The sequence below is a fragment of the Trachypithecus francoisi genome, unplaced genomic scaffold, assembly GCF_009764315.1.
Source record: "Trachypithecus francoisi isolate TF-2019V2 unplaced genomic scaffold, Tfra_2.0 Lachesis_group3, whole genome shotgun sequence".
Classification (NCBI taxonomy): domain Eukaryota; kingdom Metazoa; phylum Chordata; class Mammalia; order Primates; family Cercopithecidae; genus Trachypithecus; species Trachypithecus francoisi.
In genome coordinates, this window is record NW_022681468.1 from 49,846,139 (window position 1) to 50,126,867 (window position 280,729).

The 280,729-nt window shown below is 41.8% G+C and overlaps 4 protein-coding genes and 2 pseudogenes across 15 annotated transcripts; 3 read left to right on the forward strand and 3 right to left on the reverse strand.

The window, feature by feature from the left end:
* The first annotated feature begins 28,928 nt into the window (after positions 1 to 28,928).
* On the forward strand, positions 28,929 to 54,886 carry TBPL2 (TATA-box binding protein like 2). Its single transcript, XM_033187962.1, is given in 8 exon segments — positions 28,929 to 28,992; positions 28,995 to 29,077; positions 32,263 to 32,723; positions 33,334 to 33,421; positions 35,671 to 35,762; positions 40,695 to 40,862; positions 45,822 to 45,916; positions 54,810 to 54,886. Coding segments are annotated over 8 exon segments (1,128 nt in total).
* A 2,480-nt stretch (positions 54,887 to 57,366) lies between these two features.
* Positions 57,367 to 104,540, forward strand: ATG14 (autophagy related 14). Its single transcript, XM_033187961.1, has 10 exons — positions 57,367 to 57,639; positions 72,387 to 72,449; positions 73,842 to 73,884; positions 78,942 to 79,023; positions 84,012 to 84,249; positions 88,222 to 88,451; positions 89,684 to 89,801; positions 92,279 to 92,369; positions 92,452 to 92,537; positions 101,004 to 104,540. The coding sequence occupies exons 1-10, from the start codon at positions 57,419 to 57,421 to the stop codon at positions 101,308 to 101,310; spliced, it is 1,479 nt and encodes a 492-aa protein (XP_033043852.1). The 5' UTR covers positions 57,367 to 57,418; the 3' UTR covers positions 101,311 to 104,540.
* Positions 104,541 to 117,489: 12,949 nt separating this feature from the next.
* FBXO34 (F-box protein 34) lies at positions 117,490 to 196,908 on the reverse strand. Of its 10 annotated transcripts, none has more exons than XM_033187954.1 (3): positions 196,674 to 196,842; positions 154,200 to 154,327; positions 117,490 to 120,709 (listed from the first exon to the last, which is right to left on the reverse strand). In XM_033187954.1, exon 3 carries the CDS (start codon positions 120,697 to 120,699, stop codon positions 118,570 to 118,572), a length of 2,130 nt encoding a protein of 709 aa, XP_033043845.1. In that variant the 5' UTR covers positions 120,700 to 120,709; positions 154,200 to 154,327; positions 196,674 to 196,842; the 3' UTR covers positions 117,490 to 118,569. The 10 variants fall into 10 exon arrangements, 8 of the variants coding, with proteins under 8 accessions (XP_033043845.1, XP_033043847.1, XP_033043844.1 ...); XM_033187956.1 differs by lacking the exon at positions 154,200 to 154,327 and adding an exon at positions 181,932 to 182,074; XR_004431598.1 differs by lacking the exons at positions 117,490 to 120,709; positions 154,200 to 154,327 and adding exons at positions 175,432 to 175,471; positions 181,932 to 182,074.
* Positions 170,728 to 172,631, reverse strand: LOC117069526 (charged multivesicular body protein 4b-like). The gene is given in 4 exon segments (XM_033187829.1): positions 170,728 to 171,272; positions 171,274 to 171,677; positions 171,680 to 171,774; positions 172,598 to 172,631. Coding segments are annotated over 4 exon segments (999 nt in total). The 3' UTR covers positions 170,728 to 170,806.
* A 22,495-nt stretch (positions 196,909 to 219,403) lies between the features above and the next one.
* LOC117071022 lies at positions 219,404 to 228,880 on the forward strand (annotated as a pseudogene). The gene is made up of 2 exons (XR_004432143.1): positions 219,404 to 219,490; positions 228,162 to 228,880. The product of XR_004432143.1 is annotated as a cytochrome c oxidase subunit 5A, mitochondrial-like (transcript).
* Positions 228,881 to 252,093: 23,213 nt separating this feature from the next.
* On the reverse strand, positions 252,094 to 253,213 carry LOC117069606 (annotated as a pseudogene). Its single transcript, XR_004431599.1, has one exon. The product of XR_004431599.1 is annotated as a 60S ribosomal protein L13a-like (transcript).
* Between the last annotated feature and the right edge of the window lie 27,516 nt (positions 253,214 to 280,729).

Genomic DNA, 280,729 nt, shown 5'->3' on the forward strand with positions numbered 1-280,729 from the left:
ATCACCTATTCTGGAGACAATAAAGCAGAGCACAGAAAGTTCTATGGGAAAGTATAATCTAAGGATTTATATACAACAAATTTGTTCTTCATGTATAAAGGCAAAAGAAAGACTCTCTAGCATGGGGAAACTCAAAACAGCACCTCTGAGCACTCCTTGAAAAAACAAAAACAGCACAAATCATCTTTGATGATAAAATCTAGCTGTGCAAGGGAGAGTGGACTCCAGTAAAGGATTCAGAAATTAAGATGCCCTGGTAAAAATCATCACAGCGAGTATGAAGACTGGAGACAGACTACGTGGGCTTGAGCCATGTCTCTGTGCGACCTTGGGACCTGAGCTCTTTGTACCTAAGTTTCCTCATTGTAAAATGGGGACCATAGTATAATTTAAGTCTTAAGGTTTTCTAAGACTTAATTTGGCTCATATACATAACACGCTTAGAACACTGACTGGCACAGAAAAAGAGCCATGACCTATATGTGGGTAAGCTAATATTTTATTTTAGAAATCAGTCTAAACATTAATAATACGGTATCATGCACTCCAAAATTTGTTAAGAGTATAGGTCTCATGTTAAATGTTCTTACCACACACATACAAACAAGGAGATGCAGGGAAATATTGGTGGCAGATATATCTATTACCCTCATTGTGGTGATAGTTTTGTGGGTGTTTGTGATGGTGGCAGGAGGCAGACAGGTTCCCAGGTGGGAAGGGTTGGGTCCTTGGTGAAACCCCACCTTCAAGCCAGGGACAACCTAAAGCCTGGGGGCCGGGCTGTCAGTTCCAGGTGAAGTCCCTGACCTGGAGTGAGAACTTCCTTGATGCTTTTCAGCCAATCAAGTGGTGTTTTTACAGGTCCGGCCTAGACCAATCAACACACACTTCCTCCATTCTGAGCCCATAAAAACCCCCAGACTCTGCCAGACTCAGACACTCATAGGGACTACCTGCTGGTGGGTAGGAGCTACCCACTTAAGGTATCCTCTCTGCTGAGAGCTGTTTGGTAGCCCAATAAAGCTCTTCTCCGCTTTGCCCACCCTCCAGTTTTTTGTGTATCCTCATTCTTCCTGGACATGGGACAAGGACTCAGCACCCACCAAATGACAGGAGCAAAAGGAGCTATAACACTTTCCTGACTGGCTCACTGAGCTGTGGGTGGGAGCTAAAGGGGCAGTAACATGTTCCTAGCTGGCTCGTTGAGCTGTGGGTGGTGACAAGCTCCCAGACTGTGGCAGTGAAGAGTGGTGATCCTTCTGGGGGCCCAGACCTAGGGATTCCCCAAGCCAGAGCTGTAACACTCTAGCCCTTCTGCCCTCTGGAGTGCCAGGTGGCCATTCCACATAATGGGAAGCAGCAGCAGGGCTGAGCCAGCCCAGGAACTGCAGGCCAGCAGGAATGACAGAGTTGTAACACAAACGACTGAAACATACCCCCACAAAACATACCTCCTACTCACCAGGCTGTGGGCAATAAGAGGGAGAAAAGAGCTGCTGCCCTTCTGGAAGCCCAGGCCTCGGGGCTGCCCAAGCCAGCGCTGTGATACACTGTAACACCCTCTTTGGGCTCTGTGGTTCCTGGAGTCCCCAAACTTTCAGGTGCCACTGCATTCCCTTTGTCCAGGGAATTTGCATTCCCTTTGTCCAGATGCTGGTGCCCTCAGTGGAAGCCACGCATGGCACAGGCAGCCTTGCATGGAGCTGGCGCCTGTGCTGACACCTGAAGCTACCCACCCCACCACAGCAGCTGGTGTGCCTGGCTGTGCATAGTGGCCGGACCCCATGCTCACTTGGTCACATACCTTTCGCTGTGCCACGCCTGACTCGCCCTTGGCAGGCATGGGATCCGGGCCAGTTGTGCGAGCTGAGTGCAGCCTGCCAGGCTGAGTGGGTAGAACGAGCCCAGCAGGCACAAGCAAAACTCAAGCAGAGGCACCGCTGGCCACAGAGGTTTCCAGCTGGTGAAACGACACCTGAAGGATTCTGTGACATTTTCATAAGTGCAAATTCATCAGATTACACACATTAAGTTGTGCAGTTATTTGTATATCAATTGTACCTCAATAAAGAGCTGTTTTAAAAAAAGAAAGCTAAACAATGATGAGAGCTTTTACTACAAATCAGAATATTTGAGTACCTCGTAGAATAGCTGGGAAGGATAGGTAGACAACCTTAAAGGCTACAAAGCCAAGAACACCCAAAACAATGCTACAGGACTGGTCTAGTGAGCTCAGCCTAGTGCCACTGCCAATTGTCAGAAGCTGCAGCTATAACCCCAACACTCCCGGCACTGGATGCTGGAACCCACCATGGGCACTGCTGCAACTGGTACTCCTGAAGCTTGATCTTGCTGCAGTGACTGCCAGAGAGTGTACCTGATTGGTGGGCCTAAATTACAGGCCCACACCCAAGGTGCACAGCAACCTGGGAAGTGAATATCTTCACTTTCAGTTTTTATACTAGCAGGTGGACCCTGTCTCCTATCCAAATCATGTGGAGGAGAAGTTTTCAAACAAGAAGATTTAGATGTTAGGCCACCTAAAAGAATAACTTACCTCTTCTACAGTAAAATAAGGCAATATAGCTCAGAGAGATTAAGAGCATGGGCCTTATACACTCATTTCCTCTGGGGAAATGCTCTGTAACTATGGCCATAGAAGCTTTAGTTTCATTGGGAAATGGAGATAATAGTACCACTCTCATAGTGCTCTCTTGAGGTTTAAATGAGCTAATTCATGTAAAGCACAGAGTAAGCGCTCAGTAAACACTTACTAGTAGATATGAAACTAATTATTACCATTATTCTTACATTCCACACCTTCACTGCCCAGTATCAACTTTTCTGCATGTAATTATAATCCCCAAAGTGCTCTCATCTAACAAAATTAAAGTGTCCTTATGCAAACAAAAATATACTCACCCCGTCTTTAAAGTCTCAAAGCCCCAAGAGTTTATACATCCAGCTTTAAGTCCAGGCTCTGGGAGATGTCATTTCTCTTTTGCTCTACTCAGCCCTTATTGGTAGCCTGTAACATGTAGACTAAATTGTAAGGTTAACCATCATCCGTATGCCCTGTATGTAACTGCAGGGGGAAAGGGAGAGGAAAGAAGAGGGAAGTTAGGGTACATAAGCATATCCATGAAAAGCAGAGTAGAAAACGTGTTGCTGAGATCATTCTTATATCAGCCATGTTGCACAAATACCATAACTGGTATTCATGACTTATTCTTCCACCATCTACTCCATGTTCCCTTGCCTTCCACCAGCATCTCAGCTTGTTGGGATTCTACCTGATGAAGTGAACCATACCTCACTCATGAGGGATCTGAGCCTAGCATGGTCCAGTTTCCACTCAGTTACTCCAGTGTCCTGCCTACTTTGATTGTTGGCAGTGGCAGTGGAGAGGCACCGGTGGCTTCATTGAGTCACGTGTGTATCCCTTCTTCCCTCATGTGATCTATGTTGCAGACTGAGTTCTCTGGAAATGGCTGCTGCCATGGGGCTTGGGGTGCAAGGTGATTGCTAGGATTGCCAATGGGAAGTTAAGGGAGAGGAATGGGGCTGAGGGAGATGTTAAACTGTCGTGCAAGCCCAATAAAGCCTTGGCCAACTTGGTGGGAGCTCCAGGGCCAGTGTGGCCATCACCATGTCCTACACCAGGTGGAAATACCCGCTCCTCGTGTGGCTGTCATACTAGGAAGAGTGTGACCTGGTGAAGTGGCAGGCCCTGAAGGAGAAGAGAGCTGGAAGCTGCCTGCTGACTGTACTGCCCATAGCTGGGGGGTAAATCCTTGCCGGAAAGGTATCGAGGTGTTTCATCATATTTCGTATAGGCAGCAATCCCATTTCCCCTTTAGGAGCCAGGCACAATCACCTCATCAACTTTGGAAACTCCCTGTTTTTTGTTGTTGTTGTTCAACCAAGGGCATATGGAAACCTCAGCTTCCAACTTGGTGCAAACATAGTTGTATCCACCAGTGAAAGCAATCATTCCTCCCATTGGCATCAAACAAAGCTTCAAAATCTTGAAAATGGGCAAAGAAAATTTTGCAAGTGGGTCATTGTGTATAGCGGTCAGAAGTGCCACTGCCTTGTCTACCATGTTTATTAAATCTGGAGCAAACAGCTCAAACACTGTACTTTTAGGAAAACAAATACTGACATGTTTATTTCATAGATGTACTCCTAGAAAAAGAAATCTGTATGTAAGTCAAACCATGACAAATTGAACTGTATTTTAAATGCATTTGGGGAGCTCATAATGTGAAGCAAGTTGTTGGGCAAGAAGAAAATTATTTTTATTAATCAAGTAGTCACTTTTTCACCCTCCCACTTCCTTTTCCCAGCCTACTCTCTACCTCCAGCAAAATTAATATATTTTATCAATTAACCTGTTTGAGCTTTTAAAGTAGAACACATTTGTACTGTTAATCACAATTTAATATCCCACAATACTTCCTGGAAATAGTGGTTTCTTACTCTTAATGATATAACTAGGGTTTATGAAATTATCCCAGCAGGAGGTAACAGAAATATGACTATGAAAATCTTTCCATTAAGGAATGAAAAAAGTTAAATAAGTGTCCCCATGACAGGGCTCCAAGCACTTATTCTTTTTTTTTTTTTTTTTTTGAGGCGGAGTCTCGCTCTGTGGCCCAGACTGGAGTGCAGTGGCCGGATCTCAGCTCACTGCAAGCTCCGCCTCCCGGGTTTACGCCATTCTCCTGCCTCAGCCTCCCGAGTAGCTGGGACTACAGGCGCCCGCCACCTCGCCCGGCTAGTTTTTGTATTTTTAGTAGAGAGGGGGTTTCACTGTGTTAGCCAGGATGGTCTCGATCTCCTGACCTCGTGATCCGCCCGTCTCGGCCTCCCAAAGTGCTGGGATTACAGGCTTGAGCCACCGCGCCCGGCCAGCACTTATTCTTATTAAGAAACATTCACAGCCTAAAGAGTTAAGTGGAGATACATGTGTGACTGCAGTTCAGTACCATGGAAGATGCAATGTTTCAAGTCTTCTAGGATTAATGTTTGTAAAATGTTCTTAAGTTATTCTGAGTTTAATTGTAATATACTAAGCTTCTTAATAGACTTTTTATTTGCCTCCTAATTTTACCTAGACTTTGCAAGTTTTGCTTGTGCTAAGTGGAGATACATGTGTGACTGCAGTTCAGTACCATGGAATATGCAATGTTTCAAGTCTTCTAGGATTAATGTTTGTAAAATGTTCTTAAGTTATTCTGAGTTTAATTGTAATATACTAAGCTTCTTAATAGACTTTTTATTTGCCTCCTAATTTTACCTAGACTTTGCAAGTTTTGCTTGTGCAGTGTTCTGTAGTACTGTTCATTAATTCAGCAAATAAAAATTGAGTACTTTCTGTGTCAGACCAAGGGGTTATAAAACATTGTCCTTCTCCAAAGGTGCTTACGCTCTGATGGGCATACAGAAAAGTCAATTTGAAAATTATAGTGGTTCCCAGGCAGGCGCGGTGGCTCACGCCTGTAATCCCAGCACTTTGGGAGCCCGAGGTGGGCGGATCACGAGGTCAAGAAATCGAGACCATCCTGGCCAATGTGATGAAACTCCGTCTCTACTGAAAATACAAAAATTAGCTGGCCATGGTGGTGCATGCCTGTAGTCCCAGTTACTTGGGAGGCTGAGGCAGGAGAATCACTTGAATGGGGTGGGCAGAGGTTGCAGTGAGCCGAGATCACACCACTGCACTCCAACCTAGCGACAGAGTGAGACTCTGTTTCAAAAAAAAAAAAAAATTATAGTGGTTCCCTTATAGAGGTATGCACAAGATTGCCAGAAATAAGGCCACCATCTCTGTTATGAGCATTCAGGGAAAATGACACAAGGATGTACCATTCAAGCCAAGGCATAAGGCTACGTAGGAAGTAGCTGAGAATGTGCTTCTATTGCTTTTTTTTTTTTTTTTTAACTCTGTCACCCAGACTGGAGTGCAGTGGTGTGATTTCAGCTCACTGCAACCTCCACCTCCTGGGTTCAAGCAATCCTCATGCCTCAGCCTCCAGAGCAGCTGGAATTACAGGCGCCTGCCACCACACCTGGCTAATTTTTATACTGTTAGTAGAGATGGGGTTTCACCATGATGGCCAGGCTAGTCTTGAACTCCTCGCCTCAAGTGATCCACCTGCCTCAGCCTCCCAAAGTACTGGGATTACAGGCGTGAGTCACCACGCCCGGCCTATTGTTTCCTTTGTGTCTTTCAGCTGTAAGTGCTGCCCTTCAGCTTCTCCTGGGGGGAGATAAGGATTTGGCCTCCTCTTGCTTCTGCCACATGCACCAGCCCTCCCGTTCAGCCACTCTTCTGAATCATATCACAACCTTGGTTAAATCAACTTCAATATTTACATGACAGTGACAATGTGAGTCACCCGGCATATGATTATTTCCTCCTTTCTTACTTTTTAAATTATCTTTTATTTTCATTTGCTTGGTTTTCAGGCACAAATTATCTAAAGTTTCTGAATTTCCACTCAAAACTCTTGACACATCAAGCCTTGTGTTGATGTCATTCTTGTCCTCCAGGCTGGCACCATCAGCCTCGATTGCAGCAGGTCATCAGACTGTGATTTCCCTTCACTTTAACGCTGAGGATTACCTTTCCTCCCTCCTGGGTTCACTATGCTGTTTTCTTCCTCTTTAATTTACACTCTCACGTTGGGAGGCATACCCCCGATACCCTGAGAAAGGGTACAGGAAATCCTAAATTTGAGGGAAGTCTTACATTTAGATATGGGATGAGGGAAGGATGGCTAGATGGTGAAGGAGTATAAGGACATTTCCAGGTGAGATGGATGTAGTCATTATCTTGATTGTAGTGATGGTTCCATGGTTATATACATATAACAAAACTTATCAAATTGTGACAGTATATTGTATGTCAATCATATCTCAATTAAGCTGCAAGAAAATATAAATAAAACAGTATCCATATAAAACTCAGAAGTTGAACTGGGCTTGGTGGCTCATGCCTATAATCCCAGCACTTTGGGAGGCCGAAGTGGGCAGATCACAAGGTCAGGAGATCGAGACCATCCTGGCCAACATGATGAAACCCCGTCTCTACTAAAAATACAAAAATTAGCTGGGCATGGTGGCACATGCCTGTAATCCCAGCTACAAAGGAGGCTAAGGTAAGAGAGTCGCTTGAACCAGGGAGTTGGAGGTTGCAGTGAGCCGAGATCGCGCCACTGCACTCCAGCCTGGCGACAGAGCAAGACTCTGTCTCAAAAAAAAAAAAAAAAAATTCAATAGTTTATCAACTTATGTTATTTGCAAGTCTATGGGGAAACAGGTACTCTCATACAATGCTGGTGGGAATGTAAAATGTTACAGCATCTAGGGGAGAAATTTGACAATATCTAGCCAAATTACAAATGTGTTTCATCTTTGGCCCAGTAATTCTATTTCTAAGAATCTGTACTAAACATACATGGGCAGAAATACAAAATGACATTTGCACAAAACTGTTCATTGAAGCATTAGTTGTAATAACAAAAGACTGGAATCAATCTAAACGTAAGTCAGCAGAATATTGATAAATGATGGCACAGCTACGTAATGAAGCACTACACAGCTGAAAAGAAGTGAGAAAAGTGTCTATATACTGCTATGGAATGATCTTCAAGATGTATTGTTAAGTGAAGATAACAAGTTCTCAAACACTGGGATATTCTACCTTTTGTTCCTGGAAATGCTGTATATCTTGATCTGGGTGGTAGCTACATGAGGTGTATAAATATATAAAACTTCACTGAGCTGTACATTTAGGATTAGCACACTTTACTGTATATAACATCCTAATAATTTTTTTTTAACTAGATAGGAGCAGATTGAGGAGTGCGTGGAAGAAGAAGTGGAGACAATGAGAATTTTGTCTATGAAAAGGCAGGACTAGCTAGAGAGAATGTAATGTCAAGGGAAGGTTTTTCTTTCCTTCCTTTTCTCCCTTTCTTCTTTCTTCCTTTTTAAAATGGGACTTAAGCATATCTCAAAGCTGATGGTTGATGAAAAAGAGCAGTTGAAAAGTAAGATTGAGTCTATACAAGAAAGAGAAGGTGGGCTGGGCACAGTGGCTCACGCCTATAATCCCAGCACTTTGGGAGTCTGGGGTGGGCGGATCACAAGGTCAAGAGTTCAAGACCAGCCTGGCCAACATAGTGAAACCCCATCTCTACTAAGAATACAAAAATTGGCCAGGCGTGGTGGTACATGCCTGTAATCCCAGCTACTTGGGAGACTGAATCAGGAGAATCACTTGAACCCATGAAAAGGAGGTTGCAGTGAGCCAAGATCATGTCGCTGCACTCCAGCCTGGGCAACAGAGCAAGATTCCGTCTCGAAAAAAAAAAAGAGAGCGAGAGAGAGAAAGTATAATCAATACTACAAGGTCTTTGGAAAGTTGGGAGGGTTATGAGAGTCAAAGTCCCCAGAAAGGTATTGTTCTTAGATGGGGAGAAACATTTTTACTGTCCCAACAGGGGAGAAGGAGGCTAGAATGGGGGTCACTATAGGGAGTTTTTAGATTTAGGAACACCAGGCCCTAAAGGAGATATGGCATGCAGAGGGAGTGGAGGGAGATGGTTGTGGAATCCAGGAAGCAGAAAAGTCTTGGAATAGTCATTACAGTGAGTGGGAGAGTAAAAAGTAAGCGAACAGGGAAATATAGAAGGATCATCAGCTATTACGGGCCCATTTTAGTGATTGTGTGGCTTTTTCCAGCAAGGCTAAGAGAAGTAGAACGTTGTATTCACCCACAGTTGGGTTTTGCCAAACCCAACTAAGAGATAGGATAGAAAGGGTACAACTAAGAGATAGGATAGAAAGGGGCTTTAGATCATTGGCCAAGTATGTTACTAAAATGATGTATCATGCAGTCTAAGGTGATAAGCAGGAAATCAAGAGAGCAGGAGACAGAATGATTAGAAGTAAATGAAGTCCGCAAGGATTGGAGTTCCAGTGAGGTTGATAAGTGGTTGTACTGGGACTGGTTGAAAGCAGGCTAGCAGAAAAGATGCTGTGGCCAGAAACGGAAAGCTTGAACTGGTGATTCCAGGCATGTTGGGTGATGGTAGAGCCTAAAATGGCCATGAGTTTGGAAGGCTCAAGTGAAATGGAGGCTGGGCATGGAGGTTCCTGCCTGTAATCCAAGCACCTTGGGAAGATGAGGCAGGAGGCTCATTTGAGTCCAAGAAGTTCCAGACCAGCCTCGGCAACATAACGAGGTCCTGTCTCCACTAAAAAATAAAATGTTAGCCAGGTGTAGTGCTACATGCCTGTCGTCCCAGCTGCTTGGGAGACTGAGGTGGGAGGATAGCTTGAGCCCAGGAGGTCGAGGCTGCAGTAAGCTATGATTGCACCACTGCATCCAAGCCTGGGCAACAGACCCAGATCCCATCTCAAAAAAAAAAAATAACAGAAACAAAAAACTAAAATAAAAAGAAATTAAAAACGAAGTGAGATGGAGATCCCCACCACACACAGATTAAAAGCTGAGCCAGCATTTCCCAAAGTCTTTTCTATAGAACATTGCTTGACAAAGGGATTATGCACTAATGACACATTATTAAAGTTCTGTCTTGAATCAGTCCTGTTTACTGTGTTTAACCAAATATTCCCTGCACCTTTGAATTACTAAATTTTTTAAGTTCAATATTTATCAGCAGTCTTCTAAACTAATTTCTTCCAAATACACTTTAGCAACTTTCTGTTTTGCATGTAACCTGCTGAAACTCTAACATTAATGGAATGAAGTGAATAATTATCACAGCAAGTGATCATTTTTTAATATCTGGCTTTTTTTTTTTTTTTGGCTTTGTTTTGTTTTGTTTGAGACAGAGTCTTGCTCTTTCACCCAGCCTGGAGTGCAGTGGCACAATTTTGGTCCACCAAATTGCAACCTCCACCTCCCGAGTTCAAGCAATTCTCCTGTATCAGCCCAGTAACTGGGATTACAGGCATGTGCTACCACACCCAACTAATTTTTTTGTATTTTTAGTAGAGATGGGGTTTCACCATGTTGGCCAGGCTGGTCTTGAACTCCTGACATCAAGTGATCTGCCCGCCTAGGCCTCCCGGAGTGCTGGGATTGCAGGCATGAGCCACCGCACCCACCCTTTAATATCTGCCTTAATGTATTTTGATATGAAAATATTATTTGCCTAGCAAAAGCATGTAAAAAAGTACAACATATGTTTCATTAGGATAATAATGTTAGGTTTCCCATACTTTGCTATGAAGATAAATAACAACAGTGTTGTGTTAGATCATTAGAGTTGGGATTTAACCATGATTATTTTAGTCCTTCATTAATACACCTATTTTGACCATTAAGTAGCCTTCTCTTAAAACTAGTTACATTCCTGCTACAGAAAAAGCATTAAATAATAAAGGTTCTGATGTCAATCCCATCAAATATGTATTTCAATTATTTAAGCCTCATAAGAATTCTACCGCATATAGTAAGAAAAGTAAAGAAGAGTCATTAAAATTAATAAATACAAAAGGTCTCCATTTTCTTTCACTTCATTTCTCAGACATTTAAGATCAATAACCAAAATGAGGTACCTGACGTAAACTGTTTTAATGCTGTTGCTGCCCCTCTCTGAGGAAGAATTAATACTTCCTCTCCTCATTGACATTTGGCTTAGCCAATGAAATGTGAGTGGAATTGACTTGGCTCACTTAAGAGCAGAAGCTTTAAAGAGCCAGCTTAATGTTCGCCCATGTCCTCTCTCCCTCTGCTACAAGAGCAGCAATATTCCAGGCAGAGGCTGCTCCATCAGCCTGAGTCCCTGAATGAAGGGGATGCGGAGCAGAGCTTCAGGTGATCCTGAAAGGACAGGTGTTATGAGCAAGAAATCAACTTTTATTCATGCTGGCTACCAAGATTTGGGTGTCATTTGTTATCATTGCATGACTCAGCCTATTCTGACCAATACAGAAATCACATTGTCTACCCTATATTCATTTCCAAACACTGGCAACTATTAATGAACACAAATAGAAGTCGTCACCAGAAGCATACAATTCCCTCCGCAGAACGTCTAGAACAGGGGTGGCAAATTGCCTTAATCTCTCGTACCAGCTCTGATGAACTCATAATGATGGCCTGTGTCAACTCTGTAGAGAAGAGTTCTGAAACCATGACCTTGCCTGGCAGGAAAGAGTTACTGATTTATTAGTATGTTTCCAGTAGAAGGAGGGGTAATAAGCTGTCCATCCCTGGCCCATGAGGCACAACCTGTCCTCACTATCATTTCTGGTTTTTTTCTGATTTTGTACAGGAGGCATCGTTTTTTAAATGCATCCAGAAATAACAGAAACTAGTGCATAAAACATTTAGGTTAATAAATAATTTTATTTTATTTAACTGATGAAGGGAAAAAAAGTGTTACTATCAGAGCTGACTATAGAATTTCTCCACGGCGAGAGAACTGTCTTTGTTGGAAACATCTCTAGTGGACTTTTTAGTTATTAAGATGGCCCTCTAGACCAGGCGTGGATGATTGGCCTGGGGAGGAAAAGAGTGAAACTGTTTTATATCAGAAATGCACAGTGCTTTTTGGAGTTGGAGCTGAAACAAGCCATGAGGAAGCAGGGAAAAGCCCAAGAGAGGGCCGGAAGGTGTCCCGCCTCATGGCAGGAGGCTGTGGGGAAGGCATGACACAGGACACGCCCTCAGGGCACAGAAAAGCTGAGGATTTTTGAGAACTGGGATGATTAAGTATGCAGTTAAAAGTGTTACCCTTCCATCCTGTAATCTAACATCCCTAACCATGACCATACATGCGCACGCATGCGCGCGCACACACACACACACACACACAATTATGGGTTGAATTGTGTCCCCTGAAAATTCATATGCTGAAGTCCTAACCCCCAGTGCCTCAGAATATGACCTTATTTGGAAATAGGGTCATTGCAGATAGTTAATTAAGATGAGGTCATAGCGAAGTAGGGTAGACCCCTAATGCAATGGTGACTGTGGTTATACAAGGAGGAAATCTGAACACAGACACTCATACGGGGACAGCCACATGAAGACGGGAGTGATGCTCCCACAAGCCAAGGAACTACCAGAAGCTGGAGGGGAGACCTGGAACAGCTCCTTCCCTAGCACCTGTTAGAGACAGCATAGCCCTGCAGACACCTTCATCTCAGATGTCTAGCTTCCAGAACTGTGAGACAATGAGACAGGAAATTTCTATTGTTTAAGCCTTTCAGTTTGTGTCACTTTTTATGCCAGCCCTAGGAAATTAACACATATGCACATGCACACCATGCATGTACACACACTCATGCACACACATACATGCACATACACACACTGTTGCCCAAATCTTCATTAAAGCCTGCACCACACGCACAGCCATGACCAGTGGCAGTCTGGGGACTGAGGGGTTTGTATGTGAGCTGAGTAAGTATACAGGCTACGCAAAAGGAATGAGACATGCAGAGGCAGGGCCCAGAGTAGATGCCAGAAAGGCAGTGGAAGCAGAGACTCATGGTAGAGGGAGTCACAAGGTGGCTCCTTCCACATGCCCCTCCCTCCCCAGCAAGAATTCTCAGAGCTATTGGGAAAGTATTGAGATGGAGCAGGGACCCCTCTTAAGGGCTTGCAGCACCCTCCTCCACCCCAACACCAAGCATGGAAATAAAAGAAAATCTTGAGTTCCTTCAAGGAAACTTCCAGGCCGGGCGCGGTGGCTCAAGCCTGTAATCCCAGCACTTTGGGAGGCCGAGACGGGCGGATCACGAGGTCAGGAGATCGAGACCATCCTGGCTAACACAGTGAAACCCCGTCTCTACTAAAAAAATACAAAAAGCTAGCCGGGCGAGGTGGCGGGCGCCTGTAGTCCCAGCTACTCGGGAGGCTGAGGCAGGAGAATGGCGGAAACCCGGGAGGCGGAGCTTGCAGTGAGCTGAGATCCGGCCACTGCACTCCAGTCCGGGCGACAGAGCGAGACTCCGCCTCAAAAAAAAAAAAAAAAAAAAAAAAAAGAAACTTCCAGGCACCTAGCTAGCCTTGACAAGTAATGAGCGACCTGATAAGCAAGATGGTAACAGTAGCTTAAAACAATAGCCAAGGATGTTAGAGTCACATGAATATTTGCTTCCCAATAGAAACTAAAGATAACATCTTAGCATATATTCTTGAGTTGTTTTTCAGAATTTGGACCTCCACCAAATGGGTACACTGGTACAGAGACCTTAGATAAAGGGGAACTGAGGACTGAACTCCGACCGCTGTTTCTTGTTCTAAATTTCTTTCTGAGGGGCCTGGAGATCACACCCACGAGCCAAAACTAACGTTATTTTCTGCTGATCCCAAATGTTTAGACAAAGCTCCACCTCCTTAACCAATCACAAATCAGCAAATCTTTGACTCCACCTAAGACCTGTGGGTGCCTGCTTCAAGATGTCTCACCTTTTATACAGGTAAAACCAGTGTATAGCCTGCATGTATTTTTTTTTTTTTTTTTTTTTTGAGACGGAGTCTCACTCTGTCACCCAGGCTGGAGTACAATGTCACGATCTTGGCTAACTGCAACCTCCGCCTCCCAGGTTCAAGCAATTCTCCTGCCTCAGCCTCCCAAATAGCTGGGATTACAGATGCATGCCACCATGCCTGGCTAATTTTGTATTTTTAGTAGAGACGGAGTTTTACCACATTGGCCAGGCTGGTCTCGAACTCCTGGCCTCAAGTGATCCACCCATCTCGGCCTCCCAAAGTGCTGGGATTACAGGCGTGAGCCACTGTGCCTGGCCAGCCTGCATGTATTGGTTTATGATTTTGCCTGTAACCTCTGCCTCCCTGCCTTTAAAAATCCTTACCTGTAAGCTCTTGGGGGTTCGGGTCTTCAGCCTGAGCTGCCTGATTCTCCTTGTTGGTGCCTGGCAATAAATGCCTCACTTTCTCTCACTGCAATCCCGGATGTCACTGTTTGGCTTTTTTGTGCCAGACGAGTAGACCCAGTTGTTTGATAACAGTATCTGGGGTACCTACTGCATAATGTCAAGTGGGTATCTCCGGTTCAGGCAGTGAGTAGTGTAAGTACTGAGCGATTGAAAGCAAAATGGCTCACTGCCTATTTCCTTACAAAAGCAACCCTTGCAACAATCCAGACTGACCTGTCCTTGGCCTATTCATTATTCTCTGTGCCGTGATAATGAGTTTATTGCTTTGTGGGCTTTTAGGTAAGGGGAAGAGATGAGCTTGGCTTAATGTCTGCTGACTCATGAGACGAAGGGGCCCTGGCCTGCCTCTGATGTGATGCATGCACTTAAATCAGGAACAATTTCCATTTCCTCTCCAGCAAATACGCTGCGATGGGAGGCTAGTCAAGCATGCAGAGCTGGAGACCTAGGAACCCTATCTCTGCTGCTGGGGATGGGGGGTAGAAAGAAGGAAAGAGTAGGCACAGTCCTTCCTCAACCCTCCCCTTTAGCTGCTCTACAAATATGCTGCCACTAAAAAGCATTGGAGCTGCTGCTGATTCCTATCAGGAAGGAATTATACTAAGCATGCCCAGCATTTATGAAAGGCTGCCTATCTTTTGTTAGGCATTATCTGGATGCAAAAGTGAATCAACAACCTTCCACTCCTCAAGGAGTGTTCAATCCAGAAGGGAGTGTAAACAATGAAATGTAGGACAAGGTTAAATGAAACACAGGCCAAACTGGTGTGGGCATTCAGAAGAAACACTGTGTCTTGGTTGTGCCTTGGGAGATCAAGGAGGGCTCCACACAGAAGGTGGCATCTGAAGGCTAGGAAGGATTTCCGAAGACAGAGAATCGAAAAATAACATTCTCAGCTGAGGGAACTATAGGAACAATGATACTCAGAGCTTTTGCAGAGCCTGGAAGTGTCATTTGGGAACTAAAGATGGGAAGGTTTCTTTTTTTTTTTGAGACAGAGTCTTGCTCTGTCACCCAGGCTGGAGTGCAGTGGCCGGATCTCAGCTCACTGCAAGCTCCTCCTCTCGGGTTCATGCCGTTCTCCTGCCTCAGCCTCCCGAGTAGCTGGGACTACAGGCGCCCGCCACCTCGCCCGGCTAGTTTTTTGTATTTTTTAGTAGAGACGGGGTTTCACCGTGTTAGCCAGGATGGTCTCGATCTCCTGACCTCGTGATCCGCCTGTCTCAGCCTCCCAAAGTGCTGGGATTACAGGCTTGAGCCACCGTGCCTGGCCGGGAAGGTTTCTGTTTGTTCGCCCAGGCTCAGGAATTTGTATTTTATTCTAAACTCAGTGTGGAAAACAATGCAGATTTGCGGAAGCATGGAGTGAGGTAAACTTTACATTTTAGCAAGGTGATGTGGGTTCTAGAAATGTATCTGAAATTTCTTTTCCCAAGACCACTGTAAAGATTAGGGCTATATAATAGGACACTTTTTTTTTCTTGAGACAGAGTTCTGCTCCGTCATTCAGGCTGGAATGCAGTGATGCAATCTCGGCTCACTGCAACCTCCACCTCCTGGGTTCAAGTGATTCTCCTGACTCAGCCTCCTGAGTAGCTGGGATTACAGGTGCCCACCACCACACCCAGCTAATTTTGCATTTTTAGTAGAGACAGAGTTTCACCATGTTGGCCAGGCTAATCTCGAACTCCTGACCTGAGGTGATTCTCCCATCTCAGCCTCCCAAAGTTCTGGGATTACAGGCATGAGCCACTGCACCTGGCCCCATTTTATTTGCTCCTTCCAATAGAAGCAAACCTAGGGATACAACCAGAAAACTGCCACGTGATGCTAAAACATGCTCTTGCTCCTTCAGAAAACAGCACAAGTTCATCAGCCCAAAAAGTTCTCAAACATTCTCAGGACAAGGGACACTGAGTCCAAAGCCTATACTTTTAGCCATAGCGCTATTCTACCTCCCAGTATACAGTCCTAGTATGGTACTTTTCAGCAGAAATTCCATATATCTTCCAATATTCTTTAAGACAGTACTTTTGAGGCTAAAAAATTCTAAACAAAGAGCTGAGTTTCCAACAAAAAGTGCTTTAGAAAACTGAGTTGTACAGACAATGGGGTGCATAGAAATCTGGGGCATGCACAGTCAAATAACTGGGTCTATAAACATTTACCAGATTATTTTAAAGTGATTTTGGAACATTGCCTCATCAAATACCTTACAGTTCTGGAAAAGGGCAGATATGAGAATTCCTTTATCACTTGGTCAGGTTTACAGATAGAGACACCAAAGCAATGAGAGTTTTAAGAGGCGCTCAGAAAGTCAGTAATCTCAGCACTTTGGGAGGCTGAGGTGGGAGATCATTGAGCCCAGAGTTTGAAACCAGCCTGGGCAGCAAAAAGAGACCCTATCTCTACAAAAAATTAAAAAATTAAAAATTACAAAGTCAATAGCAGGGCTAGCGAGAAATCTAGATTCCTGATCTTGAAGCACATGGTTAAATTGAAATATCATGTCTCCATGGGCATCAAGGAGATAGAAATGGGGGTGGAAAACAGGCACTGTCCTTTCTCTTAAAAGTAATATGCACTTTTATAAAATACTCTTTTTTGTAAGTAGTAAAATATAAATGTTCACTGTAGAAAATTGGGACAATACCAAAAGTTCAAAGAAGAAATGAAACCCACCAATAAGCTCGGTACCCAGAAATATCCCCTGTGAATATTGCTATATTTCTGTACAGGAGTTTCTAGGATGTTATCATGTACAGACTGACAGCCCTTCCATTCTAATATCTTTTCTGAGAGCAGGAATCAGAAAGGTAGACCTCAATCAATAATTGATGCCCCCATTGCATGCCCAGCACTGTGCCAGGCACCCTGGGGTCAGAAGGAAAACTGTACTCCTCACTCTAAGAGGCTACAGTCAGTCAAAGAGATAATACACAGACCCAGAATCAGAGAGCTAGGAAGAGCATCATATGAGCAAACTGACTGCAGGAATTCAGAAAAGGAAAGCTGCTTGGGAGAGGCTTAATGGAGGAAACGAGCTGGAGCAGAGCCATGAACAAAGTTTAGACTCAGGATTGCAGAAAGAAGGGAGAAATGCACTCTGGGGTTGAGCCGGTGGAAGATGGGACAAAAACAGCATGGACCAAGGACAGTTGGCTTGGTTCCTAAGGATTTGGCCTGGGTTTAGAGATTAGAGGGTGTGAACAGAGGCCCTAACATCACAGGTTTTGCAGGCAGTACTACCCACAGTTACTGTACCAAAGTCATTTCTTTTCCAAGACCAATGTAGAGATCAAGGCTATATATGAGGATTCATTTTATTCACTCTTTCCAATTCAACCAAACCTAGGCATGCAACCAGAAAACTTTCACATGAGGCTAAAACATGCTCTTGTTGCTTCAGAAAACAGCACAAGTTCATCAGCCTGGAAAGTTCTCAAACATTCTCGAAGCTGATGTCCAGGAAGTGCTAGGTCAGGGCATGTGCTATAGGAGGGACCACAGGGGAAATGATTGTACAAAATCATGGCACAAAGTCAAAACCCAGCATGCACCAGCCAAATCCTGCCTATGTGCCAAAAACTGAATTGTCACCTTAGTAACACTGAAAAAAACAATGTGTATACTCTGGATAAGAGGTGGTGTAATATCTGAGAAAATCCCAAGGTTGTATCTTGGCAGCTCTACTCCTTGTGTGACTTTGTGCAGTGTCTTAATTGCTTTGAACTTCAATTTCCTCATCTGTAAAATGAGGATAATAGCACCTGCCTCATACTTCTGATGTAAAGATTAAATGAAGTAATATATATAAAGCACCTCACACCATATCTGGCCACTGAGTAAGCCCTGGGTAAACACTGGTTCCTCTTCTTCCCACTAGTCTATTAGAAAGCCAGATCAAAAGGGTCAGTGTGATTTGGGGAAACTAAAAAATAGAATATGATGCTAATAAGGCTTGAAGCCTCAGAGCACATTCAAGGTCTCCAGCACATTGGTAATGTCCAACTTCTTTACATGGCCCTAAGGTTCACATCTGTCAGAGATGTCACAGCTTAATCAAGGCCACCTCTATACCACACTCAACATAAAGTGTTGAGACAGGATCTATAATAGGATGCTGGAGTGAGGCCAGCATAGCTGCCCTGAAACCCTGCCTCCTGCCCCCAGCTCAGGTACCAAAGGAAGGAGACATGGGGTATTGAAACAATTTCCAAAGGCTTAGCTTACATAAGACGAATAGAGGCAGAGAAAGGAAAGTCCTCAACCTAGAACACAGATTAATTACCAGGAAGCCAGAAAAAGCTAATAATCCTAGTTGACAGGCAGCCAAATGATTTGGGGTACCTCATTTAGAGTGTGGGTGTTATGCAGCCCAGAAGACAAACACATGTAAACAACAGCAGGTAAAACATGAATCAAGCTACTTAGCAAGTTAGATCAAGAATCTATTGATTGCCAAGTCTCTTTGATTCCTGCAAGACGCTTCCTCTCTGTCCCTTCTGTTAAAGCAAACTAAATATGACCCGAGAAGGACCCCATACTTCTATATTTGAGTCCCTGTGGACAAACTGTAACCTAGCTTAATAGGCAGACGAAATTGAGGACCAAATTTAGGAGTATGTGCATGTAACATAGCTGACTCTTGGCCAATCCCGGCGGTCATGCTTCAGTCATTCAGACTGGTGAGTGTTCAAACTGTTCAGAGAAGGCAAATGCCAATCTGTAACCAATCCAGCTGTTTCTGTACCTCACTTCCGATTTCTGCATGTCACTTCCCTTTTTTGTGTCTATAAATTTGTTCTGACCACCAGGCATCCCCCTCAGAGTCTCTCTGAGTCTGCTGATTCTGGGGGCTGCCCAATTCATGAAAGGTTCATTGCTCAATGAAACTCCTTTAAATTCAATTCAGCTGAAGTTTTTCTTGTAACACTTCTCTTCATTCCACTGTCCCTGCCCTAATTCAGGCCCATATTACCTCCTGTTGGCTCAGAGACACCTTCATTTTCTGAACACACAACTCAACAAGTTCATCATTGATCATCAAATAATATCTACATTTCCTAACCTGGCACTCAAAGCTCTCCATAATATGATCTGTGTCTTAAACAACACATTCCATTTCAGGATCCTTATGCTTCAGACAAACCAAAGGCAATAAACCTAAGCCTTTGTGTTTTTCCACCTCAGTGTCTTTGCTTGAGCTGTTGTTTCACAGCCATTCTCACGTATTCTTTGTGTTAGTTACCTAGGGCTGCCGTAACAAATTACCACACCCCAGGTGGCTTAAAACAACAGAAACGTATTCTTACAAGTCCACGATCAAGATGTCAGTGGGGCTGGTTCTGTCTGCCAGCTCTGAGGGGCAATCCACTCCATACCTCTCTCTTAGCTGCTGCGGGCTGCTGGCAGCCCCCGTCATTCCTTGACTTGGGGCTGCCAATCTCTGCCTGTCTTCACATGCATGGCCTTCTCTCTGTGTCTCTGAGTCTCAAATCTCCCTCTGCCTTTGTCATATAAGGACACTTGTCATTGGATTTAGGGCCCATCCTAAATCCTGGGTGCTTCCATCTTGAGAGCCTTAATTACACCTACAAAGTCCCTTTCTCCAAATAAGGTCACATCCACAGGTTCTGAGTGGATATGTCTTTTGGGAGGCCACAATTTAACCCGTATACCCTTTAAGACTTTGGTCTCTTGCTGCCTCCTTTATAAAATATGCCTTGATGTCTAGCCCCAGGAAAGAATCTCTCCCTCCTATGAACTGCCAAGAAACTCAACTGATGACTTTGTGATATTGTGTTTGTATGAACAGCTTATCTTTGAGTGAGTTGCCTAACTTCTATAGGCCTCAATTTCCTCATCTTTGAAACAGAGATGATGATTACATTTATTTTTAGCGATATTTTGGTTTTGGTTTTTTGAGATGGGGTCTCTCTCTGTTGCCCAGGCTGGGAACGCAGTGGTGTGATCTCAGCTCACTGCAACCTCTGCCTCCTAAGTTCGAGCAATTCTCCTGCCTCAGCCTCCCGAGTAGCTGGGATTACAGGCATGCACCACCATGCCTGGCTAATTTTTGTATTTTTAGTAGACACAGGGTTTCACGATGTTGCCCAAGCTGGTCTTGAACTCCTGACCTCAGGTGATCTGCCCACCTCAGTCTCTCAATATGCTGGGATTACAGGCGTGAGCCACTGTGCTCAGCCTATAGCATTATTTTGATAAAACGAAGTTTTAAGGGACTTAGAACAGTGGCCAGACATAGCAAATCATCCATATGTGCTATTATTGTCCTTATCTTTATCATATATCATCCCTACTATATTATAAGTTCCTTAAAGATAGTCATCTTTGCAGCCTCCATAGATTCTAAAGAGTATCTTGCACAGAATCATGGATGAGTGAACATATCAGGGGGAAGAAGGGAATGACAGCTAAGTCATCTTGAGATAGTCAATACAGGGACATGTTCGGAAATGTCGTGAAGAGTGACTCCTCTATCCAACACTCAACCAGCAGAAAAATATTCAGGTCTTCCCCGAAGTGGAAAGTCTTGGTCAAAACTCCCTGCCAACAGTTTTCCCTTTGATTTCAAGCAGCACAACTTGGAGAGTTGCCACTCTGGTGTTTCCAAGTACAGCATATCCAAAGGAGAATTCCTTTCATAAAGAGCATCATTTGCTGATTTGTCATCATGGTAATTATATTTTATTATTCCCACTGTACCTCTTAGCACTGATGTGGTTCTGAAATAGAAGTGAAAAAAGGGGATGGGGAGGGGCTGGCTCCCAGGCTTAAGGGAAGAGTGACTCAGTGGCCCTAGGGAGCCTCTTCTCAGGAACTGGGTAGGAGTGCTGACTCACTTCTGCCTCCGGCCTCCTCCCAAAGGTTGCTGCTTCTCCAGGACCTCACAGGAGTTGTGGAAGCCTTTAGTGGTGGCACTGCTAATTCTCTATACACACCATAATCTTCCCCTACATAATCCCACAAGCTATTTCGTAAAGCTGCCTTCTAGAGGGCCAGTGCTCTAGAGACACGGTTCAGACCGAAGTCTTCTAGAAGATTTTTAATTTTTGTGGGTACCTAGTAGATGTATATAGAGGATTTTCATTTTTAGTACAAGTACAAACACATACAAAAATCCATTCCTAGTGAGGTGCATACAAAGTGGAGTTCAGGCCGGGCACGGTGGCTCACACCTGTAATCGCAGCATTTTGGGAGACCGAGGCAGGTGTATCACCTGAGTTCAGACATTTGAGACCAGCCTGACCAAAGTAGTGAAACTCCGTCTCTATTAAAAATACAAACAAATTAGCTGGGTGTGGTGGTGTGTACCTATAATCCCAGCTACTCAGGAGGCTGAGGCAGGAGAATTGCTTGAATCCAGGAGCAAAGGTTGCAGTGAGCCAAGATTGCACCACTCCACTCCAACCTGGGTGACAGAGTGAGGCCTTATCTCAAAAAACAACAACAAAAAAAAGTGGAGTTCAGAACAGACAGAAGCTTAAATCTTCATCCATACTTTCCCAAGCAAATACTGTAAAACGTAATCTCCCTGTTTTGCTGTGCGTGGCAGGAGGCAGGTAGCTACTGTCTGGGATCAGACATCCCTGATGTGCTCAGCGTGGAAAATGGTAAAGCAACTCTCTCCTGCCCAGAATCAGTGCTGATTGATTGGTTCTGTTTCCATGAAACAACTGCCAAAACGATGCTTATAAATAACACTTCCCAGTTATAATATGCTTTCTAAAACAATGCATTATTTATTGGAGAAATGCTCTCATGGAATATGTTCACACAGAAAGAAAATAATAGGGATCAGTTGAGGGAGAACAAGGAACTTGTAAAATTTTCATTCTTGTCTTTAATATTACATGAAATTAAGCCATTTTCCTGAGAAACTTTAAACACAGCAAGTCTTCTTTATGGCCAGTGTACAGCACTGCCTGAGAAAGAAAACTGCACCATTATGATTCAAGATTTTCAGTGGACTGGGGTTGGTGAGCCAAGACTATGGAGATCAAGGTTATCGGTGTTGTGCTTCAGCACCTCCTGACTAAGCCATTACACAGCTCCTTCCCAGATGCTGACGTTCATGCTCCACCTCCACCAAAAAGGGGGAGGAAGAATTACTGTGGGTTTTTATTTCAAATGATTACTGAAAGGACAAGAATTCATTGAATTTTTATCTAGAAAAGGCCTCTGTGCAGTGCTCAAATCCACCTCCCTATTCCTGTGTAAAAAATCACTGTCTGGAAACTGACAGCTCTATGTAGAGATTAATCACACCCAATGTCCGCGGCTTCTAAAAGAAAGAGAAGGCTGCATTTAGCAAATATTGCCACCATTTAAAAAATGTTCTCTCCCAATGTTCTAGAAACCTAATCTCATTTATGCAATTCTTTTCCATTTTTTCCTGGGCAGCAAAATTGCCCCTCACATTTAACAACCATCAAGATAGTGTGAATGTGGATTACTCTACAAGCACTTTCAGTTTAGCTCCCATTAACAGGACCTCCCTGTATAAAATGTGGACATACATTCACATTGACTGATACAGTAACTAATCTTATTTATTTTTGGAAGTACCCTCCGGTCTTCTGCCATGGAGAAGTAGCCACCCTTTTTTTCTTTAACATTTAGGGAGTACGTGCTCCTCTTTTTTTTTTTTTCCCCCTCTTTCCCCTCAAAGCTGTTTGTTTGCTCCCCAAACCAGAAGGTATTCCCTTCATGGAGATGAAAGTGCGCCCCCTAGTGAACAATGTTTCTCAACATCCCTCCAACACTGAATTTCCATCTTCATTATTATTATTATTATTATTTTTAATTTGATTTTATTTTTTTTTTTTGAGACGGAGTCTCGCTCTGTCGCCCAGGCTGGAGTGCAGTGGCCGGATCTCAGCTCACTGCAAGCTCCGCCTCCCGGGTTTACGCCATTCTCCTGCCTCAGCCTCCCGAGTAGCTGGGACTACAGGGGCCCGCCACCTCGCCCGGCTAGTTTTTTTTTGTATTTTTTAGTAGAGACGGGGTTTCACCATGTTAGCCAGGATGGTCTCGATCTCCTGACCTCGTGATCCGCCCGTCTCGGCCTCCCAAAGTGCTGGGATTACAGGTTTGAGCCACCGCGCCCGGCCTTCCATCTTCATTATTTTTGCCAGAGGATCTCAGGCCCCAGTGGTGACGTGCCTGCATTTGAGAGGTTGAGGTTCAGCTTAGCAGCTTTTCAAGGGACAATAAAATTGTCCGAGAGCTAAGAAAATCTATTGACTCCAAACATTTTTTTAAATTCCAAAACCGAAATTAGTGAATTTGATTAAATGTCTATAAAATATCAACTAATCATAAGCAATTCAACTCTTAAATTGTTACATAAAAATTATATTTAATGTAGAATGTAGGTTCATTTTAATATTGTCTATGAGGAGGCCAGGCATGGTGGCTCACGCCTATAATCCCAGCACTTTGGGAGGCCAAGGTTGTGAGGGGATTGCTTGAGCCTAGAAGTTCAAGACTAGCCAGGGCAACATAGCAAGATCCTCAGCTCTACAAAAATGTTTGTTTTAATTTCCAGCTAATTCTTAAAATTTTGTGTAGAGATGGGGGTTTTCATCTGTAGACAGGTGTGTGGTACACACCTGCAGTCATAACTAATACTTAGGAGGCTGAGGTGGGAGGATTACTTGAGCCTGGGAAGTTGAGGCTGCAGTGAGCCATGATCACACCACTGCACTCCAGCCTGGAGTGTCTCAAATATATATTATATGTATATGTGTATGTGTGTGTGTGTGTGTGTGTGTCTGTGTGTGTATACACATTTTTTTTTTTTTTTCTGTGAGGAGGGACAGGTCCTCATAAAATAAGAGTTAAAGGCATATTTTCCATAGAGTTGACCTCTGTTCAAGACTCTTCATGATCACGAATATGCACTCCTGTCTTAACATTATTCTCTTAAAGATTCTAATAACAATACTTCATACTTGCAAAGTGCTTAGTAAAAGTTTATGTATGGCCAGGCACAGTGATTCACGTCTATAATCCCAGCACTTTGGGAGGCCAAGGCAGGTGGATTGCTTGAGCCCAGAAATTCAAGACCAGCCTGAGCAACCCCAAGGCAAAACCCCCATCTCTACAAAAAATACAAAAAATTAGCTGGGTGTGGTGGCGCAAGCCTAGAAACCCAGCTACTTGGGAGGCTGAGCGGGGAGGATCACCCGAGCCTGGGATGTCGAAGCTGCAGTGAACTGTTACTGTGCCACTGCACTCCAGCATGAGCAACAGAGTGAGACCTTATATCAAAAATATATATATATATATACTCCTATTGAAATCATTTAATCCTTACAGCAGTAAATTGAGAAAGAAAAGAATGAATTGGATAAAGTAGTTTTTTGGTTTTCTTCTTTTTTTTTGCCGAAGTATAAAATATTATAAACTCTAAAGCAAAAAAAAAAAAAAAAAAGTCAGATCAAAACAGATAACAACCACAGTTCAAAAGAAAACATACTACTAATTTGAAATGGTCTATGTAAGCCTTTGGTAAGGGACAATACATAGCAAATGACTCCATAGTCAGACACTCTAGGACGAGTTACTCAACCTCTCTGTGCCTCAGTATCCTCAACTGTAACATGGGGACAAAAAGAGTATTTATCACACCAGGTTGTTAAGACATTCAAATGAGTTCATATATGTGAAACACTTACAATAGCGTGTGGTATGTAGTAAGAGCTGAATAAATGCTAGCAATTAACTGTTAGTCAATCAAACCATAGCAATCTTTGATTCCAAGAAATAGAATAACTTAAGATTTTGGGCCAGGCGCAGTGGTTCACGCCTATAATCCCAACACTTTGGGAGGCTGAGGCAGGCAGATCACCTGAGGTCAGGAGTTCGAGACCAGCCTGGCCAACATGGCGAAACCCCATCTATACTTTAAAAAAATTTTTTTTAAAAATGCAAAAGTTACCTGGGTGAGGTAGTGCGTGCCTGTAATCCCAGCTACTCGGGAGGCTAAGGGGGGAAAATTGCTTGAACCCGGGAGGCAGAGACTGCAGTGAGCCGAGATCACAACACTGCACTCCCAGCCTGAGTGACACAATTATTTAAAAAAATAATTTAAAAACATAAATAAGATCTTGTATAAATCTCAAACAACTAAAACACTCACAAAACAATCACTAATATTATATTTTGAAATGTTTTACTTGGAAACAATCTCAAACTTACAAAAAGTTATAGGAATAAAAATAATGTAAGGAACATTGACACATCTTTTACCCAAGTGAGCTTATTAGCATTTTATTCCTCTATCATTTGCATGGCACATCAATGTGAATTTGTGTCCCTACTTATAATTTTGATGTATTTGTTTTCTCTTGTAAAGTAAGAAATTACCACAAATTTAGCAATTAAATGCCAATTTATAAGCTCGCAGTTCTATAGACGTCTGAGTATAGCATAGCCAGCTTCTTTGCTCAGGGTCTTTACAAAGCTAAAACCAACGTATTGGCCACACTAAACTCCTTTCTGGAAGCTCTGGGAAGAATCCACTTTCAAGTCGATTCATGACTGATGGCAGTCATAGGACTGAGGTCCCCATTTCCTTGCTGGCTCTCAAATGTGGGCCACTCTAAGCTCCTTGAGGCACCCACATTCCTTCCAATATGATTTTTTAAAAGTATTACTTCAATTATTATCATATTTTGAGACAAAGTCTCACTCTGTTGCCCAGGCTGGAGTGTAGTGGCGCTATCATGGTTCACTGCAGCCTTAACCTCCTGGGCTTGAGTGATCCTCCTGCCTCAGCCTCCCAAGTAGCTAGGACTACAAGTGCATGCCACCACACCTGGCTAATTTTTAAAAATTTTTTTGTAGAGATGAGGTCTCACTATGTTGCCCATGCTGGTCTCAAACTCCTGGACTCAAGCAATCCTACTGCCTGGGCCTCCCAAAGTGCTGGGATTACAGGAGTGAGCCACCATGCTGTGCCCACATTCTTTCCAATATGGCCCCATTTATCTTCAAAGCCAGCAGTGAAAAATCTCCCTCATGGCAAATCCTTCTCAGATTTTGACTCACTCTCCCAGAGAAGAGCCAGTTCCTTCTAAAGGCTTACCTGATTAGGTCAGGCTTACCCAAGAAATGCCTGGCCTGGATACTCTTTCTCAAAGTCAAATGATTTGGGACCTTAATTACATCTGTAAAGCATATGCATAGCAGCACTTAGATTGGTATTTAAATAACTGGGAGAAGGTGTTTATATACTACAGATAGGAATTTAGGGGGCATTTCAGCGTTCTGCCTACCACATATGATGAGAGACTTTATAAGTCTATGTGTAAGTCTGGTAGGGCTGCCACAACAAAATACTACAAAATACTACAAACAAAATACTACAGCCTGTGGTGGCTTAAACAACAAAAATTTATTTTCTCACAGTTCTGGAGGCTGGAAGTCCAAGATGAAGGTGTCAGCAGGACTGGTTTCTCTTGAGGCCACTCTCCTTCATTTGCAGATGGCCGCCTTCTCACTGCATCCTCACCTGGCCTTTTTCTCTATGTGAACATCCCTGGTGTCTTTGCATGTCCAAATTTCATCTTCTTGTGAGGACAACAGTCAGATCAAATCAGGGCTTCAACATATAAATTTGGAGGGGACGCAATTCAGTCTATAACAGTCTAATAACAAAATTAAGAGCTAATATTTGAGCTACTAGGCAGGTACTGTGCTAAAACAAATTTGTAGGTTATCTCAACACAAACCTTTAGGTTAAATTAAATGCCATCGCAAGCAATTATATGAAATTCCAATCTCATCAAAATGTTTCCTTTATTCTTAATTAGAAATTCTGTAAGACTTCTGCTGTGATTTGATTCTTAAAGTGAGCTGTCTCTACTACAATGTGCTTCCTATGCTACGTTCAGTTTCCTTCCTATGCTAAGGTCAGTTTCCTTCACCCATCCAGTTTTACTGAGCAGATAAGCTTGGTACAGAGATATTAAAATTAGTTACCAAAATTCTTGCTCTCAGAGAGCAAAATCTAGTTAAAAAAAAAAAAAGATGTATTATATGTCTGTCTCTGTACATGTTTTTTTTTTTTTGAGACAAAGTCTCACTCTGCTGCCCAGGGTGGAGTACAGTGACACAATCTGGGCTCACTGCAACCTCAGCCTCCCAGGTTCCAGCGATTCTCCTGTCTCAGCCTCCTGAGTAACTGGGATTACAGGTGCATGCTACCATGCCCAGCTAATTTTTGTATTTTAGGTATAGGTGGGGTTTCACCATGTTGGGCAGGCTGGTCTTAAACTCCTGACCTCAGGTGATCCACCTGCCTCGACCTCCCAAAGTGGTGGGATTACAGATGTGAACCACCACACCCGGCCATCTGTACATTATTACACATCTTACATTAAAAATGTCAATTATAGGCCAGGCATGGTGGCTCGTGCCTGTCATTCCAGCACTTTGGGAGGCCAAGGCAGGTGGATCACCTGAGGTCAGGCAATCAAGACCACCCTGGCCAACAAGGTGAAAACTCGTCTCTACTAAAAACACAAAAATTAGCTGGGCATGGTGGCAGGCACCTGTAATCCCAGCTACTCGGGAAACTGAGACATGAGAATCACTGGAACCTGGGAGGCGGAGGTTAGAGTGAGCCAAGATCTCACCACTGTACTCCAGCCTGAGCGACAGAGCAGACTCTGTCTCAAAAAAAAAAAGAAAAGAAAAGAAAAAAGATATCAATTATGTTTACAAAATCGTCTACACAGTACACAGTTAAGCTCTTATGAAAACTCAGGCACTGAAAATTAAAATAATGATTTCAGGAAAGAAACCCTCTCTGAATGTTTTGTGTTATTTTTGTGAGATTTCCTCAACTCTAACTATGAAGCAACACACTGTTTTGTATGTGGCTTTAGACAGAACGCTCAGTGACTGGAGAAAAATCACGTGGGATTTGATGGTGAGAAGTAATGATAATGTAAAAATACTACACGTGACTAGGTAAGGCGACTCACATTCCACTCACTCTGCTCAAGAGAAAAAAAGATCCCTGGTGGAATGCGGTGGCTCATGCCCGTAATCCCAGCATTTTGGGAGTCTGAGGCAGGAGGATGGCTTGAGACCAAGAGTTCAGGACCAGCCTAGGTAACATACCAAGACCTTGTTGCTACTAAAAATAAAAATTATAAAAATAAAATTAGCCAGGCGTGGTGGCGCTTGCCTGTAATTCCAACTGCTAGGAAGGCTAAGGTGGGAGCTTGAGTCCAGGAGGTCAAGGCTGCAGTGAGCTATGATCACCTGTCACTGCACTCCAGCCTTGGCGACAGAGTGGAAACCCAGTATTTAAATTTTAAAAAAACGGCTGCGTGCAGTGGCTCACGCTTGTAATCCCAGCACTTTGGGAGGCCGAGGCGGGTGGATCGCCTCAGGTCAGGAGTTCGAGACCAGCCTGACCAACAAGGTGAAACCCCATCTCCACTAAAAATACAAAAGTTAGCCGGGTGTGGTGGTGCGCTCCTGTAATCACAGCTACTTGCGAGGCTGAGGCAGGAGAATGGCTTGAACCCGGGAGGCAGAGGTTGCAGTAAGCCAAGATGGCAACTGGGCAAAAGAGTCGGATTCCATCTCAAAAAAAAAAAAAAAAAAAAATCCCCTTTTTTCTCACTAACTTTCCATGCACTTGCACCGAGAATTTCTCTCCTGGAAGCAAAGACCACATTGCAGGTATCGAAGGAAATCAAATCTGCAGGCCCAGGCGCCTCCCAGCTGCAGGCGGAGTGGGGTGACTGCTCTCAGGCGAGGCGCCCCTCTCCGGCCCACCCCTAGCCCATCTCCGCTTCCCAGCGCCCATGGGCCAGTAGCTAAGTTCCGCATCCCGCTCCAGGAACCATCGCCCAACGTTTCTCTCGCGCCCTCTGCAGGAGCCTGGGCCGAGGGCCGCCCCGCCTCGCTGCCCCCAGGCTCATAAATGGCCTCTGCGCCCCGGCCCGAGCGGGTTCCGAGGCTGCTCGCTGGGTGCTTACCCCCTTACCCGCCCCACCCCCAACAGTGGGATTACTGTCCATGGAGCAGGAGGAAACCTACCTGGAGCTCTACCTGGACCAGTGCGCCGCTCAGGTAAGGCTGCCGCCACTGTGCCAGAGTCAGGACCCAAGTCCCGCCCGGCCCTGTGTGCCAAGGGCTTTGCCTTCGTTCCTCTAAAAACTCATAGCGACCATAAGAGGCGGGCTTGGTTTCCCACGTCTTTCCGTTGAAGGTTAGAAGCTTCGAAAAGTGAAATAATTTGACCAAGGTTGCCAAACAGAGCTCGAACTTCATCTAGCGCGAATCCAGAACCCTTCACTCAGTCACCAGATTATACGGGCTATCCCGGGTTGTTTTGGTTTTTATTGATTGATTGATTGATTTTTTCTGAGATGGAGTCTCGCCCAGGCTGGAGTGCAGTGGCGCGATCTCAGCTCCCCAGACTGGCTTGAACTCTTGACCTCAAGTCATCCACCCAACTTGGCCTCCTGAAGTGTTGGGATTTCAGGTGTGAGCCACCGCTCCTGGCCCCACGCCCAGTTCTAAAGGACACGCACAGAGAGCGCGTCGCGTCGTGCTAGTTGTAGCCACTTCAGGTTCCCAAGGGTTTCTGCTTTGACAGGGGAAACAGAGATCCCTTGTACCCTGCAGCATGGATGCCAGTACTAGGCCTCCCTAGAGAATTCAAGTCTCTGGTGGAGTTGGTGGTCGCAGGGTTTGCCAAATATCAACTAGAAACACCTGTGGCTTCTTTTAGTTAATTACTCTTAAGACTTAAAAATCCTTAGCATCGGGCAGGGTGAGGTGGCTCACGCCTGTAATCCCAGCACTTTGGGAGGCCGAGGCACGTGGATCATTTGAGGTCAGGAGTTCAAGACCAGCCTGGCCAACGTGGCAAAACCTCGCCTCTACTAAAAATACAAAAATTAGCTGGGCGTGGTGGCAGGAGCCTGTAGTCCCAGCTACTCAGGAGGCTGAGGCAGGAGAATTGCTTGCATCCAGGAGGCAGAGGTTGCAGTGAGCCGAGATGGCACCACAGCACTCCAGCCTGAGTGACAGTGAGACTCCATCTCAAAAAAGAAAAAACGAAAAGCAACAGAGCAATTTTTTTTTCTTTGCTGGGAGAATTTTTTTATAAAGACAGTGGTCAGCAGTGAGGTAGAAATGCTGACTTTCCCTAGAATTTAACACAGCAAAGAGCCCAGGCAGGAAAGGTTCTGAGAAAGATAAGTGGATACAGTTTAACAAAAAATGACTAAAGATCCTGAGGCCAAGGATGCAGTGAACGTGCTACACAGACATGCTCTGAGGCGTGTCCCTACAGGCAGACCCTGCAGGGAGCCCGTCAAGTGTCCATTACTGTAAAACATCCCCCTTCAACTCCTCGCCATTGCCTTACATTCTTGTGTACGTTTAGCTTTGTTCCCTGATAAAATGCCTTGATGGGGAAGGGGAAAGGAGACACTGTTGCAGCTTTGGTGCTTTAGCGTAAATTGCCCTAGGAGACCCTTTCATCTGGGACAGGTGAGGCCAAGGAAACCCTGCAGTGGAATCAGGGCCCATTGTCCCCACCTCACTTAAGGCCACTCTGTGGGTTGAGGGTGGGGAAAGATGGGAGCCTATCAAGTATTCAAAATGAAACAGAGGTAAAAAATCTTATTTCAAGAGACTAGCTAGATTTTTTTTCTTTTTTTTTTTTTTTTTTTTTTTTGAGACGGAGTCTCGCTCTGTCACCGAGGCTGGAGTGCTGTGGCCGGATCTCAGCTCACTGCAAGCTCCATCTCCCGGGTTCCACGCCATTCTCCTGCCTCAGCCTCCGGGTAGCTGGGACTACAGGCGCTGCCACGTCACCCGGCTAGTTTTTTGTAGTTTTTAGTAGAGACGGGGTTTCACCGTGTTAGCCAGGATGGTCTCGATCTCCTGACCTCGTGATCCGCCCATCTCGGCCTCCCAAAGTGCTGGGATTACAGGCTTGAGCCACCGCGCCCGGCCTAGATTTTTTTTCTTCTAAGGGCTTTCTTCAAACAATTAGTCACCCCTGCCACCTGCTGGACTTGTAACAGAACACTCCAATAGGCTCTAGTCAGACGTACATTAGCGGAGGTAGCATTGAAATGGAGAAGATGCAACACAGTGTGTTCCTGACCCTTCAGTGGTCAGAAAAGAAATAAGATCTTTTTGAGTTTCTCCTGCAAGCAGTGCTCAAAATCTGGAGTCCAGGCCTGTAACTTGGGTGAAGCAGGTGGTAATGCATTTATCAAGGTAATCGATTTTTTTCCCATAATAAAGCCCATGAATTTTACATTAGTTGTTTTCCTCAGGTGCACACGTCATTCTCTCCGTTGCCGGATAATGGTAGTTGAGCAGCCTTCCCTGGACTGAAAATACATTGATTTACACTATTCTTACCATTTAAGTTTCAATAACTTTTTTCCTAGTGTAAATTCTTGTAACTAGAACATTACAAGAATTCTTATTACACCTTTGCCTCAGAAGGAATAACCATGGGTCTTTAGTGAATCTTGATTAGCATTCAACTATATCTTAAACTTCCTTCATTTATTTAAATTTAGAACTCAAAATTATTTCAAAGTTAAGTCAACTAAAGTTTACAATTAACTTAAATAGTGCAGTATGTCTGTTCTCTTCAAAGTATACAACAATTTAGAGCTTGGTTGCTCAACTGCCTCTATTGCAAAATTGGACTTAGAGAGTGGCAACTTATTAGAGATCTAACCAGAGTAGCAAAGATAGTGTATGAAGAATGCTTTTTCTGCATTTTATAACATTCTTTCCTGTTTCCATTAAGTGTGCTGTAACTGTAATAGAATCTTTTTTTAGTTGGAGTCTTGCTCTTATCCAGACTGCAGTGTAGTGGCATGATCTCGACTCACTGCAAGCTCTGCCTCCCAGATTCAAGAGATTCTCATGCCTCAGCCTCCCCAGTAGCTGGGATTACAGGTGTACACTACCATGCTCTGCTAATTTTTGCATTTTTAGGAGAGACGTGGGCCAGTCTAGTCTCAAAACTCCTAGCCTCCAGCCATCCTCCTGCCTCGGCCTTCCAAAGTGCAGGGATTATAGGCATGAGCTACCACACCTGGCCTGTAATAGAATCTTAATGGCATTTTCTAGAAAGAAGCAGTGCACGAATACAAGCAATCTTGAACTGCCTCTAACACTGAATACATTGTCTGCCTGCCAAAGTGACATCCCTTTTGTGTAACACGCTGTTCTGTCTGTTGTGTTTTTGTCTGTCTGTTTTGGGAACTGCCTAGGATGACCTTGCCCCACCCAAGTCTCCCCTGTTCAACCCAGTTGCACCTTATGGTATGTACATATTGAATGCATCCAATCTGGATACTGCATTTAATTCGAACCCTGAAGTCAAAGAAATATCAGGTGATTTCTCATCTGTGGATCTTAGCTTCCTACCAGATGAAGTTACCCAAGAAAATAAAGACCAACCTGTCATTAGCAGCAGACATGAAACTGAAGAAAATTCTGAAAGCCAAAGTCCACAAAGTAGGTTGCCATCACTGAGCGAACAGGACATTGGGCTGGGCTTAAACAGCAGTAGTTTGTCAAATTCCCATTCACAGCTGCACCCTGGTGATACTGACTCAGTCCAGCCCTCTCCTGAGAAACCAAACTCCGACTCCTTGTCTCTGGCATCCATAACTCCCATGACACCAATGACCCCTGTTTCAGAATGTTGTGGAATTGTACCTCAACTACAGTAAGTTTTTATTTTTGTTTTAATTGAGCAGATTGGATACACATTTTATATTCCTGAATGTGATGACAACTAATTTCAGGATAATAATGTAGGGAAGAGAATTTCAGATTTCATAATTCTTTATCAGTTCTAAATGGATTGTTGCTTTAAACAGTTTGATTATCTGTAAGGTGAAGCACTAATTCTTGATCCTCTATGGTGGGTAGAGGGGACTTAAAGATTAATAGACACATTCTTGAAGGATTGTATTGTTTATACTAAAGCACTGAAGTTGCTGAAAATTGTGGGTAGGGTTGGATAAACACCAAGGATATAAAGATGTAAAATTTAGTTTGATTTGCAAATTGATTCAGAATTATAATTTCTATTTTGAGGCATTGTTTTGAAAAAAGATCTAAAACTTAATTTTAGCAACTAGTCATGGAATTTTAGGAAAGGCTCTTTACACTTTACTAGGAATCATGTTGTCATGTATTTCACATTTGGAATAATTCTCCCCCTAGGAAATTGCTAAGGTATAACCTAAGAAATGAGAAAATAAGTTGTTTTGCTTTTTTTTTTTTTACTCTTTATATCTGATATAATTTTCTAAACTGACTTATTTCTTCAGGAATATAGTTTCCACTGTAAACCTGGCCTGTAAGTTGGATCTGAAGAAAATAGCTTTGCACGCAAAAAATGCAGAATATAACCCAAAGGTAAGATTTCTCAGTATTCCTTTCAATAATTAGCTTCTCTTAGATTTACTTTTCTTTTTTTTTTTTTTTTTTGAGACGGAGTCTCGCTCTGTGGCCCGGGCTGGAGTGCAGTGGCCGGATCTCAGCTCACGGCAAGCTCCGCCTCCCAGGTTCCCGCCATTCTCCTGCCTCAGCCTCCCGAGTAGCTGGGACTACAGGCGCCCGCCACCTCCCCCGGCTAGTTTTTTTTTTTTTTTTTTTTTTTTGTATTTTTTTAGTAGAGACGGGGTTTCACCATGTTAGCCAGGATGGTCTCGATCTCCTGACCTCGTGATCCACCCGCCTCGGCCTCCCAAAGTGCTGGGATTACAGGCTTGAGCCACCGCGCCCGGCCAGATTTACTTTTCTTAATATGATCATGATATTGACTAATTCCTCTGTTTTTTCTTTAAAATGTTGTTACTGAAAAAGCTTTTGGCAACTCAAGGTTAATATCTCACTCTGTTTTGAGTTATAAAAAATAGTCTCATTCTTTATGCTGAATAAAGCAGTCATTGAGCAGTTCCTTAAAGATAAGCTCTTTCCCTTGTCATTCAAAAAGATTTTTCTGTATGACTATAATTTTCCACCTGACTATTGGGATGCTAACTTTCTTATATTCCATCATATTTCTGGAAATACTTTTTGCTAAATGTTGTCTCAGCTACCTGACACTTATTTATCTTTCCATGTACAATTCCTCTTATTTGAGAAGGCTAAATGGATTCTTGCCCCTATTGCAAAATTGGACTTAGAGAGTGGCAACTTATTAGAGATCTAACCAGAGTAGCAAAGATAGTCTATGTATAAAGTATAAAGTTCAAGCTCCTATTTACTAATGTAAGATTCAGGGATGTTTTCCCCCCCTCCTCAAAGTTTAATAAAATCTGTTCTTTCTTATATCCTGCCAAGGCCAGGCATCCTGTTTTCAATGGCTTGTTTACCTAGGGTAATTGGATTTGTCCATTCTGTCAACTTTTAGCGATTTGCCAGGCTCTGTACTTAGGAATACAAAGACGAGTAAGACCTGCTTCGTACTGGCCAAAAGTTCACTGGCTTAGGTGGTGGAGGATTTACGAAATTAGATGAAAAAAAAGGTCACATTCGTAGGAACCCAGAGACCTTGCAGGCATCAACTATTTATGTATTATTTGTTTTTGCTGTTGTGGTAGTATTGTTGCTGACATCTGAATTTAAATGTTACCTGCACGTTACCCGAATACAATAAAGTTTTCCTTTTGATATTTCACACAGCTGACAATGGTGAGGACACACACACAAAGATGAGCTAAGATCCTCACAGCTGCAGCTGTGGTCACATTGAGCAATCAGCATTTTAGGCAACTTTTATTTTCCACCATCCTCAGCACACCCCTCATTTTGGATGAGGGGTAGGAGTAGGCGGGACTGGGGATGAAGTGTATAGGATCTCTCTGAACTTGTGCTTGACACCCAAAGAAATTCTGACTTGGCCCTTAAGCTAGTACCCACCCCACTTCCCTACCTAGCTTAATCGGGGAGAGGAGTTGGGGTGAAGAGACTGTGTAGGAGCAGGCCATTTGATGACATGTCAATGTGGCAGGCCAGAGGTTCCCTACCCTAATGTGTGTCAGCCTCACCTCCAGGGCTTGCTGATGCTACTGGTCTTGGATGACACTTTGAGAACTATAAGAGGCAAGAACTTGACATCAACTTTCTGTCATTCGTCTTTAGCATGGCTGTCATATAGACTCTTCCGCATTTTGGTTGCTTTTCTGTACATTGTAAAGTCTTGGTGAGCCTTTAACATACTTCTTATTTTTTTCCCAAAGATTCTTCAAAAGAAAAGAAGTGTGTCAAAGTAAAAAGTAGGGAATCTGATCAGTTTGGGTTTTGAATCTTAACTTTACCATTTCCTGTGTAATATCGGAGGTTAAATAGCTCCTTGTTTTCCCTGAGCACTAAATGAGGATGATAATGAACACAGGTTCATCCTATCATGAGGATAAATAGGAACTGAAACATAACAGGCATTCAAATTTAACAGTTACTGATATTATTTTTACCTGTTAATAAGTACATTTTAGAATCATCATTATTTTTGTTAACCTTAATGTAGGGAGAAAAGACCCAGACATTTAGTTTTCCCATCCAATCTGTTTCTTTGAGATTTTCGTATGCAGCTCAGCTTTTCAATTGGGATAATGTTATCTCCTAGCAGAGGCTAATTCTCTTTTGGTTTCCGGGTATAGAGGTTTGCTGCTGTCATAATGAGGATCCGAGAACCCAGGACAACAGCCCTTATATTTAGCTCTGGGAAGATGGTCTGCACGGGAGCCAAAAGGTATGAGGAATCACCCCTCCGCCATTTCCAGAGAAACAGTTTAGTATGTGAAACAAGGAAGCATAGAATTAATGTGCTAAAGCACAAAGTAGGAGCAAAATGCCCTCCTTTGCTGAAGACTTTATTCAATGAAATACCTCATTTTGGGTTAAAAACAGTCTTATAATACTGACTTGGGCCAGGCACGGTGACTCACATCTATAATCCCAGCACTCTGGGAGGCCTAGGCAGGAGGATTGCTTGAGCCCAGGAGTTTGAGACCAGCCTAGGCAACATAGTGAGACTCCATCTCTGTTTAAAAAAAGAAAAGAAAAGAAAACTAAAAAATAGCTGGATGTGGTGGAGCATGCCTGGAGTCCTAGCTTCTTGGGAAGCTGAGGTGGGAGGATCACTTGAACCCAGGAGTTTGAGGCTGCAATGAGCTATAATCATATCACTGCACTCCAGTCTGAGTTACAGAGCAAGACCCTTTCTGTATTAAATAATAATAATAAAATACTGATATATCCCCATTTTACAGTTTCCCCTATTAAACCGAGGGGACTGAACTGTTACAACTTGTTTCTAAGGTAATTTTTTTAAAGTTACAGTAATGATAAAGTGTGTTATAAGCCTAGGCAAGTAGTCACTGTGGATTTTCCTCACTGCAGATAAATGGATAGAACTTTCTAAAGGAGCTAAATTAGACATTCCTTGACCATTAGCTTGCATTAGCTCAGGAGGCATCCCTTAAAAATCTCCTCTCTCCTGGATCTCACCCAGAGGAAGCCCTGCATTGCTGGGTATTCTTTCACCATGACTCTGTAGTGGGAGAGCCTGTTCTCCCCTGTAGGTGTTAAAAGATGAGAAACAAACTGTCCTCCTGAAAGGTTGTGCCAATTTCTAGCTCTAGAAATGTACTAAATGTTCATTTTATCCTATGAACACTGGGTGTCGATATTCTTTTCATATTTGCTAAATTAGCAAAAAGTTACGTTGTTTTACATTTCTTTGATTTACTAGTGAGATTAAATAACTTTTTAGAAGCACAGAAACGGCTGTGCCATTTGCTCAATTATCTATGGAGAGATTTATCTTTTGTTTTTGTGTTTAACTATTTTCACCACTTTATACTGCCAATATTTTTTCTTAGATTACTGTTTATGGTGTTTTATGGTGGGTTTGTTTGTTTGTTTGTTTGTTTGTTTTTCCGAGACAGGATCTCAATCTGTTGTCCAGGATGGAGTGCAGTGGCATGATCTGGGCTCCCTGCAACCTCCACCTCCCAGGCTGAAGCCATCCTTCCAGCTTGGCCTCTCCAGTAGCTGGGACCACAGGCATGCACCACCAGGCCTGGCTAATTTTTTTTTTTTTAGAGATGGAGGTTTCACTATATTGCCCAGGCTGGTCTCGAACTCCTGGGCTCAAGTCTCCCAAAGTGCTGGGATTATAGGCGGCATGAGCTACTACATCTGGCCTATGGTGGGTTTTTAAAAAAAAAAAAAACATAAATTTTGAAGGGTATATTCATTTTATCCCATTTTTTCTTTGTTTTCTACATTTGGCTTTGCCCTTAAGGCATTTGTGTACAATATTATGCAAATATTGACTTTCATATATTTTTCTGGTCTTTTTCAGGTCCTGCTTTGTGATAGGAAAAGGATAGCTGGTATTTTGATTCACCTAGAGCTTTCTCTAGATAGAAATGTTCTATATCTGCACTGTTGAATGCAATGATGTAGCCACTAGTCATATGTGGCTATTGAGTGCTTGAAATACAGCTAATACAACTGAGGGACTGAATTTAATTTATATTAATTGGACAGAGCAGATCTAGAATTTTATTTCAACGTAAGATAACTATTTTTCCCAAATGATCATTCGGTACTCAGATACATTTACTGAAGAATCCATTGTTGCCACATTTCCCCCTACCTGTTTTTACATATTAAGTTCTTCACATGTGTCTGAGTACATTTCTGGACTTTCTCTTATGTTGATCCCAGGAATCTCTATTTTAAAGTGATTATTGGACAGTTGTTCAATGTCTGTAACAATGTTCATTTCAGCATTAAAACAGGGAAAACCTAATTAATAATAGGCTTTCAATTTGAAGTCATAAAGTAAAATTATATTAGCCATATACACACACATACTGAGCTGAAAGGATGGTCACATTGTATTAAGTTGGATTGCGGAGGGAGAAGTAAGCAACTAAATGGTGTTTGTTATCCAACTTTCGTTGTAAAATATGCTCATGTTACACATATTACACACATTCATGAGTGTCTTTTCTCATCTGAATTTATTTGGTTCCTAAAATCTGATTGTGAAAGTTTGGATAATGAGTTCAGATAATAAGAGATACTTGTTATCCAAATACATTTGGTTTTGAAGTTTTGGATAGTGAGTTGCGAGAATTTGGTTAATAAGAGGTGCCGGTATTATCTCCGCATTTTATCCAAACCTATTCTCTTTAGTTGTAATAGCAAGAGTAGGAGGGATACCTGTGTTTGCATAGGAAAAGTGCAGAAGATCAAATTTAGGTAGTTAACACCGCTATGGGTGAGATTTTAAGATTTTTAAACTACTTTCTAATGTTTGTACAACGAACATGTATGCAGACTTTCAACTATTCGCGGTTTCTTTTTTTTTTTTTTTTTTTTTTTGAGACGGAGTCTCGCTCTGTCGCCGGGCTGGAGTGCAGTGGCCGGATCTCAGCTCACTGCAAGCTCTGCCTCCCGGGTTTACGCCATTCTCCTGCCTCAGCCTCCCCAGTAGCTGGGACTACAGGCGCCCGCCACCTCGTCCAGCTAGTTTTTTGTATTTTTTTTAGTAGAGACGGGGTTTCACCGTGTTAGCCAGGATGGTCTCAATCTCCTGACCTCGTGATCCGCCCGTCTCGGCCTCCCAAAGTGCTGGGATTACAGGCTTGAGCCACCGCGCCCGGCCCTATTAGTGGTTTCAATAGAAACTTCTGTGTCCTTAGAATATCACAGCTGATATCCCAAGAAACTACAGGACTATGCAAACTTGAAATTTGAACTTATTTACATTATGGGAAATGTAATAGATCAGTTGGACAAAATGTAGTTCAAAATGGAAACAGTTTATTTCACTGCTAACCTGGGGACATGGCCTTGCTAAGGACATTTCAGGAGTGAGAAGTGGATGAAGAGAGCCAAGGGCAGTGCTGTGCAGCAGTAGTCAATCTAGTGACTAGATACCAGATCAACAGAGGGCCATGTGCAGTGGCTCACACCTGTAACCTCAGTACTTTGGGAGGCTGAGGTGGGGAGGGTCACTTGAGCCCCGGAGTTTGAGCCCAGCCTGGGCAAGACAGCAAGACCCTGTCTCTATAAAAAGTTAGGTAGGTGTGGTGGTGCATGCCCCTGCAGGCTACTTAGGAGGCTGAGGCAGGAGGGTCACTTGAGCCCAGAAGTTCAAGACTGCAGTGAGCTATGATCGTGCCACTGCACTGCAGCCTGGGTAACAGAGCAAAAACCCAGTCTCTTAAAAAAAAAAAAAAAAAAAAAAGTGGGTGAGGAGAATCAACATTATCAACATTAAATGAGGTGACACATATATAAAGTAATGAATACCCGAGAGGGGGCAGTGTTGGTGAAGGATCTGGATAAGAGAATCAAACGCTTGCTTTGGTCCTGGCAAACAAGTTCAAACTGGCTTTTCTTTCAGGTGTTTCTGATTTACGGCCTAAAAATAGGGCCAAACCCATGACGGGGGTGGAATTCACCTGATTCACCCACCAGGTGTTGCTACCTACTGTTTTGTTTTGTAACAGTTGAGAAATACCTAAGGAGAAATGAAGCCTCACCTCTCAGGACCCCACAGGCTCTGCTATGAATTTAGGGGTGCAGCACGACAGACATTTAAAGGACATAGCCACAGAGTAGGACAAATTCCTGTCTTTCTTGTGTTGAGTTTGAATTGAATTGAAGATTGGGCGAGAAAGCCAAGCAAAACAAGGCGGATTTTGAGGTATTTTCATGTGGTTGTTTTGGACAATGTATCCAGTAAAGACTCAAGAACTGATATCTTGTCTGTGCCACTCAGTCAGCACACATCTTACCTCCTTATATGTGATTTTTTTTTTTTTGTATGCATGTGTCCTTATTTTTCTTGTTGTTCCCCCCCTTTTTTTTTTCCAGAGGGAGTTTCACTCTTGTTGCCCAGGCAGGAGTGCAATGGCGCGATCTCGGCTCACTGCAACCTCTGCCTCACAAGTTCACGTGATTCTCCTGCCTCAGCCTCCTGAGTAGCTGGGATTACAGGTGCCTGCCACCACGTCCAGCTAATTTTTTTGTATTTTTAGTAGAGATGGGGTTTCATCATGTTGGCCAGGCTGGTCTTGAACTCCTGACTTCAGGTGATCCGTCTGCCTCAGCCTCCCAAAGTATTGGGATTACAGGCGTGAGCCACTGCGCCCAGCCATTGTTCTCTTCTAAATGGGACATACTTTGAGACTGGATAAATGGTTCCCAAACTGTAGTGAGCAGCACAGTTACCTAGAGGGCTTGTTAAAAGGCGGATTGCTCGGCCCCACCCCCAGAGTTTCTGCATGTCTGTGGGACCTGGGACTTTGCATTTCTGACACGTTCCCAGGTGAAGCTGCTGGTCTGGGGACACACTTTGCGAATCCTTGGAATAGTTTTAGCAAATAGCACCCAAGTAAAAGTAAAAGTACCTCCTATATGAAAGGTGACAAATGAAGACAAAAATTTGATTGTGTTCAATAGCTGTACAACTGTACAAGATCTTTTATAAGGTGCTAGGGACCAAAGTATGGGAAGTAAGTCCTCCTCACAAAGCCTACAGCTTCATAGTATACGTTGAAAGATGAACATGGTACAAACGGTAACAATCCAATACAACACCAGTAGTTTAGAGGATGTAGTGATTAAGACATCTTTAAACATATTTGCCCCTCCCCAGTGAAGAGCAGTCTCGACTTGCAGCGAGAAAATATGCTCGTGTGGTGCAGAAGCTTGGGTTCCCTGCCAGATTCCTCGATTTTAAAATTCAGAACATGGTTGGAAGCTGTGATGTGAGATTTCCCATCAGGCTGGAAGGTTTGGTGTTAACCCATCAGCAGTTCAGTAGGTATGATGGTTATATAGCTTGAACTTTGAATTTACCAAGATATTTAAGTTACATTATGGGTTGCTTATATAATGTATCTTTTAGAGAAACTGTGATTTAAAAAAGAAAAAAAAAAAAAAGGCGGGGGACATAATAGTGAAAAGATTAAGATGCTATGTATGCCTAAGTCCTCATAGGTTACCACATGTGCCTAGTCTTTTGAAATCATGGTTCTTAAACTTAAATTTAAGTTTAAATTGCTTAGCAATCACTTAGCTAATTAAAGCACACATCTCTGACTGGGCTTCTTCATCGGAGATTTTGCTACAATTTGTGCTTCTAAAAAGCTCAAAGGTGATGCCAGTGCTGCTGGTCAGAGGCCCACATGTTGTGATCCACTGATCTACAGATTATAAGCACCCACGTAGAAAATAAGCACACATGTAGCTTGGCAATGGCGCTGGCAAGATAAGGCATGTGAAAAGGACTAGGGCAGTAGGAAGGGGCTGACAGCTGGTGAGGGGAGAATGGATTGGAGAGAAGATGAAAAAAGAATGGCGGTAGCAGTCTATGAAAGCAATCCTAACTAGCTTTCCCCTATTTGAGTGTGTGTGTGTAGCTGTAGCCCCCATCACAACATTGTCTGTAGTATATTCCTCTCCCTAGAGAACATCTCTAGCCTTCCTGACTTCAAACTTCCCGTCTCAACAGCTAGTGCTCCTCCCCTGCCCCCAGCTGTTTTAGTGGCTCTCCCATCCAGCCCAGGCCCTCAGAGAGCAAGGACGGAGGGTAACACCAAATCCCTCGACTCACCAAGATATACACCTGGGCTAGGGCACTTGACCTGGGTTAGAATCACGGATGCTCTTAAATTCTCTTGGCCAAGCTGGAACTGAAGTTCTTTCATTCCAACGTCTTACCCTCTCGGCCATCGAATGACTATCCTGTTAACAGAGTAGATAGGGGCCAGGCGCGGTGGCTCAAGCCTGTAATCCCAGCACTTTGGGAGGCCGAGACGGGCAGATCACAAGGTCAGGAGATCAAGACCATCCTGGCTAACACGGTGAAACCCCGTCTCTACTAAAAAAAAAAATACAAAAAACTAGCCGGGCGAGGTGGCGGGCGCCTGACTCCAGCTATTCGGGAGGCTGAGCCAGGAGAATGGCGTAAACCTGAGAGGCGGAGCTTGCAGTGAGCTGGGATCCGGCCACTGCACTCTAGCCTGGGCGACAGAGCGAGACTCCATCTCAAAAAACAAACAAACAAACAAACAAAAAAACAGAGTAGATAGGGATCATATTGCTGTGCTTTCCCTAGCATTTGTTAGCTTTCCTTTCAGATGTGATCTGAATGGAAGTTAAAAATTCCTTTTTCTTCTAAAATATTTTCATTCATTCGGAGATTCAGCTTTTATGATACGCTTATTTTTCTCATTGTATTTTCTTTTTTCTTCAGTTTTTTCACTGTATGCTATTGAATGCCTAAAATATACCCCATTTTTCAAAAATCTGAGCTCCCTATAAAGTCTTCCCATTCCCCCATGTAAGACATATTGCCTCTTTAGATATCTTTCTTCCTTCAATCTTGGCATAATTTGCAAATTCCTAATAAAGCCTGTTTCTAAGAGTCTCCCAGTGCTTAAATTGTCTTATCTTCCAGACTCTCAAGTCATGAGCTCCAGCTCATGAATATGAATATGAAATATGAATATGAAAGATATTCAAAGAAAGATATCTTTCTTTGAATCAGCTTAGTGTACATCAGCAAGAGCTCTGCCTGAACTCTAAGGTTGTGTCTACATTAGACTTAGCATTCCCTTCTGGCCATTCAGGGCTCTAAAATGATATGTGTAATTCTTCCCAAGTTTCCATTCATTTCTTTTTCACCAACAATGTCTTCCTTGCAGAGTAGATCTAAGTCTAGAATAGATGCCCCTTGTTATTACTACCAGCTTCTGGAAGGGTTGCCAGTAGGGCATAGTGAGAATACATCAGACAGAGTGGGACCATCCCTGTTCTATCTTCCTCCTGGGACAGTTTTATGATTTCAGTCATCTTTTCTTTCTTTCTTTCTTTCTTTTATTTTAATCTGGCCAGGAAGCTTGCTTTGTATTCCCACAGCTGTCTATTTCTAGTCTCATTCTTGCCTCCTCCTCATCCTCTCCATTTGGCTGTCAGCCTCAGGTTATGGATTACAACTCCAGAGTGTATATTCTTGACACTGGGAACATTAAAAACACCTCTTGCCGGGTGCGGTGGCTCAAGCCTGTAATCCCAGCACTTTGGGAGGCCTAGACGGGTGGATCACGATGTCAGGAGATCGAGACCATCCTGGCTAACACGGTGAAACCCCGTCTCTACTAAAAAAATACAAAAAACGAGCCGGGCGCGGTGGCGGGCGCCTGTAGTCCCAGCTACTCGGAAGGCTGAGGCAGGAGAATGGCGTGAACCCGGGAGGCGGAGCTTGCAGTGAGCCGAGATCCGGCCACTGCACTCCAGCCTGGGAGACAGAGCAAGACTCCGTCTCAAAAAACAAAAACAAAAACAAAAACAAAAAAAACACCTCTTAGCAGGTTTGAATTTTTAACATGAGGCCTCTCTAATTGTCTGTAGCTCAGTGGGGAACCATGGCACATAATCAGTTATAATTATCAGGCCAAATTTGCCATGTGTTAAACCCCTAAGGTCATTCAGTTCCACAGGTTCTGCAAATTTGTATGTCAATATTTAATAATACAAGTATCTCCTTTTGTTACCAGGCACTTGCTCTGGCAGTCTTTCTATGTCATAATCATTTCCACAGTTGTCAATGAGAATTTTTCCTTTTTTTTTTTTCTGAGATGGAGTTTCGCTCTTTTGCCCAGGCTGGAGTGAAGTGGCATGATTTCAGCACATTGCAACCTCCACGCCCCTGGGGTTCAAGTGATTCTCCTGCCTCAGCCTCCTGAGTAGCTGGTATTATAGGTGCCCACCACCACGCCCGGCTAATTTTTGTATTTTTAGTAGAGGCGAGGTTTTATCATGTTGGCCAGGCTGGTCTTGAACTCCTGACCTCAGGCAATCCACCCACCTTGACTTCTCAAAGTGCTAGGATTACAGGCGTGAGCACTGCACCAAGCCCTCCCTTTAATTTTCATTTCAAAGGTATCCTGATGATAAATACTTGCTATATGAATAAGATCTAGGTGACTACCATGTAGCAGATGCTAGGGTGATAATGGCAAGCGATATAGCTATAGTCCTTTGCCCACATAGAGATCACTGTCTAAAAGGAAAGAAAAGATGGACAAGTCAATGATGAATAAGATGTAGGTGACTACCAAGTAGCAGATGCTAGGGTGATAATGGCAAGCGATATAGCTATAGTCCCTTGCCCACATAGAGATCACTGTCTAAAAGAAAAGATGGACAAGTCAATGACAGTAATGAAACATGATGACTGTGAAAGTAAGGCCCTTTGGGGACTATGAGACTATAAAGCAGGGTCTTTAACGTAATCGGGGGTGGGTAGAGATCAAGGAAGACTTTCTTGGGGAAGTAACATTTAAAGTGAGACTTGAAGGATGGGTCAAAGTTGGGTTGGCCAAGAAATTGGCAGGTGTTCAATATTCTGAATCTTTGTGAAATGTTCTCCATCCCTAACCAAAACCACTCTCTTCCTCTGTCTCAGCCTTCTTTTGGAATGAGGCAGAGAATAAATAAAATGAAGTATATTCCTAATTGGGAGCTCATTATACTAGTAATCTTAAAACCATGGTTCTAAAAGCCAAACACAGTTCAATATCATTTACGTAGCAAAGTTTTTGTTTTTTCTAAGTCTTAAAATTCAGCTGGAAGATCAAATGGAAATCTTCCTTTTGTGTCTGCAGCCTTCATTTTCTTGGCCTGGATCTCATAGTCCTGGATTTTCGGGGCTCCCTCTAGTATCACGGTCTCCCCAGTGTCAGGAAGTGGTTAGTGGGAGAAAGTCTTGACAGGCTCCCTGCAGTAAGACAGAGTGATGTTCCAGGAAGACAGTTCCACCCACAGTGACCTCCTATACTTGAGATGGACAAGCCTCACTTCAAGATGGCCTTTCTGGAGCCAGTAAGAGATTCCACATCTGCTCTTGTTCTGGGGTTTGTTCATTGCTGAACTGAATGGAGCTTTTCCATGCAGTCTGGATTCACCCTTTAAGTGCAAAGATGCTAGTGTTCCATTTATTGGATGTCTTTTGTTCTTATATTTCTTGTTCATTGGCCACTGCTTTGAGAATAGTTTTATTCACCTCCTCTCACCTCCTGACTTATTTTTGGTAGGTTCCTCGAGCCTTTCTAGGAATCTGCCCTCCTCTCCAGGCTGGAGTGTGGAGAAGCAGCTCTTAAGTGCTATCATCCTTTGCTCCACGGAGAAGCCAGCTTACATTCATACTAGTAAATATGAGTTACTATTTATGGCAACAAATCCTGAATTTTTAAAACTTGGGATAATTGGATATTCTTTATTTACATAGCACCTCTTCAAATACAAATAGCAGTAGCCTGGAAATATTTTTAGGTTCTATCTGCTGAAAATGTTAACTTCAGCAGTTTATAAAAGCATACAAAATGTGTTTATGACTGGAGAATTTGGAAATCCAGAAAAACATGATTATGCATTCTTATTAACAGACTTTTTTGAAAAGATAGAGGATGTTTAACCAACAAGATCTTAAATACACGAAATCAGATGCCCTAAGTTACCTTGATTTTTAATAACCATCCAGGATGGCTTGCACTTGAAAAAGTGTTATGACCAAAAATTAATTATGTTCCTAACTTCCATAAGCTATCACCTAGGACACTCAAGACTCTTTTCATCAAGATAGTTAAAAGGTTTTTGATAAAATAGTTAACTTATTTACAACTGCTTTAATATGCACTTTAATATACTGGGCCTTACATGTTATGGGAAAGGAGCTGAATCGTGCTATTTTTAACATTTTCCTTTTACATCTTAACAGTTACGAGCCTGAACTGTTTCCTGGTCTTATTTATAGAATGGTAAAACCACGAATTGTGTTGCTTATCTTTGTATCTGGAAAAGTTGTGTTGACAGGTAAGTACCAAGATTATTTTCTGACTCATAAAATGTAATCGCTATGCATGTGCTTTGCTTATTCTTTTAAATACCTTTGTTCACCATGGTAAAGTAATTCTTGTTAATACAGAATACCTGGAATGAAAAATAAGAAAGGAATAACATAGGTCCCAATACTGAAAACAACAATATTTTCATGTTTTTATGTCATTTTATAAGTATTTCATCTTTACATCTTGAGTTTAAAAAAGAAATTATCCGTGATAATTTTTTTAAGCTTACTGTTAACAAACTCTTCATAAAGGCTTTTAATGGCCACACAAGGTCCTAACACAGGGGTCAACAAACTCTTTTCTGGAATGGGCCAAATACTAAATATTTTAGGCTTTGTGGGCCACAGGGTCTGTCACAATTACTGAGCACTGCCATTGTAGTGTGAAAGCAGCTCTGAATGTTACATTATATAAAGGAATGGGCTCTGAATTGTGAATTTCATATCACATAATTTGTGTGTGTCATGTAACATTTTTTCCCCAACTGCTGAAAAAGATAATAAACCATTTGTAGCTCACAGGCTAACAAAATCAGGCAGCAGGATGGCTTTAGCCAGCAGACCTACCTTTCCTGAACCCATTCTAACATGTTGTTGAATCAAATGTACTGTCCCATTGTTAGCTAGGTAAATGTTCCTTCTTTGTTTGCTACTTATGAAGGGCAGATATTTGGCTGTTTTTACCTGTAGACAATTATGTTATTAGTGTGGACACTCAGAAATGGGACTTTCATTTAAGGCTATGTCCATTTTGTTCTTAGAACAAATCACCCAATTGTTTTAAAGGGATATACGACATAGTTCTGTATCACGTGGTCTTACATGCAATGTATCTAAATATCTTTTACCAAATGCTCAGCAGCATTCCAAACAAAATGGTACCAAAGAAAACTTTAACTGTATACGTCAAGATTATCTCACTGCTTTAACCCTACTGGTAATCAGAAACAGAAATGGACCGCTTTTCAACATATCCAATAAATAGCATTTTGGCTCTTGTAAGTAATATGTACATAACTTATCCTTTGGTCTAGTTAGTTTGTATTCCTTTTCTCAGGATTTATGAGTTTACTATAATACTATTAAAGATAAATTACTCTTTGCTATATTTGTTACTTTTCCAGTTGGCTTATTTTTAATAATTTTTACATAAACAGCACTTTTAAAAACTACTTGAGCCGGGTGCGGTGGCTCACGCCTGTAATCCCAGCACTTTGGGAGGCCGAGACGGGCAGATCACAAGGTCAGGAGATCAAGACCATCCTGGCTAACATGGTGAAACCCCCGTCTCTACTAAAAAATACAAAAAAACTAGCCAGGCGAGGTGGCGGGCGCCTGTAGTCCCAGCTACTTGGGAGGCTGAGGCAGGAGAATGGCGTGAACCCGGGAGGCGGAGCTTGCAGTGAGCTGAGACCCGGCCACTGAACTCCAGCCTGGGCGACAGAGCGAGACTCCGTCTCAAAAAAAAAAAAAATTAATTAATTAATTAAAAATTAAAAACAAAGTGGGAAAGCTTGTTTGGAATCCAAGAGCCTTTTGAATGCAGCAAAACTACAATTCCGCAGATGCCACTAATTTAGAGTCTGGAGTAATTAAGACCCTCTAGTGACTGACATAAAGTTTACCTCTATATGTCCTAGAGGAAGTGAGAAAAGCCTGCCAACAAAATTGAATAGTATAGATATCAGAGGCAATTACACACCCCACTTAAGGAAACACACTTTCAAGTCCTTTGGAAGGAAACTTTCATAAATGCCATGTATCATTACAAATAAATCTTAGTAAAAGTGAAAATTGCCAAGTACAGGCAAAGTTCCTATTATTGATTTATTTAAATGCTCTTAATTCACATCAGATTTTCCACTTACCCCAAATCTCTTTTAAAAAGCTTTCATGGGGCCGGGCGCGGTGGCTCAAGTCTGTAATCCCAGCACTTTGGGAGGCCGAGGCGGGCGGATCACAAGGTCAGGAGATCGAGACCATCCTGGCTAACACGGTGAAAACCCGTCTCTACTAAAAAATACAAAAAACTAGCCGGGCGAGGTGGCGGGCGCCTGTAGTCCCAGCTACTCAGGAGGCTGAGGCAGGAGAATGGCGTGAACCCGGGAGGCGGAGCTTGCAGTGAGCTGAGATCTGGCCAGTGCACTCCACTTGGGTCTCAGAGCGAGACTCCGTCTCAAAAAAAAAAAAAAAAAAAAAGCTTTCATGGACACATTTGCCAGAAGTTTCAAATCACAGAAGTAAAGGATTGTTACTAAATACTAAAGACTATACAGTACACTTCCCTTAAAATTTCTAAGTAGGCCGGGCGCGGTGGCTCAAGCCTGTAATCCCAGCACTTTGGGAGGCCGAGACGGGCGGATCACGAGGTCAGGAGATCGAGACCATCCTGGCTAACACGGTGAAACCCCGTCTCTACTAAAAAATACAAAAAAACTAGCCGGGCGAGGTGGCAGGCGCCTGTAGTCCCAGCTACTCCGGAAGCTGAGGCAGGAGAATAGCGTGAACCCGGGAGGCGGAGCTTGCAGTGAGCTGAGATCCGGCCACTGCACTCCAGCCTGGGCAACAGAGCAAGACTCCGTCTCAAAAAAAAAAAAAAAATTTCTAAGTATACAGAATAGGAAAATTTTAATTTCTTCATCTTGCAAGATGTGGATCATGACTCTTCTGGAGGAGGGGATTAAATATATTAACTGAAATCCAAATTCTGCTTATATTGTGAAGTAAAAGTTAATTCATCACACTACTGAAATGATAAATAATTATCTGTTGGTGTTTTACCTGTTTATGCTATACCATCTTAAACTATTTTGCCAAAGCTATATGATTTAGGTGATTTTTGCCTCAACCTTAGAGACAAATGTTCCTTATTCCTTAATCCTGTGTCTCTAGACTCTTTTCACCTGCCAATGGATTAAAAACTTAAGGGCCTGGCTAGGCACCATGCTCACGCCTGTAATCCCAGCACTTTGGGAGGCTAGGTTCGAGACCAGCCTGGCCAACGTGGCGAGACTCTGTCTCTAATAAAAATACAAAAATTAGCCAGGCATTGTAGCGCATGCCTGTAATTCCAGCTACTCAGGAGGCTGAGGCAGGAGAATCGCTTGAACCTGGGAGGTGGAGGTTGCAGTGAGCCGAGATTGTGCCACTGCACTCCAGCCTGGGTGACAGAGCAAGAGTTTGTCTCCAAAAAAAAAAAAAAAAATCTTAACACCTTAAGGGCCTAATCTCAGGGGGAAACACCTCAGGAAAGGGACCAAAGTGGTCTCCTTTCAGACTTCTCCCTAAACTGAAGCTTGAGGAGGCTCAAGCGTGGCCTAGTGCAGCATGGCACAACTGGGTACTCTACAGAGATGTTCTGAAAGCAGTATCTCAGTACTGGTAAATAACTTGCCTAGAAAATGGTAATGTGTTGCAATTACAAATGAACTTTGAGTCTGACAGTAGAAAATAATGAATTCCAGCTCCTGCGTATGTAGGAACTGTAGAATGCCAATGCCCAGAGTACACATGGGTGGCAACTTGAAACCCTTGTATCATGCCATTTGCAGGTCTTTGAAAATAATTTATCCATATAAAATGGTCTTACTCCCCTGAGTTGCCAAAGCTACAGCCACCATGTTCAAGGTTACTTCTGAATGTCCTAATTATCGTCAAGTAAGCTAAAAATAAGAGGCCCTGCTGTCCTACTGTCGTGGTCCTGAGCAGAAAGCAACAGGATCTGGGCCCAGCTTACACTGTTCTCCTGGATCTGTGTTTGTTTTCTGTGGCTGGAGTGACATTTAGGACCCATGTTTTTTTCTCAAACGACAGTAATATTAATAGCATAGCTAGGTTCTGCTGGAATAATGTACAACAAACAGCAAATATGTCAACTTCGACTTCTAAGATCAGGCATAATCATCAGAGCTAACATATTGGGCACTCATATGACAGACACTGCTACATAAGGACTTTCACATGGGGTCTAGTTAACTGTGAGTTGTACTTTATACCTCAGTTTCCTCACCTGTAAAATGGAAAGGCTTAGTACACTTAACAGTGTCAAGCAGCTGTGTGTGCCACAGGGCAACAGGCATATGAGCAGCCTGGCTCCAGAGCCCACTGGGCTCACCTTGACCCACAGCAATTTACAAGTCTACAATAACACCTGTGTGGTCTCTTGGGCAACTTCTTAATTCTCCTTGTCAGCTGAAAGAATGATTAAGATTCTCTTAGCAGTGAGGGTCAGCAGGTGTGGTGGCTAAAAGGATGGACTGGAGAGTTGTCCAGTTTTAATCATGATCTGCCGTTTATTGACTGTATGGCCTTGGTGAGTTGAAGTTCTCCAACTTGGTTTCCATACATGCAAAATGCAGGTGACCATAGAATCTATCTCCTAAGTGTTGTTAGGAAGCAGAAAACCAGTGCCTGGCACTGTTGAGCTATTATCTTAGTGAAAACCCACTCTCCTGGTTTTTTCTCTATCATTGACAAAGACTGGAATTTTGCTGTGATGCCTTGCCCTGATGATAGGCATATGAAAACAAAGAGGCTTCAGGAAAATGCTTATTTACTTATTTCCCTCTAGCATAAAGAACTAAGAAGTTGGGTTATTGTTGCTGAGGGTCACCCTCAATCAGCTCAACATCCGTGCTTCTCAGAAATGAGTAGATCAGAGGGCAGCAGAAAAATGCCAAGACTTATTAGTGAGTGGGCCAGAGACATGACAGGATGTCCCTGCCAATTGTTAACAGTAACCCCCAACTAACAGCAAGTTGGTATATGTCATAAAATGAATAACTTGAGCAGTGCAATGCTATTTTTACAAACTTGTAAGGCTTTGACTTATATACACACGGATGTGGCATCACTTGGGAAAATAAGATGTGCAGTTATGACTTGATGTAAGAACAGAACTGGAAAATCCACATAGTAATGGAGGTTGATATTTGGAGCTGACTAAGGGGTAGGGATGAACTTACAAACCTTATCGACAAATTACAGATATTTAATAAATTTTGGGTGCCTACCAAGTACTTGTAATGTGCTGGGGGCTAAGGACAAAGGTGAATCTAACATACTCCCCATCTGGCAGGAATCCAGCCCTTCTGAAGGAGACAGACATAAAGAAACTACATGTTGCTGGCTTATCAGAATGAAATGATAAGCCATATGTACTTGGACTAGCCATGCCAGTCCCTAATCCAGAAGTATATTCCTCTAGGGCAATAAAATGGCTTAGATTTTATAAAATGCCCCGACTTTCTACAAACCTTAGTTCACACACTCTTTATCACAACTCTATAAGAAGGTTTATTGTCCTTATTTTACAAGAAAACTGAAAGTGGTTAAGTAATTTATTTTCCTGTTATTTTAAAGCTAGTTAGTGGTAGAGCTGGCACTTAAACCCATATTGTTTGATCTCAAAGCCAGTCCTTTCTCTAGTGCACCAGGCCACACAATTTTCACCTTACTCACCAAGGTTAGGAATGGTATTTATTCCCCAGTCATTACAGCCCAAAGAAAAGGAATGGTAAGTTTTGCTTAAAAAGCAAGGGTCATATCCCAGCACTTTGGGAGGCCAAGGTAGGCAGATCACTTGAATCCAAGAGTTTGAGACCAACCTGGGCAACATAGCGAGACCTTGTCTCTACTAAAAATACAAAAATTAGCCAGGCATGGTGGTGCGTGCCTGTAATCCCACCTACTTGGGAGGCTGAGGCATGAGAATCACTTGAACCCAAACCCAGGAGGCAGAGGTTGCAGTGAGCTGAGATGGTGCCACAGCACTCCAGCCAGGGTGACTGAGTGAGACTCTTTTTTTTTAAAAAAAAAAAAAAAAAAAAAAAAGGAAAGGGTCATCTAATTGGAGCCTGGTACTACAAATTGGGGGTTTCGATTATTGATTGATTATTAATAGGACTATGGAGGCAATTTAGGTTCCCTTAAACTTTTGATGACAGTATTTTAGTGAGGAAATATTTGACTAAATTGACCAAATTCCCTCATTGTAACACCTGGTTACAAATACTGGCAATGTTGATTTGTTGACTTTTGGTGTAAAGGAAGGAACACTGGATACACGAGCTCTTTTCCCACAGCTGCTGCTGTATGATTCAGGTAACATCTGTTTCTTATGCCTCTATGAAATGAAGAAATTGTACTAATTTCCCTAAAGTCCTCTTATGTCTAAAATCGTTTCTCTATGATATAATGATCCCTCAAATGTCCATTCCTTCTTGGGAAAGGGTGCTCCCCAGGGGCCTCCAGATGGTATACTCCTTGTGCTTGAATGCAATACTCTTAGTTATGATTTTTGGTCTGCAGTCTGATGCTCTACCCCTGAGCTATACCACATCCTAGTTATGATTTTTTAGTATAAAAATGTTATGGAAAAAAAGTGAAGTTCATGGCTATCCCAAAATACTGGACCTGGACACTGTTCCTCAATTAAATGTGAAAAGAAGAACTTTGGTTTTGGGGATTTGGGGAGAGGGGCATGTGTGTGTTTGCGGTACCTATTATGCTTCACTGTCTGCTAACAAGGTTGTTCAAGATGAATGTAGCTAGAAGCCCAAGAAGTCCATCAATCCAGAGGCAGAGGTTCTTGCTTCTTCACCAACTCACTGTTTAGTTTCTAAAGAGACTGGTTTTGTAGAAACCAAAATTTTAGTGCTGGAACTAAAAATCTGCTGAAACTTGTGACTTTTTCTACCCCAAAGGTCCAGTTGCTCTTATGTGTGTCAGTAACTCACTCTCCTCCCCACCCAAAATCTTTGAAGGTGAAGACCTACAGATAGTAAACTTTTTGGCAATGAATAAATAACTTACCTTTTCTTCTATTTTTTCTCTTTTTATTTTTTTCCTTTTTTATTTTTATAGAGACAGGGTCTCCCTATGTTACCCAGGCTGGTCTCAAACTCCTGGGTTCAAGGGATCCTCCCACCTTGGTCTCCCAAAGTGCTGGGATTATAGGTGTAAGCCACCATGCCTGCCCTTACTTCTAAAAAAATTAAGCTTTATAAGGACTTCATCCCTGATTATTTAATCTTTAAGGTGATTGTACATAACATTTAACCATTTTAAAGTAAACAGTTCAGTGGCATTTAGTAGCTGGTTGTGTGTTGTGAATATACGACCACCTCTACCTAGTTCTAAAACATTTCCATTGCTCCAAAATAAAACCTGATATCATTAAACGGTTCCCCTCGTTCTCCTCTCCCTGGATATTTCTTATACATAGAATCTTATGTGTCTATTTGTGTCTGGCTTTTCACTTAGATGAGCCTAAGAAACATGCTATATGTTGTAGCATGTGTACTTCATTTCTTTTTATGGCTGAGTAATATTCTATTGTATATATACACTGTACATTTTTGTTTCATTTTGAGACAGAGTCTCGCTTTGTCACCCAGGCTGGAGTGTAATGGTGAGAACTCTGCTCACTACAACCCCTGCCCCCCAAGTTCAAGCAATTCTCCTGCCTCAGCCTCCCAAATAGCTAGGATTACAGATGCCTGCCACCACGCCTAATTTTCTTTTGTATTTTTAGTAGAGACAGGGTTTCGCCATCTTGGTCAGGCTGGTCTTGAAGTCCTGACCTCAGGTGATCCACCTGCCTAGGCCTCCCAAAGATATGGGATTACAGATGTGAGCCACCAAGCCCCACCTACACTATAAATTGTTGTCCATCCGTTGATGGGCATTTAAGCTGTTTCCACCTTTTGGCAATTGTGAATAGTGCTGCAACGAAAGTGAGTGTTATTTTGAGTACCTGTTTTCAATTTGGGGAGTATTTACCAAGGCATGAAATGGTTGGGTCATGTAGTAATTATTTAACTTAAAGAATCACTGAACTATTTCCCACAGTAGCTGATCCATTTTATGTTCCTATCAGCAATGTACTTTATAGTTCTTAAGAGTCTTTATCAACTAAAGCTATTTTCCCTTTCTCTTCATGCTAACAGTTGTTACTCCTTTCATTATCCTCCTTTCTTCCTTCCTTGCCTCCAGACCACAAAATATCAGATTAGCTGATTAGTGTTTTGAGTAGATGAAGCTCCGTATAAACATAAGTAGTATCAGTCCATGACCCTTAGCACAACGTGCCTGCATAATTTGGAAGGTGGAGGTAGTGGTGGTGTTTGGTTGGTGGTGGTGAGAGATGAGTAGGGACTGACTAATATTTCTCAAGATTGGGGACTGTCGGATTCATGTTTTTATCCCTGTAATTCCTAGAGCAGTTATGATTTACAATTTCTTGAAACCTAAGACTTTACAAGTGCCAGTAGTACAATTTTCCCCTCTAATAATCCCTTCCCATGCACTAAAATTTAAAACTCTTTTAAACTTAAAAGTTAAAACTTTTAAATTGAAAATTTTAAACTTAAAAGTTAAAACTCTTTTAAATTGAAATTTTTAAACTTTTAAATTTAAAACTAAAATGTAAAACAAATTTAAAGCTCATTTGTCTCAATCTGTTAGTCAATATTAGGGAATCAAGATGTTAACTAGAGAGGAGGTGGATCAAAGGAAGTCCCTTTTGCTGGTAGCTAAGTGCCCGCAGGTGCTGATGAAATTACCCTGAGGCCATATTCATGGCACACGTAGAGATAACATTCCACATTTCATGCTGAGCACTGTGTGAGCAAAGATGACACCCACAGAGAAGTTCTAGAAAACTCTGCTCAAAGGTTTGTGTCTTGTGGAAATATGACTGTAGTTGCCAAATTATTTACCTGAAATAAATGCCATTTCTCAGGTACAGCTAAAGAGATGTCATATTAAAAGTAATTGGAGACAATACAATGAAATTTTAGTGTTTAAATTTTGGTATTTTTTATATTAAAAATTATGTAAACCTGGATTTCTTTATAGGTGCCAAAGAACGCTCTGAGATCTATGAAGCATTTGAAAACATCTATCCTATTCTAAAAGGTTTTAAAAAAGCCTGAGCATATCATTCAACATCTCACATTATTCTGGTTTGAATAAGCCCATAAGCCAAGCACAGAAACAGCTGGATTCTTCTACCTTTAGTTGTAGATGTTCCAAGTACATTACTTATTAAAGGGTGATTCTGTGTAAGTAAACCTGTCTAAGAAACGAAGAAAAATTTGTATTCAAAATGACTCCTTCTGTGTTATTTTAAAAACTGAACAAGTAAACATTTCAAAATTTGAGAGATTTAGGGTCTCACTAGAATGATATTGTAGTATCATTAAGACTCAACGCGTTTCCTTTTAGCTGGAAGGGCCATCTTCCAGTAATTTGCCATGAATAACGAACACAAAGGGAAAGAGGTGAGGCACCTGATATATGTTCTCTAGACCTTTTAGAAAATATGGAATTGTTCCTTTGGCCACATACACGCGAATCTACGAAAAAGGTGATAATGTAGACATCAAGGGAATGGGTGCTTTCCAAAAAAGGAGTGCCTCGCAAATGTTACCACAGCAAAGCTGGAAGAGTCTACAGTGTTACCCAGCATGCTGTTGGCATTGTTGTAAACAAGGGCAAGATTTTTGCCAAGAGAATGAATGTGTCTACTGAGCATACGAAGCACTCTAAGAGCCAAGTAAGTTTCCTGAAACGCGTGAAGGTAAATGATCAGAAAAAGACGTCAAAGGGAGAGGTGTCTGAGTTCAACTGAAGTGCCAGCCTGCTCCACCCAAAGAACTTTGTGAGAACCAATGGAGAGGAGCCTGGGCTGCTGGAACCTATTCCCTATGAGTTCATGGCGTAATAGGTGTTAAAAAAAATTCTGAACTGTACAAATGTTTCTCTTCATTGAGAAGTGTGGCGCCCCCCTCCCTTAAAGAAATATTTAAACTACATTTTGTATCCAAAAACCTCAGTACTCTGCTGTTAAGTAACACATTAATACGCGTTCTCTGAAAATACATAGCCATATATAGGAGTTTCAAATAACTGCATAAACTAGATACTGTGATATCATCTACCAGTATAGGAATTAATGTGTATTTTTTGCCTTTTAAAATATTGAACAGTTGATCCTGATCATTAGGTACTAAGAACTGTGAAGGATCCTGTCTGAATACAAATTAAACATAAGCCCGAGACCTTAAAAAATAATCCTTTTGTTTGAAATGATCAGAGAGAAAGACTTCTCACTTAAAAATAAATCTTAAGTTTTCAGGAACCATTCAAGTTTAGTGTAAACTCCATTCTGAAAATTAGAGAATTTTTGCTTTTGCTTGATTTTGTAATCCTACATGATTTGTATTTTAAAAGACTGGGTAAGATTAAGACGACGGAGGGGCAAAGAGCTCAGATCCAAGACCGAATTAGCTTGTAGAATCCCCAGCATTTGACGGTGATGTTGAGATTAACAGGGAGGGACGGGCTGATATGAATCATGGCTCTTAGCTGTAAATCATCAGTGATTACGTCCTTCACCAAAGAAAACAGGTTTGTAGGGAGGTAGAGGTCAGTTTCCAACAATTTGAGTTTGTGGTGTCCTGGAATGTCACTTGATACCTAGTAAGTAGTTCTGGATCTTTGGGTATGGAACTTGAGAAAGGAATCCTGGCTGGAGAGAGAATTCAGGGCAGTTTATCAGTGGCTAGCCTAGTAAAATCCTTGAGAATCACTGGTCTATTTAATCTGACCTATAAACCCACTTTTCTCTGTAGTTTAGAGGCATATTCAAACACTAATTACTCTGCTATGATCCTCCCAACACATCATCTTATATATCCCCTATCCCCCAAAAGAAACATGAAGGAAAGTCCTAACCATCTACCTAGTTCAAATTCTCTTAGAGCATGCCCCAGGATAGGGAAGGTACGTTAGCCACGTGATTAACTTTTCTGAAAGATACAATTCTGATTTTGCACGTTCACTTTGGTTGTTTTCACTATTGGTAAAGTATAATACTATTAACCGTATTAATCCTCATGGCATTAGATAGGTACTATAATTCTACCCATTTAACACGAGAAAACAGGCGCAAAGATTAAGGAACTTGCCCCAAGTCACGCAGCTATTAAGCAGGTGAGTGAGCCAAAATTCAACCTAGTTCCAAAACCCAGCCCCTTCACCCTACTTTGTTTGCTGTAGTTTTAGCCAGATTTTAAAGCATCCACAGCAAGTTAAATTCCCTTATTCCGCTCCCATTCCGTTTACCCAGAATCCTTAGGGTATGGTATTAAAATTTTCTGCACAAGTTTGAGGCTTTAACTCATAGTCTTGGCCTGAGCCAGGAGATGATGACATTTTGTTTGGCAGACTAGCCCCTCTAATATAGCTCTCCCCTTGCTTCGGGACCTGTTGCCCCTCAGCAGACCGGAAAAACAACAGCGCCTGGGACAGGCACCCGCGGGCCCAGAGGGGTCCAAGGAGTCGCCGGGCCCGGGCAGGCTCGCCGGGATCCCAGCCCGCCTCCCCCAGGCCCCTCCTCCTGGCCCAGAATGCACCCGGTTGAAAACAAAATCCCACGTGACTGGCTCTCCTCTCAGGCCATCATGGCGTCTCCCAGTGGGAAGGGACCCCGGGCGCCGGAGGCTCCTGGGTGCGGGCCCCGGCCGCTCGCCCGGGACCTGGTGGACTCTGTGGACGACGCGGAGGGGCTGTACGTGGCTGTGGAGCGCTGTCCGCTGTGCAACACTACCCGTCGGCGGCTGACCTGCGCCAAATGCGTTCAGAGCGGCGATTTCGTCTACTTCGACGGCCGCGACAGGGAGAGGTACGGCGGCCGCCACGGCCCTATTGTTTCTTCTGCTGTGTCTCCTCCAGCCAGGCGGCCGAAGGCTGGAACTTGGGGTTCCCCGTCCGGGCACGAGATCCCGGCGAGAGGAGGGAGAGAGAGGGAGTGTAGCTAACTGCTCTGCACCAGAGCTTTGCTACCGGAGGACAGCGTAGGGGCCAGATGAGGGAAGGGCGCCGTTTCCCCATCACCCACCGAAGAGAAGTTTGACCCCACGGTGCTCTTGGCCACTGGGGAAAAAAGGAGTAAGTGGTGACTCTCTGGAGAAGTTTTCCCCTGTAGCTGCCATTGACTTGGATTCCCAGCTCTTTGCTGTATGTGCTCCCATTCAAAAGCTTGGGTTTCTATTTTTTAAAGCACATTTATACTCATTCTCTAGAGAAGAGAGTAGAAGAGAATCAAATAACTGCTTTAGAGGGATTTGGGCCTGGTAGTCTGTCACAGATGGACTTTGTTATCAGACATGCTTACTCTAATGTGTGAGTTGGGGCTTGCTGTTAATTCCCCTTTCCCCTCCCTGCCTCTAAAGATTATTTTGGATTCTTAGGAATTTGTGAAAGTGTTTTGGCCTTGTTTTAAAATTCAGATTGACAGCTGCATGCTTTTAGCTAAGATAATTGCTTTTAGGAACATGTTTTGGTTCCATTTCGAAATCTAAACAGAGAGCTACAAGTTCTTGGTTAAGAAAATTGAAAAATTAGCGTGATTAGCTGCAGGGTCTCCCACTCTCAACTTCTGTTTCAACAACTTAGTGTCAATGATAGTAAGATAGCTAGCATTCTGAGCACAAAAATTCAGGTATTAATTCATTAGCAACAACCCAATAACTTATCCCCAACTTACTAGGAAGCTGCACAGTAAGTGCTTTGCCCTAGGTCACACAAATAAGTGTAGGAACAAGAATTAAAATTCAGACAGCTTGGACCTATGTACCCGCATTTAACCACTAGATACTATATCCTTTATATTTGGGAATGTTTTGAGTTCTTAGTATTTCTGTGATCGTGGATGGAGTTCTTTTCTTTCTCTTTTGAGGAGATTTGAATGACAAACTTTTTTAGTTTGTTGCTGTGTCTCATTGGTGCTCTTGATGACTTTAGAAACTGCTTATGTAGTAAGTGATAGCTTTAAAAATTAAACCAGTTATAAAAATACTGGATATGAGATGGAAATGTCTAACTGATAGATTTAATTGAGGATTTAGTTCTGGACCTTCTTGTCTGTCTACACGTTTTACTATATCTATTCACATAATTTAAATATCATCTATGTGCTTAAGACTGCCAGACTTGCATCTCCAACCTAGACTTCTCTAAAGTCCAGAAAACAGCTGCCTATTCAACATCAATATTTAGATTTGTAATAGATATCTTCATTTTAATATGGCAAACTGAACTCCTTATTTTCCATCATAAATCTGTTTTCCCATGCTCATCCCAACCCAGTAAATGTCAATCTCATTGTTCATTTGGTTCAGGCTAAAAAACCTTTCAGTTCTCCTTGACTCCTCTCATAACCTGACTCAATTTAGTCCCATCAACAAATCCCATCTACTCTTCACAAGTTATCTTAAATCTGACCCTTTCACCATCACCTGGTCCGATCTACCAGAGACATAAGGTTATTTCCTCTTATATCTCTGCTTCCATCCTTGCTCCCCTTTTATGCAATTTCCATGTTGCAGCCAGCGTTATGCTACTCCTCCATTTCTGTTCAGATCTTCCAGTGGTTTTTCGCTTTACCCAAAGTAAAAGCTGGAGTCCTTAACCAAAGTTCTATATTATCTGTTCCTCTGATTTAATCTCCTATTATTTTCTCTCGTAACGAATCTGCTGTGCCACTGTGGCCTCCTTGTCTGTCCTCAGACATACCAAGAACACTCCTTCCTCAGGACCTTTGCAGTGGTATTTAGACAGCCAGGAACTCTTTCTCTATCAGAAATCTTCAGGGCTGCCTCCTTTTTTTTTTTTTTTTTTAGGTGCTTGCTCATATCTTGGAGAGTATCTTTCTGATCCTTCTATTAAAATGCTAACCTCTTGCCTGTTTAACCAGCTTTATTATCTTTTCTTTTCCATCACCATCTGATGGCTGTGCATATTAATTTGTCTAACTGCCCCCCACCCAGTGATATAAACTCTATGAGGGCAAGAGTTTTTCTCTTTTATACACTGTTGTATTTTCACATAGTAGAAGCTCAATAAAGATTTATGGAATGATTGAGCTGACTGTGGCTCTCTTTCCCAAACTCAGTTTCTAGACCATTTCAGTATTATTCATCATGATCTATTTGTTACTAAAACCAGAAACCTGGGAGTTATCATAGACTTTTCTTTTTCTCTTACTCTCTGGGTCCAAATAATCAGCAAGTCTAATTCATTTTGATGTCAAAATATGTCTTGAATCTATCTAACTTTTAGTTCAGACCACCATCTTTTCTCTCCTGACTACTAAGTGATCTCCCTTCTTTTACTCAGACAGCTCTTCGATACCTTGCCTCTGGTCTCCAAACACAATAGAAATGTAAATAAGCCACAATAGAAATGTAAATAAGATGTCACTGTTTTGCTTAAACCTCTCATTGGGTCCCATTGCATTTAAAATAAAATCCAAGCTCCTTATTATGGCATATGAAGCCTCCTGTGATTTGGCTACTGTTTGCCTCTGTAACTTAGACTCTGAGGTTGAGTTTAAAATGTGGGCTTTGGACTCATGCTCCCTTGAATTGAGTCCAAGCTCCACCACTTGCTATGTGATTTCTTTTTTTTTTTTTTTTTTTTTTTGAGACAGGGTCTTGCTCTGTCACCCAGGCTGGAGTGCACTGGCACAGTCATGGCATACTGCAGCCTCAAACTCCTGGGCTCAAGCAATCCTCCCATCTTAACCTTTTGAGTAGGTGGGACTACAGGCATGCACCACCATACCTGGCTAATTTTTAAATTTTTTGTAGAGACAAGGTCTCCCTGTGTTGTCCAGGCCAATCTCGAACTTGTGGGCTGAGCCATCCTCCTGTCTCAGCCTCCCAAAGTGTTAGGATTACAGATATGAGCCACCGCGCCCGGCTGCTATGTGAGTTTGAGGAAGTTTTTTTGATGGGGGAGGGGACAGGGTCTCACCCTGTCACCCAGGCAGTGCAGTGGCAAGATCACAGCTCACTGCAGCTTTGACTTCCCTGGGCTCAAGGGATTCTCCTGTCTCAGCCTCCCTGGTGTCTGGGACTACAGGCGTGCATCAGCACGCCTAACTAGTTTTTTTGTATTTTTTGTGGAGACAGGGTTTTGCCGTGTTGCCCAGGCCGATCTTGGACCCCGGACCTCAAGCCATCCGCCAGCCCCGGCGTCCCCATGTGCTGGGATTACAGGCGTGAGCCACAATGCCTGGCCCTGAGCAAGTTTCTTAACTTCATGTTTATTTCATTTTGAAAATGGCAGGGTATCTAACTCCATAGGTTTCTGGTAGTGATTACCTAAGAGCATGCATTTAAAGTGTTTAGCATGATGCCTAGAATGTATTAAGCACTCAAATAAGTTCATCCCTGTGCTCCTTCTTTTTCACTGCTCCACAGTTATAGGCCTTCTCTCAAATCCTCAGTCACATGAAACTTCCACCAGTGGGGCTTTTTCCTTGCCGTTTCTTCTGCCTGGAACACTTTTCCTCCTGATTGATACCTTGTCTTTCACCATTCAACTTAAAGTCCACTTCTTCGGTGAGGCCTTTCCTGACCTCCCTCACTAAGATAGGTTCCCACCTCCATCTTTTCCCCCATTATTTACTGTCAGAATACCCTATTTCTTTCATGATACCACACATGATGTGTAATACTATTTATTTGAGGAAGATGGCCACATCCAGAATGTAGTTTCATGAAGGCATGAATTCTAGTCTTGTTCTTTCAGATCACCAGCCCAGCAGCAGCAGGTAGCAGAACTTAGGCGAGTTGTTGCAGGAATGTCAAAAGCAATACAACTTTTGAAACTCAACATAGGGGTTGGGCGCAGTGGCTCGTGCCTGTAATCCCAGCACTTTGGGAAGCCAAGGCAGGCGGATCACTTGAGACCAGGAGAGCGAGACTAGCCTGGCCAACATGGTGAAACCCTATCTCTACTAAAAATACAAAAATTAGACCAAGTGCGGTGGCTCACATCTGTAATCCCAGCACTTTGGGAGGCCGAGGCGGGCAGATCATGAGGTCAAGAGATCGAGACCATCCTGGCCAACATGGTGAAACCTTGTCTCTGCTAAAAATACAAAAATAAGCTGGGCGTGGTGGCACGCGTGCCTGTGGTCTCAGCTACTCAGGAGGCTGAGGCAGGAGAATCACCTGAACCCAGGAGGTGGAGGTTGCAGTGAGCCAAAATCATGCCACTGCACTCCAGTCTGGTGACAGAGTGAGACTCCATCTCAAAAAAACAAAAACAAAAACCAAAATTAGCTGGGTGTTGTGGTACAGGCCTGTAATCCCAGCTACTCGGGAGGCTGAGGCCTGAGAATCACTTGAACCTGGGAGGCAGAGGCTGCAGTGAGCCGAGATCACGCCACTGTACTTCAGCCTGGGCAACAGAGCAAGACTCCATCTCAAATCAAAAAAGAAGAAAGAAAATCCCAAAAATTCTTGGCTAAATGTGAGCATTAATTTTCAGAAGAGAGATATGTCATAGTGGATTTCCTTTCCTGACCAAGCAGAAAAATATAAAGCAAATACCAGAACCATTCAGAATTTAGAATAAAAAAGAAATTTTAGGGTTCAGGGATAACAGAACTGTCACAGTGGTCTGCTTAGGTCAGCTTCACCTAACTCTCCATCTTTCTCTTTTCCAAACTATGTTTTAAGAAGAATGGCTTGTTAGTTTTTCTTTGTTTCTAGAATTGTGCCCAATATCTAGTAGGGTGAAAGAATCTCTTGAGACCCAGGACCATTGTTCTAATAGCCAAATATTTTTTAATGAGCTCTCATTGTGCACTGTTATGTGCACAAAATGTTCTGGCAATACAGAGGAGAAAGACAGGTCTCTGCTCTCAAGGATTTTTACTGACTGTCAATAGGCCTTGAATTGTGTGGGCCACAGGTTGATTGTGAGATATTCTATCTTCAAATTTTGTATTCTGTGATTGCCTTTAGACTCTTTTTCCTTTTAACTTCATGACAAGCCTCTCACTAACTGTAGAAAACCACTTGTTAATAAAATATGGAACCTTACAGCACAGTTTTAAAAACCTTGTTTAACCTCTGATTTTCAGTAAATTAGCCAAACTGGCTGTGCCTACATGGATCTTGAATGTGATTGTGCATATCAAAGTTCTTGTAAAGGTAAATGTATTTTTTAAGGTTCCATTAACAGACTAGCTGAATATCTAGGTTTTAGTGGTTTGGCAGCTCAAGGAAAATTAAGTATTAAAGAAATAAATCGATCTCACGTTAATTAGTTCCTTTGACTCTTAAGGAGGGAACCATGTGTCTTTATATACTACAATATGAGTTTGGCAGACAGATTAGTTGAGAAATACCTAAACTCATTATTTTTGTTGTTGTTGTTCGATGGGAAGACTTCCCTACAACTTTGGTGTCCTCACCCACATCATCCTTTCCTCATCTCCCACCTTGCCCCCAGTCCTGAACAGTACCTCCTCTACTTTCTCACCTGCCTTTTCTCCCCCAACTCCTGCCCCCAGGGGAGACCCAGCCTTGAGTGTAAACTGAAGGTGCGTTCCCTATCATCTGCCCTTTAAACTGTATGCTTCCTTAAGGGATGAAGAAGAGGAATGATATTAGGCAGTACCTCCAACACAATCTTCTTTGAATCTGTACTGCTGGACATATTAAAATTACAGGAACAGAACTGTATGGATTATGTATTTGTCTGACACCAGAAATAGCACTGCTACCCAGTAGACACCTGATAGGTTGAAGTAATCTTTCCACTCACAACAGGAAAGAAATTGGTTACCAGTTCTTGTTAGATGGGGGAATGGGACTGAGAATTAATCTAAGGATACCTGGGGAAGTGTACCTGCTGGTTTAGGAGCCCTTGATTTTCACATGTGGATTTAAAAGAAAGACAAATTGTATGAACATCTAGGTACTACTTTATAATTATGTTTTCAGGAATGATGTCACATTATCTTCACTGACAAGTTTTAGAATATATGATTATACTTTTGCCAGGAAACAGAAATGCATGCCCTAAACAAATTGAGAAATGGGATAAAGGATGAAGAAGAAATTTAAATATTACTGCAGATTTCAAGGGGAAGGCACAACCAACATCCCAAAAATATCCTTTAGATACTTCTGTTCTCCCTCCAGTATATTTTGGGTTGTCAACCACTGTGGCCCATATAAATCTGTTGTCTTGAGAATTCAATTCTGTATGCTGAACTCAGCAGAACAAAAGCTCTACAGGTAGACAGGAGCTCACCAGCCTTACAGCTGTTTCACTGTGTCCTTCAGAGAGTCTCAGTTCTTGTCCCATGGAGTTTGTTTATAGTGTTTCCACCAGAAAATGTGGATCTGCTAGGAAAACATAACTTGTTTTCAGCCAGTGTCACTGGCTACTCTTACGATTATACCTTCTAGAACGTATAAAAGGTTTTTGCATTTACTGTCTCATTTCTTCTCTACCCTCACCCCATGAGTTATTAATGTATTTAAAGCAGAAAAAACTGGGTCTCAGGGTTGTTGTGACTGACTTATTCCCGGGTTCTGCTAATTCTTAAGTTCATATTTAGATCTGAACTATATTTTTATACTGTGTGCATGTGTGTGTGTAACAGTATCAGAAAAGAAAAACATTACATTTTGTTACACAGATTGCTATATCTTGGAAGGTCGTATGTGCTCTAGTGAACCAAGGGCTGGGATTAACCCTGGAGAGGCCGCACCCCTCACCTGTACACCCTGCCACTGTGTGAAGATTCCTGAAATGCCCAGTTTCTCTCACCTCTAGATATTTTCAAGGCCTGTCATAATGCAAAAGAGTTTTCATAATCTCAAGTCTCTTTTGAACACCAAAAGACATACTTCATGGAAAATAAAATGTGATTATATAAAAATAATCCTGAGATTTGCCACCTCCTGTTGCTCGGGAAGGTACTGAATTGATGTGAGGATGGAAATTGAGTGCTTACTTGCGCATGGCAGAGCAGTGGTGGCACATCTCAGAGGGTTGTGTAAGGATTCAGAGAGAGCATGTGTTTTCTTTTAGAAACTGCCAGAAAGGAGCAGGGTGCTTTAGGGATCAGGGTTGTAGTTAAGGTGTCATTGTGAGGTTTCAATGAGTTTTTTTTGTTGTTGTTGTTTTTTTTGTTTTTGAGACGGAGTCTCGCTCTGTCGCCCAGGCTGGAGTGCTGTGGCCGGATCTCAGCTCACTGCAAGCTCCGCCTCCCGGGTTTAGGCCATTCTCCTGCCTCAGCCTCCCGAGTAGCTGGGACTACAGGCGCCCGCCACCTCACCCGGCTAATTTTTTTTTTTGTATTTTTAGTAGAGACGGGGTTTCACCGTGTTAGCCAGGATGGTCTCGATCTCCTGACCTCGTGATCCGCCCGTCTCGGCCTCCCAAAGTGCTGGGATTACAGGCTTGAGCCACCGCGCCCGGCCTCAATGAGTGTTTTTTAAGTAAAGTTGAACTACTTTCAGCCAGAGCCAAGTGAAAGTCTCCAGCCCTAGTTGAATCCTTTAAAATATTTTTCAGATGAATTTGTAGTCATGTCTTAAAATGGAAAACTTAGCTCCCTTAATAATCAGAGTCCATTTGGGATAGATATTTGTGAAATCCTCTTGAGCTGACCTACCTCAAGTAATTGATGTAATCCAGGCTCCCAGAAGGTCAGTTCCTTGGGTCTCCTACTTGGTAAAGAATAACTCTCAGTGACCATTTCCAGCCCATCAAATTTAAAAAACATTTTTATTTTGGATATTTTCTTCAAACAAGATGTAGTTGAATTTGAGTATTTTGAATTTTAAGTTTACATTTTAAGTCAAAATGCATGTTTTTAAAGAGAGCTAAATATTGTAAATATGACATTTGAAATTTTGAAATGTTTAGCTCAAACATTGTAGAAATAGGAAAATTCTCTCACAATCCCACCACATAAAGGTGCCTCTATTATGGATGAGGCACAGTCCTGAATATTCTATGCATATTCTCTGCCAGAGTGGGATCACACAACACAACTATTTTGCTGAGTTTTTTTTGTTGTTTTTTTGGGTTTTTTTGGTCATTTAACATACCTAAACATCTTTTCATGCCAGTACACAATATTTTTCCTTTTACAGCTGTGAATTTTTATCTTTTTAAAACCCAAAGTTAGAATCATTCAGTCACTTCATGAAAAAAAAGGATTATATATGACTATCCCTTTTATTTTTCTGTTTATTTACTATTTTACAAACAAAAATGCACTTTTCTATTTTTGTTTCTAAAGGATGCCTCAGTTTAGAGTAAGCTGAATGAGGGAACTGTAGTATACATATTCTCTGTGTGCAGAAGAAGCGAGTGTAGTTAGGACTGCCTTATCCTGGTTTCATAATCCCTCAGTCTCTTCTGTAGAACTGTATTCTATAGTTGAGCTTAATGCATAGTAAGATTAAGTGCAGAATCACTCATTGCAGTGAAGAAGCGGAAAGCTGGCATATGTGTGTGCTAAGCATCTGTACCCACTGCTTTCACATTTATCTTATTTAATCCCTTTACCAAGGAGTATGTAAGCATTATTCCCGTTTTACAAATGAGGAAACTAAACAGCACTTTGTTTCTATTTTATTTTATTTTATTTTTTGAGACACGGGTTCTAACTCTGCCACCCAGGCCAAAGTATAGTGTAGGATCATAGCTCACTGCAGCCTCTAATTCATGGCTCAAAGGATCCTCCTACCTCAGCCTCCAGAGAAGTTAAGTCTACAGCCATGTACCACCATGCCCAGCTATTTTTTAATATATATGTATTTTTTTTAAAAGAGATGTAGTCTTACTATGTTGCCAGGCTGGTCTTGGACTCCTTGACTCAAATAATCTTCCTGCCTCAGACTCCTAAAGTGTTGAGATTACAGGTGTGAGCCACCACACTTGGCCTGTTTCTAATTTCCGTAAATGATTTTCAACCTTTATTCCTGACAGTGGAATATATTTATACCATGCTTTCTCATATTCTAAATATTCTAACATAAGGTTTAAAAATCGTGATAAGGACCAGGTTTTTAAATCTTATTTGCCTATGAAAATCATACTCTTGTATGATTAAAAAATAAAAGCACACTCGTATCTTTGCCTATAAAAATATTTTAATGTCTTTTGTGGCAATATACTATCATTTAGTCTTTCTCCCATTGAACACTAGTTTCCATTTCCTTGCAGTTAGGCCTGATTTTATGATTGGTGCCTTCAAACATGAATCTTTCTTCATCTCTGTTATTTTCTTAGGATAGATTCTTTGAAATGCAGTAACCGAATCAAAGGGTTGAATATTTTTTTTAGGCCCTCAATTGCTTATTTGAAATCTATTTTTTGCCTTTCTTAAAATACATTAATAGTGTTTCTGAGACTTTTCATTGCCATAACCTTAGGCACAAAGTAAATGTGTAACCCTGGAATGAGGGAAAGGACTGGACAGGCGGGTAGAGGGGTGAGAGTCACTTTATGAAAGGTACTATGCTTGGGACATAGTAAGTGCTCAGTAAATTGTGGGTGTTATAGTGAGGCTAGTTATTCCTAGCACAGTATTAATGGTCTGCATCCCTAATAGAGTGCATGCCCTGGTGGTGTTTTTCTGATAATAAAGGGCAGATTTGTGTGAATAGTCTGACCTGTGGTTAGGTCCACTCAATTGCCCGTAATTGTAGTCGGGGTACAGAGTGGAAGTGAGACTTGCATTCATAACCACTACCGCATTAGTAGCATACTCCCATCATTGTTTTCCCACTTGGCATGTTGAAATGCTTTGGGGCATTTACATAGACTTTTCTCTGCCTCCATGCCCTTCCTTCCCTTAACAGGATCAACTCTGGCTCACCCTCAGGTCTCAGCTTGGACAGGCAGTGCTCCCGGGTGGCTCCCTCTGAAGCCCGAGCTGGGTTGTGTGCTTTCTGTGGTGCCACTGGGGCTGTGTGTGAGGACCCTTCTCCTTGTTCCCATCTGTCTGTATCACAGAGGGATTGCTGGAAAGTCAGTTTAAAGGAGTACCTTTTTTTAACAGAAAAAAATCGTAAGTCATAAAAGTATGGAAGAATTTATGAAACAACAAAGTTCATTTGAGAGAATGCTTTTTTAGGGGGGAACAACCCAAGTCATTTAAGTATGGAATAATTTAGTAAATAATATAGAAGACTTTTTTAATTGGGAGAGAAAATACAGGAAATAGTGTTGTAAGAGCCAGGTGTGGAACAGATTCACTGGCAGATTTCTTTCAGAAAACGGCACAAAAACTAGTGCCATTAAACAACAGAAAAATGATGTGTGCCTACATAAAAGTTCAGAAAATTCTGTAGAGCAAAAACATAAGTAACAAGAAAATAGAAAAAATATTTTGTGTGAAAGAAAAATGGCCAATTTCCCTGCTAACTAATTCTCCAAGGGAAAAAAAAAAAAAAAACCTATTAAAAAATTGGGTGAAGGACATAGGGAAATAAGAAGAAAAATAAGTAGCCAATAAAGTATGAAAAGTTGTTCCAACTTTCTAATAATGAAATAAATGTAAATAAATGAGTTACGAACCATCTCTCAGAGGGAGGGATGGGAGGCCAATCAGATTAGCAAAGAATAAAAAGAAATGTCCAATGTCTGGGGAGAGTGTGAGAAAAACAGGTTCTGTTGGTGGGTTGTAAATTGTATGAAGTGTTTTGGAGGAAATTTTGAGGATTACCCACAATTTTGCTTGTAAATATCTTTGACTAAGCAGTTTATTTTATTTATTTATTTATTTATTTTGAGACAGTTTCACTGTGTCACCCAGGCTGGAGTGCAATGGTGTGATTTCAGCTCACTGCAGCCTCCGCCTCCCGGGTTCAAGCGATTCCTGGCTCAGCCTCCCAAGTAGCTGGGATTACAGGCACCTGCCACCACACCCGGCTCATATTTTGTGTTTTTAGTAGAGACAGAGTCTCACCATGTTGGCCAGGCCGGTCTCGAACTCCTGACCTCAGGTGATTCACCCACCTCGGCCTCCCAAAGTGCTGGAATTACAGGCATGAGCCACTGTGCCCAGCCCAGTTTATTTTATTTATAGGAATTTTTCAGAGAGAAACTTAAAAGCCTGTAAAGGTGCACTAGGCTATTCATTTGTATCGTTACTGATCATAGTGAAAATTTGGAAGGAAGACTGGTGTTCACCTGTAGAGGTTTATATAAATAAATTATATGGCATCCATCCAGCGAAATGCTGTGCACCTGTTAGTGAATTAGATCAATATGTTCTGGCATAGTAAAAGAGACCAAGATATTTTATGTGACAGCTACAATTTGGAAAACAATATGTGAAATATGGATCCCCCCTACACACACTTTTAAAAACTATATATATAATATGTATCATTACATTTGGTTTGACTATAGTGATACTCTTATTTTTCACCTCTTGGAAGCTGTATTGAGAAAGCACAGACTTGTGAAATGAATTTTTTCTCCTGTGAGTGGTGGGATGGAGACTGCAGAGCCTGGATGAGTGACCGAGTGAGCAGTTGCAGCCCTGACACACCCATGTGGCTTGGTATCATCTGCTCTTTAGCTTTGCTGACACCACCTATTTTTGATTTCTTTCATGAAGGAGGACGTGACTCATGAAGTATTAGGTTGGTGCAAAAGTAGTTGCTGTCTTTGCTGTTCCTTTCAATATTTGATGCACTAGGACTTATCTTTTGTTCGTTATTCCTGCTGCCATCTGTATATTTGTTTGTAAGAGTGTGTTTCTTTTGTGTTTTTAACAAAGTCTGAGAAAATCAGCCAGCTCACTATTAAGCTGGACACAGTTGTCTGTCTTCCCAATTTGTTTTAGAGCAAAGTGGCATTTTTACAACAGACCTCAAAGGAGAACTTTTATGGCCTCTAAAGTCAAGATTTTATTTTCCCGTGTCAGTCCTTTGCATGGTTTGAGATTGCTAACTTGTGAGTTTGTTATTTTCTTTTTTTTAAAATTTTTTTATTTTTATTTATTTATTTATTTATTTATTTTTGAGACGGAGTCTCGCTCTGTCGCCCAGGCTGGAGTGCAGTGGCGCGATCTCGGCTCACTGCCAGCTCCGCCTCCTGGGTTCACGCCATTCTCCTGCCTCAGCCTCCCGAGTAGCTGGGACTACAGGCGCCCACTACCTCGCCCGGCTAGTTTTTTGTATTTTTTAGTAGAGACGGGGTTTCACCGGGTAGGCCAGGATGGTCTCGATCTCCTGACCTCATGATCCACCCATCTTGGCCTCCCAAAGTGCTGGGATTACAGGCTTGAGCCACCGCGCTGTTATTTTCTACATTATCAGAACATAAATCACCATGTTGTCTCAGTGATGTAAAAGTAAATACCATATTAGTCTCTCATTTTTGATGCAAGGAAATGGAAGCATATAACAAGTGATAGGTCCAAGAATTCAAGTCAACTGCAGGAGAATTTATAATTAGATTTCTTAGTATTCTGGAGGATGCCTTGTTCTGTGTCGCAGGTACATAGTAAATGCCTGATAGACTGATTGATGAATCTGTGGGTTCATCCACATTCCACATTGGTTTCTGAGTTTTCTAATACTGTTTCACGCCGTTGCCACCTTACTGGACGTTGCAGTGCTATCCAGTAGAACTTTTCTGCAATGATGGGAATGTTCTTGTTATGCACGCCATCCAGTAAATCATATGTAGCTGTTGAAACGTGGATGGTAGTACAGCTGAAAAACTGAACTTTTAATATAATTTTAATTAATCTAAATATAAATAGTCACATTATAAGTATATAGTTCTGTCACATATAATATTGCCTATTTGCTTTTTCTGTTTAATGAATATTGTGCATTTTCAGTGATTATTAAATTTGTTAGGGTCATGATTAGACCATTGTATTTCTTCCTCTTAGATATCTTGGGGTATGTTTCAAACATGGGGTTACGGAAGTAGTATTTTAGAAAGACTTCTTTGTCCAGATTATTTTTAGGTTTGTTATGGCCTGTTGAATTGTTTTCCTTTATGCTGGGAGATAGCCAAAAGCCTATTCTTGAACACCACATCGTGTTACTGCAGCATGAGTCATTATCCCTGTTCCCTTGAAAATGGTCAGTAGGTCATGTTCACTCCATAGTCAGTTGTATGATGTTAGTCATACAATTTTTTTTTTTTTTTTTGTCCATGCCCTTATTAAGCATCAAGACACATTTTAGGCACTCAGTAGCCATATGTGGCTGGTGGCTACCACATTGAACAGCACAGATCTAGCAGACATTTATAGAACACTGCCCAACAGCTGTAGAATACACATTATTTCAAGTACTCATTGGAACTTTCTCCACGGTGTACCATATGTAAAGCCATAAGAGGGTCTTAAGTCACAAGATTGAAATCACACAATATATTTTGTAGCTATATCAGAATGAATTAAATTAGAAACAGTAACAGTAAGCTACCTAGAAAAGCCTGTATATCTGAAAATTAAACAATATGCTTCTAAATAACGGATGGGTCAGAAGGATTCTCATGGAAGATTAAAAGTTTCAAACTAAATGATAATGAAAATACACAATATCAAAATCTTAAGATATAGCTAGAACAGTGCATAGAAGGAAATTTAAAACTTCATGTGATTATATTTAAAAGGAATAGAAGTTTAAAATTGACCTGAGTTATCACCTTAAACTGCAAAATTAAAAAACAAAACAAAACAAAAGACCCCCAAGTAAGTTAGCAAGAAGAAAATAAGGATAGAAAACTGGCAAATAGAAAATAGTAACTGCGGCCAGGCACAGTGGCTCACGCCTATAAGCCCAGCACTTTGGGAGGCCGAGGCGGGTGGATCACCAAGTCAGGAGATTGAAACCATCCTGGCTAACACAGTGAAATCCCATCTCTATTAAAAATACAAAAACAAAACTAGCCAGACTTGGTGGTGGGCGCCTGTAGTCCCAGCTGCTCGGGAGGCTGAGGCGGGAGAATGGCGTGAACCCAGGAGGTGGAGCTTGCAGTGAGCCGAGATTGCACCACTGCACCCCAGCCTGGGCGACAGTGAGACTCCGTCTCAAGAAAAAAAAGAAAGAAGAAAATAATAACTGCAATGTGATACCCCTTCTTTTTGATAACTTTTACTAAGTAATTTGTTAGCCTATAGTAACTAGCAATAAAATTAGTGGGAAAAGTGTACATACAATTTTTAAAAATTTATTATAAGGAATCAATTTATAGGAGAGAGCAGGATTGAGTCCAGATTAGTAATTAAAATTTGTTTTCTAGTGAGAGCATCTATTTCCTTGAATTCAGATTCACTTTAGTGTTCTGATGTTCCTGTTTTGACAAATAATTTAACCTGAGGGGAAGATATCTATAGACATTTTATAAACACAGGAAAGAATTTTAAAGTTGAGGATTCGAGCTTTGTTTTGAAAGAACCAAATGGTTAGCAGTTGTGTGCACCCCATTGAGAAGATGTGTATTTACTATCAGGACAATGACATTTTCACATGACTCTGCAGAATGATTGGTTCTTGGGAATTTGCGTAGTCTCATTGAACTGAAAAAAATGAACGTTTAAATAAAACATTGAATTTTTTCTTACAGGTTTATTGACAAGAAGGAAAGGTTAAACCGACTTAAGAGCAAGCAAGAAGAATTTCAAAAAGAGTGAGTGTTTTGTTTTGCCTTTTAATTTGTGGAGGTGATCTAGTCACCATTTGGTTTAATTCATTGCTGTGGTATGCAGATACATGGATTGTTGACTTACTGAATCTAGCATACAGCCTCTTAAAGTGTAGGAAAGGAGTGCATCTGGAAGAGGTAAAGCAGGAGAAGCTACCAAGTTTCTAGAAAATACTGGCCTCAGACCCAGTACGTGGTACAAAGTAGGTACTCAATGAATCCAATCCCTGGCACTGATAACTGATGTGTGAGTCCAGGACAGTTGGCATGATTAGTAGACTTAAATTAGTGCTGGTGGCTCCCATAGGACATTACTGCTTCCATTTACCTTTCTTCTTTTGTCCTTATCAGTATATTACAACATATGGTCTGCACATTATCTATATCAGAATTTATTAGCTGAGATAATGGTTAAAAATTCAGATTCTTGGAATCCTATCCTCAGAGATTCTGATTCAGTAGATATGGGATGAGGCCTAGGAATCTGAGGTTTGTTGTTTTTTGGGGGGGGAGCTGGGGGTGGGGAATCTGAGTTATTAACAGGTATACCTGATAAATCTCTCACCGGTGACCCTAGGATTGAGAATTGTCCTATAGAACCTTCTGGTATAGAACCTGCTCCCTAGATGCACCCCAGATGTTTGCATCTCTGTGCCTTCATTCAGTTTCTCTCTACCTCAGTGTTTTTCCTCTTCTCTGAGCGCGTCCTGCCCAACTCAAGGTTCTTAAAGGGTTGTCTCTTTTGTGGCACCTCCCCAAACCATGCCAACATGGATGTCTCACACCCCCGATGAAAACAGTTAATGCTCAGGCCAGTGATTCCCAAAGTGTGACCCGAGCTTCTCTAGAGTCTGCAGTGGTCTGATAAACACATTCATGAGCAGTTTAAATCTAACAGGATATTCTGTATTAGAGAAACCTGCTTGAATTTATTTAACTCTGTAATTTCCCTAACTTCCTCAAACACAAAAAGTTTATTTTTCCCATAGAACATTTTATTCCATAGAACCAATATTTGGAGATACTGGCATGTATCATTTCATTGGGAACTATTAGATCATTAATTCTCTTGTAACTATTACTGTGAATTATGACGGATGGCAGTTACTGATGATGACTGAGGACAAAAGCTAAGACTGTTAGATTTATTGTGGACGTTTGTAGAAAGGCTCTTAGCAGTGTTCAGAACTACGAAAGGAAGGAGATGAAAAAAATTGCAGAGAACAGGGAATTTGGAAAACACTTTAAATGCTAAGTCCCATTTTAACATTTCTAGCCATTTCTGAGAACTTAATTTTAAAAGTGTTTGATTTTACATTTTTGAACTTAGAATTTTATTATTTTCAACAACTTATTTTCTGTCTCTTTTCCTTACAGAGTGTTAAAAGCTATGGAAGGAAAATGGATAACAGATCAGTTGGTAAGTTGTAATACATGTTCTTTTTCTTGGGGCTACATGTTTTTAAATTGGTAGAGCTTATAAAATCATTTTTAATTAAAATTTTTTAAAAATCATATTTGGCAGTCCTCTACTTAATCCACTTGTAGCGTGGCCTTCTCAAATATTTTGTCTACTTACCAAAAATGGGGTATCGGCAATTAATTATGGAGCCATCATAAAGGATAATTTTGAAATCTGGGGTGTTGACATAGAAAAACAAAAACAATGGGCTATTATACTATTTGCAAAAAGTATTTATCATACACACTCCAAATGGATTAATGATTAAATGTGTCAAAGAAAATATGGGTGGGTATTTACATAATCTTAGAGTGGGGAGAACCTTTATAAACCATAGAGGAAAGCATTTTGACGGATTACATAACAGTTTAAAACTTCTGGCCAGGTGCAAGGGCTCATGCCTGTAATCCCAGCTACTTGGGAGGCTGAGGCAGGTGAATCACTTGAACCTGGGAGGCAGAGGCTGCAGTGAGCCAAGATTGCCTCACAGCACTCCGGCCTGGGCAACAAAGTGAGACTTCCTCAAAAAAAAAAAAAAAAAATTTAACAATTAAAGAGTTTGGGGAAGGCATGGCAGCAGCCAGGCAGCCCAGCTTTGCTAAGGCTCTAGAGGCCCTGTGCCTCTCAGGCACTTGGCACATGCCTTCCCTGCAGCCAGCATGCCCAAGAGGAAGGTCAACTCCACTAAAGGGGCCACCAAAGGAAGAGCCCAAGAGGAGATCTGCGCGGTTATCAGCTGAACTCCCTCCTGCAAAAGTGGAAATGAAGCTGAGAAAGCAGCAGGAAAGGATAAATCTTCAGACAAAAAAGTGCAAACAAAAGGGAAAAGGGGAGCAAAGGGGGAAAAGTCAGAAGTGGCTAACCAAGAAACTGAAGATTTACCTGCAGAAAACGAGAAACTAAAACTGAGGAGAGCCCCTTTTAAGTGTTGGTGCTTTTTTTAAGAGGTGGAATCATTCTCTGATTGTTTACTTTTTGGTACAACCAGAAGATAGTGTGGGATACCGAGTTATGGGAGGCTTTGACTGTCTTGGGTGTCAGCTTAACATTCCGAAGTTGGGGGGTTAGTTTTTATATCCTGTAATGCCAAGCATACTAAATGGCACTGTGGAGTCACAGTCCTGCATTTAATGTATTGAACATCTGTTCCCATGTTGTTTTTTAGTAGAACTGTTTCCTAAAGAAAACCGCTCCTTGATGATGGCTCTGCTTGTCAGAATTTCATGCACTCTGTGAGCTCTTTGGTCGTGGTAGTCCTGTTTTCCTAATAACTTTGATACTGTGCTGTGAAAGATTGAAAATTTGAATATGTAGTGTACATGCTATTCGGTTGTGAATTGGTGAGACATACGTAACAGCTTATCAACGTGTGAAGATACTGGTACTTGATGACCTCATAAGGAAAATTTGCTTCCAGATTTTAAGCTGGAAAGTCACTAGAATAACTTTAAAAAAGAATTAAAATACATGGCTTTTAGATTTTTGGTACGTATATTAAGAATTGGGTACAAATTGAAATGTCTGTGTACTGATCTTCAGCACAACCAATGAAATCCCAATTACAAAAGAAAAAAAGGGCCAGGCGCGGTGGCTCACGCCTGTAACCCCAGCACTTTGGGAGGCTAAGGCTGGCAGATCACGAGGTCAGGAGTTCGAGACCAGCCTGACCAACATAGTGAAACCCCGTCTCTACTAAAAATACAAAAATTAGCCGGGCATGATGGCAGGTGCCTGTAAGCCCAGCTACTCGGGAGGCTGAGGCAGGAGAATCGCTTGAACCTGAGAGGCAGAGGTTGTAGTGAGGCGAGATGGTGCCACAGCACTCCAGCCTGGGTGACAGAGTGACTGTCAAAAAAAAAAAAAAAAAAAAAAAAGGAAATACTCATGAATAGAGATTTATGGGTTAAAAAAAAAGCTGATTATAGCATAATGGTGAAGCTAAATATATAAATAAATGTTCATCAATCTGGATGAGATAAAAAATTATACTGAGCTGGGCGTGGTGGCTCACGCCTATAATCCCAGCACTTTGGGAGGCTGAGGCAGGCGGATCACGAGGCCAGGAGTTTGAGAACAGCCTAACCAACATGGTGAAACCCTGTTTCTACTAAAAATACAAAAATTAGCCGGGCGTAGTGGCGCACGCCTGTAATCCCAGCTACTCAGGAGGCCGTGGCAGGAGGATCACTTGGACCTGGGAGGCGGAGGTCACAGTGAGCCGAGATTGTGCCACTGTACTCCAGCCTGGGCGACAGAGCAAGACATTTCAAAAAAAAAAAAAAAGTTATGATACTGTGTAGTTGGTAAAAAGAATGTGGTCAGTCTACATGCTGTGGAATGATGTCCAAGTTGTATTTATTAATGAAAAAAAAAGTAAACTAGGATGAAGTATGAGTCCATTTATGTGAGTATGTATTTTAAATATAAATAGACTCATAAAATCTGGGCTGGGTGTCGTGGCGCATGCCTGTAATCCCAGCACTTTGGGAGGCCGAGATGGATTGCTCGAGCCCAGGAATTCAAAACCACCCTTGGAAACATGGCAAAACCCCACATCTACAAAAACAAACAAACAAACAAAAACCAAAAATTAGCCAGGCATGGAGTCCCAGCTACTCGGGAAGTTGAGGTAGGAGAATCACTTGAGCCAGGGAGGTCAAGGCTGAAGTGAGCTGTAATCATGCCACTGTACTCTATCCTGGGCAACAGAGTGAGACCCTGACTCTAAAAGAAAAAAAAAACCTGAAAAGATACACATTAAACTTTAATTTTAGAGATTACCCCTGAGAAATGGGAAGGAGTCAGGCTAACAGTCACATTTTCTGTTTTTCTTCTGTAATGTGTAATTTTTTTTTCACAACAGTAAACATTATTCATACATTTCATTGTACTTAAAATTTGTGATAGAAGTGAATTTTGCTTATTTTAACTCTGAATGTTTTAGTAAACAAACTATGTTCTGTGGAAGATTTTTCTGAGTTCTGTCATGTTCCTAGTTTTTCTATCTAAGACCTCAATATTCATTTCTAAAGACTATTACCTTTTAAAATTGAGCATCGGTCATATCTGATATATTTCTGAACCCCTCAGTCCCTGTGGATCTGTTTTTGAATGTCTGACTCCATTCTAGAGGTTAGAGTTTCGCTCACCATAACATCCCTGTAATCTGTTCTGTATCTCTTACCATCAGACTACTTAGATAAGTGTAACACCATAAACATTTGAGCATTGTTTTACGCTTTTAATTATCCACGTTTACAGAGGCATTAGAGAATATTCATTCTTTTTAACTAACTAGTAGATCCCCTCTTAACTAACTAGTAGATCCCCTCTTTTTTTTTTTTGAGATAAGAGTCTTGCTCTGTCACCCAGGCTGGAGTGCCGTGGCACAATCTCGGCTCACTGCAACCTCTGCCTCCTGGGCTCAAGCGATTCTCCCACCTCAGCCTCCCTAGTAGCGGGTACTATAGGTGCATGTCACCACACCTGGCTAATTTTTTTTATTTTTGGTAGAGATAGGGTTTCACCATGTTGCCCAGGCTGGCCTCAAACTCCTGAGCTCAAGTGATGTGCCTGCCTCAGCTTCCCAAAGTCTAGGATGACAGGTGTGAGTCACTGCACCAGGCCATAGATCCTATTTTTATTGATCCTTTGTTCACTTTAAGGCAGAGGTCCCCAACCCCCAGGCAACAAGCTACTGGTTTGTGGCCTGTTAGGAACCAGGCCACACAGCAGGAGGTGAGTAGGGCGAGTGAGCATTACTGCCTGAGCTCCACCTCCTGTCCGATCAGTGGTGGCATTAGTTTCCCATAGGAGTGCGAACTCCATTATGAACTGCATATGGGAGGGATCTAGCTTGTGCACTCCTTATGAGAATCTAAAGCCTGATGATCTGAGGTGGGACAGTTTCATCCCTGTAAACCATCCCCCACCCTGTCTGTGGAAAAATTGTCTTCCACAGTTGTCCCTGGTGCCAAAAAGGTTGGGGACTGCTGCTTTAGGGGATGCTGAACCTAACTTCTGGTAATATAAAGAGGCAATTTCATGTTTCATGTAATTTTCTGAGGCTTTTCAGGAAATCTTACTTGAGTTATGCACTGAAAAAATAATGTTTTTTGCCATTTTTATTAACTTGCAAGTACTATTTGCTTATTGGGTGAGATGACTCGGTTATGTTAACCGTCTCCTCAGTAACTAGAACTAGAGGTTTGGAGCCGTGCGTCAGTAGGACCCTATGGGATGATGCTTGACTTCTGTATCTGCACTGTTCAGTCCAGTAGGCACTAGCCATGTGTGATGTCAGACATTTGACATGAGGGCGGTGTGAGTAAGGAACTGAATTTTTGATTTTTGATTTTTGATTTAAATTGAGTTTTAAGTAACCACATGTGGCTAGTAGCTATATAGTAGAGTGGGTTTAGACAATGTCCTTCAACTTTTTTCTCTTTGCTTACTGATACATACAAAAGAGCTATGTGAATTTTTTTCGTGTAATTTCCCTTTCCTTTTTTTTTTTTTTTTTTTTTTTGACGGAGTCTCACTCTTGCCAGGCTGGAGTACAGTGGCGCGATCTTAGCTCCCTGCAACCTCCGCCTCCCTGGTTCAAGTGATTGTCCTGCCTCAGCCTCCCGTAGCTGGGATTACAGGCATGTGCCACCACGCCCAGCTAATCTTTGTATTTTTTTTAGTAGAGATGGGGTTTCACCATGTTGGCCAGGATGATCTTGATCTCCTGACCTCGTGATCTGCCCGCCTCGGCCTCCCAAAGTGCTGGGATTACAAGCATGAGCCACTGCACCTGGCCTGATTTCTCTTTTCTCTTCATTGAACTAGAAAAACATTGTTGTTTTTCGTAATGTTCCATAGTTACAAAAGCTATAACAAACATAATTATATTGGTCTTTTTCTTCATTATGTTTTCTGACATATCTGAAAATAAGCAGTGATCCCAGGTAGATAATCATATTAATCATAGGAGACCAATGTTTGTGATATTTATTACATGCTTTTTTCAGAGATGGAAAATAATGTCCTGCAAGATGAGGATTGAACAGTTAAAACAGACAATATGTAAAGGAAACGAAGAAATGGAGAAAAGTAAGTAATTCACGTCCTTCCTTCCAGCCCTAGAAAGTGCCCATGTGGAATTTCATGGGATTAATAAACTAGAGGGACACAGAAAGAGAGAGGGGTGGGGCAGTGGCAACCTGGAGAATTTTGCTACTCGCCCTCATCTTTCCTTGTAAAACATTTGTATAAGGAATTTTTAAAAATTAAATACACAATTATACAGGCCTTAAATAACCAGATTCTTTTCTCAATTAAAAAAGTTGGCCAGGCAAACGGTAGCTTATGCCTGTAATCCCAGCACTTTGGGAGGCTGAGATGGGTGGATCACCTGAGGTCAGGAGTTCGAGAACAGCCTGGCCAACATGGCAAAACCCTGTCTCTACCAAAAATACAAAACTTAGCCAGGCATGGTGGCAGGTGCCTGTAATCCCAGTCACTTGGGAGGCTGAGGCAGGAGAATCGCTTGAACCCGGGAGGCAGAGGTTGTGGTGAGCTGAGATCGTGCCGTTGCACTCCAGCCTGGGCAACAAGAGTGAAACTCAGTCTCAAAAAAAAAAAAAAAAAAAAAAAAGTTAAGGAATATATGTTCCTATTTGCCTTGGCTAACAGGAAGCTCGGAGTCTAACTTAGTACTCACTTGTAATAATTATTGGCTTATGCCAGAAGCACAGAATGTTGTTTTTGTTTTTTTTTGTTTTTTTTCCCTTAGTGAGTCTCCACATTGTAATCTGTATTAATTTTACCTCGTATTTGTACACTTTATACTTTATCATAGGTCGTTGTCAAAATGAATTCTCTTAGAAATCCTACATCCTTAACCCATTTCCCATTTGCCCCAAGGATACTCTTGTTTCTAATCCTAATGTAGCATCATATGCATTTCTGTTACATTAGGATTAGAGACAAGTTCTGTTTAGAAATAACTCCAAGAACAGTTTTTTTTGGGTTTTTTTTTTTTTCGCTCTGTTACCCAGGCCGGAGTGCAGTGGCACAATCTCAGCTCACTGCAAGCTCTGCCTCCCGGGCAAAAACAGTTTTTATATTTTATTTTCACATTGAAAATCAGATTTACTTCAGACTCAAAGAGCATGTTTATGTAACATTAAATGAGCGCCAGCAGCAAGCTGCAGTCCATGAATTTCTGAAGATCACTGTTTAAAGTTTAGAATGAGTCACCATCAGACCTCGTGAATTCCTTTTCTTGTCTACTCATTGCTTCCAGAAGCAAGTCTTTTATAGTGACATGTAATGGTGTAAAGCCTCCGCTGAAAACATTTGTCCTAATAAAGTGCTCACGTGGAGTTTCACGGGATTACTAAACTAGACAATTAGGGCAGCACAGTGAACAGTGCACAGAACTATGTAGAACCTACTTTCCACCTAGTCTTGTATGCATTCTCCAAAGGCTCTTGATTCAGTAGCAACAAAAAAAAGCCATTCCTTAACATTAGTTCACCCTCTCCTCATCTTCCCATGATATTCAGGGCTTTGCCACCGGGCATCTGTGAACCTCCTGAAATTGCTGAATTTACTGAGCATGTGTGTTTCTCTGATGAGCAAGTTAAAAGCTCTGATCAGCTCTTTGTAACACATTCCTAACTCCCAAAAACAAAAACAACCACCACAAAGAATTAGACATAGATCTAAAGGAGTGGACCCTATAACAGTGGTTTCCATCCCTAGCAAATCGTCAGTCACCTGGTGACCCTTTTAAAATCTAGAGGGAGAACCCTAGGATCTATCCTGGACTTGGGAAAATAATCACATGCTTGAATGTTATGGCAGTGTCAGATCGCCATGTTGAAGAAAATATCTTCCATGTGCTTACTCTGTATTTCTGTCCTCCTCTCCTCATGACTGGTAACAGTTTACAGATGGGCCCAGGTCTAGAAGCCACACTTTGAGTAGTACTACTCCACGTGGTTCTGATGACCTGCCAGGGTTGGGAAATGTTGCTCTTTTAGAATGTACATGTAGTCTCCTTCCCATCCCCTAGACCAGACTTACAAAATTTGCAAACAATTTTAAAGGTGTTAATGGATTCCAGAAACTATGCTTGGACTCATGCTTAAGAGCTTGTTGTTGAATTACGCCATGTATTCACGAAAGGGCACACGTTATAAATTGTAGAGACTGATGAATTATTTCTCTAGAATCTTTTGACTTAAGGTTTCATGATATATGGTATAATACAGATACAGGGCATAGATAGGGAAGTTAGGTTATATGCAATTGCAGTGTTGAGTTGATCTGTGCTGTAGTCAGAGTTACTTATCTAAAGAAGCAAGAGTAGATTACAAGAGTAGATACAGCACCAAACATTTTGATGTTTATGGGGAGATGGTAGGGAGAGAGGATGACTGGGTGCTGAGTCTGCACTGAGTGCAGATGGGGTGACTGATGATTTCCTGCCACCTGCGAGTGGTCATGATAATAAATTTGAAATGGATCCTCCCCCAAAATTCTGACCACTGTATGACTCAGGATCATGGCTGGATAGATTCATTTCAGCACTTGTAAAGAGCTCGGTAAAGATAATGAAAATGAGTTAGCATGTGATGGAACCAAGAGACTGAACCTTTAGGACATTCACATTGAGCAGGATGACAAAGAGATGTTGTTGTTGTTGTTGTTGTTGTTGTTGTTGTTGTTGTTGTTTTTGAGATGGAGTCTCGCTCTGTCGCCCAGGCTGGAGTGCAGTGGCACGATCTCGGCTCACTGCAATCTTCACCTCCTGGGTTCAAACAGTTCTCTTGCCTCAGCCTCCCAAGTAGCTGGGATTACAAGCACCCATCACCACACCTGGCTGATTGTTGTTTCAAAACTGTAAGAAATCGGTGGGGTGCAGTGGCTCATGCCTATAATCCCAGCACTTTGGGAGACCAACACGGGCAGATCACATTGAGGTCAGGAGTTTGAGATCAGCCACGGTCAAACTCCATCTCTACTAAAAATACAGAAATTAGCTGGGTGTGGTGGCCTGTGCCTGTAATCCTAGCTACTCAGGATGCTGGGTCAGGAGAATCACTTGAACTCGGGAGGTGGAGGTTGCAGTGAGCCGAGATTGTGCCACTGCACTCCAGCCTGGGCGACAAGAGTGAAACTCCGTCTCAAAACAAATAAAAAAACTGTCAGAAATCTCATGCATGCAACCAAATACCTAAGTTCAGTGGTGCTCAGTGAAAGAGGGTGGGAGGGTGATTGGGACCCACAGACATTTATCAGGTGCCTTTTATAACCTAGTTAGGAGACAGCAAGGCTTCAGTGGGACCTCATGTGAGGAACCAAGAGCTGTGTGCCATCAGAAGAGTCCTAACACATTACCGTAGGGTGCCGAGGAGCAAAAGGTCTAGGGAATGTTTATCGAGGGGGGCCTCCCTGAATGAGTAAAATTCGAACATTTAGAAAACAGGAGCAAATAGATAGCCTGAGAGTTAGGGAGTGATGACTGGTTCAGCATCCATTCATCCATGCATTCAGGTGGTTCCATCTTACAGAAAGGATTTGAAATATGTTGCAGTTGAGTACAGCTAGAGTGAAGGGTGTGCAGAGGGGAACTGTGGGATATGTACCAATTTGGAGGAGGCCTTGAGGCTGAGGGGTTTGCTGTGTATTAGACAGGCAGTGGAGAAACACTGAGCATTGACTATAATTTGTAAAGATTGAGCAAGTGAAAGAGGGCATGAAGGCTTGGAGTTGAGCCATGCCGGAGATAGGCAGAGTGTTGGTGAGCGTTAACTGGGATTGTGATAGTAGGAATGAAAAGAAAGGCCTAGATAGAAAGACTTGGACTGGGAATGGAATTGGCGATCAAGGGATTGATCAGGCAGTGGACAGGTCAAAAATAATCTTGAAGTAGGGAAACTGGAAAAGATGTTCCTGGAAAAATAATGAACTTGATTTTGAACTTGGGTTTAAGTTGCCTAAGCAGCTCCTAGGTATCTGTCTGAAAGTTTACAGCTTGTTTTTGTCATTTCTTTTTTTTTTTTTTGAGACGGAGTCTCGCTCTGTTGCCCAGGCTGGAGTGCAGTGGCCGGATCTCAGCTCACTGCAAGCTCCGCCTCCCGGGTTTACGCCATTCTCCTGCCTCAGCCTCCCCAGTAGCTGGGACTACAGGCGCCTGCCACCTCGCCCGGCTAGTTTTTTGTATTTTTTTTAGTAGAGGTGGGGTTTCACCATGTTAGCCAGGATGGTCTCGATCTCTTGATCTCGTGGTCGGCCTCCCAAAGTGCTGGGATTAAAGGCTTGAGCCACCGCGCCCGGCCTGTTTTTGTCATTGAAGTGAAGTTTAGCTACAGCCCAACAGCCCTAGCAGGTGTAGGATCCAGAACCCGAAGGAACTCCACACAAAGAACCTAAGTCTGACAGGACGAGTGTATGTCTCCTCGTGGTTGTGTGGCCAGGCTTTTGTTTCCCTTGCAGCGCTTAAAATGCTGGGCATATGTGTTCTGGATACCTCACCACATATGTTCCCACCCACCCTGCTGGTGGCTGCCACACTCCACTGTGACTTTGCAGAGCTCTTGGGCTGTCTGTGTTGCCCTTCTCCTCTGCTGGATGACCACCTGCTGTGAGATTATACCTGGGTTCTCTGATTATAGCCCAGGGCACACCTAAGAAGTTTGTAAGGAAATCAGATAGCCAGTAAGTTTTTCAAACTTGAATTAGATCTCTTTTCTGCCCAACATGACTATTCTTTGGTGCGCACTGTAGGAAAATTAGGTCCTTCCTGTGCTAAACTTAAACTCGATAGTCGTTGAGTGACTCCTTTTACTAATGGTGATTACAAATAGAGATCCAGAGTCATTTTAATCATGGTTCTCTTTGCTTTATGTGTAGTATCTACTTGAACTAAACTCTCAGAATTTCCACTTAGTGAACATTAGTTGATGTTATTGAGGTTTTTTTTTCAGTTTAGATTGCAAGGGAAAACACGTGTGTTTGCAGGGCGGAGCTCTGCAGTACACAGGAACTGTTTGCAAAGATAATTGTTGGGTGTGATTTATTTATTTTAGATTCTGAAGGCCTTCTCAAAACCAAGGAAAAGAATCAGAAGCTTTACAGTCGAGCACAACGGCACCAAGAGAAAAAGGAGAAGATTCAGAGGCATAATCGCAAACTTGGTGACCTGGTAGAAAAAAAGACCATTGACTTAAGAAGTCATTATGAGCGTCTGGCAAACCTTCGACGATCTCATATATTAGAGCTCACCTCTGTCATTTTTCCAATCGAGGAAGTAAAGACTGGTGTGAGGTACATTAAGCAAGTCTTTTGACTCCAGGAATAGATCAAGTTCCAAATACTTTTTAAAGTATGTCATTACCTCATTTATTGGGCCTTATTCTAGGGTCATTGGTTTTCCTGGTGATGGAACATACATAAGTCTTATATGCTTCAACAAACAGTACGCACTGCACAAAGCTGGGGAGGCAGCCAGGTGAGGGGTGGGGCCCAGGCTTGTGTACTCTCCTGGAGCTTCTAGATGAGGTACTGACTCACACTCTTGATTAAGAACCATCTGATGGCTGGTAATGGTGGCTCATGCCTGTAATCCCAACACTTTGGGAGGCCGAGGCAGGCGGATCACCTGAAGTCAGGAGTTTGAGACCAACCTGGCCAACATGGCGAAACCCTGTTTCTACTAAAAATACAAAAATTAGCCAGGCATGGTGGCGCATGCCTGTAGTCCCAGCCAGTTGGGAGGCTGAGGCAGGAGAATCGCTTGAACCTGGAGGCTGAGGTCACAGTGAGCCAAGATTGTGCCACTGCACTCCAGCCTGGGTGACAGAGCAAGACTCTGTCTCAAATAAATAAACAAAGAACCATCTGATGGGCGATATTGGGCCATTTATTCATTGTGTGTTGTGGGGCATGTTCTTGGACCTCAAAATCTTGATTTCTTTCTCTGGTAAATGGAGATTTAAAAATGCCTTTTTCACAGAGAAATCATGACCAAATACATAAGAAAACATCTAGAGTTTGGGGTCTCTGATATGGTGGGCACTACATGTTGACTTAGACTTTTCCTGGTGACTGCTGCTTATTGTGTTAACACTTATCGAACACTGAATACTGTGACTTTAGTCTTAGGCGGCAGTCCATGGATAACTTCTGGTGGGATGGACGGGACAGTGATTCCCCCATCGGGCTGTTCATCTGAGAAATAGAGGTTCCAGAGGGCACCCCTCTAACCTCCCAGTCCATCTTGTAATACTTCTGTATCTTTAAATTTCCCTGATGCTGCTGCTGGTCAGCAGATTTGGAAACTACCACCGAAGGCTTCTGTTTTATTCAACCACAAGCCACCAGACTGCTCTCTTGAGGATTTTCCTGTCTCTTCTGACTGCTGTCACTCTCCAGCACCTTTTCCTGGAAACTGACACTCACTGGACTGTTGCTAGTTTCATAACTATTCTCTCTAGTCTGTCCTTTAGTCTGTTACCAGAGTTGGCTTCCTAAAAACCAAAAAGACTGATGGCTGCTTCCAGCTTGAGAAGCAGCTCTCTGACTCTAAGTATTTTGTCATTAGTAAGAGTTGGCAAATAGAAAAATAAAAAGGCAGATTTGGCCGGGTGTGGTGGCTCAAGCCTGTAATCCCAGCACTTTGGGAGGCTGAGACGGGCGGATCACGAGGTCAGGAGATCGAGACCATCCTGGCTAACACGGTGAAACCCTATCTCTACTAAAAAAAATACAAAAAACTAGCCGGGCGTGGTGGCAGGCGCCTGTAGTCCCAGCTACTGGGGAGGCTGAGGCAGGAGAATGGCGTAAACCCGGGAGGCAGAGCTTGCAGTGAGCTGAGATCCGGCCACTGCACTCCAGCCTGGGCGACAGAGTGAGACTCTGTCTCAAAAAAATAAAAATAAAAATAAAAAATAAAAAAAAATAAAAAGGCAGATTCAAAATAGAGCAGAATAGAAAGTTTTTAGGAGACTAACAGCCGAGTGCAATGTGTGATCTTGGATCCTGAACCCCAAAAGAGATATTAGCAGGACAGTTGGCGAGAATTGAATAAGGTCTATAAATTAGTTAATAGTGTTGTAGCAGTGCTAATTATCTGATTATGATTATTGTATAATATTTTCCTGAATTGATACTTTGGGGAAGTTGAGCAAAATGTATACAGGGAAACTTTAAAGTTCTTGCAACTTTTCTGTAAGGCTGACATTTTTTCAAAAAGAAAATACACACACGAAGATAAAACGTGAAAAAAAACTATTTCTGTGCTGTTTTAATATTTTATTTAGTGTATATTGTTATATGCCATTAATTTTTTTTAAAAGAAATTGGTGGTTTTAAAGTTATCCTTCTAATAAGGTTTCTTGTTTTCATTTCTCTCAACTTCTTGTGGGAGAAGGGAGACATAGCAGTACAGCTCATAACTGGCCACAGTCTTATCTGTGACAGGCGGTAGCAGTTATCTTACACGTATGTTGTGGCAGAAGGAAAGATATGAAGAACCCCTGGCCGAGAGGACAGAATCTAAATTTGGTGCAGCACAGAAGGCCCTTCCCAGTCTGCCTGCTTCCTACCTGCTTTCCCAGTACCGTCTCCTGGCACTTCCCTTGTGCATCCCACACACCAGCCACACTGAACATCTCTGTTCCCCAGGCACACTATGTTCTTCCCCCTCAGTACGTTTGTACCTGCTGTGACTTCTTATGGTGGGTTTGTTTTTGGCTTTTTGATTTGAGAGGGAGTTTTGAGAGGGAGTCTCATTCTGTTGCCCAGGCTGGAGCGCAGTGGTGTGATCATAGCTCATTATAACCTTGAATTCCTGGACTCAAGCAGTCCACCTGCCTTGACCTTTGAAAGTGCTGGAATTACAGGCATGAGTCATCATGGCAGCTTGTTGTTATTTTTTGTTGTTCTTGTTTTTTGTTTTTTGTTTTTGAGATGGAGTCTCGCTCTCTGTCACCCAGGCTGGAGTGTAGTGGCGTGATCTTGGCTCACTGCAACCTCTGCCTCCCAGGTTCAAGCAATTCTCCCGCCTTAGCCTCCCAAGTAGCTGGGATTACAGGCGCCCACCACCACACCTAGCTAATTTTTGTATTTTTAGTAGCAATGGCGTTTCACTCTGTTGGCCAGGCTGGTCTCGAATTCCTGACCTCAAGTGATCTGCCCACCTCAGCCTCCCAAAGTGCTGGGATTACAGGTGTGAGTCTCACCGCACCTAGTCCTATTGTTTATTTTCTTTTTTTCCCCCCTAATATTTTTGGTCCTCAGTTAGTTCGAGACATGGAACCTGTGAAGACGGGGCTGGCTGTGGCATGGGAAGCATGCATAAGGCCCCTGTGCTGCACACTGAAGTACCATTACTGACTGGCTCAAGGAAAAACACTTGAGAGACTGAGCTGCACGCTGAACTAGCTGCTGTTTTTGTGGGATGCTATTTTTACTTGAAAGAACAACAGAATGAGTATTAAAGGGAGTTTTAAAAATGTAAAACAGTTTCACTCTTTACTAATTTTTTGTTTTGAAAAAGATTTTTTTCATAAAAATGTATAATAGGTTTATTGGTATTTTTCAATGAATTATTTATGTTTTTCTCAGTATTTCTACTTCAGTAAGTATCAGTAATCTAACCCATATAAACAAAAGTTCTTTGGGATTCCAAAGTGTTTTAAGCATGTAGCGAGGTGTTGAGACCAAGTAGTTTGAGAACCTAATATGTTCAGCCCTACCTCATGGTTCTGTCTTCCTCACATACAGCTGGTTTGATCTTCCTCTCTGATAGCAAGCTCTTTTCTACATATATTCCAGTTAAATTCCTGGCCAGGCATGGTGGCTCACAACTGAAATATTTGCACTTTGGCTGGTCACGGTAGCTCATGATTATAATCTCAGCACTTTCAGAGGATTGCTTGAGGCCAGGAGTTCAAGACCAGCCTGGGCAACAAAGTGAGACCCCATCTCTACAAAAAAAATTTTTTTAAGTTAGCCAGATGTGGTAGGTACCTGTAGTCCCAGCTCCTTAGGAGGCTGAGGCAGGAGGATCTCTGGAGTCCAGGAGTCAGGGCTTCAGTGAGCTATGATTGCCTCTGTCACTGCGCTCCCTGTTGGGTAACAGAGTGACACCCATCTCTAAAAATAAAAAATAAAAATGTAATGTAAAATTCCCATGCTCATAGGCAGCTTTTCGATGTTCTAGCATGTCTTGCAGGTCTGTTGCATGCCCTTAAAAACCCTCTCTCTTGAAATCCGTGTGTATCTTCCTACTTGTAGAGACCCCGCAGATGTGTCTTCAGAGAGTGACAGCGCCATGACCTCCAGCACTGTGAGCAAGCTTGCCGAAGCCCGGAGGACAACTTACCTCTCAGGACGATGGGTCTGTGACGACCACAACGGAGATACCAGCATCAGCATTACAGGGCCTTGGATTAGCCTCCCTAACAATGGGGACTACTCTGCCTACTACAGCTGGGTGGAGGAGAAGAAAACAACCCAGGGGCCTGGTGAGAAGCAGCATATCCTTTGAAATCTATGTATAGAGACAGTTATAGGTAGAATTGACCTAACAAAATGAAAAACTTTCAAGTGAACAATTCGGGGCATTTAGTATATTCACAGCACTGTGCTCCCATCACCTCGGTGTTGTTTCAAAACATGTTGATCATCCCAGACAGAAACCCCATGGCATGAAAGTGTCACATGCCCCCACTCTCCCTTCTTCCCCTCAGCTCCTGGCAACCACACCTTGCTTTCTGTGTCTATAGATTTGCCTGTTCTGGGCAACTTATATAAATGGAATCACAGAATATATAGCTTTTTGTGTCAGACTTCTTTCACTTAGCATAATGTTTTCAAGGTTCATCCACATGATATATATAGTGTTTCATTCCTTTTCATGGTTGAATAATATTCCATTGTATGGATAAGCCACATGTTGTTTATTCATCACTTGATGGGCCGAAAACATTTTTTAGAAGTCTCATCTTTTGGGGGTTAATATTGCCTTGTTTATATAAGAAGACATTATTTAAAGAAGTATATTTCACCTGCTGAGACCCATCTTTTTAGAGTATAACTTTGTAATGTGTTTTAGTAGTCCTAAATGGAGACTGAAAGGCCCCAATGGAAAACCCTTTAAAACCCCTGCAGTTTCTCTTTGGTGGAGAAAGATTGTTCATTTAGTCACTCAGTAAATATTAGTGAGCTCATGCTTTGTGTTGTGCACATTGCCGGGTGCTGGAGATAAAAAGGTGACCGAGACAGATGTGGCCCTTTGCCCTTCTCAGGGGAGAAAGGTAGGAAGCAAGTAAATGATCGAGGTGCTGTCCATTGAGTGGGTGCCGTGGAAGGAACTAGGGGAGCATCCTTGGGTGGGGTGGGGTACAGAGGAAGGGATGACTCTTCCATAGGGTTGTCAGGAGAGGCCTTTCTGGGGAGGTGACATTCAAGTTGGGCCTTTATTTTGATACTACATTATCAGGTTCACGCAGGTCAGACTTTAATTTCATTTATGCTGGGTCTATTTAGGCCCATTTGCCCTGTTACATTGCTCTCAGCAAAAAAAAAAAAAAATACAAATAAGGGACTATTTATGTCTGGTCACGGAGCATCTATTGAATAAGCACTAAAACGTAACAGTGCTATCATGATAAAATCATAAATGATAAACTCTTGGCTCATTAGTAGTTTTGCTAGAATTAAGGTTTTGTACATGGTGCTTGTTTTCCTACTGCAGACATGGAGCAGAGTAACCCTGCCTACACCATCAGTGCTGCGCTGTGCTATGCAACTCAGCTGGTCAACATTCTGTCTCATATACTTGATGTAAATCTTCCCAAAAAGCTGTGCAACAGGCAAGTAATTGAAGGTGGTAATGTCATCTTTATCATGGCTCTTTCGGGTTTCTATCTTGTCCATATTTATTCCAGTAAACCAAAAATAAGAATGTAAGTATTATCAAGACAAAGTCAGATTGAGATACTGAGATTAATTTCAAAAGCCTTATGTGCAGATTAGTTTCATTATCTTACAATTGTACATGAAGCCTTCAAGAAGACCACAGAGAATATAAAGGGGAGTACCAGGATGTTCAGAGGGTTTGCTGCAGATCCTCATATGTTACATTGTAGCTGTTGAATTATTTGGTTTGTTGTTGTTGTTGTTGTTGTTGTTGTTTTGAGACAGTCTTGCTCTGTTGCCCAGGCCAGAGTGCAGTGGCACAATCTCTGCTCACTGCAACCTCCACCTCACAGTTTCAGGCAATCCTCCCACCTCAGCCTGTTGTGTAGCTGGGATTACAGGCACCCACCACCACGCCTGGCTAATGTTTGTATTTTTAGGAGTGAGGGGTGTTTTGCTATGTTGGCCAGGCTGCTCTTGAACTCCTGACCTCAAGTGATCTGCCTGCCTTGGTCTCCCAAAGTGCTGGGATTACAGGTGAGCCACTGTGCCCTGCCCTGAATTCTTTTTGTTTGTTGTTGTTGTTTTTTTCTTAATAAAAAACTCCCATGGTTTAAAATTCAAAACATTTATACAAAAACTAGCTGGGCGTGGTGGCCTGTGCCTGTAATCCCAGCTATTTGGAGGCTGAGGCAGGAGAATCGCTTGAACCCGGGAGCTAGAGGTTGCAGTGAGCCGAGATCACACCACTGCACTCCAGCCTGAGTGTCAGAGTGAGACTCCGTCTCAAAAGTAAATAAATAAAATTCAAAAAAGTTAAAGATATACAGTCTACCCAGTTTGTACTACAACCTTCCTACTACCCTCCAGCTATCATTGCATTTCAAGCATATATAAACATATTATTACCGTCTTCTCCTGCTTAAAAAAAATTCTTTTTAATTTTTTTTTAAAAACTAAAAGTTTGCTTTCTTCTTTTTTCTTGAGACAAGGTCTCACTCTGTCGCCCAGGCTGGAGTGCAGTGGCGCTATCTCAGCACACTGCAACTTCCATCCCGCCCCAGGCCCAAGCGATCCTCGCACCTCAGCCTCCTACCACACCTGGCTAATTTGTTTTGTATTTTTTTTGTATGAGATAGGGTCTCCCTGTGTTACCCAGGCTGGTCTTGAACTCCTGGGCTCAAGTGATCCACCCTCCTCTGCCTCCCACAGTGCTGGGATTACACTCATGAGCTACTGCACCCAGCCATCATCTTCCCCCTTTAAATAAACACAGATGGTAGTATGCTATACTATGGTGTTATAAACTTTGCTTTAAAAATTTTTAGTTATGTAACTAATGTTTATGAAGTACCTACTGTGTGCCAGCACTGGAGGATACATTGGTGACAAAAAAATAATCCCTGCCCTCTTGGAGCTCACATTTTCATGGAGGCCCAGCATAAATAGTAAACAAATCAACAGCACGTCACATGGCAGTAAGTGCCGTGGAGAACATTAAAACAGGATGAGAGGGCCAGGTACGGTGGCTCATGCCTGCCTGTAATCCCAGCACTTTGGGAGCTGAGGCAGGAGGATCACTTAAGCTCAGGAGTTCGAGACCAGCCTGGGAAACATAGTGAGACCTTGTCGCTACTAAAAATAAAAAAAAAATTAGCTGGGTGTGGTGACACACACCTATAGTCCCAGCTAGTCGGGAGGCTGAGGTGGGAGGATCGCTTGAGCCCAGGAGATTGAGGCTACAGGCTGTAGTGAGCTGTGATCATGCCAGTGCACCCCAGCCTGGGTGACAGAATGAGACCCTGCCTAAAAAACAAAAAAGGTAAGAGAAAGGGAATGTGGTGAGAGAGGGGCTTGCTGTGTTTGAGTGGGCAGGTGTGTGGTCATAGGGGAACTGAGGGAGGGAGGGAGGAAGCAGGCTGTGTGGACCCCTAAGGAAAGAGGCTGTGGGCAAAAAATGGCAGCTGCAAAGTCCTGGAAAGAATAACGAGGGCAGAGAAGAAGATGGGGTGCAAATCTTGTGGGCCTCACAGGACCGTTGTAAGCCTTTGACTGCCTTTCTGCATAAAGCAGATGACAGTCATATAGTTTACCTTTCTGTACAGGTGTCAGGGTCTTACCAGTCTGCTGTTGATGCTTCAAGAAATAATCTTGTACATTTTTCATTTCATTAGTGTGCAGATATTTGTGTAGAATAAATGTCCTGAAGTGGAATTGCTTGGTCAGAGGGTGTGTGCCTTCGTAATGTGTATAGATGCGGTGTAATTGTTCTCTGAGGGGAATGGTGTATTAGAAAGTCTTTAAGTGCAATTTACTAAGGAGTCAAAGGGCACAGAGTATGTGCTATACCTAATTGTACTGTAAATGGAAATCTTAACATATAATTTCCTCAAAAAAATACAACTTTATAAATTGTATATTTGTTTTACAGTGAATTTTGTGGCGAAAATCTAAGCAAGCAGAAATTTACTCGAGCAGTGAAGAAACTGAATGCAAATATTCTTTACCTTTGTTTTTCTCAGGTATGAAAAATAGGTTGTGAACTAATTTTTACTTTGTTAAATAATCGAAAATATTAACCAATTCTTTAATTTTTGTTTTTAGCATGTAAATTTAGATCAGTTACAACCACTGCATACCCTCAGGAATCTGATGTACCTGGTCAGCCCGAGCTCTGAACACCTAGGCAGGTAAGAAGGTATTTGTTGCTTTTCTCTGAGTGTTTTTGTGACTCCTGTTAGAGGAATGGTATATTGGCATAGTAGAGTCGTGTTCCCTAATCCCAAACTCCTCAAACCGGACAAAAATTGCAGAGTCCCATACAGAAAGAAACAAAGGTAATTATATTTGAACTTTTATGGGTTTTTTTCTGTAAACATGTCTTAGAAAAAAATAATATCAATCATTTTTAATACCTAAAGCACAGTCGAAGAACCCAAGTGTTCCTGGAGTGGTGCCTTTTTGTGCTCTCCCTGAATCCAAAGACCATGTCTTTGGATCTGCGTCTATTTCTTCTCCAGCCCTTCCTGGACATAGACCCCTTTATAAAAAAGCTGGGAACTCTCCAGCCCTACTTACTGTCTGCCCTGTTTCCTGCACATTTTCTTTTGCTCCTGCTCACTCCTTGTCCATCGTAACAATTCACAATTTTCTTTTTTTTTTGAGACGGAGTTTCATCCTGTCACCCAGGCTAGAGTGCAGTGGTGCAATCTCAGCTCACTGCAACCTCCACCTCCCAGGTTCCAGCGATTCTTCTGCCTCAGCCTCCCGAGTAGCTGGGATTACAAGTGCGCACCACCATGCCTGATTAATTTTTATATTTTTAGTAGAGACAGGGTTTCACCATGTTGGCCAGGCTAGTCTCAAACTCCTGACCTTGGGTGATCCACCCACTTCGGCCTCCCAAAGTGCTGGGATTACAGGCTTGAGCCACTGTGCCCAGCCGCACGGTTTTCTTATCACTGAGTCAATCTGATCACCATTTGTTGGAGATAAAAGGTACCAGAGGTGTGGCTCAAGACAAATGGCGGGAAAGTTCTTTTGGGATTCCCTTCTGCATCATCCGTCTACTGAAACCCGAGGCATTAGGGGAGGCCTTGTCCTCTGACGCGTGCGCCTGGCTTCCCCCACGCAGCAGTTAACTTTCGGTGATAATCTGACTTTAACCATTGTCTTATGCTTCCTTCCCCTCCCCACCTCAGACAGTTAACATTTCTGGGACATAGACTCCTTTATAAAAAGCTGTGAACTCACCAGGAAACTGCACATATACTTACAGTGTTGTGCCATTTTACAGGGAGTTCACGCCTCTCACCCCTGATCCCTCATTGGTTCATGAGCCATGGAAATGTGAACATTAGAAATCCATGCCAGGCCGGGCGCGGTGGCTCAAGCCTGTAATCCCAGCACTTTGGGAGGCCGAGACGGGCGGATCACGAGGTCAGGAGATCGAGACCATCCTGGCTAACACGGTGAAACCCCGTCTCTACTAAAAAAATACAAAAAACTAGCCGGACGAGGTGGTGGGCGCCTGTAGTCCCAGCTACTTGGGAGGCTGAGGCAGGAGAATGGCGGGAACCCGGGAGGCGGAGCTTGCCGTGAGCTGAGATCCGCCACTGCACTCCAGCCTGGGCGACAGAGCAACTCCGCCTCAAAAAAAAAAAAAAAAAAAAAAAAAAAAAAAAAAAAAAAAAAAAAAAAAAGAAATCCATGCCAGTTTTGATGGTTGGTTTCTGTGAGTTTACTCACCATCCTCTCTGTACCTTACCTGTAACGGGCTCAAATTAGGAAATTTATCCTTATTAATAAGAGCTAATATTTATTGATTCACTCTTTATTGACACAGGGCCAACTTCTTTACTTGCCTTGGATATTATTCCTACTTTATAGACAGGAGAAACTGGAGCTTAGTATGGTCAGTAACTCATGGCCATGGTCACAGAGCCAGTGCAAGTGGTGGAGCCGGGGTCTCAGCTCCCACCTGGCTGCCTCCACAGTCAGAGATACTCATGCAGTTAACCAGTGTTTATTATTTCATCACATTGACAGATTAAAGAAGAAAAACCATAAGATCGAGCTGATAGATGCTGAAGAGAATTAAATAAAATGCAGTTCCCATTAATAATTAGGGGGAAAAATTACTAGCAAGTAGATTATTACTAGTGGATATCTATCACAAACCTACAAGGAAAGTTATACTTAATGGCACGTTACTTACATAGATATTGATGTAATTTATGTAATAGATTACATAGGAAAAAATCAAGGATGCCTACTGTCAGTGCTGTGTTAACAGCTCTGGAGGCCTTGCCAAGGCAAAGCATTTTTAAAAAGAAGTGAGGTGTATTTATATTGGAAAGAAAGAAACTAAGTTGGGATTATTGTAGATGGTATAATTATTGAACTGGATTCCCAAGAGAACTAAGAAACTATTTGAAGTGATAGTTCAAACCAGGCATGGTGGCTCACGCCTATAATCCCAGCTACGTAGGAGGCTGAAGTGGGAGGATCACTTGAGCCCAGGAGTTCAAGACCAGCCTGGGCAACATAGTGAGACTCCATCTCTACAAAAAGTAAAAAAAAAAAAAATTTAGCCAGGCACAGTAATGCATGCCTGTAGTCCCAGCTACTCTGGAGGCTGAGGTGGGAGGATCACCTGAGTTGAGGAGTTCCAGGCTGGGGGAGTTTGTACCACTGCACTCCAACCTGGATGACAGAATGAAACCTTGTCTCTTCAGAAAGAAAAAGATAAACATACAAAAAACAGTTGCTTTCTTGTGTGCCAACAGCAACCAGTTTGGAAATTTAATGGAAAAAGTCTTCCTTTTATTGTAGCAGCAAAAACTGTAAATTCTATAGCAGTGATCTTAATAAAATGTATGTAAAATGATTATAAAAATTATGAAGCTTATTTTTATTCCACATGTATTTTTTGAATGGCTGCTACACACTATATGAGGAGTGGAGCTGAAAGAAAGCCACAGGCAGGGAAAACCCTTATGATTTTCCAGGATGAGAAGGCTCAGTGTTGCAAAAGGGCTACTTCTCAAAAGGAAGACTGATCGTATTTCATGGAGCTTTGGCAAGCTGATTCTAAAGTTCAACCAGAAGTATAGTCTGCAAGGAAGTTTTGAAAACAGTAATGAGGGATGGGGTTGGTCCATTTAAAACGTAGCGTAAAGGTAATTAAAACAGAATGCTGTTAGCATGCAAATAGGTGGAGTGATTAGAGGAAGAGAATAGTCCCAAAACAGACTCTTGTATATGTGGAAATATAATCTTATGATAGAGGAGGCATTGAATCAGATAATGTTTCAATAGTGCTGGGCCAGTTGGGTATTCATATGGGGGGAAAGTTGAGTTCATACCACATTCTATATATAAAAATAAAATCCAGATGATATAAACAGCCTTATTTTAAAAAATCTATAAAATAAGCCAAAGGACAGTGTTTTATAATGATAGGATGGTGAGAGAATTCCCAAGTAAGCCACAAAACCCAAAAACCATAAAGGAAAGGAGTTAGACATCTTCCTGTGTCAAAACTCTGAGTGTGTCTAGTGAAAGCTGCCATAAACAAAGTTAAAAGACGTCATAGGCCGGGCGCGGTGGCTCAAGCCTGTAATCCCAGCACTTTGGGAGGCCGAGACGGGCGGATCACGAGGTCAGGAGATCGAGACCATCCTGGCTAACACAGTGAAACCCCATCTCTACTAAAAATACAAAAAAACTAGCCGGGCGAGGTGGCGGGCGCCTGTAGTCCAGCTACTCGGGAGGCTGAGGCAGGAGAATGGCGTAAACCCGGGAGGCGGAGCTTGCAGTGAGCTGAGATCGGCCACTGCACTCCAGTCCGGGCGACAGAGTGAGACTCTGCCTCAAAAAAAAAAAAAAAAAAAAAAAAAAAAAGACGTCATAGATAGGTTTTGCAACCTCTATAACAGACAACAGATTAAAATCTAAACAACTTAATCTTTCAAGTCAGTACAGGAAAGACCAACAACCTATTAGAGAAATAGACAAAAGATTAAAACATGCAGCTCACACAAAAGATGAAGGTAGTCAGTATTCAAAGGAAAAAAATCTTTAGGCTCAATCAAGAAGAACAAAAAAAAAAATGCAGCCAGGCACAGTGATACGTGCCTGTAGTCCCAGCTACTTGGGAGGCTAAGGCAGGAGGATCACTTGAGCTCAGGAGTTGGAGGCTACAGTGAACTGTGATCACTTTTGTGAACAGCCACTGTACTTCAGCCTGGGCAACACAGTGAGACCCCCATCTCTTAAAAAAAAATTAAAATAATAAAAAATTTTAAATGCAATTCAAAACAAGTTTCCATTTGCAACCATCAGTTTGACAAAAATGGGAAGGAGCAGTGAATCCAGTGTTACTGGTAGTTGAGGGGAAGGGCACTCATACTGGAGGTGAATTTTTGTAGCGGGTCTGAAGTTTTCTGTAGGCCTGCTCTTGAGTCAGGTTTTCCATTTAGAATTGCACACACGATTAGGCTGTGAGTCACATCTAAGTTTATGGCCAGAGGACAGGAAGTAGAACTTCAAAAGTCCCCTTTTCCCACCAGCTTCATCAGAATCAAAGTGTAAAGAAGATTGTTAATGGAACCTGGGTGGGATTTCCTGTTTCTATTCAGACTGGCAGAACTGAGGATTCTATTCTGAAAAGATAAACTTTTTTTTTTTTTTTTTTGGAAACAAATTTAAACTTACAGAAAAATTACAAAAAAAATAAAAATAGGTCCAGGCATGGTGGCTCATACCTGTAATCCCAGCACTTTGGGAGGCTGAGGTGGGTGGATCACTTGAGGTCAAGAGTTTGAGACCAGCCTGGCCAACATGGGAAACTGCATCTCTACTAAAAGTACTAAAATTATCTGGGCGTGGTGGATATAATTCCAGTTACTTGGTAGGCTGAGGCAGGAGAATCGCTTGAACCCAGGAGGCGGAGGTTGCAGTGAGCTGAGATCGTGCCACTACACTCTGGCCTGGGAAACAGAGTGAGACTCCATCTCAAAATTAAAAAAAAGTAATAAAAATAAAAATAGTACAGACACATACACCCTTACCCAGATTCACCTGTTAATATTAATATTTTGCCCATTGCTTATCCTTTGTGCAGTCTCTGTATCCATAAATGCACATACTCCCACATATTTGAAATAGGATATATTGTAAAAGTGACTTTTACAAAGCCAGAAAGATCTTTTTGTTGCCTTAATTGGTAGAATACCTCCCTGCAGCACCATGAGAAAATGAGTATTCCTGGTTCAGGGCCTTGAAAAAAAGATATCCATTATTCAGCTAACCTAAAAATTAGGAAACTATTTTGTAATCTTTATTCCTCAAAGACATTAAGCAAAATAGGATGAATTATTTTGCTAGCTTATTTTGCTAGCTGGTTATGTGGGCTGTGTCTCTAGCTTGGGGTCTGGCAGGCAGGTGATGTATCTCTAATCTGGAAGTGGTGGGAGAGAGGCATTGGGCGGAGAAACATCGCAGGGCCCTCTGCCACGACCCTCCTCCTGCTCTGTGGCTTCTCAGAGATGTAGGTTGATTGTTGGAACCAAAATTGTTCCATACGGGCTCCCTGAGGAGTCTTCCATTCAGTCGCTTTTCATTGTACTTAGCTGAGCACCTGTTCCATGCCAGGTGAGTTTCTCCACGCAGAGAACTGGAGTCCACCAGGAACTCTGCCTGCAGGAAATGTCATTTCCTCCTCTCTGTCCCTTCTGCCTGCCTCCTGGGAAAACTAAGACCCCAGGATTAGAGAAGGCAGCATCAAAGAAGAAAACAGGCTGAGCCTTGGAGGGAGGAGGGAAGGAAGGAGCTGTGGTAAAAAGGAAGGAAGGAAGGAAGGGAGGGAGGGAGGGAGGAAGGAGCGAGCTATGGATAAAGCTGACTGGGGAAGAAAGGGAGGGAGGGAGGAAGAAAGGAGGGGAATGAGGAAGGGAGGAAGGGAGAAAGGGAAAGAAGGGAGGGAGAAAGGGAAGGAAGGGAGGGAGGAAGGGAGGAGTAAGCTGTGGTAAAAAGCTGACTGGGGCCTTTAGGGGATCTGGGGAAACCAAGAGACTTAGCCTGGCAGTCAGTTTTGAGGTCCCCTGGACTGCACAGCTGAACAGAACAGAATCAGAGCATCTTGGGTTTAGTAAAGGAATGAGCCCAGGCAAAGAATTTAAATTGTGAACATTTTTAGTGGGTGCGTGCCAGAAGGAGAGAGAGGCAGCTCTCCAGCAAGAGGAGGCAGGTGGGAAGTGGTGATAAGGTGAGGACCTGGGCCAGAGTGACAAATTGAGAATGGAAAGGGAGCTTATTTAATAACAGGTAGCCCTGGTGACCCCAGACACAGAGTGGGATGAGGGAGAGGAGGAATCCCAGCCAGCTAAAATTTTGAGACTAGTTCAGATATCTGGGATGAACCTGAGGGTTTAGTAACCAGAGGATATTTGGGAGTGGCGCTAGGAAAGGAATCTGAAAAGATGGCTTTAGAGTAGAACTGTTTGCCAAGGAATAGAAAAAGGGGAGAAAAGAAATGAAGTGCAAGGAGAAATGTGAGGATACAGAAAAGGGTGCTCAGAGCTAAAAACTGTGCAGTGGCCATTAGTTTGCTGGCAGAGAAATTCAAGGGGCAGTAGGAGGTTCTACTCCCTTCAGCCTTGCAAAATACTTCTGGGCAGGGTGGGGCCTAGTAAACTTGGAAGCCCCCTAGTCTGAGGGGCTCTTTGTTTTTTTGTTTGTTTGAGACGGAGTCCCGCTCTGTCGCCCAGGCTGGAGTGCACTGGCGCAATCTCAGCTCACTCCAAGCTCCGCCTGTGGGATTCACGCCGTTCTCCTGCCTCAGCCTCCTGAGTAGCTGGGACTACAGGTGCCCGCCACCTCGCCTGGCTAACTTTTTGTATTTTTAGTAAAGACAGGGTTTCACCGTGTTAGCCAGGATGGTCTTGACCTCCTGACCTTGTGATCCGCCTGCCTCAGCCTCCCAAAGTGCTGGGATTACAGGCGTGAGCCACTGTGCCCGTGAGCCACTGCGCCTGGCCTGATGGGCTCTTTGAAAATGTAAATTGCTCACTGGATACCAAGTGGGAAACCCCATGGCATATCTTCCAATTTAATTACTAAAGACCTAAAAACAGTCCCTGGAGCATAAATGATAGCTATTATTATTACTTTACCCAGCTGGGAAGCACAGGTGTCTGGGAGGAATGAGGGCTGCTTGCTCCTGTAAAAACTGAGTCAAAGGTGCAGACCTGGTGAGGTGTGTTGGAGGCCAGTACTAGCCATTCATCATTGTGAAGGCTGTGAAGAATTTGGGACCATAGGCTGAAATGTCAGGCTGTACAATTCTAGACTCTCATTTCTGCCTGCTATTTATTTTGACCTCTCCTTTTGTTCCCCAAAGTTGTTATCAGTGAAACCCTTAAATGAACCAAGGTAACGTGTGCTTATTATCTTGGGGGCAGCAGCAGGGAGATAGCAGCACCTTGGTCCCATCCTGTAGCTGGTTGCAGGGCAGTTCCCTGGAAGGCAGTGGGTGGGGGTGGCTGCCTACAGGGAGGACATGCAGCCTGGTTGCCCTGGAGCCGGAGCTGAGGGGCATTTGAAAGGGAGGGGAAAAAGAAGCAGAAAGGTGGCCGGGCGCGGTGGCTCACGCCTGTTTTAATCCCAGCACTTTGGGAGGCGGAGGTGGGTGGATCACTTGAGATCAGGAGTTCAAGACCAGCCTGGCCAACATGGTGAAACCCCATCTCTACTAAAGCTACAAAAATTAGATGGGCGTGGTGGCGGGCACCTGTAATCCCAACTACTCAGGAGGTTGAGGCAGGAGAATCACTTAAACCTGGGAGGTGGAGGCTGCAGTGAGCTAAGACCGTGCCACTGCACTCTAGCCTGGGCAACAGAACAAGACTCTGTCTCAGTAAAAAAAAGAAATGCAGAAAGACTTCTGAGGTTTGCTGACTCAGTTCCCTGTGCTGAGGTGCCAGCAAAGAGGATGAGGCCTGAGAAAGGGTAATAGGACTTGGCAGTGAGGGTGTCATTAGGGACCTTTGAGAAATAGAAATTGTTTTCTCCTGAAATATGGTGCAGAAATATACAACATTGCCTCTGAATGTATTCTAAACAGTTGTGCCTCATTCTGTGCTACAAATGTGTCCTAGAAAATTGTGGTGATATTTTTAAACATGTACAGGAGGCCACTGAGTCTTCTTTGTATACCATTTATATATATGACTTACTACACTAAATAATATCCAGAGTATACATCAAGTGGCGTTTTGTTAGAATTGTCTCATTGGAGTGCCCTGTGTTTACTTCATAGACAGTGCAGTTGTTTACAACAGGAAGTCAGACTTAGGACCAACATGGGCCATCTCAGTGAAGAGGTTTTTTTGCTATGCAGGGTCATCACCAATTAAGTAGGTAGGCTTGTGGGAAATTGTGGTATCATGATTTTATTTAAAACATGGATGGAGATTATTTGGGGAAAGGAAAACGCAATCATAGGTCAACACGGAGTGCTGCACAGACTTGAGGAATGAATGCAGCCTGCGGCATGCCTCATCCCCTCAGGTGAGGGCCTTCGGGAAGATGGCATATTTTCTGGTGTTGAGAATGGTGATTATCCTAAAGAGACCCTCATTGTCTGCACACAGGTCAGGGCCCTTTGAAGTACGAGCAGACCTTGAGGAGTCCATGGAATTTGTGGATCCCGGAGTTGCTGGAGAATCAGATGAGAGCGGAGACGAGCGCATCAGCGATGAAGAAACCGACCTGGGCACAGACTGGGAGAACCTGCCTAGTCCCCGGTTTTGTGATATCCCTTCCCAGTCCGTGGAAGTCTCCCAGAGTCAGAGCACCCAGGCATCCCCACCCATCGCAAGCAGCAGTGCAGGTGGGATGATCTCCTCTGCAGCAGCCTCGGTGACCTCCTGGTTTAAAGCTTACACTGGACACCGTTAATGAGCATGGACCAAAACATGCCAAATCTGCATCAAGAAAGTTCTTCTCCCACTACACTCTAGTAAACATTATCTGTTTAAGTTAAGATAGTGCCTGGAACAAAGGTTAAAGTGTTTCTTTTTTTTTAAGCAGGGAGACAAACATTTCTATTTGTCAAGTAGCTTGTGATGGTGACCAATATGCTTATGATATTTAATAGAACAGGGGTTGAAGGTCTTTCTGCCCAGACCAGTGTTGGTGGAAGGAGGACCTGTGCGTGTGGCCAGTTCTGCCAAGGAAGCAATTGATTTGGGTTTCCTCTGGGCCCAGGCCACCGGGCCCACGGACCTAGGTCAGTGTGCTGGTCCTTGCGGTGCTGAGACTGTTCCTGACACTAAGTTTTAGGGGTTGGTTGAATCACAAGAGGTGATTCTTGATGATTAGGACATGAAAGATAAAAGCTCTTTAATAAAGAGTTTTTCTGCCATTGATTTTTTGTACGGAGAAGCAGCAGGCAATTTGAAATGATTTCTTTATAATTTGGTCCTTTAATTTTGTTTGGGAGGGGTGAGTTACACGTATTTCATTCATGCTGCTCTGTCGTAGTTTGTCAGACATTCCTGTTTTTCTTTACCCCACACACCAAAGAAAATGAAAGTCTTTTTCTTTAGGACCCACATCCATAAATGGAAGAAATCCTGGCTGCAATAATGTCCTAGAGAGGTTTTAACTATTTTCTTGTATTCTGAGGGGAATTAAGCCTATTCTTACCTAGTTGATTGAAGTCCTGCCATCTACACTATGAGCATTTTGAAATTGAACTTATCTTCTCTGGGTGAAAATAAGTCATGAAGGTCATTCCCTTATGAAAGCTCAGTGCCTGCCTGGGCACAGGGGAAAAGCCACTTAGTTCAGTGGCCTCTGGTCATTCTTGTGGTGTCCAGTTTCTTTCTATGGGATTGAGTAGGTGGCAGGTGTTTTCAGGGGAAACCATCCTGCTTGTTTCCCTGAACTCTTTGTTGCTTTGAGGACACAGCTTTGCTCAGAAATGTAGTGCAGATCCTTACGACTGATGCTGCTCTGCTCTGTTCTGGGGAAAGCACAATATAAACAATTTCCCAGCTGGGCACGGTGGCTCACGCCTGTAATCTCAGCACTTTGGGAGGCCAAGGCGGGCGGATCACCTGAGGTCAGGAGTTCGAGACCAGCCTGGCCAACATGGTGAAACCCCGTTTCTACTAAAAATACAAAAAATTACCGGGTGTGGTGGCACACTCCTGTAATCTCAGCTACTTGGGAGGCTGCGGCAGAATGGCTTGAACCAGAAGGCAGAGGTTACAGTGAGCTGAGATGGTGCCATTGCACTCCAGCTTGGTCAACGAGAGCGAAACTCCATCTCAAAAGGATTTCCCTCACCAGGAGATCATTTTCAGGTCATGTGTCTTATCATTCTTTTAGTGACAATCTTACAGGAAAACTATAATGAGAGAGGCATTATGTACAAATATGTAAGTAGTTTTTTATTTGTAATAATTGCAAAAAAAAAAAAAAATCCTGTGTAACAGCTACCAAAAGAAATCCTATGGAAGATTCCTAACAGGCATTAGTACCATATCGTATGTGATTGGCATGATAGCACCTCAGATAAATCATTCAGAGGTTTGCCATGCCCGCTTCTTTTCTCATCATCATAATTATAGTTGATTCTTTGCCTCCAAGTCCGAGGTGCTATATAGCTTTTGCTAATGGTATATTTGGTGTTTGGTATAGTTTTGGGTAGAGTTACAAAAGGGAGTTTATTTCTATCCGGTAGTCACAAATTCCTTGGCGCTATGAATTTTCCATGAAAGGAAGAAGCAGGCTTTTCTCGTTGTGGGTGTTTTTTTTTGTTTGTTTGTTTGTTTTGAAGACGGAGTCCGGCTCAGCTGCCCAGGCTGGAGTGCAGTGGTGCCATCTCGGCTCACTGCAACCACCATTTCCTGGGTTCAAGCAATTCTCCCATCTCAACCTCCCGAGTCACTGGGATTATAGGCACCCGCCATTATGCCCAGCTAATTTTTGTATTTTAGTAGAGACGGGGGTTTCACCATGTTGGCCAGGCTGGTCTTGAACTCCTGACTTCAGGTGATCCGCTTGCCTCGGCCTCCCAAAGTGCTAGGATTACAGACATGAGCCACCATGCCCGGCCCCTTGTGGGTTCTTTAACACTGCTGGGATCTCTGTTTTAAGTGCTCAGCTTCATGATTGCTGGCCTTCCATTTTCCCATCTAGTTCTGGAGTTCATAGAGAGTGAAGATGGTGGATTTGAACAGATACCAAATAAACACAATCTTGTAAGAGTTGTCTAGCTACTTAAAACCCTCAGAAGAACTTAGTCTCACCAGTTGTAAGAGTGGGATTTGGAGCTTGGTGATGGAGATTGACTTCAGCTGAGAGATGCGCAATCGTAGTGGTTTTCTTAAGCCTCTTATGAAACCATGAATGTGAGATGAAGCTAAAGAATAGAATCCAGAGATCACAAACTCATCTAGAGTACTTCAACAAAATTTACAAACATGTGGGAACTTTAGGGATAGGATATATTTTGTTGTTGTTAATATCAACTAGAGGCACTTTATGTAGGGTTAAGTGATCAAACCCTTTTGTGGTTTTGAACACCAACATACTGGCTTACACTGCTGAAATATTTTGGGTTTCATTATTTTGCACTGGATCCACCCTGTAAATACTCTTAAGTATACATTTCAACCACTGTTTTTTCTACTCTTTTTGCTGCTCATTAAAATCTTTCATGTAGGTGCCAGAACCATATGTAAACAGCTTTTTTAAAAATTGAAGCTGGTATTTTTTTTAAACAAAAAGCCATAGAACTGGGTCATGTTTTCCATTTTAAAATGATTTATTGAAACAAGGTAATACTAATAAAAACCCACAGGCACCAAACAGGCTGCTTAAAATGGTCTGTTAAAGACATTTTTTGCTAATGGAATATAACTAAGAAAAGTTTTGCACATCTGTAAGGGGGAAAAACAGTATCTCACCATTGGGTAGAGTGGACGGGACTCATGTAAGGACTCACGTAATTTGGGGAAGAGCATTCAGTGGCATGCTGTTAGAGGACTAGTGTCCGAGGATCTCACAGTATCATACTGCAGGAACTCCCCATTGCTCTGCAACTTCTAAACCAGTTTGAGTCATACAAATGTTTTCTAAACTTTTATTGTATTACTGCAATAAATCTTTTAACTGTACTTTGCTAATGTGTATGTCTTTTTCAAACTCTGTTCATTTCCACTGCTACATTAAGGGTAGCAAGAATGAGATTGAACCCTTTACAAATTATAGAAGTTTGTAGAATGTTTTTGCCAGGTAAGAAGAAACGTTAATATGTTTTTTAAAATGACGGATCATGGTGGTATTAATAATCTCTCCCAAGCTGAGAAGCTGGTTGCATGCTTTCCCTAAAGACGTGTTTTTCTTTGGTCGCCATCATTTGATGCATGTGACCTAGAATGACCTGGTTTTGTGCAACAGACCCCCGGGGGAGGGGGCCTCTAGGATGCCCACATGGAACCTGCCCAGACTTTCTTCAGGACAAGAGGAAAAGGGAAATGTTAGAGGGAGCCACTCAGAGGCCTGAGTAGCTTTGGAGGAGCCCTCCCCGACCCAACACCCCTTATCTTTTATAACTGATTTCTCCCAGGTGGGTAGTCGGTGGTGCCCTTCAGATTAGATTATTGGAGAGAAGGACCACCTGCAGGTGGTGGAGAGACACCAAGAGTGACTGCTGTGGAAGAGCCAGGCCAGCCAGGATACCCCCAGGAGCTATTGCCATGGTCACACTGCCCCTTTATCTGGAACAAAAGGCTGGCAGGCAACAGGAGGAAATAAGCAAGGAAACGGAAGGGTTCTCGAACAGCGTCTGTGCTTCGGTGGCACTGTCCTTCAGTCCTTCCAGGCAGCAGTTTAAAGTGTGCTCCCATCTGGTGTTTAGAAGGAGCTCTCTCCATCCCGAGTTACATCATGATTGATGCAGGAATCAGATTGAAACAGATTGGGAGGAATTAAGGCTAACTTTGTCATTGGTAGTGGGGAGATTATTTCAAAGTTGCATCAATAAAATGTACCAAAAAACTTGAAACTGGACTCTTGGGCAAGCCATCCGCACCTCAGCCTTGAAACTCTCAATGAGGAAAACCACCACCAGCTGACCTGGTGAGAAAATACACTGGAAAGAGTTCACAATCTGTTTAGATAGTTGAAGTGAATTTTTTTAGGGCTGGGCACAGTGGTTCATGCCCGTAATCCCAGCACTTTAGGAGGCCAAAGGCAGGATTGGTTGAGTTCAGGAGTTCGAGGCCAACCTGCGCACCATAGCGGGACCCCATTTCTTTTTTTTTTCTTTTTGAGATGGAGTCTTGCTCTGTCGCTCACTGCAAGCTCCACCTCCCAGGTTCATGCCATTCTGTCTCAGCCTTCCAAGTAGCTGGGACTGCAGGCGTCCACCACCATGCCTGGCTTTTTTTTATTTTTTACTTTTTTGTTTTTTTTTTTTAGTAGAGGTGGGGTTTCACCGTGTTAGCCAGGATGGTCTCGATCTCCTGACCTCCTGATCTGCCTGCCTCGGCCTCCCAAAGTGCTGGGATTACAGGCGTGAGCCACCACGCCCAGCTGGTGAGACCCCATTTCTACAAAAATTTAAAAATTAGCCAGGCGTAGTGATGTGCATCTGTGGTCCCAGCTACTCAGGAGGTTGAGCTGGGATGAGTCTGGGATGTTGAGGCTGCAGTGAGCTGTGATTGTACACTCACTGGGTGACAGAGTGAGACGTTGTCTCAAAAAAAAGCCGGGCGCAGTGGTTCACACCTGTAATCCCAGCACTTTGGGAAGCGGAGATGGGCAGATCACCTGAGGTCAGGAGTTCGAAACCAGCCTGGCCAACATGGCAAAACCCCATCTCTACTAAAAAGACAAAAGAAAATTAGCCAGGTGTGGTGGTGCATGCCTGTAATCCCAGCTACTCAAGAGGCTGAGGTGGGAGAATCGCATGAAACTAGGAGGCGGAGGTTGCAGTGAGCCGAGATCGTGCCACTGCACGCCAGCCTGAGCAACAGAGCAAGACCATCTCAAAACAACAACAACAAAATCCCCCAGAAACCACCAGTGGGATAATCTTTCCTCCAAGAAAGAGGATAGTAAACTAACAAGAGTTACATCAATGACTTCTTTGTCGTGCCTTTTGTAGGGAGGAGTGAGAGAGACTTTGGTGGTGGGAGGGATCTAAAAGAGCCTTTGAATGAATGCTCCCCTTTAAAAAGTGAGAAAATTAGCAAGGTGTGGTGGCTCACACCTGTAATCCCAGCACTTTGGGAGGCTGAGGCAGGCAGATCACCTGAGGTCAGGAGTTCAAGACCAGTCTGACCAACATGGAGAAACTTGGTCTCCACTAAAAATACAAAATTAGCTGGGAGTGATGGCGCATGCCTGTAATCTCAGCTACTCAGGAGGCTATGGCAGGAGAATCGCTTGAACCCGGGAGGCAGAGGTTGCAACAAGCCGAGATCAAGATCACACCATTGCACTCCAGCCTGTGCAACAAGAGTGAAACTCTGTCTCAAAAAAAAAAAAAAGAAAATTGGCAGAAGGTATTTGATGACACTAGTTAAGTGTTGAAAATGGGCTAGAGCCAGTTGAGTAAAAAAAAAACTCAGAGGCATTAAGAAGCAGTGTCCAATCTTTTGGTGTCTGTGGGCCACATTGGAAGAATTGTCTTGGGCCACACATAAAATACAGTAATAATAGCTGATGAGCTATTTTTAAAAATTGCAAAAAATCTCATGATGTTCTAAGGAAGTTTACAAATTTGTGTTGGGCCATATTCAAGGCCATCCTGGGCCGCATGCAACTCATGGGCCATGAGTTGGACAAGCTTGCATTAAAGAGTCTTGTGGGCTGGGGAGACGAAGGTGAGTGGATCACCTGAGGTCAGGAGTTTGAGACCAGCCTGACCAACATGGTGAAACCACATCTTTACTAAAAATACAAAAATTAGCCGGGTGTGGTGGTGGGCACCTGTAATCCCAGCTACTCGGGAAGCTGAGATGGGAAGATCATGTAAACCCGCGAGGCTGAGGTTGGAGTGAGCCAAGATCATGCCACTGCACTCCAGCCTGGATGAAAGAGCAGACTCCATCTCAAAAAAAGAAAAGGCCAGGCTTCGTGGCTCATGCCTTTAATCCCAGCACTTTGGGAGGCCAAGGTGGGTGGATCACCTGAGCTCAGGAGTTCAAGACCAGTCTGGCCAACATGGTGAAACCCCGTCTCAAACTAGAAATACAAAAAAAAGAAAAAATTAGCCAGCAGTGGTGGTGCGTGCCTGTAATCCCAGCTACTCAGGAGTCTGAGGCGGGAAAATCACTTGAAACCAGGAGGCAGAGGTTGCAGTGAGCTGAGATTGTGCCATTACACTCCAGCCTGGGCAACAAGAGTGAAACTGTCTTTAAATAAATAAATAATTAATTTAAAAAATAAAAAAAAAGAGAAAAGAAAGAAAGGGTCCTGGGGCTTTGATACCTCCAGATCTATATCAGATTGTTCCTGACCTCGCCTTCCCTTTGGGTGTGACATTTTAGCATTTACTGTATGGCTTCAGAAGACACCTGGATTTTGAGGAAAGAATTTTCCTACGCTTTCCAGCAGCTTACTTCCCTAATTAAAAAAAGAAAAAAATTGTCAAGACAGCATTTCTGGAGCGTAAGTATGTTGCTCTCAATTTGGAATGAAAGTGCCAAGTGGTTTGATGGTAGATGGAATAGAGAGACCTCCCAACCCAAGGCTGATGAAAGAATGATAGGAGCAGAGAGTAACTTCTGTGGTCAGCAGTTTCACAGTTGCATTCAAAATAAAGAGGACCAAGTCTAGTATCCACAGGAGGAAATAACTGTTTTCTGGTTCAGGGGCTGTTGGTACTGGCTTAAAGGAGTTCTGCTACTCCTTTGCGACATTTTACATTCTTTTTGCCTTAATCCAGGCATACCTTGTTTTATTGTGCTTTGCTTTGTCGCACCTCTCAGTGGGTTTTTTACAAATTGTGATAACTGCGTTGAGCAAGTCATCAGTGCCATTTTTCCAACGGCATGTGCCCACTTCATCATGTCTGACATTTTGGTAATTCTCACAATATTTCAAATCTCTTCACTGTATCTGTTATGGTGATCAGTGATCTTTGATGTTACTGTTGTAATTATTTTGGGGGTCCATGGTCTGTCTGTATAAGAGAGCAAACTTAATAAACGTGTGTATTCTGACCGCTTCACCGACCTCCTGTTCCCTCATTTCCCTTTTTTCAGGCCTCCTTATTCCCTGAGACACAACAATATTGAAATTGGGCCTAATTAATAGCCCTACAGAGGCCTCTAAGTGTTCAAATGAAAGAGTTCCGTGTCTCTCACTTTAAATCAGAAGCTAGAAATGATTAAGCTTAGTAAGGAAGGCATGTCAAAAGCCGACAGGCTGAAAGCTAGATCTCTTGTGCCAAACAGCTAAGTTGTGAACGCAAAGGAAAAGTTCTTGAAAATAATGAAAAATGCTACTCCAGTGAACACACAAATGATTTAAAAAGCACAACAGCCTTATTGCTGATATAGAGAAAGCTTTAGTAGTCTAGATAGATGAAACCAGCCACATTACCTTAAGTCAAAGCCTTACCCAGAACAAGGCTCTATCTCTTTAATTCTATGACGGTTGAGAGAAGTGAGGAAGCTGCAGAAGGAAAGTTGAAAGCTAGCAGAGGTTGGCTCATGAGGTGTAAAAAGCTGTCTCTGTAACATAAAAGTGTAAGAGAAAGCAACAAGTTACCCAGAAGATCTAGCTAAGGTAATCTGTGAAGATAGCTACACTAAACAACAGATTTCCAATAGAGATGAAACAGAATCCTGTTGGAAGAAGATGCCATCTAGGATTTTCACAACTAGAGAGAAGCCAGTGCCTGGCTTCAAAGCTTGGGAAGGACAGGCTGACTCTCTCATTAGGGGCTAATGCAGCTGGTGACTTTCAGTTGAAGCCAGTGTTAATTTACCATTCCAAAAATCCTAGGCCTCTTAAGAATATGCTAAATCTACTCTTCCTGTGCTCTGTAAATGAACAACAAAGCCTGTATAGCACCACATCTGTTTACAGCATGGTTTACAGATTGTTTTAAGCCCACTATTGAGACCTACTGCGCAGAAAAACAGATTCCTTTCAAATTATTACTGCCCATTGACATTGTACCTGGTCATCCAAGAGCTCTGATGGAGATATACAAGGAGATTAATGTTTTCATGCATGGTAACACAACATCCATTCTGCAGCCAATAGCTCAAGGAGTAATTTTGACTTTCAAGTCTTATTTAAGAAATACATTTTGTAAGGCTATAGCTGCTATGGATAGTGATTCTTTTTGATGGATTTGGGCCAAGTCAACTGAAAACCGGGATGGATTCACCATTCTAGATGCCATTAAAAACACTTGTGATTCATGGGAAGAAGAAAAATATCAATTTTTTTTTTTTCTTTTTGAGACGGGATCTCACTCTATCACCCAGGCTGGAGTACAGTGGCATGATCTCGGCTCACTGCAACCTCCACCTCACGGGTTCAAGCAATTCTCCTGCCTCAGCCTCCCAAGTAGCTGGGATTACAGGCACACACCACCATGCCCAACTAATTTTTGTATTTTTAGTAGAGACAGAATTTCACCATGTTGGCCAGGCTGGTCTCAAACTCCTGACCTCAGGTGATCCACCCACCTAGGCCTCCCAAAGTGCTGGGATTACAGATGTGAGCCGCCACGCCCAGCCAAAATATCAACATTAACAGGAGTTTGGCTTAGACTCCTTTCTACTTGCACCTTTAAGTCTAATTTCTACTTTCACCTTCAAGTCTAGCCTCTGGTTGTTTAAAATAAACATCTTGTGTGAAATAGTCAGGCACGGTGGCTCAAGCCTGTAATCCCAGCACTTTGGGAGGCCAAGGCAGAAGAGAGTTTGAGACTACCCTGGCCAACATGGTGAAATCCTGTCTCTACTAAAAATACAAAAATTAGTCAGGTGTGGTGGTGTGCACCTGTAGTCCCAGCTACTTGGGAGGCTGAGGCAAGAGAATCTCTTGAACCCTGGAGGTAGAGGTTACAGTGAGCCAAGATCGCACCACTGCATTCCAGCCTGGGTGACAGAGCAAGACTCCATCTCAAAAAAAAAAAAAAATTGTTTTCCTCACTCTCATCCAGGCTGGATCACAGTAGCATGATCACGGCTCACTGCAACCTCAACGTCCTGGGCTCAAGTGATCTTCTCACCTCAGCACCTCAAGTAGCTGGGACCATTGGCATACACTACCACGCTTTTTTTTTTTTTTTTTTGTAGGGACAAGGTCTCCCTATGTTGCCCAGCCTGGTCTTGAACTCCTGGGCTCAAGCAGCCCTCCCACCTTGGCCTCCCAAAGTGCTGGGATTACTGGCAGAAACAGATGAAATCTACTCCAGATAAAGATGCTACAAACATTGTTGAAATAACAGAGAGGTTTGAGATTTTGAAGGAAGTTATACTGCGGATAAAATGCTATCAAACAGCATCACATGCTACAGAGAACTCTTTGTGAAAGGAAGACTCAATCGATACAGCAACTTCATTGTTGTCTTAAGAAATTGCCATGCCGGGCGCGGTGGCTCAAGCCTGTAATCCCAGCACTTTGGGAGGCCGAGACGGGTGGATCACGAGGTCAGGAGATCGAGACCATCCTGGCTAACCCAGTGAAACCCCGTCTCTACTAAAAAATACAAAAAACTAGCCGGGCGAGGTGGCGGGCGCCTGTAGTCCCAGCTACTCGGGAGGCTGAGGCAGGAGAATGGCATAAACCCGGGAGGCGGAGCTTGCAGTGAGCTGAGATCCGGCCATTGCACTTCAGCCTGGGCGACAGAGCCAGACTCTGTCTCAAAAAAAAAAAAAAAAGAAATTGCCATAGCTACCCCAATCTTCTGCAGCCACCAACCCTGATCAGTTGTCAGCTATCAATATTGAAGCAAACTATCCACCAGCAAAATGAGTATGACTCAGAGCTGATGGTTAGCATGCTTTAAGCAATAAAGCATTCCTTAAAGTATGTACATTGTGTTTTAGACATAATGCTATTGCACACTTAGTACAGTATCACATAAACCAACTTGTATATGCACCAAAAAATTCATGACTTGCTTTATTGCCTTGGTCTGGAACTGTTGGATGGAAGGAATTTTATCTAGAGCCTGGTGAACAGCTTCCCAGGTGTGCATCTAGGGCCTCCTAGGGATCATCAAGTTTTAGGAAATAGATTTCCTTCTTCCACAGGCACAGAGAAGAAAATTTTGCACTGGCCTTTGGGGAGCTGAAGAAGAGCTGGGGGGAGGCTTGTTCTGACATAAAATAGTGACTCTCTCCCTGCTTGAGATGTCCCACAGAAGGCTGTTTCTGGTTCACTTGCCCCTCCAGGTCCATTCCCTCCCCTTCATTCTGCTCACTGCCAGACAGACTGTGCTGGGAGTGCTGCATCGGCAGGCTCCAGGCCCTTTGAGGCTCAAGGTGTTCATTCCCTGGCTCCTTCCCTGCCATGTCTGTTTTCCTTCTTCCCTCCTTCCCATCCCAGCAACTACCCTCCTCCTTCCACCAGACCTGGGAACCATCATCCCAACCACACTCAACCTGTGGTTCTATTACACATATCAGTAGTTCTCAACCCCACGTGCACCTGGAATCACCCGGGAACTCCCACCCCCATTGGTTGATTTAATAGGTCTAGGGTGTGCCCTAAGCATTGAGAATTTTAAAAGCCCCACAGTTGATTCTAATGTGCAGCCACTACCCTGCCCAATACGATCCCCAACCAGGCAGCTGGGGCCTCTGCACTGGCTCCTGCACATTAGAAGGGCCAATCCTTTGGCATTCCTGCCCTGCGCCTCTTCATGGGCAAGGAGTTTGAAGGATCAAGGGGGCAGACACTGTCTCAGACCTTTGTTCCCCTTATAAACCATTACCTAGGCTCCCAGAACCTCAGGACCTCCAGCCCTTCCACAGCTTTGTCCTCCAGACAGATCCCTTCAGCCTGAGAAGTGACTGAGGCATGGCTCAGTAAGAGGGTGGGAGGATGCTGGAGGGGATGTGCTGCAGGAGAGCTCTCTGTGTTCTTGCCATGGGCCCTGCAAATACTGGGGAGGGCTTGTCCCTGTATCTACACCCTTATAATAAATCCTTGAATTTACTCATTTCAAGTGTGCAGCAGTTTCCTTTCAAGATCCTGCACAGAGCAGACTTAGAAATCTGAGGGGCCTAAAGCCAAGACTACTGGAAATGGAAAAGGAAAAGTTCACATGAGAGGTCCCAGCCTAGGCACTGGGGCAGCCAGGTCATCTCTGCTTAGGAGAGAAAATAAGGGCTGGTATAGAAAGGGAATTGCTCAAGACAGGCCACACACCCTGCAGCAGAATCATGCTGGGTTGTCTGTATAGGGGAGGATTGGTGAGGAAGGGCAGAGTGAAGGCCAACAGTTTGGTCCCAGAACAGGGAAGGCTGGGTGGGCCAGGCCTGGCTCCAACCCTACCCTTGAACCAGACTGCAAACACTCAAGTTATGCAAATAGATTAACCTCACAATGGAGAGGGAACAGATACAATTAAATACAACCTTGCTTTCCATTTTACTCATGTTTGGCAATTTATTTTTTAATTTAACTAATTGATTTTGATTTTAGTTTTTTAAGAACTTGATCAACATCTTCATATTTTTTGAGACAGGGTCACTCAAGCTGCAGTGCACTGATACGATCATGGCTCACTGCAGCCTCGACTTCCTAGGCTCAAGCTGTCCTCCTGCGTCAGCCTCCTGAATAGCAAGGGCTACAGGTAATTTATTTTTTGTACAATGACAGGGTCTCACTTTGCTACCCAGCCTGGTCTGAGCTTAATGATTTTTCCACCTCAGCCTCCCAAAGTGCTGGGATTACAGGCATGAGCCACCATGCTGAGCCCTTCATACTTCTTAATAAACAGATCTGTGACTTCAGTACCAGTATGTAAAGTCCACCTTAATTCAAAAAGAACGAGAGGGGGGTCCCAAAAGGAGTTTGTTCTGAGGCCTGTTCTCTGCTCACTGAAGGACACTTGGATGACGGGGCCTCTGGGAGAAAGGGTAAAAGGTTTTGTTCTGCTTTTCAGATAGAGGAACATCACCTGGTACATGGGCTGCTGCCACATAAGGGACTGCCATCTCTGCTTCCATTTCAGTTCTTCCCAGACACTGGCTCTGCTCCCCTAAAACGGTAAGGTCAAACCAACCACCTAGAATGGTGAAGCTCCTTACTATGCTTTTCCTTACATCAGTTTGGTATAAATGCACTGGATGTTACCCAAGGGTTTATAACCACCAAAGTATGCTCTTCCCATGAGGTTGTGCAAACATCAGCTATGGCCACAAATGATAGGCAGGAATGACATGTATGTCAGTTGAGACTGCACATCTCCCACACAGATACTTTGACCAACTCACAAAGATTAAAATATTAGCTTATTTGAGGAAAAATGAGAAAAGAAGCCATCTGATTCCCAGCCTGGGCAACGTGGCAAAACTCTGTCTCCACAAAAAAAAAAGCAGCTGTAGTTGCAGCTGCTTGGAAGACTGAGGCAGGAAGAGCCCTTGAGCCCAAGAGGTAGAGGCTGCAATGAGTCAAGATCATGCCACTGCACTCCAGTCTGAGCGAGAGAAACCCTGTCTCAAAAAACCAGAAACAGCCGGGCGCGATGGCTCATGCCTGTAATCCCAGCACTTTGGGAGGCTAAGTGGCCAAGGTGGGTGGATAACAAGGTCAGGAGTTCAAGACCAGCCTGGCCAATATGGTGAAATCCCATCTCTACTAAAAATACAAAAAAAATTTAGCTGTGCGTGGTGGCCTGTAGTCCCAGCTACTCGGGAGGCTGAGGCAGAAGAATCGCTTGAACCCGGGAGGCTGAGCTTGCAGCAAGCTGAGATCACGCCACCACACTCCAGTCTGGGAGACACAGCAAGACTCCATCTCAAAACAAACCAACCCCACAGATTCCCCAAGTGCCAGACACTGCACAATAGAGAATGCATTTAGACGAAGCATACCCGACATACAGCTAGATAACATCAGCTCTCATTGGTTTAGTCGGTGGTGTACAGAAAAGAACGGCTCACAGTGCAGGCTAATTTCATGTTTTTGAATCAGGCTGTAGCCAAAGGAGGACAAACAGCCAGACTGCTGAGTGAAGAAAGAATGGAGCTATGGAAAACACCCGGGAACACTCACATAAAAATAGTGTCCCCGGCCGGGCGCGGTGGCTCAAGCCTGTAATCCCAGCACTTTGGGAGGCCGAGACGGGCGGATCACGAGGTCAGGAGATCGAGACCATCCTGGCTAACACGGTGAAACCCCGTCTCTACTAAAAACTACAAAAAACTAGCCGGGTGACGTGGCAGCGCCTGTAGTCCCAGCTACCCGGGAGGCTGAGGCAGGAGAATGGCGTGAACCCGGGAGATGGAGCTTGCAGTGAGCTGAGATCCGGCCACAGCACTCCAGCCTGGGTGACAGAGCGAGACTCCGTCTCAAAAAAAAAAAAAAAAAAAAATAGTGTCCCAAGCTGGTCCAAAAAGGTCGGCATGGAGGTACTGACAAGTCCAAGTTAGAAGCGGTGATTGGACAAAACCCAGGAAGGGAACCACTAGGTCATAACATAACCACCGGCTCAGAGTCTGCTGCTATGGGAGCTACTGGTGCTAAGAGCTGAGGTTATTTATACCAGATGCACAATGAGAAGTACTGAGCAAACCCCACATAGCTGCAGTGTGAGTTTCCGCCAAGGAAGCTCCCATGAGACCAGCTGTGGCCAGAGGACAAGGTCCTCCAAGACCCCTTTTACCTACCTGTCAGGTTTCTCATACTAAACAGAAAATTATGGTATGGCCCAGAGCAATCAGGTCCTGGAAGCACCCCTCATATTAAAATGGTCACTTGAGGAATGCATGCATTTTACAGGGTGTGTTGTGTGAGGCACTGTGGGCAAGGCCCTCTGAGTGCAGTGGGTGGGCAAGCTCCACAGTGGTCCCTCGGTATATCTGCAGATGCTAGTCCCTCATGGAAAATGGCTTAGTAGTTGCATATAACCAATGCATAGCTTCCCATTTACTTTAATCACCTCTAGATTGCTTATAATACCTAATGTAAACAGTTGTTATGCTTGTATTGTTTAGGGAATAATGACAAGAAAAAAAAGTATGTATGTTCACTACAGACACAACATTTTTTTCTGAGTATTTTAAATCTGAGGTTGGTTGAATCTGCGATGCAGAACCTACAGATGGGGAGGGCCAAAGATACAGTGACAGAAAAGAAGGGCATATGGTGGCAGATGTGCAGAGGGTGCTGAAAGGCACCCAGCCAAGCAGGGGCATAGGGTCGGGTTCCAAAAGAGGTATCTCCCAAGCACAGAGCCACCAATGTGCTTAGGGTTTGAACAGTCCTCTCATATGGCTGTTTTAACCTGGAGTCATTTGAGAGAGCCTAAAAAAGCAAATGTTAATCTTACCTTGGCCCTTCCTTAGCTTTCAACTCACTCCTTCGTTGGGTCTGGACCATCCACTGGGCAGGGGACAGGTGAACCACTCCAGGGACAAGAGGGAGCAGCTCCCTGACTCCTCTAGTTTCCATGGTTCTGGTTTTTGCTTCAAATGATCAAGTGAGGGCTTGAAGTACGAAGTAGGAGAGAAAAAACTAAGCCAGGTGTATTGAGTCCCTGAAGAAAAGCTGAGGGGGGAGGTTTTCCCTTTTTTGATGGGGGCAGGGGTGCAGTGGGGAGAGGCTAAGGTGCTGGTGCCCACACTGACACGTCATTTCCTTTCTTGAATTCTGTGATCCTACAGCAACGCAGGAAAGCAGGTAGTGCGGCGCTGCCGGAGACATTTTAAAAGTGGGCTCTTTTCAGCAGCTTGGCACTAGAGGGCCCTGAAGAGCAGTGTCTTTCACCTAAGGGGAAAGCTATAGAAATGAAGCCCTGGGAGCGGGTGTCCTCTGATGCCACCTGCTAATCCTCCACCTTTCATGCAGACAGCACTGGGAAACAGGTCCTGCCACACAGTTCAAAACAGATGACTGGCGATTTCTGAGGGACCCAAATACTGCATGCCAACTGGGGCTGGGACATACTTACTGTGCCCTCTGCTCTTGATCACTTTAACCCCTCACGCAGTCACAGCTTTCTGTCCCACATGAAAACCAGATCAAGAGTGACTGACTTGTGAAAACCAACCAAGAGAGTTGTTTATCCAATGTCCATGTTGGGCCAATGTAGAGCCATAGTCAATGTCAGCCATAGCTGACATTTACAGGCAAGTTGTATTCTAGGTCCTTTATGTTGATCTCCTTTAATCCTAATTACGAATCATAACAAACCAATTAAGAAGGTGCTACTGAGATGGCCAATTTAGAGCAAATACAAGGGCAGTAGGACAAACACTGGAAACCTCAGTCAAGGTGACAGCTAGGATTTAAAAGCATTTTCCAATATGCCTCACCTGGGTGAGTCACGAGGAAAAACACTCTTGAAGGAAAAGCTATTCTCAGCCTCCTCTTGATCCCATGTCACAGACAAATATGATGAGCCTGGGGGCTGCAGCCTACCATGTCACCAAGCACATCAGCCCAGCACAGCACCTCCCCTACAGCCACATACCATCCTTCTCCACAGCCTGCAGCCGACACTGGTCGCAAGGCTTTTTGGTGGGTACTCGATTTCAAGCCAGCCTAGTTTTTAGATCTTCCACCCACAGCAGCTTTCTGGGGCCCAACACCTCCCAACCCCACCAGGCACTACACAGCTACAGGCCTGAATAGATCCTTAGTGACTCCCAAATGACGATACCTAGATAAGATGTAAGAATCTCCTAGATAACACATCACCTGAACAGGAAATACAGTGGTTGTGAACAGACAACAAACGGAAGAACTGAAGGGTTGCAATAATTTAAACTTCAATGTTAAGTGAAGATGGCCTCTTCTCTGACAGAAAAAAACATCTCCAATAATTCAAAACAATTAAAAAGAATTCTTACGATTCAATTTACAAGAACCTTCTTCAACACTGCATCAAAACAGAAAAAAATCTTTGCAAAACTTGGGTTCCATTTAAGATGCATGTTTTTATTGAAGTTTTAAAAAAATTTTGTAACCAGACAGGATAAAGTAGACAAGAATGTTATGACCTAACTATATAATATTCTCTCAATGTTGTGGATCACTAAAATATAATGAAGGATTGTTTTCTATGCTAATTTTCAGGTTGTCCAGTTAAACCATTATTTGGTATCCTTTGAGCAGATTAGCCTTTCAACTATTTAGAGTTTCTTCTCAGAAACATTCATATATTATACAGGAAACATTCATAGTTTATTTGGGAAACATTCATATTTTATATAGGATGTACAAATTTAAGACTAGACAATTAAAAAAACACAATTATAGCCGCAACACTATCCTAGCTGCATTGTGATTATGTTGTTCAGTTAGTTGTCCATTATATACAACTGGATTTTAATCGTGCTATTTACAGAGGGGCCAAAGCACTCATCTAAAGGTAAAGGCGCTCAGGTTTAATGTGTACTTTCATAGCCCTATGAAAACACAACCATTATATACACTGTAAACACCACAGGGCATGAAATCCATCTCCAGCCACAAACATCAATCTCACAGGATCAAGCATACGAGGTCTAAGGTGGGGTGCCTGACTTTTCTTTTTAAGAATACTTTTCATCTAAAAGTCCTGCTATTCTTTTCACAGGACACTATTCACTTATTTCAAAGATGGTGCCAGTGGTCAAAACATTTCTCAAACCCCTTTTTGAAGACTACCTGCAGCGTGTCTGCAGTGAACTCTTCTGAATGTCCTAGATGGTGGTGAGTCTTCATCCCTGGAGGATGGGTTTGATTTAGGAAAACAGGCAGAGTTATTCACAAGCAACTGAATCAAACTGTGGGGTACCACCCGGGTTCAAATGTGAGATGCCACTATAAACAACAAGACCAATTTTTCTGTACGGCTCGTAAATTTAGAGTTTAAAAAATGCCTGAGCAATGCGGTCCTGATGAAGTACAGATTCTTCTAGAGTGATGACTCAGGGGGCTACGCTCATTTGAATGGTGTATCTAGGTGTTTTGCAGTTTTAAAAATTGGTCCTTTCGTTGCCTCTCACATGGACTTTAGTATTCCTCTTCAGCTTCAGTCCCTTTTGCTTTCTTATGGATTGCCCGATTAAAGCTGTGGCAGGCAGGAACCCAGTGATTGTCATGAAGCCCCAGCTTACAGCCAGGGAATCCCTTCTGAGACCGGTGGCAGCACATCCAATACCCTGGCCCATAGGGCAATGCCTGGCAATAGGGCTTGGGGTGCCATCGGCACAGGGACACATCCCCTTTCACATACTTTTTCTTGCACTGTTTGCAAGGATCTTCTCTGTAGCGTGGATCTCGAACCCAGCGAGAATCTGCTGGCCTGATATTGTAGTACTCAATGATAAACTTGAAATAGCAGCAGGTACATTTAAGGGCCACTAAACTCTTGGTGGGAAGTAACCTGAAGATTTTTACCATAATGTGGTGGGGCAGAAAAGCCATGTACTGCTGAGGCTCCAAAAGCTGCTGGATTTTAAACCTGGTCTCCAGGAAGTCATGTGACACCTGCTTCTTCCAACTGGATGCCTCAAGCACTGGTAACGTACTTTCCACAGAAGAGGCTGGCGGTACAAATGGCTCAGCAGACCCACTTTTTTCCTCAGATGCACTGTCACCCCCAGCAGCATCTTCAAGCTGGCTGGCCTCTGAAGACTCTCTTGTTGTGCTTTCATTCAACTGCGAACAGTCTGACAAGTGCTGACCAGGTGGCAAAAAAAACAACATCCCTGGGAGTGGGTCTTCACAGGAGTTTAAACTGGAAGGCTGGTCTTTCTCTACCTTGGACACAGTGATACTAATGCACAAAGATTCTTTTCTTCTTTGATCAGGATTGTGGCTAGTAAGCGACACGAGCTCTCTGCTCATACAATCAACAGCATCTGTGGGCAATTCAGAGGCTTGGGAATAGGTATGAGAAGAAAAAGGTAACCCAACGAGTTCATCTGTCATTTCCACATCATACCTGTTGCTGTTTTTCATGGCAGTTTGTGAACCCGGCTCTAACTCTGCACCGTCTATGTGGAAACTCACTCCTGCTGGCAATGGGGGGCAGTCCTGAGAAGCACTGTCCCAGGCCTGGTCCTCTTTAGGAGAACAATGATCAGCCCTTGAGGGGCCACAGTCCACAGATACAGACCCCACAGGATTCACCTGAGTGTCGGGTGCCTCCAAGGCACCTTTCTTTGTTTTGCCTTCATCAGCCTGAGTGCTATTTGCAAGCAAAACTCGGCCCACATTTCGACGAAAGCTGTTATTCCTTGAGAGGCTCCCAGGCTCACGCTGGCCCTGCCGCTTCAGGCACTCAGACTCCAACTTGGCTACCATGTCGAGGACACGGACTGGTTCACTCTGTGGTTCACCAACCTCAAGACTTCCCCTTTCTTCACAAGCTCCTGGGGCAGAATAGGACTCAGTGGCTGCGGGCACACCTCTGGATTGGCCAGAAAACCTCACAATGGCAGGTGAGTTTGTGCAGTTTTTTGAACAGCTAGCTAGCAGAGCACTGGCTCTTTGCTCCAAGAAGGCAACCATCTGTATAACTGACAGAGGCCTCCCAGCATAGACTCCATCCCCACTGTCACTCACATAATGCACAGAACAGTGCTCAATGCCACATGCAAAAGGCTCAGGTTGGTAGCACCTGCTGTTAACTTCCTTCATCCTTTCAACCTGTACCTTGGCTTTTTTAAGATCCCCTGATTTTTTCCTTCTCTTAGTAGCTCTCCCATCAATATCCCAGGAACTTTTTATTTTCATAGATCCTATCCTGTTACTACACTGGTGGGCTGCAAAGAATGCAATTTTTTCCTTGGTATTTCCAGGTTTCACAACAGCCCAGATATCAAGTGGTCCTTCTTCTTCGCCCTGGTGGATCGTTGCAGATGGTGCATTCTTTTTGGTTTTAACATTCAAGCTGCTCTCTACAGGACTCTTCCCACTCATACTGCACAGAACATTTGGAGAAAGGATCCCAAACGGCTTTCGAGATGATGCTTTACCAAGAGAGGCTGAAGGAAAGACACTTGGTGTTATGTGGCTAGCTTTGCATGTTTCATCATTTATAGCCTTTTGGTGGTTCATAGAAGTTCTCTGCGTTTCCCTGCTGACTTCCGGGGGGTGCTCTTTCTTCTGGACCTTCCAATATGGCTTTAGGTGCATAACAAAGCCCCTATAGGAAAGAAATACACATTTGATTCAGAAACCAATTTTGTTTTTAGAAAAAATGTTTTTAAATTTAAGCTCAGATGGTTCTAGCAACTAAGAAAAACATTTTCTACCAGTTCACTAAATCTTTACTAACTCTCTCATGATAGCTAGTTTTTACTGCACGTATCAATAACAAAAAGCAAAATATAACCAGTTCATATGGTGTGTACTACTTTTTTTTTTTTTCTTACCAAAAATAAATAGGTTTTGACTGAAGAACTTCAGAAACTGACATCAGTTAACATTTGGTAAACAATCTTTTAAATTAAAAAAAAATCTGAACTTCCTGAAGACACCTAAGTATTAGGCATAGAAGAAAGGAAAGTATAAAAAGAACTCCTCCATGATCCCTATTAGGTTTTTAAACACTCTTTCTAGATTATCACAATTAGCATTTTATTAGTTGCAAATAGCCCATCAAAATTATTGCTTCCTGGCCGGGCATGGTGGCTGACGCCTGTAATCCCAGTACTCTGGGAGGACAAGCAGGCATAGCACCTGGGTCCAGGAGTTCCAGACCAGCCTGGCCAACATGGTAAAACCCTGTCTTTACTAGAAGTACAAAAATTAGCCAGGCGTGGTGGGGCACCTGTAATCCCAGATACTTGAGAAGCTGAGGCACAAGAATTGCTTTAACCCAGGGGCGGAGGCTGCAGCCAAGATCACACGCACCACTGCACTCCAACCTGGGCAATAGAGTGAGATTTTGTCTTAGAAAAAAAAAAGAAAAAGAAAAAACAAAGAAAATTATTGCTTCCTAAACTATTCCCATACCACTGAATACTGAATATTTAGACGTTTATAATTTTTCACTTGTTTCCTTGTGTACTTTGCCCATCTATCAGTCTTGATTTTCTAAATAATCTATGTGTAGAAACATTTAACTGTCATATTTCCTTTTTTTTTTTTTTTTTTGAGACGGAGTCTCGCTCTGTCGCCCAGGCTGGAGTGCAGTGGCCGGATCTCAGCTCACTGCAAGCTCCGCCTCTCGGGTTCACGCCATTCTCCTGCCTCAGCCTCCCGAGCAGCTGGGACTACAGGCGCCCACCACCACGCCCAGCTAGTTTTTTGTATTTTTTAGTAGAGACGGGGTTTCGCTGTGTTAGCCAGGATGGTCTCGATCTCCTGACCTCGTGATCCGCCCATCTCGGCCTCCCAAAGTGCTGGGATTACAGGCTTGAGCCACCGCGCCCGGCCAACTGTCATATTTCCTATAACCATCTTAAATACAGACCCTACAGTACTTATTAATTCTAAAACCATTTTGAACTAGTTCAGAAAGATGGTGCCTTGTTTTGGTCCTTGGCCAGGGGTAGAGATGGGAGCTATTTCAGAAATGAGACAAAAAGATGATTACATGCAGAGACTAGTGTTCTAGTCCCTGCCACATCACTGATTACCTAGATAGGGTGATTTTACCTTGGGCAACTCACTTCCTCTCTTGGTCTCAGTTGAAACATTAACTTAGGGGTTGAAATACTAGATAACCTAATGAACTGGTCAATGTACGATTTACATAAAATAGCACACTGCTACACAAAACATCCTGGACGGAGGAAAGAGTATTTTCTAGGGATGCCTGGACTCCTGCAAAATAAACTTAGAAACTAAAGATCTGCAGTCCCAGTTTGGTGGGAGTGAGGCAACCGCACCTACAGGTCTAAGCACGTGAAGTTTCACCTGCTCTTGCTCACTGGGACAGCAGCTGAACACATACATCTCAGACAGTTCAGTATATTCATCCTCTGCTCCACATTTACTGGGTGCCAACCATATGGCAGCCTCTGTGGTAACTGATTTCAGGTTATCAGTTTTAATCACCAAGAATGAAAGTGATCGTCTAGAACAAGTTTACCTTTCACTTCAACTTTTAAATCCTACATTCTAGACTCAGATAAAAGAAGAATTATGGATACTGATATCTTTTAGCCAGATAAAGAGAAATTTTGCATTTAAAGCATACAAAAGTGTTTTTTAAAAGATACCCCTGAAACAGGAGCCAGACATGGTGGCTCACACCTATAGTCCCAGTGCTTTGGGAGGCACAGGTAGGAGGACCCTTTGAGGACAGGAGTTTGGGACCAAGTTTATTCCTGGTGATTAAAACTGATATCTGAAAACAGTTACCATAGAGGCTGCCATATGGCAGGCACTCAGTAAATGCGGAGCAAACGAGGATGAATATACTGAGCTGTCCAAGATGTATGCTTCAACTAGGAAAGCCTGGACAACACGGCAAGACCTCATCTCTAAAAAAAAAAAAAAAAAAGTTTTTAATTAGCCAGGTGTGATGGCATGTGCCTGTAGTCTTAGCGAATGGGGTGATTGAGGCAGAAGGATCGCTTGAGCCCAGGAGTTTAAGGTTACAGTAAGCTATGATCACGCCACTATACTGTAGCCTGGGCAATACAGCAAGACCCTGTCTCCAAAAACAACAAAAAAACAAACCCAACCAAACAAAACCTTTGAAATAGATATTATCAGGGTCTTTCTGATCTTTGGCAATTTATAGTCTAATCATCTGTAGAGATCTTCCCCCTTTCTGCACTGTGACATTTTTAATAGCTTTCTATTATTATACTGTATAGTCTTACAAATACAGCTACCCAGAATTCAAGAACAGATGACATATAAATGAATAAAAGAGGCACACCTAGTGCTATCTCTCTGTGCCAACTATTTTCTGGGTTTTCATATCCGTTCAACCCCATTCCTAAATGAAATGAAAGAAATGGAAGTGTCAAAAAACCCAATAAATTCTCACATAATGATCTCATTACATAGTATCCATGAACAAATTTAAACTTTAGCAGTATGTGCGCCATTTTGCATTGCACAATATGTTCTCTTCGACTTCTTCCCCCATGTATTATTTTAGGTGCTATTATTGACAGACAGGGACATTAAAAAGAAACTAATGTAATTACAGAAGGCTTTTATTTGTATTCGAGCTTTAAAGTCAGTTCAACTAACACTTTGTGTACAAGATTTCAGCGAGATTAAAATAGGAGATGATCCCAGGGAACAGATGTGAGGGAAGGAAAATAGCCAATAAGGACACACAAGGTGACTGCTGGAAAGTGGGGTGATCCTGTGAGACCCCTGAAAGAAGCAGGACATTTAGGCACCAGCTCCAATCCCTCACTGGTTGAAGGTTGCCTGAGGTTAGCCTTTCCCCCTCATGTGTGGGGTTTGAAAGCCCTGAGGCAGAAAATAGAAAGCTGTTGGCAAGACACAGAGAAACTACAAAAATCTAAGTTTTGTTTGAAACCAGTGATGGCCTGAGAGGATATAATGCAGGGAGCAAAAGGCATCTGCTGCAAAAATCCATAAAGCAAAAACTTTAAATCTCTAACACATTACAACAGATGGTGGCACTTTCCCACCCCCAAGTCACCCCCACACACAAAGACAGGCATGGGTGGGGTAAAGCTCCAGCTAGGTTTCCATGGTTGCCTACCTCTTCATCACAATTGTATTTTAAACTATCGCTATAATAAAGTCCTGCTCTCTTGCAATAAAATAAAATGCAGGTTTATAGCACCTACACATCAGTGTTCCCTAGATTCTCAGAATGGCCCTTAGAAGAAATTAAGATCCCCTAGGCCCACTGAATCACAATTTCTCAGACTGGGCCCAGAATCTGTTTTTAATGTTAGGTTGAAATTGAAAGGGACTTTAGAGGTCATGTGTTAGATCTAATGTAAAAGTGGGATTCTAGATGTGGACTTGGGTGCTGGGCTACTAACAGGGGTAAGGTGGAACTGCCCAACAAAAAGTCAAGCAGACAGTCCATACTGAAGCACCTCATCAAAGGGCTGGGTAAAAACAAGGGGAGAGAGAGCATTAGGACGAATACCTAATACATGCGGGGCTTAAAACCTAGATGACAGGTTGACAGATGCAGCAAACCACCATGGCACATGTATACCTATGTAACAAACCTGCACATTCTGCACATGTAACCCAGAACTTTAAGTAAAAAAAAAAAAAAAAAAAAACCACAAGAAGTCAAAAGTTCATAGTGGAGGGGTGACTAGAAGCTGATAGGGTGAGCACCAACGACAGCAACTCTCTCACTAAGCTTGGCTATGAAGGACAGTCTCAACATACCTGTCACCTTAAATCCTTTCCAGGTCTATGGGGAGATACAACAGTGAACCAGGTATAATTTGAGCAACTTTATTCCAGTAAAGGCCCAAATCCTGCATTCAATAATTCCACTATTCCTTTTAGACTCTAAGTTCAGCTTAAAAAAGAAAACTCTCACCTAAATAGAGTACACACTCCCCAAAATGAAGCCATAAAAGACAACTAAACTTTCCTTTTAAAAAAATGTACTTGGATAAATCCCAACACCTCAAGAGTCATACTAACTCTTGTCCACAGAGGGGTAAACCTGATGAAGAATCGAATGACAACATGTGGTCAGAATAGGGGAAAGGACGAGATTTCTCTTACTGCTAATAGGAAGCCATAATATCAAAGGCAGATGCCGGTTTTCTAACTTGTTAGTCTTCAGCCTTGCTCATCAAAACAAGTTAGAAGATAAGGCAGTTCATGTTTCTTTCTGCTTCAGTAAAGGCACAGGAATGCTAATTCCAAAAAGGAGTCACTTATTAGCATAAGAGCCACCCTTTATTTATAAAAATCGGAGGAATAATGGATAGGGGCAGTGGCTCATGCTAGTAATACCAGCACTTTGGGAGGCAGAGGCTGGCGGATCACGAGGTCAGGAGTTCGAGACCAGCCTGGCCAACATGATGAAACCCCCATCTCTACTAAAAATACAAAAATTAGCCGGGTGTGGTGGTGGGTGCCTGTAATTCCAGCTACTCAGGAGGCTAAGGTAGGAGAATTGCCTGAATGCGAGAGGCGGAGGTTGCAGTGAGCTGAGACCGCATCACTGTACTCTAGCTCTGGGTGACAGAGCAAGACTCCGTCTCGTGGGACCAAAAAAAAAAAAATCAGGAATAAAAATAGAGTAGTATACAAAGGCCCCTTCTCATTATATAATACCTTTAGAGAGGAAAAAGTATACAGTAAGGAAATTCATCATTTGTTTCTTAAAAACTGTAGAAGCTTCCAGAGACCATCTTATGACAGCCTTCTTCACTGGACCATTGTACAAATGATTAGCAACTTCAGCAAAGTGCTGCAGATATATATAATGAAATCCTTGTTTTAAAAAATGAGGAAGCACAAATAAAGTGACTTCTGAAGCCCCACAGCTAGGCAGTGGTAAAATTAAGATTAGAAATAGATAGGAAATACAGTCTCCTGGATCTATACTTTCCCCACTATGAAGGATGATACATCAAAAACCTACGATAAATTATGACACAAATAAAATTAAATAATTCTGACAGCATCTATTCCAAGAACTTTTATCTTTCAAATTAGGTCAGTTTTTCATAAGTGCCACATAAAACTACTACACAGAGCTGTGATGCATTAAGGCAGACAGATCACATAAACCATACTAATCTAAAAGCATACAAAGGCTGTTTTGATGGCTATTAAATTGGAAAAAATGCCAAGAGCAGGAGGGTGTGAATATAGGCAGAGGCACAAGAAAAGACGTCCCCCTCCATATGTCTCTAAGCACTGACAGAAAGAATGCATCCAACTCCCACAGCATGCCTGTTTTAAAAAAGAAAAAAAGGGGGGAAAAAAACCCTGTAAGTCAGAAAATGCAGTATGTCTCAAATTAACTTTCAAAATATTGGGGGATGACTTTTTTGGGGAGGAAATCCACTCCTTTTCTTTTTAGGGAATATTCTCTAAAACCAACTCATGGAACTTCTAAATTTGCCTTACGAGGATTGGGTGGTTAGGGTTAGTGGTGCATGACAGAAAAATCCTTTATTGTCTGTTAATGGATACTGAGTAATAGAGAGAATGGCCTTTGGAAACACATGTATGGTTTTCAAAAGCTCATCGCTCAAGGTTTCCACCTTAGAATTCACAATGGTATTTAAATACAGCACCTACCTGCTTCAAAGTTATCTAAAATATTGACCAAATGAAGCTAACTTCCAGAAAGTGGAGTAGATAAGCTTAATGGGACAACTAAGTATCCAAAACATATTAAAAAGGAATATTGACAAGTTGGGAACAACAGCCACTATACTTTGCTTTTCCATTGTGTTCACAATCCATACAACACCTAATACTGTTGGACAGTATTACAAAATAGTGAATTAGTAATATTATGCAAATTTACACAGGTCCCCAGCCTGCTTTTGTTGGAGCAGAGAGGGAAGAGAAGGGCCTGGAGGAAAGAACTTCTGCTTAGGCTGTTGTGAATTATTAAATAACAGTTCAGGATAGAGACAAAATGAAGTATTCCAATTTGTTAAACTTAACAATGTCTAAGTTAATCTGTAGTCATTTCCTACTGCTCCTGTGACATAATGCCAAACACCCACAAAACTCCAGCATATCACATTTACTGCTACGCAGGCAAATGAAAAGCCTCCCACTGGTAAATGCCACTAGAATGAACACCAAAATGCAGCTGAAACCTAATAAAAAGTTAAAGTCCAAAAAAATTAATACATTTTGAAAAGTACATTGAGCATTACCAGGAAAATTTAATTTCCAAGGATTTTCAGATATTCAGAGTTCCTGTTAACAACTCTCTTGCATATTTTACCTATTCTAATTTTTTTTTACAGAAAATGAAGGAAAATAAAACTCCTATCCCTTTGCATAGCAAACCACTACTTCCTTGAGTGGGCTGACGCTTGCTTTTACTTTGAAACCAATCATTCTTCCATATGACAAAGACATTTTGCTTGGCCAACTTTAGTAAGGATTCCGAACTTTCTTCTAGGCCCATCTGTGCAGTTCCTTACAAAATCCAGTTTTAGCAAAAGACCCCCTCCCATCTTCAATATCTGATCGAGTTCTTCATTTTCCACCATCTCCCAGGTCATGTCTGATCACCCTGGCTTGTCTTCAGCAAGAATCCTGTTAGATGGGTTTAGCCAGAATCCCCCTTACTCCAAATGTTTCCTCTTAGTAGTTTACCCTCGACTGATCCCTACCCTGTTCCTTGCCCATGATGTATTTGGAGTTGAGCCCAAACTCTTTCCTTTGCTGCAAGATCCCGTTGCAGTGGTCCCTATATACTTATCGTGACGGTCCTGAATAGTCTTCTTTGCCCACCTTTAACAAGTATCATTAGTTTTTTCTTTAACATACATTTTTATGTAAACATAAATTTTTTAAAAATATTTTTAAGGCAATAGCAATTTCTGACATCACTTGCATATGCAGTACTTTCAAAGAGTTGATGAGAGCTTTAACATATGCCCTATTTGACCAAAATGTAACTCAAACAAAAGGCTCTCTCTCTTAAGGGATAATATTCAAGATTCCAAGGCTAACCTTGAATCCAGTTCAAAAATCCATTGTGTGTCAAATAACATTTGATATGAAAAATAAGAGTACAGCTACTAATTCTAGAGTATAAATGCAACCCGACACTGCACATGTCTGCCACCATACACACAAATCCCTGGCTGGACAATGATCTTAGGCCAAGTACCTAACACATGCCACCTGGGCACAGGCTGGCCCATTAACACAGTTATACGTAACTGAACTTTAAAATGGCTTAACCCCGGGGAAAGAAAAAAAATAGGCTAAAATAAAAGTTCAGAGCCAGCCAGGCATGGTGGCTCACATGTGTAATCCCAGCACTTTGGGATACCAAGGCAGGAGGATCACTTGAGCACAAAAGTTCAAGACCAGACTGAGCAATATAGGGAAGTTCCCTATTTACCACCTCCCCCACCCCGACCCCGCCAAAAAAAAGAAAAAAAAAAAAAGTTGAGCATGGTGGAATGTATTTGTAGCCCTATTTGGGAGGTGACCATGGGATTGCTTGAGCCCAGGAGTCAGAGTTTGCAGTGAGCTACGATATGCCACTGCATTCCAGCTAGGGCTAAATAGACAGACTTGGTCTCAAAAACAAGCAAACGTTAGTAAAAATTCAGGGTAATAAGTATTAGTGCACCAAGCAAAAGAGTTTGCTTGCAAGCCAGGCACAGTGGCACACCCCTATAATCCCAGCAACCCGGGAGGCTGAGGTGGAAGGGTAACTACAGCCCAGTTGTTTTGAGTCCAGCCTGAGTAACACAGCAAGACCCGGTTTCTAAAAATAATAGTTTGCTTATAGCATCAATGTAGACAAAAGAGTTGGCAAGTTAAGACTACTGTCAGCAATACTGAGTGGGAGTGAAGGGGGTGGGGAATTACTTCAGAAATAGGCCCCATGCTGTTTACCAAAGAAAGGCAAAGTCACTGTCCTGCCTGCCCACCTGTTGAGTAACTGTTCTTCCTTCTACCACATGCCTCCAGGATCTGCTGAACCAAGACTGAAGTAGCAATATGTGCACTGGCTGGTTAAGGTATACTCTGTTTAGAATTACTACTTGTAAATAAATGAGATTTATGTTCAACAGAAAACTAAAAAAATTGCTGCTTTGGTGCCTGTTTTTGTAGCTTACCAAGGCAAATTTAACTATTGGGGTTAAAAATCAGCATTCCAAGGGGTACTGTGAGAAATAAATCTATACTATAGAAAATCAATCATTGGGCAACAAGAGCCCAAACTGTAATGTTATCTGGTGTATTTGTCTTACCCTTCAAACAAAACTATTCCTTAAGTACACAGAGGGAGTCTTCATCTTTGTATATTATTCTGCAGAATCTGACAATACTTGGAATTCCTAAAGCCTTATATAGAGGATAATGGCTTAGACAAAGGATACAGAGCACCTAGTTTCAAGGTAAAATTTGGGCCTTTGGAACCAGGTTAGCATAGATCCAGGATTGGGGGAGAGGAGGCACGTGATTAAAGGAGCAGTTACAAGTCCTACCCTACAGAAATTCCTGAATGTCAGTAGATATTACTTAATATGGTTATGATCATATTGTACATACAATGTACTTTTTTATCACAAGGAGATATTTTCCATGTTATTACATGGTCTTCAAAACCAATATTGTAAATGTGTAAGTACCAGAGTATATTTAACCATTCCCTCTAAACCTGGACATTATAACATTTTCATGAATACAGTCTCTTAGGCATTTAAGGGTATGTCCTTAGAAAATATTTCCAAAAGTGAAATTCTTGAGTCAGAGTGTATTTTCACAACTGGATATATCTTGCCCAACTACTCTCCAAAGGGATAATGCTAATTTTCACTGCTACCAGCAAGACAAGCGTGCAAGTTTTATGACAAGGGTTTTGTATCTTAGAGAATTGTTTTTAGGCCTAAGAAAAGAAATCAAGGTAGAGCTAGAGATAAAAGGTACAAATGAGATGAGAATAACTTGTTTTTATTCTAGAACAGTAATAGCTCTAATACCTCTACAATGTTTACTATGTGTTTTAAGCTCAAAATACTCATAAAATCCCAAGAAGTACATACTCTTATCTACAACTGTAGATGAAGAAACTGAATCAGAGATGGGTTAAGGAACTTACAAAGATCAAGGTCACAATACCCATAAAAGAAGTACATACTCGCTGGCCGCAGTGGCTCACGCCTGTAATCCTAACACTTTGGAAGGCCAAGGCGGGCAGATCATGAGGTCAGGAGATGGAGATCATCCTGGCTAACACAGTGAAACCTCATCTCTACTGAAAATACAAAAAATTAGCCAGGTGTGGTGACACATGCCTGTAGTCCCAGCTACCCAGGAGACTGAGGCAAGAGAATCGCTTGAATCCGGGAGGCGGATGTTGCAGTGAGCCCAGATTGTGCCACTGCACTCCAGCCTGGATGACAGAGCGAGACTCCATCTCAAAAAAAAAGTACATACTCTTATCTTCAATTGTAGATGAACAAACTAAATCAGAGGCAAGTTAAGAAACTTGCTAAGATCACACAGCAAGCATATCATGGAGTTGGATATGTGTACAGTCAGGAGCCAAAACCTATGCTCAAAACCTAACCTATGTGTACAGTCAGGAGCCAAACACTATGCAATGAGGAAAGGAGATTCTGAAGGGCCCATGGCAGGGTACTCCTCAGCAAGCTTATCCTGAAGTGGTAAGTGGAGTATAAGATGTGTGACTGTGAAAGGAAGCAGAACTGGGGCTTCAGGTTCAATTCTGGATGCCTCAAGTTTGATACCTTACTTAAATCTGTAATTTTCTAATGTATTGAAATCAACTTAGGAATAAAAGCAGCCATCATTAGAAACATTCAAGTTTTATTTTTGGCAAAAAGAGACCTCAAAAATTGAATATGATAGTCTTGAACAGAGGCCTGAGGACAGATGACATTATCAAAGAGTAAGGCTGGTACAACTATACAGAACACATGGAAGAGAATATGCACAGATATACTGTTGTGGTGTCAATTTATAATGGATTTACTCATAAAAAATTGTTCCACAGAATGAGAAATGCTAGAGAACAGAAGAAAATGACATTAAAATATAACCATAGGCATGAGCCGGGTACAGTGGCTCATGCCTGTAATCCCAGCACTTTGGGAGGCTAAGGTGAGTGAATCCATTGAGTTCAGGAGTTAAGAGACCAGCCTGGGCAACATGGTGAGACCCCGTCTCTACTAAAAACACAAAAATTAGCCAGGCATGGTGGTAGATATCTGTGGTCCCAGCTACTCAGGAGGCTAAGACAAGAGGATCTCGAGTCCAGGAGGTAGAGGCTGCAGTGAGCCAAGATCGTACTCTAGCCTGGGCGACAGTGAGACTGTCTCAAAAAAAGACTGAAGAGACCTATCAACCAAACACACCATATAGGATTCGAGTAGTCAGACAGACCATAAAATAGTGTGTGTGCATGCGTGTGTGTATGTACTCTATATGTGTGGATGCATTTTTTTTTTTTTTTTTTTTTACATTTCTGGAAAGTTCTCAAAATGTGTGTATGCATTTTTAAGTCCTCATCTCTTACAGATAACATCCTGAAACTTTTGGATTAAATGATACAGTGTCTGGGATTTCCTGCAAAATAATATGGGAGAAAAGAAATGGATGGGAGTCCTGAGCAAACAAGACTGGCTATGAGATGATCAACTGCTGAAGCTGCATGATGGCTAAGTGGGGGGTTTCTCACTACTATTTCTGTACATAGCTGAATTTTTCCATAATTCTTGGTTTTTAAAAAGAACTAAACAAATGGGAGATTTGGAAAACACTGGATGAATGAGCCTTAAAATGTTCATTATGCACATACAGTGTAGAGCCACAAACTGTCCGATTTGGAGTTAGGAAACTGGAATTCAGTGGTTCCCTGGGCTAGGCAGCTCTGCCGGGACTGATTTGAAGTCCCTCCCAACTGAGCTCCAGGCTGTCTGATGCAGTTGCTCCTTCCTGGTTCAAACAACGGGCACCAACATAAGTTCTTACCCTACTCCACACCCATTACTGAAAACCAAACAGGAAATAAATCAGAAAGCAATTTTTAAAAGATAAAAAGAAAAGGAGACAAACACATGGAAAGTCTAACAATAAAAAAGAACTGAAAGACAAGAGCAGTCAAGACCAATCAATCCAATTCCTCATTAAATACATATAATTTTCAGTTCCTCATTCTGTAATCTAAATGAGCAGTTTAATTAGTACCTGAATCTGCCTTGTATAAGTGCACTTAACTTTCACATGTTAAAGACATACATATATGAACATTTAAATAAACGCAGAGGAAATTTTACCATTCAAACGTATCTCATTGTAAATCCTTTTATAACAAAAATAGTCACCTCCCACATTCAGTCACGTAGGAAGGGAAAATGACAGTACTAATTTTAAAATATTAATGATGTAGCCATTAATATTTCTTGAACAGTTGGCATGTAGTTATACATTGCTCTAAAGAGCTTCAAATTTCATCTTCAAGACAACTCTATGAGCTAGATATAATTATTATTCCCATTTCATAAACACAGAAACTGATTGATAAAAAGTGTAATAAGCATTTTAGGTCGGGCGTGGTGGCTCATGCCTGTAATCCCAGCACTTTGGGAGGCCGAGGCGGGCAGATCACAAGGTTAGAAGATCGAGACCATCCTGGCTAACACAGTGAAATCCCGTCTCTACTAAAAATACAAAAAAATTAGCTGGGCGTGGTGGTGGGCGCCCGTAGTCCCAGCTACTCGGGAGGCTGAGGCAGGAGAATGGCGTGAACCCGAGAGGCGGAGCTTGCAGTGAGCCGAGATCACGCCACTGCACTCCAGCCTGGGTGACAGAGCGAGACTCCGTCTCCAAAAAAAAAAAAAGTGTAATAAGCATTTTCAAATGATCCATTATACAAATGGCAGTTCATCGTAGAATACTAAGTACTGGGTCATTTTTTAAAACGTGCTTTATAGTATTTTAAACAAAGCTATACGCACACACATCTAACAGTCAAACAGTCAAATTAGTTGCCTAAAAGTCACCAAATTGGTTGTACAGAGGTTCCTACATACGGTATATTTATTATTGTATTTTATACATCCTCTAATCCCAGTGGTTCTTCGTTATCTAAAAAGAAATATAAGTCACAGATCAAAGTCAGAAGTTTGTTTTAACAGAAATGTTTCCCATTGCCCAGGAAATGGCTGAAGATAACTGAACATACACAGACCCAAGATGAACAAAAAGCCAAAGGAAAGTATTATCTACCATCAACTCCTCAAGGGCAGGATCCCAGGTGTGACATTTTTATAACCCCCTACACTCCCAGGATCAAGCACAGAATAATTTTCACATACGAGGCACTTTTCCATAAAAAGTAAACACTAGAAACTACAACTGCATTCTAGTCCCCTACGTCTTCAATCTGATCTCCAAATAAAGGAGGAAATAATGCTAAGGAACTCCTTTGACTAAAAGCACCTGCCCTTCACCTGAACTCCTTTGACTTGAAAACACCGGCCCTTCACCTGCCCTCCACTCAATCCACTGCAATGGGTCAACCTAACTTGCTGGGTGGGGAAACCCAGTTTGAAAAGGCAAGCCATCCCCCTCTGGGGACCATTTCATAAACCCTATTCCCCAAATCCCACTATACCTCCCACAAGGAAGAGTTTGTTCTACCACAAAACTACCTTATTTCCCCACAAGTCTCACCATCTTGTCACCAATGGATGAAAACTCAGCGCAGCAGTGTCAATCTTTTTTGGATGCTGGACCCTTCCTAACATCTGAGCAAAGGTCTAAGTTCTCTGCTGCCCAAAAACATCAAAGCACACACATAAGTGATTTTGGTAGGATTTGGGGGGAAAGCTCAGGGCTCCTGATTAAGAGCTCCCGCCTGAGTTCCTCTAACTTTGCCCTTCATGTTCACAGTGGCCTGATCCTGTCAATTTTACCTTTCCTCTCTGCTTTGTGAGCATCTTTATCACATTTTACCCACTGCAACTACTGAAACCACTTCTCCAACTGGCCCCTCGTTGCCCAGATCACATCTACTGCCCCACCCCAACTCCATCAATATTACCCAATGGCTACTAACTACACGCCTTGTTGAATTCCCAGAACTGTGCCTTCCCTGGGACACTCCCCAGGTTCTACCCTGTCTTTAAGATAGAAGTAATCTTATTCTTTTCTGTGTCCATCATAGGGCACACAGCGCAGTGCCCTGTACATGGTAAGTACTAATTAGAGTGAATATGCATCAAACTTAAGGACTTAAACCAGTCAGTCAGCAAGAATCTCGTTAAGTGGAAGTTTGTGAGAGTCTGACTAATCAATCCTTGAGCAGCCCACGAACTTAATGCAATTAAGCAACTCCACCTGACCAGTGCCCTGCTTTCTCTGAGATGAGCGGTGGAGAAGGTGGAGAAAAAGAGGACACTTCATCTTGGTTACTGTTCTGCAAAGCACAACAGGCTTTGGCTAGTGTAGCAGCTTTTTTCCAGCGCTCTAGTTACTAAAACATTCCTATGTAATCAGATTTTAAGGAAAATTCTACTCAGCAGCCATGTGTAAACAAACACTTCCACAATAAAGTTATTTAACTTAATACTATCAGTTTAACTAGAATAAAAACAACTTTCATGTTGTTAATAACCTCCAGGATGGAACAATCTAGACATGCAGGCATTCAGCTATGAGTCAGGTGACCTCCCTCTCATTTTCAAAGCACCAAACCACATCCTTTAAATACTAAAATATACAGACACTAAGCCTCAACAAGAAACACTGTAAAGTCTCCCCATGATTCTTTACTACATTAAACACAGCTGTCTAATAGGGTCATGTTTACGTAGATTAAAAAAAAAAAAAAAACAGCCACCCCAGCATTAGCACTAACAAAAATTCCTGATAAACAGACTCCTACACACCCAAACTAGAAAGGAACAGGACACCAACAAGCTTAAAAATACTTCTATCTTTAAGGTTTATGTTATAAAAACATAATAAAAACATAATTAAACTATATCCTGTTACACTTTGGTTGTTTCTGTATAACAGTTTTTATATATTTTTAAGAGCCACAAGGTTTTATTATTACTTCAATAGGAAACTCACTTGCCTGGTTCTAGATTAATTGTAAAGTATGCACAGTTCACACCCAGAACCATTAGGTATTTCAATTATTAACAAACCAAACCACAAAGGAGAATCTGATACCCAAGATCAGATTTTAATGCTGGGTTATTAGATTGTAAAACTAGAGCACAGCAAACAGCAAAACCGAGAGGGTCGAAGTCAAGGGGAATGTGGTAAGAGTCAGAAATTATACAAAACTCCCTCAACAATGATTTCTGAGAGTAAACTTACTATCACTCTCCTATCACCAATCTTAAAGACAACGACTATTAGTACAAATAAAAACAGTAATCATTCCAGCAGTAACCACAAACTGCTGGGATTTGTGTATTACAGGTCCAACTTTTTCCTTTTCCCTCAAGGCAGGATCCTACTCCCTAGGCAAGGTCACCTTGTAGCTAACAGCACACTAGAAAGAGAAAACACGCACGTCTGCCCTAAACACAACAGCACCTGAGCTGAAAGGAATGTTTTAAATCTACAAACTATCTTCACAAACATCTCATTTGGCCCTCTTTCTGTTCCCAAACTCATCTGCATCTTGCGGCTAATGCGCCAGCTGATCAATCCTTCTCCCAAGTCTCTGTCCACTAGTGGCTCTCATGTCACCACAAACAGTGCCTCCTGCCCCTCAGTATCTCCATACTTCACAACCTGCAACCACTGCACAGAAAAGATAAAAAGTTCAGAAAGTGAAACTTACTGAAGATCACAGTAGCTACAGAAGTAGCCATTACATCAAAAGTCAACATTTCCTGATACACTAAAAGTTCAAAACATACCACATTTAAAGTTGTATTTAAAAAATCTAGATAATGAGGTACACCAAGTTCTCCCTATGAAAACATTTGACAGTATGTCCATACTAACACTCAGTCCCATCATGTATTACACTTCCCTCCTAATTTTAGAAGCAAAGTAAAACACAATCTGAGAAAGAGCTTTTTATCCAAAAAGACTCCTACGATAATTAACAAATAACTAAACATTACCCAGATGCAAAACAGAAGTTAATCTGCATTACCTGGATCTTATGAAGAGGTGTACCATGAGACCTCGTTTCACACTTAGGCAGACCTTTTAAAAAATCAGTTGATTTTTACATAACAACACTTTTAAGGAGAGTAACATTTGCCATAATTATTGCTACTACGTATGGAATGTATAGGTGGGAAAAATGACCAAGGATAATCAAAAAAGATGTACTTTAGAGCTCGTGAATTTACTAACAATTTAACACCTACAGATAATGCTCCAATGTGCTAGAAACCCTGATTTAATGAATGAAAATGAAAGCCAGACAATGTGTGATCAAAGGTTCCAGCAGCAGTTCAAGTGGAGAAAAGTAGTAAGAATGAGTTACTACCGTATCTTTAAAAAATGACAAACACAAAAGAATCAGCAAAGTGGGTGTTGGGGTGTGTGTGTGTGTGTGTGTGTGTGTGTGTGTATAATGCATCAATTTAGTTTTCTGAACTGTAACCAAATTAATATCAAAATAATATTGAGGTGTTATGTATTTATCTGCTCTTTATAGCTGCATATATATTTGTAACACAGAAATTAGAAAATTACATCTACATTTAAGAATCTCAATACATTTCTTCTTTTGGATAGATTTCATACCTTACTCAAATTTACAAACTACTACTCCAGAACAGAAATTATTCAGTGCAGGAGAGGATGAGAGCAGCATAGGAAAAGCCATTAATATATTTTTATCAGAGAAATTTAATGAAAACCACAAAGAGGGAGAAATTTCTAGCCAGCCTCCTCCAGATATACAACACTGGAACTGTGCTCAAATTGAAACTACCTAGTGGGGCCTAAAGAGATCAGGATATTATAATAGAAGCCCAAACTGTAACCTTGGTGAATTTTCTTCTGTTTCACATAACAAGTCTAAAAAAGTTTCCTGCCTCTAATTTCAGTGTTCAAGCAAATAATTTCTCCTATTCAAATCCCACAGTTTGGGAGCTAAATTATCAAAAAGATCTTTTATTCACTCACTCAATATACACTGAGCATCTGCTATGCACTCTGAGACTGGGGATACAGAAGTGAACAAAGCACAAAATCTCCATCCTCAACAAAGTTATGTTCTAGCTGAGAGACAAATTAATAAGGTACACAGTATATAAAAGGCTATGGAGAAAAAAGGCAGCAAGGTATGTGTGTGCCATACACAAATTATTGACTGATTGAACGAGGGTCTCTCTCACTCTGTTGCCCAGGCCAGAGTGCAGTGGGGTGATCACTGCTCACTGCAGCCTCAAATTCCCAGCCTCAAGCCATCCTCCCACCGCAGCCTCCCAAGTAGCTGGGAACACAGACATACACCACCACTCCCAACTAATTTTTTTTACTTTAACTTTTTGTAGGGACACGGTCTCGCTACTTTACCCACGCTGGTCTTGAACTCCTGGTCTCTTTTTTTTTTTTTTTTTTTGAGACGGAGTCTAGCTCTGTCGCCCAGGCTGGAGTGCAGTGGCGCGATCTCCACTCACTGCAAGCTCCGCCTCCCGGGTTTACGCCATTCTCCTGCCTCAGCCTCCCTAGTAGCTGGGACTACAGGCGCCCGCCATCTCGCCCGGCTAGTTTTTTTTTGTATTTTTTAGTAGAGACGGGGTTTCACCGTGTAGACCAGGATGGTCTCGATCTCCTGACCTCGTGATCCACCCGTCTCGGCCTCCCAAAGTGCTGGGATTACAGGCTTGAGCCACCGCGCCCGGCCTGAACTCCTGGTCTCAATCCTCCCACCTTGGCCTCCCAGAGTGCTGGGATTACAGGTGTGAGCCACCACAAATAACTTATTTAGTCACAAGATTTCGGAAAGCTATTTTACAGTCATGCAGATCACAGAACAAAAAGTTTTGAAAAATAAAACCCACAAAAAGAATATAGTATGAGTGCCCATTTATATGACAAATCCAGAATGACATGAGAACATCAGGGTAACAGAAACAAAATGGCACAAAAAGCAAGGTCTTTTTGAAACTGAATCTGATCCTGGTGTGTGCTCAAACCATTCCTAAAACAGATTTGAAACAAATTTTAGAAGAACACTTATAGAGGCAAAAAAAACTTAAAAGGGAAAGAATGTGTGGAAAGAACACCCACCAATCAGGTTAAAATGTCAGATTTTTAAGTCACTCTTTGTTAGCAAGTAAGTGTAGTATTTCCCAAGTTTACAATACTAAAACTAAATTTGGATGGAAGAGAAAAGTGACATCATGGCTATTTGATGCCACTGAACTCTAAATTCCTTGCACAATTACAGAAACGCACAAATCTAAAACTACAGATAAATGCCCTCCACAGGTCTTCATGTGGGAAGACAGAAAAGGAGGAAGAGGAACACCAGTAGCAGAGAAACAAAAAACAGGCCAGTCAAGCAGTTTAAAAAAAAAATCTATTTTATCTTAATGTAAAAACGCTAGCCAGCAGGTAAAGAAAACACCACTGAAAGCTGATGGTTTTCTTGGCATGGAATTAGGAAAAGAGGAATAGTAAGGCTTAACGAGGCTAAGACAAAACACTCAATATGCTAGTCAAATTTAATCAGATAAATCAAATTACTATGAAATTTTCTTTCTGGTCTTAAAAAAAAAGGACTTCAAGCCAAAATGACGTTTTTAAAAAATAGGTCCACAGATATTTTAATCCTATTCCACCATTTCTACCCAATTCCTGCAAATCTCAGAAACAAAGAAAACTCAGATGACTCCTCAAAAATACTATTGAATAGAAAGTTAACCTTTAGAAAAGGAGTGATTCAAGTGTCAAGAAACATAAAACCTGGTGAAACATCCTTTAAGATCACCGAATCGGTTTATTACAGATTTCTTCAGGTGAAACAATTGAATGGATTTTTAACTTTGTAAGTGTTCATATTCTAAGTCTGAACTAGTTTCCTTGACTGTTCTAAAGCTTTCTAGATGCTGATTTACTGCATTATGTTCCTTCTAAAGATGTCTGATCTCATACATTACCACCTAATTCTCCCTAATGTTCTAAGAGTCATCTCAAAGTTAACCAGTACACGTCTTAAGAAGAGGAGTCTACCGACACGTTCATTCCTGCAACAAACATTCTATAAAATTAAATTGAAACAATTTTAAGATTAGGACAATATAGGAGAAAAGAACTCAGCTGCATCAATTTTAGAAATAAACCACGTTTTAAAGACATTTTTCACAAATCTCCCTCAGCCCTTTCCTGGGCTTCTAGGCTACTCCATTCTCTAGGAACTTCTCATTAAGTACAATCAGTTCTGCTGTAACAGGATTGATACATTGGGGGAACAATTTGAGTAAAATGGGAACTATCTGCTAACATACTATACCTTCAGTGAAGAAGAATACTAGGTGTACACACACAAAGGCATACAACTGGACCCAGCCCCATGGGAATACAAAATGCACACATGCTTACATCCTAAACATCATTTTGAACACATGGGCATTAAACACACATCCTATCATACTGTTTTCCTAGAAATTTTTAAATATCCTGTGAGTTCACTGCAATGCCCCAGGGCACCTCAAACAGTTTGGGAATGAATATACCAACTGGATCTCACAGCTCTAAGTGTTACCTACGTGTCTCTCCAAGTGGCTAACCCAAACTTCTCTCCAGCGCTACAAGTTTGTATACAGTAGTCTCTTCCTTATCCGTGGTTTTGGTTACCCAAGGTCAACTGTGGACCAAAAATAGTAAATGGAAAATTCCAGAAACAATTAAGTTCTAAATTACACCCCATTTGTAGAAGTGTGATGAAATCTCTGCTCCATCCCATGCAGGATGAGAACCATCCCTTTGTCCAGGGCATCCACGCTGTCTAGGCTTCCCAATGTGTTAGTCACTCAGTAGCCATCTCTATGGATCAGCTCTATTGTTTCCGTGCTTGTGTTCAGGTAACCCTTGTTTTACTTAATAATGGTCCTAAAGTGCAAGAGTAGCAATGCTGGCCAATTCACACATGCCAAAGAGAAGTCTTATAGTGTTTCCTTCAAGTGAAAAGATGAAAGTTCTCGACTTAATAAACAAAAAAACATCGGCCAGGTGTGGTGGCTCATGCCTTAATCCCAGCACTCTGGAAGGCCAGGGCAGGTGGATCACTTGAGGTCAGGAGTTCGAGACTAGCCTGGCCAACATGGCAAAACTTCGTCTCTACTAAAAATACAAAAAAATTAGCCAAGCATGGTGAGAACATACCTATAATCCCAGCTACTCTACTCAGGAGGCTGAGGCAGGAGGTGAAACTCAGGAGGCGGAGGCAGGAGAATTGCTTGAACCCGGGAAGTGGAGGCTCCAGTAAGCTGAGAACACCACCATACTCCAGCCTGGGTAATGGAGTGGGACTCTGTCTCAAAAAAAAAAAAACCAACAACAACAAAGAAAATCATATGATGAGGTCGCTAAGATTTGTGGTAAGGATGAATCTTCTGTCCATAAAATTGCGAATAAAAAAAGAATTCGTGCATAATACATATAGGGTTTGGTACTATCCATGGGAGGCCGTGCAACATATCCTCCAAGGATAAGAGGGGCTATTGTCTATTCAAATTCTCCACTTGGATGTCAAGGACCTTAAACTCAACATGTCCAAAGTAAAAACCCTGATTCCCTGTGCACTTTCCACCACTACTCTCCAAAATCTTTCCTATTTTAGTAAACAGCAACATTTTTTTCCCAATAGCTAATGCTATTGACAAATGACTCCATTTTTCTCTCACAAACCACATATGCAAATCCTGTCGGCTCTACCTTCAAAATATATTCAGAATACAACTACTACTCACCACCTCCACTACTACTACCCTGTTCTAAGCCACCATCATTTCTCACCTGCATTTTGCTTCTACTGTCAAACTCGGCAGCCAGAGTGATCTTATAAAAGGGGAAGTTCCATCATCTCATTTTCTGTACCACAACCTTCAATGGTTTCTAAGATGCCCCCTCTCTTTTTCATGTTCTACTCAAATCTCTCCCCTTTGCTTACTCTGCTCCAATGAGATATCTTGCTGCTTCTGGAACACACAAAGCACAATCCCACCTCAGAGCCTTTACGTGTTGTCGTTCCCTCTGCTCCTTCCCCCAGATATTTACCCATGTCACTCTTTTGCATCCTGCAGGTTTTTGCTCAGTGTCATCTTAGAGAGGCACTCCCTAACTGTCCTTATATCGTACTACTCCCCACACTCCCTATTCCCTTTTCCTTGCTATACATTGTCTGCAGCACTTTTTCCCCCTTTCCAACATGTGTCCACGGTACATCTCTCTCCACTAGATCATCTGTTCTAAGAGGACAGACTTAGTTTTGTTCACTGCCATATTTAACGGGCCCAAAATAATAACGTTATAGACACTCAAATACAGAATAAAAATTATGCCAGCTGTTTTAGGAGGTAAAATTATACCAACTGTTTTGTCTGCATTAACATCAAAACATCCCTAAAAAGTTCGTATTATTGGGAGTTTTCTATCCTGTATTTGAAATTCTCTCCTTCTCCTAAAAATAAAATATAATGCTCTTTTTCATTATCATATCCATAAACAAGAGATCTGACTAATCCAAAACAAATTATACTTTGATTTTCCTGGACTCTTAAATTCTATTCATAAGCTAAGAAACTAGATTGCCCTCTATTACGAGCTACTGGGAAATTTACTTTTATTTCTTACGCTCTCTAAAAATCATTTTTGGACAGAAAGTCTCACATCTTGATCTATTATTTTTTTCTCCTCACCAAACCTGCTCCTCCAGATTTTAGCTTCAAACGCAACTGCTAAGGAAAATCTCTAAGATGTAGGCCCAAACAACGTTGTCCCACAGCAAGACCTAAGAAAAGGCACTTCAAAATCTAACACAACATATTTAGACAAAAGATTACCTGTAGCCCTCACCTAGGCAACCTGGCCCAAGTCTAAAAAATCACATTTTACTTCTGCCTCATTTAATTATCCAGTCCCCCAGATCTTCCCCACTAGTTGTCTTCAATGTGAACGGGGAGAAGGGGGAGGAGACAGAGGGAGAGGAATGGACCTTAACAGGAAGCTGTGTGATTATCTTCAGAAATAAAGACTGGATTTGTTTTAGAGCTTTGTAATATGACCGAGAACCTCAACTTGGGGGATTTTACTTCCTCTACAAACTGTCTCAGCTGTGCTTTGTGTATGCTAAGAATGTTTAGAAACACCTTGAATAGGCCATGCTGTCAAGTGTACAAAAAAAGATATTTGGATTGTTTCAGATCCTGAAACCAATAGACCAGAATTCTGCCCCACTTCAAGAATGAGTTGACTCCTTGTTACCATGGTAATAAGCGCCCCATGAATGGGGATAATTTGCCACTTTGCTGAAAATTCAAGCATTCTATAGTTTTGGTTTTGTAACATCAGAAATGATGTGGGAGGAGCAGCAGAACCAATTATAGAGTATATTTAAGTAACATGGAAAGGAGTGTGTTTCTTGATTCTGAATAACAAGATTTTAAATTGTTTAGTTTCCGGCTAGGCATGATGGCTCATGCCTGTAATCCCAGCACTCTGGGAGGCCGAGATGTGTGGATCCCCTGAGGTTGGGAGTTCGAGACCAGCCTGACCAACATGGAGAAAACCCATCTCTACTAAAACTATAAAATTAGCTAGGCGTGGTGGTGCATGCCTGTAATCCCAGCTACTCAGGAGGCTGAGGCAGGAGAAACGCTTGAATCCAGGAGGCGGAGGTTGCGATGAACTGAGATCACGCCATTGCACTCCAGCCTGGGCAACAAGAGTGAAACTCCATCTCAAAAAAAAATGTAGTTTACAAGAAAAAAGAAGGGAAGAAGACCAAAGAAAATAAACATGTTAGACTGTATTCTAACATGTACAGCTCTACACCATCACAACTCAGCACTGCAGATCTTTCAGAACAAACAGAAGTTTTCAGATTGCCCATAAATACACAAAACATTAAAATATTCATAAGTCTAGAAGGTTCCTACGCAACAGTCTGGTTGGGAAGAAAAATCCACTAAAGTAAGAACCAACTAAGGCAAAATAGTACTGTGCAAGCCCAATGCTGCTAAAATATAACAGATTAAAGAAGCCATATCTCAACAAATTCTTACAGGGAAATAATATTCAGCACTATTAATAGCCTGAATGTCCATTCCCCGACACCCTGGCCCAAATTCATATGTTAAAACTTAATCCGCAATGTGAAGGTATTTGGAGGTGGGGCCTGTGGGAGACGACTGGGTCATAAGGATGGAGTCTTTGTGAATAGCATTAGTGCCCTTATGAGACCCAGAGAGTTCACTTGTCCTTGCTGAGATGATCATCTAAGTGCCAGGATACAGGCCCTCACCAGACTCTGAATCTGCTGCTGCCTTGATCTGCGACTTCTCAGCCTCCAGAACTGTTCTAATAAATTTCTGCTGTACACAAGCCACCCAGTGTATGGTGTTCTATAATAGCAGCCTAAACAGACTAAGACAAGCACTTATTCCTGATCAAAATTCTTAGCAAACTAGAGATAGAGGAAAACTTTTCCTTTAATAAAAGGCACTCATCAGAAACTTACAGAAAATAGCATATACACAATGGCAAAATATTTAAAAAACAGTCCCATATAGAGCCAGAAATAAAGATGCCAGCTATCATATTACTGAGAAAAAAAAACTATCATTACTTGCAAACTACATGTTACGTAGGGCTTTCAAGTTAAACCAACAAATTAAAAATTATTTAGACTAGTCTAATAGTAACCTCAATAAACTTAACAAATAAAAGATCAACATAAAAAAAAAAAACAAAAACTTAAAGAATTACTACATGACCCGGCAATTCCACTGCTAGGTATATACCCCAAAGATCTCAAAGCAATAATTATACACAAATGTTTATAGCAGCACTACTCAGAATAGCTAAAAGGTGGTAACAACCCTTGTGTCTACCAAGAGATAAATGGGTAAACAAACTGTGGTACAAGCATACAATGGAATATTAATTTAGCCATCAAAAGGAATTAAGTACTGATATCCACTACAACATGGATAAACCTTGAAGAAATCATGCTAAGTGAAAGAAGCCAGACACAAAAGGCATATACTATATGATTCTATTTGTATGAAATGTCCAGAAGAAGCAATTCTATAGACAGAAAAACCAGTGGTAGCCTAGGGCAACCACTGGGGGGAGGAGAGAATGGAGGGTAACTGCTAATGGGTATGGAGTTTTTCTGGGGGTGACGAAAATGTTCTATGATTGAACAGTGGTGATAATTGCACAACTCTGTGAATACACTAAACACCAGTGAACTGTACACTTTGAAAGGGTGAATTCTGTGGTATGCGATTAATACCTAAATTTTTAAATAAGTCAATAAGATCAGCAGTGGGAAAAATGTAACAACTCCCAAAATGGCTACAGTAATCAAGACAGTATGGCAGCAGTACAGAAATAAGTGGTTCAATAAACTGCACCCCAAATGATTAAGAAGACATCAAGTAAATGGGAAATGCAAGACGTCTGAATAAATTGAGAAAACTGGATCTCTTGAGTGAAAAGATACAGGCCTACAACATAAACAAAAATTTCTGGCCAGGCACAGTGGCTCACGCGTTTAATCCCAACACTTTGGGAGGCTGAGGCAGGTGGATCATGAGGTCAAAAAATCGAGACCATCCTGGCCAACGTGGTGAAACTGTGTCTCTACTAAAAATGCAAAAATTAGCTGGGTGTGGTGGCACATGCCTGTAATCCCAGCTACTCGGGAGACTGAAGCAGGAGAATCACTTGAACCAGAGAGTCGAAGACTGCAGCAAGCCAAAATCATGCTATAGTACTCAAGCCTGGCAAAAGAGCGAGATTCCATCTCAAAAAATAAAAATAAAAAATAAAAAATTTTAAAGGGGCCCAGGTTGAGGGGTGGCTTATGCCTATAATCCCAGTACTTTGGGAGGCCAAAAAGGGAAGATCAATTGAGGCCAGGAGCTTGAGACTAGTTTGGGCAACGTAAGTGAGACCCTGTATCTAAAACAAAATAATTTTTTTTTTTAAGATGGAGTCTCGCTCTGTCACCCAGGCTGGAGTGCAGTGGCATGATCTCGGCTCACTGCAAGCTCTGCCTCCGGGGTTCAGGCCATTCTCCTGCCTCAGCCTCCCGAGTAGCTGGGACTACAGGCGCCCACCACCACGCCTGGTTAATTTTTTTTTTTTTTTTTTGGCTGGGATGGTCTCCATCTCCTGACCTCATGATCTGCCCGCCTCGGCCTCCCAAAGTGCTGGGATTACAGACGTGAGCCATCTTGGCCAAACAAAAATTTTAATAAAAAAAATTTTAATGGAAGATTGAGTAAAATGTAAAATCCAATACTGTCAAATATGGGAGAATGCTTTATAATCTTAGTTGGGTAACTCCTCCTTCCTAAAGACACAAATTACTGACATATCTAAATATAAACGTTAAACTTTTATTTGGAAAAAAAGACATCATAAAGTTAAAACACAAGCAAAAGAATGGGACAATACTATTTGCAATATACACAAAAGGTTAATTTCCATGACACTGGCCAGGCATGGTGGCTGGCTCATGCCTATAGTCCCAGCATTATGGGAGGCCCAGGTGAGAGGATCATTTGAGCCCAGGAATTCCAGACTAGCCTAGGGAACAGAGCGAGACCCCAACTCATTAAAAATATATAAATTGTTTCTTAAATTGTCCATGACATTAAATTGTTTACTGAAGCCAATGGTGGGGGAGGAGAGAGACAATATTTTAGCATAATACTATTGGTGTAAAAACTGAAAAGACTGTATGTAGTTTGCAAATACACAGAGAGATGTCTTATATAATAACTGGCAAACTGAATATTTGGGGAGGCAAGTTAGAGATTTTTTTGCATCTATTTCAATGCGGTTTGAATTTCTGATCACAAATACATGTTAAATTATATAATTTCAAAAACAATTTTGGATGCAAAAAATCTGAAAGGCAAAACTGTAGGCATCTGACAGCCACTGAAGATGAGTATTTTTGACAGATCCCTGCAGCAGCCTTACAGATAATGGACATAAGAGGCATATAGGTATTGATTCACTTTCTCCATTCAACAGATGATGAAAACCTACTGTGCCTTGGTACTGAGCTAAGCACTGGGACCAGTTAGAGACACTGCAAGCTGGTTGGGTACAGTGGCTCACGCCTGTAATCCCAACACTTCAGGAGGCCGAGGCGGGCACATCATTTGATGTCAGTAGTTTGAAACCAGTCTGGCCAACATGGTGAAATCCCATCTCTACAAAAAATACAAAACTTAGCCGGGGGTGGTGGCAGTCACCTGTAATCCCAACTACTCAGGAGGCTGAGGTGGGAGGATGACTGGAACCCAGGAGGTAGAGGTTGCAGTGAACTGAAATCACTCCAGCCTGAGCAACAGAGTGAGACCCTGTCTCAATAAAAAATAAAAATAAAAAAATACAAACATTGCAAGTTGTCTCAGTAAAAGGTCACACGTAACTACTTTGGGCAGCAACCATGCAAGGAAGCCAGCGAATAGAAGGCATGTGTTCTTTGCGGGTAGCAGGTGTGGAATGTGTAAAGCACTTGCCATTTTAAGGCATTTGTGGACAATATCCTTCTGATATTCCTTATATTACAAGATGGCCAAGTATTCCTGATAACATAATCTATTTTTTGATAACTCACTGAATAAAAAAAAAGCCCATATCAACCTTGCTTTTACAAGTAACTCTCTTATTTTTAAGATTCTTTGACTTTGGAAAGTCCATGTCCTAAAAAATCTCCGAATGAAGGAATTTCAAAGCTACCCTTGGTCATTTTCTTTGTGTCGACTGTTTATTTTTTGGTTTTCTCAAAAGATGAATAAAAAGAAAACTATAACAACACTAATATTCAACCCAAAGGAAAAATATTTTAGTGAATCAGAGATATTTTAAATTATGATTTAATCCACACTGGTTTCCTTTTACAGCTGACATGTTCCCATTTTATAACAGCCATCTGCTATCTCAACAGTATCCCAGATTTAACAAAAGTTTTAACAAAGACTATGACTATACATTAAAAGTATTCAACTTTCTCACCTTAAAACTTATTTTTTTAAAAGCACCCAGTATTAGCAAAGAGACAGGAAAAAAGAATCTGCTGATAAGCTTGGCAAAAAATTCACCCCACCATTTAGCTTTGGGCAGCTAACCACTTTCCCACCTAGGCTGAGAAAAGGAGCTTGTCTGAGGCTGCTGGTCAAGCACACAGTCATCATCACCTTGACAAAGACAACTGCCTGAGCAAGTTTATCGTAAACCTATCATAATTCTCCCCAAACCACGCCAACGAGGTCCCTCCTTGGTAGGTTCCCTCTTTCAAATGCATGCTTCAGGCAATGTCAAGGTAGATGTAGGTCTGTTTTGAGCAAAGATTATGGCAAGCATCGCAGTTGAAGGACCTAGATAACCGGAGACGGTCCAATTGCATACATTTTTTTTTTTTCACTTAAGGTGATTTGTTAAATATGCCTTTCAAGGTGATGTAACAGTTGTACTCTTAAAATAGTTTCCTATGAAAGTTCAGGAAAAATTGGCCGGGCACAGTGGCTCACACCTGTAATCCCAGCACTTTGGGAGGCTGAGGTGGGTGGATCACAAGTCAGGAGATAGAGACCATCCTGGCTAACACGGTGAAACCCCGTCTCTACTAAAAATACAAAAAATTAGCTGGGCGTGTTGGGGGGCACCTGTAGTCCCAGCTACTTGGGAGGCTGAGGCAGGAGAATGGCATAAACCCGGGAGGTGGAGCTTGCAGTGAGCCAAGATTGTGCTACTGCACTCCAGCCTGGCGACAGAGCCAGACTCCATCTACAAAAAGAAAGTTCAGGAAAAATAAATCCTTTCACACACTAAAATGAATGTTGGTCCTGTGCATATAATCACATGAAAAAACCTGGACGAATTATCCTGCCACCCATCCAGGGAAAGAAAAGCATTTCTTCCCAGGGTTATCACCAAAAATTACAAAGGATTAAAAACAAAACAGCCATTAACCCATACAGAGTAATCGTATAAACTGAAAACAACTTGAACACAAATCATAGTGAGAGAAGAGGAGGAGAATGGAAAGAAGAACAAAAAGTTGTTGCCAGAAGTCCTTTCTATAGAAATGCTTAATAAAATTTGGCAACTGGATATTTCTGTATACTGGATTTTTAAAAATAATTACCACCTTCACAACTTTCAAAGAGAAGGTTCACCTAAAAATCAATCACATGTACCCTGTATCACAGGTACAATGTCAAAAGAAACTTGACCAGGTATTTATTTCTTTTAGATATAGCTGTCATTGTCCTGAACCACAAGAATCTTCTTTTAAAAAAAGTGTAAATATGTGCATCCCTCAACAAAGGAATCCAGGAGTTTCTTAAGTGCCTAACAGACCCACATTCCCCCTTCTTAATTCCTAGGAATAATAGGCAAATTTTTCTACTTAAATTGCCACTTTCATATCCTATGACCCTTCTACACTGGCCATCAACAACAAAACCATCAACAAATAGACAAAGGAGAACTTAGTGGACTATGAGATGACCTAGTGTGAAAGTAAGCACAATGAGAATCTAACCAATCCAATAACATCAAATCCCACAAGACAGTCACAAGACTGGAAGACTCAATCTTCCAGTCCTGGATAACAGAGCAATAAATGCCTACTTGAGAGCAAATGAGATGACCAGATCCAGCTACTGATGGGTAACTGGAATTGCTGAAGAATTAGAGACAATGGAATACCAATTGTTCCAATTCTCAGGACCAAACAATATGACCTGAAACTATTTTGTGTGTTTTCTTATCTCCTCATACATCCATATAAAAAACTGATAAAGCCCAGTACAGTAGTTCACCCTTATAATCCCAAAACTTTGTGAGGACAAGGCAAGAGGATCACTTGAGGCCAGGAGTTTGAGACCAGCCCTGGGTAACATAGCAAAACCCTGTCTCTAAAAATAAAAACAAAAAAACAAATACAAGTCATGTGGTTGAACAACTACATATAGATGGTTACTTTTCTAAGGAAATAAAAAATACCCCGGAATCAGTGGGGAAAAAAAAAAAAAAAGGTACTGACTGCATATATATATATGACTTGCAAACCAACAGGGGATTGGCTATGCCTATTAGAACTTAAACTGTTTAAGTTATTTACCTATTTTTATGAAGAATTATGTCCCAGACTTCTGGTTAAGGATGGTAGACTAAACACACAGCTCTTTGTTGATCCTTCTCCAAAGACATAGGGAAATTTAAAGACATAAACTCACAGGTCAAAGGGAACTGGAGACTATAGTCACAAACTTTAAAAGCTAAAAAATAAATGAGTAAGAGTTAAAGGACTAAGATAACCCCCAGTAAAACCAAACCCTAAGGTAAGCATCAGGGAACATTCTCCTACAAAAGGTTCAGAAATTAGAAGTAGAAGATAAAACAGGAAGGATTAACAGAAAATTTTTCTGAAATGCAATCCAATTTCCATATTCCCTTTCTTACTCTTAGGCAGGAGGGCAAATGCCCATCCCTGCAAAAGGCTGAAGATGATCTTTGCAGAGGGTTAAAACAGAGGATTATCTGGACTAGGGATCACCATGTAAGATGGGGCAGCTTAAGTGAACATGTGCAAGCCAGATCCCACTCCATGGTGGGTGGGTAAATGTTTACCAGCTGGCTAAAGAAAGGGGGAATGGGGAGAATGAGGGCAGTTGTTTGTAGTATTTGTTGATTCTGGGGTATAAATATCTTACCATGGCAGCTTCAAGCTACTAAATGATGTCACTGAACACAGTTCAGAAGAGATGCACAGTATGTATTACTATATAGTATTTCACCATATAAACAGAATAAGAGAGTATTCATAATAACAAAATGTAATAAAAACAATTAGAAAGTGATGAGTTTTTGGTATTTATTACCTTGCTTTTTTGAGACAGGGTCTCACTCTGTCACCCAGGCTGGAGTGCGGTGGCACAATCTCGGGTCACTGCAACCTCTGCCTTCCCAGGCTCAAGGGCTTCTCCCACCTCAGCCTCTCAAGTAGCTGGGACTACAGGCATGCACGACCTCGCCCGGCTAATTTTTTATATTTACCTTGGTTTTTTATATAACTTATTTAACTACAAATTTGTATAATTTTAAATAATTGTTATATTTAGCAATTGGCTTGCAAAATTTCTGAAAATTTAACAATTGGCTCTGATAAGCTAGTATGAACCAGCTCTAACACACCACTGACCAGAGCCCCCTCTACCCCTTTCCTAAAGGCTGACACAGTAAGGCCTTGATTTCCAGGAAGGGGAAACTAGAAGAGACTTCTGTGGGAAATCTGATCAGCCATTATTCTAAAAGGAGAAACACACAGATACTGAAAAATTCTCCAGTCTAAATTTGCCAGCCAGATCATCCCCCAGTGAAGCTTACTTGATAAGCCGTACTTGCATATTCAGAGCTTCTAATCAATTTTTTTAAAATCTCACTATTGAATATGAGCAAACAGCTAGACATCTCTAGCATAAAAGAGATAAAAACAAGAAAAGTTGGAAAAAAGAGAAAGCAGGAACAACTTTATAGGCGTGTGACTTGGGCAGTCATGCAGAGCCGTGGACTTTGAGTCTGATAATTGGTTTAATGCTCTGCTGTTGCCGTCTTTAAATTATTTTACGGTTTTTTTGTTTTTGTTTTTTTGTTTTTTTTGAGATGGTCCTGCTCTGTTGCCCAGGCTATAGGGCAGTGGCATGATCTCAGCTCAATGCACCTCAACCACCCAGGTTCAAGTGATCCTCCCACCTCAGCCACCTGAGTGGCTGGGACTATAGGCATGTGCCACTGTGCTTGGCTAATTTTTTTTTTTTTTTTTTTTTTGTAGAAACAGGGTTTTGCCATGTTGCCTAGGCTGGTCTCGAACTCCTGAGCTCAAGGAATTCACCCACCTCTACCTCCCAAAGTGCTGGGATTACAGGTGTGAATCACTGCCCCAGCTAATTTTTTTTTTTTTTTTTTTTTGTAGAGACGGGGTTTCACCATTTTGCCCAGTCGGGTTTCAAACTCCTGAGCTCAAGCAATCGACCCGCCTTGGCCTCCCAAAGTGCTGGGGTTACAGGCGTGAGCCATTGCACCCAGCCTGTAGTGGAATTGTTTGATAAATGCTGAACAAGGGACTCTACATTTTCATCCTGTACTCAGCCCTGCAAATTATGTAGGCAATTCCTGATAGAGACCATGCAGCCAGAAGAAACCTCTGGAGAAAAACAAATCATTATTTTCAGAAATATTAAGAGAAAATAATCAAGGAAGAAGAGCAGTATGCTACCAAAAAAAAAAAAAAAGAAGAAGACTAAAAGAAGATACAGGGCAAGCACAAGCATGCTCAGCCCAAAATCTCCTTAAGCTGATAAGCAACTTCAGCAAAGTCTCAGGATACAAAATTAATGTGCAAAAATCACAAGCATTCTTATACACCAGTAACAGACAAGCAGAGAGCCAAATCAGGAATGAACTTCCATTCACAATTGCTTCAAAGAGAATAAAATACCTAGGAATCCAGCTTACAAGGGATGTAAAGGACCTCTTCAAGGAGAACTACAAACCACTGCTCAGTGAAATCAAAGAGGACACAAACAAATGGAAGAACATACCATGCTCATGGATAGGAAGAATCAATATCCTGAAAATGGCCATACTGCCCAAGGTTATTTATAGATTCAATGCCATCCCCATCAAGCTACCAATGACTTTCTTCACAGAATTGGAAAAAACGGCTTTAAAGTTCATATGGAACCAAAAAAGAGCCCGCATTGCCAAGACAATCCTAAGTCAAAAGGACAAAGCTGGAGGCGTCACGCTACCTGACTTCAAACTATACTACAAGGCTACAGTAACCAAAACAGCATGGTACTGGTACCAAAACAGAGATATAGACCAATGGAACAGAACAGAGTCCTCAGAAATAATACCACACATCTACAGCCATCTGATCTTTGACAAACCTGAGAGAAACAAGAAATGGGGAAAGGATTCCCTATTTAATAAATGGTGCTGGGAAAATTGGCTAGCCATAAGTAGAAAGCTGAAACTGGATCCTTTCCTTACCCCTTATACGAAAATTAATTCAAGATGGATTAGAGACTTAAATGTTAGACCTAATACCATAAAAACCCTAGAAGAAAATCTAGGTAGTACCATTCAGGACATAGGCATGGGCAAGGACTTCATGTCTAAAACACCAAAAGCAACGGCAGCAAAAGCAAAAATTGACACATGGGATCTAATTAAACTAAAGAGCTTTTGCACAGCTAAAGAAACTACCATCAGAGTGAACAGACAACCTACAGAATGGGAGAAAATTTTTGCAACCTACTCATCTGACAAAGGGCTAATATCCAGAATCTACAAAGAACTCAAACAAATATACAAGAAAAAAACAAACAACCCCATCAAAAAGTGGGGAAAGGATATGAACAGACATTTCTCAAAAGAAGACATCCATACAGCCAACAGACACGTGAAAAAATGCTCATCATCACTCGCCATCAGAGAAATGCAAATCAAAACCACAACGAGATACCATCTCACACCAGTTAGAATGGCAATCATTAAGAAGTCAGGAAACAACAGGTGTTGGAGAGGATGTGGAGAAATAGGAACACTTTTACACTGTTGGTGGGATTGTAAACTAGTTCAACCATTATGGAAAACAGTATGGCGATTCCTCAAGGATCTAGAACTAGATGTACCATATGACCCAGCCATCCCACTACTGGGTATATACCCAAAGGATTATAAACTACTCTACTACAAAGACACATGCACACGTATGTTTATTGCGGCACTATTCACAATAGCAAAGACTTGGAATCAACCCAAATGTCCATCTGTGACAGACTGGATTAAGAAAATGTGGCACATATACACCATGGAATACTATGCAGCCATAAAAAAGGATGAGTTTGCGTCCTTTGTAGGGACATGGATGCAGCTGGAAACCATCATTCTTAGCAAACTATCACAAGAACAGAAAACCAAACACCACATGTTCTCACTCATAGGTGGGAACTGAACAATGAGATCACTTGGACTCGGGAAGGGGAACATCACATACTGGGGCCTATCATGGGGAGGGGGGAGGAGGGAGGGATTGCATTGGGGAGTTATACATGATATAAACGTCATGCACATGTACCCTAGAACTTAAAGTATAATAAAAAAATAAAATAAAATAAAATATACAAAGAAAAAAAAAAAGAAATGAAAAACTCAAAAAAAATACAAAGAAATGAAAAACTCAATAGAAAAGGAGGAAAACATTGGAAGACCAGTCCAAAATGTTCAATATCTGAATAACAAGGTTCAAGAGAAAACTAAGGAAGAAAAAAGGAGGGGAGAAAGTCATCAACAAAATAATGCAAAAGTAGTTCCCAGACTGCAAGGATTCATAATTACTCACAATGATGGAAAGGATCTATTAAGTACTCAGCATCAAGTGCCTCACCACATTAAGGCACATTATTGTGAAATTTCTAATGCTGAGGGACAAAGAAAAATGAAAACATGAAAAATCAGGAATCAGAATGGCTTAGGTCTTCAGGAGCAATGCAGAAAGCATAGAAGAAACTAGAAAACAATGGAGCTTCCCTTTAATATTCCAAAGGAAAATTTTCAAGCTAAAATTCTATGCCCAGCCATACAATCGATTAAGAGTAAGAACAGAGTAAGACATTTTCAGCCTATTAGGATCTCAAAGTTTAACTTATATAAACCCTTTCACAGGCAGCTACTTGGAGAACCTGTTCTACCAAGATGAAAGACTAAACCAAGAAAGAAGACATGAAATCTAAAAAACAGGTAATGCAATGCAAAGAGGTAATGAGTATCTCTAAGATGCTGGTAAAGGGAAGTCCTAGGATAACAGGTATGCATAAACCCAGTAGGCAACCAGTCCAGATGGGAACACATCTTCAGGAATATGAAGATAATAGAATACTTGAAGTGTCTGACCTTCCTGAAAGTAAATAAGGACAAGTTACAATTTAAAATAAATTAGTGAGAAGTTAACAGAAAAGTAAACAATAGCGGCCGGGCGCGGTGGCTCAAGCCTGTAATCCCAGCACTTTGGGAGGCCGAGACGGGCGGATCACGAGGTCAGGAGATCGAGACCATCCTGGCTAACACGGTGAAACCCCGTCTCTACTAAAAATACAAAAACTAGCTGGGCGAGGTGGCGGGCGCCTGTAGTCCCAGCTACTCGGGAGGCTGAGGCAGGAGAATGCGTAAACCCGGGAGGCGGAGCTTGCAGTGAGCTGAGATCCGGCCACTGCACTCCAGTCCGGGAGACAGAGCGAGACCCGCCTCAAAAAAAAAAAAAAAAAAAAAAAAAAAAAAAAAAAAAAAAAAAAAGAAAAGTAAACAATAAGAAAAATACAAATTTCATGGAAAACCAAAAGTAATAAAGTAAAAGTAGTCATGATTACTACATGGCCTACCAGTGAATAGCACTTTCAGTCTTAATGTGTCAACACTGAATACTAGTCTAAGCAATGTTATAAATACCTATATATCAGGGAAATGGGACAAAAATATTCCTGGGGATGAGAAAAAAGAACTAAATCCTCATGTGCCACAATGGGAAATCAAAAATCTGAAGCTGAAAAATCAAGAAATGAGAACACAAGAATGCTGTTAAGAACATGGAGGTAAATGCAAAAATAATAAGCTAAAAGAAAGCCTCCAGGAGGGATAAGTGCAGGGGATGAAGTGGGAGAAAGACTGATGCTTTTCAAAACAAGTCTTAAACAGCTATCAACTAAACTATGCACATTTAATATTTCAATCAAAAACACAATGTAAAAGCATAAGAATAGTGATAAAAGTTCAAAACGTTTTAGTTCTTTTTTTTCAAATTAAATTTTTCCAACAAGGTTTTTCTTTCATTTGTTGTATTCTCCAATTTTTCTATAACAAAAATTTAACGCTTGTATAATCAAAACTCAGTATTATCATCTTACTATCATTTTATACATACCTGTTACTACTGTCTGATATTTGCGATCATCTGTAACTCCATTTTCAGCTGTTCCTATGTCATATGATACCCAACCCATTTCCAGAGAATAGACTCAAGGGAAGACAAACATTTATGTGATACCCAATCTGGCACACCTCAGGAAGATAGCAGCTTCCCTTCCAGGAGGTAGCTTGGTAGTTTATACCAAGGTGTGTACTTGGGCAACTCTTTATCTCACATTAGGTTTCCCTCCACAAGGCTACAGTCTGTCAAAGCACTGTAAGACCATCCGTTTCCACTTAAGTTGTGAGAAACTGATAAACACGATAAACTCTAGAATGTGCCCTAAGGTGGCAACAAAATCCTTTTTTTTTCATATCTTTATTATTCCCAACACTAAATTACAGGTTTTCAGGGCTGGGCGTGGTGGCTCATGACTGTAATCCCAACACTTTGGGAGGCCTAATTGGAAGGATCACTTGAGCCTAGGAGTTCCAGACCAGCCTGGGCAAAAAAGGGAGACCTCAGCTCTCAAAAAAATTAAAATAAAAAAAACTGCCAGGGATGGTGGCATGCCTGTGGTCTTAGCTGCCTGTGAGGCTGAGTTGGGAGAATCACTTTGAGCCTGGAAGGTCGAGCCTGCACTAAGTTGTGATCATGCCACTGCACTCCAGCCTGCGTGGCAGAGCAAGACCCTGTCTCTCACACACACACAGTTTCCAGTATATGTGATATGGTTAGGCTTTGTGTCCCCACCCAAATCTCATTTTGAATTATAACCCCCATAATCCCTGCATGTCAAGGGAGAGAGCAGATGGAAGTAAATGAATCATGATGGGGGTGGTTTCCCCCATGCTGTTTTCAAGACAGTGAGGTCAGTTCTCACGAGATCTGATGGTTTTACAAGTGTTTGGTAGTTCCTCCTGCATTCATTCTCCCTCCTGCCACATTGTGAAGAAGGTGTCTGCTTCTTCACCTTGTGCCATGATTGTAAGTTTCCTGTGGTCTCCCAGCCAAGTGGAACTGTGAGTCAACTAAACCTCTTTCCTTTATAAATTACCCAGTCTCAGGCAGTTTTTTTATAGCAGTGTGAGAACAGACTAATATAGTACATTGATATCAAGAGTGGGGCACCGCTATAAAAAATACCTGACAATGTGGAAGCAACTTTGGAACTGGGTAACAGGCAAAGGCTGGAACAGTTTGGAGGACTCAGAAGAAGACAGGAAGATGTGGGAAACTTTGGAAGACTCAGAAGAAAACAGGAAGATGTGGGAAAGTTTGCTGAATGGCTCTGACCAAAATGCTGATAGTGATACGGACAATGGAGTCCAGGATGAGGTGGTCTCAGATGAAGAGGAGGACTTATTAGGAACTGGAATAAAGGTGACTCTTGCTATGTTTTAGCAAAGAAACTGGTAACATTTTGCCCCTACCTTAGAGATCTATGGAACTTTGAACTTGAGACAGATGATTTAGGGTATCTCGTGGAAGAAATGTTTAAGCAGCAAAGCTTAAGAGGTGACTTGGATGCTCTTAAAAGCATTCAGTTCTATGCATTCACAAAGAGATGGTTTGGAATTGGAACTTATATTTAAAAAGGAAGTAAAGCATAAAAGTTTGGAAAATTTGCAGCCTGGTGATGTGACAGAAAAGAAAAATCCATTTTCTGAGGAGAAATTCAAGCCAACTACAACAATTTGCATAAGTAACAAGAAGCCAAATGTTAATTGCCAAGATGACGGGGAAAATGTTTCCAGGGCATGCCAGAGGTATTCACAGCAGCCCCATCCCATCACAGGCCTAAAGGCCCAGGAGGAAAAATGGTTTCCTGGGCCAGGCCCACAGTCTTGCTGCTTTGTGCAGTCTCAAGACTTGGTGCCCTGCATCGCCACTGGGGTGAAAATGGGGCAACGTATAGCTCAGGCCATTGCTTCAGAGGGTGCAAGCCCCAAGCCTTGGCAGCTTACACATGGTATTGGGCCTGTGGGTGCATAAAAGTCAAAAACAGGTTTGAAAACCTCTGTCGAGATTTCAAAGGATGTATGGAAACATCTGGATGATCAGGCAGAAGTCTGCTGCAGGGTGGAGCCCTCATGGAGAACCTCTGCTAGGGCAGTGTGGAAGGGAAATATGGGGTCAAAGCCCCCACACAGAGTCCCCACTGGGGTACTGCCTAGTGGAGTTGTGAGAAGAGGGCCACCATCCTCCAGACCCCAGAATGGTAGGGCCACTGACAGCTTGCAGCGTGCTTCTAGAAAAGCCACAGATACTCAACGCCAACCCATGAAAGCCTCTGGGAAGGGGGCTGTACCCTGCAGAGCCACAGGGGTAGAGCTGCCCAAGGCCATGGGAGCCTAAATCTTGCATCAGCGTGACATAGATGTGAGACATGGAGATCATTTTGGAACTTTAAGGTTTTTTTTTTTTTCCTTCTTTTTTTGAGACAAGAGTCAGGAGTCTCACTCTGTCTCCCAGGCTGGAGTACAGAGACGTGATCTCAGCTCACTGCAACCTCCGCCTCCCAGGTTCAAGTGATTCTCCTTACTCAGTCTCCCGAGTAGCTGGGATTACATGCACATGCCACCACGCCCAGCTAATTTTTGTATTTTTAGTAGAGACGGAGTTTCACCATGTTGGTCAAGCTGGTCTCAAACTCCTGACCTCGTGATCTGCCTGCCTCAGCCTCCCAAAGTGCTGGGATTACAGGCGTTAGCCACCATTATCTGGCCAAAACTTTAAGATTTAATGAATAATTAGCTGGGCGTGGTGGTGGGCACCTGTAATCTCAGCTACTCGGGAGGCTAAGGCAGGAGAATCACTTGAACTCAGGAGGCGGAGGTTGCAGTGAGCTGAGATTACACCACTGCACTCCAGCCTGGACGACAAGACCAAAACTCCCTCTCAAAAAAACAAACAACAAAATAAAAAAAGGATTTAATGACTGCCCAGCCAGATTTTAGACTTACATGGGACCTGCAGGCCCTTTGTTTTGACTAATTTCTCTCATTTGGAACAGGAACATTTACCCAATGCCTGTATCTGATCCACTATATCTTGGAAGTAACTAACTTGCTTTTGATTTTATAGGCTGCTAGGCAGAAGGGACTTGCCTCGTCTCACATGACACTTTGGAGTTGGACTTTCGAGTTAATGCCGGAATGAATTAAGATTTTGGGGGGGCTGTTGGGAAGGCATGATTGGCTTTGAAATGTGAAAGGGACATGAGATTAGGAGGGGCCAGGAACACAATGATACAGTTGGGCTTTGTGTTCCCACCCAGCTCTCATCTTGAATTATAATCCGCATAATCCCCACATGTCAAGGGAGAGAGCAGGTGCAGGTAACAAACATGGGGCAGTTTCCCCCATGCTGTTCTCATGATAGTGAATGAATTCTCACAAGATGTAATGGTTTTGCAAGTGTCTGCTAGTTCCTCCCGTGTTCCCTCTCCCTCCTGCCACATTGTAAAGAAGGTACCTGCTTCACCTTCCACCATTAAGTTTTCTGAGTCCTTCCAAGTCATGTGGAACTGTGAGTCAATTAAACCTCTTTCCTTTATAAATTACAGTCTCGGGCAGTTTTTTACAGCAGTGTGAGAATGGACTAATACAGTATGTAAATTGCAACATGCAGTATATTGTTTTAATGCAATCAAACAGCATTTGTTCTTATTTTGTCTTTATATATGTCAGGTTGGATTTTTTTTTTTTTTCTTGCAGTGATAGGTTGACTCTTATCTAGCTAGAAAAGTTAGTGTGGTCAGAGTTTATAAAACAGTTCAGATAAGAAAACACTAACACATCTTGTATTTACCTCCAAATTTGATGATAGTTATCACAGGTTGCTTAAGAAATTTGCTTAGCAAAGAGAATAGAAGCAATCTGCAGATAGATATAGTCCAGCCAAGGCAGATACACATGTTTTCACTTATTCCCTTAAGAGTGATTTGGTTTGTATGGATTTGGTATAAAATCATTTCTGGATTTAAGGAAAACTAAACAAGGTTTTATAGCTTGTTATGTTGGTAGGCAGGCAGCCATGAAGAAACCCTAATCTAAAAGATTCCTTTTACACTTAAAATTGAGGTAGGATAGACACACCTGAAGGCATAGTCTACATTTCTCATCTTCATTCTTCCTAATGAGGCCAAAAATTATCCTGTCTCCATTATTAATCAGCAAACCCTGGTTTGGTGGTGTGACCTGCAGGTCCATGAGCACTTCCCACTTCCACTCTAACAACAGTAAAATACTCTATTGGCATGAAATGCTACTTGAATTTTTCTCTCAACTGGCAACAAAAGTAACCTATTACTAGCATTTCTCTTTTTCTCAAAGCCAAATTAGATTTTGCCAATTTACACAGGGAACAAATGTACTTCCACATTAATAGCTATTACCAACTTGGTCTTATTCAAACCTTTATGTTCACACTCCAGTACTTTAGGTAAACAGTACTAATCTCTTGTCCATTCTAGATAGCTCACAGGCTTCAAGGAAGTTCATCTGGTTTCTTGCTACCTCCATCCATCCCCATCTCAACCTTCCCAAAAAAGCAACTCAAGTTTTTTGTTCTGTTTTTGAAACAGCTTACTTTTTCCATCCTGAGTTTTCCCAAACTATTTCAGGGTTCTGACAATTCTGCCAGTGACTAAGTCTTCTCCTGGGAATAGCTGCCTCATTATCACTATTAAAAACAGTTACTCCTAATACTGACTGATAAGGATCAGAAAACTCATTGTAACTCAATGCAAATCCCACTCTACCCAATCAAAAGATAAATGCATTACGAATGGAATAACAGGCTTAACAAAGGACAGAACTCCAGCAGTCTTTGTGTCACAATGAAGCTACTGAGTTTTGTACGGATTTCTAATTATTACAAATATGAAGAATTTGTTACCATTTCCTCCCTCAAAACCAGTTAGTATGTAAATTACTAACAGCCAAGCAAGCAAAAAAATAAAAAACAGAAACACAAAAACTCAGCAGTGAATGTGCTAATATTTTTAAAGTAATGCAGCCTTCCAACTGATTTTCTGTTTCAGAAATAATTTTATGCAGTACATGTGTTGTGTGGGTAACTTTTGTTCTTGGCAAGCTAGCCCTCCTGCTTAAAAAATCAGATCTAAGTTTAAATAAGAGGTCTTCTCCTAACCCCTCAAATGGAACAACTGTTTAGAAGCTTAATTCTTGCAAAAATGATATCCAAATAATCATAAATTTATTTTTATCATCATTTTGCTCTAGCTTGCTCTGTACTAGAGGAATGTGACACAATCATAGCCCATCGTTCTGGAAACCTGAGACACTGCTGTAGAGACATCTCCCCCATCCACACACCGTCACACTCCTGCAAAAAAAAACAGCAGTGTCCAGAAAGTTTTCTTCACATAAACCTTGGCCATTTTGTATTCACAGGAATATTTAACTCCATAAACTCTTCTGGAAGTGTGTAAAGACTATAAACTCCTATAATACTTTTTTGAAGCAAAAAGTGTGTATACCCACACACACACAGAATACCAATTATATTCAAATACAGTTAAAATAGTTTCAAAAACTAATGATATTAAGTAAATACATGGTTTTTTAACATATTAAATAACAAGCTCTAATAACAGGTCTACTAGTTACCATAATTTCCAAATGGTAATCAACACAAATGGTATTTTCATGATGTCTGCAAGAACTACAATGTAGTAAGAAAATAGCTGTGATTTCTGTTGATGACAAAATCACAGGTACTGGTAGTACTGCAGTGGTTAGAAATGCTACATTTCAGTCAGAGACTAGCAAAAATGAGTAACTTCTTTCTCAAATTCACAGACCTCTGAAGCTTTTAAACCATAATCATTCTCAAGCATTTAAAGAGGTACTGAGATCTCTTGGTTCAAACTCTTCATTTTAAAGGTGAGGGAATTAAGGAGGAATTTGATGATATTGCTTGCCTAGAGTATCTTGATTCCAAATCAGGAATCACTGGGTATTGTTTACAGTAAGCCACTGTTTTCTTCTGAAAAACTTGAACCTCAAATCTAGCAATACTTGGCGGTTACAATAGAGAGTAAAGAACAATATACTTCAAGGTAAGAAAATCTATTATAGTTTCTATGTGCACCTCAGTTTCATCATCTGTAAAATAAAGATAACTAACCTGACTATGGAAGAACCTTAACGTGAAAACCAAATTTTAAAATCCATGTTAAGTACTACAGCGAGGCAATGAATTACATGAGAAATTGGACAAGTTATTCTTTTTCCCTAGTGTACTTTAAGTATCATCAAATACTATTTCATACATTAAATATCTTTAAAACTATCCAGTAGATCTCCTGAAAAACAAACTGACTTTAGTAATAAGCCTCTTCCAATGAAAAATATGTTTAGAACAAAAAACTAGCTTTGGAGTCAGATATGTGCCTGCAATAAGATATATGCCTGCAATTCTATGCAAAATGCTTGTTTTCTCTGACCCTCTATATTAGCCTGTTCTCGCACTACTAATCACAATCATAGCAGAAGGTGAATGAGGTGCAAAGTCACATCTTACACAGCAGCAGGCAAGAGAGCTTGTGCAGGGGAATCCCATTTATAAAACCATCAGATCTCGTGAGACTTACTACCATGAGGAGAACAGTATGGGAGAAACCTGACCTCATGATTCAATTATCTCCACCTGGCCCTACCCTTGACACACGGGGATTATTACAATTCAAGGTGAGATTTGGGTGGGGGCACAGCCAAACCATTTCATCCTCCATTTCTGAATCAGTAAAATGGGAATAAATGCTAACAGTCATACGAGATTGCCATGAAGGTCACTAAATGCCAGTCCCCTTCTCTTAAAGGTATCCATGAAAAATAATATAATTTAGGCCGGGCGCGGTGGCTCAAGCCTGTAATCCCAGCACTTTGGGAGGCTGAGACGGGTGGATCACGAGGTCAGGAGATCGAGACCATCCTGGTCTACACGGTGAAACCCAGTCTCTACTAAAACATACAAAAAACTAGCCGGACGAGGTGGCGGGCGCCTGTAGTCCCAGCTACTCGGGAGGCTGAGGCAGGAGAATGGCGTAAACCCGGGAGGCGGAGCTTGCAGTGAGCCAAGATCGTGCCACTGCACTCCAGCCTGGGCGACAGAGCAAGACTCCGTCTCAAAAAAAAAAGAAAAATAATATAATTTAGAGGTAACCTCCTAAAGCAACAAGGAAACTTTTCTAATTTCTGCATTATATTTACTTTTTCCTCCATCACTTGATAAAGTTATTTTAAATTAGAATAAAGTAGGACACAAAAAAACCTTTGCTCATGTCAGTACGTTATCTCTCAGCAACTTAAACACTCAAACCGACGGCCATTCTTTCTACCTGGTTTATAAAGAAATTACACAGTAAAGATGTGCAGTGAAGGAAAGGGATTATAACCAAATTTTCAAACCAGACAGAAGTAAATAAACATTTGGACGACAAGAGTCACACGAAATAATTTAACAGCCTATGTGTTTAATCAAAGAAGAGGGGGAAAAAAATGCCAACAGCAGCAAGGCCACTCACCTTCCCACACATCATTTTGCCTGCCTCCACGAAAAGAATTCAAAGAGGTCCACTGTAGGCAAGTTACAATGACAAACATGCAAACACATTTTAGTTGACTAGAAAAAACATACAGAAAATATAGTAGGTAGTCCAGAGAACACAAAAGGCTAGTAGTACAAAGCATATCTGCTAAACAGAGGGGCGGAAAAAAGAACCATTATCTGTCATGCCCTCCTGTCACACCCTTTTATTTGTAGCCATAACTGCAAGCTGTTTTAAAGACAATGGCAATGGATGAAGGGTACCTTCATGCTGTGCCAAAGCACACATACATAGCAATTCAGAACAATCAGTCTTGCTTTCATGAGAGCAAAGGGTGCAGCCAAATGAAATGGGTGGATACCATATTAAACAATCTCAGAATTAACTAATAGGATATAGGAAAAAATTATTCCAATGCAGATGCTAAGTTCCCTTCCTCCTTTACACAATAACATTTTTTACTATTTGAAAAGCACTACTTGAGAAAGGTTTCCATTTACTAAGACCTAAATATGGCCTGTTTTTGTTTTTGTTTTTGAGATGGAGTCTCACTTTGTGGCCCAGGCTGAACTGCAGTGGTGCAATCTCAGCTCCTTGCAACCTCCACCTCCCAGGTTCAACTAATTCTCCTGCCTCAGCCTCCCAAGCAGCTGGGATTATAGGCGTGTGCCACCACGTCTGGCTAATTTTTGTATTTTTAGTAGAGACAGGGTTTCACCATGTTGGCCAGGCTGGTCTCATCTCCTGACCTCAAGTGATCTGCCCCCTCAGCCTCCCAAAGTGTTGGGATTACACTCGTGAGCCACCACACCCAGCCAGCCTGTTTTTAAACAAAGGTTTAAAAGACTATGTACCATTTCCTTGTATAATCTGTTAAAATATATGCACTGGATGTTGGATTTGACATCATGTAATTTCAAAATTATGCTGTGTAGAAATGACTTTAGTGGAAACCTTTAAAAACATGTAAGCATTGTGACTCTAAAGAAAACCATTTGTTCCACAAAGTGCAAACTGAATGAAGCCAACAAGTAACAACATAAAGTCTAATGTGTAGTTTGTTGTGGGTTTCTACTGCTTTTATTCCTTAGGAAACAAATTATTCTCCCATATGGTTTCCCTGACTCCATTTTCCCTAATCATAATGAAGTCCAAAACATTAAGCAATTAAGCAACTTTTTGGAAGTTCAGTGTTCACATAACTCAACTTCACGGCTTACTACAAGCTGAGCATAAACTCAAATTGTTTTTTTTTCTTTTTTTAATGATTGGGAAAAGAGGAGGACTATGTATTATATACATGCATACATACTTAAGTAGGCCGTTAAGCTAGAATGTAAAGTTCAGTTGATCAAACATTGAACTACTTTACTACCAGACCACACAGGTTTAAAATGTGATACTTTGTCATTGTGGCTCTGCTGACAGGCTTCAGGGCAAAAATCAGAAAGGAGATGAAAAACCAGCCTCAAAATTGATAAATTACGACTTCACAGCCAAATCAATGTAGCCTTACACATAGATACAGTACTTGCAGTAACGGGGATAAATATAGGGGATAAAATTCAGATCAGGAAAAATTCTGCTATTGAAGCTGATTCAGTAAAAATTTTTGTAACGTAATTTTATTGCTGACTTTCCCCCTCCCCTGTACGACTCCTATTGTAGAGGTTTCTTTTAAGGCTTTTTTTTTTTTTTTTAAAGCAACGCAGTGGCACGATCTCGGCTCACAACCTCTGCCTCCTGGGTTCAAGCTATTTCTGCCTCAGCCTCCCAAGTAGCTGGGGACTACAGACATGCACTATCACATCCGGCTAACTGGTGTATTTTTTGGTGGAAATGGGGTTTCACTATGTTGCCCAGGCTGGTCTCGAACTCCTGACCTCAAGTGATCCACTCACCTCAGCCACCACGCACCACGCCTGTTGCTCTGTCACCAGGCTGGAGTGTAGTGGGGCAATCTCAGCTCACTGCAACCTCCACCTCCTGGGTTCAAGCGATTACTCCCCCCTGCCTCAGCCTCCTGAGTAGCTGAGACTTACAAGCAAGCACCACCATGCCAGGTTAATTTTTTGTATTTTAGTAGAGACAGGGTTTCACCATGTTGGCCAGGATGGTCTCGATCTCCTGACCTCGTGATCCGCCCACCTTGACCTCCCAAAGTGTTGGGATTATAGGCATGAGCCTCCAGGCCTGGCCAAGACTCGTTTTTGAAATAGTCTTTTTCATTTGCAATTCCAATGCACTAATTAGGATGTTTATTTGAGGTTAAATGCTGGTGTGAGAGAAATCTTTTGCTCAAACTAAACTGAAAGGGAAGTTGATTGAAAGGGGAGTTCGGCAACTCCTGCCCTAATATACTCAAGAATAGGAACAGACTATGATAATTTTCACCAAAAAGTACAAAAACACAATAGGTTAAAAATACATTTTAAATACATCTTTTTTAAAAAGATTTTGAAAAACCAAACCTGTCTTATAGAGCTCCAAACCTAGAAAGATTATTACAATAAAAATGGGCTAGGTTGGGTTGGGCACAATGGCTCAAGCCTATAATCAACACTTTGGGAGGCTGAGGTGGAAGGATCACTTGAGGCCAGGAGTTCGAGACCAGCCTGGAAAACACAGCAAGACCTCGTCTCTACTAAAAGTGTAAAAAGTAGCAGGACACGGTGGTATGCACTTGTGGTCCCAGCTACTGCAGAGGCTGAGGCAGAGGATCACCTGAGCCCAGGAGTTTGACCTTGCAATGAGCCAAGATCATGCCACTGCACTCCAGCCTGAGTGACAGAGCAAGACCTTGTCTCAAAAAAGGAAAAGCGGGGTGGGGGACTGGCTGGGTGCTACAGCTCATGCCTATAATCCCAGCATTCTGAGGCGGAAGAGGACTGTTTGAGGCCAGGAGTTTGATACCAGCGTAGGCAACATAGTACAATCCTGTCTCTACAAAAAATTTTAAAAATTTTTAAAAAAGTAAAAGAGAAAGATTTTCAAGGATGAGAATAATCATGATGACGTTAATGAATTGAAGAGCTGGTGTTTCAAGTACTGAAAATAATCTGCTATTCCTAACATAAAAAGTACAGCACTCAATACATGGTAGAGTTTTTACTGTTTTTAATGATAGAAATGAGGTTACCACAGTAAAGGCTAAAATCACAAGCATAAACATAGACTTAGAGCTAGTTTCATTAGAATTATGATATACGCTAACTCATACTAAACAATTTCATCACTTTAACAGCCTACATGTCACTGTAACTAAGCAATAAATCCAAACACTATTCTTTCCCCGTATCAGATGGCTTATTTCTGATGTAAAATCACTATCACAAGGGACACAAAACAGAGGGCTTCCCAGTAAGTCTGGTGAAACAACTCATCTTTACATCAGTCCCAGAAGATCCATATAAATCACAGTAACCAACAGGAACTGAAACTGACTCTCTATTCACCTCCCTTGCATCTGGACTCTCTCATTTCTTCTTAGGCAGTAACATGGTCCTGGTACACATGGCTTCCTGGCCTCCACACTCACAACACTTGTCTGAATCCGCTGAATTCACAACATCATTCTCCCTTTCACAAAAGTTATTCTTTTTATTAAGAGGGAGTGGGAAGCAAAATGAGGAAGAAAATTAAGGGGTTTTTTAAAGAAAGAATATAAAGAAAGAAAAGCATGTTCCCATAAATTCCCAGAAACTTTACAACTATTAAAAAAAAAAAAAGATAAGAATGGGAGGGGGGAGTTGTCCTAGCTACCAAATTCTACTTTGTGATACTTGATAAAAGCTAGTCTACTTAGTAAATTATGATATCATGACCTTAGATATATCCATTTACACATATAAGACACTCTCTCCTCCCCAAATTTTTAAAGCAAAATAGCATCTTAATTCCTCCTATAAAGCCTGGATTCTGCCCTAAGAGAAGCTACATCTTAGTTCTATGGCCTTGGGCATGTCACTATTTCTGAGTCTGACATTTCATAGAGCTGTGATGAGGGTTAGATTACTTAGCACAGTATCCAGCTGATACTATAATTATGCAGGTTCACCGTCTACTTTGTTCAAAGCAAATCAAAATTAGTGCTCATTCTTGCATCATCTTTTTTCACAGCTGACAGTTCTTATAATGGTGCTAACACACAGTGAGGTACTCAAAATTTAAATAGCCCATGCTTAAAAAAAAAAAAAAGCCTGTGAAGAGAAATTAATGCACATTAAAACATACTACTCTGTTTTCAGAATTTATTCCAGAAGAGAAACTATCTTTGCCTAAATTAAAGATCTTTAGGGGGCAAAACACTGGTGGCAAGACTTGCTCACCTCAGCAGTATTCAATCCCGTATTAGCTGACAAGCCCTGACAACTATTAGCCTCTTTACTACTTCCACTATTCACCAAAAAAAGGAAACACATCTAGTGCAAACCAAAAGCAAGTCCCTAATTCTTTCCTGCATTTGCCCCAAAACTACTTACATTAGATTTTAAAAGATTTTCCAAAGAAAACAGAATTTCTTAGTCTTTAACCAATTCTCTAAATCCAGGAAACATAAAACTTGTTTCTGTACCTAGTAAGTAAGCACTTAGCACTACTTTCTAATTATAAAGCCTACTCTAGCTACAGAGTCTATGAGTAAAATAGCTACTAAAGGAGTTTAAAAGGCTTGAAAAGACTCCTATATCTCCATACTTCCCTGCCCCCAAACAAGATAATACAGGCCAAGTGCAGTGGCTCACACCAGTAATCCTAGCACTTTGGGAGGCCAAGGCAGGAGGACTGCTTGAGGCCAGGCATTCCAGACCAACCTGGGCAACATGGTGAGACCCTGCCTCAATTAAAGAAAAAAAAAAAAAAAAGACTACACAGTCACTTGATGAGAGCAAGGCTATTTAAAAATTTCTATCCTGTTAACTGCCTAACATCATACAAACTTTCTACACAGCCAGGCGAGGCAAACTAACAGATGACAGTTATCCCAGGTCCAAATCTACCTATCTGCCTATCTCTATATAGCTGAAGAGAAATATATTCCAAAAAATTACCTCCGTGTAATGTCCTGCTATTCAAACCTAGAAGTTCAGTTGGAATACTCCTATCAGTAAACTGTCTTGAGGTCTCATAAAAGAAACTATCACTTAAGGAGCCAGGACTGCTGCTTTATTTTTGTTCTCAATCGACTTTACACATGTAATTTTGCAGCCAGTTTGTGTTTCCTTGCTGCTAGAGCTGCATCTGCATCTTTTGGAGAGTCTCCTTATTTGGTCCCAGTTTCCTATGGCCTCTGATCTGCTGCTCTGCCTTGCTGGTAATCCAATTATCATTCTTCCTATATGCTTAAAACTGATCTAATGCCTATCTTCTGAACTGTACTATTTGCCAGACAGGGACCAGAGTAGTATGGGGAGGGGAGCCAAGAAAAAGCAGACTGTGGTATGGTACACGTGACATGACTCACCTGTTCTAACTGTTCCATAACCTGTCCTGACCAAGTGGCTCAGATAATACTGCCTGGCTCACTCTGAAAGACTTGTTCTTGACCCCAACCTAACCTATTACACTGGGCATGGCATTCCTGGCCATGTGCCTTGTCCCTAAAACTTTCTACTGAAAATAGCAGAGTTTCACAATTAATTATGGCCATACTTACAGAAAAGGAAAATAACATTCAAGTCTCCTCCCTAGATACTTTCTCACTCAAGACCTACCAAAGGCCACCGATACAAATACAGCAATGCCCTTATTTTACAGATGAGAAAACTATGGTACTTCACTATCTTCACATTTAAGAAAGTAAAACTAACAATACTAGATACTGTATAATGTTAACAAAGAAGTTTTTCTTGTTTTTTATTTTTATTTTTATTTTTTTTTGAGACAGTGTCTCACTGTCACCCAGACTAGAGTGCAGTGGCACAATCACAGTTCAGGGGAGCCTTCCAGGCTCAGGTGATCCTCCCACCTCAGCCTCCCAAGTAGCTAGGACTACAGGCACATGCCAACACATGGCTAATTTCTGAATTTCTGTTGAGATGGGGGTCTCACTATATTGCCCAGGCTGGTCTCAAACTTCTGGAGACAACCAGTCCTCTCATCCCGGCCTCCCAAAGTACAGGCATGAGCCACCATGCCCAGCCAAAACGACTCTTTTTAACATTGCCCTACAGAGCTGATTTTCCTTGTTCATTATATGAAAATCAGTCCACTGTAGTAACAAGGAATCTGGTTTACAACTTCTAATTCACTATCATTTCACCTTACAAATTCTCCTTTACCAAAAATAAAAGGCGTAAATAGTGACTGGCACCATGTGCTTCTGTAGCATTTAAATCAAATCCTAAAATTTACAAAATAACTTTAGTATATTCAAAATTACAAGAATATTTAGTATGCTTAATGGGATATAAAGCTTAATAAAAACACATCATTCATTCTAGACAAAATAATTCCTTCTGGGGAAGATACCTAAAATACTGTGTGGGAAAATGACAGACATTTCATTACAAAGACTTTTGAACTGTTTTAAATTTTACTATGTGCATATATTATATATTCTAAAACTAAGTATACCTATAGATTCATCACCAATTTACAGGAAATACAGGACATAAGAAAGAAAGTGTTGAACTGAGAGCCACAGATGTAATCATTAAAATCCAGACTCTGAGAAACACTAGAACATAGTTTCTTCTTTTTTGAGACAGAGTCTTGCTCTGTCACCCAGGCTGGAGTGCAGTGGCACAATCTCAGCTCACTGCAACCTCCGCCTCCCGGATTCAAGTGATTCTTCCACCTCAGCCTCCTGAGCAGCTGGGACTACAGATGCGTGCCACCAAGGTCCCGCTAATTTTTGTATTTTTTTTTTTTTTAGTAGAGATGGGGTTTCACCATATTGGCCAGGCTGGTCTCAAATTCCTGACCTCGTGATCCACCCACCTCGGCCTCCCAAAGTGCTGGGATTACAGGTGTGAGCCACCACGCCCGGCCACCACATGGTTTCTTGAACAAAAAAAAAAAAATTACCAACGAGAGGTAGTAAAACGGACTATAGACTAAAGGGTTAGACTTAAAGGTCATTATCAACCAACTACAAGGTAGAGACTTTATATGGATCCTGATTCAAACCATTACCAAAATAACTATGACATCTGAGACAAATGGATATGTGAATACTAGATACTTGAAGATTTTAAAGAATGAAGGGGTGATAATGGTATTGTGGATATATACATATGCAGATATAGTCTGTATCTTTAAAAGACAAGGATTCTTTAACATCAGTTATATACATGTTATATATGTATATGTAACTCATGTTAAAGAATCCTTATCCATATATAAATATACACACACATACTCATTTTAAATAATCCTTTCCCCCTTTCAAAGATACAGACTAGACTGCCAATAAAATAATATCCACTCTGGAATTTGACTGAGAATAATTCAGGAGAAGGAAGTTGGAGGGGAATAGATCAAACAAACGGGCATTTGATAATTTCCCCTCCTACATGAGTAGAGTGGTTGATAACTGTTGAAGCTGGGTGATAAGTACATGAGGGTTTCTTATATGGATTCCACCTACTTTTGTTTGAAAATTTCCATAGCAAGTTAGAAAGTCAAACATTTACAAAATGTATGTAAATGAAAAATGGGTCATTTAAAAATGATAACCACAAACTTGAATATATTTTAATATTTTCAATATTTAATATATCTATTTTAATATTTTCAATATTTAATATATTTTAATATTTTAGATAACAAAAAGGAATCTGAGGATACTAAGACTCAGATCAATCTAAGGCAACAGATCAGTTTTGTTAGGTGGGGATAATGGCACTGTGGTTATGGGGGGAAAATACCTTTTTAAAAGACACATACCAACGTAATTAGAGCCAACATGACATCTCTAGAATTTGCTTTTTTTGGATTTGGAAACAGTTTATTTTACAGAAATTCAACATTATAAACAGCAGGCACGTCCCCCCACTGTCACTCTCCTCCATCCGTCCCCACCCGTCCCACCAGGTGCAGATCACGCTATGCAGAGAGCAAGCAGCAATGCGGTCCCACTGCTTTGGAGTGAGTCGAGAGCGATGGAACCTGCCTGCACCACATCCATCCTGCCTGCCTCGCACATGCACACGCCTGCTCGCTGCGCAGGCCACCAGAAACCTGGCCCAGCCCGCGCTGGACGCAGTCCACTTCTCCAAATCCTTCATGTTGTCGTCTTCCTCTTCTTTCTTCTTGGCGGGTTTTGATGGTAGGGCTATAGAGGGAACACTTGGTAGAGGGACTGTTTCGGGTCCACTGATTTCCAGCAAATTCTTGTCTAGTTCCTCCTGTTCTAGTTCTTAATTCCACCATGAGCTCATCCTCGTCAAACATCTCTCCAAACCCTACAGGTTTCGAAATTGCTGTTGAAATCTCCTCCGCAAGTTCTTGCTGGTCAGCTATGTCGTGCATTAACTCATCAACTTTATCGATGTTCATGTTGTCATGTGCCGCCTTCATGGCGTTGGCGGCACAGCCCATGTTCTTGAGCACCTCGTTGTTGGTGTTCGCATTCTCCAGGGCCTGCCACTGGAACTCGATGGTTGATAATGTGCCGTTGATCTGCGCCAGCTGCTTCTCATACCTCTTCTTACGCTTCGGTGCCTGGAGGGCCGCACGCTTGTTTTTGGTGCCCTGCTTCTTGGCAGCAGTCAGCTCCTGCTCGATTTTCTTCTCCAGCAACTCCTGTTTCTTGCTGAACATCTCTCCTCCGTGTCCTGCAGCCACTGGATGGCCTCCTGGGGGGTCGGGCCGCCTTTGCTGGGCGTTACCCCACTCCAGTCCCGAATAGCCTCAGGAACACCTAGGAACACCTACATGGTTGCTGCTCGCCGCCCCAGCCTTCGCTGCCCCCTCCAGCTCAGCTCGCTCCCAGTCCCGCTGCTCCCTGCCGCCGCCGCCCTTCCCAATTTGCTTTTTTTAAAAGATGAGGACAAGAACAAGTAGGTCAAATGTAGGGGTGGGATAAAACTAACTGCTACAAACATAAGGACTCACTGACTCTACTTCTGTGTATGTTTCCATTTTAAAAAGTAGTAATAACAGTAGCAGTAAAATAGATTTCAAGGACTTCCTCCACTCATCCAGGAGGGTAAAAAAAGAGAAATAATCCTAGTTCAAATAAGGGTCAAGTATGGGAGAAGGGGAGGAACCACTACACCACGGGTGTTCCATCTTTTGGCTTCCCTGGGCCACAATGGCAGAACTGTATTGGGCCACACAGAAAATACACTAACGATATCTGATGAGCTTAAAAAAAATTCTCAAAAAAAAACCTCATAGTGTTTTAAGAAAGTTTATAAATTTGTGTTGGGCCGCATTCAAAGCCACCACAAGCTGCGGGTTGGACAAGCTTGCACTACACATTTAACTCACCTGAGTTTCACAAATAATCAGCAGAGGGCGTGGTGAGGGAAGTTTCAACAATGTTCCTTCACTTACTGGAAGCAAAAAAAGTGTTTTGGGAAAAGAATTATTTCCTCCCGCCAGTCCTGCCCTAGACATCCATTTACAAAGAAACTTTCAACATTTCTCAAGTCCAAGAAGTGGACGGCCAGTGTTTGTTTGCTATGGAACAAAGAAAGCTTCCCTAACATCCTAAGACGTACAATTCTGATTATACATACACAGTTTCTGGGTGTGAAAACAGTATTTTTTCATTCCCGGTTTTTGGCTGTGCTCCAAGGGTTTTTTTTTTTTTTTAAATCAAGTAATCTTTAGTGAGATCCTTTCTTGGGAAGAAGTAGAGGGTTTTTCAAAGACTTTTATGAAAATATTTGCACATACACATTTTAGCATTTCATGTAATGATACCAAGTGTTCTTTGAGGTTCTAAAAAGAAAAACAATCTAAAATTACCTAATCCTGTCAAAATTTCCAACAGAGGCTATCACTACCATATGTAAATCACATAATCGTTTTTGCTAGTAAAGAGAAAGGAAAATTAACATGCTCTGAGCACTTACTATATGTTAGGCATTTAATATGTATTTTAAAGCAAATCTTCCTAACAACCTTAATAGGTGGGTACTATTATTGTCCAAATATTACAGATGAGAAAACGGGGGCACCAAGAGGCTAGTAACGTGTTAAGTAACTTAGGACACCAAATAGTAAATGGCAGAACCAGGATGTGAACCCTAGCAGTCTGACTGCAACATTTGAACTACTCTACGTTAATACTGACATAGGAGTTAAAAAGAAATTACTGGTCCGGTGCGGTGGCTCAAGCCTGTAATCCCAGCACTTTGGGAGGCCGAGGCAGGCAGATCACGAGGTCAAGAGATGAGACCATCCTGGCTAACACGGTGAAACCCCGTCTCTACTAAAAATACAAAAAATTGGCTGGGCGTGGTGGCAGGCGCCAGTAGTTCCAGCTACTCAGGGGGCTGAGGCAGGAGAATGGCGTAAACCTGACAGGCGGAGCTTGGAGTGAGTGGAGATCACGCCACTGCACTCCAGCCTGGGCGACAGAGTGAGACTCTGTCTCAAAAACAAAAACAAAACAAAACAGAAATTACTTAGGCAGATAGGGTACGCAAGTCCTCGGTAAGGTTTTCCTTTTAATGAAAAGCAGCCCCAAATCATTTTCCTAACAAAGAGCAGCCTGTAAAATAGAGCTGCAGACATGGAAGCTGACAGTTGTGCCAATCAGATTCAAAATGGCGGCTCCATCTTCCCTTCTCTCTGCCAGCCACATGTACTGTAAAGAGCAGCCAAAATGGCACCGGTCAAGGGGAAAGAACATTTGCATAATAAGATTAGGGTGAGTCTACCTACAACTGTAGATTCTAATTTACTCCCCTAAACTACTGTTTTAAAACAAATTAAAACTGATTTATGTACTGGAGATAACCAGGTATAGTTTGAAGCTCCTTAGAACAGAACAGAAATATATGTATGGTGGGGAATAAAATACATATTTTGTAGAAGACAAATGGCTAATTAAGGTTCAAAAGTAATTCACATTGAAGAATCAGAATACTCTAGTCAAAATTTTAAATTAAAAATTGTTTTCTATGGTAGGCAGAGGAAGACTGTTTCCATTACTATAATTTTATATAAATTATGGGAAAGTTTTTCTTTTAAAAATCAAGAACAGTGGCTGGACGCGGTGGCTCATGCCTGTAATCCCAGCACTTTGGGAGCCCAAGGCAGGCGGATCACAAGGTCAGGAAAGGTCAGGAGTTCAAGATCAGCCTGGGCAATATGGTGAACCTCATCTCCCCTAAAAATAAAAAAATAAAAAAATAAATTCTCCAGGTGTGGTAGCAGGCGCCTGTAATTCCAGCTACTCAGGAGGCTAAGGCAGGATAATTGCTTGAACCTGGGAGGCAGAGGTTGCAGTGAACCGAGATCGAGCCACTGTACTCCAGCCTGGGCGACACAGCTGGACTCCGTCTCAAAAAAAAAAAAAAAAAAAATCAAGAACAGCAAAACCTACCCACTGTCTACCCCTCTATTCCTTCACTAAATTATACTTCCTGTCCAGCTATACAGTTGTAACTTTTGCCTTCCTGCTGAATCTAATTTTTAGGGATAAAGGCAGAACATACAAATTCTGCTCCAAAAAGAAGCTAAACTTTTCCTGAACTAAGTCTAAGTAGTAGAAGAGATAATTAGGAGCCAACTCTGGCTTTATTTAAAATATACTTACTTTATCTAAATTAGAATTGGTTAACTTTAAAAAACAAAAAAAGGGAGGGGGGGACTTGCTAAGGCTGATCTTGAACTACTGGCATTAAAAGATCCTCCCACCTCAGCCTTACAAGTAGCTGGGATTACAGGTGCAAGCCACTGTGCCTGGCAGCATTGGTTAACTTTAACGTAACATTACTGCTTCAGTCACAACAGTCTCAATCAATCTAGTAAATCATGGGAAGCTAGAGCAAATAAAAGATAATGGTCTCTTTGTGACATTAGTATGCCATTAAGCTGTTCCTAATTTCTTTTTTACTGCAAAAAAATTTTTTTTTTTTTTTAAGACGGAGTCTCGCTCTGTCGCCCAGGCTGGAGTGCAGTGGCTGGATCTCAGCTCACCACAAGCTCCGCCTCCCGGGTTCACGCCATTCTCCTGCCTCAGCAAAATATTCTTTACTATTATAGGAAAGTGTTTTGTGCAGTGAAGTTCCTCTGTAAGACTGGCTGGATTTGAATTCCAGTTTCAACACTTACTAGCTAGACAAGGTGTTTAACGAAGAATCAATTTTCTGCAAGAAAAAATGGCCAAGAATATTTACCTCAGCCGGGCGCAGTGGCACTTTGGGAGGCCGAGGTAGGCAGATCACTTGAGGCCAGGAATTCGAGACCAGCCTGGCCAACATAGCAAAACCCCATCTCTACTAAAACTACAAAAAACTAGCTGGGCATGGTGGCGCATACCTGTAATCCCAGCTACTCGGGGGGCTGAGGTTGGAGAATCGCTTGAGCTCAGAAGGTAGAAGATGCAGTGAGCCAAGATCAGGCCACTACACTCCAGCCTGGGCAACAGAGAAGAGACTCTGTCTCCAAAAAAAAAAAAGAAGAATATTTACCTCATAAAGCTATTATATAGAATAGATAATATTCATAAAATGCTTAGCATAAGGCCTAGTCCACATTAAGAAATAAAGGTAACTATTAATATTAACATTGTCATACCTCACTGTGCAGAAAGCTACCTCCAGTAGGAAAGGGATGTTCCATCTGGACACTAGGGAACACATTCAAACCTAGAGGTTTTTTCTGTTACAGAAGGTTTCCAATTTAGGATGGTTCAACTTATGACTTTTTGACTTTACGATGGTGCAAAAGTGATATACATTCAGTAGAAACCACTTCAAATTTTGATCTGTTTTTCACTTTCAGTGTTCAATAAAGTAAATGAGATATTCAGCACTTTATTACAAGGTAGGCTCTGTGTTAGATGATTTTATCCAACTGTTGCCTAATGTACATATTCTAAGAATGTTTAAGGTAGGCTAGGCTAAGCTATGATATTTGGTAGGTTAAATATATTAAATGAATTTGTTTTCAACTGATTTATCGGGACGTAAGTCAAAGAGCATTAACTAAACCACCACTGAAAGCAACTTCACCACAAAACCACTAGAAGACTGAGGCAGGTGATATATTGGGCAAACCAATACTCAGTCCTTTTCCACCAACAGAATATACAGTCCTTAAACTTAGCACAGCTGTGTTTGCCCTGGTATAATGATGGAACACAGTAGTCTCCAAAAGCAAAATTTTTAAATTACTTTTTAAATAATGGAAATAATATTTTTAAATATAAGTATTTAAAATGTAAACTATTTTACAGCTAACTTTCTTATGTTATACCCTTTCCTCTCTTCACACATACAGCAAATTTTTTTTAAGGCCAGGCACGGTGGCTCACTTGAGCCCAGGAGTTCAAGACCAGCCTGGGCAATGTGGCAAAACCCTGTGGTGTGTGTGTGTACTCCCAGCTACTTGGGAGGTTGAGGTCAGAGGATCACTTGAACCTGGGAGGTCAAGACTGCAGTGTTCACACTACTGCACTCCAGCCTGGGAGACAGAGTCAGATCCTGTCTCAAAAAATAATAATAATTTTTTTTTAGCATCTATTAGGCACCTGGAATACAGTGAATAGACAAAGCCCTCAAGAAACTAACATTCTGGTAGTAAGAGAGACAATAGTCATAATAAGTAAATTCTACAGAGCTCTGTAGAAATAAGTAAATTCTACAATTACCTCCTTGAAAGGAGGTAACTGCTAAACAGACTAGGATAAGGAAGCTCAGAAGTGCAAGCAAAGAGGGGCAGTTATAATTTTAAGTAGGTTGATCAGTACAGACTTCCTTAAGAAGGTGATAGATGAGAAAACATTTTAAGGAGGTAAGGAATGAAGATTTAGCTAAGGAATAGCATTCTAGACACAGGGAACAGCAAAGGCAAATCCTACGGAAAGCATATGCGTACCTGATTACCACCACCACCAAGACCTAACAAATAAGCAAAAATATCAGTCATTGCTGTTAAGTTTCTATATCCCTCCCTCCACACACACACAAACCTGTGCTAGGAAAAAACAAACAAACCAACAAAATCTCAATTCATAAAAATTCATTCATTCAACCAATGTTTACTGAATAACACCCATGTGCTAGGTCCCACTTTCCGTGCTAAGGATACAGAAAAGAACATGACAGGCAATACTTTCTACTCGGTCATAGGAACCTTAGCAAAGGGTCATTTACTAAGGAATACTTTTTTCTTACTCCTTGACTTATTAAGCCTTCATTGATTTAAAAAAAAAAAAAGCGGAGATTTACAGAAATCTGATCTCCAGATAAGTGAGACGATACTGTACTCAAAGTATCTCAAAGTCTCTATCTTCAGATTATAGATATTGGGCCCTTATAAAGTTTCTTTTTTTTTTTTTTGAGACGGAGTCTCGCTCTGTCGCCTGGGCTGGAGTGCACTGGCCGGATCTCAGCTCACTGCAAGCTCCGCCTCCCGGGTTTACGCCATTCTCCTGCCTTAACCTCCTGAGTAGCTGGGACTACAGGCGCCCGCCACCTCGCCCGGCTAGTTTTTTGTATTTTTTAGTAGAGACGGGGTTTCACGTTGTTAGCCAGGATGGTCTCGATCTCCTGACCTCATGATCCGCCCGTCTCGGCCTCCCAAAGTGCTGGGATTACAGGCTTGAGCCACCGCGCTCGGCCTATAAAGTTTCTTTACCTAGTGCCAAGCACAGTGGCTCACGCCTGTAATCCCAGTGCTTTGGAAGTCCAAGGTGGGAAGATCCCTTGAGGTCAAAGTTGAAGACCAGCCTGGCCAACATGGCAAGGGTTAACCCCATCTCTACTAAAATCACAAAAATTAGCTGGGTGTGGTGGCGCACGCCTGTAATCCCAACTACTAGAGTGGCTGAGGCACAAGAATCATCTGAACCCGGGAGCAGAGGTTTCAGTGAGCCGAGACTGTGCCAATGCACCCCAGCCTGGGTGGCAGAGTGAGACACTGCCTCAAAAAAAAAAAAAAAAAAAAAAAAAGGCCGGGTGCAGGGTGGCTCACATCTGTAATCCCAGCACTTTGGGAGGCCAAGGTGGGTGGATCACCTGAGGTCAGAAGTTCAAGACCAGCCTGGCCAACATGGTGAAACCCCATCTCTACTACCAATACAAAAATTAGCCAGGTGTGGGGGCACATGCCTGTAATCCCAACTACTTGGGAGGCTGAGGCAGAAGAATTGCTTGAACCTGGCAGACGGAGGCTGCAGTAAGGTAAAGATTGTGCCACTGCACTTCAGCCTGGGTGACAGAGTGAGACTCCGTTTCAAAAAAAAAAAGAAAAGTTTCTTTACCTAAAGAACTGACATTTTAGCCGGGCGTGGTGGCTCACAACTGTAATCCCAGCACTTTGGGAGGCCGAGGCGGGTGGATCACGAGGTCAGGAGATCGAGACCATCCTGGGTAACAGTGAAACCCTGTCTCTACTAAACATACAAAAAATTAGCCGGGCGTGGTGGCGGGCGCCTGTAGTCCCAGCTACTCGGGAGGCTAAGGCAGGAGAATGGCGTGAACCCGGGAGGTGGAGCTTGCAGTGAGCCAAGATCGTACCACTGCACTCCAGTCTGGGAGACACAGCGAGACTCTGTCTCAAAAAAAAAAAAGAACTGACATTTTAAAAGTACTAACATCGGCCGGGCGCGGTGGCTCAAGCCTGTAATCCCAGCACTTTGGGAGGCCGAGACGGGCGGATCACGAGGTCAGGAGATCGAGACCATCCTGGCTAACACGGTGAAACCCCGTCTCTACTAAAAATTACAAAAAACTAGCCGGGCGAGGTGGTGGGCGCCTGTAGTCCCAGCTACTCGGGAGGCTGAGGCGGGAGAATGGTGTAAACCCGGGAGGCGGAGCTTGCAGTGAGCTGAGATCCGGCCACTGCACTCCAGCCTGGGCGACAGAGCGAGACTCCGTCTCAAAAAAAAAAAAAAATAAAATAAAAAAATAAAAGTACTAACATCTACCCTCCCTCTCACCCAGAAGAGCAGAAGAGCCAAAACATTGCTATTGGAAGTCTAATCTACTATGCCACAGTACCTATGGTAGCTAAGTAAGAGGTCTCTGCTATCTAAGACTTCATCAGGTGGTAGGGGGAAAACATGTATATATATCCTTTCTTTTAATGCTCCCATTTCCTACTTTAAAAGTAAGTACAGGCCAAGCACAGTGGCTCACGCCTGTAACGCCAACACTCTGGGAGGCAGAAGGGTCTTGAGTCCCAACAGTTCAAGACCAGCCTGGGCAAAATGGCAAACCCAAGTCTCTACCAAGAAAAATACAAAAATTAGCCAGGCATGGTGGCATATGCCTGTAGTCCCAGATACTCTGGAGGCTGAGGTGTGAGGATCACTTGAGCCTAGGAGATGGAGGCTGCAGTGAGCCGTGTTGGCACCACCACACTCCAGCCTGAATGACAGAGCAAGACCCTGTCTCAAAAAAAAGAAAAAAAAAGTAAATACAGCTTATAATACTACCCAGTGGCATAGAAAATTACTATGAAGTTTTTCCTTAAGTCCCAACCAAAAGCTCATAGAGTTGAAAATGTAATTAAGGACACCTAACATTCTAGTTTAAAAAACTACAGTTTAAGCAGAATACATATTATGTAATGTATCTGAACCCATTTAGCAATCAGAGAATAAAAAGAAAACACAACAAAAAATATTATATGAAAAGAACCAAAAAATATATATTACTTTTTTTCCCCCATTAGGTTAAAGGGTACTTTAAGATCAGTTAAAAATATGTTTCTGAATGTTAAGAAATGTATGTGATAGAAAACAGGACCAAAGAAAATTAATGCTAAATTAACCTTATACATGAATTGATTTTTTTTTCTTTCTTAAAGAAATGAGGTATTATTTTGTCACAGAGGCTGGAGAGCAGTGGTGCAATGACAGCACACTGTAACCTTGAACTCCTGGGCTCAAGCGATCCTCCCATCTCAGCCATCCCCATACAGCTGGGAATACAGGTACACACCACTATGCCAGCTAATATTTTTCTAAAGATGGGGTCTCCCTATGTTGCCTAGGGTGGTCTCAAACTTCTGGGCCCAAGCAATTCTCCTGCCTTGGCCTCCCAAAGCACTGGGATTACAGGTGCATGTCACTACACCTAATTTGTTGGGGTTTTTATTAGAGATGGGTTCTTGCTATGTTGTCCAGGCTGATCTCCAATTCTTGGCCTCAAGCAATCCTCCCCACTTCACCTCCTGAAGTGAGGAGGTATGAGCCACTATGCCCAGCCCTAATTTACTTTTTAATTAAAAAACTCCTAAAAAATACATTATTCCCGTTTTCCTGTCAGTTTACTGTGACATATTTATGAGTAGAAGGGTTTCTCATCTACCTTTAACCATCGGTCTTCTGTTACAATTGGCCTACATAAAATGAAAACATGCTGCATATGCTTCACCCAACTAGCATTACTAGCTGTGCAATCCATGCTTTCTAGGTATCATCAGTATGTAAGGGTAGAAGTATTTTCTCTACCTACATGTCCTATCAGGCAAATTAGAGCTACCCTCTGTCATTTTTTTACCTGTGAAATTAGCAAATACAAAAACTGTGTCAGCAAGGATATGAGAAAATAAGTGTATTGTCCAATTACAAATACTCTTTGATACAGTAGTTCCCCTTCTAAAAATTTATCCCACAGAACACCATCTGAGGCCAGGTATGGTGGCTCATGCCTATAATCATAGCACTTTGGGAGGCCAAGGCAGGATCACTTAAGGTCAGGAGTTCAAGACCAGCATGGCCAACATGGTGAAACTTCCTGTCTCTACTAAAAATACAAAAAAAACTAGCCGGGCATGGTGGCAGGTACCTGTAATCCCAGGTACTCAGGAGGCAGAGGCAGGAGAATCACGAACTCAGGAGGCGGAGGTTGCAGTGAGCTGAGATAGTGCCACTGCAATCCAGCCTGGGCAACAGAGATTCTGTCTCAAAATAAATAAATAAATAAAAATAAATCTGAACAAGGTTATTCACCGCAGCATTGTTTATAGTGGGGAAAAAAAGATAATAAAGACTGCATTTCTCAACCTCCGTTGTGTTCAGATGTGGCTATGACACTACATTCTAACTAATGAAATATAATTCAAACTGCCACGAAGTGACAGCTTCTACAAACCTTCCTTTAAAAGGGTAACACAGAACCTCTGCCCTTTCATGCATCCTGCTGCTCGGAATGCGCTGCAATAGCTGGAGATCTTGCTAAGTCACTGAGGACACAGGCAGCATATACAGAGCAGTATTAGTATAGAAAAGGGCCAATCAGAAAAGTGATGGTAGGGGGTGATGACCTCACTGAACCATGCACTTAGTATCTGTGCATGTTACTGTATCCATTATGCCTCCATTTATTGTATTTATTTTATTTTTAATTTTTTTTCTTTTTTTTTTTCTGAAAGAAGTCTCACTCTTGTCCCCCAGGCTTGAGTGCAATGGCTCAATCTCGGCTCACTGCAACCTCCGCCTCCCGGGTTCAAACGATTCTCCTGCCTCTGCCTCCCAAGTAGCTGGGATTAAGGTGCCTGCTACCACGCCCAGTTAATTTTGTATTTTTTAGAAGAGACGGGGTTTCACTATGTTGGCCAAGCTGGTCTCAAACTCCTGACCTCAGGTGATCTGCCCGCCTCCGCCTCCCAAAGCGCTGGGATTACAGGCGTGAGCCACCGTGTCTGGCCAAATTATTCCTCAATTTTAAAAAAGAAGAGTAAGAGAAAAACAGCACACCATGAGTGCCAGATGAGCCCTAAATCACCTATCTGAACTTTTAAGAGAAAAATACTTTGTTGTTGTTTGAGTCGCTGTTAAGTTTTCTATCACAAATACACTCTTCATATACCAACATGTAAATAATTTTAAAACTACTGTTAGGTGAAAAAAACCAAGCTAAGAGTATATAGAATATGCTACCATACTTGTTTCTTTTAAAAAGGTAGACAGTGGCTGGGCTTGGGGACTCACTCCTGTAATCCCAGCACTTTGGGAGTCCAAGGCAGAATAATTCTTGAGTCCAGGAGTTCGAGATCAACCTGGGCAACAAAGTGAGATTCTGTCTCTACTTAAAAAAAAAAAAAAAAAATTGGTTGGACATAGTGGTGCATGCCTGTATTCCTAACTACTTGGGAGGCTGAGGTGGGAGGATATCTTGAGCCCAGGATGTTGTGGCTACACTGAGCTGTGATCATGCCGCTGCACTCTAGCCTGGGGCACAGAGTGAGGCCTCTTTCTTTCTGTCATACATACATACATAAGTACACACGTCGAAAGAAAGAATCGTATACTGGAAGAAACTGGTAACATTGGTTGCTTCCAGAGAGGGGTAAAGTGTGCCCAAGAGACAGGTGAAGGAAGAAAACTTGTCATTTTTTGCACCTTTTGTGTCTGAATCACGAGAACATATTATTCAAAAAGTAAATGTTCTTCCATCCTACTAAAATATACAGTTTAAACTTTTTTGAAATTTTGATATATGCAGATTTCAACGATTTGAAGGTCTGTATTAGATTTTGGTTTTGAAATACTTCCACACTAACTAATTACCCAAGAACTACTAGATACAAAAATAACAAAATTTAAAAATGTTGGAAAGGGGGAGAAAAACAGAGGGCAAGAACTCTAAATCTTTTGAGAGAAAAGGGCAAGAAAACATTTTAACCAAAAAGAGAAGCTTTGGGGTCATTTTGCTGCTTGAAATATATATTATATATCCTTTTTCTGTTTTGTTTTTTGAGACAGAGTCTCGCTCTGTCGCCCAGGCTGGAGTGCAGTGGCTTGATCTCAGTTCACTGCAACCTTCACCTCCCAGGTTCAAGCGATTCTCCTGCCTCAGCCTCTCGAGTAGCTGGGATTACATGCATGCGCCACCATGCCTGGCTAATTTTTGTATTTTTGGTAGAGATGGGGTTCCACCACGTTGGCCAAGCTGGTCTCAAACTCCTGACCTCAAGTGATGCGCCCGCCTCAGCCTCCCAAAGTGCTGGGATTACAGGCATGAGCCACCATGCCCAGCCCTATATATTTTTTTAATTTCTCATCATTTGCTCTTAGGGTAAAACAAACAAAGCAGCCAGCTAAATCAAATCGTCCAACAAGCCTTTTCTCTGATTAACTGAAGAAATCATTACAAAAGGTTCTTTCTTGCTAGAGGAGTACAGTTTCTCAACAGTTACAAGTAGGATCATTTGAAAGTCTATGAATCAGATTGAAATAAAATGAGGATTTCTGAGACATGTATCAAACAGGCCGTACATGGTTTTCTTTTCAACACTATTTTAAAATATGTGAATATAAACTTTTGCCTTTTTCATGGCATAAACAACACAACTAGAGTTATTCAAAATCTAACTACTCTTAATTAAACCATTTAATTTTGCAGTAGCCCAAGTCTTGGACTATTTTTTTCCCAGCTATGATCAGTGTATGTAATTTATATTCCATTTTTTTGTACTTATTTCTATGTAATGATTATAATTTCAACGCACAAAATTTTAAAAATTCCTTTACTTTAGAAATTTCCACAAAAAAAATTTGATTTTCCTTTTGGAAAACCTTGTTTCTCACACCAATGCCAAAAGATGACTAACCACATCATAAGGTAGAGGTCATGAAGCAAAAATTATTGATCCACACCAATTACAAGTAACTTCTTAAGCAATAAATTATATTTAAACCCACAAAGGATACATCATTTATATCTCCTGGCTGATAGTACAGGTTGAGAATCCCTAATCCAAAAATCTGAAATCCAAACTGGTTCAAAATCCAAAACTTTTTGAGCTCCAACATGATGCCACAAGTGGAAAATTCCACACCCAACCTCATGTGACAGGTCACAGTCAAAACACAGGCACACAACAATGAAGATGACAATGTTAACACAGCAAAAAAAGTGCTTATTGCCGACATGATGCAAAAGCATGATGGGCTCATTAGAGAACTAGAGCAGCATGCATTCATAACAAAACAAATCATGCTGATTTATAAAATCAAAGAGAGACTGGTAAGACAAAAACTGTTGTTAATGAGACAAGTGACTCCGGAGGAAATATTTTTAAAAGCCATCTAGCAGAATGCCTTGTCTTCCCTAGAGGCCCCATTTCCTGGTCCCTCAATTGATTCTGATGTTTCTTCTGGCCTTAATAAAACAAACAAACAAACGAAAAATGTCCAGAAACCTTTTAATCAAAAAATAACATCAGAGGTAGAGACTGAAAGCCTAACCTTATTTGCTGATGCTGTTGCTTAACAGCAGCTACAGATATTCTGGTGATGCTATTGTGCTTAGTTACCCTGAACACATTATTATTCCACTATATTAATGGTATGTCATACTTTTTACTGTTATTTTTTACTTTTTTCTTATACTTACGTGTGAATAAGTAAAAGAAAATGACTGCTTATCAGTAGCATATAAATTCAGTTGAGTGTGATGGTGAGGCCAAATAACTACAGACTATGCACATAAGTGACTAAGATTGTGACACCTTTGCTAACAGTTCAGTGTACACAAACTTTGTTTCCTGAACAAAATTATTTAAAATGTTGTATAAAACTACCTTCAGGCTACGTGTATAAGATGTAAATGATGCTGGGTATAGTGGCTCATGCCTGTAATCCCAGGACTTTGGGAAAGAGGTGGATCACCTGAGGTCAGGAGTTCGAGACCAGCCTGGCCAACATGGTGAAACCCCATCTCTACTAAAATACAAAAACTAGCCAGGTATGATGGCACACCTGTAATCTCAGCTACTCGGGAGGCTGAGGCATGAGAATCGCTTGAACCCTGGAGGTAGAGGTTGCAGTGAGCCAAGATTAAGCCACTGCACTTCAGCATGGGCGACAGAGCGAGACACTGTCTCAAAAAAAAAAAGTAAATGAAACATAAATGAATTGTTTCAACATGGGTCCTATCTCCAAGATACCTCATTGTGTATATGCGAATATTCCAAATTCCAAAAAAAATCCAAAATCCAAACCACTTCTGGTCCCAAGCATGTAAGATAAGAGATATTCAATCTGTAGTACAAACATCAAATTGTTTTGAACAGGGTTGGAACAAACAAAATCACTTCTCCTTTAAAAATCCTTAGTAACTAGTGTGGAAATTTCGTGAGGGGCTTACAATCATTAACCCTATCAGAGTAAATGCTCCTGAGGGCAAAGACTACACTTTCCAATACAGTTATGTGTATTATTCTATAAAGCAGAATTTCAGCAACATAGACTAAAGGAATATTCAAATGTAGAAGACTCAAAAAGTAGGCACACTATTAATATTTGGTAAGTAAACTGAATAGGAGTTTAAAAACAAATACAACGCACAAGGAAATAAAATTAAGCATTATTTCAAGATATCCACACCACAGCCATACAATGCAAATAACAAATGTCTTGAAGAAAGCCAAAAATTACACCGAGGTTCATTAATGAAGGCTTGATATGGTTTTCTTCTAAAGGGGAAAAAAACTAAGTTTGTATCTGCCAAGAACACTAAATTGAATTCACGTCGAATCTTCAAGAATATCACTGTTACTTTAACAAACCAAGAAGTCTAACATCCTTTAAAAGTAGAAAGATGGGAAATTACACTCATTTTTTACAAATTGGGAAGGGAAAGAGGTAGAGATTAATTTTCTCTTCTAAGTTATCAATTTGGAAGGGAAAAAAATGACCTAATCAAATTTTCATACAGCATTATCCATGAATACTAAATAAGCAGCATAAATACAAGCACAGGAGCTACTCAAATTCAATTCTAACCAATTTTGACTGAACATCTGACTTATGCAAGACTGAACTTATGCAAGAGTCCAAAATCTTAACACTTTTAACAGGAATTCTCACTGGATTATGACTTCGGTAACACCAACATGTATTTAAATCATAGCCATTAAACATGAGAAACATGAACAAGTGTTCACTTCAACAAGTGTTCGCTTAAAGGAAAACTTGAAACACCTGAAAAGACCTTTAATGAAATAAAACTGGAATGTTTAAGTAGACCAACAAATGAGCTGGCAGGAAGATTTTAATTGCTAAAACTGTTATCTTTTAAAGAGGCATGTTCTCCTTCTTGTTATGTCCCTTAAAAGGGGATGGAGGAAATCCCATGAAATGTTCATAACGGAATTTTTTTTTTTTTTTTTAAGAGATAGGGTCTCACTATGTTGCCAATGCTGGACAGCAGGTTATTCACAGGCACAATCCCACTACTGATGAGCATGGGAGTTTTGACCTGCTCCATTTCTGACCTGGAGACCTCCCTTCACCCCTCCTTAGGTGACCTGCTGTTCCTCAACTCCTGGGAGAATGAACTATTCTTTTTTTTTTTTCTTTTGAGATGGAGTTTCGCTCTTGTTGCCCAGGCTGGCGTGCAATGGCAATCTCAGCTCACCGCAACCTCTGCCTCCTGGGTTCAAGCAATTCTCCTGAATCAGCCCAAGTAGCTGGGATTCCAGGCAGGCGCCACCATGCCTGGCTAATTTTGTATTTTTAGTAGAGTCGGGGTTTCTCCATGTTGGTCAGGCTGGTCTCAAACTCCCAAACTCACGTGATCCGCCCACCTTGACCTCCCAAAGTGCTGGGATTACAGGCATGAGCCACTGCACCCAGCCGGAACAATTCTTAAAAGAAGCTTTACAACTCCTCATCTTTGCAATTTTTTTTTTTAACCTCATTTGGCCAGAAAGAATGTTCTCTGCATTTTAAAATAGGACAATTAAAAGCAAGATAAACATGGTAAAGATTCACAAAATAAAACAAGACAACTGCCATAAGAACTGAGGTGAGGCCAGATATGGTGCTCAAGCCTGTAATCTCAGCACTTTGGGAGGCTGAGGCGGGAGGATCACTTGAGCCCAGGAGTTCAAGACCAGCCTGGGCAACGGCATGAAACCCTGTCTCTACAAAAGATACAAAAATTAGCTGGATGTGGTGGCACATGCCTGTAGTCCCAGCTACTCAGGAGGATGAGGTAGAAAGATTGCTTGAGCCTGGGTGGTTGAGGCGCATTGAGCTGAGAACGCACCACTACACTCTAGCCTGGGTGACAGAGAACCTGTCTCAAAAAAAAAAAAAAAGTAACATAAACAACATTTTAGGTAACCACAAACACTCGAAATCCAGAGGCTAGGTCCCTGACTCAAATAAAAAGAGAAGAAAATAAATCATTTGCTTTTTTTTTTTTTTTTTGAGATGGAGTTTCACTCTTCTTGCCCAGGCTGGAGTGCAATGGCACAATCTCGGCTCACTGCAACCTCCACCCCGAGTTCAAGAAATTCTCCTGCCTCAGCATCCCGAGTAGCTGGGATTACAGGCATGCACCACCACACCCGGCTAATTTTGTATTTTTAGTAGAGACGGGGTTTCACCATGTTGGTCAGGCTGGTCTCAAACTCCTGACCTCAGGTGACCTACACGTGTCGACCTCCCAAAGTGCTGGGATTGAAAGCGTGAGCCACCACGCCCAACCCATATACTGTAATTTTTAAGTGTAAAAAAACTGTATACCCTACAGTCTTAAAAATATATGCAATTAGCACTAGGCATGGTGGTGCACACTTGTAAGTCCTAGCTATTCCAGAGGCTAAGGCAAGAGGACTGCTTGGGCCCAGGAGTCTGAGGCTGCAGTAAGCTATGATTGTGCCACTGCACTCCAGTCTGGGCAAAAGAATGAGACCCTATCTCTAAAAAAAAAAAACCACACACACTTAGAATGTAAAGTTACATTTTAATTTTAGGAAAAGTTGTAACTTCCTACCAGCTAATAAAACAAAAATGTGAACTCTTCAGTAAAGTTAATTTTTTTGGACTTTAATAACCAATTTTATTATATTTACCTAAAGGGGGAAAAACACAAAGTGTTAAATAAAAAGAATAAATTCTTGGCCGGGCGCAGTGGTTCACGCACCTGTAATCCCAGCACTTTGGGAGGCCAAGGCAGGCAGATCACAAGGTTAGGAGTTCGAGACCAGCCTGACCAACATGGTGAAACCACATCTCTACTAAAAATACATTAGTCAGGCGTGGTGGCAGGCGCCTGTAATCCCAAGTACTCAGGAGACCGAGGCAGGAGAATCGCTTGAACCCAGGGGGTGGAGGTTGCAGTGAGCCAAGATCGCACCACTGCACTCCAGCCTGGGCGACAGAGCAAGACTCTGTCTCAAAATAAATAAATAATAAATTCTTAAAGACTGCTATTTGCCAAAGAATATAAATAATATATCTGTAAAATTATGCTAAAAGAAAAAGTGACAGAAATTAACTAATGCACTTAATACCTGGCATATAAAATATACTATAATAAATCGGCTGTGAAATTCCGCAAGTTAAAAATGTTGGTGTATTTTTTTAGCTTTTTATCAATCTAATCATAGCCTATGTTAAGTAAAATACAGCAAAGAAAATGTTAAATGAAAGACGATTCCTTAAAGCATAAAGCTCTAAGGCCCTCTCTGGACTTATTTTCAGGAAATATTTCGATAGTCCTTTGTTCCACAAATGAGCTAAAATATAGTGATGATGGTAGAGCTCTTCATCCAAGAAAGAAGACAGTCTGAACAAGAGAAACCTATTCCCTAGGGTTAAAGTGACTGGAGTTTGTAAAAAGTACTGAAAACCTCCAGAGAATAATCCTGATGACTGAACTTGAAATAAAACCTCTTGCCCTACTTTGGAAACAAGTTTGCCTCTCCTGGTTTCTGGACAATAAAGAAAAAGTGACCTCTGAGACTACCTTATGAAACTCAAATTTCATCTTCAGAAACTCCAGCTAATCAATAATTCCCTATTCTGTAGTTCCAAGAATGATTCTACAGTTTCAAATATACTATTCTATAAACAAAATCTTTTTAATTGTCATAAAGCAAATGAACACCAACTCCTACAAATGAATCTGCTAAAAAGCGTCTAAGTAAACAAGCAGAGTACAAAACACAGCAACTGCTTTTTTTTTCCGGGGACATTGCCTAGAGTCACTCATTGTCTAGAGACACGGTCAGTGTATGACATACAATCATCAGCTTTCCTACAATACAGCCTTCAACAGAAATAGGGCGACCCAAGGCCCTGGCAATAGAACTGTCTACCCACCAAGAAGGTTGAGAAAGACACAAAATCGGCATGTGGCATGTGCCCAGCCAGACTTCGAAGCGTTTGTGCTCTGAGATTTAAAGTTCTTATAAGGTTGTCTACAAGGAAAAAAACATGTCAGCAGGGCCTATCGTGGTCCGATGTGTGCTAAATGAGTCCATGACAGGATCAAGGGTGCCTTCCTTATCAAGAAGCAGAAAATCATTGTGAAACTGTTGAAAGTACGCAGTCAAAAAGCTAAATTTGGCCGGGTGCAGTGGCTCACGCCTGTAATCCCAGCACTTTGGGAGGCCGAGGTGGGCAGATCATGAGGTCAGGAGATCAAGACCATCCTGGCCAACATGGAGAAACTCTCTCTCTACTAAAATACAAAGAATTAGCCGGGCATGGTGTGGCCTGTAGTCCCAGCTACTCGGGAGGCTGAGGCAGTGGAATCTCTTGAACCCAGGAGGCGGAGATTGCAGTGAGCCGAGATTGCACCATTGCACTCTGGCCTGGTAACAGAATAAGACTCTGTTTCAAAACACTAAACTAAACTAAACTAAAATAAATAAAATTAAAATTAAAATTAAAATTTAAAAAAAGCTAAATTTAAAAATGAAACTTTTTGGAGTAAACAATTTCAAAAAAACATAAAGCTACAAATTTACATAGCCCAGCTATGTCCTTTCTAAAGATAAGGAAAAGCCAAGTCTTCGATACGTGCCTATAATTCAGGGATAATATATGAAGCTTAGAATTTATTAGGGGAGATAAGGCTCATTACGTGTGAAACAAAGAGCAACAAGCAACAGTATACAATGAAATGCCAACGTGCTGAGTGGCTAAGTACTCAGCACGTTGGGAAATAGTAAGGATGTTACAGAGGGATTGGTGAGTCCAACAAGGTTTTATGGGAACAGACTTCCCAAAAGAGATGTTATATTTGGAGAAATGAAAGGAGAAAGCAAGGCTGAGGAAACTGCCTCAATACCAGGTTTATGGCAGGGAGTCCCAGAAAATGGAGAGGAAGGGTGGGACCATCTTATGACGTCTAAACCTAGGCAGTTTTCGTTTGGAGAGTAGTATCATCATCCCACTGGAATTTTTGTTCAACTAACCTGCCAACTGTGTATAAGACTGAAGGGGGCAAATATGGAACTATAAAAAAACCATCACAGACACAATTACAGAAATCTAAATTCACAATGATCATTGGTCTAGACCTGTGTTATCCAATACAGCAGCCACTAACCACATGTTGCCTTTGGCACCTGAAATATTAGTAGTCTGAACTGAGATGTGTTTTTTTTTTTTTTTTTTTTAAGGAGATGGGTCTCGCTCTGTCATCCAGGCTGCAGTTCAGTGGCACGATCATTGCTCACCATAACCTCAAACTCCTGTGTTCAAGAGATTCTCCTGCCTCAGCCTCCCAAGCAGCTAGGACTACAGGCATGGGCTCATGCCCAGAGGGATATGCTTTCAGTGTAAAATGCACACCAGATTTCAAAGATGTTATATGAAAAAAAAGACTAAATTATTTCAGTAATTTTTATATTGATTACAATGTGAAATCATGTTTTGGATATATTGTGTTAACATATTTTTAAAATATTTTTCAACTGTTTCTTTTTTAATGTGGCTAACTAGAAAATGTTAAATTACATACATACAAGGTTCAAGATGAGTGCACTGGCAGATTCAGTGTCTGGTGAGGCCCTGTTACTCAGAGATGACACCTTACAGGATGGAAGGGACAAAGAGCTCCTCAAGCCTCTTTTACAAGGGCATTAATCCCACTCATGACTTAATCACCTCCTAAAGGCCCCAGCTCTTAACACTATCACGCTGGAGATTAAGTTCCAACATTTAAATTTTGGAGGGACACCAACACTCAGACCTTAGCAAGACCCACTCCTAAGAAACTTTCCTCCTCTGAATTCATGTAACATTTACTTACCTCTCTTCAGATACCTAATTAAAACCCAAACTAAGCCCATGGTACACGCCAGTTACTCAGAAGGCTGAGGATCGCTTGAGCCCAAAAGTTCAAGGCTGCAGTACACTATAATCAGGCCTCTGAACAGCCACTGCACTCCAGACTGGGCAACATCTAGTCTCTTTTAAAAAAAAGCAGCCGGGCATGGTGGCACACACCTGTAGACCCAACTACTTCAAGAGGCTGAGGAAGGAGGATGGCTTGAGCTCAGGAGCTCAATGTTACAGTGAGCTACGACTGCACCACTGTATTTCAGCCTGGGCAACAAAGCGAGACTGTCTTAGAAAAACAAAACAAAACAAAACAAAAAATTGAATCACAGAGAGAGCAACAGCTATGTTCTTCATTTCTTTATACTCTGAACACCAAGCACAGTGCTACCCTAATGTACTTCTAACAAAGCAGATCATATGAACAAGCAGTTTCAGAAGAAACTAGCAGAAATAAGACTGCAGGAGATTAAACAGCTAATGAAATTAACCTACAAGGTGCAGGAAGGAACTTTTTGTGGTGATGGAATGTTCTATATTTTGACAGGGATATAAGGGTTACACAGATGTATGAATTTGTTCAAACTAACAGAATGGTATACATAAGATTTGTACATTTCACTATTATACAAGTTTTATCTAAAAACAAGTAAACAAATTTAATAATAGGCATCGGGAAATGTCTAGGTGTAAAGTATACTTTGAAATACAACAAAAACAAAAGGATTGATGAATGGATAGACCAATAGATAGGCAATAAAGCAAATATAGCAAAATATGACTAACGATATAGGGATGGTGGGTATTTAGGTATGCAATGTACAAACAGTTCTTTCCACTTTTCTGTAATGAATGAAATGTTTCACTATAGAATCCTCCAGAAAGAAAACAGACACTGGAAATGAAGGCTGTGAGAGGCTTGTGTATTTCCCAAGTTCATCAATTAAAGAAAAGGATTGACTTCAAAAGAAAAGAAGGTATATGCGAAAGGAGAACAGGTATTCGGGTTGTCCCTCTTTTCTCTGCTTCTAATTTTAGATTGCCTACACAGACTAGTTCTGGCCTTGAGCACTTGTTCTTGCCTCTAAGGAAGCCCGAACTCAGTAAGTTCCATTCATTCTAGCATAATCTCAATCTGTGGTATCTAGACCCTTTGTCTTGGGCTATAATAAGCTATTCCCTATTCTTTTTAACTGAGTTTCTAATACCTCCTTAAATTGACCTTTAACTAACACCTCTGGCCAATCTAGCATAACATAAATAGTTTATCCTCTTTTTTTTTTTTTTCTCCTGAGACAGAGTCTCGCTCAGTCGCCCAGGCTGGAATGCAGTGGCGCGATCTCAGCTCACTGCAAGCTCCAGCTCCCGGGTTCACACCATTCTCCTGCCTCAGCCTCCCAAGTAGCTAGGACTACAGGCACCCGCCACCGCGCTCGACTAATTTTTTGTATTTTTTTTTTTTTTCAGTAGAGATGGGGTTTCACCATGCTAGCCAGGATGCTCTCAATCTCCTGACCTCGTGATCCGCCCACCTGGGCCTCCCAAAGTGCTAGGATTACAGGCGTCAGCCACCGCGCCCGGCCAATAGTTTATCCTCTTGACCCAACTCTAGCCTCTCACACCCAAGACCCACCAAAGCAAGGCAATGTTAATTTGTTTTAAGGGTCCTTGCAGGAAGGACATTTCATCCCTGTGTCACAGATCCTGAGTATGTGGCACAGAAATCCTCAAAAAAATGTTTGCTGGATGAATGAAATCCATACCTAAAAATGCAATAACCACACTTACATAGCACTTAGTTTCATATTTACAACTATACTATACGGAGGGTAGGAAATGTACATGTTAGGTTTCTGAAACTGAATATTTTTATATTTTTAAAGGGACTAATAAGAGCCTCTTCTGTGGAGCATTAACCAGAAGATGGAGGTTGGAATGAAAGGTTGATAAGTTCTTTTAACAAACACTAAGAAACAACTACACTGTATTAATGCTCTCCTGGAAAATACAGTATGTCATCAGCTTCAAAATACCATAAGCATTAACTAAAGGGGAGAAGATAAATTATGCAAAGATAAGAACTGACAGGAATTCAATTTCCAGATGACCTAAATGCATTTCAAGTTAATCTGCTCTTTTTTGTTTTTGTTGCTTCCAAAGGACTGCAGATTATGCACTTGCTGAATTTTGCCTTTGTCACACATGACCTAACAAGGAAGGCATTCATCATACCATAGTAGCTTCCCTCAAGTATCTGGTTCTGAACAGCTGCAAATTTTGGAAGATAACACTAAATGATGTCTCTAAAGATAAGTATGTTCTCTCCCAAACAAATATTAAAACAAGATTAAAATTTACTAGAATATAAAAACTGTCAAATTAAGCTAGCTGAACATAAATTAAGTTTAAAAAAATAAAGTAAAAATTTTATAAAACTTTAAATCCTAAATGTTAATAAAATAATTGATCCAATAAACATATCCTGAGGAATTTCTACAATACAGTATTCTCATTCTTAACATTTGCTTTTATCCATCAGAAAGATGCCACATAACAAATGACTGTTTAATTTAGTGCCTTCAAATTACATAAGTGAATGACTTAAAATAATAAACCAATCTCAAAATTAACTTCCATAAAACCATTTATATGAAATAAAAGCTGCTTCCCAGACCCAAAACTGGAAAGCATGGGTGAAAAATATCCTGCCAAAAATAGAAACAGACTGTAAAAATGTTTCACACGAGTTATGGCTTGTTAGATAACTGCACAACAACACTCACAAGCTGACTTTTTAAGTATCTGTCATGGTTCCTCAGTCACATCAGTATGCCCTACGACATGTATTCTTCACCTATTAACTCATTTTCCATGAGGAAAAAGAAAAGCTTCACAATTGCTAAGCAAAATAGAGGGGAAAAAAGCACTGCCAAAGAGCAGGTGTCTCCTTATCAGCTGTAGGTCTTTCAACTCTGATTTAGTCTGACTTTCATCCTTTCCCATTAATACTAGTATACCTGGCCAGGAACAGTGGCTCACACCTGTAATCCCAGCACTTTGTGGGGCTGAGGTGGGCGGATCACGAGGTCAGGAGTTCACAACCAGTCTGGCCAACACAGTAAAACTAAATACAAAAATTAGCTGGAAATGGTGGCACGCGCCTGTAGTCCCAGCTTCTCGGGAGGCTGAGCCAGGAGAATTGCCTGAACCCGGGAGGCAGAGGTTGCAGTGAGCCGAGATAGCGCCACTGCACTCCAGCCTCGGTGACAGAGCGAGACTCCGTTTCAAAAAAAAACAAACAAAAAAACGAGTACACCTAACTTACACAGAGCCATGTAGCCGGCCCCAGAATGGCTACCACTTGGGAAAGACACATACAAGTGTCCATTCTGGACTCCCTTCAATTGCATTACATAGTATCTTATCAAGATTCTCTCATCTTAAAGAGAAGGTTGACTAACACTCTCAATATCAGCAGTTTCATATTAATTCAGGTGCCTCTCAAGTCTCTGGTGATCCAAAGGCTCAAATTTGTATCTTTTATACAAAATTTTGTATACAAAATTTGTATATACAAAAAATAATTTGTATACAGAATTGTATCTTTAGAGACTTCACTCAACACTGTCAGTATAAAATTCCTAATTTCTTAAAAGAAGGAATTAAAAAACAGAACAACTTTCAGTAGTGCACACAATGCTGTCAAATTCCCAAGGTTGTGGTGAGGATCAAAATAAGATGTACAGAAAAGCCTTGTTTTGTGAACTTCCAGTCAAATCCAATAGTACCTAACAGGGGTAAATTTTTGCTTTTATTTCCTGCCTGAAAATGGGCATAACTGCCATCTGCATGTTGATGTAAAACCCAGAGAGACAATATCTTATCAATCACCTTTAAAAGACAAATGGGGAGCAGGAAGTATTGAGAGAGAGAGAGAGAGAAAAAAAAAAAAACCCTACCATTACAAGTCAAGGTCAGTGAGGAAGGATTAAGGACTTCTACTCAAGCTTCCTGCTAAAGACACCAATTGTAACTATGCTTCAATTTTAAGCCATCTACCTTTTGAACTAGATTCCATTTACATCATTCTAGAAAGAGGAGGAAATGAAAAGTACTGATATGCTGGAATACCTGAAGAGGGTCACTATGACAAGTGACTAGCTTCTCTTCCAGTTTAGATCTCTTTTGAAAGCTTTGGAAGAAAAACAGTATTCACTGACAAATCATTTTTTTTTAATTCTGTAATTTCATATTTAAAAGCACTACAGACAACATTTTAGTTACCTATCCAGACAAGCGGTCCTGGAATATGTTATTATATTAAGTTATAGCCGGGTCTTAGTAAGAAAGCAAGAAAAAGGCTTGTTGCTGACTTCTAAACCATGGTAGCACGGGGTGGTAGCATGGTAGCACAGGGTGGGATAGGGACAACCTGGATAAATTAATTCCTCAGGTAATTATTATTTAAGACAAATGTTGGATTAATTCAAACTCCTCCCTCCCTTTACAACAGAAAAAAAATTCATGTAAGATCCACTCTCCCTCCTCCTAGCCATTTTCTAACAAAAAATGCTAACAAGCAGATAGATGTCCAATTTAAAAAAAAAAAAAAAAGTAAAGCAAACTGATTTACCAACACTAGAAGTGGTTCTCTTTCTTTCAGTAATTCTGATCGCAAACCATCAAACTATGAATTTAGCTTCCTAAAAGGCTTTTTACATTACATCCTCCAAAAAACCTGCTACCTTGACTTAAATTTTTCTCAATCAAATGTCTTATACTGAGCTGTACTCGCAACGCTTGCTGGACAGGAAGTTAAAGAAATTGACAACTATTACATTAAAATTGCAAAATGCTGATATCGAACAACTTTCGATTCAAATTCACTGCGATTCCAGGCGTTCTTGGAAGACAACTTCCTTTTTCTCCCCTGCGGGTCCCCCCGGCCCTTCCGCGAGCCCAGGTCCCCGCCCGGGCCTGCGGTGACATCCCAGGACCCATCTACTGACGTCACAGACACGCGGACCCACAGCTCTATGACTTCATCGCGGACTGGGGACGAACCGCAGTCGGCTTGCGCCAGTCCAGAGGCTGGGGAGGCGTCCGAGCCTCCGTCCCGCCTCGTCGCCGAGGAATGTTAAGGACAAGCGCCAGCTCACCTGCGCTGGGGCAGGGACGGACAGAGTGGCCGAGCGCGACAGGGGCGAGGCGACCCAAGTCCAAAGGCTGACTTCCTCACCGCCTGGGGTCCCGTAGGTGGGAGCGCCGGTCCGGTGCCCGCTCACGGCCTATCTGTGATCTCCTCGGCTTCAGCCGGGACCCGGGACCCCGCTCCCTACCCGCCCGACCCTCCGTGGCCCGCAGGACGCTCAGCGCCCGGGCCGTGCGCGCGGGGAGGGCCGCCCCGGAGGAGGCGCAGGCAGCTGGGTCCCTGTCCCGGACCCGCGGGCGGCGCCCCCACCCCCGCCCCCGCCCCCACCCGCCCGGCGCCCCGGGAGCGCAGGCAGGCGGCGGGAGGGGGCGGGGAGCGGCCACGGTGGCCGCCGCCGGACCCCAGCCGCGCGGCATTTGCGCCACGCCCCACCGCGGCCCGGACCCACCTGCGCTCCTGCCCCGGCCACGGCCTGGACCGGGGCTGCGCCAGCACGATGCAGTGGTGGCAGCGGCAGCGGTGGCGGGAGGCCTGGCTCGCTCCCCACCGCTGAGGCGGACCGAGCACCCAGCACGGCGCGGCGGCGCCCAACGCTCGCCCCGAAACCCATTTGTTTGGCTAAAACGGAGTGACGTCACGCGCCGGCCCAATCGACGGTTGGCCGGGGGAGGGGCCACGGAACCAGGGTGTCACGGCGCCCCCTGCCGGACAATGGGGGCGGGAAGGGGGAAAGTGAAAAGGGAGACGTGGATGACGCGTCTGCGGCCCCCAAGTGGTAGAAAATAGAAGTTTGAGCACTACTGTGGGGAATCAAACCCCCCAGGCCAGCCAGAAGGGTAGTGATGCCAGGGTTCAGTCAGCAGACATGTCAAGTTTATGAATATTCATGGGTAGACTTGAAGCTATAAATGGTCTCAGATACTATTAGATAACCTAGTAGACCTGGATCCCCATCTTGGTTCTGCTGCTAGCTTGGAAGGCGGGGGTTCAAGTTTCAATTTGTGAAATGACGAAATTGGAAGGGTGCCTTCTGACTCTCTTTCCCATGCAAATCATGGCAGGGTTACCTGTCAGAAAGTAGATAAACGTTGAGGTTGACACCAAACTGTTAAAGTCTGTAGAAGCTTAAGGACTGGTTAATGATGGACATAAATTTTTAATACTTTACATTCAAATCAGAGGGCCAGTGAGGAACTTTTGATCCCCAACCTTTAAACTTATTATTGTTTTCATTGTGAAAGTAATATTAACCACATTGAAAAACATGAGGACAATGTATTTTCTTTTAGACCTTTTGCCCCATCACATATATTTTACTACACTGTGTAATAGTAGTTGTATGCGATGTTGCATCCTCTTTTCACTTTTATAAGCATTTCTCATATTTCTACATAAGCTTCATAACAAGTTTAACAGCTGCATAAAAATACATTAAGTGGACATAAAATTTACTGCATTAATTCTCTAGTTTTGGACATAAATTGTTTCCTTCACTTTTTGCCATTATAAAGAAATCGTAGAACATCTTCGTGAATGTAGATTTTTAAAGACACCCAAAAGTGAAATTACTAGGTGAAAAAGACTATCAACACTTTCACAGTTACTAATACAAACTGCCAAATTATTTTTAAAAAGTTGTACCAAGTTACACTTAAACCAGCAACTTTGATTTTAGCCAGTCCTTAACAAAAGTGCTTTTGTCCAATTATAAAACTACTCTTGTAAAATATATGTGTAAAATCTTAAATATTAAAATATAAAAGCAAAATAAATATAAATATTTCCTATAATCTCATCACCAAGAAATAACCACTTAATATCTCCATCTAGACCTTTATCTATACACATATTTTTAATAAAAATTGGAGAAGGGAAGGCCAGGCGCGGTGGCTCACATCTCAAAAAGAAAAAAAAAAAAATTAAAGAGGGGTGTTATATGGTATATCTTGGCATCAAACTGTATGTCTAATTTAATATATGATCAATATTAGCTCAATATATCATGATCATTTGAAGCTTCTTTATGTCATAGTTAGCTCAAAATTGTAAAACTTCAATCTATCCTTTCAGATTCATCTTAAACATTGTCCTTCTTAAAACCTCTTGATTCCGTCTGGGCGTGGTGGCTCACGCCTGTAATCCCAGCACTTTGGGAGGCCAAGGCAGGCAGATCACTTGAGGTGAGGAGATCAAGACCAGCCTTGCCAACATGGTGAAACCCTATCTCTACTAAAAATACAAAAGTTAGCCCAGTGTGGTGGTGCACGCCTGTAGTCCCAGCTACTTGGGAGGCTGAGACACTTGAGATCAGAAGATCAAGACCAGCCTTGCCAACATGGTGAAACCCTATCACTACTAAAAATACAAAAATTAGCCCAGTGTCGTAGTGCACACCTGTAGTCCCAGCTACTTGGGAGGCTGAGGCAGAATTGCTTGAACCTGGGAGGTGGAGGTTGCAGTGAGCTAAGACCACACCACTGCACTCCCACCTGGGCGACAAGGGTGAAACTCCATCTAAAAAACAAACAAACAAACTTGATTCCTGTTGATTAGAGGAATCAAAAAGTTGATTCCTCTAATTTTTTCTCTTCCTTTATGGCCCTTATATTACTCCACACACATCTTCCTTATGTGTATTTAATAGCCCCTGCTGGATTCTAAATTGCTAGGGGAAAGATTATATCCTAGTATTCACTAAAGAGTATTGCACTTAACATTGCTTAAATGTTTAATGAATAATTACAACCATATTAGTGATGTACACTTTTCTCATGATGGTAGATGAGTATGATGTCTGTTTTATAATGGTATTGGCCAGGCCCAGGGGCTTGAGGCTACAGTTAGCGGAGATCACACCACTGCACTCCAGCCTGGGCAACAGAAAGAGACCCTGTCTCAAAATATATATATAATGCACATATATATAAGCATATATATATATGTCTTTACTGCAGTGTGTTAGTATCCAACATTACATTTATGATGTTATTACATTTATGATGTGTTATCCAGACATTGTTCTAAGTACTTTGCATACTTTGTTTCATTTAATCAGAAAAACAGCTCTGTGAGGTAAGGACTATTGTTATTTCAAAAGAGGAGAGTGGGGCTTAAAGCATTAAGCTGTTTGGCCCAGGGTATAGAGTCAAACTTAGCAAAGATTCCAGAGCCCTGACCATGTCACTATATTGTTATTGGGAGTTTCAAATGGGTCAAAGACATTGAAACTACAAAGCACAATGCAAATATCATTGAACTGAAATGACCATGGTTTCCATATGAATAGCACGTCATTGGCAAAAGTTCCATCAGAGTTCATGTGTTCTAGAGCAGTGCTTCTCAAACAATTTGTAGTTAGATTAGTTTTGTTGTCATTTTGCTTTGTTTCTAAATATTTAGTACACTGTGAGCTGATTGTTTTGTAAAATGTCATAAAACTGAATAAACCACTATAGAAATGAAATTAATTTTAAAAAACATAATGAAAGCCCAAACTATTAATTATTATATTTTTTCATCTTTTTCTTGAGATGGGATCTCACTGTGTTGCCCAGGGTGGTCTGAAACTCACAACCTCAAGCAATCCTCCTTTCTCAACCTCCCAAGTAGCTAGGATTACAGGAGTGAGCCACCATGCCTAGCCTATTAATTATTGATTATTAAAGTCCACAGACATAAAATTATTCCATCAAGTTGCTAGTAAAGTTTCTAAAATCTTATTCTCAATTTCGGTTCTTGTCTCAGATTGGCCAGTGGACCACACTTTGAATAGCCCCAGTCTAGGAGAAAGAACTAGGAGAGAGTGTACCCATGTTAGGCAAGACCTTCCCTTGATTCTGTTTCTCCATTTGTATAATAGCAGTGATCCCCTAGAAGCAGTCAGAAGAGCCAGTATAGTTTGTCAACCCACAGGCCCTGTGGTAGGTCCTCAGGAAGGTGCTCCCCAGGTGGGCATGGGGTGGCACACTGAGGCCATGGGACTGGTAAGAGCTGAAAGAAGAACAGGACTGAGGTGGCACAGCAGCAGAAAGGTTCTAAATGTATATAGTATATAAATTAGGTTATTCCATTAGTAATTAAAACTTAGTTGTCTCAAGCCAGCAAACATCATAATAAATTAAAACTCAGTGCAAGGGGCTTGTCTTGTATAGACTTGGTTTCATTTCTGTTCTCTGCTCAGAAAAAACAAAAAACAAAAACTAAGAACTTACTGTTTATTCCTCAATGAGCTTACTCCAACCTCCAAAGAAAAGCACCCACTGCTATGGTTTGAACGTGTCCCCCAAAGTTTATGCGTTAGAAACTTAACCCTCAATGCAACAGTGTTAAGAGGTGGGGCCTTTAAGAAGCAATTAGGTCATGAGGGCTCCGGCCTCATGAATGGATTAATGCTATTATCAAGGGAGTGGATTACTTATCAAGAGAGTGAGTTACTATAAAAGCAAGCTTGGTGGTCTGTATCTCTTGCTCTGTCAGGTGTTCTCTTGTTCTTCCACCTTATGCCGTGGGATGATGTAGCAAGAAGCCCCTCAGGAGATATGAACCCCTTGACGTTGGACTTCCCAGCCTCCAGAACTGTAAGAAATAGATCTCTGTTCTTTATGCATGACCCAGTCTCAAGTGTTTTGTTATAGAAGCACAAAACCGACTAGGACACCCACCATTTCATCTTCTCCCTCTCACCCCCAGCCCCTCCTTATCAAACTTACGTCCCCCACTGCTGGAGAAAGGAAACCAAGAGGCAGGCTCCTTTAGACTTTGCATCTAGACCTATCTTGGCTGCAGAACCTAGGCCACTGGGCGTAATAATGCCTTTCCCTACGTACTTGACGGTGTTACTATAAAGACCTAATAAGAAAAGAGAAGCAAAAGTGCTTTTAAAAGTTTCAACTTTGCAAAGGTAAAGCATGCACTTAAAAATATGCCTGGAATGTGGCTGTTGGAGCATGCTTCAAGCCCTGAGCTTATGCCCAGGTTTATGCATGTGTGAAGCTCATTGGTGATGATGGGGGGATGAGCAGGAGCTACTCAGCCATGAGAATATAAATATTATCCACAATAAAGAGAACAACTCAGGAAAAATGAGAAGACCAAGGCAGCAGACTGTCTAACAGATATGGGTATATCTTATAATTAAGATGTGGATGGTGACATAAAGTTTAATAAGTATTGAAACTAGGAAATCATAGTTATAATCCTTCTTTTTGGGTCTTGTGCCCCTATGAAAAACTGATAAGAGCTAAAAACCAAGAGTCTCTTGGGAGACTTTTGGCAGAAGTAAAAAAGCACACCCTGATATACACACACAGTTTCGAAGATAATTTTAATTGTCTTAAAAAGTCCTTTAGATCAACTTGCCTTATAGTGATCTGCACTCCCATGGGGAGTGTAAGAGACATGTAGAGCAAGGACAGCCCTTCTAGTAAAATGGATGGGAAACAAATCAAGGTCCCAGCTGCCCCTATCCCCATGGTATTGCCCTGAGAACACTCAGAAGATGGTTTCTACACTGTCAATACAGTGAGCCACACAATTTCCATAGGTATCTTTTTTTTTTTTTTTTTGAAACGAAGTCTCGCTCTGTGGCCCAGGCTGGAGTGCAGTGGCCAGATCTCAGCTCACTGCAAGCTCCGCCTCCCAGGTTTATGCCACTCTCCTGCCTCAGCCTCCCAAGTAGCTGGGACTACAGGCGCCGCCACCTCGCCCGGCTAGTTTTTTGTATTTTTTTAGTAGAGACGGGGTTTCACCGTGTTAGCCAGGATGGTCTCGATCTCCTGACCTCGTGATCCGCCCGTCTCGGCCTCCCAAAGTACTGGGATTACAGGCTTGAGTCACCGCTCCCGGCCTTTTTTTTTTTTTTTTGAGACAGGGTTTTGCTCTGTCGCTAAGGCTAGCAGTGGCACCAACTTGGCTCACTGTAGCCTTGACCTTCCAGGTTCAAGTGATCCTCCCACCTCATCCTTACAAGTAGCTTGGACCACAGATGCCCATCACTGTGCCTGGCTAATTTTTTGTTATTGTTGAGATGGGGTCTCCCTGTGTTGCCCAGGCTGGTCTCCAACTCCCAGGCTTACATGACCCTCCCAACTCAGTCTCCCAACATGCCAGGATCACAGGTGTGAGTCACTGTGCCCACATCTCACTTCTGATAGCATATAAAATGAGAAATTCCAGCCGGACACGGTGGCTCACGCCTGTAATCACAGCACTTTGGGAGGCCGAGGCAGGCAGACCACGAAGTCAGGAGATCAAGACCATCCTGGCTAACATGGTAACCTGTCTCTGCTAAAAATACAAAAAATGAGCCGTGGGTGGTTGTGGGTGCCTGTAGTCCCAGCTACTCGGAGGCTGAGGCAGGAGAATGGTGTGAACCCGGGAAGTGGAGCTTGCAGTGAGCTGAGATTGCGCCAGTGCATTCTAGCCTGGGCAACAGAGTGAGACTCCATCTCAAAGAAAAAAAAAAAAAAAGGACAAATTCCAGCCAGGCTCTGTGGCTCACACCTGTAATCCCAGCAAATTGGGAGGCTGAGGTGGGCGAATCACAAGGTCAAGAGATCAAGACCATCCTGGCCAACATGGTGAGACTGCCACCTCTACTAAAAATACAAAAAAAAAAAAAATTAGCTGGATGTGATGGCACACACCTGTAGTCCCAGCTGCTTGGGAGGCTGAGGCAGGAGAATAGCTTGAACCCGGGAGTCAGAGGTTGCAGTGAGCCAAGATCACGCCACTACATACCAGCCTGGCAACAGAGTGAGAGTCTGTCTCAAAAGAAAAAAAAAAGGAGAAAGTCCTTCTCTTGCTAAAGTTATAAGCAAGGCTTAGATTGAAATCTTCACATTATTTTCATCAAAATTAACACTTGGGCAGATTAGATAACATGCCACAATGGTCTCCAAGTCCCACCTTAATGTTTGAATTTTTACTAAAATTCTAGGCACAAGAAACAATCTGCATTCCTGATGTCCCTACATTTAAAATATATATATATATATATTTTAGATGGAGTCTCGCTCTTGTCACCCAGTACAGTGGCGCAATCTCAGCTCACTGCAACCTCTGCCTTCCAGGTTCAAGTGATTCTTGTGCCTCAACCTTCCGAGTAGCTGGGATTATAAGGATATACCAGCACACTCAGCAAATTTTTGTGTTTTTAGTAGAGATGGTGTTTCACCATGTTGACCAGGCTGGTCTCAAACTCCTGACCTCAGCTGATTCGACCCCCTCGGCCTCCCAAAGTTCTGGAATTACAGGCATGAGCCACCATGCCTGGCCAAGCCTATATTATTTTTAAAAAAAACAGCCACATCATAAGGTATTTGTCTTACTTGTCATAAAAGAAAAACTTTAGACAAGTTAAATTTAACAGAGTTTAACTGACCAAAGAAAGATTCACGAGTCAAGGAGCCTCCTGAGTTAGAGTAGGCTCAGAGAGACTCCAGCACACCCACATGGTGGAATAAGATTTATGGACAGAAAATGGAAAGTGACATACAGAAAACGGAAGTGAGGTACAGAAACAGCCAGATTGGATACAGCTCAGCATTTGCCTTATTTGAACACAGTTTGAATACTTGGCCACCTACTGGCCAAAACCCCGGAGGCTGGTACCAGCCAGAGGGTTTAGTACTAAGAGGTAGGTTAGTCTGTTTGCACATTCAGTTAGGTTTCAGTTTACTACTCATGGATAAATTTTTAGGCTGAACTTAAAATATGTAAGGAGGCAGCTTTAGACTAAACTTGATTTAAAACTTGTTTTCCTTTTTTCTTTGTTCTTTTCTTCCCCCATGCATGATTGTTCGCACATAGTCATTTCGGTAGAGGGTAGTCACTAATAATTGATTAACTTCATATCCTAACCCTCAGGGCTGCCCATGAGATTAATGAACTTGTTTTTCTTTCAAAGAAAAATTATTCACAGGTCATTCAGACCTCCTTGATGGCATTCAGAAGTTTGATCGGCCTAAGGATCTCACCTTCCACATAGCTACCTTTTTCATAAAAACACTCAGTTATGTTCAAAGGCAGGCTGGATTTGAGTTTTCCTCTTCTACCCTCACACTTTGGCCAGATTGAATAAGCCTTCTCTGCTCCTAAGGCTGACGTATCTGTGTTCGGCTGACTGCACACCAGGTACTTGAATCTGGCTTTTGGGATTCTACAATGGTAGAATAATTTATGTTTAAATGCTAGAATGATTTTCTGCAAGGACAACAGTGATCTATATTTAGAATCATTTAACCCTTGCAGTTATGAAAGATGGAAGAAGTTTTTGAAAGGGAGATGGAAGAAAATGAGGGAACCTTGCTCCTTAGGAAAGTGGGATGTTCCCCAGGCAGTGTTCTCTCCACAGCCAATGGTGTAAGATTAAAAGACATGATCCAGGCCAGGCACGGTGGCTCACCCTTGTAATCCCAGCACTCTGGGAGGTCAAGGCGGGTGGATCACTTGAGGTCAGTAGTTCCAGACCAGCCTGGCCAACATGGTGAAAACCCCCCCATCTCTACTAAAAATACAAAAATTAGCTGGGTGTGGTGGTGGGTGCCTGTAGTCCCAGTTACTAGGGAGGCTGAGGCAGGAGAATCACTTGAACCCGGGAGGTGGAGGTTGCAGTGAGCCAAGATCACGCCATTGCACTCCAGCCTGGGTGACAAAGCAAGACCCTGTCTCAAAAAAATAAATAAATAAAATTTTTAAAAAGACATGATCCAGATAAGGCCATAGACCCTGGAGCTTGAACCTGGAGGTTTCTTTTAAAGAATCAGGAGATGGAAGAGCTGTGCATAGGAGACTAGAAGCCAAAAGAGTAACATTGCCTTAAGAAATAGAAGGCAAAAAAAAAAACACAAAAGGAGAACGCAGGTTTGCATATCCCACTAATTATTATAGCACAGAAGGAATTAAACCCAGCTGCATTCCAACTACAGAAATATAGCAGGCAAAGGGAAGTAGCTCATCACACACACACACACACACACACACACACACACAAAATCTTCAAGCCCTTTGATTCTTCTCCCCGCTCTTAGAATAAAATCAGAACCCTTTACTGTGGCCCAGCATAATCAGACATGTTCCTTTTATCAACTCTCTTTATTCTCCCAACTTGTCTCAGCTAAAATGTCATCCCCTCGGAGAGCCTTCCCTGACCATCCAGTGTAGTATTTCAGCCTTGTTTTCCTTTACAGTGCCTCCTACCTGGCACATAATAGGCACCCAATGAGTATCTGTTGAATTAATAAAAATATTTATACTTTCTTTTACTAAAATATTTAATCCAGGCCACAAATGTTACAGTGGATGACTAATAAAAGTAACATGAGTAGAGAGACTTGTATATTAAAAATAGGACCTGAATAAAGGCAAAATCTAAGTCGTTGCTGCAAATATGCAACCAAAAGTAGAAACCTCTGAACCCCACAAAACCTAGCCAACCAGCCAGTCATGATTTTGATGCTTCAACACAAATTACCTGTGATTTAATTACCAAGATCACCCATTGATTACAGGATATTTGCATTAGCCAGTTGGCATTTAGATAACGACTAGTATTCATTAGGTGATGTCAAATAATGTTAAAATATTTTATATTTTTAATAAGCCCCTGGTCTGTTCGTTGAAAATAGCAAGAAAGAAAATGGTGGGGGTGTGGGAGTCACTGCCCTCTGGCTGCCTACTGAACAGCAGTTTCCCCTTTTCTTGCTTGTTAATAGAATCCTGATCTGCTACCCTATCTGTGCTTCTGGGGAGGTGGGCCCAGAACCATTGTGTGCATAATGATGGACCTCAGCTAATGGTTCTCACGGAGTGATAGATTTTGCCTCCCAGAGGACATCAGCAATGTCTGGAGACATTTCCAGTTGTCAGTACTTGAGAGGAAGCACGATCTGCATCTAGAAGGGAGAGACCAGGGCTGCTACTGCTCAATATCCTATAATGCACAGAACAGCTTCTACGACAAAGAGTTATCCCACCAAAAATGTCAGCAGTGCCAAGGTGGAGAGAACCTGCTCTAGGGTAATCAGTGTCATCCTAATTTCCCTGTCAGTGACTGATTCAACTCACATAATAGTCTTAGGGGAATGTGAGGTAATTCTAGCCAATAAAATGCGATGAAAAGTTGGCTGAGATACTTCTGAAAAAAATCCTCTCTTATTCCTAAAAAGAGACATTCATTTTCTGTTGAAATGCATTACTTTCCTAAATAAAATCATATGTACCCACAATGAGAAAAAGAGAAACATGCAATAAACCGTCTCTTTGCTGCTGCTAGATGCCATTGTGTCTGCATACCACTATCTAGAACTATGGCTGTCATCCTGGAACCATGAGAGGAGTTAGCTGAAGAAACAGGACGATGGCAAAGAGGAAGGATGGAAGTTACCTGAGGCTGAGGACACCAGTGCACCTCTGATTTAACCAATCCTTGAGACTTCTTGTTATATAATAAATTCCATTGCTATTTAAGTCATGTATAGGGCTTTAAAAAATATTACAGCTGAAAACATCCTGATATACATTTTATATTTTTATTTGATATGTGGAAGAGAAAATTAAATATGAGAGGAAAGACACTAACCTCCTTTGGGGGCAAGCTCTACAGTTGTCCAGCGATAAAATAATTTTGCTTTGCTGTGCTTCCAGAATGATCTTAAACTAATGATACCAGAAGTTGATAAAATCAGTGGGGGAAACAGTCTATCTATTAATGCATAAGACTGTGTTATTTAAGTAAATGAGTAGGCACTCGTGACATTTTGAAATCTTCAAGAAAATGACATTTTCCAGTCATTGAAATTTAATTTGGGGGAGCCTGCAGCATTAGCATGAGACCAGCCAGCCTGTCCTTATTCTTCTAGCACACCTAATTCACAGGCACCTGCTACAGCAAAGGAGGAGCTGCCTGGTTAAAATAACCTAGTTACATCAGCCTGCTAAAAATGGTCCTGGGGATAGATTTTGCTCAGCATTGAGTTCTTTGAACAACAACAAAAAAAACCCAGCAACTTATTCTGCAGTTTTAGGGTTTGCTGACATTTTCTTACCAGGCATAACTATGCTTTTATTGCCAAGTCTTACTTTGAAATACCAAAGACAACTTTTCAAAAAGCGCAGGGCTTGGATATCAACATTTCCTTACCAAAAAAAAAAAAAAAGCATTTGTTTTGTTAATTAGTATTGAACCTGAATACGGGTGCCATCAGATACTTTCCTTGGAAAAGTATATGGTGATTTGGCATTTTTTTTTTTTTCTTTTTTTGTCTGTCACCCAGGTTGGAATGCAGCAGCATGATCTTGGCTCACTGCAACCTCTGCTGCCCAGGTTCAAGCGATTCTCCTGCCTCAGCCTCCCAAGTAGCTAGGATTACAGGTGCCTGCCACCACATCTGGCTAATTTTTGTAGTTTTAATAAAGATGGGGTTTCACCATCTTGGCCAGGCTGGCCTTGAACTCCTGACCTCGTGATCCACCCGCCTCTGCCTCCCAAAAGTGCTAGGATTACAGGCGTGAGCCACCGTGCCTGGCCAATTTGGCTTTTTTTAAATGTACCATTATATAGGCTCGATCATGCCACTGTATTACAGTTCACTGTCACTGACAGAGAATCCCACTGACCTTTCACAGCAACTCACACCTTGGCCCTTCTTAAGACTGCTGAGCTATATGTATTTTTGTGTTCCTTCAGCAAGACTCACTCTGAACAGTAATGCCTACATGTATCACTAAAGTCAGTTGAGCCTTTTTGTCCTTTCTCTTGATGTCCTTCCTCTCAGCAAAGCCAAAGTGTACCTTCAAAGTAGCATAAGGACGACCTTATAAAATTACTGAAGTTGTGAGCATCTCATTGCTCCTCCTGGTTCAGATCTATTCTGGTTTGCTTATCTTGGAGCTGACATTTTCACACCCAGATTTTATGCTCCTTAATGCCCCATTGCTCCTGTGGTTTCTGCCATCTGTTACTTTTACTATTGCTGCACTTTTCTAGCTTTCTGTATTTCTTTCTCTCTCCTGCCTCTGTCCCTACCATATCTCCCATATATTTTGACTTTCTTTCCAATAGGCTTGACATCTATAGTCATCACTAGCCAAGAAGACTCCTGTTGATCTGCACATGATATCCCCCTGGTCTCTGTATGTCGAGTGTAGATCTGAATCCTCTCCCTTTCTCAACTCTTTCCTCCATTCCTTGCTACTCAGGGGCTGCTTTTGCATGGATGCATGCATTTTCTTTTTTACATTTTTCATTACTGGCAAAACTCTAGAGTTCTGTACTCTGAAAAATGCTAATATGTGTGGTAATGGCTGAGCACTGACACTTATGCCTGTAATCCCAGCACTTTGGGAGGTCTAGGAGGAAGGACTGCTTGAGACCAGGAGTTCAAGACCAGCCTGGGCAACATAAGGAGATCCCATCTCTACAAAAAATAGAAAAAGTTAGCTGGGCAAGACCCAGATACTTGGGAGGCTGAGGTTGGAGGATTGCTTGTACCCAGGAGTTCGGAGCTGCAGTGAGCTACAATTGTGCCACCGCACTCAAGCTTGGGTGACAGATTGAGACCCTGTTTCTAAAAAAACAGTGTGGTCACTAGCTCCATTTTTAAGTTCATTAAATCCTTCTAAAAAATACCCTAAATATGTTTTCACATCTGTGTGATTCTGTGTGTTGGCACATCCAAATCCGTGTGTTGTTGTTGTCGTTTTTGGTTTTTTTTGAGACAGAGTCTCACTCTGTTGCCCAGGCTGGAGTGCAGTGGCATAATCTCAGCTCACCACAACCTCCACCCCCTGGGTTCAAGCGATTCTCCTGCCTCAGCCTCCCAAGCAGCTGGGACTACAGGCACGCACCACCATGCCTGGCTAATTTTTGTATTTTTAGTAGAGACGGGCTTTCACTATGTTGACCAGGCTGGTCTCAAACCCCTTGACCTTGTGATCTCCCCGCCTCGGCCCCCCAAAGTATTGGGATTATAGGCATGAGCCACTGCGGCCAGCCGGCACATCTAATTCTTAATTTCCTGCTTTAAGGAGGAAATTGTGTTCTGATAAATAAAAGCCCTATTGGAACATCACAGAAAAAAAAAAGAAACATGGAGTTTTTCAAGTTCCAAAATTATTGGCTGAGCCATCCTTCTTTCAAGAGCCTATACAAAGTATAAAATGAGTAAAGCTGGTATTCATTGCCTCTTTTAATTCCACCCTTGTGCTTCTCCTGGGTGGCTGTCAAGCTGCCCAGAGAAGACACAAGCACTGTGATCCACATCAACATGTTCCTATCCACTTACTGCAATGTCATTCCCCATGACTTCTTCCCTACCTCTCTAAACAAATTAGTCATTCCCAAGATCTATGATCATGTGATATACTTTGTTTCCATGTTTGCTATTTCATTTAAAACATTTTAATGTAATTTATGCATAGAGCTACCCCTTTCCCTACGTGAGCTCTTTAAGGGCTTACACTACTGATTGATTGAATCAGTGAGTGGATGAATAATCAATGAGAACAATTTCATTTACTACATCACACTAGTCAGAGATAAAAATACTTCTTCATTAAGTGCAGTGATATTTAAATTGCCACATTTGTCGATATTACATAAATGGAACAAAATTAAAGAGTATGACCCTCCCTAAAGGCCATAGCTTTGGGATCCTTTCCTGAATCGTTAACTAGTCTTCATTACCTGAATGTGCTGGAGTGAATCTTATTGGCCTTTCCAAAGGCTGACATTTTTCTTGGTGCCTTTTCAAGGGTTAGATAACTCACATGTTCTTTTCAGGGAGTTTGATTTCAAATGTTGGCAGATTGAACCTTATTATCGTGGATGAGACTAAAATTTGCACATTGTTGTCAAAGATAAATTATATGAATCTGAGGCCAGGCACAGTGGCTCATGCCTGTAATCCCAATGCTTTAGAAGGCCAAGGCAGGAAGATTACTGTAGACCAGGAATTTGAGACGAGTCTGGGAAACATAGCAAGATCCTATCTCCAAAAAAAAAAAAAAAAAAAATGTTTTTTTTGAGACAGAGTCTCGCTCTGTCGCCCAGGCTGGATGGAGTGCAGTGGTGCGATCTCCGCTCACTGCAAGCTCCGCCTCCCAAGTTCACACCATTCTCCTGGCTAATGTTCTGTATTTTTAGTAGAGACAGAGTTTCACCATGTTAGCCAGGACGGTCTTGATCTCCTGACCTCATGATTTGCCCACCTCGGCCTCCCAAAGTGCTGGGATTACAGGCATGAGCCACCGCGCCCGGCCTACAAAAATTTTTTTTAAAGTAGTGTGGCATGTTAGCACACCCGGTAGTCTGAGCTACTTGGAAGGCTGAGGGAGAGGACTTCCTGAGCCCAGGAGTTGCAGACCAGCCTGGGCAACATAGTGAAACCCCATCTCTACAAAAAAATTCAAAACTTAGCCAGGCATAGTGGTACGGGCCTGTAGTCTCAGCTACTAGGGAGGCTGAAGTGGGAGGATCACTTGAGCCTGGGAGGCCAAGGCTACAGTGAGCTGTGATCACACCCCTGCACTGCAGCCTGGGTGACAGAACGAGATTCTGTCTCAAAAAAAAAAAAAAAAATTAGCCAGGCATGATGTCATGCACCTGTGTTCCCAGCCACTTGGGAGGCTGAGGTGGGAGGATCACTTGAGCCCAGAAGGCTGAGGCTGCAGTGAGCCATGTTCATGCCACTGCACTTTAGCCTAGGTGACAGAGGGAGACCCTGTTTCAAAATAAATAAATAAATCAAAACACAATTTAATATTCATCTAAGTGACAATTGAATCTGACAATTTTTTTTTTTAGCAATAGAGATCAAAGTAAAAACCTGACAACATTTTAGTCCAGTCCAAGTACCCTTTTATTTGATTCTCTGTCAGTCTTATGGAACTGTCAGTACAATCTAAATCCAGAGCCGGACTTACAAGTACCTAATTCTTTTTTAAAAGCTGATTTCAAATACTCAAGAGAATGCGAACTATTTTTTTCCTATATATTATTTTCCCCTATTCACTGAGGTAAAAAATAGAGAAAGGGCCAGAAAACATTGTGTTCATGTGATAAAAGCAAATTGCAAAACAACATACACAATATGCTACCATTTATACAAATCTTAAAAACATACAAATCACACACACACAACAATACTTGATATTGCTTATGGACAGCTACAATTGCAATAAAAGCTTAAAGACATGAGTGAAAAATACCCAAAACAACTTCAGAATAATAGTTACCCCTGGGGAGAAAGGAAGGGGGAAAGAATTGGAATGGAGCACAAAAGAGCTTCAATTTTATCCATAACATCATATTTAAGAAAGAAAATATGTGAACAAAAATGGTAAATCTGTGGATGTTTGTAAAATTACTCTGACCTTTTTTGCATCTTAGATATATCTCATAAAAGTAACAAGTAAATGCAGATTTTTCACTTGAAAAATTTAGAAGAAGTTGTGATGTGAATACCTTTGAGAAGAAAACCAATAAACTTATTAATTACCTCTAGGTAATATTGACATGAAACCAAAAAACCTTAGATTCATTCTTATTTTCTGTTCTTATCCCAAAGCATTTGTGAAACATAGACACTATTAGCTAAACATTTAAAAGCCTTACTATATAAAACATAATTCTTTGTTAAGTGGAAAAAGTGAAGCTATTATTTCTACCACTATTTATGGGCATGACTGCTCTATTTTTCCACTGAGAAGACAATAACAGATCCTAGGCATTTATAAGACACGTGGAATTTGAAGTCTGGGGCAGGCAAATGCTTCTGTAATGCTGTGAAGAGCACACACGGAAATGGCAATGAGATAGATATCAAAGTTCTCCTTTCACCCCTAAATCATCCTCCTATCAGTTTCTTTTCTAGTTGGTTCCATACTCTTGAAAGGGGAGTTCTGTGACCTCCCTCATGAGATGTGCGACAGGGGTGTGGCTCCTTATGGGAGGGGGAGCATGCAGACAGGCAGGTGCAGGAGCTGGGGTGAGCACTTTTGGGCTCCAGCCCCATGGTAGCATCTAGGGATGGGTGCCTGCAACTCCTGAAGCCCCAGTGGGCATGTTACAGTGCTCTTTTAACTCGGCCATCCACAGACAGCTTAAGTGTTAACCAACTCAATGCCTTCTTGGTACCCGGGTTCTTGTCTGGCATCCAGGAATAATCAGGTCACACGGACAAATTGAGGGATGGTAAATGCAGGGTATTTTACTGCCAGATGGAAGTGGCTCTCAGCAGAACGAATGGAGAGCTGGAAGGAGGATGGAGTGGGAAGATGATCTTCCCCTGGAGTTCAGCCATCCTGCGGCTTATCTCCTATCCAACCATCCCCAGCCAAACTCTCTCGATGTTTAAATGCTTCTTCTCTTCTCTCCTTTTCTTCCGTGCCACATCACTCTTTTATTCCTCTGCTCTTCTGTTCATCTGCCCATGGAGCCTGGGGTTTGGGGTTTATATGGGGACAGGATGGGGGGCGTGGCAGGCCAAAAGGCAACATTTGGGCACGAAAAGAGGAGTGCGTGTTTTCATTTAAGGCCATGGGTTTCCAGGCTTGGGGGTGGGGACTTTGCCAGGGAACTGCCCTCTTCTACCCATTATTTCCCTGACTCCTGCCCGTATCCTTCTCAGAGTGTGTACACAAAACAAAGAGATTCGTGGCTGACCTGTTACAAAACAGTACCATTCAATGACCAAGCACAGTGGAGGGCCCAGGGAGCCAAGAAATACATAAGGAGAAATGTCCAGGATCCCAGCCTTGTCTTTATGGAGATGCAGCAAAGTCTGTGGTCACACTGCATCACATGCCCAAATTCTTGATCCATATGCTTCATGCAAAATAAATTGCAAATACATTGTTAGGGCTAATGAAGCCTCAGCAGGCTCTAAACAAAAAGCTGAATAATTATTAAAACCTTTTACTTTTGCCTAAAAAGTATAAAAGTCTTGTTGAAAAAAAGAAAAGGCAGCACTTATTTTAAAGGAGTTAGTGCCAGAGACCTACATCAAAAGCTCCACCCAACATAAAGAAATCATTCTGGGATAATATTAGGTACCTGATGAGAAGGAGAGCTAGTAACAGCAAAGTACATTCAGAGGGCTTTTGCTAGCTGAGAACACCCTGGGTTCTGTGCAAGGCATTCTACAACCTTTTCCCATGCTGGTCTTTACTTACCTCAGGGGAGTAGATGGCAACTTAGAACTCAAGGTAGATTTGTTTTTCCTTAAAGAAATGTGAAGGTAACATCTAAAGGCCTCTTCTACAACAAACAGATCAAAGGCTCCTTGAAAGCATTTACAGGCAGTGGTTTACAGCCTTAGCTGCACTTTAGAATCACCTAGGGAGCTTTGGAAAAGTGCGATGCATAGTGACAGCCCCAGAGCAACTGAATTAGAATCTCTGGGAGGAGGAGCCCAGGCATGAGTGATTTTGATGAATAAGGAAGAATTACTGCCAAAGGGACAGGGAGTGCTGGCCAAAGTGCTGGTCTTGGGGAGGGGGGTGGGCTATGCAGGGAAGCTTGATTTCTATCACGTTTGCCTATTTCATGGCGTAAATATTCCCATCGTGGCCTGTTTCAAGCTACTAATGTGAAGCTGGGAAGAGATGCGTATAATCTGCTCTCACTAGCACCTGAGTGCTAGCTCCACCACAACACAGTTAGGAGCTTTTGATGATGAAGTTACAGTAAGGGATGGAAAGGCAACATAGTAGGTCCTGGGGCTTTTCTGTCCCCTCTATAACATCTCACCCCCGACAGGAAGATAAGAAAAGAATCAACTGGAACCAGCGGCTCCTGGGTCAGGTAGGAAGGTGAGCCAAAAGAAGATCCCAAGTATCTGTTAGTGTGAAGGACATCAAGACAAGGTCTCTCTTGCTCCTGTAGAAGATCCACGTTGAGATGGAGTTGGCCTCCTGATGAAGGGAGCCTTTCTCTGGGATCCTGACCCAATGAAGGCAGCATATGATTCACACAAGATGCGGAGCCCTGGATCTCCATGACAGTACAGTTGAATGTTCCTTTTTCCCTGAGGATCTGGTCATCCAGAGGATTCCCTAGTGATCCTCTTGGGCCTCTGCCAAATATTCCATTTGGAATACAAGGATTCTTTTCCAGACATCCGAATGCATGCATTTTCTTCTCTTAAATTATCAGGGTTTCTCTCAACCAACACAGCTCCCAGCTCATTATCATAAGCCTTTCTTTTATAGGTAATGAGATAGCTTTGATAATAGCCAGCTTTTCTTTTGAATTTTTCTGAAAAAATTTGGTTTCTATTTTATAGGTGTTCAGCTCTTTACATGCATGACTGATCTTTACATCTGCTTTCAAAAGATTCTTCTCTGTATTTATAGGGCAAACTTTCTCTGAATTGTTTTTTCAGTGAAAATTCATCTTTTTCCTTGATGCAATTCTGAAAGAACTTAAAGTTTCTGCCAAAGCTTTGGCCTCTCCCTTCCTGTTTTGTTGTTGTTGTTGGTTTTTGTTTGTTTGTTTTTTTCCTGCAATGACCCGTACTCATTTGGAGACTTTTAAGATGATCTTTTAAGTGTGTCAATGAATTTACCTTCTTTCAGTTAGTGTACATTTAGTTTCTTTTTCTTCAAGAGGTTTTAAATGATTAACTTATCCGTACCAATCCATTTATTCAAGCTCCTTTTGGTTTATCTTCATTATATCCAAATGTAAGTTCCCACCGTCTAGGCTCGCTTCTTCAAGAATGGCAGCCTAATCTCCCACTTTTAGCACATGTTCACCCAGAGGCTTGCTTTTTATCATTTAGAGCTTGTCCCTTGTGGCTGGGAGCAGTGGCTCATGCCTGTAATCCCAGCACTTTGGGAGGCTGAGGCAGGAGGATCACTTGAGCCCAGGAGTTCGTACACCAGCCTGGGCAACATAGGGAGACCCTGTCCCTACAAAAAATTTAAAAATGAGCTGGGCGGGTTGGTACACAGCTGTAGTCCCAGCTACTTGGGAGGCTTAAGTGGGAGGATCACTTGAACTGGGGAAGTCAAGGCTGCAGTGAGCTAAGATTGTGCCATTGCACTCGAGCCTGTGCAACAGAGCAAGACCGTGTCTCAAACACAAACAAAAAGCCTTGTCCCATGTGCAATTTAGAGTTTCTAACTTTTTTTTCTGTTAGATAAGGTAATTTACTCTCCCATTCCACTTTTCGCTTTGTGCTTCCTTTTTTTGTTTTGTTTTGAGACAGAGTCCAGCTCTGTCACCCAGGCTGGAGTGCAGTGGTGCAATCTTGGCTCACTGCAACCTCCGCCTCCCAGGTTTAAGTCATTCTTCTGCCTCAGCCTCCCAAGTAGCTGGGATTACAGGCGTGCACCACCAGGCCTGGCTAATTTTTTGTATTTTTTTTTTTTTTTTTCAGTACAGATGGGGTTTTGCTGTGTTGGTCAGGTTGGTCTCGAACTTCTGGGCTGAAGTGATCCTCCCGCCTCAGCCTCCCAAAGTGCTGGGATTATGGGATTACACTGTTAACAATGGACACCACCACGTCCAGCCCTTTATGTTTTCTTGAAAACCAGAATTTTCATCCAAAGCATCTTTTAGTGCTTCTGAATTTGTTTTCATTCTTGTCATGTATTTTGAAAGCTGTTTTGGTTGCAGCTACTTAAAGTTGTATGTGTTTTGATGCATCTTCTAAAGACTGAATCTTTCTTTTGAGTCAATCATACCTCAACTTGTTTTAAATGTTCAGATTTCTCTTCTATCAGTCCTTTTCTCAAACTCTTTATTTTAAACCCAAGAAACGAGTTGAAAATTTCCAGCTCTTTATTAATGGCCTCCAGTTTTTCTGTTTTTGATCATTTGTTCTCAAATGTGACTTCTGTTAAAATTATTCAAGGTCTCTCAGTTCCTTTATTTATTTATTTTTTCTTGAAGTGGATTCTTTATTTTGCCTTATTACTGGGACCACTGATGAAATTTAATGAGGTTTCAGGATTAGATACCACTAATTACCAATGTTAATTCCCTGATTTTTTGTGTGATTAAATAAGAGAGTGTTCTACGTAAACCCCTGAAAATATTTGAGGGTGGGTGATAGGGCATCACAAATAGTGATTTACTCCCAAACAGTTTAAGATTATGTTTTTTGGTTTTTTGTTTGATTTGTTTTTGAGACAGAGTCTTGCTCTGTCACCCAGGCTGGAGTGCAGTGATGCAATCTCGGCTCACTGAAACTTCCGCCTCCCAGGCTCAAGGGATTCTCCTGTCTCAGCCTCCCGAGTAGCTGGGATTACAGGTGTGTGCCACCATACCCAGCTAATTTTTGTATTTTTAGTAGAGACGAGGTTTCACCATGTTGGCCAGGCTGGTCTTGAACTCCTGACCTCAAACGATCCACCTGCCTCAGCCTCCCAAAGTGCTGGGATTACAGGCATGAGCCACTGCACCCAGCCAATATTCTTTTAAAAAAGGTGTCTGGCAGGGCGCAATGGCTCACGCCTGTAGTCTCAACACTTTGGGAGGCCAAGGTGGGCGGATCACAAGGTCAGAAGATCAAGACCATCCTGGCTAACACAGTAAAACCCCATCTCTACTAAAAATACAAATTAGCCGGGTATGGCGGCACGTGCCTGTAGTCCCAGCTACTCAGGAGGCTGAGGCAGGAAAATCTCTTGAACCCAGGAGGCAGAGGTTGCAGTGAGCAGAGATCGGGCAACTGCACTCCAGCCTGGGCAACAGAGAGAGACTCTGTCTAAAAAAAAAGAAAAGGTTCTATACTGCACTTGCAACTTCAGTGTAAGTTCCAGGTTAAAAGAAAATAATGACCTTATTTTTTAGTGCAGCGTTTAGGTTCACAGCAAAATTAAGCAGAAAGCACAGAGAGTTCCCATATATCCCCATTCCCACATATGCACAACCTCGATCACTATCAAGATCCCACACTACAGTGATACATTTGTTACAACTGATGAACCTACACTGATACATCATTATCACCCAAGGTCCATAGTTTACATTAGGTCTCACTCTTGGTGTTATATATTCTCTGGGTTTTGAAAAATGTTTAATGCAATGTATCCACCGTTGCAGTATTGTACAGAATAGTCTCACTGCCCTAAAATTCCTCTGTGTCCTGACTATTCACACCCCTTCCCCCAGTCCCTGGTAACCACTCATCTTTTTACCATCTCTATAATTTTGCATTTTCTAGAATGTCATATACTTGAAATCATACAGTATTTAGCCTTTTCTTTCCTTTTTTTTTTTTTTTTAGACAGTCTCCATCGCCCAGGCTGGAGTGCAGTGTACAATCTTGGCTCACTGCAACCTCCACCTCCCGGGTTCAAGCAATTCTCCTGTCTCAGTCTCCCAAGTAGGTGAAATTACAGGCACCCACCACCATGCCTGGCTAATTTTTGTATTTTTAGTAGAGATGAGGTTTCACCAGGCTGGTCTCGAACTCCTGACCTCAGGTGACCCGCCCACCTCAGCCTCCCAACGTGCTGGGATTACAGGTGTGAGCCACCTGGGAGCTAATGCGCCCAGCCATAGTAGCCTTTTTAAAATTCTTCTGAATGAGGTTAAGATTGTAAAATATTTAATGTCTTTCTCCAGAAGGGCAAAAGTGGCCAGTCATTTGTCTCTACTTGCATAAAGTAGACTTTTAATAATTAGAAATATAACTATGAATACCACCATTTTCCACAGCAATCCATGAGGACGTGGGCCTGGGATGAGGTACCTGGTTATGCCGCCACCACCTGGTACAGTATCCCTAGGACAAGTGTGACACAGAGCATCACCATCATCACTCTGAATCCCTCAGGTTGCCAGGACACTGCCAGCCACATCAGATGCAGAGAGCACCAGCAAGCATTGCACCTAGAACCAAACTAGCAGCTGGCAACAGGCACAGACCTCAGTGGAAGCAGGGGAGAGAAGCCCATAAAATGCTGGCCAAAAGCTTTTCCTTCCCTGAGTTCATATTTCATTCCAAGGCCATGAGGGCTTTATTCTGTACAAAGGTCAAAGAAAACTCTCCATTCTCAGCTCCCTCCTTGATTTTTGTCTAGCCTTTGAATGTGAATGGGGCAATTTACTGGAGGAGTCATACAAATAGTTTCAACTTACTTTACTACTTTTAACATTAAAAAGCTAAGGACGAGGCCGGGCGCGGTGGCTCACGCCTATAATCCCAGCACTTTGGGAGGCCGAGGAGGGCACATCACAAGGTCAGGAGTTTGAGACCAGCCTGGCCAATATGGTGAAACCCCATCTCTACTAAAAATACAAAAAAAAAAATTAGCTGGGCGTGGTGGTGCATGCCTGTAATCCCAGCTACTCAGGAGACTGAGGCAGGAGAATTGCTTGAACCCAGGAGGCGGAGGTTGCAGTGAGCCAAGATCTCCCCACTGCACTCCAACCTGGGCGACAGAGCAAGACCCCATCTCAAAAAAAAAAAAAAAAAAAAAAGACAAGGAGGAAGCAAGTGGTACTTTAAAAGTCTTCACGTTTCTAGAATGTGGAGTCCAACTGTGATCAAGGAAATAATTATTCTTGCATGATTCCTGCACGTGGTAGTGAAACATTTGATGACACAGAAGCCCTTCAGGTTGCTACTATTCAAAATAATAATCTGAGGGGGTATTGAGTGCTGGAGGGATCTCCTCTCTCTCACAAAGGCAAGAGTATTGGGCCACCTGAGTATCTTTTCAATGTAGCACCTGAAAAGTGCCACAGTCTCCAGTCCTGGAGCCAGGACTGGTCCAGTTCAATGAGTAGCTCTATCTTAACAATGAAACTGTGGCTCAGCTGGGGATTGGTTGATTTTAACTGGGGAGGGATGAGTAGGTTTGCTGACCTCAGCTGGCCTTGCTCATATGTCCCAGGGTTACCTGGGGGTCAGCTGATCTGGGCTAAACTGGGCAGCTCTTCTAATCTCAGCTGGACTTGCTCATGTGTTTTGGGGTCAGCAGGGGGTCAGCTGATGTGGGCTGGGCAGGGCAAGCTCAATGTATCTCTGGGTCAGCTGGGAGTCAGTTGATGTAGGCTGGCCCTAGCTATGCACTGGGACCTGCCTAACCTGTCTCTCATCCTCTTCCTAGAACAATAGGAGAGCTCACTCTTGTCTTCCCTTGGCTATAGCAGAGGCACAAGAAAACCTTTGGAGGGTAATGATCCAATCTGTATTTTGAAACATTTTCTCTGGCTGCAGGATGTCAGCAACTATTTTGACAGCCTTTTCTCTCCATGAAGTCCTCATCCTCAGGGAAACAAAAAGTTATCTAGAACTGGGATATAGAGTAAGTGCAGATGTGAATGTCCATTGCTTCTTTTGTTTCTGTGGTTCACTTCACCAGCTCCAGAACCACACCATCTTTGCCAGGATCTGCACCTGCAAAATGCAGGCCCTGTACTCTCCCTCCTTCCCTATGTAACTCCATCTTGAAACAAACGCTTGAATCTAGTTAGCAGAATCTACCTCACTCCTATGCACCCTGACAAGAAGGAAATCTTGGAAAGGGAGTTTGGGGTTCCATATTGAGAAGGCAGGATTTCTACTAAGGAACTGTGATAACGAGGAGAGACTATTTGGAAGATTTCGGGCAGCTGCGAATGACAGATGTTCATGACAGTTGCCGTATTTGTCTCATGTGATCTGGCTACTCAGGACAAAGCTGCTCATCTATAGACTGGACATAAAGCAAAGCATTGCCACTGAAGATGGCTTGTAGAGGCGCTCTGCCCAGTAGGAACAGAGAAGGATAAACTGGCCCAATTTTATCCTCTTTCAGGGAATCTGAAAGCGAGACATACAAAGAGGGTCAGCAGTGAGCAGGCAGAGAAAGTCAGGTTACAAGAATGGGAGTCAGACAAAAGTAGGAAGCAGAGCGACACCGTCATCTGAGTCAGATGCGATAGTTACAAAACCTGTTATGGTGTCAGGACATTTGCCACAGTATCTGGACTGAGATTCTAATTTTGTGTGAAGCCTGATGTAGAGCTCCCATCACATCAGACTTGAAAACATCTCTGCTCTTTTCATCTATAAAAATCCAATCCACCGCACCCATAGAAAAAACACAATATAAAGCAGCAAATTCTGTGTCCAAATGTGGCCCACCAGATTTGAGTTCCTAAAGGGGCCATGTCTGGTTAATTTGTGTATCATGCCCAAGCATCTAGTACTTTTGGGAAGCACACAGGAGATGGTCATTGAAAATTGAAATGAGGGTTTTAGCAGTAAGTGCTATGAGATTCAGAGTAGAGAACAATCACTGTTATAACTGTAGTGCATTACATATGCTGGGTTTATCCTCTCACCACAGATCCATAATCTGCCTTTCCTCTGCCCTCCTCTGTATCTTACAAGGATGATTTCTAAGGACTGCATGCACTGTCCTCCCTTATTCTGTGGCTTCTTATTGGGAATGGCCAAAGAGAAGCACTACTCCTGGTAATGGGATGAGGGAAAGAGGAATTGGTTTCCTACCACCATCTATGGCCACAGCTACTGCCAGGTTCTGTTTTCCACAGCTTTGGCTGCCCAGTCTATGGTGACACTGCACCTTTCCCTTGTCTCTTCAGGCCTGCGGTGGTAATAGATTTTAGCTGTCATTAATCCCTGGGTGCTTTACTAGCCTTTGATGGGTCCCTCAATCCTGCCCACCCCTCTGAAAATAGTCCCTTTATTAAATTCTTCAGTGAAACCCATTAAATGTGTCATCTATTTCTAGCCAGCACCCTGACTGATACACTATTCATATTCCAAAAAGGAGGGAATATTTCTGTACTTGTCCCCAAGTAGTCTTACTACCTGATCTTACCAAGGAGGGCAAGTTCACACAGTCTGAAAGAATATACAAAACAGCCTTTTGCTTCTAGCACTGGAGATACGGAGTGATTCCTCTGTTTCTTCTAGCAGTTTCCACTCCCCCAGATTCTCTCACTGGGGCCAGGTCTCAGCCTCTCCTTCTCCCATCCCCTTCACAGAGAAGCCTCCTCTCCTGTAGTCTCTCTCTCTCTCTCTCTTTAATCTCTCTTTCTCTTGACTCCAGGGACCCACTGCTCCAGGTGTTGACTGTCAGTCTTTGGACCCGGTCTGGTTTTTCCAGATGGGGTTGGGGTTTCCAATACTGGAAGCTCAAGGTAGAAGAAGAAAAAAGAGGCCTTCTTGGTGGTCTTCCCTCAGGTTGTGGTGTCTATAAAATAATCAGACTGTTTTAACAGGTAAGATTAAACATCCTGCAGGTGTTTCCTGCATTTGCTGGAAGGTGTGCTAGATGGCTGGGTGTCTTCGATTAGGTTGACTCTAGAAAGAGAAAGGGAAAAAGTGGAGATTGGACCTCCATCTTAGCACCTTAGGAACTCTTTCTTTGAGGCTGGGTGCAGTGGCTCATGCCTATAATCCCAGCACTTTGGAAGGCTGAGGCAGGTGGATCACAAGGTCAGGAGTTCGAGATCAGCCTTGCCAATGTGGTGAAATGCTGCCTCTACTAAAAATAAGAAAATTAGTTGGGCATGGTGGCATGCACCTGTAATCCCAGCTATTTGGGAGGCTGAGGCAGGAGAATCGCTTGAACCCGGGAAGCAGATGTTGCAGTGAGCCAGATCACGCCATTGCACTCCAGCCTGGGCGTGGCAGAGAGACTCTGTCTCAAAAAAGAAAACAAAAAGCCAAAGGGAAAACAAAGAAACCGACTTGAGCTGAGCTTTGAAAAAGAGATAAAATTAGGCTGGGTGTGGTGGTTCACACCTATAATTCCAGCACTTTGGGAGGCTGGAATGGGCAGATCACTTGAGTTCAGGAGTTTGAGACCAGCCTGAGCAACATGGTGAAATTCCATTTCTACAAAAAATACAAAAATTAGCCAGGCATGAAAATTAGCGAGGCACAGTCCTATTGTCCCAGCCTACTCAAGAGGCTGAGGTGGAAAGACGGCTTGAGCCTGGGAGGCAGAGGTTATAGTGAGTTGAGATCACACCACTGCACTCCAGCCTAGGCGACAGAGCAAGACATGAGACCCTGTCTCAAAAAATAATAATAACTGAAAAAGAGATAAGATTAAACGTGTAAGAAGACAGAGGGCATTTCAGAATGATGGAGCAAAGAAGATGGGCAAATGGCCGGGCGCGGTGGCTCAAGCCTGTAATCCCAGCACTTTGGGAGGCCGAGACGGGCGGATCACGAGGTCAGGAGATCGAGACCATCCTGGCTAACACGGTGAAACCCCGTCTCTACTAAAAATACAAAAAATTAGCCGGGTGCAGTGGCAGGTGCCTGTAGTCCCAGCTACTCAGGAGGCTGAGGCAGGAGAATGTCGTAACCCGGGAGGCGGAGCTTGCAGTGAGCTGAGATCTGGCCACTGCACTCCAGCCTGGGCGACAGAGCGAGACTCTGTCTCAAAAAAAAAAAAAAAAAAAAAGAAGAAGATGGGCAAATGTAGCATTTGGGAAGAAATTGGTACACCACTTTGTCCAGTTGATGTAAACAAGTAGGGGGAGATGGGTTTGGAGAGCTAAGTAAAGAACCAATTTGGGGGCCTTAAGTGCTAGGATAAGAGTTTTGAGGAGTCTTTAAAGCAGGGCAGTTTTTCATAATTCACATATAAATTGAGTTGTAAGGGTAGAGAAAATGACAAGTTAAAAAATAAACACACTTATTCATATGTGAGATTGTGAAGGGCTATGCCCTAGTAGTGGTCCTTGAAAACTTTATAGAAGAAACTACACTTTGCTTATGGGCTAAATGTGGTAGAAAAGGAAAAGTAGAAGATAAGAATGACCTCAAAGTTTTAAAATTGAGAGACTGAGAGAAAGGCATGCTTGGTAAGAATAGAAAAACTTGCAGACAGCTATTAATAGTTTAGGATGAAAGATTTCAGTTTGAGGTATACTGCCTTTAGATGGCTACCGTGCCTCCTAGTGGAGTTGGAAATGGAGGCCTGAAACACAGTGAGGATTGGAGACAATTGCAAAGGTGATTATCTGAAGTTATGAGTAAGTGACACCTCTGAGAAAGACTTCACATTAAATCTGTGGGTCAAGAACTAAGCTTTGTCATTTGCAATAGAATGGATTTACCTGGAGGACATTATATATATTAAGTGAAATAAGCCAGGCACAAAAAGAAATACCACATGATCTCATTCATATGTGTATTCTAAAAAATTGGAACACTGAGAAGCAAGAGTGTAGACTGATGATTGCCAGAGCTGGGGAGGGAAATGGGGAGATGTTGGTCAGAGGACACAAACTTTCAATTGCAAGGTGAAAACGTTTGGGGAATCTACTGTAGAGCACAGTGACTATAATTAATCATACTGTATTCCATAATTGAATATCGCTAAGAAAGTAGATTTTCAGAGTTCTTACCACAAGAGAATGATGTGCATGAGGTAATGCATGTATTAATTGGCCCAATTTAGCCATTCCACAATGTATACATATTTCAAAACATCACAATGTACACCATAAATATATACAATTTTAATTTGTCAATTAAAGAAATAATTTTTTCATTGGAAGAATATACAAGATTTTTTTAAATGAATTTTAAAAATAAGATGTAAAAAACAAAACCAAAACACTAGCACTTTTCAGGAACTGGAGAGGAAAACAGATTTGTGAAGGGATTCAGCACAGAAACAATTTGAAAAATGGGCAAAGGAAAAGGTAGAGAAATGAGGCAGTAGAGAAATGAGACAGCATAAGAAAACCAAGGAGTGATTTTCCAGAAAGGGTAAGCTTCACATTCGAATTTTAACACATCCATTGCAGCCTTTACAAAACCATCCTTCAAGATTTGAAAAATAAAATCAGAGAGTAAAACAATGGGACAAACTGTGTGAAAAAAGTTGTGTTACATTGGGAAAATTTGAACATGAAAATAATAAGACTGGGTGTGGTGGCTCACACCTGTAAATTCCAGCACTTTGGGAGGCCAAGGCAGGGGGATCACTTGAGCCCAGGAGTTCAAGACCAGCCTAGACCACACAGTGAGACCCCATCTCTACAAAAAATTATTTAAAAAATTAGCCAGACATAGTGGTACATGCCTATAGTCCCAGCTACTTGGGAGGCTGAGATGGGCCCTTGAGTCTAGGAGGTCAAGACTGCAGTGAGCCATGATTGCACCACTGCACTCCAGCCTGGGTGACAGAGTGAGACCACACACACACACACACCACACACACACACACACGATAGCAAAAGGTGATCACATACTGAATAAAATAGGAATCCATTACAGTTGTGTTCAAACTGGTCAAAAAAATATCAAAAGACACTACCCTAAAAATGTCAATCTACATTATTAAACATTGATGTAATCCTGAAGACACTGGAAGGTATATCAGTTATGTGACCTGGGATACAATGAACAGAAAACTCAATTCAAATTAGCTTAAACAATATAACTGGATGATTGTTGGCTCATTCTCTGAAAAGACCACAAGTCAGGCAGGTTTTAGGGTTGGTCGAATCTGAAGGAAAACATCCACAATTCTTTTATGTCTACCTTCCTCCACCAGCCAGTCACATCCTCAGCCTGATTTCTCTAAAGCTATGTGCCTCCGTGTTTACACCTGGGCTACATGCTTCCCTAAGAGAGGGCACCTCTCCCAAACCTCCCCTGATTTGTGTCTTAGGGAACCAGCCACTGGGGCCAGGGGAAGGCTGTAAGCTGACAGACTTAGGCACTCATTACTGAACCAACCACTATGGCCCTATGCCCTACATTGAAATCACCCTGAGGGGCCCTAAAGCAATCAGGGCCTGCCTCTGGATGTGGGGTGAATGGTCAGTCCCACTCAACTTTGGGACTGGTTAGGTAGGATCTGCAGATAGATACTGAATGTATATATTAGGTTGTGATTGGCCAAGTCAAAATATCAGTGGCTTAGCTGGGCATGGTGGCCTGCACTTGTGGTTCCAGCTACTCGGGAGGCTTAGGTGAGATCTCTTGGGAGGTGGAGGCTGCAAAGTTCTAAGATTGTGCCTGTGAATAGCCTGGGTGACAAAGCGACATGCTCTTAAACAAAAACATCGAGTGGCTTTTGAGTTTTCTGAAGTCTGGAATTTTGCAGTCCGGATAGATATGGTCGCTCTGCCCCATAAAGTTATTTGGACCCAGGAGTCTCCTTCTAGCTCACCACCCTGATGACATTCCTGGGGTAGAGCCCTAATTCTCATTATACAAGGCAGGATTTCTGCTCCAGGAAACAGGATGGAGGAAGTGACAAAAAAGGAGCACAGGGGCATATTTGAAGGAAGGTTCCTAGGAGCTGTTAGCATCACTACCCTTATCACATGGCCATACTCACCTAACAAGTAGGCTGGAAATGAACTTTTTTCTTTTCTTTCTTTCTTTTTTTTTTTTTTTTTTTTTTTTTTGAGACGGAGTCTCATTCTGTCACCCAGGCTGGAGTACGGTGGTGTGATTTCAGCTTACTGCAACCTCTGTCTCCTAGGTTCAAGTGATTCTCCTGCCTCAGCCTCCCAAGTAGCTGGTATTACAGGTGTACACCACTACCATCTGGCTAATTTTTGTATTTTTAGTAGAGACAGGGTTTCACCATGTTGGCCAGGCTGTTCTTGAACTCCTGACTTTAAGTGATTTGCCTACCTCGGCCTCCCAAAGTGCTGGGATTACAGGTGTGAGCCACTGTTCCCAGCCGGAAATGAACTTTTTTACTCGGGAGGCTTAGGTGAGATCTCTTGGGAGACCATTTGTCTGGCTAAACATTCTATTACTGTGCAACGCAGGGGAAATAAATACTGAGGGACAACAGGCACTTTCGGCAACTTGAATAAATGAACCTATTAGAGTTGATTGATCTAAGCCTAGGTGACAAAATTTGTAAATTACATGGGAGAGTAGTTATTCATTTATAATCTGTCAAACAGGACAGGCAAGATGAGAGAAAATTCCCAATTCGGGCCGGGCGCAGTGGCTCATACCTGTAATCCCAGCACTTTGGGAGGCCGAGGCGGGCGGATCACAAGGTCAGGAGATAAAGACCATCCTGGCTAACACAGTGAAACCCCGTCTCTACTAAAAAAATACAAAAAAATTAGCCGGGCATGGTGGCAGGCGCCTGTAGTCCCAGCTACTCGGGAGGCTGAGGCAGGAGAATGGCGTGAACCTGGGGGGCGGAGCTTGCAGTGAGCTGAGATCTCACCACTGCACTCCAGCCCGGCAGAGCCAGACTCCATCTCAAAAAAAAAAAAAAAAAAAGAAAGAAAGAAAGAAAGACAATTCCCAATTCAGAGGAAGAATAAATGGTAAGTTAAAATAACTCTGTTTATATACCGTTTCTGCCACCTAACAGTTGGGCAATTTTAACAAGTTGCAGAGCCTCAATAAGTATATGATCTGTCTGTAAAATGGAGATAACATCATCTACTCTACAGAGCTGGGAAAAGATTGAGATAATATTTGTTAGGTGCTTTGTAAGCAATAATACTCAGACAGATCACAGTTATTATTAGTAATAACAAAGCTTACAATGATGTAAATATTTTAGAAAACGTTGATTAAAAGTGATATGAGACTTGTTATCTTTTAAAATCACTTTTTAAAAACATATTGAACTTGTAGTTAATTTTTTAAAATTCTCACTATTTTTTCCCCTGCTGGTCAGGTCTCATTTGTTAAATTGTGTGTCCAAAAAGCAGTTGAGCAAATATTCTCATTGTATCATAACAAACTCATGAACGCAAAGCCAGAAACTACAGATTAAAAATAAATTTTGATTCTAATATTATAATATTTATACATTCATTTTTATAGCAAAATTAATTTCACAAAATTATAATAAACTAAATAAATGGAGTCCCAAATTTTACACGTACTCTCTTTTGCATAAAGAATAAGAATTAGTTTGGAAAAGGATCTCACTGGCTTTGTGTAGTGCATTTACAAGTTATAGTGGGAAGAGCAAAGGGGCTAGCCTCATTTCTACTACACAATGGCCTCGCTGCAAGGTAATATCTTGGTCTGCAAGGCAGCCATAAGGTCAGGAGATTGGTTACATACAGGTAGATGAATTAAGTGAGCATATTGAGATGAGAGCTGGGTTTTTCTCTGTCACAAAAGGGAATTAACAGTTCAGAAAGGGAGAAAACTAAACCTGGAAGCAGTGATCTCCTAGTAGCAATGATCACACCCAGCACCCAGATGGAGGCTTCTGAATACCATTCTCCACTAACAGAATCCAGAAATCCTTGAAGAAATGGTTGATTTTAGGACTGGAACAAGGACAGTACAAAATGTTCCTGGAACATCTTGTTTGTCACGAAAGTAGGAAAGCAATCAAAGAATGATGAGGACATGTTAGAAGAAGAAGTCCTAGTTTGAAGGGCTTCCATTAGCTAAATCTGGAACAATTTGAATATCAAAATAAATGATAGCAACAGATTATCCATTGAATAAAACAGATAAACAAGGGAGAAGGAAAAGCTTTTTTTTTTTTTTTTTAAGAGACAGTCTCATGCTGTCACCCAGGCTGGAGTGTAGTGGCACAAGCATGGCTCACTGCAACCTCGAACTCCTGAGCTCAAGTGATTCTCATTTCTCAGCCTCCCCTGTAAGTGATGCTTCAGGTATGCACCACCATGCCTGGCTAATCTTTTGATTTTTTTTTTTTTTGTTTTTCTTTTGTAGAGATGCGGTCTCACTATGTTGACCAGGCTAGTTTCGAACTCCTGGCCTCAAGTGCACCTGCCTTTGCCTCCCAAAATGCTGGAATTACAGGCATGAGCCACTGTGCTAGGCCAAGGAAAACTTTACCTTATAATAGAAAGCCAACTAATAAATGTAGAAAGAATAATGGGATTAGAATAGCACCATTTGTCAACCATTATAGTAATAATTGATTTAGGAAAAAACCAATAATGGATGCTAAAGCCAGTGGGGGAGTGGGGACTGGGGAATGTGATGAAGAACACGATATTTACATAACATAAAAGTAGCTCTCGCCGGCCCCCACCAAATGCGGAGCAACCCGCGAACTCACACCGGTTTCTCTCCATCCTCAGCCTGCGCGCCACCATCGCCGTCATGCTGGCGCCGCTCTCCGCCGCTGCGCGGTGACCGCAACCGCCAGGGCCAGCCCTCGAGGCCTCCTGCATTCTGCCCCAACCCCCGGCCCCGCCGCGGCTATCCAGTCAGTTCACTGCTATTCCCATGGGTCACTGAGACAAATGAGGAGTCTGATGCTCGCTGGGTAACATACTTCAACAAGCCAGATACAGATGCCTGGGAATGGCGTAAAGGGATGAACAACACACTTGTTAGCTATGATCTGGTTCCAGAGCCCAAAATCATTGATGTTGCTTTGTGGGCATGCAGACGGTTAAATGATTCTGCTAGTGCAGTTCGCATCCTAGAGGGCGTTGAGGACAAAGCAGGACCTCATAAGGAAATCTACCCCTATGTCATCCAGGAACTTAGATCAACTTTAAATGAGCTCGGAATCTCCACTCCGGAGGAACTGGGCCTTGACAAAATGTAAACTCCATGGCTTCCCAAGGATTTATTGATATTGCTACTTGAGTGTAAACAGTTACCTGGAAATACTGATAGCATATTTCCTTATTTGAACAAGTTTTCCTTTATTAAGTACCAAGCCATGTAATGGTAACTTGGACTTTAATAAAAGGGAAATGAGTTTGAACTTAAAAAAAAAAAATTAGGCCGGGCGCGGTGGCTCAAGCCTGTAATCCCAGCACTTTGGGAGGCCGAGACGGGTGGATCACGAGATCAGGAGATCGAGACCATCCTGGCTAACACGGCGAAACCCCGTCTCTACTAAAAAATACAAAAAACTAGCCGGGCGAGGGGGCGGGCGCCTGTAGTCCCAGCTACTGGGGAGGCTGAGGCAGGAGAATGGCGTAAACCCGGGAGGCGGAGCTTGCAGTGAGCTGAGATCCGGCCACTGCACTCCAGCCTGGGTGACAGAGCCAGACTCCGTCTCAAAAAAAAAAAAAAAAAAAAAAAAATAGCTCTCCACAAAATACTTATTAATAACTTTTAACCTATTAAGTACAAAATACTTATTAATTAATTTTACAGTGAAGAAATTCGGCAGACACCATCTTAACCAAGTGATAAAAGTCAACACTGATAGAAATAGAACAAATTACATTGTTGCCTTCTGATGCCGCATTGAGAAGAACATAGCATCACTTCTGTGGTACGTCTCCACAAAAACCCACTACCAACAAATAACCTGAATCTAACTATGAGAAACTTAAGGCAAACTCAAGTGTAAGGACAGTCTACAAATTAATTGCCTGTTTTCTTTTAAACTGTCGACATGAAAGACATGGAAAAACTGAGGAATCTCCAAGTTGAAGGAGGTTAAAGAGACATAGCAATTAAATTCAACACATGATCTTCTATTGGTTCCTGGGTCAGAAAGGAAAGGGTGATTATAAAGCACATTATGGAGACAATCAGTGAAATTTGAATGCAGTCTGCAGCTTAGAAATTAGTATTGTATCAATTTTAATTTATTGATTATAATGATTTTACTGGACTTTTATATGTTTTATATACAAAATGAGAGAGAAAAAGATAATGTGGTAAAATGTTAACAATTGATTAGCGAATCTAAGTAAAGGATACAGAGAAGTCTCCAAATTATTCTTGCAATTTTGTGTAAGATTGAAATTACTTTAGAAGAATTATTTTTTAAAAGCATAATATATCATATAAAATATATTAAATTTCAGTTCCCTGAAAGTTATAGGGCTTCTAGAAACATGACAGTGAAAGCATGGTTTTGGATCTGCTCAAACCCCTACATATAAACAGAGAAACTAGACAACAAAATTAAAACTCATAGATCACATTTACAGCAAAAGAAGATGGCAAGGCATTCCCACAAACCACAGAATACAAGCATATGGGGACACATCACCATCAAGCACAAGACCTGCATGATGGCAGAGTGTGTGTAAGAGATATGAAAGGGAGCCCATGGGACATTTGATAGACTGAGAAGAGGAGATTCCAAAGAGCAACAAGCATTCACTGGAAAGCACAATTGATCAATCCGTGAGTGGCAACTGAAACTGGAAGGGGTTTTGCCCATTTTAATTGCCGATGAGCACAAGGAAACCCAGTAAGACCTAAAGGGGTGGGGACATTAGACATTCTAGCCCCTCTGAATTTCCAATACTATCTGTCCAAATCTCACTTCCAGGACACAGCTTGGAAAGAAACTGCTGGGTGTGTGATCAAAATTGATCAAGATAGGGACAACACATAAAAAGGAGATCCAGGCCGGGCACGATGGCTCACACCCGTAATCCTAGCACTTTGGGAGGCCGAGGTGGGTGGATCACCTGAGGTCGGGAGTTCGAGACCAGCCTAACCAATATGGGGAAACCCCATCTCTACTAAAAATACAAAATTAGCCGGGTATGGTGGTGCATGCCTGTAATCCCAGCTACTCGGGAGACTGAGGCAGGAGAATTGCTTGAACCCAGAAGGCGGAGGTTGCAGTGAGCCGAGATCGTGCCATCGCACTCCAGCCTGGGCAACAAGAGTGAAACTCCATCTCAAAAAAAAAAGGAGATCCAGATAAAAAGTAAATAAGGAGAGCAGAGCCAGGAAATCTCAAAACTGCAGACAGCTATATAATTTAAAACTTTACACAAAAGCAAAGAAGTACCTCAGTGATGTTAGCAAAATCCTTTTTTTTTTTTTTGAGACGGAGTCTCGCTCTAGCCCGGGCTGGAGTGCAGTGGCCGGATCTCAGCTCACTGCAAGCTCCGCCTCCCGGGTTTACGCCATTCTCCTGCCTCAGCCTCCAGAGTAGCTGGGACTACAGGCGCCCACCACCTCGCCCGGCTAGTTTTTTTTTTTTTTGTATTTTTTAGTAGAGACGGGGTTTCACCGTGTTAGCCAGGATGGTCTCGATCTCCTGACCTCGTGATCCACCCGTCTCGGCCTCCCAAAGTGCTGGGATTACAGGCTTGAGCCACCGCGCCCGGCCGATGTTAGCAAAATGTATCTGAACCTAGCCACGATTTAAAAGTTCAGAAAAACTAATTTTACTTAAGAATGAACAATAGAAAAATACTAAGGTCAAATTCCAAATTTACTAAAAGAAAAAAAGAGAAAATAAGGGGCAGAATAACATTCCTACAAAAAATAAAAGTACATCATAAAGACATACTCAAGAAGCAGATCAAAACTATAATGTGGGAAAAAAAAAAAAAACCCAAATAAATAAAACCCACTATAATGTGGCCAGACGGAATGACTCATATGGCTCATGTCTGTAACCCCAGCACTTTGGGAGGCCAAAGTGGGTGGATCACTTGAGCCCAGGAGTTCCAGACAGCCTGGGCAACACGGCGAAACCCCGTCTTTACAAAAAATTAGCTGGGTGTGGTAGTGCACACCTGTGGTTCCAGCTTCTCGCGGGGCTGAACCAGAAGGATCGCTTGAGCCCAGCAGTTCGAGATCAACCTGGGCAACATAGGGAAACCCCATCTCTAAAAAAAGGAAAAAGAAAAAAAATTTTTGGTAATAATTCACACTAAACTAGAAGAAAAGGCTGGGCGCAGTGACTCACGCCTGTAATCCCAGCACTTTGGGAGGCCGAGGCGGGTGGATCATGAGGTCAGGAGATTGAGACCATCCTGGCTAACATGGTGAAACCCCATTTCTACTAAAAATACAAAAAAATTAGCTGGGCGTGGTGGCGGGCATCTATAGTCCCAGCTACTCGGGAGGCTGAGGCAGGAGAATGGCCTGAACCCGGGAGGTGGAGCTTGCCGTAAGCCAAGGTCGCGCCACTGCACTCCAGCCTGGGCTACAGAGTGAGACTCTGCCTCAAAAAATAAATAAATACATACATAAATAAACTAGAAGAAAAAAGGGAAACACACTCACACACAGAGACACAAAATGCCTTAAGAGAAGTAGTAGATGAAAGGAGGAAGTTGCCTGTAGAACTAAGACAAAATAAAATTTAAAAGGGAGGCAGATGATAGAATATAAAGGTTATATGATCTGACAGGGTAGCTATGATACAACAATTTAAAACTGGGGTAAGAATGGGGATAACATGCAAAATTGTTTACCATTTTCAGTAGTTGGCGATGATTGTATTATGAATATTAATTGTCAGTAGAATAACATGTTGTTATTCTAAAATTACTACTACTATTATTCTGAGACTACTGGTTTGATGTGGGAAAAAGTAAATGAAAGTCATGAAATTTTTAAATTCTATCATCCCCTGTTACCTTGAGAACTAGGGTTCTTGGCGTGGAGGAAAGGAGATACAGATGTAATATAGAAGTTAACTAAAAACCTTGTAGTTATAATTTAAAATGGAAATGTTAGCATAAACTCTGGAAAGGAAATAAATCTCTGGGCCCCAAAATCACTCAAGCTGGGAACTGCTTAGGGCAAATCAGCCTCCCCTTCTATTCAAAGTCACCCCTCTGCTCCCTGAGATAAATGCATATCTGATTGTCTCATTCGGAGAGGCTAATCAGAAGCTCAAAAGAATGCAGCCATTTAAATCTTATCTACCTATGACTTGGAAGGCTCCTCCCTGCTTCGAGTTGTCCTGCTTTTGCCTCAAGTTGTCCATCCCACCTTTCCAGACTGAACAAATGTACATCTTACACATGTTGATGTCTCATGTCTCCCTACAACATACAAAACCAGGCCAGGCATGGTGGCTCAAGCCTGTAATCCCAGCACTTTGGGAGGCCGAGGCAGAAGGATCACTTGAGGTCAAGAGTTCAAGATCAGCCTGGCCAACATGGCAAAACCCTGTCTCTACTAAAAGTACAAAAGTTAGCCAGGTGTGGTGGTGCACACCTGTAATCCCAGCTACTTAGGAGGCTGAGGGAGGAGAATCATTGAAACCCAGGAAGCGGAGGTTTCAGTAAGCTGAGATGGCACCACCGCACTCCAGCCTAGATGACAGAGTGAGTCTCAAAAAAACAAAGTACAAAAGCAAGCTGTGCCCCTACCACCTTGGGCCCATGTCATCAGGACTCCTGAGGCTGTGTCACAGGTGCGGGTCCTCAGCCTTGGCAAAATACGCTTTTCAAATTACCTGTGAACTGTCTCAGATTTTTGAAGTTCACAACTCATAAGACATTATACCTACTATATGTAGTTCTTTCCACTGAAAAGACTTAGAAACAGTCACTCCACCATGGTCTTGAAATGTCATTTCCCATTAGAAGAAACCAGGGTTTCTTGGAGAAATGGCTGATTCCAAAATTCCAGGGTTTGGTTTTTGGTCATTGGTTTTAATTTATTTTATTTTAAATTGACAAATAATAATTGTACATATTTATGGAACACAAAGTGATATTCTCTTTTTTTTTTTTTTTGAGTCTCGCTTTGTCACCCAGGATGGAGTGCCGTGGCACCATCTCAACTCACTGCAGCCTCCATCTCCCGGGTTCAAGTGATTCTCATGCCTCAGCAGGAGGTTCGCTCTGTCACCCAGGCTGGAGTGCCGTGGCCTAATCTTGGTTCACTGCAACCTCCGCCTCCCAGGTTCAAGCGATTCTCTTGCCTCAGCCTCCTGAGTAGCTGGGATTACAGGCATGCGCCACCATTCCAGGCTAATCTTTGTATTTTTAGTAGAGATGGGGTTTCACCATGTTGATCAGGCTGGCCTCATGATCCACCTGCCTCAGCCTCCCAAAGTGCTGGGATTACAGGCATGAGCTACTGTGCCTGGCCCCAAAGTGACATTTCAATTCATGTATAAATTGTGGCATGATCACATCAGAGTAATTAGCATATCCACCATCTCAGATATTTATTGTTTCTCTGTGGTGAGAACATTAAAAACCCTCTCTTTTTAGCTCGTTTGAAATGTACAATACATTATTATTAGCTATAGTCACCTTGCCGTGCAGTAGAACACCAGGACTTACTCCTCCTATCTAGCTGTAACTTCGCACCCATTGACAAATTATCTCTCCTCTCTGGTTCACTGCCACCCCCAACCCTGTACCCAAGGCTCTGGTAACCACCATTTTACTCTCTACTTCTAGAAGTCTGGCTTTTTTAGATTCCACATATAAGTGGATCATACTGTATTTGTCTCTCCATGCCTGGCTTATTTCACTTAACATAATATCCACTAGGTTCATCCTTGTTGTCACAAATGATAGAATTCTCTATTTTTTTAAAGGCTGAATAGTACTCCAATGTGTATATACATCAAATTTTAAAAACCCATTCATCTGTTGATGAACGTTTAGATTGTTTCTATATCTTGGCTAACATGCATACTGCTGCAATGGACATGGGAGTATAGGTATTCTTTCAGCATACTCATTTCATTCCCTTTGTGCATACGCCCCATAGTGGGATTGCTGGATTTTATGGTAATTCTATTTTTGTTTTTTTGAGGAACCTCTATACTGTTTTCCAAAATGGCTGTAGTAATTTACATTCCCATCAATAATGTACAAGTTTCCTTTTACTGCACATCCTCACTAACACTTGCTATCTTTCATCTTTTCAATAATATACAATCTAACAGGTGTGAGGTGACATCTCATTGTGGTTTTCATTTGCATTGCTCTGGTAATTAGAAATGTTAAACATATTTTCATATAGCTATTGGCCATTCGTATGTCTTCTTTTGAGAAATAGCTATTCAAGTCCTTTGCCCATTTTTAATAGGGTTACTTGATTTCTGGTTATTGAATAGTCTCGGGTCCTTGTATATTTTGGATATTAGCTCCTTATCTCATGTATAATAATAAGTTCTTACAGCTTAGTATTTCTAAAAATGACTTCTTGAAACATTCATTCACAGGAAGTTAAGAAGCACTATTCCGGCTGGGCATGGTGGCTCACGCCTGTAATCCCAACATTTTGGGAGGCCGAGGCAGGTGGATCACAAGGTCAGGAGTTCAAGAACAGCCTGGCCAACATGGTGAAACCCGTCTCTACTAAAAATACAAAAATTAGCCAGGCGTGGTGGTGAGTGTCTGTAGTCCCAGCTACTCAGGAGGCTGTGGCAGAGAATTGTTTGAACCTGGGAGGCAGAGGTTGTGGCGAGCCGAGATTGCACCACTGCACTCCAGCCTGGGTGACAGAGCGAAACTCTGTTGAAGAAGAAGAGGAAGAGGAAGAGGAAGAGGAAGAAGAAGAAGAAGAAGAAGAAGAAGAAGAACTACTATTCCAAAAGAGAAAAATGAAGTTTAGGTAGTCAAATAAGTCAAACAGATTTCTTTATTGTGTAATATCTTAAGATCTTTAATAAGCTAATGTGTATTTTGAAGCATTAAAAAGGGACTATAATTGCATTATTTCCCAAATTTATTTGACCATAGTTTTTCCTTTTTTAAGGACACAAGTGTAATATCTTTATTAAACAGGATGTATGCCTATCTGTAACAGCACAAATAAGGGGTTCTATTGTGCTTATTATTTTGTAACACATTCTGTTCAATCAGGTCAGAAACTTTGTTCTACTTATTACCCTATTCCCAATGCCTAAAACAGTGCCTGATTCATAGTAGCTTAAAACTATTTTGTGAATGAATGAATGATTTAATTCTCAGCATGGAAAGCAGGTAAGATTAAAGACCTTTGGTCAGAAATCAAATAAAATTCAGTTGTAGATTTTGTAGAAACTCGGAGTACTGGCTTCGTTAACAGATTGCCAGTCTGTTAAGTAATTCTCCATGCTGTCCTAATTGCAGCCTAATGTGTATCTTTCACTGCATTTCCAGCAATAAAACTGCAGGGACGGTTATTTAAAGAAACCTATAATATACAAGTGCTAAATTATATTACTCTGATGAATAATGTATAAGTAAACTGCTTCTAGAAATTTGCTCAAACTTTTATTGTACTGTCTGAAAGTTTATCTTTACACCTTATAGATCTGGGGAGGCAGTCAATGTTAGAGTTAATTAAGATCACAGGCTTTGGGAGTTAGGTAGTGACACCCCATTCTACTTATTTCCTTCTATTCTTTTGGAGGAAATTTTAATCCCACAACATACTGTGACATCATGGCAGAAAAGGAACCAGAGATCGTTGGCTGAATTAATATATGAACCACAGCCTCCACCACAGCAACTCCACTTCCATAGTGTCCCACTCTTCTATTTATTTTAGGTTGGCATTTTGACAGAAAAAATAAATCTCATGAGTACAACCTTGGACTAAAATTAGAGTACTATATTTCATTTCCAGTGCTACCTCTGATAAGCCCTATTGCCATGGGAAAATTATTTAACCTGAAGTGCATTTATTCCTTTGTTTATAACAATGACAAAAGTCTGATACTCAGGGAAACAGATAAAATGAGAACAAAATAGCATAATGTGATATTTTAAAAATCTCAGCATATTAAGGAAGCAGCAGGGCATGGTGGAAAGTGCAGTGGACCAAAAGAAAATTTGGATTGTAGTTCTGATATGTCACTAGAAGGCTGGGTAGCTTTGGACACATTACTTAACCTCTATGGGTTAGAATCTAGCTGCTAGGTTATCTCCAGGATACCTTCTGACTCTTAAAAAAGTCTAAGAATTTAATTATTACTTTGGGCATTACTACTGCACATGTCCAAAACTTTTTTGTAAATTGCTTCTTCTACTGTCTCACGCTGAAGTCTTTGTGGGGGCCAATAACTACCATCCCTTTCAAATTCTGAATCAAATGATAAAGCATGAGATAAAATCTAGCCTGGATGCAGTGTTTCATGCCTATAATCTCAAAACTTGGGGAGGCTGAGGTGGAAGGATCGCTTGAGGCCAGGAGCTCAAGAGCATCCTGGGCAACCTAGTGAGACCTCATCACTACCAAAAATTTACTAATTTAAAAATTAGCCAGGCATGGTGGTGTGCACATGTAGTCCCAGCTACTTGGGAGGCTGAGGCAGGAGGATCACTTGAGCCCAGGAGTTTGAGGTTGCCATTAGCTATGGTCACACCACTGCACTCTAGCTGCAAGACTCTGTCCTGCCACCCACTCTGCCCCGACCCCTTGCAAAAAAAATAAAGTCTAAGACATTAGGGATTGAGTGGAAGCCACATATCATCTTCATTATTAATAAAGACTTGAACAGATAATATGACATTTACCTGTAGGCAGATTGACTTCTTAAAACAACTTCACACTTACAAGACAGTCTTGCCTGTGTAGGTTCAGATATTTCTGGCCTAACCTAGCCCTCTTCCCATGGGGTCAAGTACAGCAGGTCCTTGAATAATGTCCTTTCATTCAGTATCATTTTGTTATAAGGTTGATTATGAAAAAAAATCAATTCCTAGTGGGGCCACTCTCTGTGTGGAGTTTGTGTGTTCTCCCCACATCTGCATGGGTTTTCTCCTGCATCCCAAAGGTGTAAGTGTGAAGTTCATTGGCATGCTACATGGTCCCAATCTCAGTGAGTGTGGGTGTGTGTGAGCGTGCCCTGCGATTGGATGGCATCCTGGCCAGGGTGGGTTTCTGCCTGGTGCCCTGAGCTACTGGGAGAGGTTCCAGGCACTCATTACCCTGAACTGGAACAAGACGGTTGGAAAAGGAATGAATGAATGACACAAGTCATTGTCAAGTAAAAATCTGTAAAGTCTGCAAATTTGTATGATTGTCATGCAATCATACAAATGCCTGACAATAATGCCATATAAAAGCACTTGGCAAGCCCACCATATCTGTTGTTTATTTATTTTGAGGCAGGCTGGAGTATAGCAGAGTGATCTCAGCTCACTGCAACCTCTGCCTCCTGAGTTCAAGCGATTCTCATGCCTCAGCCACTCAAGTAGCTGGGATTACAGGCGCACACCACCGCACCTGGCTGATTTTTGTGTTTTTAGTAGGATGAGGTTTCTCCATGTTAACCAGGCTGGTGCTGAACTCCTGGACTCAGGTGATCCACTCGTCTCAGCCTCCCAAAGTGCTGGGGTTACTGTCATGAGCCATCGTGCCTGGCATAATGTTTTTGACCTTTGTGGTGGTAGTAGGTGCTCCTTAAAATTTTCACTTTGTAAACATTTATTCCTAGATTTCACCTCCACAACGACTGCCATCACTCACTGATTCATCAAAAATTGGGTAAATAATTACCTTGTTTATCATTATTAATCTTTCTTTAATATATGGTAACCTCATATTTATTTTAATGTTTAATGTTAGAAGTGTTTGGATCTTTATTTAGAAGTTTGGTGATGTTTTGTGATAGAAATATGCCATAGAAACTTAACTCTTGTTATATCAATTAGCCCATGGTAAAACTGGTTTCATTATGTATTATTTCGCTTAAAGTCAGTTTCCAAGAACTTATCAACAATGTTATGAGAGGAGTTACTGTATAAGTACAATTTATAGAATGGAAGAACAAAGGAAAGTGTGAGCTCCCTGCAGAAAGCTCAGTTCCCAGAGAAAGAAAGAGGATGTAGCTAGGCTGTGCCATCCCACTATCTTCTGCAAACTCATTAATCAATTACGGTGTGTGAGAGGAGTGAGAGCATGCATAGAACCAAGGGTGTTAAAATAATGCGTGATTCTCTACAGCAGGGGAAACATCAAGTTAGGCAATAAATGTTCTCTGGCCTCCCAAAATACTCAGCTTTTTGTTCGCTTTATCCATTGAGCTTAAAAATTAAGCTCATGGTCAAGAAGAGAGAGAGAGCTCTTCGCCTTGGATGAAGAAAGAATCAATATGATTTCACCGGAGGCTGCTTTTCCAGTCCCAACTACTGCTATTCCCTCTGACCAAAGCCTTGTCAACAATCATTCTAAAAGTGAATGGTGATTTGATATTTGGCAGAATCCATGACCCCTAAATCCTCAATCAGACAACTACCCCAGATTCTTGAGATAAATATTTAGAGAAACTCTTGACCACTGGTTTCCATAACAGGTTTCAACCAGTAGGCAAAACAAGTTTGTTTGTTACAAGGAATTGGCTTACACAGTTGTGGGGCTGGCTAAGCAAGCCTGAAATCCACAGAGTGGGCAGTCAGCAAGGGAAGATCATGAGCAGGCTGGAACCCTATGGGAACAGGCTAAAGCCTGTTGTCCACAGTCAGTCAGGAAGGAAGATCCAGGAGGAAGGGAGTGCAATTGCAAGCCCAGCTGCTATTTGGAGTCTCTGAGTTCAGGGAGATGTAACCCTTCCCTCCCTGCTTTTTAAATAACAGCTTTATTGGGATAAAATTCACATACCATATAATGCACTTATTTAAAGTATTCAGTTGATGACAGTATATTACAAAAGTTGTGCATCATGACAATCAATTTTAGAACGTTTTCATCACTCCAGGAAAAAATCCTGTATCTATTAGCATATACTCCCCATTTCCTATCAGCATCCTCCAACCCCCACATCACCAGCCATAGACAACTACTTTCTGTCTCTGTAGATTTGCCTGTTCTGGACAACTCATATAAATGAACTCATAGAATATGTGGTCTTTTGCATCTGACTTTTTTTACTTAGCAAAATGTTTTCAAGGTTCATCTATGATGTAGCATGTATCAGTGCTTCATTCCTTTTCATTGTTGAATATTCTATTGTGTAAATATATCACATTTAAAATGGTATTTATTCATTATTTCAGTTGTTTTCACTTCTGGACTATTATAAATAATGCTGCTCTGAAATTTTGTGTAAAGATTTTTGTGTGAACATATATTTTCATGTCTCTTGGGTGTATACCTAGGAGTGGAATTGCTGGGTCATATGGTAACTCTATGTTTAATTTTTGAGGAAGTGCCAACCTGTTTTCCGAAATAGCAACACTGTTTTACATTCCCACCAGCAACTAATAAGGATTCCAGTTTCTTCACATCTTCATCAACACTTGTTACTGTTTATTTTATTTTATTTTTGAGATGAAGTCTCTCGCTGTTGCCCAGGCCGGAGTGTAGTGGCTCAATCTTGGCTCACTGCAACCTCCACCTCTTGGGTTCAAGCAATTCTCCTGCCTCAGCCTCTCGAGTAACTGAGATTACACGTGATTGCCACCACACCTGGCTAATTTTAAAAATATTTTTAGTAGAAATGGGGTTTCACCATGTTGGCCACGTTGGTCTCGAACTCTTGACCTCAAGTGATCCACATGCCTCAACCTCCCAAAGTGCTAGGATTACAGGTGTAAGCCACCATGCCTGGCTTGTTATTGTATATTTAAAAAACTATTTTTAGCCATCCTAATGGATGTGAAACAGTATCCCGTTGTGGTTTTGATTTGCATTTCCCTAATGACTAATGATGTTGAACACTTTTTCATGTGCTAACTGCCCATTCATATATCTTTTTTGGAAAATGTCTATTCAAATCCTTTGTTCATTTTGCAAATGCAGTTGTCTTTTTATTGTTGAATTGTAAGAGTTATTTATATATTTTAAATACAAGTCCCTTATCAACTACATAATTTGCAAATATTTTCTCCCATTTAGTAAGCTGTCTTTTCACTGTCTGGATGATATTCTTTGAAGCACAAACGTTTTAAATTTTGGTGAAGTCCAATTTATATAGATATATTTTTCTTTTGTCACTTTGGTTGTTAGTGTCATATTTAACAAATCATTCCCTAATTCTAGATCAAGAAGATTTACTCCTATGTTTTCTTCTACGTGTTTTATAGGTTTAGTTTTTATATTCAGATCCATAATCCCCTTAGAAATAATTTTTGTGTACAATGTGAGATTGAAGGTTTAACTTCATTCTTTTATATGTGAATATCCAGTTGTCTCAATCACATGTGTTGGAAAGACTATTCTTTCCCTCGTTAATTATCTTGGCACCCTTATTGAAAATCAGTTGACCATAAATGTAAGAGGGTTTATTTCTGGACTCTCAATTCTATTCCATTGATGTATATTTCTGTCTTCTGTCAGCACCACAATATCTTTATTACTATAGCTTTGTAGTAAGTATTGCAATCAGGAAGTGTAAGTTCTCCAACTCTATTCTTTTTAAAGATTGTTTTGATTATTCTGGGTCCCTTGCATTTTCATGTAAGTTTTAGGACTAGCTTGTTAATTTCTGTAACAAAGGCAGCTAGAATTTTTTTTCTTTTTTTTTTTTTAGACGGACTCTCACTCTTGTCACCCAGGCTGGAGTGCAATAGCACGATCTCAGCTCACTGCAACCTCCGCCTCCCAGGCTCAAGCAATTCTCCTGCCTCAGCCTCCCAAGTAGCTAGGATTACAGGTGCACAACACCATGCCCAGCTAACTTTTGTAGTTTTAGTAGAGATAGGGTTTCGCCATGTTGGCCAGGCTGGTCTTGAACTCCTGACCTCAGGTGATCTGCCTGCCTGAATCTCCCAAAGTGCTGGGATTACAGGCATGAGCCACCACGTCTGGCCAGTTTTTACTTGTTTCTACTCAATCTGGATGTCTTTTATTTAATGTTCTTGTCCAATTGCCCTGGATATAACCTCCAGTAAAATGTTGATTAGAAGTGGTGAGACAAGACATTTTTGTCTTGTTCCTAATGTTAGGAAGAAAACATTCAACCTTTTACCACTAAGTATGATGTTAGCTGTTGGTTTTTCTTTCTTTTCTTTTTTTTTTTTTTTTTTAGACTGAGTCTCACTCTGTCACCAGACTAGAGTTCAGTGGCACGATCTTGGCTCACTTGCAAACTCCGCATCCCAGATTCAAGCAATTCTCCTGCCTCAGCCCCCCAAGTAGCTGGGACTACAAGTGTGCACCACTACACCCAGCTAATTTTGTATTTTTTTTTTTTTTTTTTTTTTTTTTTGAGACGGAGTCTCGCTCTGTCGCCCAGGCTGGAGTGCAGTGGCCGGATCTCAGCTCACTGCAAGCTCCGCTTCCTGGGTTTACGCCATTCTCCTGCCTCAGCCTCCCGAGTAGCTGGGACCATAGGCGCCCGCCACCTCGCCCGGCTAGTTTTTTTTGTATTTTTTTAGTAGAGACGGGGTTTCACCGTGTTAGCCAGGATGGTCTCGATCTCCTGACCTCGTGATCCGCCCGTCTCGGCCTCCCAAAGTGCTGGGATTACAGGCTTGAGCCACCGCGCCCGGCCTATTTTTTTTTTTTAAGTAGAGACAGTGTTTCACCATGTTGGCCAGGATGGTCTTGATCTCTTGACCTCGTGATCTGCCCACCTCAGCCTCCCAAAGTGCTGTGATTATAGGCATGAGCCACTGCACCTGACATGGTTTTTCATAAATGCCTTTTATTAGGTTGAGGACGTTTCCTTCTATTCCTTATTTGTTGATTTATTTTATTATGAAGAGTTGCTGAATTTTGTCAAATACTTTTTCTTCATCTATTGAAATGATCATGTGGTTTTTGTCCCTTATTCTACTATATAGTTTATTACATTAATTGATTTCAGGTGTTAAACCAGCCTTGCATTCCTGGGATAAATTTTAGTTGGTCATGGTGTATAATCCTTTTTTATATGCTGCTGGATCCAGTTTGCTAATATTTTATTGAGAATTGTTGCATCTATATTCAAAACAGATATTAGTGTTTAGTTTTTTTTCTTGTACTGTCTTTGATTTTGGCATCAGGCCTTACAGAATAATTTGGGAAGTGTTTTCTCCTCTTTTACATTTTGGAAGAATTTGTGAAGAATTGGTTCTTCTTTAAGTATTTGACAGAATTCACTAGCAAGCCCTGGCCTGGGAAGAGCCCTATTTTAAAGGCCTTCTAACTGATTGAATTAACCACCCTGGATAATCTCCCTTTTATCAACTTAAAGTCAACTAATTAGGGACTTTAACTACAACTGCAAAATCCCTTCATGATAGCACTCAGATTATGGTTTTTTTTGTTTTTTTTTGTTTTTTTTGAGTCAGAGTCTGGCTCTGTCGCCTAGGCTGGAGTGCAGTGGCCGGATCTCGGCTCACTGCAAGCTCCACCTCCCGGGTTCACGCCATTCTCCTGCCTCAGCCCCCCTAGTAGCTGGGACTACAGGCGCCCGCCACCTTGTCCGGCTAGTTTTTTGTATTTTTTTGGTAGAGACGGGGTTTCACCGTGTTAGCCAGGATGGTCTCGATCTCCTGACCTCATGATCCGCCCGTCTCGGCCTCCCAAAGTGCTGGGATTACAGGCTTGAGCCACCGCGCCCGGCTCAGATTATGTTTGACTGAATAACTGAAACAAAGTATGTGTATACTATAATAGGACAAAACATCTGCTGCCTCCCTTTCATCTTCCAACTTTTGCAAGAGATCTGTTGCCATTCACTCAAATGGGAAATATACTAGAAAGGGACTTCTGGGGACTGTAGTTCAGCCTAGTCAAGTTTATACATCACAAAGCCATCAATTTCCAAACCCACAAATGCCTTAGAATCATCTGAGAATTATTTTTTTTAAGAGATTCTCTCTGTGTTACCCAAGCTGGCTTTCAACTCCTAGGTTCAAGCCATCCTCCTACCTCAGCCTCCTGAGTAGCTACAACTCATGCTACCTCAGCTGGTAGGTAGATTTTGGGGGGGCCACAAACCTACTGAATTAGAGTCTCCAGAAAACTTAATTTTTTTATGTATCCAGAAAATATAATTGAACTGGGATTTAAGAATCACTGCCTAATAACAATTATAATGATGCAAATGATAACTAATATATACTGAATCTATGTGCAAAGCTAAGCACTTATATCAATTATATAATTTGGTTTTTACAACAAATCGGTATGCTATTATTCCCATTTTACATATGAGAGAACTGATACTCCAAGTTACACGCTCAAGATCACATGGTTGAACTCGAGATCACAAAAAGGGTAAAACTTTTTAGTCTCTAACTCTAACCACCAGTTTATAGAAAAATGCATGGGGCAGAAGAACGTGTTTAATGACACCACAGGAATCAATCAGTAAAATCCAGAATGTTGGAAATTCTGTAAGACAAATGACTTGGTTTTTTTCAACAATTAAATTGAAAGGAATAAAATAGAAGAAGGGAGAGACTTGTAGATTAGCACTGTCCTACAGTGCTTTCTACAATGATAGAGATGTTCTGTATCTGTACTATCCATGTGGCTATTTGGCACTGGAAACATGGCTACTGCAACTGAGAAATGGAATATTTAATTTGATTTAATTTTAATTAATGTTTGAATTTAAATAGTTATAGGTGGCTAGTGGCTACAATGTTGGACAGTGCAGTTACAGATTAAACTAAAAAGACAGATCAGCCAAAAGCTCCATGTAGACCTTATTTAAATCCTGAGTCACACAAAATAATGTTTTTCTTTTCTTTTCTTTTCTTTTTTTTTTTTTTTTTTTGAGGCAGGGTCTGACTCTGTTGCCCAGGCTGGAATGCAGTGGTGTAATCATAGCTCACTGCAGTCTCAACTCCTACGCTCAAGTGATCCTCCTGCCTCAGCCTTCAGAGTAGCTGGGACTACAGGAACACACCACCATGCCCAGATAATTTTTATTATTTATTTATTTATTTATTTATTTATTTATTTATTTATTTTTGAGACAGGATCTTGCTCTCTCACCCAGGCTAGAGTGCAGTGGCGTGATCACAGCTCACTGCAGCCTCAACCTCCTGGGCTTGAGCAATTCTCCCACCTCAGTCTCCTGAGTAGCTGGGACTACAGGTGCATGCCACCACCCTTGGCTAATTTTTTAAATTGTTTATTAGTAGAGATGAGGTCTCGCTGTATTACCCAGGCTGGTTTCAAACTCCTGAGCTCAAGCGATCTTCCTGCCTTGGCCTCCCAAGTTGCTGGGATTACAGGCATGAGCCACAGTGCCTCATCTGTGGCGAATTAAAAAAAAAAAAAAATCTGTGGAGACTGGGTCTCATATGTTGCCCAGGCTGGAAGTAAAATAATTATTAAAACTTTTTTTATGACACAATTAGGGAAATAGACACTTAGTAGATATTTGTTGAATTTTTAAAGTGTGATAATGGTTTTATAGTTATGCCTAAAAAAAGACTACCTTTTAGAAACACATACTAAAATATTTAAGCAGGGAAATGACATGATGTCTGGAATTTATTTTATATTCCTTTTGAGGAAGGAAGGGAAACTGGGTGGAGTATAGATGTAACAGGATTGGCCATGAATGGATGATTGTTGAGGCTGGGTGATGGGCACATGATGGTACAAAATAATTTTCTCTTGACCTAAGAATTGAAATTTTCAATAATTAAAAGCTTTTTTCCAAAGGCATTTGAGTGATGCTTTTCCCATGCATTACATCATTTAATCATCACCACTGTCTTGTGAGGTAACTAGAATGACTATGTGCAGACTAATAATCCAAGGCTCAGAGAGATTAAGTTACATGGCTAGGCTCACACAGCTAGTTAGAGGCTGGATTCAAATCCAGGCTCTCCACCTCAAACTCTCATTCTTCTATCAACCCGTACTTTGTATGATGAACAGTAAAGTCATTATGGATTGCTTCATGAGAATAAGGTGAGAAGAACCAGAGGAATGGATTTAACACCTTTGCTCTCATGCAGAATGATGAATTTGTGGCATGTGCTTCTCTAATTAGGAAGAGCTTAATACCAACCCCCAGCTGCTGTGAGTTATCATCAAGCATGGAGAAAGCATGCTACTAACGCGGATTGATTTATAAGTTCCAGATGTGAAAAAGAGAGGATCTATTAAGTTTTTTCCATATACCATCAAAGACGATAGTAAAAATAATTTACGCTATTAAATTCATTGACTGAAATTGCTCTTTGCAGGACTAAAAGCTTTTATTATCTTCCTTTTCCTTCAAAATACAGTCAATAGGTGCTGAGAAAATTTTTTTTACCTGGATAACATCTGAAACAGGGATGAACAATTAACTAATACTTGAATCTTGTTAATACATCTATGGTAAAATTAAATGACTTTTGGCCAGATGCAGTGGCTCACACCTGGAATTCCAGCACTTTAAAAGGCCAAGGCAGAAGAATTACTTGAGCCCAGGAATTTGAGACCAGCCTAGGCAACATAGTGAGACCTCCTATCTACAATTCCTTTTTTTTTTTTTTTAATTAGCCAGGTGTGCTGGTGTAGTCCCAGCTACTTAGGATGCTGAGGTGGGAGGATTGCTTGAACCTGAGAGGTCAAGGCTGCAGTGAGCTGTGATTGTACCACTACACTCCAGCCTGGGCAACAGAGGAAGACCCCATCTCTAAATAAATAAATACATTAATTAATTAAATAAATAAATATTTTTTGTCCTTAGATCACTTATGATTTCCTAAAAGGCCTACGCCTATTGGGATATGATGTATGTTTACATTTCATACATAAAAGATTTTGCAAAGCATAACTTTGCCAATGCTTTTAGCAAAGATTTTCACTCCTTGACAATTATAATACAATGTAGTGTTTTTCTTAAGCTAATAAATTTACCACTAAATATCTTGTAGGAAATACAAACAAGGTATATTAATATACTAATTATTACTTTTTGTATCTAGATCTTTGGTCTTAGGTATCACTACTTACAGGTGATATCCTATTATAATAGTCAAACTCAGCAATTGAATGAAAAATTACATGTAGCTTCATATCCTCTGAAAAGATTTGCAAAGCTTTGACTAGTTCTATGTCAGAATATAATAAAAGAGACAAAAAACAATGGACCATTAGTGATGAGACAAAAATAGTAAGAAAAAAAGCTTGTGAAGTCAATCCTGAAACAAACCAAGTGTCCTGTAGAATGTCATTTCTAGGCCAAGATAGTAATGGCCTTGAAGAACCTTAGCCTTCTTGTCTAGCACAAATGTTTGCTTCCCAAGCAGCTGCTTTAAATCTGACATCTCCATCATCAAGATCAGTGTTCATTTCCTGCTTCACACCTGAGTTTATCCATTTCACCTGAGAGCTGAAGTTGGCGGAAGGCAGGAATCAGGGATCAGGGAGTGAGGTAGAGGCTAAATGGCACACACCGATTTCTGGAACACTGAGTGCCAATAATTAAAGAACAAAACACAAATGAGAGATGTTGCAGCACAAGTTGCAACCAAGAGTGCCCTGGAGTTTCCTTGGAAAGAATAGGATATGAATACTTTATTATAAGGGTCTGAGAAGGCTTCATCAACTAGGAATGTCTTTCCGTGTGTCTTGAGTGAAGACTTATGTGTTTTCTTTAAATGCATTTTATTTAAAAACTGAGGTCTGGCCAAAAGGGTTTAAAGATTTTCCAATCTTCTAAAAATTGTGAAAACTGAAAAACAAAATCACTATTCCTATGCAGGACAAATTTTTTTCTTCTTCTTTTTTCTAAAAAGAAAAAAGAAGAAAAAAAAATTCACACATAAATTGGGGAAATACTCAAGGCAAAAATTCTCCATTTAGGTATATATACATGACGAAGTAAAGTAATCCTTACCCTCACAGTCAGGAATAGTATAGAAAACTACTGTTAGATCTTACACTGTTACGAAATATCTTTTACAAAAAGGGTTGAATGTGTAAGATAAAACACCTCTTTGTTTCAGAAGTAAGCACATCATCAGTTTATGTCAAGAAGCCATTCCTGATTTACCACACCTGCTACATTCCTTCCTCACTCTGTAATTTATTGTTTTTTTTAAATACAGGATGGCTCAGCAGATGTCACATCTGGGTATCCTACAGGTTGGAGTTTTAGTTTGTTTTTAGCTGGACGGCATGACAGAGTTTAATACCTTGGATAAGCTTACGCTGCAAACATTTTTAGCCTGAACTATGTTACATCTAAGATTTTCCTGAGACTTTAAGACTGACCTGATAAGGAAGAAAAAGTCAACATTATTTCAAAAGGAGGAGGAGGAAGATGGGGGAAAGAAACAATAGTTTTGGACCTACCAGATTAACTGTGTACCCTGGACCTGATACAATAATTAATGCTGCATTAGATAACCCAGTTCTGTGCAATGAGCAAAAACTGTCCATGAAAAATGTCTGGCTGTTACATATAGTATTTAGTGCAGTTTCCCAAACATTGTTTTCTGAATTTAATTTGATTTAGCTTTTGGCCCCTCTTAATACTTGGCAGGCAAAGTACAATATAAATAAAATCCTGTGTAGAATTAGCAGATTTCTGGGCTATTAGCGCTATTCTCTTTTCATTTCATCCTTGTGAAACAAACTGTACTTGCAACTTAAACTGGAATAGCCATTAGTAGCTGGCTACCACATGCCATTGGTAAATATGCTGCCAAAACTACACAAGACAAAAATAATCTCTAAATATGACCACACACACACACACACACACACACACCTCCCCTCCACAACACACACAGGTTAGGAGTCATAAAGCAAAGTTTGATAAATGATACTACTACCAAAAACACAACCTCAAAACAAAAATACCAGAGGCAGAAAGGATGTGAGTAAACAGTAATCTTCACTGCTAACTGAGTAGGAATTATACGATGTAGTCTTTTTTTTTTTTTTGAGACGGAGTTTCCTTCTGTCAGCCAGGCTGTTGTGATCTCCAACCTCTGTCTCCCTGGTTCAAGCAACTCTCGTGCCTCAGCCTCCCGAGTAGCTGGGATCACAGGCGCACAACATCATGCCCGGCTAATTTTTTAATTTTTTTTTTTTTTTTTTTGAGGCGGAGTCTTGCTCTGTCGCCCAGGCTGGAGTGCAGTGGCCAGATCTCAGCTCACTGCAAGCTCCGCCTCCCGGGTTCCCGCCATTCTCCTGCCTCAGCCTCCCAAGTAACTGGGACTACAGGCGCCCGCCACTCGCCCGGCTAGTTTTTTGGATTTTTAGTAGAGACAGGGTTTCACTGTGTTCGCCAGGATGGTCTTGATCTCCTGACCTTGTGATCCGCCCGTCTCGGCCTCCCAAAGTGCTGGGATTACAGGCTTGAGCCACCGCGCCTGGCCATTTTTTAATTTTTAGTAGAGACAGGTTTTCACCACGTTGGCCAGGCTGGTCTCCAACTCCTGACCTCAAGTGATCTGCCCACCCTGACCTTTCAAAGTCCTGGGATTACAGGCATGAGCCACCATGCCAGGCCTGATGTAACTGTTTTGAAGAGCAATTTGGCAATATCCAGTAAAGAGGTGTGCAAACCTTATAACTCATCAGTTTCATTTGTAAATAGATAACCTAGAGAAATCAGACATTTGCATAAGGAGGTATGTTCAAAGCAGCATTGTTTTTACTAGTGAAAAAAAGGAGAAATAATCTAAATGTTTATTAATTTTAGAATAGAAAGATAAATTCATAAAATGTAATACTATTCATTATTTAAAATAAATAAACTCCACCTTCATCATAAATAAGTTTTGAGGTCATGTTGAATAACAATGGTGAATTCCAGAATGATAGGCAAAGTAGATGCAATTTATATAAATGTTAACATTTTACAAAAATATATTATTTTAAAATGTTAGGGTCAGCCATCATGACTCACACCTGGAACCCCAGCACTTTGGGAAGTTGAAGCAGGAGGATCACTTGAGCCTAGACATTTGAGACCAGCCTAGGCAACATGGTGAGACTCCATATCTACAAAAATAAAAATAATTAGCTGGGTGTGGTGGTGTGCATCTGTCATCCCAGCTACTTGGGAGGCTGAGGTGGGAGGATTCCTTGAGCCTGGGAAGTCGAGGCTGCAATGAGTCATGATGGTGCCACTGCACTCCAGCTTGGGTGGACAGAGCAAGACTTTGTCTCAAGTAATAAATAATTCAAAATTTAAAAAACATGGCTCTGTGGAAGAAGTATAAAACCACAGAAGTACTGGAGGATTTCAAATAGTTCATGAAAACAATGGAATTAAAATATAAAAATAAAAAATATAAAGTTTATTTCTCAACATAAGTTCCATCAAGTTCAAAACAGTTTTGTAAGAGATAATACTAGTCATTTAGTCCATTCCTAAAGAACTGAGCATTCTGGAAATGTGTGCAGTCTTTTTTCACATTATTAACTGAAGAAAAATGGCAGCCCATTAAAGATATTTTTTAAGATTAGGAAACAAAAAAAGTCAGAAAGAGCCAAGTGAGGACTGTGAAGTGGATGTCTAATGGTTTCCCATGCAAACAGTGACAAGATTGCCTTGTTTGAAAGAGGAATGAGCAGGAGCATTGTCATGGCAGAGAAAGACTCTCTGGTGCAGTTTCCCAGCCATTTTTCTGCTAAAGCATTGCTAACTTTCTCAAAATACTCTCATGGTCAGCAGAAACTCAACCAGCAAAATGCCTTAAGTATTCCCCCAAACTGTTACCGTGACCTTTGCTCTCGACCAGTTCACTTTTGCTTTGACTGGCCTACTTCCACCTCTTGGTATCCATTGTTTTGATTGTGCTTTGTTTTCAGGATCATACTGCTAAAGCCATGTTTCATCTCCTCTTACAATTCTTCAAAGAAAGGCATCAGGATCTTGATCCCATTTACTTAAAATCTCCACTGAAAGCTCTGCTCTTGTCTGCAGCTGATCCGGGAGCAATTGTATGGGCACCCATCAAGTGGAAAGACTGCTCAACTTTAATTTTTCAGTCAGCATTGTGTATACTGAACCAATTGAGATGTCTGTGGTGTTGGTTTTTGTTTCTGTTGTTCATCACTGGTGCTCTTAAAGTAAAATGTTTTCCTTGCAAATTGATGTGGATGGTCTGCCACTGCAAGCTTCATATTCAACACCATCTTGTCCTTTCTTAAAATGAACTATCCATTTGTAAACTGCTGATTTCTTTGGCACATTGTCCCCATAAACTTTTCATAAAGCATCAGTGATTTAATCATTCTTCCACTCAAGCTGCACCATAAATATGATGTTGGCTTTTGCTTCAACTTTAGCAGAATTTATGTTGCTCCAAGAGGGGCTCTTTTCAAACTGATGCCTTATTCTTCTTAGTGTCTCAAACTAGATTCTGTTCAGACATGTTATGACAAGATAATGTGAGTTTCCTTTGGTGCCAAAAAATTTTGAAATCCATTCTTAGTTTTTTTCATAAAAGGCACTTTCCAAAATCTTTTTGAAGACCCTTCCTATAATGCTTAAGGTACTCGTCAAAATTGGAGGTGACACTTGTTTAGGCTAGGCCTAATTTGGGTCCTTAAAAAAAAAAAAAAAGCAGCTGGGCATGGTGGCTCATGCCTGTAATCCAAGCACTTTGGGAGGAGGATTGCTTGAGCCCAGGAGTTTGAGATCAGCCTGGGCATCAGGGTGAGACCCTAGCTCTAAAAACAAACAAACAAACAAATAAAACTGTAATAGAAAATAAAGCAATGAGGTAGAAGTTTCAGTATACCAAATAACTGGAGACCATTCAAAAGGTTTGTGGGTTTTTTTAAACTGTTTTAAAATTCATTCTTCAAAAATGTTCAGACATGACCACATTGGTTTCATCACAGTGCTTATGAAGTTTCTTCATTTTTCATATGTCCAAGCAAGCCTGAACACCCCCAACTCCCTCAACCATGACCTTTTGCAGAAGCAGACATGGAGGGCTTTGATGCCAACTAATACGTGCTTCAAAGTGGACAGAAACAGATATTATGACCTTAAAAAAAATCTGTCCTGAGATTGAAATAAATTATAATGATGCCATCTGATCATAACTCAATGATCTCATTTGAGCCAAGTCTGATGGGCAGATCCTTCTCTGTTGTGTATTAGCAACATCTGTCAAGAGGCTAGCACAATTTGAAAATAGTTTCTCATGAGAACTATGCAAGTGTTACTATTGCAATACTGTGAAATTAATCTCTCTTAGAAAGATGCTTGAAGATCTTGTTGTAACTTACTGACGAACAACTGTTAACAATCCATTTGTTCTTTCTTTCTTTCTTTTTCTTTTTTTTCTTGCGATGAAGTCTCACTCTGTCACCAAGACCGGAGTGCAGTGGCACGATATTGGCTCACCGCAACCTCCACCTCCTAGGTTCAAGCCATTCTCTCTGTCTTAGTCTCCCGAGTAGCTGGGATTACAGGTGCCCGCCACCACGCCTGGCTAATTTTTGTTGTTGTTGTTGTTGTTTTTCTTTAAAAGCAATTTATTTCTCATTACAAAATACAGGTGAGGAGCTCGGGCGATGCCTGTAACCCCTTGGTTGCGCATCTTCCCAGTCTATTTCTGCTTCTAGAAATACCCTGTGTATAACAGCAAGCTCATGCTGTTCCCAAGTGCTTGCACATTCTAACAGCTGCAGAGTATATGACCAGGTGGAAAATCCAACAGATGCCCCACTCACAAGGTAGGGCCCTCCAGCCCGTCTTCTGGCTCCCTTTTGCTAACAGTAACTGGTTGCTCTTCCTATTGGTCATAGAAAAATGACAGCTGCACAATTCTCTGCTTTCAAGCAACCTCAGGAGGCAGTGACTAAGACCCTTTCCTTGCTCCCAGCTTCCTATGTCCCCGGCCGCCTGTGGCACCTGGACTACTGCTGCCTGGGTCCTGCACATTCCAGGGCGACGATGTAGGAAGGGCAGGCCAGGCACAAGGAGTTAACAGTCTTTATTGGGCTCAGACCAGGAGTCCGTGGATCTTGAGGACCTGTGTGTATTTGTCAATCTTCTTCTCCACGTTCTTCTCGGCCTGTTTCCGTAGCCTCATGAGCTGTTTCTTCTTCCGGTAGTGGATCTTGGCTTTCTCTTTCCTCTTCTCCTCCAGGATGGCTGTCACTGCCTGGTACTTCCAGCCAACCCCGTTAGCCAGGCGCCCCAGATAGGCAAACTTTCCTGTAGGCTTCAGACACACGACCTTGAGGGCAGCAGGAACCACCATCCGCTTTTTCTTGTCGTAGGGCGGTGGGATGCCGTTAAACACCTTGAGGCGGTCCAGGGCAGCCTGGCCTTGCTTGGTCTTGTGAGGCAGCAGCATGCCTCGCACGGTCCGCCACAAGATGCGGCTGGGGGCCCGGAAGTGGTAGAGGCCTCGGGAAGGGTTGGTGTTCATCCGCTTGCAGAGAAAGCCAGGTACCTCAACTTGTTTCTGTAGAAATTGCCAGAAATGTTGATGCCTTCACAGCGTACCACCACCACCTTCCGGCCCAGCAGTACCTGTTTAGCCAGGATGGCCGCCAGGCGGCCCAGGAGATGGCCTCGACCATCGAGCACCAGGACCTGCACCTCTGCCATCTTCGGCAGCCACCTGGGAAAGAATTTTTGTATTTTTTAGTAAAGATAGGGTTTCGCCATGTTGGTCAGGCTGGTCTTGAACTCCTGACCTTAGGTGATCCTCCCACCTTGGCCTCCCAAAGTGCTGGGATTACAGGTGTAAGCCACTGCGCCTGGCCCCAATTGTTATTTCTGTCTTTTTTTTTTTTTTTTTTTTTTTTTTTTTTTTGAGATGGAGTCTTGCTCTGTCGCCCAGGCTGGAGTGCAGTGGCCGGATCTCAGCTCACTGCAAGCTCCGCCTCCCGGGTTCACGCCATTCTCCTGCCTCAGCCTCCCGAGTAGCTGGGACTACAGGCGCCCGCCACCTCGCCCGGCTAGTTTTTTGTATTTTTTTTTAGTAGAGACGGGGTTTCACCGTGTTAGCCAGGATGGTCTCGATCTCCTGACCTCATGACCCGCCCGTCTCGGCCTCCCAAAGTGCTGGGATTACAGGCTTGAGCCACCGCGCCTGGCCTATTTCTGTCTTTTTAACATTTTCTCTTTTTTTTTTTTTTTTCCTGAAAGACAAAGGAAAATATTTAAATATTTGGTTCATGTGATGGGGGTTTGAGAGGTATAAAGGGTCTCCAAAAACACGGGCACATTTCCTTCAGAATGCTAGTTATTCTGGTGAGGGGTGGAGAGGAGTGGAATTGGAGAGGGTATGAAAGAACTTCAGTTGTATCGGTAACATTTTTTCTTTTTAAAAAAAAGGCTGAAGCAAATATTACAAAATGACAACGTGTTAAAACTAGGTGGTGGCTGTATGAGTGCTCATTATATAATCCTCTCCTGTTTTCTCTCTACTTAGAACATTTAATAGAAAAAGAAATTCAGAAATAAATTACCAAAAGGACAAACAACAAAACTGAAGAGTATTCAAAACATGTATGAGAAAAGAATCTATTTTCTTAATATGTAAAGACAAATCAATAAGGAAAAGATAAATGACCCAATAGAAAAACCAGCTAAGGATATGAATAAAAAATTTACATTAAAAGTTAATGAAGTTGTAAAATAGCCTAAATATGTATGTGTCTCTCCATGTATGTCTGCGTGTGTATGTGTGTATATATATATATATATGCACTCACTAAACAAATGCAAATCAAGAAAACAATACTGCTTTTCATGATCATACTGGCAAACTTTTCTAAAGTTTATCAGTTTTATCAGTGCTGAGGAAACATAGCTTCATGTTTCTGAAAAGAGTGTAAACTGCTGTAATAATTCTGGAGGCTAAAATTTTTAAGTGCACATTCTCTTTGAGCACTTTCACTTTTAGGAATTTTTTTCCTTTTATAGCTGCACAAATGCACAAAGATATATGTACAAAGGTAATGTTTGCCAAAGTAAAAAATTGAGGAAAAACTAAATTTCTATCAATGGAAGAGATTAAATTGACGACGGTACATCTAATTTATAGAATTGTATGCAACTATGAAGAAAAAGTAGTAGATCTATATGTTGACAAAGGAAGATGCCCATAATACAACATAAGTTTTAAAAAAGCAAGTGGTGGAACTATATATTTAATACAATCCTATTTGCATTAAAAGGCATACATTAGATACATGTTTGCAAACATATGTCTGTAAGAAACAGTGATCATCTCTAGGAGATGATCCTGAAGGTTGAGAATAGGAAAGAAATCTTTTATTTCCTCCTAGACTTTTAATACACCAGATCTTTATGCTGCAAATGACAGAAAACTGAAACTGCCCTAAGAAATGAATTATTTATTGGCTCAATTTAAAGGAAATCTGGGAGTAGTTTCAGGTTCCTCTTGAATCAGGGCTGCCCAGTGTGTCACTAGGATGCTTCTTCTGGGTGTTAAGTTCATCCTTTGCACATATGAATGGTTCTCTCTGGGAGTATCTGACAGCCCTGGTTATCTGGATGACTCCGCTCAAGTTAGCTATATGGCGACTGTTACCAAGATTTACCATCTTGCAAAGCTCAAAGGCAAGAATGAATGCCTCTCTTTCCCAAAAGTCTCTATTGGCTCCCAGGTGTTCGTCAGTTCTTACTGGATTGTATGACCATTCTTGAATCAATCAACATCAATGGTAGTGACTGATTTAGGGTCAATTTCACCCAAGTAACAGAATGGGATCTGGATGGTTTCCCAAAAGAAGGTGGGATGCTATGCAACAGACAACAGATATTCACTGTTGCTAGATAATGCTTTACCAATTGCATCACACACACACACACACACACACACACACACACACACACGTTACAGTCTTCTAAGGCCTAGGAAGGGACTGTGTCAGTATCATACATTGTCCTGTCCTTTGGGCCTAAGTCAGTTCCTGGTACATGGTCAGGAGAATACATGTATTACAAAAAAATTAGCCGGGCGAGGTGGCGGGCGCCTATAATCCCAGCTACTCGGGAGGCTGAGACAGGAGAATGGCGTGAACCCGGGAGGCGGAGCTTGCAGTGAGCTGAGATCTGGCCACAGTACTCCAGCCTGGGCGGCAGAGCGAGACTCCGTCTCAAAAAAAAAAAAAAAAAAAAAAAAAAAGAAAGAATACATGTACTAGTAGAAGAAAAACAAAACAACGTACCTTGCAACTTCACTTCTAAGCATTGGCTACAAATTAGAAAAAAAAAATAGTTATAGAAGAGTATTGTCAAGACTATCATCTATACTATCTTCATCCAAAGTAAATAGAAGAGAAGCTGATGCAGTGAGAGATATTTTTTAAGGAGAAACACTGATGGCTCTTTTAAACATTTGCTTTTTGTTGATAGAAATTATTCAACGTATTATGGAGATTCATTCCCATAAACTATTGCAATAATGGTTGAACTCAGTAAATTTTTTTTTTTTTTTTTTTTTGAGACAGAGTTTCACTCTTTTGCCCAGGCTGGAGTGCAATGGCACAATCTCAGCTTACCGCAACCTCTGCCCCCTGAGTTCAAGCGATTCTCCTGCCTCAGCCTCCCAAGTAGCTGGGATTACAGGCATGCACCAACACACCCCGCTAATTTTGTATTTTTAGTAGAGATAGGGTTTCTCCATGTTGGTCAGGCTGGTCTCGAACTCACGACCTCAGGTGATCTACCTGCCTTGGCCTCCCAAAGTGCTGGGATTACAGGCATGAGCCGCCACGTCTGGTCAGCAAATTCATTTACACCGTTATTCAAATAGGAACTTAGGGTCAGGCTAATTTACTTTAAGATTTTTCTGCTTCCTCCTCTTCCCTTTCCTTCAGCCTCCTCTGGGTACTCCTTACACTGGGCCACTGTGAACTGCTTCTGCTTGTGCAACTTGCCATATAAATAGTGTCACCAGATAAAATACAGGATGCCCAGTTACATGTGAATTTCAGATAAACAATGATTTGTTTTTTATCATAAGTATGTCTCAGATATTGCATGGGGATATGCTTATACTAGAAACTTGTTATTTATCTGAAGTTAACATTCAACTCACAGCCCTGAATATTTATTAGCTGTAGTTCTGTATTTTTATGTGCTAAATCTGGCAACCTTACACATAATTCTAAGGGCCTGTTGTGTCCGGAATTGGTTCCTTCCAGTGGGTTCTCAGTCTCACTGACTTCAAGAAGGAAGCCACGGACCCTCGCAGTGAGTGTTACAGTTCTTAAAGATGGTGTGTCCGGAGTTTGTTCCTTCAGATGTTCAGATGTGTCTGGAGTTTCTTCCTTCTGGTAGGTTCGTGGTCTTGCTGATTCCAGGAGTGAAGCCGCAGACATTTGCAGTGAGTGTTATGGCTCATAAAGGTAGTGCAGACCCAAAAAGTGAGCCGCATCAAGATTTATTATGAGGGCAAAAGAACAGAGCTTCCACAACATAGAAGGTGACCCCAGTGGGTTGCCGCTTCTGGCTCAGGTGGCCAGCTTTTATTCCCTTATTTGGCCCCACCCACATCCTGCTGATTGGTCCATTTTACAGAGTGCTGATTTGTCCATTTTTACAGAGTGCTGATTGGTGCGTTTACAAACTTTAGCTAGACACAGAGTGCTGATTGGTGCGTTTTTACAGAGTGCTGATTGGTGCATTTACAATCCTTTAGCTAGACAGAAAAGTTCTCCAAGTCCCCACCCAACCCAGAAGCCCAGCTGGCTTCACCTCTCACAGTGACAATTTTTAGTTTGCTAAAGGGTAAAACCATGGACTTTCTGGACTACAAAATACCTGATTGTTGGAATTTTACTTTTAGATCTGCCTCTTTCATAAAGTAAGACCCTGTGTAACCACCACTCAGGTTAAGAAATATATATACACTTTTATTTTATTTTTATTTTTTTTTTTTGAGACAGAGTCTCACTCTGTCACCCAGGCTGGAGTGCAGTGGCATGATCTCAGCTCACTGCAACCTCCACCTCCGGGGTTCAAGTGAGTCTTCTGCTTCCACCTCCCGACAAGTTGGGAGTACAGGCATGCACCGCCATGCCCAGCTAATTTTTGTATTTTTAGTAGAGACGGGGTTTCACCATATTGGGCAGGCTGTTCTCGAACTCCTGACCCCGTGATCCACCTGCCTTGGCCTCCCAAAGTGCTGGGATTACAGGCATAAGCCACTGCACCCAGTCAGAAATATAGTAATAGTAGGACTATGCCAGTACCTTAGAAGCTATCTGTGTTCCTCTCCTCGGGTGGCATCCTTCTCCTTCCCCTCAATGGGTAACCACTATCCTGACTTTTATGATAATCATTCTGTCTGATGTTTCTTAGGTTTGCCACCTATGTATACATCCATAAACAACATAGTTTATTTTGACTGTTTTTGAACTTTATACAAAAGTTTCTATGTAAGTGATCTTTGTGACTTGTTTCTTTCATTGTGTTTATAAAATGTATCCTTTTTTTATTTTTTGAGACGTGGAGTACTGCGGTATGATTACCGTTTACTGCAGCCTCAACCTCCCAGGCTTAAGTGATCCTACCATCTCAACCTGCAGAGTAGCTGGAACCACAGGCACATGCCACCACATCTGGCTAATTTTTTTTCTTTTAGAGACAGGGTCTCACTAGGTTGCCCAGGGTGGTCTTGAACTCCCAGGCTCAAGCAATCCTCCCATCTCAGCCACCCAAAGTGTTGGGATTACATGCATGGGCCACCGTGCCTGGGAGTTTATACATGTCAATGCATACAGCTGTGGTTCTTTAATTCTTCTTTTGTATATTGTTCCAATATGTGATTGTGCCCATAATTTATTCATCCATTGTACCGTTGTGCTGCTGATGGTACAGTTTTAACTTAAACTGACAATTTTTTAAATGTTTTAAATGTATAGAAATAAGCCCAAATAACTATATCATGTGTAAAATGGGAATAATAAAAGAAAAAATAACATAATAAAATAACTATCATAAAATAGTTTCACACTATGCAGGAAAATTGCTAATATTTAGTACTCTCTAAGATTTATTGTTATTGTTTTCAATAATAGGGAAATATTTAAGATGGCTTATATAAAATGGTTCTCATTTATAGTCATTTAATTTTTTTTTTTTTTTTTTTGAGACAGAGTCTTGCTCTGTCGTCCAGGCTGGACTGCAGTGGCAGGATCTCAGCTCACTGCAACCTCCACCTCCCGGGTTGAAGCGATTCTAGTGCCTCAGCCTACCGACTAGCTGGGATTACAGGCAGGCGCCACCACACCTGGCTGATTTTTGTATTTTTAGTGGAGACGGGGTTTCACCATGTTGGCCAGGCTGGTCTCAAACTCCTGACTCAAGTGATCCACCCACCTTGGCCTCCCAAATTGCTGGGATTGCAGGTGTGAACCATTGCACCTGGCCTAAATTTTTTGTTGTTGTGCAACATACAAAGAATAAAATGAACAAATCTTAAGAATATAGCTTTATGAATTTTTACATATACGCCTATGCAATCACCACCCAGATCAAAATGTAGAACATTTCCAGCACCCTTTTAAGATGACTGTCTTACGACTCTTTATTTCCTGTTGCTACCTACTAGAAAGCTGACTGCCCACATTTTTGAATACATGTCTAATACTGGGCCGCACGATGTTGGTTTCTGGGCTTTTGGGTGCCACCATATGGTAAGCCTGCTGTACTGCAATAGATTTCCAAAATAAAAAGTAGTAATACAGATTCTGATGTGGTTAACAATGAAAACAGAGGACCTAATATTTCCACTAAAAAAGAAAAAGACTTATTTTCCAAAAGGATAATTTAAGATCATGTACATAATGACATTACATGTTCACAGTTAAATTGATCATATAATTTTCTACTTGTATATTTAGCGTATAAAGAAAAAAAGATTGCAGCCTCGCATTGACAAGAGAATACTGATAGAAGCAGGAGGCAGAGAACTCTCCTAGGCAGATAGGGGAGGGTCCCTGGAGAACCCCGGACCTGCCAAGGTCATTGTGCACAGGGGGCTTGCTTAAACATGCCCGCTGAAGGGGTGACCTGCCCCTCTACACCTGTGGGCATTTCTCGTTTAGGTGGAACGAGAGACTTGAGAAAAGAAATGAGACACAGAGACAAAGTATAGAGAAAGAAAAAGTGGGCCCAGGGGACCGGTGCTCAGCATACAGAGGACCGATGCCAGCACCGGTCTCTGAGTTCCCTCAGTATTTATTGATCATTATCTTTACCATCTTAGAAAAAGGGAAGGGGCAGGATAATAGGATCATGTAGGGAGAAAGTCAGCAGTAACACATTGAATAAAGATCTCTGTGACATAAGTTTAAGGAAAAGTGCTGTGCCTTGATATGCATATGTAAACATCTCCATAAACCTTTTTAGTGCATAAAGAGCAGCATTGCGCTAGGAAGTCCCACCTTTCACCCTAAGGCGGTTTTCTCCTTTCTCAGTAAACAGAATATACAATCGGGTTTTACACCAAGATGTTCCATTGCCCAGGGACGGGCAGGAGACAGATGCTTTTCTCTATCTCAACTGCCAAGAGGCCTTCTTTTCTCTAATAACAGTCCTCTTCAGCACAGACCCTTCACGGGTGTCAGGCTGGGGGAGGATTAGGTCTTTCCCTTCCCACAAGGCCATATTTCAGACTATCACATGGGGAGAAACCTTGGACAATACCTAACTTTCCTAGGCAGAGGTCCCTGCGACCTTTGGCAGTGTACTGTCCCTGGGTACTTGAGATTAAGAGAATGGTGGCGACTTTTAACCAGCAAGCTGCCTTCAGGCACTTCTTTAACAAAGCACACCCTGCACAGCCCAAAATCCTTTAAACCTTGAGTCACCACAGCACATGTCTCTTGCAAGGACAAGGTTGGGGGTAGGGTCACAGATTAACAGCATCTCAAACACAGAACAAAATGGAGTCTCTTATGTCTACTTTCTATATAGACACAGTAACAGTCTGATCTTTTTTTTTTTTTTTTTTTTTGAGACGGAGTCTGGCTCTGTGGCCCAGGCTGGAGTGCAGTGGCGTGATCTTGGCTCACTGCAAGCTCCACCTCCCGGGGTTCACACCATTCTCCTGCCTCAGCCTCCCGTGTAGCTGGGACTACAGGCGCCCGCCACTGCACCCAGCTAATTTTTTGTATTTTTAGTAGAGACGGGGTTTCACCGTGTTAGCCAGGATGGCCTCGGTCTCCTGACCTTGTGATCCTCCCATCTCGGCCTCCCAAAGTGCTGGGATTACAGGCGTGAGCCACTACGCCCAGCCACATAGTCTGATCTTTCTTTTCCCCACAGCCTGCAATGAAAAATTCCATCCATTAACACATCCGTAGAAAGGAAATAAATCAATGTGGAGTACCTCAGACTAAGGACCAGCATGCGCACTGGAAGGATGGGGTGGAGCCACCAGGAATTGGTGCCCTATGTAAATAGGGAACCCAGCCCCATCAGCGGATATAGAAGCAACTGTACTCAACTGTGAAGGAAGACAACCAGCAACCTGCTTTCAGGACCCCATTTTGCTGAGAGCTCTCCTTTTCACTTAATAAATTCGATTCCACTCACTCTTTGATGTTCCCGTGCCTAATTTTTCCTGGTCATGAGACAATAACTCGGATCTAGCTGAGCTAAGGAGTAAAAAATCCTGCATCAATATGAATTTTATTTAAACACTGGATTTTTGTAAAAGTCATGGTGTTCAAGCCCAGCAGGCCAACTTTAATCTCTGAAATATGGTACAACGCAATGGTAATAAAGGCACAACATATTTCATAAACACTAGAAAGGTCAATGTTGATTCTTTGTGTCTTTCCCCAAAAAGATATTATTTGGATTCAGTCTTGAAAAAAGAATAAGTGCGTGTAAGGCAGTAAGAGTGAGGGGGCCGGGCGCGGTGGCTCACGCCTGTAATCCCAGCACTTTGGGAGGCCGAGACGGGTGGATCACGAGGTCAGGAGATCGAGACTATCCTGGCTAACCCGGTGAAACCCCGCCTCTACTAAAAATACAAAAAAACTAGCCGGGCGCGGTGGCGGGAGACTGTAGTTCCAGCTACACGGGAGGCTGAGGCAGGAGAATGGCGTGAGTGGAGGCGGAGCTTGCAGTGAGTGGAGATCGCGCCACTGCACTCCAGCCTGGGCGACAGAGCAAGACTCCGTCTCAAAAAAAAAAAAAAAAAGAGTGAGGAATGACTCTTCAAGCAGAAGGAACATAATGACAAAGGTATGGGGAATGGAAACACGACTTGTACACAAGCAGAGAGAAAGCAGCTCAATGTGGTTAGAACGTGGCCAACAGGAGAGTAACTACTAGGAAATAAAGCTTAAGAGGAAGATGGAGTCCAGATTACTACTGTCCTTCCATGAGCTGGAATTTGGGTATCACCCTGAAGGGCAGACAAGGGGGGCCCTTTGAAGGAGGACCTTAAGAAGGAGTTGGTCAAAAGCAATGGAGAAAACTGTTCTTGGTGTTTTTAAAATGCGAAATCACTACTTTTTATGTGTTTAGAATAGACAGTATTGTTGTCTTTTGTAGCACTGGCTACCATCTGTCAGTGTTATTTTCCTTTTTGCTTTGTGAAGAGAATGGGATAGTTAAATAGCTTCAGAAATCCAGGAGTATCTTATTATTCTGTTTTAGACACAGCTTCAGCACTGGGTTTGCGTCTCCATTTATATATCATGGTCTACTATACAACAGCCTATGTTAATTTTCCTTGCATTTTAGGTTGGCAGATATTTCAAGTATTATCAGCCACTAGCTGTAAAATGTCTTGAGGCTGGTAATGTATAGAAAGTATGAGAATAGGCCAGATGGGCTGGCTCACGCCTGTAGTCCCATCACTTTGGGAGGCCAAGGTGAGTGGACTGCCTGAGCTCAGGAGTTCAAGATCAGCCTGGACAACATGGTGAAACCCCAACTTGAAGGAAGGAAAGAAAGAGAAGGAAGGAAGGAAGGAAGGAAGGAAGGAAGGAAGGAAGGAAGGAAGGAGGAAGGAAGGAAAAGAAAGAAAAGAAAGAAAGAAAGAAAGGAGGGCGGGAGGGAGGGAGGAGGGAGGAGAAAATTACATGCAACTAGTTTATTCAAATCTTCGAACTTACTGATATATTTTTATTATAAACTGTATCCTGACTATAAATTACTGTAATTCCCTTTAGAATTATGGTGGCCTATAACAGCTGCATAACAATAACAGTATATCTTAAATTGTACACTGAAATTTTTTAATGCTCATTAGGGACACATTATTTAAACAGGTCTTTCCAGTATTTTACATTTTCAGGACAGGGAAAAAAGAGACCCCAAGTATTGATAGCTTAATGAATATATATATATATACTTTTTTTTTCTTTGAGATGGAATCTCGCTCTTTCACATAGGCTGGAGTGCAATGGTGTGATCTTGGCTCACTGCAACGTCTGCCTCCCCAGTTCAAGAGATTCTCCTGCCTCAGCCTTCCGAGTAGCTGGGACTACAGGCGCCCACCACCACGCCTGGCCAATTTTTTGTATTTTTTTTTTTAGTAGAGACAGGGTTTCACCATGTTAGCCAGGATGGTCTTGATCTCCTGACCTCGTAATCCATCTGCCTCAGCCTCCCAAAGTGCTAAGATTACAGATGTGAGCCACTACACCCAGCCAGCTTAATGAATATTAAGGAAAAGTGTAAAAATGATTAAATGATTTAGTATGCACATACGATGCATGTTGAAGACCCAAAGAAGGAAGAAATAAATGGATGGGCCACTAAATGAAGTCTTATTCTTATAGATGCAGAGCTTATTATTAAGAATCTCTCATAGGAAAGGTTCTAGGTCAAGCTGCAATAGACTATATGCACATGATTAATTCTACACCTCCCACAGCAACTTCAAGACAGTTTTTGCTTTTTGGTTGTTTTGCTGTTTCTCCAAAATTTTCTTTTAATTTAAATTACAGGACCAGTCAGATATTCTGATAAGAAATTCACTTTTCCTCAGGAGAAAGAAAATGCTTTCACAGCATTGTTAATGAACGTATACATCTCCACTTTTTTTTTTTTTTTTTTTTTTTTTTTTGAGGTGGAGTCTCGCTCTGTCGCCCAGGCTGGAGTGCAGTGGCCAGATCTCGGCTCACTGCAAACTCCGCCTCCTGGGTTCACGCCATTCTCCTGCCTCAGCCTCCCGAGTAGCTGGGACTACAGGCGCTCGCCACCTCGTCCGGCTAGTTTTTTGTATTTTTTTAGTAGAGATGGGGTTTCACTGTGTTAGCCAGGATGGTCTCGATCTCCTGACCTCGTGATCCGCCCGTCTCGGCCTCCCAAAGTGCTGGGATTACAGGCTTGAGCCACCGCGCCCGGCACATCTCCACTTTTTTAAGGGTTAAAAATCACATTAAGTAACCAAGACAGTTTTTTTTTTTTTTAAAGCACAGACACATAACAGTGGAAAACAATTAGAGTATCATCAATATATCAGAAATGTTGATAACTATGTGGAAAGCAAAACACAGATAGGTTTGAATTTCCAGAAAAATCAACAGAGAGAAAATTGCATCTCAGAACACCAAAGACAAGCCAGGTTCTTTCCAAGAAAGCCTCAGATAAGCTCCAGGTTCAGCATCAGCAAATTCAAAGAGAGGAATGGGCTGTGGATCAACCATCAGTTCATGAGAGAATTGGGGCCTGAGAGAAAAATGAAAGCCAGACTTGGAATAATTGCAGAATCTGGGCCAAAAAAAAAAAGAATTAAACTAGAGGCCAGGCACAGTGGCTCACACCCGTAATCCCAGCACTTTGGGAGGCCAAGGCAGGCAGATCACCTGAGGTCAGGAATTCAAGACTAGCTTGGCCAACATGGTGAAACCCTGTCTCTACTAAAAATACAAGAAATTAGCCAGGTGTGGTGGTGTGGGCCTGTAGTCCCAGCTACTCAGGAGGCTGAGGCACGAGAATTGCTTGAATCCAGGAGGCGAGGTTGCAGTGAGCTGAGATTGCACCACTGCACTCCAGCCTGGGCAACAGAGGGAGACTCTAGCTCAAAAAATAAATAAATAAATAAATAAAAGAAAGAAAAGAAAATTAAAAAGCATTAAACTAGATAGTCATAATGAAGTTGTAACATCTATACACCAAATAACATAGCATCAACACTCAAAACAAAAACTGTAGGAGTTACAAGGAGAACTAGAAATACCCTAGAGGTAGACTTCAATTAACCCCCCTTAATCAGTGTTACAGCAGTGGACAAAAAGTAAGTGAGAATATAGGAAAAAAAAAGAGTAATATCTTCAAAGGTCTAAGGAAAAAATTTTTGGAAGTCAGCAATATTATTAACTAAGCATGAGGACAAACAAAGACATTTGGGAAGTAAAAAAAATTATCATTCAAGCTCCCTATATGAAAAAGCATGACTTGAGGAAGTTCTTCAGCGCAAAAGAAAGAATCTAAGGTATCAGGTTATGCGATTATGGTGGCAGCTAAGTAGAACCAGAAACAAATGAAGGAAAGATTTCAGCAGCAAAGTTTTAATGTCATAAGATTAAGTTTCCTTCTAGCTTAGTCCAATCACAATATTTATTTATTTATTATCATAAGTGCTATCTATTGATTTTCAATTTCAGGTATAACAATACCCAAATCACAGTATATTTAATAATTATATTAAAGAATCGCATGAAAAATCTCAACAAATTCAAGTATGCAAGAAATATCACCTTATTTTTTATACTTCAACTTAATTTCTGCATCTAGGAAATATCCTCTTTCTCCCCATACCTCCCTCATAGGTCCTGCTTGATGGGAAATGTAATTACAGACATTTCTGGGGTTACTCTGCCCTCCCTTGGTCTGGTCAATGGCACACAGTTACAAAAGCATCAGAGAAAAGGGAGACCCTCCCATCATGAGTGATCTCTCTACCCAGGTAACAGAGCCTTGATGAATGATTGTTTCCCATGCTGCAAATCTCTGCTCTTTTGGGACTTTTGGGGCCCTATGTGAGGCATGAGAGTCTTAGCTAAGCTTGGGAACGCTGTGCTAGGGTCCTTCCTTCCCCAGATATCTGACACATCTAACCCTTCTGAGCCTCCTCCGTGGAGCTCCACCATGGAGCAATGTTTGAATCCTGCATACCTTTTCACCACCACCCACCCTCATGGAATCTCTAGGGAGAAGCTTCTCCCCACCTCCTGTATCTCCCAGTCACCACGCTGCCTCCATTCAATCCTGCACTCCTCAGTGAATTCAGTTTTACAGAAAACAAAATCCAGGAAAAATTGTACAGACTAATTCTGCTTTCGTCTGTGTCCCATACCTCCCTGATATGATAAAATTCAGAGGCTGTTACTTGCTTCAGTGGAGAAATGGAAAGGGAGAAATACAAATATCATAAATATTATTCAGACACATGTTAATATAACTAAGAAAAATTGAGAAGCAGATGGAAGAGAAGTAGAAAGAAGGATAGTATTCTTATCTTTCATTGTGGTTATTCAATCCATGTTAAATTTGATAAATGAAGAATTAAACATTTAAACACATTGTTTAAAGTGAATAAAGCAACATTTAAACACATTGTTTAAAGTGAATAAAGCCACACACAGTGGCTCACACCTGTAATCCCAGTGCTTCAGGAGGCTGAGGCAGGATTGCTGGGACCAGGAGTTCGAGACCAGCCCAGGCAACATAGTAAGACTCTGTCTTAACAAAAAAATTACAAATTAGCTGGGTGTGGTGGTATGCACCTGTAGTCCCAGCTACTTAGGAGGCTGAGTTGGAAGGATCACTTGAGCCCAGGAGTTTGAGGCAGCAGTGAGCCATGATTGTGCCACTGCACTTCAGCCTGGGTGACAAAGCTAGACCTGTCTCTGAAAAAAAAAAAAAGAAGAAGAAAAATATAAACTATAAATAAGTCCAGAGGTGGAGGGGTAGGTAGGTCTTGATAAATTCTTAATCTTTCATAGTAGAAAATCAATAGATTGTGTGTAAACTTGATAAAACTTGAAGTAGATAAGTATGGTTAAACTAAAAGCAGAAACTTAACAGGGGTGATTTCTGGGAAGTGAATTCAGGATTGGGGAGGACATGGTTGAGTAGAGGAGGAAGATTTTATTTTTCACTTCGAGTTTTTATCCTTATCTTATGCAAATGTAATCCTTTTCTAACAAAAATTAGTTTAATTAAAAATAAGTAACACTACCTCCTTTCCAACACACTACCTCATAAATATTTATAAGATATAGTTAATAAAGATTTCATGTTAAAACATGCCCATGGGCACTAGATCTTGGCTTTTGTGAAACAGAGTAGCAAACATAAGAAGCCATGTTTGCTTGCCAGCATAATTTTGCAGCTCTCCAAAGAATGCCTTAAAGATGATAAACAGGATAGAGCACATAGCTCCCCAGTCTCTCGCCTGAGATACTACACTCCTTCAAAGATAAATGACCTTGGTCCTTGCCTTTTCTGACACATAAGACAAAGCCTGCCAAGGTGTTGCAAGATGATGCCCCTGCAAACTGGAACCAAAGGTACTCTTGCACTCAAGCTTTACTGCAATTTTTTTTACACTGTATCTTCACTGCTTGTATAAAAACTGAACTGAAGTGCTGTATTGGAGAAGTATGACAGACATTCTCTAGGAAACTCTCCCAGGTTGTAATCCTCAGTAAGGCTTCTGAATAAAACGACTTTAACTCTTTAAGGGTCTGACTTGTCTTAATTTTACAATTTTAAAATTTGCTATTAAATTCCTTTCCATATTATAAGCATCTGCTAAAATGTTCGTATTTTAAACAAATCCTTAGCTTTATACAGATGAACAAGTAATTTACCCAAGAAGAAACACTTGGAAAATAACTAGAAGGAAACAGTAACAAAAAATAGTGACAAAGCAATATATATATTGTTATGTCACTTCTTTTTTTTTTTTTTTTGAGACAGGGTCTTACTCTGTCATTCGTGCTGGACCACTGCAGCCTCCATCTCCTGGGCTCAAGTGGTTCTCCCACCACCACACCTGGCTAAATTTTAATTTTCATAGCAATGGGGTCTCACAACATTGCCCAGGCTGGTCTTGAACTCCTGGGCTCAAGTGATCCTCCTGCCTCAGCCTCCCAAGATTCTGTGATTACAAGTATGAGCCACTGTACCTGGCCTGAAGAAGCAATAGTAACATGCACGATTTTTTTCAGAAAAGGAAATTATTCAAACCTTTCATTATCAGAATCACAAAAATAATCATGTCATTTGATCTAGTAAAACTATTTTTAGGAATATATTCCAGGCTGAGCACAGTGGTTCACACCTATAATCCCAGCAGTTTTGGATGTCAAGGTGGGAAGATCACTTGAGCCCGGGAGTTTGAGACCAGTCTGGGCAACATAGTGAGACCCCATCTCTATAGATTTTTTTTTTTTTAATTAGCCAGGAGTGGTGGCACTTGCCTATAGTCTCCACTACTCAGGAGGCTGAGGTGGGAGGATCACTTGAGCCCAGAGGTTTGAGGCTGCAGTGAGTTATGATTTCACCACTGCACTCAGTCCGGATGACAGAGTGAGACCTTGTCTTGAAAATAATAATAATAATAATTTCCAACATTTTGCTAAAAGAAATCACAGTCCCTATACGTAATCTCTATCAATGTATATTACATGTAATCTGAACTTTATGTAGCAAATTTGCATAAATCATAAATCTTGAATAAAAGAATATATAAGATATGATAATCATTAACCACACAGGCCTAGCAGACTCATGGCAGGATAAATTTCATCCCTAGCTCTCATTCTTCTCCCTTGTAAAATATTTACTTATCCATTGAATACTAGTTATGTTCCAAAGAAATGTGTCATCAGTTATCTTTATTAGATACTAAACTTCCGTCTGGAATATTAACTGCGCTCTCTCATTTCCCCACTCCGTTGGTGTTCTTTTTTGTCTTTCTTTTCTGCAAATGTTTCCCTCTTTTTTTTTTTTTTTGAGACAGAGTCTCACTCCATTGCCCAGGCTGGAGTGCAGTGGCATGATCTCAGCTTACTGCAATCTCTGCCTCCTGGGTTCAAGTGATTCACCTGCCTCAGCCTCTGGAATAGCTGGGATTACAGGTGTGTGCCAACACACCTACTTTTTGTGTTTTTTGTAGAGATGGGTTTTCACCATGTTGGCCAGGATGGTCTTGAACTCCTGACCTCAAGTGATCCTCCCACCTCAGCCTCCCAAAGTGCTGGGATTACAGGCATGAGCCACCATGCCCAGCCATTTTTCTTATTTTATATCAATATATATACAGTTTGATTTTTTTCTATTTTGTTATCAATGATTTTCTTTAATGTTTTTATAATTTCTAAATTATCTGATTCCTTATTACTCAATAATTGCCCATCTGGGATTCCCTCTTGAAAAATGATTGGAAACTTGGACACCCTGAAAGGGATCACAGTTAGGTGGAGATGGTAGTGATGAGGTGGGAAGTGGGGATTCCCTTTCTAATGTATACATTTTGCATTGACAGGTATTTTTGCTTCTTTCAGTTTTAAAAAATTGTTTTTTGTTTTTTGTTTTTGGAGACAGGGTCTCACTCCCATCACTTAGGCTGGAGTGCAGTGGCTTAATCACAGCTCACTGCAGCCTCAACTTCCTGGATCAAGTGATCCTCCCACCTCAGCCTCCTGCGTAGCTGGTACATGCCACCATGTCTTGCTAATTTTTGTATTTTTTGTAGAGAGAAGATTTTGCCATGTTGCCCAGGCTAGTCTCGAACTCCAAGACTCAAGCATTCTTCCCACCTTGGCCTCCCAAAGTGCTGGGATTATAGGGGTAAGCCACCATGCCCAGCCTAAAAATAGTTTTTAAAAAAATTACACTACTTCCCTCCCTTGTTATAAAGACTTTAAAATGAGGAAATATTTTAGTGATATAAAAAAGAAGACTGAACAAAAATCAACATTTTAAAATATGTTAATTAGAGGATTATTTGTAATAGGAAAATTTTAAATAGCTAACAAAAAGAGACTGATTGATTTGTAATATGTAATATGTTTAAAACAACAAATTGGACAGTTGTTAAAGAAAATAATTTGCCAGGCGCGGTGGCTCACGCCTGTAATCCCAGCACTTTGGGAGGCTAAGGCAGGCGGATCACCTGAGGTCAGGGGTTTGAGACCAGCTTGGCCAACATGGCGAAACCCCGTCTCTACTAAAGATACAAAAATCAGCTGGGTGTGGTGGCAAGCACCTATAATCCCAGCTACTTGGGAGGCTGAGGCAAGAGAATCGCTTGAACCTGGAAGGTGGTGGTTGCAGTGAGCCGAGATCGCCGAGATCGTGCCACTGCACTCCAGCCTGGGTGACAGAGCGAGACTCTGCCTCAAAAAAAAAAAAAGAAAATAAAAGAATTTAAAAATATATTTTTTTAATAACTGGAAAATGTAATATTTAATTTGTTCATCAGGGACTTATAATTAGATTCAGCTATTTGTAGTCATTTTAAGCTATTATTTATTGTACAAAAACCATTATTAAAACACAAAGTAGAAATTAAAATGCAAGAAAGGTTCACACAGTCTTGTCACATCACATGGTAAATGTCAGGCTTTGTCAACATGTGCACATAACTTTTAAATAATTGCCATTTAACAACTTTGTGCTTACATATTTTCAGAGGTGTTTTAGGAGGTGTGTGCTTAAATTTTAGAGATTTTCAATTAAGAAGTGTTTTCAATCATATTATGAGTTTACAGCATCATAAAAATATGTCACTTTATGTAAAACATCTACATAATAAAAATATCAATCAGTATATTTATTGCATTTCTGCTATGCTTTCTCAGATGGTTCCTAAGGGAAGAATTATTAGCAGCCTTTGATGATTGGTGGAAGAAAGCAGCAATAAGTGGATGAATAAAGAAAAGTTTGGAAGAGTTCCACTTTGTTAAAATCTCAAAATGAACATGTAGGGGGGAAAAGCTGATCCAAATCAATTTCTCACAATGTTGTGAATTAAGTCAAATCTTATCCATGTTTTAAACAAGTGGTACTGATCAGGAAACATCTTTTTTGTTTTTTTTTGAGACAGGATCTCACTCTGTCACCCAGGCTGGGGTGCAGTGGTGTAATCATGGCTCTCTGCACCCTCAACCTCCTGGGCTCAAGCCATCCTCCCACCTCAGCCTCCTGAGTAGCTGGGACTATAGATGCACGCTGAAAAGACTGACTTAGTTTTTTGCATTTTTTTTTTTGTAGAGACAAGGTTTCGCCATGTTGCCCGGACTGGTCTTGAACTCTTGGCTCAAGCAGACTGCCGCCTTAAGCTCCCAAAGTGCTGGGATTATAGGCATGAGCCGCCATGCCTGGTGGAAACATCTTTTGTTTTCTAGATAGACTCCACCAGTTTATAGTTGTGATCAGCTAACATTAAAATTTTTCATTCATACTAAGTGTGTGTGTGTGTGTGTGCACGCGCGCACGCGCCTGTATGTGTTTAGATGGCATTTTGCCATGTTGCCCAGGCTGGTCTTGAACCCCTGAGCTCAAGTGATCCTCCTGCCTTGGCCTCCCAAAGTGCTGGGATTACAGGGATGCACCACCATGCCCGGCCATTCTTACTAATTGTTGACAGCAAAACTTCTCTTTATTTTTCAACATTTTAATTAAAAATGCATATGGTTTCTTTTCTTTTTCTTTATTTCTTTCATCTTCTTTATTTATTTATTTATTTTTCCTACTCTCCTGTTAACTCACAATACAACATAGAGTTTCTGTTGGTAACAATTCAAGGACATTGTTGTTACTGTTGTTGTTGAAAATCTTTATTTTCCAGATGAGGAAACCAAAGCTCAGGAAAGATTAAGTTACCTGCCCAAGGCCACATAGATTAAAAAGTGGCAAGATTGGTATTTGAACCAGTCTGTGGGGCCCAAGCCCACACCCTCTCCACACTAATTTTCACAACAATCTCACAAAGTAGATGTTGATATGATCTGCACCTTACAGATGAAGTTTGAGAACAGGATTTGAGCAGCTCAGGGTGGACAAACTTAAACTCCACTCTCAACCTTTATGTTATTAGTGTTTCTTGAATGAGTGAATGATTCCTTTTGCTCCTTTTGTAACCAAAAGACAGATTCAGTCACTCACCACTTGCAGAATACAATTAAAAGTGAGGCCTGGTATAAAGAAAGTGACTTTTGTTCCAAAGCTAGCTTAGTGGAAGAAGCACAGGCTCTTGCTTTTAAGGGTACCAATTTGCTTGTGGAGCAGAAAGCAGGCACTTTTTTTTTTTTTTTTTTTTGAGAAGGAGTCTCGCTTTTGTCGCCAAGGCTGGAGTGCAATAGCACGATCTCGGCTCACTGCAACCTCTGCCACCCGGCTTCAAGCACTTCTTCTGTCTCCGCCTCCCGAGTAGCTGGGACTACAGGCACCTACAACCACGCCTGGCAAATTATTGTATTTTTAGTACAGACGGGGTTTCACCATATTATTCAGGCTGGTCTTGAACTCCTGACCTCAGGTGATTCGCCTGCCTTGGCCTGCCAAAATGCTGGGATTACAGGCTTGAGCCACTGCGCCCAGCCGAAAGCAGGCACTTTTAAAGGGGGACTTGGCATGAATGGCATGCAGAGAGGAAAACAGAGATGGGAACCTGCATAACTTGATTTGGTGCCTTATCTATGGGCAGTGGAGCTGGTGCCTTTTGCGGGCAGAACTAGGTTGTAAAAATGGCTGAAACTCTCCAGGTGGGAGAGAGTTTCATAGTAGGCATACTTTGGATTGTAGATTGACTGTTGTCTCTTGAGGGAAAATCTCCTGGTGGGAGAGTTCTGCTCTGAAGCTTCTAAGGACATAATTAGATGACCTTGCCCTGTAGGGAGCATCTGGTGCAGGGGAGGTAAAAAATTGTAATTACATTTATAAAGAGCTATGTAGGAAGTGGGGCACAGGGAAAAAGAAGGAAAGAGAAAAAATAATTAAAAAATAACTCATTCTGTATCTCTTAGCAAATGGGGGTACTCGGTTATACTTTTGGCTCCAACTTCAAGATTTCAAGACAAGTACCAGTTTTAGACCATTTCAGTATGTTTGCAATAGAACCCATCAGACGAACACCACCAGGAACATACTTGTAGTTAATGTTTGGTTTATTTGCTGTCCTGGGGTTTCTGGGCAAGAGAGACTTGGGAGAGGCTTATCACAGAGTTTGGGCTTGTGCCGAATGATTTTGAGGAGGGACGGGGAGAAGCAGGGATCAGCTCTGGAATGGTGCTGTCATGAAGCAGGGGCAGTTTAGCAATTGAGAGTTCTCAATAATCTTTGTTCTGGAGCTGACAGGAACAAAGCAGAACTGGGGTGTCACTGGTAAAAGAGCAGTAATCACTCAAAAGGAGAGGGGCTGTATAGCATAAGAAGAAACACTGTTTACATGGCCTTGGCTGCCTCTCATTAGAAACATTTTCTTTTTAAGGTTCTGTTAGGAACATGCTAGTCTGATTACCGGTTTCCTTGGAAACTACAATTTAAAAATCTTTTATCTGAAGCTCTGGGTTGGAAACTGAGGCAGCTCTTCTATGTCAAAGTGACACACATGGCTCCGATCTTTCAAGTAGGAGTGAGACATTCCATTCTCATTGATATAATTTCAAACAGCAAAGTTTCTCATAAATTATGATGTTTTCCAATAGAAATGTAATGTGAATTATCCACATAATTTACATGTTTCTAATAGTCACATTAAAAAGTAAATAGAAACAGGTGACACTACTTTTAGTAATACATTTTAACTCAATATATTCACAATATTCAACCTAAAATCAATATGAAAATATTAAATTACTTTCTCTTTTTTTTTGTACCAAGTCTCAGATATCCAGTATATAGCTGGGCACAGTGGCTCATGCTTGTAATCCCAGCACTTTGGGAAGCTGAAGCAGGAGGATCGAGGCTAGGAGTTCGAGACCAGCCTGGGCTGACTTTGTTTAGCATGACTTTGTTTCTAAAAAAAGAAAAAAAGAAAGAAAAAGAAAAAAAATAAATCCAGTATAGTAGATATCAATTTGGGCTTTAGATTTTCACTGGAAATACTTGCTTTGTATTTAGAAAATTTGCAGTTGAAAAAGTGAATTTACAAGGGCCGGGCTTGGTGGCAGGCACCTGTAGTCCCAGCTACAGGTGCCTGCTGAAGCAGGAGAGGCAGGAACCTGTAGTTCCAGTTACAGGTGCCTGTTGAAGCAGGAGAGGCTGAAGCGGGAGAACAGCAGGAACCTGGGAGGCGGAGCTTGCAGTGAGCTGAGATCGTACCACTGCACTCCAGCCTGGGCGACAGAGGGAGACCCCGTCTCAGAAAAAAAAAGAAAAAAAGAAAAAGTGAATTTACAGTTGGAAATGCAGATTTACATACTCCAGTTGTTCCAACATACTCAAGAGTTTTCCAATAACTGAATTTAAAACAGATACCAGTTTTATATTTAAATTTAAATAACAGCCGACCCTCAGATAACATGGGTTTGAACTGCCCCATCTCCTTACACATGGATTGTCTTCTGCTTTGGCACCCCTGAACAGCGAGACCAACCCCTCCTTTTCAGCCTACTCAATGTGAAGATGAAAAGGATGAAGATCTTTACGATGATCCACTTCCACTTAATGAATACTAAATATATTTTCTTAATAACATTTTCTTTCTCTAGCTTACTTAACTGCAAGAATACAGCAAATAATACATGTAACAGGGGAGGTTAAGGCAGCATGATCGGTTAAGCCCAGGAGATTGAGGCTGCAGCAAGCTTTAGATTTTCACTGGAAATACTTGCTTTGTATTTAGAAAATTTGCAGTTGAAAAAGTGAATTTACAAGGGCCGGGCCTGTAGCTGGGACTACAGGTGCCTGCTGAAGCACATCACTGCATTGCAGCCTGGGCTATGGAGCAAGACCCTGTCTCTAAAATAAATAAGTAAAGAAATAAAACATGGGAAATATGTGTCAATTCACTGTTTATGTTATCAGTAAGGCTTCTGGTCAACAGTAGGCAATTAGTAGTTAAGCTTTAGGGAAGTCATGAGTTATACTCGAATTTTCTACTGCCTGAAACGCCTCTCATCTTCGTATTGTTCAAGGTCAACTGTACTGACAGTAAAATTTAAAATTCAGTTCCTCAGTCACTCTAGGCACAATTCAGGTGCTCAATAGCTATGTGGCTGGTGGCAACTATGTTGGATGGCTCAGGTCTATGATTTTAGAGAACAAGTTTTCTCATCAACTGCCCTTGATGTCTGAAAACCAGACTTTGCATGTCCATACTATCTTTAGTTATTTTTCTCCTACCTTACCTTTTTTGTAGCCATAAATTCTCTGCCACATTACATGAATTCTCAATTTTATTATATTTCATTTTTTCTTTTCAGCTTGAAGCTTAGCGTTACTGTCCAGCCCTGTGTACTCCCCCATCAAGGGATTGTATCATCATTGTGAAACAAGGATATAATGTTCTATGACTTCCAAGTACATACATAATGGCACAAAGGAATTATAGAGTTTTTCAGAGCTCTTCCCTGAAATCAGATGCCATGACAAGTAAGATACATTACAAGTTTCTTGATATAAAAATAATGAGGTTCCTCGAGTTAATAGTAAAGAACTTTGGCAGACTGCAGGCAATGTTCCTGCCTGCATCAATACTTTAAAATAGGGTTCTATGTGCCTAGTTCCAGAGATAAAACATGTTTGTGCCCAATGATGATCTAATAAAGGGAAAAGTGTACCCATATTCATGATTCAGTTCTGCCATTAACTAATTATGAATCAATGGGTAAATAATTTAAATCAGTAAGTTGTCCAAGGGGTACACTGATACTTGCTTCAGTATTGTGAGAGCATTTTTAATCTATAGAGTAAAAGAAATCTGGCCAGGCATGGTGGCTCATCCCAGCACTTTGGGAGGCCATGGCGGGAGGATTGCTTGAGCCCAAGAGTTTGAGACCAGCCTGGGCAATGTAGTGGGACCTCATCTCTAAAAAAAAAGTTTTAAAAAAAATCAGCCAAGCATGGTGGCGTATAGTCCCAGCTACTTGGGAGGCTGAGGTGGGAGAACTGCTTGAGCCTGGGAGATAGAAGGTTCAGTGAGGCAGGATTGCACCACTGCACTCCAACCTGGGCAACAGAGCAAGACTCTGTCTCAAAAAAAAATTTTTTTTAAAGAATAAAAAAAATCAAAGAGAAGCAAAGTGATATAATCATTTTAAAAGAGAGCTTGTTGTTCTAGAAAGAGCATAAACACTGAAGAGTTATCTCTCCTCAGAGAGATGTGTATTCAAATTAGGAGCCAAGTAGTCAAGACACCAAGATGTAGCTAGGGCCACTGTTTAAAGTGGGAGCTGCAGTTAAAAACCAGTTACTATAGCAGCACTGCTGACTCTGCAATGCCCTGTTTCATTAAATTATGATTGGATTAATATGTATATATTAGATTCATTCTGTAGAACTTTTGTGTAAAGTTACTTTTTTATATATAGCATGTATTCCCATGGGGAGGAAAAAAACGCAAGCCCAAGGATTTTCAAACTCAAAAAGGAGCATTCTAACTTTACCAATGCGCCTCCTAAGTCATTTCATTTCCCTATTAATAGCTGCAAGAAAATGTCATTAAATAGTCAATACAAATGCTCTTTGCATGCTCAACAGTAAAGAACTGTATGCTCGTATTGAAATATGCTGGCACACAGCACTCCATTTACTCCTATTTTATTGAGCAATATTACTGATCATAAAACTTGGATGTTGTGTTGGTAAACAATGCTATAACTGCAAAACATATTAGGTGCATATGGAAAAACTAGGAAAATATGTAACCATAAGAAGAGGAAAATATAAATGATAAAATTATACTCTCTGGATCTAAGAATTAATCAAATATTTTTTATTTGTCTACTTTCCTTGTGTGATCTTGAGTAGGTTACTTTAAGGCAAGTTACTTGCCAGGCTTGGTGGTGTGCACCTGTAGTCCCAGCTACTCTGGAGGCTGAGGCAGGAGAATCACTTGAACCCAGGAGGGGGAGGTTGCAGTGAGCCGAGATCATGCCACTACACTCCAGCCTGGGTGACAGAGCAAGACTCTGTCTCAAACAATAAATAAATAAAATATAAATAAATAAATAAATGACTTGTGAATACTGCCACCATTCCAGACAGCAGTAGAATCCTCTTCTGGGAATAATTATTTGGGGATTTTTATGGAGGATACAATTCACTGACATCCTAATGAAACTGTACTCATTTTTAAAATGTTTAGTATACAGTATAAAAGACTGTTAAGATTTGAAAGATTGAAAATTGTACATTGTTCAGAGGTTATCAGTGTTCATTAAAATGTCACTAATTTTATGTTTGTCATTAATATTAGGCATTCAACAAGCAGTTGCTAGTTGGCTGATCACGCGACTGCTCAGGTAACAGAGTTGATTAACAGTGAATGGGGTTATCATGGCTCCTCTGGACTTGAAACAAAAAAATTGCTTACAACTTCACCATTAGAACTGTGTGAGGGCAGGAACTGTATCTTCTTCAATTGTGCTTAAATACAGCACTTGGTAAGTAGTAGGGCTCAATGCATGTTGAATTAAGCTCCATAGAATGATTTAAATGATTTAACCACTTATCTAAGTTTCACAGGTTCTCTAATTTTAAAAATACAAGTAAATAAAATACAAATTAATGCTACTTGGAAAAATGCTGATTTTAGTACTGTGGCAGGAAAACATATAAAAGATGAGTTATGAGCATCTTGTGGTATCAAAGAGTAAGAAAGTGCTAAAACAAATAAACAGAGACCAAAAAATACCTGTACAATGATGGGAATATGTCAAAGTGATAGAGGAACAAACGGAAAGAGTGCCAATGGCTGTAGCTGGAACAATTTGAGCAATAAAATAAAGCAGTATGGGAGTATAACCCAAAGTATAAAATAAATATTCTAAGACTCCATCCTGATATAGGCAAATGATTAAATAAATAAGTAATGAGGGGAAAGGAAGTAAGATGGCGAAATAGAAGCCTACACCATTCATCTCCTACTGGAACACCAAATTTTAATGACTATCTGCACACAGCACCAAAAATCAGGTGAACAATCATGGTACCTGGTTTTGACTTCGTATTTCCAAAAGAGGCATTGAGGAAGACAGGAGAAACAGTCTTGAATCGCTGACACCATCCCTCCCCCATCCTTCACCAGTGGCCATATGGTGTGGAGACAGAATCTGTGCACTTTGACGAGGGAGGGCGCAGTGACGCATGGACTTCTCATTATACTCAGTGCTGCCTTGCCACAGCAGCGTAAAGCTATGCTGGGTTCAGCCAGCACCCACGTATGGAGGGGGCATTTGCACCAGCCCTAGCCAGAGGGGAATAACCTAGCAATTGGAACTTGAGTTTCTCAGCAAGGCACACCACAGCGGACTGAAGTGCTCTGGGGTCCTAGGTAAACCTGAAAGGCAGTCTAGTACACAAGGACTGCAAGTCCTTGGCAACTCCTAGTGCTAGGCTTGCCTTACAGCCAGTGAACTAGCATGGTAAGTGACCTAGAGTGACACCAGCTGGCACAACTAAGGGAGTGCTTGTGCCATACCTCCCCAAACCCCAGGCAGTGCAGCTCTCGCAACAAAAGTGACTCTTTCCTTCTGCTTAAGTAGAGGAGAGTGAAGAGTAAAGAGGACTTTGTCTTGCATCTGGGATCCACCAGCTCAGCCACAGTACGATAGGACATTAAGCAGGGTGATGAGGCTCCCATCCCAGGCCCTAGCTCCTAGACAACATTTCTAAACACATCTTGAGCCAACAGGGAACCCACTGCCTTGAAAGGAAGAACTCAGTCCTGGCAGGATTCATCAGTCCTTGCGCCCTGAAGAGCAGCGATAACAGGGAGTATGCTGTGGGCCTTGGGCTCTGAGATATGCTGGCTTCAGGGGTGATCCAGCACATTCCCAGCTGTGGTGGCTACAGTGAAAGACTCCTATTTGAGAAAAGCAGAGGGAAACGTAAAGGAGGCTTTGTCTTGCACCTTAGGTACCAGTTCAGCCACAGAGGGGTAGAGCACCAAGAGCGTTCTTGGGGGAGTCCTCGGGTCCAGGCTAAGGCTCTTGACAGCATTTCTGTATCTTCCCTGGGCCAGAGGGAAGCCCATTGCCCTGAAGGGTGAGTTCTAGGCCTGGCAGCATTCACCACAAGCTGACAGAAGAATGCTTGAACTTTATGTGAACATCAGCCGTGGCCTGGCAGAAACCCCCATGAACAGGTGGTGGTGGTGGCTATAGGAGAGGCTCCTCTGCCTGTGGAAAGGGAAGGAAAGAGTTGAAAGGGCTTTGTATTATGGTTTGAATGTCAGCTTAGCCACAGAAAAATAGAACATCAGGTAGGCCGGGCACAGTGGCTCAAGCCTGTAATCCCAGCACTATGGGAGGCCAAAGTGGGTGGATCACGAGGTCAGGAGTTCAAGACCAGCCTGTCCAACATAGTGAAACCCCGTGTCTACTAAAAATACAAAAATTAGCTGGCTGTGGTGGTGGACACCTGTAATCCTAGCTACTCGGGAGACTGAGGCAGGAGAATCACTTGAATCCAGGAGGCAGAGGTTGCAGTGAGCCAAGATTGTGCCATTGCACTCCAGCCTGGGTGGCAGAGCGAGACTCCATCTCAAAAAAAAAAAAAAAAAAAAAAAGAATAGAACATCAGGTAAATTGCTAAGATTTCTGACTCCAATCCCTAGCTCCCAGACAGCCCAGCTCTGGGAATACCCGGGGCCTACAGAAACTCATGATAGGTGCTGGCTTAATGTCTGATCCAGCACAGTCCCAGTGGTGGTGGCCACAGTGGGCCACCACCCTCAGTTACAGCTGGCTCAGCAGAGAGACAGATTCCATTTATTTCGGAGCAAGTAAGTGAAAAGAACAAGAGTCTCTGCCTGTAATTCAGAGAATTCTTCCAGATCTTTTCCAAGACCATCAAGGTGGTACCTCTACAAGTCTGAAAAAACCACAGCATTATTAGGCTTGGGGCACAAGTCCCTTCAAACACCCTGAAAGCCTTCCCAAGAAGGACAGCCAAAAGCAAGCCCAGATTGTGAAGACTACAATAAGTACTTAATTTTTCAACGCCTAGACACCAATGAACATCTACAAGCATTAACACCATCCAGGAAACATGATCTCACGAAATGAACTAAATAAGGAACCAGGGACCAACCCTGGAGAAACACAGATATATGAAGTTTCTATCCTATTTCATATATCTATGAAAATTCATAGTTATATGAACTTTCAGGCAGAGAATTCAAAGCAGCTGTTTTGAGGAAACTCAAATAAATTCAATATAACACAGACAAGGAATTCAGAATTCTATCAGATAAATTTAACAAAGAAGCTGAAATAATTTAAAAGCAGCAGAAATTCTAGGGTCAAAAAATATAACTGACATGCTGAAGAATGCACCCGAGTTTCTTAATAGCAGAATAGTTTTGTTTCTGTTTTTTTTGTTGTTGTTGTTGTATTTTCTTTTGTTGTTGTTGTTGTTTGAGACAGGGTCCCACTTTTTTGTCCAGGCTAGGGTACAGTAGTGCCATCATAGCTCACTGTAACCTCAAACTCCTGGGCTCCAGTGATGTTCCCACTTCAGCCTCCCAAGTAGTGAGTCTAGAGATGTGTGCCACCATGCCCAGCTAATATTTTATTATTATTATTATTATTATTTGGTAGAGATAGGGTCTTGCTATGTTGCCAGTGCTGGACTTGAACTCCTGGCCTCAAGTGATCTCAAGTGATTCTCCTCCCATCTTGGTCTCCCAAAGTGCTGAAATTATGAGCCACCATTCTCAGCCTCTTTTTTTTTTTTTTTTTTTTTTGAGACTGAGTCTTGCTCTGTCACCCAGGCCAGGCTAGAGTGGAATGGTGCGATCTCAGCTCACTGCAACCTCCGCCTCCTGGATTCAACCGATTCTCCTGCCTCAGCCTCCTGAGTAGCTGGGACTACAGGTGTGTGCCACCATGCCCGGCTACTTTTTGTATTTTTAGCAGAGACGGGGTTTCACCATAGTGGCCAGGCTGGTCTTGATCTCTTGACCTTGTGATCCACCCGCCTCGACCTCCCAAACTGCTGGGATTACAAGCGTGA

Excerpts from the sequence above, each read along its gene's own strand:
- ATG14 (XM_033187961.1), top strand. The coding sequence starts at position 57,419 with ATGGCGTCTCCCAGTGGGAAGGGACCCCGGGCGCCGGAGGCTCCTGGG. Across the intron at positions 57,640-72,386 it reads GACGGCCGCGACAGGGAGAG|GTTTATTGACAAGAAGGAAA; the intron begins GTACGGCGGCCG and ends TTTTTCTTACAG. Across the intron at positions 88,452-89,683 it reads GAAAACAACCCAGGGGCCTG|ACATGGAGCAGAGTAACCCT; the intron begins GTGAGAAGCAGC and ends TTCCTACTGCAG.